Genomic DNA, 258,749 nt, shown 5'->3' on the forward strand with positions numbered 1-258,749 from the left:
TAGAAAAAAAAAAAAAACTGACCTTAAAGGTACAGTGGCAGAATAGAGAAACTATTGCGTTGCATTCATTTCTCATTTGGAAATAAAATTCCTTGTGAACTAAAAAAGTCAATGAGGAGAATGCACCTTTAACTGGCTAATTAGAAGTGCAGTTAGTATGTTTCACCCTCAAAATGAAGAAAAAGTTCAATTGCCCTTCAAGTCTCTGAACATGCCTCAATTAGCTAATTATTTGAGGACACTGTTTTAGTGCTTGATTGGATAGGCAGGCAGTCACTACAAAAGATAATGCTAGCCTCAAATCCAAATCTAAAACTTCTAAAAGTTAATTTTTATACTTGAAAAAAATATTGATGGACGTAGGGGGTGTATTTCCAGTCACTAAGTGACACTGTTTTAGGAAATTTGTTTGAATTAGGAGCAAAAGTCAGATTTTATATTTGTCCTTATTTCAAATATTCTATTCTACTTCATTTCTCAACCATCAAAGCTTTTCCAAATTTTAAATTCTCTCCCCAACTTTTTCTAGCCCCCAAAATGGCAAAAACATGTAAATGAAAATGATAACGATAAGAATAACCCCTTGTTTTTAAAAATGGCATATGTATACATAGCCAAAATAGTTCTAGGTTCTGTTAGGAAATCTCTTAACAACAATAGTCTCCAAAATTTCTCAGTTACGGTGTCTTCAATCTTATCTCTGGTTATTACTCCCTGACAACAACAGATTTTGAAATACTGAAACAAGAGGTAGTTTGTGACTTTTCCATAGTGAGCCTAGATATGTCTCCCACTGAGCTGCATTGTCACAACAAAGAATCTGAGATGACCCACAGTATATGCCATATTGGGAACATTTTAGGATTTGGCATCAAACAAAACAATTAATTTCAAAATTAAGTCCTTTGCTTTAATGGTTCAACTCTTAGGACTATAATTTTTCTCATCGTGAAATGGATGAAGTCTGATATTATTGTAAATACTCAAACTATAGTAGCTGTCTATAAACAAAGATTTACTATGTTGAATTTCATGGGTGAATACCATAGTTGTGTATGTCTCATGTCCTCCAGCATTTTAGGATCACTTGTTACTTTGCTATTCAAATAAAAACACTCACGTTCCTATCCTACGTGACTATAGGAAGCCCAGACCCACATTAAGTATTTCCAATGATTCCCTAATGGCAAGAGGTTCTGTTTCCTTTGCTATCTGTAGTCACTGAGTGCCAGCTCCAAGCTTCCTCTTCACCACGTTCCTCTTCCTCACGTCCTGCAGCTGTTCTTTCCCTACAGCCTTCACCCTTCATCCGAGCATGGAAACACCCCCTTCTCCTTCGCTGCCACCAAGCACTGCTGACACAAAGCTGTTGTACATAATAAACTTTCATTTGAGTTGTAAGTAGAGAAGTACTTGGGTATACATTCTCACATGTGTGAAATGGCACATACAAAATGGTGTTCCTGTGGTTAAGAGTTCTGCAATGGCATCAGGAAGTCTTTCTAAGGACTCTGCACGACTTCCAACTTTGTGAAGGAAACAAACAAACAAAAACATTAGGAACTTGCTTGGAACCTTTGGACCAGGCCAAATAGCCACGATCACATTCTGAAAACGAGCTGAATTTCACCAGCACTGCAACTCCTGAACACCAACAACCAATGAACTGTGGACCCCTGTACCAAACCAGGTGCCTTCACCAGTGATAATTCTTCCAGAACGATTTGTATAATCATCCTTAGCTTCCTTTTAAAAATCTCTAGTCCTTTTCTTCTCTCCGGAACACAATTTGGCTTTTAGCTGAATCTGTCTCCAGAACTGGAATTCTCGAGACCCCAGTAAATGCTTTGTCTTACTGCTTTGCGCTCTGCCTGTGCCAACCAAGAGGAGGTGAAAGACCAAATATCAGTAACTGCTAATCCCATGACCATTATCTGAAAAATACTCCTGATTGTTACTCACCTTGATCTAGCATTTTTGCCTAAAGACTCAATTACAATGGCTCAATTAATTCTCACCCCATGCTTACGCTGTGGTGTTATACTTATTACCATTATCCTCGTCCCTTATAAAAAGGAACCGAAATCATAAGGCATAAGCCCACATCACAACACCCCACTCTGTAGCAAAAAATAACCCAGTCCATGGGTCCCTTCACTAGATGAACATGAGTGTAGCTGTGCTGTTCATTTACTCAACAAATATTTGTTGATGGCCTACAAAGTGCTGTGTACAGTGTTAGGTTTTAGGAAAACAGTAAATGAAATAGTCATGACTCCTGCCCTCACAGAGCCAGGTAGTCCAGTGAATATAGTCACATAAAATAAAGCTGGAGAGGACCTTGGAAATCATAACAAAAGCCCCCTACCTTACCAATGGAAGCCCACAGAAATGAAATTATTTGCTAGAGGACGCACAGTTGGTCACTAAACCCAGTTTTGTCTTTGTTATAAAGTACTTAATATCATCTTGGATGTCAAATAATTGTGTTTATAAGAGCTCCACAGTTCCAGGTACCCACTGGGGAGTCTTGTTACATATCCGCCATGGTTAAGAGGGGACTACTGTATTTTAGCTCTCAGTGTATGACTTGTGCTTTTTTGTACAGCCAAGTGAGTCTTAGCACATTTGACATACCCAGATACCAGGCTTTGTAGTAGGTGCTCAATAACTGGGTATATAAACTCATGTACTTCTTTGGTTAAGGGGGCAGGGGGAGGCCATCATTGTGACCCTTAATCACCACTGTAGTTTGCTCTAGTTAGACTGGGGACTCTGCCTAAGTATTTGATCCAGGACCTGTTTTTTATAAAATTCATATTTTATAGCTTCTGGCAGTTCTTTATACCATTAATGGTAACTTGGGGCTAACAGTCAATTTAGTTAAATTTAGCACAGCACATTAGTGAGTTTTTAGATATGCAAATGATGGCATTTGCATTATTATTGAAAAAATTTTTACCTAAGGCTGAGTTTTAATGGATCTTTGTCACTCAAACATTTGTCTTCCAATGTTTTGTGGTCTAGTCCAGTGTTTAAAAAAAAAAAAAAAATTGCAGTCCTCTAAATTCTTTCAGCAGTGCTTTCTCCATCCCCTTCAATCTCCCTTGCCAAACCAGCCGATTCTTTCCTGAATTCATCTTTCTTGCAATATCTTGCGAAAGACAGCCAGTAGTGACCAATGTACACTCCTAGCCTACTGCTTTAGCTACCAGCTCAGTAAGCATGAGACTGACTTCAAGTTTTCTCAGGGTGATGGTTCTGCCAGAAATACTGTCACTGAATAAGATGGAACTCTAGTTTTTCTACCTGTGATACCAATTTTCTCACCACCCAACTGCTAAGCCAATGTCACATATTACAGGTTTTTGTTAAAATAACAGGCCACTTAAACAACACAGGATTTAGTACTGTTAGATCGCAGTTTGAAATGTTGGCTCTTGGTGCGCTCATGACCAAAGAGTGACCAAACACACCAAAGTAAGGCTAGCACGAAAATGAGGATTCTTGAGGAGATAAAGATAGGATTTTAGAGCAAGATACAGGATTACAGAGCACAATACATAGACCACAAATGATGACCTCTGACCCATTGTCAAAGCAAAAAAGAGAGCAAAAGAGGGCTTGGTTACGGTCCGGGTCTTGTTTTATAGTGCACAGATTGAGACCTCCCTCGTGGCTTGGACGTCACCGAGGAACCCCTGTGATTGGACAGTTGGGAGTTGTACGACCTGAGTCTTACTATGCATGTGGATCTCCCACGAGCCTCTCTGGAAGCCCATTTGGGGGTGGGGGAGTGAACCACAGCTGCACCCACTTCGTTGCTAGGAAACCCGGAATCCTGCACTATCTACCTAACAGTACCTCAAAATCGACACTAGCTGTTCTAACCTATAAATTCCAATATCTCACCACAAAAGCCTATTTTCACTCACATAAAATCAATGCGTTGCCAGGAGGGAACTCTATCCCAGCCGTGAACATCAACCACATATGAATAGGAAGATGTTCCAGATGACTCTAGTCTATGGCTGTTGCGTCACTCCCAGCTTTTGAATAACAGGCCACAGAAAATGCGCAGACGAGCTCTCTCCATTGTGCCCCATCTAAATGACCTTCAGAATCCATGAGCATATGTTTTATACCACTAGCTCTTGGGGTAGTTATGGTGGTAACAGCTGGAACACTGTCCCCAACATGTGGTTCAAAGGGTTTTCTACCAACATATTCCTAGTATGCAAATGAATGGGTGAGCTGGGTCAGAGGGTACTTAAGAGACCAGGCAAGCTTCTGTCGGACCTCACAAACAGGAAAAAGACTGTATCCACTGCATAGTGACATCAGCACACTTTCTTACTGCCTTTAAGTCACACTGTGCTTTATTTTAACCACTGTGAGCAGATCGCTCCCTCCCCTTCTAATAATTAGGCCCTTGCTGAATCAGCTTTTCCTGGATCCATCAACAACCAAGAGAAGCTCTGGTTTTCCCCAGAGCCACAATCTTGCAGCAGTTTTGAGCAAATGCCTGCAGTGGGGCAGTGTTCCTTCTAATCCAAGGACAACTGTATTTTTTCATTTGCCAACTATCCAATGAATCTTGAGGATTTGGACAAAAACAGGACAATTTTGAATTGTTTTCCTATAGGAGATAATGTATGGAAAGCATTAACACGTGTTAGACCATGTTCCCTGGCAAACACAAATTGAGATCAAGACACACGTGCCATTTTACAGAGAAGTGATCTCAAGAGATACCTGTAAGGAAGTCGGGGAGGCAAGAATGAGCCTCCATTCTGATAGAGACAGAAAGTATTAATAACATACTTTCCAGATAAACAGCTGCATACCACATGGCAGGGGCTGTGTTAGTCTCCTCCAATGAAAACATTAATACATCCAGCACAGTAGTTGCAATTAAGATTAGTCCTTGGTTGTCTTCAGTAGTTGACTGTCATTGGCAGGAACCATCTCGTTTCTGCAGGGGTCAGACTAGTGGATTAAACTTCACTAAACTTGACAGGGTCCAACATCCTTGCATTGTTCATTTTAAAGAATGGTGTTAATCTTCCCCCACTGGACATGATACCTATTTTGATTTACTATCTGGGCCAGGGATAGGGAATTGGGGAGGAGTCGGATTCAGAGCCTTCCACTTTGCCCTCCCTTCTGTGAGATGTCTTACCCCACCCTCAAGGAACCCAGTGTGAGTGTTGTGCCAACTACTAAGTCTATCACTTCCAATGATACCTTGGCAGACCCAGTAAATAACGTCTGCACGGGTCCATGGACTACATGGGCTCACAGTAAGCCAGTCCTAAGCCCAAGACTCCATTTACCACCCACTGGGGGTCATGGTGGCACTTTGAGTCCCCAGTTAGCAATAAAATTCAGACTCTGTGCCCAAGAACGCTCAAAGTCTGGGTCTTCCATTTTTCCACTGTGTGTTATCCTAGTAAACGTCTATAGGTCTATTTGGGGAAAGACAGAGGATTACAACTTACTGATGAGAAGAGTTGCTACACGGCATTGCACAGTATTTCCTCACAGGGTCCTGGCCCAATCAGTGTGTTTAGTGTCTGAGAACTGGGCCAGGTCCAAAAATTGAGAGCAATAGAACATGATGCTTTTGGGGTGACTGCCTTCAGCTTCCCGATCCTCCATCCTCGATTTGTTGTGCTTGTTTAAGTAGTATCCAACCAAGCACAGGGGCTCAAGCCTGACACCTGTAATCCCAAAAGTTTGAGACACCAATGCAGGAGGATTACCTGAGGCCAGGAGTTCAAGACCATCCTGGGCAACATAGCAAAAACTCCCTCTCTTCAAAAAAGAAAAATTAGCTATGAGTAGCAGCACATCCCTGGAGTCCCAGCTAGTTGGGAGGCTGAGGCAGGAGGATCGCTTGAGCCCAGGAGTTAGAGGTTGCAGTGAGCTATGATCCACCCCACTGTACTCTATCCTGGGCTACTGCCTCGGGAAAAAAAAAAAAAAAAGAAGAAAGAAAATTAAGTCGTATCCTTGTTGGCTTCCTATCTTGACTCTAGGAATACCGTGTCCCCTGCAGCATCTCCATGGCTCTCTGCAGATTGATGCCACTGGCTGCCACTCCAGCTTTGTCACTTACTGTGATAATTGTTAGTATCCTTCTGATGGTTAAACTCACCTGGACTCCAACATCTCTGATCTTTATCACCCCCATTGCTACCAGGAGCCGAGTTCTGTAACAGCATCTCCTGCTGTCATCCTGGTCTACAGAGCTTCTGAGCTTCTGGGTGGTTCTTGTACCTCGTATGCCAGAACATTCCTGTATCTTCTGGACTCTCCATGGAATAGTGTGAGGTGTTGGGTTTTCTGGCCTTAAGTGGTCTACCTGCTGTCACAGTCACACTTCTCTGACCCTTCCTTCACCACCTGCCAGCAAATTTTAACTTTATTATCATTAAGCAACAACCTCAGTCCTCTACCTCTTCCTAACTTCCATAAGGAGTTCACAGTGGAAGACAGAAATACAGGCAAGCACTTTGGAAGATAACCTCCCAGATACAATTAAAACAAATCTCATTTCTATTTCCACTTACATTTCTTCTGTTTCTACAATTTGAGGAAGATGCTTATTCACCTTATAATCATGCAAATTAGATTTAATACAAACAAATTGATAAAGAATCTTCAGGTCCTCAGAGAGCAAGAATATAGCTGTCTCGGAAAATTTACCAAATGAGTTTCTTTTATTGAGAAATCGTGTCTTTATTTATTGATGTCATAATGAAAACCTAATAGAGCTCCATCTGCCAAACAGAAAATAATTACCTTCCAATGATCAGAGATTTTATAGATGGGAAGCTAATATTAGAAATGTGCTGGAGAAAGTGGGAAAATGGTTGCAGACCGCCTTTTGCTCTGCAAAAATCAATGAAACAAATGTTTGCTTTTATCCTGGAGCAAAACTGAAATAATTTGCTTTCTTGTCTCTGTTGGATCTGCTGCTAAAACAGGACCTGATTTTATTCTCGTCCTTGGCCCGCTCCGTTATGGAATGTGGTCAGATATTGCCAAGTGAATCTCATTTCTAGTCTTCATTGGCTAGCAGTCTATAATATACACAGAGCAATTCTACCACTCCCTCTAGGCTAAACAGAGAATATCCAAAACTGTGAATGTTTTATTCTGTTTTAACCAAGCAGAAAAACAGATCCTCATAGGAATGCATTGTTTCGCCCTATAAATCAGCTTAGAAAATGCAGTGATTAACTTTGCCTGGAGTGGAGTTGGGGGTTGAAGTTAGCTAGTAGAAGATGGGTTGAGATAGCTAAATGGGTTATACCCTCCATGACCAGATCTGAGAACCTTTTAGGCAGTTACATCCATGGTTTTTAGAGTAAATTTCAGGAAAATTACAGGGCACTTGCCGACCTGATCCCCTTTCTCTAGGGAACTAATCTGTGTATCGAAACTAAAGTACTCGCCCTCACAACCTTCCAAAAATTCAGGACCATCTGAGTGTCCATATAGCTTTTGGGTTAAAAAACAAAACAAGAAAAACCCAACAAAATGTTCTGTTGTTTCTCTGGCTGTCGAGCCATTAAAGCCGGAATCCAACCATCTGACAGTGATCCTGAAACACTCTCTTATTTAGCGTCCCAGATGAATTCTGGATTCATTTTGGCTTGATTTTTGGCAGGGAATGTTGTGGGAACAGGACCAGACTAAGGAAAAGTACTGATCATTTCCTGTCGGGTTCTTGACGTAGGTTAAGAAAGGAGCTAGATAGAAAAAGCAGGAGGAGGGGGAACCCTTTGGAAAAACACAGAATAAAATAAATAGATTTCTTCAAATTGCCACATAGTCGAACTCAATGGAAATACGAACCTCAGGAAGGGAAAGAACCTTTCAAAGGTCCTGTCTGTTTCCCAAATTACTTTTCTCTCCCTCTAAGCTTCAAGAAAATGATACTCCTATTTCTGGCAACATTCGAGTGAATTCTACGTGGGGTCAGTCTGCAGCACTTGAATTGCTTCCGGGCTTGCTATGATTGGAATTCTGTTTCCTCAGTGGTGCTGGAATGAAGTTCCTATCCCATTAAAGTAGTAATTATCAGAAAACCAAGACGATACTATTCAGCCAACACTGGGCGGGGGGGGATCATAGTAGTGTCTTAGCCTTCTCAAACCACCTTTGTTAACACAAGATAATTTGGGGTCTTTGACTCCTAGGAAAGAAACACATCATTAGGTAGTCTTTTTATCTCCTATGCTGAGGCATCTAAATGGGTCTTTGGAGAGGACTTAATTAGTAACTGTGGCCCTCAGCTCCATGTGTATCCTGATGACATTCAGATTTCTTTCCCTCCTTTAAGACATTAGTGGGGAAGATGAAAAATGAACAGTCCTTGCCAAATGAACAGTCCTTAGAGTTCTCCAGAGATAAATGTTCTGTCTCCAAGACAAGAGCTACCTAAAGAAGATAAACTTGTTGTTTCCTCCCAGTTCCCTTCCTGCTCACTCCATTCCTCCTTGCTCTTTCCATTGTTTTGTGTCCCCAGTATTTGTCTACAGTGCTTGTGAATGGGAGATAGTAAAAGAATAGATTCAGTGGCCCCAAAGGCCAGTCACCTGTGTGCCAAAAAGAGAGGGTGATTCTCAGGCCTAGAACAACTGAATAAAGTGAGGAAAGAAAATAACCCATTGTATAAATGAGGAATGATTTTTTTAGCTGCAAGTAACAGAAAATCAACCTAAAATAAACCGAAACAAATGAAGTTAAAAATCTGTTCTTGACTCTACGGGCTACTGGCATGGGATGAGCAGCTCAGTACTGTCGGAGATTGGGTCTCTGAGGTCTTCTTGGCCTGTCATGTGGAGTTTCAAGGTGAATATTACAACTCCAGGTATTATGTCCTTCTTAAAAACAGGAAGAAAAGTCATTACCAATATATTTGTACATTTTCTAGAAAATTCTCTTTTGGCCAAAAGTATACAGTATGGCCAATCCTAGCTGCAAGGGAGGCTGCAAAAGTGAGTATGTCAGTTTCCTGACCTCCATAATGGAAGACAATAACAGACAAGATGGTTGGGAATGACTGTTGGCCAACCAATCAAGAGTCTGCCACATCCGCAATGACAGTTTCCTCATCAGTTTGGCTATAAGAAGAATATATTTATTTTTCAGGATACTTTTGAGTAAAAGAAGGAGCTATTAAGAATTACACCATGAAAACAGAAGCTACCTGGGACTTTCCTAGGGGAAATTGGAATATATGGTCACCCTAGTCTCATAGACAAAATAGTCTGACTAGAAGTTACCCCTCTTCTTCAACAGTTTGACTAGAGAACTAAAAATCTTCTCTCAGTAGCAGAGTCTCTCAGACTGAACGAATGTCCTTTTCTGTTGATACTTCGACCTGCCCTCAGTTTTAGAGAAGGCCAGACCACCTTTCTATGGGAGCGTTTGTTAAGACCATTTGGCAAATAATTCTCAGGGGCCCTTTCTTGTCTCCTGTGCAGATAAAGCCCTCTTAGAGCACACATGGTCCCTGCCACTCTTCCACCTGCCATCCTGCCTGTGTTAATGAAGGTGACATTGCTCCACAAGGAAAGGAGATTCTCAGCAGTTAGATGTTTCTGTCTATTTACAGAGAGGGTGGGGGTGGCATCTCCCCACCTGACTGATTTCATAGGTTTCGCTTTAAAGATAAACAAAAAGTTTGCCAGTAGTATCAATAGAAATCTCTCCAAGCACTGGACTTTTCTATCCTTACTTGACACCTTTATTCATTCATAAGGACAACAAATAATATGAATGGAATTTGTCTGTGGCACCAGGTTTCAAAGGGTAGTACAAGGTTATTTCTATTCTTAAGTTAGAAATGGTTTCTGATGCCAAAGTGTCACTGAAAATACTAATACATGTATGACTCTATTGCATTGAATTCTAGTGATTTTTTAAATGTCTTTTTAACTTGATGATTTCTATTTTCTTTAAATCTTTTGGCTTTCCAAAGTTTCTATTAAAAGCAAAATGTAGTATCTTATTTTTTATTTTTTGTACCTTTTTCTGAATTGTGAAGCAATGCATACTTGTTGGAAGAAATCAAACATCACAGAAATAAAGAGAAAGTTGTCTGTAATATCCTACAACTACTACATTCACGATCAGAGATAACCACTGTTAACATTTGTTATAGACATATTTTTAATGCATTAGTGACGTGTATATAATTTTTTATTATACATGAGAATACATTCAACTTAAATTTTTTCACCTAATGGTTTGAGTATATTCTACATCATTCTTAATGACTAATATGTGTCATTATCTCTAATGGTGTGACAAATCCTTAGGATATTGAAGCCATCGTAGATTGTGACAGTACTTTTTGTTGGGAAAAACAAAAGTTTTACATGGCTGTACTGGTAAAAGCATCATACTTTACAATGGATCAAAGCATAAAAATAGGCAGTTGCTTTCTCAAATATTATAAAATAAGATTTCTCTAAAAATACGTTCCATTTTTCAGAGTGAGGATACAGATAACTTTGTATGAATGTCACATTCTATCATTTGCGGGAAGTTATAATAAATTTGACTGTTCATAGGATGGATGTCACTTCAAGGATCTTTTATTCTGAAAAACAACAAATGACCATCTCTGTAGTCTAGATTCAATCATACATTAAAAAGTCATTCTTTTAAATAGAATGTTAACATTCCCCATGTTTTGACATTTTTCTCTAATGAATACTGTTGTACTGGCATTTTCTTATAATGTGTTATTTAAAAGCCACCTTTTTGCCAACATTGTGAATTTAACTTATTTAATGAGCTGAAGTTAATCTTCATTTCCCTCCAAATCTTAGCTACCTATTTAGTTTTTCAGAGCTCATTTTTAGGCTTTAAGACCTCTCAGAATTAAAAAAAAAAATTTTTCTTGACTACACTGTGATAACCTATTTATTCTAACAATTTGCTTTCTCTAGGAACAATTCCATAGCACAAATCACATTTTCTATAATTCCGCAGCTCTTTTTTTCCCTAATTTCCAAAGCATAATTTACATGAATTTCAAATATTTGTGTGTTCGAGGTTAATCCTCTTTCTGTCATTGGGAAACAATCTAAGTTTATGATGCCGTATTCTCTGGTCATAGAGCACTTGACATGATACTGACTTAAAATTCCACGGTAGGGTAGGGAAGAGCAGAACATAGAAACCTCCAGAAAGTCTATTTATCCTCTTAGAATTTTTCAATTATGTGTTTCTTGTAAAAACCAGTGGTTTTTTTTTTTTTATTTCCTTCATTTACATCGTCCAGTCTCCAGTGATTGAAAATGTGCTGCAGACGCAAAAGTCTAAGGACTAGCACATTATAAAACCTATACACACTCTCTAGGGCAGCAGTTTCTCTAACTGTGGCACACAAAACCCGAGGGTGCCAGGAAACTTTCAAGGACTCCGCAAAAACACTTTCAGGGACTCCACAGGGTCAAACCTATTGCAAAAATACTAAGGCATTATTTTCCTTTTTCGTTGTACTGAACTTTGTATTCAGGGTACAAAAGCAATGGTGAATAAAACTGCCAGTGCCTTACAAAATCAAGATACTGAGTGGCACCAAACTGTACTAGTGTCATTCATTGTATTCTTCAACATGCATTTGTAGGAAAAAAAAAATGCCAGTTTCACTTAAGGATGTGCTTGATGAAGTAATACTTTCAATTTTATTAAGTCTCTAACCCTTGAGTACACTCTCTAATACACTGTGTGCCAAAATAGGAAGTCACATATCTAACTACGACGGTTGTCCTTAGGGAAAGCATTGTGCAACTGAGTTGCAACCTTGCAACCTGAACTAGCTACTTGTCCCTGGAACACCATTTTCACCAAAAAGAATGACAGACAAATAATGGTTATTTTTGGGTATTCTGCAAAATATTTTCTCAAAAATGAATGAAGACTGTCGCTTGGAGGAAAATTGACTGCCTTTGTCAATAAAGTTTTTCCAGCAAAAATTAGTAGTATGGAAAACGGGTCTATCATAATGACCTTGACAACTTCTCAATATTTACTTTTCTGATGAGATCAGTATTGATGCTAACATGATTTTTTTCTATATTTTAGAACAAAATACATCAACATTTTGAAGATCTATACAACTTGGTGAAAAACAGTATTTTTGAAATGACCAAGACATACTGTTACTAAGTTATGCGTGGGTAAAGGAACCATTCAAACTGTAACATAGACTAATGGGTTTTTATATAACAGAATACAAAAAGTTCATTGTTGCGGTTTTAGAATCTATTTTTCAACTAATCCTCAAGAAACTATAACTTGTCAAATTTTGGTATAATATCTGCAAAGTCTAGTAAAATTCTCCTTTCTTGCCACCTTTAGCCTGTGTGAGCCTAAACTTTCTTCATATAGTTCAATGAAAAGGACACATAGCAACAGAATTGATACATATTTGAGAACCTAGCAGTCTCCTACTAACTCAGATGTTAAAAATATTTGCAAAAACAAAACACTACCCTAGTCACAATTTTTTTTCTGGAAAACATGGGGTTTTTTTACTTAAAGAAAACATTTATATTAATGGAGTCATTTTTAAGTAAGAATTTTTAATTATTAATTTTAATACAGTAACTACTGGCAGAGATAACCCATGTAAACCAAAGCTCTTGGAGACTTTCAATTTTTAAGAGTACAGAGAGTTCTTGATTAAAAATGTTGAGATGCTGATCTAATAGAATGTCCATAAAGGAAAGAAAAGTGAATATACAAATTAATTCAGGAACCAAAGGACAAGAAATCAAATCAAATTTTCCTATATTTTCATGTTGCTTAGTCTAAATTGGCTTCTTTCGGTTGCAAACAGCCAGTTCAAGGAAAGCCTACACCAACCATGACTACCAGAAGTTTCGGCTCCAGCAACCAGTATCAACTAGCAGCTTCCTTGTGGATTTATGAGCTCAAATTTTTGAGAGACCAAGCCTATTTGTCTCAGCTAACAATTATCTCTTGGAATATTCCTCCATCCGAAAGCCCACCACGGGTCACGGGTCAACCTGTGGGTGTTGTTACAAGGTGACTTTCCTAAAAACTCATTCCTGACATGGAAAACAATAAAATTAAAATTTTCTTTCATTTTAAAATATCCTTAAGGAAGATAATACAGTAAAATGGCTAAGAAGATAACCTCTGAACTGAAGAATGTGAAAGTATTTCTTCCCTACACAATTCCCCTACCCACTGCCATAATAAACCCAATAGTCATTTTTCTATACATAACATAATTTGACTCCCAAAGGGAATGAACAATTGTATACCAACAAACTGAATAATCCCAATAGTCATTTTTCTATACATAACATAATTTGACTCCCAAAGGGAATGAACAATTGTATACCAACAAACTGAATAATCCAGATGAAATGGACAAATTTCTAGAAACACAAGACCTACCAAGACTAAATCACAAAGAAATAGAAAATTCAAATAGACCTATAACTAGTAAAGTGATAGAATCAGTAATTAAAACTCTCCCAATGAGGAAAACCCCTGCACTTGATGGCTTCACTGGTAAATTCAACCAAACATTTAAAGAATCATTAATATCAATCCTTCTTAAACTTTCACAAAAAACTAAAGAGAAGGGAATACTTGCTGACTCATTCCACGAGACCAGCACTACCCTGACATCTACGATGAAACTATAGGCCGATATCCCTTATGAACTTTGATGCAAAAAATCTTCAACAAAATGCCAGCAAACCAAATTCAGCCGCATGTTAAAAAGATGATATGCCATTACCAACTGTGGTTTATTCCTAGAACACAAGGATTTATTCCTGGAATGGATTTTGTATGTGTAACATAGAATAAATAGATCAACATAACATACCACATTAACAGGAAGAAGGGTGGGAAATCCAAGTGACCATCTTGATGAATGCAGAAAAAGCTTATGACAAAATCCAATATCCTTTCATGATAAAAAAATAAAACAGTAAAACTAGAAATAGAGGAAACTACTTCAATGTAAGAAAAGCCATACGCGATAACCCACAGCAAACATGGTACTCGGAGGAAAACCTATCCATCTTTCACCATTAAGATCAGGAATAAGGCAAGGATGCCTGTTTTTACACTTCAACTCAACGTAGTATTGGAAGTTCTAGCCAGAGCAAATGGGCAAGAAAAAGAAAATGCATGCAAATTGGAAAAGATGAAGTAAAATTATCTCTGTTCACAGATGCTACGATCTTATTTGTAGAAACCCTAAATAGTTCACCAAAACCCTTAACATCTCAAAGATGTTCATTGTAAATAAAAGGGAGAAAAGAAACATTTCAAACAAAACAAAGTAATTAATACAATATATTAACAGTACATCCATAAATGAAATACTAATATTTCACATCAATTAAAAATACAGTTTTCCAAGAATTTAAAAAGCAATGAGAGATTTCTCACCACACAATACAGGTTAAAAAATAAGCAGCAAATAAAAAAATAGGTTAGGTACAGAATATGTATAAGTTTGATACATAAATAATGGCTATCTCTAGAAATGAGTTTCATAGCCAATTTGATTGTAAACATCTCTCTATTCACATTTTCTACAATGCTTCTATATTGCTTTTAAAATAGGGAGAAAAAATGTGAATACTTTTTATCTGATGTAAAACGAAAATTATGGATTCAGCCTGGAAACGGCTGCACCCTGTGACTGAGTCCCCATGGGACTCATTACCCCGATGTGACAGCTAATTTTTCATCAAGCCCACTTGTGAATAAGCCTCCCTGACTTTCCCGAATGGTGTTCCACACAATGTAGCACTGGATTATGTGCCGTTTGGTGTGCTCTTCGGGATTTTTTACTACTAATGCATGTACGTTAGCATTACTAAATTCAGTAAAGGTTTAGGAAACACCAGGTCTGTTGCCTGCTCTGTTACGCTGCTATGTTGGTTTTTAATCTAATTATTAAAACAACTTTAACATACTCTTAGCAGTAGCCAATTTTTAAAGACCTTAAAAGGAAAAGTGACTTACTCCAACCCAGAGTGACAAAACTGAAATGTAATCGTAGGTCTGCTACTTCCAGGACTCCATAGTTGTTCCCCTAAAAAGCTTCGATGCCTCGAGTGAATGAGTGTTGTTCTTCTCAGCCAAGGTGACCGGAACACTTAGCATATGCTCTGTAGGTAATTTAATGTTCTAACGGAGGCCACCCCATGGGGGTAGTGTCATGATCCTCTACTTTCCAATCTGTACATAAAAGTGATCTTGATACAAAACTTACCACATCCTGGATTTTTGCTGGTTTGCTTATACATTCATTCGGAAGTTTATCCTGGAATTTGCCAACAGGCTGACGGTGTGGCAGATGCAAATGGAAGTGTGGCATGACAGATGAAAGCCAGTACCACGTCACGCAGGGCAGGAAGGAAGCCAACTTCGTTGGGGAAACTTACACACAGAGGGCATGTAAGAGGTGCACAGTTCTCCACGTTGTCGGCAACCCACAGAGAGGTACATGGGGGCCAGAACATGTCATGGGCTATGCTCCAGGAGAGGTTCCTTGCCACCATGAAACTCCATTTTATGTAGCATAAACAAGACAGAAAATAGAGAAATAATAATCTGAGTTTCCATACCAGCTACTCATGGGAGCTGCATGCCTGTGCTTCCGTTGCCTGGAGGCCTTGCGAGGAGATACTGTGTGTACAGCCTCTCTCAGACGGACGGAGGAGGTGGAGCCACTAGTTCCATCTAGAGCTGCAGTCCCTAACCCTGGCTGCAGACTGGGAGGCTCCGTGGCCTATTAGGAACCCGGCCACACAGCCGGAGGTCAGTGGTGGGAAAGCGAACGAAACTTCATCTGTATTTACAGCCGCTCCCCATCACTGGCATCACTGCCTGAGCTCCACCCCCTGTCAGATCAGCAGTGGCATTAGATTGTCACAGGAGCATGAACCCTACTGTCAACTGTGCGTGCAAGAGATCTAGGGTACACCTCCTCATGAGAACCTAATGCCTGGTGATCTGAGGCGGTGACGCTAGTACTGGGGAGCAGCTGCAAATACAGATTAGCAGAGAGGTTTGACTGCACAGTAAATGGAATATGCTTGAATCATCCCTAACCTCCTTCCTCCACACCCCTGCCATCCATGGGAAAATTGTCTTCCATGAAACTGATCCCTAATGCCAAAAAGTTTGGGGACCACTGATCTAGAGCTTTGCCTGACCAAGCACCTAGGATCATCCCCAGGACAATATTCTGGCCACAGAAGGCTTGAGCCTTGATGTTTTATGTGACATGAAATCATTTACTCTTTTTGGTCCTCTACCATGAAATGAGAAGGTTTATACTAGCTGAAAGCCCTCCGTGGTGTCCCAGCCTCGATTAATCGAGTGCCCTCAAACATGCTCTATCACCCTCCCTGACACACCCATCCCAGCAACCTGCGTGTCTGTATGCTTGTCTGAGTCCTCTTTCAAGAATACAAGACTTCCTTTGGGTTGCTAATTTTTTCACCAATGTATTCCCGGCATCTAAGGCCGGCAAATCAGAGACAGCCAATAAATACTTATTTGTTAAAAATGAATAAGTAAATGGATGGATCCCTTCCAGCTCTTACATTCATACTTCCATCATATTTGGGGGAAACAGACTTCTGTTAGCTGTAGGCAGCCTCTAAGCCAATTTAAGAACATAGCCCTGGGGAAACTATATCCCTAAATCCTACTTACCTGCCTGTACCTTCCCCTGCTTATCCAAAGTTCTCCCCACCTGAAGTCTCATCCAGTCCCAGGATCAAGACTAAACCATATCTAAACATGGTAGCCTAATATTTTGTTAGGCTATACCACAAGTCTACCTACTTTACATCTAAAAATCTTCATAGGTTCAGATCTCACCCTTCCCCCCACATCCTTGTCAGCAGCCCAGTTGAAGGTCACTGGGCTTCCAAATGGTTATCACTTTTCTGCTCCCCTATGCTCATTCCGGGATCAAGCTTCTGTTGAGGTATGTGATCTCTTCTTGCTCTTGCTGGCCTTTTCCTGTTCTGAACCCTGACCCCTACCCTAAGACCAGCCCTCTTGGTGTGAAACAGCTCTGCACCTGCTCAGAAATCTTCCTCAATATCCATGTCCTCTCACCTGAGTTTCCTCCACACCTACCTGTTGGAATGCAGCTACCTTCCCTTAGAAACTTCTAAGCTGGCATTTGCCTAAATCATCACTGAGCTTGGGAGATGCCAGTAAGACACTAGCAGGCCCGAGACGCTTGTCTGCCTCTCAGTCCCTGCAGGACACGCCCGGGCTTGGCCCATCGTGCTGCCTGCCCTGTGTTAACACGAACAGCTCTCAGGCCCACACCCAGGATGAGCTGCCTTGGACTGCCCCAAAATCAAGCATGATTTGGGGGAAGCTACCAATAACTTTAATTTCTTTCCTTGTTTATTTAATTCAACCCCAAACATTATCATAATGGAAACTGCATGGATATTGTCTTGTTTATCACAATGAGAAAATATCCACGTACCTGTCCATGTTGGAGATCTATTTCAAGACTCAGTTTAAAACTATTTGGCAGTGAAATATTTTCTTAAACAACTCAAGTTGCTCAAAATTTTGAATTTGATTAGCTTTCTGGACTGAGAACCTCAACAATGAGGGGAAAGTTTCCGTAACGTGGCAGCCCCTTCACTGTCAACATATCAGCTTCTGGCCAGTTTCTAATTCTACAGTGACACCAGCTCCTTTTCAACAAATTCGTTGCTAGGCGTAATGGAAGCAAATATTCTGCCGTTATTTCTATGGTGAAGGAAAATATTTTGTAGTTTTCTGTACTCTGCCCTGTGGTTTCCTTCTGAGAAATTTATTTTTCCTTCCCCTAAAGCATCGGGGCCCCTACAGCTTAGCCATGAAGTTAATTTATCACAGGTAGGGTGACCAACCATCCCAGTGTGCCCAGGACAGGGATTTCCCAGGACACAGGACTTTTCATTCTCAAAGCAGGACAGCCCCAGGAAAACCAGGAGACCTGTTCACCTTAAATCTACAGGGCATGAGAGGGCAGGTACAACTAGAACAACAACAAAAGTCGGCTATGAAGAAAGGAAGGAGGACTTAGGGCAGTCTCTACCAGACGAGTAGAAGTAGAAATCCTATCAGCAGGAAGAAGAAAAGAGATTTTAAAGTGGGCAATAAGAGCTGGGCACGGTGGCTCATGCCTGTAATCCTAGCACTCTGGGAGGCCGAGACGGTGGATCATTTGACCTCGGGAGTTCGAGACCAGCCTGAGCAAGAGTGAGACCTCGTTTCTACTAAGAAAAATAGAAACTAGCTGAACATCTAAAAACATACATATATAGAAAAAATTAGCCGGGCATGGTGGTGCATGCCTGTAGTCCCAGCTACTCGGGAGGCCAAGGCAGGAGGATCGCTTGAGCCCAGGAGTTTGAGGTTGCTGTGAGCTAGGCTGATGCCACGGCACTCTACCCCAGGGGAACAGAGTGGAGACTCTGTCTCAAAAAAAAAAAAGGGGGTGGGGCATAAGGATTGGGGCTATGCCAACAGCTCTGAAGATTGAGTATCCCCAACCCTAGCCAGGGTCTTTGTTCTAAGACCTGGATTAAGGCAGCCTTTAAGAGTGTAGACACTCCGAAGAGGTTGGGGGAGGTAAAGTAAAAGAACTTGTGCTGTGCTTCCCACTTGGTTCCTCAGAAGGGGAACTCTGGGCCAATGTGGGGCAACTGGATCAGAACAGAAATGGCAGGGTGTGGTGTACGTGGGCAAGGCCAGGAGATGGTACCCCCTGCTGAGGCAGTGAGTCAAGGGCCTTAAGCAAGGGGCTGAACAGAGAACTTGGTTAAGACTCAGAAGCTCAATACTAACAAGAACCAAGGCGGGCTCATATCAGCAGCTGGGGTGGGGCAGAGAAGGTTGTCTGTACCCATACAGAGTATGGTGCTCAAGTAACAATAGCCACAGTCGGCTCAGTAGGGAATGAAGAATAAGACAGAGACCAGAGACAAACCAGATACCAGCAGGAGCAGCAGGAAAGAACAGAACTTGTACCAAGGAACCCTCTCTTTGCAGGCTGTGAGGTTCTTTATGCACCTGATGCTAAATTGGAAAGGATATTGGGAGATGAAGGGAGACCTTTTGGAGAAGAGAAACAGCCCAGATTAAGGAAATTGGCTATTAAATTGACTTGAAATTGACTGGAGACTATTACCTTTAAGGATAGGTTTTTTGGGGGGTTCCCTCCACCACCAGCAAAAAATAAAGGTCCTGGTGACCTTTCCTTGCCACCAATTATAAATAAGGGACATCACTTTTCATGCACATCTGAGTTGCAATATAAAAAATTAAGCCCTGCCATATTTCCATGGTGTTCAATTCTCTCTAACTTCTTTACTATGTATTGTCCTCTGCATTTGTTCCAAATATATCCTTCACTTCAAATCAGGAGTGATTTCTATTTTACAATGGTGAATTACTGAGATTGGAATGATCATGCTGTAAAAATAGAAACACCAAAGACCTTGAATATCAGAGTCATTGTGAAATTGGAAGTCTTCCCCCTTTCAAAAAGAATCTTGGCATCTTTCTTGTAACTGACATGCCTAACTTGTAGCCATATTACTATTCCCATTTCTTACCTAAAACTAGAATATTTTTCCCACTTTGATTTTTTTTTTCTTTCTTTCCTTTTTATTCTGTGTCTTTTGTTTTGAATATTTGCAAGGCAGTTCTTTAAGTTATAATTTTGGAAATCTTGAGCATTTTTGTGTGTGTGAATTTTAGAGGAAGAAGTTTTTCAATAGGTGGGCCTACATTACTCAAATCTTGTAACATAGAAACTTATCAGCTTGGCTTATACTTAGGCCAGAATGTGTGATTGTCTTGGCAAGAAATTAGAATTTCCTTTTGACTAGGAATGGATTAAAGTTTCCTTTCTAGAAAGCTATGTGCACAATGGCACTCTGTTCAGAGTCAGGGCTGTGCAGGTGTGACTTGGCAGGATTTGGGAGACATAAAGAATAGAAGACACAGTTGTAATTGGAGTCATGTTGTTTGGACTGTACAGGATGAGTTTCTAATCTACTCAAGCAATGAAGATTGAATAAAATGTAAAAAAATACGTTTATCAAGAGGCACTGACTTCTATGAAAAATATTGTACTTTTGAAGCTCATAAATTATTCCAGTGCTAATTTTCTTCAGCCTGCTATCTCAGCTCAGCCATACATTGGGGCTTGTGTTCCTTCTCAACTAGATCTAACTTTAGACTCTGACAATTCCCCTAGAAATTTGCTTCGATCGTTGCTAGGGTTGTACATGTACATTTCTAGTCCTGCTGCCCAAATACTTCCCTTGACAAAGCATCAGTTTTTAGTCTAGCACAGCCTTCTTTGGCAGCACTTACCCCTGGAAAGTGTGTTGTCAAACAGTTTCAGGGACAGCATCATAGATCCTATAGTGTGTTAAGTGTCTCCACCAAGATGAAAATGTCTGCAGAAAATATGATGGCATTAGTGGAGAGCCAGTAACTGTGACTCAGGTAGTATTTGATTTTAACACTCCACAGAACAGCGCTTGGTCCATTATGGCCCATGGGCTAAACCCCAGCCTGCTGCCTATTTTTATAAAGCTTTATTGGAAACAGCCACTTGAATTTTGTTCTCAAATGAGAGTATTTTTGTATTGTCTATGGCTGTTCTCACACTACAAGGGCAGTGCTAAGTAGTTGCAATAATGACCATATAACCAGCAAAGCCTAAAATATTTACCATCTGGCCTTTTACGGAAGATGGTTGCCAACCCCTGAATGTTCCAGGTGAACCTTTCCTCCTGACATCACTAATCAACCAAGGTTTCTCTTTCCACTGAAATTTGTATGACCCTAGAGTCCTTCCCAATATAGATAGACACCAATATTCACTGCAAGTTGCCACCCTTAATCTGGAATTAAAAAAAAAATTCTTGGCCGGGCGCGGTGGCTCACGCCTGTAATCCCAGCACTCTGGGAGGCCGAGGCGGGCGGATCGCTCGAGGTCAGGAGCTGGAGACCAGCCTGAGCAAGAGTGAGACCCCATCTCTACTAAAAATAGAAATAAATTATCTGGACAACTAAAAATATATATAAAAAAAATTAGCCAGGCATGGTGGCGCATGCCTGTAGTCCCAGCTACTTGGAAGGCTGAGGCAGTAGGATCGCTTAAGCCCAGGAGTTTGAGGTTGCTGTGAGCTAGGCTGATGCCACGGCACTCACTCTAGCCAGGCAACAGAGCGAGACTCTGTCTCAAAGAAAAAAAAAAAAAAATTCTTAGGGTCATGTAGGGCAACAGAAAAGAGATCCCTCGTCTTTACCAGCTACATAACCTAAAGATTAAATCTAGGTTGTTCTCTGATTATCCATTTTCCTTTATTTCTGTAAAGTTAAATATACTGTGTACATATGTCTGATTCTCTAAACAATATCACTGGGCTGAGAAAAACCCCACTGAAGCATTTTGTTCTCCTCTTCTGTCTTAATCCATTCAGGCTGCTGTAACATAATACCATAGACTGGGTAACTTATAAAGAAACAGAAACTTACATCTCACAGTTGTGGAGGCTGGGAAGTCCAAGATCAAGGCGCCAGATTTGGCGTCTGGTGAGAATGGCTGTGTCCTCACATGGTAGAAGGGGTAAGCGGCGCTCTTTGGCCCCTTTTTATAAAGGCACTAATCCCATTCATGAGGGCTACATCCCCCTGACCGAATCACCTCCCAAAGGCCTCATGTTCTAATACCTTTGCATTGGAGGTTAGGTTTCAACGTATGAATTTTGCAGGGGCACAGACACACTAAGTCAGTAGCACATTCTGTATTCAAGATGCCTTAGAATTTGGTAACCATTCCACCAATAACTGAACTGAACTATTTCCAAGAATTGCTAAGAATTTTCTTCATCATTAGGGCTGGTGTGGATGCCCAGAGAGAGGAACATTTATACACTGTCAGTGGGACTGCAAATTAGTACCGCCTCTATGGAAAATGGTATGGAGATTCCACAAAGAGTTAAAAGTAGACCTACCCTTCAATCCAGCAATCCCACTAGTGGGTATTTATCCAAAGGAAAAAAAAGACTGTTCATAAAAGACAGATTAAGATGATGTGATACTTGTATACCATGGAGAACTACTCAGCCATAAAGAAAAAACATGAATTAATACCTTTTGCAGCAATCTGGCTGGAACTAGAGACCGTTCTCCTAAGTAAAGTGTCTCAAGAATAGAAAAACAAACACCACGTGTACTCACCCTTAAATGGGAACTAACCAATGAGCACACGTGGGCACGGAAGGAAGTAAAACTCAGTGGAAATCAACCACAGGGAAGGGGCAAAAAAACCTACCTAATACGTACTATGCACAGTATTTTGGTGATAGGCACACCCTTAGCCAAGACTGAAGCATTACAAAAACGATCCATGTAACCTAAAACATTTGTACCCCCTTAGTATTTTGAAATCTTAAAAGAATGTTTTAATTAAGGAAAAAGTCACCTTCCATAACAACCTTAGTATATGAATCTCCCTATTTATTTTCTTTCTTTTTTTTTTTTTTTTTAACTTCAAACCAATTTCATCCCTCTCTGTCATTGTAGAAAGGTCATCATGCTCAGTACTTTCCCTCTTAATCAATTGCCTTGCCACAAAACTTATTTTTTGTTTTTTAAGAATCGAGCTTGTTGAGGACATTTTCATACTGGTGCTTCCTAGCCAAGAAAAGAAAATAATTGCTTTTTTCCTTAACCCACCCCCTTTTCTCTGAGCATATGCCCAGAAAAGCTACAGGGGAACAATAATTTATGGTCGGGTCTTAAAATGAGGATTCTTCAGCAGGCACTTCACTCGTCTCTAACTAAATGAGAAAGCACTTAACAAAAGCACTTTAAAGTGCCGTGGAATACCGATGATACAAAAAAGAATTATTTATCCTCCACTTAAGTACCACATAATGACATATTATTAATAAATGAAAATTGATCTACCTTAGAAATGACAAAGCTCAAATCTCTTTCCTACCAATGATGAGGTCTTTTTTCTCAATACCAGCCCCCAAAGGGAAACCGATTTCACTTCAGAATAGCCCCAGTGATGTAAATCAAAGGTTTTATGGCTTAGCTGCTGGGTTCCCTAGTGATGCATTTCTCTGGTATCAAATTATCAGCATCTGAATCAGTAAGCGCTGAAGGTTATTAAAAGTCCCCAGAGTTTGCAGCCTACCTGAACAGTAAAATAATCACTGGGGAATAGAGATTGCCTCATTAAACTTTTCACAAGAATAATGTTAGCAATAGTTCAATTGCCATGAGTTGCTTTTATTTCTTCATATTCTTTATATCTTTATTCTTGAATAATTACTTTGAAATCTCAGACTTAATGCGAGCTGTACTCTTAACATGCAGCAAATAGCCCCAGAAAATGGCTAATGCTCTGAGACTTTGAGATTCTGAAACTTTGAGATGTTTAAACTTAAAACAGTATGGAAATTGGGATTTTTTTTTTTTTTTGAAGCTCCAATATCTCTTACCCAAGGTGTCTGCTACATTGATAGTAATTGAATAGTCACTGTTACATAGTTGAGCTCTCCACTTAAAGATATCTTTTTATTTTCCTTAGGAGGATGGGAACAGAGAAGACAGAAAGTCCCCAAACCCACACAAAATGCTTTTAAAATATCTGTGAGGTTTTTCTGCTTTTTTTTTTTTACATTTTATCAGATGATGCAAACACCAAAGAACCCTACCCCTAAAATCCTGCCATGATTACAAGGCAATGGTGTCCCAAGGAAAGCAAAAGATCATGAACCATTAATATGGGAAATCAAACAACAGGGATGTGAAAGCTTGGATAATTCAAATCTAAGAGTAAACTTGATGGATTATTCAGCACGAAGGTTAAATGATTTGTTGAAGGTCACAGAAGAGGCCTTGTGTGGGGATTTTTAAGGCATTTCTGTCAATACTTTCTGGCTTTTCCTATAGGAAGTCAATCCTATCTATAGTGTCCAGTAACTAATGGACCACCAAAGCAACCAGCATTGGCAGGTGAATTCTACACTGCATCCAAATGAGTGTTCTACATTTGACCAGAGAAGACAAACTCATCCAAGCCCTTCCAAATATCCCCAGAACACTGGATGAGAAAAGAGCTTTGTTATTCCCATTCTTGCTTTCCAGAATTGTAGTGTAAACTACAATCTCTTTAAATCTACAAAAATTGGGCTTTCATGTTTAATCAAAGTATGATGGTTAAAATCTACCGTGTTCTTACCCATTACCCACTGTCAATTTCCCACAGTTCTCCTTTTTACATTATGAATTGTTCTTGCTCTACTCTGAGCACAGATGCTGATTGGTGAAGACCCAAAGTCTGCATCAAAGAGAGACGCCAAGGAACAAATGCATTTGAAGGAGAAATGACCTCAGGAAATAGAGTGAAATTTGTGATAGAAAAGGAAACTCAAACAGGCATTGGAAACACTCCCTAGCGTCATCAAATTTTCTAAGTCTATTGGATTATTCCTTTTGCCTGCTCTTATATCTCTCTTAATAACAATCAAACAACAGAACAAAAACGCTTCCCCTGCAAGCCACAGCCATATTTACTTGCAAAGCTCTTCAAAAAAAGTTCTCTGTCCTTGATATTTTGCTGTTTCCAAGTCCTCCCCTCCCATCTCTCCTCATGTACTTTCCTCAGCTTTCACCTGTCAAACTAATGAAACTGCTTTTGTGTATTAAGTTCACCAGAAACCCCCACCCTGCTAAATCCAATGGCCAATTCTCAGTCCCTTTTGCACTTTTCAGCAGCTTTCATTTATTCACTTATTTTTAGGTATTTATATTTTTAGAGACAGGGTCTCGCTCTGTTGCCCAGGCTGGAGTGCAGTGGCATGACCATAGCTCACTGCAGCCTTGAACTCCTGGGCTCACACGATCCTCCAGCCTCAGCCCCCGAGAGTGCTGGGATTACACCACTGCACCCAGCCCTAAGTAGCTTTTAATAAAGTCGAGTTCTCCCTCCTTCCTGGTACACTTTCTTCATTTGACTACCAGACCCTACATTCTCTGGGGCTTCATCTTCCCTCCTTGGGCCCTCAGTATCTACCTCTCTAGCTAGCTGTTCCTCCTCACCCGGAAATCCCTAGCCCTGGGATGCCCCAGGCACTCCAAAGCCTATCTTCTATCTTTAATCACTCCCTCAGCCATCTCAACTAGACTCACAACTTTAAATACAAGAAGTGTCAGCTCTCAAATGTATAACTCCAGCCCACACCTCTCTTCAACTCCATATGCATGTCTAATAGATGAGCACAAGTTCAAAATATCCAAAACCAAACTCTTGATCTGCCCCCCAACCACCAAAAGTCTGCTCTGCACATAGTCATCACCATTTCCGTCCATGGCTACCTTCTGCTGCTGCTGGGATCCAACCCTGGGAGTCATGCTTGACATCTCTTTCCCTTAAACCTTACATGCAGACTGTAAAGAAATCGTGGTCCACTCTCACACCTTCCACCATTCACACCTGGCCTAAGTCAATTGTGTAACAAAATAGCATCCTACTTGGTCTCCCTTCTTGCTCACTTCCTTCCAACCTCTCTCACCATAGGTGCCCGTTGATCTTAGTGCAAAAGGCTAATGTTGTTCTGCTGGTCCACAAAGTTCTAACAGCCTGCCTTCCTTCCACCCTTCTCCTAAGGAAACCTTTCCTGAAAGCCATAGTGAAGATCACAACCACCCCAGCAACAATCCAGTGTCCCTTATCCTACTCTGTTTGTTCTACAGTTACATCAATTCCCAATATGTCACTTAATTCACTTACTCATTACATTTATCGTTAATTGCTAGTCCTCCTCCATGAGAATCCAAGCTCCATGAAGACAGGGATTTTTGTTGGTTTTGTTCACTCACATATCACAAGCACCCAGAAGAGACTTAGCATGTAATTGGTGTTCTGTAGATATGTTAGAAAATGAATAAATGATGACTCACAGAAAGAACCAGAATATAGAACTCATGAATGGCAGAAATCACATTATATAAAACAAAACTAGCCTGTGTCTGATTTTTGACTATAAGTCTTGCATTACAATGTTTTTCTTCCTCAAAATTTTCCATGACCTCAATGCACTTTCCCCTTTAAGATAACAAAACATTAGCGCATTCCTCTTGAGCATGTAGGTGACAACATACACCTTGACTCCCTGGTGCTAATGAATCTCTCTGGGGGACAGGAGATTTTCTCTATTCCAGCAAATAAAAGGAGGCATTCTAGTGAACTTGAACTCTTTGAGTGAGAAAATATAAAAACATTACTTCTCATTGCTATGACAGAATTTTTTGCCCTTGACAATAAAGCCCAACTGGCTTCCATGGTGTGTCGGGTTTGTGTCAAAACGTCAAGTGTTCGGTGAGAAGTGAACTGATTGCTCACATATAGAAAGCAACAAATGGCAGCACAGGAAACTAGTTTCCTGAAATAATAAAATAACTGGATATAGTCAATGATAGAAGCATGAATCAATAGCCTAAGCCACACAATTCTCTTAACCTAAGTCACCCTTTCCATTGTTAAAAATCTGATGGCTCAATATTGTGCAGTTACAAACTGATGATTTTTTAAACAAAGGAAACTGATCAATTTCCTCTTCTTTCTCCATTGAACTGACAGGCATGACTCATTCAATTGAGATAAAGGCAAAAATGAGGAAATTGACCCAAATAGTGTCTGAAGCAGCACTATACCCAAGAAAGGAAGAAAACCCACTTGAGACATTTGAAATTATATTTTACTTCTCAGCCTGTCACACTAAGCAGTGGATGAGAAAGATGAAGATGGCTAATGGAGAAGAATGAAAGGATGATGGTGTGCAATGGAGAAAAAATCAACTTATTTAGGGAAAGAAAGCTAAATCTTAAAGTTTTGTTTTCTCTCAAGTTCTATCTTTGTCTATATTTACACTTCTGTGAAATGTCTGTATAGGTCTTTCACCCAATTTTTTATCAGATCGTTTATCTTTTCTTACTGAAGAATATCTGTATTTTACAGATATTAACAAATATGCATGTGGCAAACATCTTCTAATATATATTCATCTGTACCAGGTATCTATTGATGAGCAGACATTCTTTGTTTTAACATGGTTAATCTTATATGACTTGGCCTTAATGTTCTTTTTATTGCTTTAAAAAATCCTTTCCTACTCTGGGTTCGTAGAAAATACTCTTCTAAGCATTCTAGATACTTGCCTTTCATAATTGTATCTTTTTGATCTGTCTAGGATTGTTCTTTGCATATGGCGGTACAGAGGGATGCACATCATGTTTTTCCCTCATGGGTAACTAACTCTCCCAGCACTGTTAAGTGAATAGCTCATCTTCACCAGATGTATCGCAGGGCTGGTAATTGCATATCATCGGGTTTCCAAGTACCTCTTCCTGTTTCTGGACTTGTATTCTACACCATGTGTTGTATACCTCGTGCCAATGCCATACTACTTCAATCAGTGTAGCTTTATACTAATTCTTGCTCTCTAGTAGAACAATTCACCACCACCTGATGCATCTTCCTAAGCAACATCTTCACTATTCTACACTCATTGCTCTTTTATACAAATTTTACAGACACCTTGTCAAATTCCACAAAAATCCCAACTGGGATTTTGACTTAGGTGCTTTGAATCTATCAATTAATTTGGGAAGAACTGACATCTTTATGATACTATGTCTTCCTATCCGTGAACATAATGTTATCCATTTATTTGAATCTTCCATAAGTCTCCAAAAAAAATTGCATATCTTGTGTTAGAGCTGTTCCTAGTACTTTACATTTTTGTTGCTGTTATAAACAATACCATAATTCTAATTGACTTTTCTAACTCTTTTAATACTATACATAAAAATGCAATTTACTCTTTAAAATACTGATCATATACTTAGATGGGCTTATATTTCTCAGCCTGTCCAGTCGTTAGGTGTACCATATGTTCAAGCTCTGGCAAATGAATACGGATAAAATGAAATAAGCCACTTTCAGCCTATGTCATGTAAATTCCTCATGTGATCTTTTCTGCCTTCTTCCTGTCCACTGGCTAGAGTTTGATACTCGGTGTGATCTTGGAAACCGCATGTCGTGCTGGGCCCCTGAACAACCACAATGCACAGAGCCCCCACCCACACCCACACACCTCCCTGCCAATTAGGAACACCTGTGTTAGACTAAACAAGAAATAAATTGTTTTAAACCATTAAAATTTTAAGGTTTGTAACAATTGCGTTCAAAACATCAACTCTCACTTATCTTAACATTTACAAAGAGAGGTCTGTTAAAAACTGTGATTATGGATTTTTTTATTTCTCCTCTTACATATTTCAAAACTATATTATTAGGGGCATTCAAGATTAGAATGTTCCACCTTCAAGATTGTTTGAAACTTTTATCAATGGTGATTCTCTTTGTCTCTAGAAATACTTTATGCCTTAAAAATTTACTTGGTCAGACATGAAGATAGTCATGCCAGCTTTTGGGGAAGGAAAGCATTTGAATGGTATTATCTATTTCCATCTTTGATCTGTTTTATGTTTTAGCTGTGTTTTTCCATAAATGGTATATAACCCAGCTTTCAATGTTTTCATCAAGTCTAAGATTTTTTCAGTGTAGAATTTCACTTACATTGCTTGTAATTACAAATGATTCATCTTACTTTGTACTATTGGCCATGTTTCCCCCGATGCCTCCTTTTGGATAGACTGGGGGTTTTAATATTGTTTGTTGCTTCTTATTTTTTTCTCTACTTCTTGGTAAATAAAAAATATTAAAATATCTAGCATGACCAATAAAAAAATGTGGTTGGTAGGATAATTTCCAAAGTTAACCAATATTAAACAGGAACAGTTTAATATTGAATAAAGCTGACAAAATTAAAAGACAAAATGTTCTTTTTAAAAACACCCAACTTGGCCGGGTGTGGTGGCTCATGCCTGTAATCCTAGCACTCTGGGAGGCCGAGGTGGGTGGATCGTTTGAGCTCAGGAGTTCGAGACCAACCTGAGCAAGAGCGAGACCCCATCTCTGCTAAAAAAAGAAAGAAATTATATGGACAACTAAAAATATGTATAGAAAAAATTAGCTGGGCATGGTGGCGCATACCTGTAGTCCCAGCTACTCAGGAGGCTGAGGCAGGAGGATCACTTGAGCCCAGGAGTCTGAGGTTGCCATGAGCTAGGCTGACGCCACAGCACTGTAGCCTGGGCAACAGAGTGAGACTCTGTCTAAAAAAAAAAAAAAAAACAAAAAAAAAACAAAAAAAAAAACACCCAACTACATAAAAACAGACATACAGACCAATGAAACAGAAAGCCAAGAAGTAAATTCACACATTCATGGTCAACTGATCCTCAACAAGAGGTCCAAGAACATACAATGGAGAAAGGAGAGTTTCTTTGATAAATAGTCTTGGGAAAACGGGATGTCCACATGCACGAGAATAAAATTGGACCCTTATACCAACTCAAAATGGATAAAAGACTTTAAGACTTGAAACTGGAAAACTAATAGAAGAAAACAAAGGGAAAAATCTTCTTGACATGGGTCTTGGCAAAGAATTTTTTGGTCATAAACACCAAAAGTAGAGGGAAGAAAACAAAAAAGACAAGTGAGGTTCCATCTGCACAATAAAGAAAACAATCAGAGTGAAAAGGCAACATGAGGAATGGAAGAAAATATTTTGAAGTTATGTATATTAAATAATAAGAGGTTAATAGCCAAAATATATAAGGAACTCACACAAATCAATAGCAAAAACGACCTGTTTTTAAAAGTGGATAAAAGACCCAACTAGATACTTCTCAAAAGAAGATACATAAATGACCAACAGTTACATGAAAAGGCATATAACATCACTAATTATCAGGGAAATGCAAATCAAAATGGCAATGAGATATCACCTTCCACCATTTAGAATGGCTATTATCGAAAGAAAGAAAAGAAAACATAAGTGTTGGTGAGATACGGAGAAAAGAAAGCCCTTGCACATTGTTGGTAGAAACGTAAATTAGCCCAACCATTATGGAAAACAGTATGGAGATTCCTCAAAAAAGTAAAAATGGAATGACCATATGATCTAGCAATCCCACTTCTGTGTTTACCGTCCAAAGCAAATGAAATCAGGATCTCAAAGAGATCTACACCCCCATGTTCACTGCAACATTATTCGCAATAGCCAAGATAAGGAAACAACCTAAATGCCAGTTGATGAATGGATAAAGAAAGTGTGATATATATGTGTATAGAGATAGATATGTGTATGTACATATACACACAATGAAATATTATTCAGCCTTAAAGAATGGAATCCCACCATTTGTGGCAACATTGATGAACCTGGAGAACGTTATGCTAAGTGAAATAAGCCAGATGTAGAAAGACAAACACTGTAGAACCTAAAATAGTCAAATCCATAGAAGCAGAGGGTAGAATGGTGGTTGCCAGGAGCTAGGGAATGGGGAGATACCGGTCAAAGATCCAAAATTTCAGTAACGCCAGATGAGTGAGTTTTGGAGATCTAATGCACAGCATGGTGACTACAGTTAACAATACTGTATAACATATTGAAATTTGCAAAGAGGGTGGATCTTAAGCATTCTTAACACACACACAAAGGCAATGGTAACCATGTGAGGTGTGATGGATATGTTAACTAACTTGATTGTGTTAATCATTTCAAAACATATACATATATCAAACATCAAGTTATACACCTTAAATATATCTAACTCCTATTTGTCAGCTATGCCTCCATAAAGCTGGAAAGAATTAAAAAATAACAATGTGTTGAACTCTAGCCTAAACTAAATTAATGCTATCTGTGAGTAAACATATTAGCTTAAAATTGACTTTAGCTTATCTCACAAGGCAAAACTACTAAGTACTGGGCAAGTCTCTGAGGTTCACCATCTGTCTGATATTAATGTTAATGATGTGAAGGCCCTTGTCCAGACTGAGAATTTTTTTTTCTTTGAGTTAAGCAACTGCCATAATTAAAAGACAATTATCCCAGTAGGTTCCATTCTGACATCCCTCCAACCCTCTTGGCTACCATTATGTTTCTCTGAGCTTAAGAAATCAAACATTAAACAGAATTGTGTTTCCTGTGATCAAATGAAAGCTTATTCCAAATGAACTTCCAGAAAGCAAAATCATTTGTTCCTTGGACACTGTAATTTTAATGCAGTTTTGTGGATCGCCATTCACATGGCATGACTGTTGTCACTTGCTGATTCACTTAATTCTTAACATCCAAGTATCCAAAACATGTCAGACCAGAAGTGGACTGGAAACTCTTAAATACCTAGGATGGATCTTTGTCCTAAAAAGAAAAAAAGTCTAGTTGAGCATCCACGTGTATTTTTTTGTAAGTCTATGATGTAAATCAGAGCGTGAAAAATCATGAAACAACATATACATTAAAATTAGAAAGAATTTGGTGATTCTTAATTAGTTGTTGAAAACTTCCACTGTAGTTATCCTATAGTCTACTTCAGGTGGTAACATATTCTCATAGTTTGGATATATCTAACCAAACAGCCTGGAAGTACCAAGATTTATGAGTCAAACACATGGAGAAATATAATATTTACAGTCTGTAAACAAATGTATAATTGTGCTAATTAAATTAATATAAGTAGAACAAATCATAACTTTCAACTATTTTTATTCATCTTAATTGGACAAGGTATCATATAGAATCATAGCTCTGTGCTATTTGATCACGTGTTCCCTCATACACTCGCCCCATGGCCTCCTCTAAGGTAGTGATAATTCTAAAGAATCAGATGTATGCCAACATTCTAAATTTCTTTAAATCCAGGTAAGGTAATAATAGCGAACTCTATTGGTCAGGATAGTCTAGTTGATGCCATTGTAACAAATAACCCCAAAAATCACGTGGCCCAAAATCATGGAGTTTCATTTTGACATACTCCCATCGTCCTCACTGGGGCACACAGGCTAATAGAGCCTCCACCATCTGGAACATGACCAGTCTGCAAAACATGGATAAAGGCACTTGGAAAATCCCACTTTGGTTCTAACAGGCTTCTGCCAGAAAAGACCTTCATCACTTCAGCTGTATTTCTATTGACCAAGTCAAATCCCGTACCCATGTCTAACTTTATGGAATATGCCTGGAAGGTAGGCAGAATGATTGGGCATCCTTAATAACTGGGGTACAACAGTCATTTTCCAGTTAAAACTGTCTTCCCCATAGTTAGGTACCCTGTTTCTGATACTGTGACTTTTACCTTTTTGAATACCTATATTCTTCAGAATTCTCAGTTAAGATGGTCCTCTCTGACACATAAAAGTTTTACTTGATAAACTGTGAACCTCTAGAACACTTCTGCACCTATTTAGACACCATAATTTATGTATACAGCATAATGTCTTATGCATAAATGCAGACTTGCTGTTCAAATCAAAATTCAAACAGTGTTGGCACTTGGTCATAAAGTTCCTGTTATATTTAAGGAAAGCATTCATTGACAGGTTGACATACTATCATATTTTACTCCAATGGTATCAGTTAAAAATTCAGAGAACTTACAGAGCAAGGGCATAGCCCTGCTGGAAACCAGCATTCAAACTGAGCCGAAATGGACTTGCTGATATCACAGGGTGAGTCTGCAACACGGCCTCCCGATCGCTGAGTGTTGAGATGATTTTGACACTTTTTTCCTCTAAAAACAAGGTCAAAGCATTATCTGAAGGGTGAAAATTGTTTCACTTCTAAAAAATTTTTAAAATGATATGGAAATACTTGGAGATGCTAACAACATAAATAGATTTATTCAACTATAGGATCTAGTACCACACATGGAAACTGATCACCCCTAAGTGATTTTATAGATGTTTTAGAGGATAATCAAGAATATCATATGTAATATTTAAGGAGTTTGAACTCTACTCTGGGCCCTATCTTCCTAGTGGCACATTCTTTTGTTTTCATTTCTTAATGACTCCATTTATTTTACTATTAACGATAGCTTATGGGGCTTTATTTAGGTGTAAACTAGCATAATTGTGCTATGTAAAACCCAAACTGTTAAATATAAATGAATGTTGATGAGTTGACGGATAAACAGGAATAGTATCCTGGCTAAAAATCAGTATTAATGGAGCACAACACCTACAACTGACAAAATACTTACTACTCTACTTCTAGTAGGTGGGGGGGGGGATGTTGCTTCTCCTTATTTGAGGGAAGGGAGGTTGTACATTCTTGGACATTTCAATGAGCCTCACAGAAACATCTGAAAATTTAGCACTGCAAAGAAGACAACAAAATATGTACTCTAAAGGTTAGAAAAAGCAAGTTGAGTCGGGGATGGAGAAAGCTACAGGAAGGTTGGGAGTGAGGGTGCGGGAGGATGTTGCAGAGAAAACAGCACGTGCCAGGGAGCAGAGGCAAAGGGATGAGTGAGCATTACACATGCAAGGATCTGAAGGAAGTTCAGGAATGCTATAGAGAGGAAAGGGGGACAGAGAGGCATGCGTTACGTTCAGACCTCGCATAGATTTTTAAGCTCTAGTCAAGAATTTAGAATTAATGCAAATGGCAGCGAAAACCACTGAAGGATCTTGAGCAGAGACATGGCATGATTTTCAGTTCACTGTGAATGTTGCTTAATAGAAAAACGTAAGTTTAAGAGAGTCCTGCCCTAACCATATCTACTTTCTTTAGGAGAAGTCGTGTCTGGAATTCCACTGGATATCCCACCTCGGGTTAAGCTGTGCTGCTAAAACCAGCTCCACGCATGCTCTGAGAGGAGCACTGGCAAGAACCTGGCAAGTCGTGCGTTGTGACAACTGCACCGTGGCGCCCTCTGCTGGTGGGACGGCGCACATGCAAACGTCCCCTCTGAGTCCCACACATTTAAAGTGGCTCCTAACGGGTCATTCATTCTCTACCAGATGGCCTTATTTCTCTACGCTACCCACAAAATTACCTTCCATAAAGTATAAATCTTGTAATATCTGTTTTCTTTTTAAAAAGGTTCCAACTACCCACAGAAAAACAATTTTAAACTCCTCAGTACAGCTTTTAAAATTATTCCCAATTTGGCCCTGTCTTTTTTTTTTTTTTTTTTTAGCTGTGGTTAGGTTCTTCTAGCTCATTCTGAAGCTCCATTTCCATGTACCTGCCACACTGTGCTGCTTTTGAGCGAACCTCCTGCCAGTCCTTAAAAACATCAGACACTTGAAAATAGTTCTGAATTGTCTTTCAAGCTGTTGCCACAGACTAGAATTCCCTTTCTTCTTCCACACAGTGAAACCCACACCTGGTCTTCAACTCAAATGTCATATCCTCTGTGGAGTTTGCATTATGCTACCTGCCAGAAATTAATAACTCCTTAGCCTGGGTTCCAGCAGCCCTGACACCGGGCTTTTCTGACATAGCACCTCACACTGTCAGCCCTAGACTAAAACAACTCCATGCCATCCCCAGTAAATTATGAGCAACTTGAGAAATAGAAACTCATCTTCATAAATGTCCCACAAAGCCTCGCAAATTCTCTGCATCTATACGCTGTCAATAGATGTTTGTTCTTTTAAAACAAAGAGGCAGAGGGCCTCTGGGGGGATCTCAACTGGAGACTTAGAGGCATGTTTCTTTGCGAAGGACACTAGTATCTTTGCCTTCATGGGCTGTTCCTTAGCTTCAGTCTCCCCTGCGACATCCCATCATCCTCTTCCCTCCTTCCCATCTCCATTGCATTGTTTTAATATTGCAACTACAGTGCTTTTGGCATAGAGGTTTATTTCGCTGGAAATCTCTGGTTAAGGTGACTCACACGTCACTTCAGCTGACAAGCAGAAAGCCACTAGTGAAACTGCAAGCTTCAGCTAGCTACTTACGGATGCGTGCTGGGTTTTGAAAGGTTCAACTCTGGAACAACCACCAGACATCACCTCTACCTACTGATGTGATGCGAGCAGAAGCACACAGAATCATCTGTGTAGTACCCTTGCTGCACAAAGTTGAACTTGAATCTAATCAAGACTCTAGACTGACTCCCATCACAGGATCTATAAGGGATAACAGAGCAAATTAAAAATGAAAAGACCAAAATGGGGTAAATTCTGCAGGACAACTGTCTTAGTTTCGACAACAAGTCAATAGGAAATGTGGAGTCCGGAGGAAATTTTATATGATAAGAAGTTAGAAAACAGTATCAAAGAAAGAGAAAATTAGAGCTTCCAGAAGAACTGTCCTGACTTGGCTCACTTGAGTTACTGTGAGCAACTGGGAAGTTTAGAAAACAAACTAGGGGCTGCAAAGAACTCCAAGAAAAAGGTGTCTCAGCAAAGTTCTGTCGCTCCCTGCTACAGCCTGACTATTTGTGTCCCCAAAATGCATATGTTGAAATCTTAATGCCCAGTGTGATGGTCTTACGAGGGGGCCCTTCAGGAAAGGGCATCAGTACCTGTGGAGGCTAAAGTCACACCATCCTGGATTCTAATCTACTATGTTGACTTCTGATTAACCACAGTTCCCGGAGCGCCTTCCAGATTTCCATTTTATTTACTGTTCCTTGTATAAAGCCAAGACACTCTCGATGTTATCATAAACAAGTACTTAGCATAAATCCTGCCCTCAGGCAAATAGTGGGCTATGACACACATAGCATTCTTGCCTTTCCCTGAAGGCTCTACTTTACTTGTCCTGCACATGCTGTTTGGAACACTATACCCTTTCCCTGTGGTGTATAAGGCCAGGATCTACCTGCCTTGTGGCTGCCCAAGGCCACGCTTCTGTCCGATAAGTTCACCGATAAATCAAACTGCATTTGTCTGCCTCTTCCTTTGGTTTCTCCTTCTGCATTTGGGGGGGTCCCTTTACATATACAGCCCTTTCACAAAACAGTGCCCTTATAAGAGACCCCAGAAAGCTCCCTTGCCCATTCTGCCATGAGGGGACACAGAAAAGATGGCCATCTATAAACCAAGAAAACAGGCCCTCACTAGACACTGAACCTGCTGGAACCTTGATCTTGAACTTCCCAGCCTTTAGAAATGGAAGAAATAAATTTCTGTGGTTCATGAGCCACCCAGTCCATGGTATTGTGGTATATCAGTCCAAATGGACTAAAGATACTCCCGTAACACAGAGGAACACCGCAATGAGGAAACATAAGACTTAATCCTTATGTTAAAAAAGAATTATCCTATTAAAAACATCAGGTTTTCCTTATTAGTGCCAGCTTCCTGGGTCCTACTGCTGTCACAGCATACCAGCTCTGTAGTTTTCTCATAATCTACCTGAATGCCAGTATGTATAACTCCAGGAGAGCAATCAAGTTCTACTGTTAAAAAGCTGGGGGTGGGGAACAGGTATTGTTCTCTATGTCCCTGTGCCTTCATCCTTCCATCCTCAGATAATGCCATTAGAGGGAAGAGGAGTCAAAGTCTCTGCCCTGTGCGCTCAAGTGCAAAGTAAGCACAGGAAAAATACATTTAGCGAAAGTCACTGAATGACATGAGACTGTTAGAAGCTGTTACTTACTCTGGGTATGGCCGTGATGCACTTAAATACAAGCACGGTGGCTTGCAAGAAGCTGTGAAGTGGTAGGAAGAGCAGTGACCTCCGGGATTTGTCACTAGAGGGATGTGGAATGGGTGACTTCTCTGAATCACAGCTAAAATGAGAATCGTATCGCTCATCTCACGTGGAAATGGGGTCACGGATATGGTGGCACTGTGTGGACTCTAAAACTCTATCCGAAGGTTAAGGGTCACTACTACAAATCCTGTTGCTTTCTTGAATATCAAATAGTAATCAAAATGTTGTGCTGGAGGAAGGGACTATTTTTCATTGACCTTGTACTGGATAGAAAGTCAAATCCCTAAACCTGGTAATAGAAATTCTTAAACATGGAAAAAATTTCTGGTGTATGGACTCAATAAATTACCACTTGCAACTACATGGAATAATTGAGCAAAATAATCTATCCTATTGGTAAATAGAACATGTTTGCTGTCCTTTTGGGGTCCCTGTAGGTTGTTAATTCTCTGAAACAATAAAGGGAACATACCCATTTCCTTCATCAATTGAAAAATAGCAAACCCTATTTCACTCTTGCATTTTTAATAAATTAGGACACTGGATTGATTTCAATAACATCTGTTGCCAAGTGTTAGCAAGTTGAAAGTCACATTAGTCAATAAATTGGAAAACCCACTCTTAACTCTTTGCAGTTGCATCCAGCTATGACATAATATCAACTGGTGTATATTAAGCACAAATTATTTGTCACACACTATTCAAAGTTTTATACACATTAACTCATTGGCATTGTATGTATTAACTGTTGTGAATGGTTTTCATAACTATTTTAATTAACTTGGAATAGCTTTTTTTATCACTTTGTAATTTTGCCATATCTGTGGATGAGAGATGTTTTCGCCTATATCAAAAGGAAGTTCCACACAGCAAAGGAGATAATCAGGAGAGTAAAATGGGAGAAAATACTTGGAAGCCATATATCCGATAAGGGGTTAATTTCCAAAATATATAAGGAACTCCTACAATTCAATAGAAAAAAAAAAGCCTGTTTTAAAAATGGGCAAAGGACTTGAATAGACACTCCTCCTAAGAGGACATACAAATGACCAACAAGTATATGAAAGATGCTCAACATCACTAATAACCAGGGAAATCCAGCTTAAAATGACTATGAAATGAGATGTCACCTCACAGCTGTTAGGATGGCTATTTAAAAAAAAAAAAAAAAAAAGATAAGTGTTGGTGAGGTTGTAGAGAAATTAGAACCTTCACACACTGTTGAGGGGAATGTAAAATGGTACACACACTGTGGAAAACAGTATGAAGATTGCTCAAATAATAAAAAATAGAACTACCATCCTACCCAGCCATTTCTTGGGTGTATACATATATCCAAAACTATTGAAATCGGGATCCCAAAGTGAGATCTGCTCTCCCATGTTTATTGCAACATTATTCACAATAGCCAAGATACAGAAGCAACTCAAGTGTCCACCGAGGGATGAATGGATAAAGACAACATGGTATATACATACAATGGAATATTACTCAGATTTTAAAAGAAATCCTGTTTGGGGCAACATGGATGGACCTGGAAGATATTATTCTAAGTAAAAAAGTCACAGAAGGACAAATACATGATGTCTCTTATGAGGCATATGATGTAGTCTAAGATGCAGAAATACAGGCAGTAGAATGGTGGTTACCATTGGCTGGGGAAGGGGGAAATGGGAGCTGCTGTTCAATGCCTATAAAGTTGCAGCTATACCATGTGAGTAACTTCCAGAGATCCACTGTATGAGACACAGCCTATAGTCAACAATAAGGTTTTGTGTACTTAAAAATTTAAGAGGATAGCTCTCGTGTTAGGTGTTCTTATCACAAAAAAGGCAGAGATACTAGGAAACTTTGGAATTTGATAGATATGTTTATTACCTGGATTGTGGGGATGGTAACACAAGTATACACATATGTCCAACTCACCAAATCGTATAGTTAACTATATGCAGTTTTTGTATACCAATTACACCTCAGTAAAGCTGGAAAAAATAATTTCACAAAGTAATGTATAAAAAAGTAACAGAATGGTCAATGGCACTTACGTTCATAAGAATGAATAATTTTTTTTTACAAGAGTAATGACACTTTCATCCAAAGCCACGGCCTCAGTGACCTAGTGTGCGTTCTTTACCTACTGGATCTTTTCTAAATTCACTGGATTACGTGAGTATTATTAAAAATGGCAAATCAAGAAGTCCTCAGTATCTGTGAATAAACTGTCAAATTGCTTGACAAAAAAAAGGTGGGGCAGAAAGAACTCAATCTCAGTACAATGAAATGGCATACGGTTAAAAGAACTCCAAAGAATTCCAAGCTTACTTCAAGTTTTATCTATAAAAATAAAGAGTAACTTACCTCCATCACAGTGTGTAGGTTAGTTAATTGAGCTAAAAAATTACATAATTACTGAACTCAAATATCTGATGTAGAAAAGTTACGGAACGGATCTTTCTTTAAATAAATAGATAAAAATATATATTACTTCTAACTCTAGTGGTTCACATTGGTAATAGTTTTGACTCCCAAAAGTTGAAACTCTACAAGGAACTCTGTAGCTAAAATTCCAAGAATTTTTTCATCGGATATAATTTTCTAACATCTCTCTACTGAGATTAGTCAGAGATTCAGAGAAATTGAAAAGAGGTGGGCCAAAGCAGATGGTTTGAAATATCCACTGAAGCCAAGACGTAAATTCTACCCCCAGATAAAAAGCATCTCATTTCAAGACACAACCTTGAAAAGCTCAGATGGGTGCATTTAAAGAGTTTTCCACACATGCGCTTATGACAATCACCCACTCACCTGGCTCCTGAGTGTCAAAGACAACAGGGTGGACAGAAATGTGCCAAAGCCCCTCCGTCCTCTCGCCAGGAAGGCTGCTATAAAGAGAGCTGCCGATGTTCCTCCAGAAGTTGAGCAGCCAGTAAGAAGGGCACTAAATGCCTGGTACACTGTGCTTAGTAAGTTACTGTCGCAATTCTTTCAACACCACCTATGAAATAGTTACAGTCACTGTCTACATTTCAGAATGAGGACACTGAGGGCTTCGTGTAGATCATGTACTTCACTGAAAGTCACAGAGTAAGGAGCAAAAAACAAAGTTAAATGCAACTCTGACTCCAGAGCTTGCTTTCTTAACCACAACACTATACTGTGTAAATGTGATGGGCTCCAATAGAGAACATGACAATCTGGGTACTGACTGCCTCATTCAGCTTACTCATATACCTGCTTTTGTAGACAAATGCATTTTACATTAAAGAGAATTACCCATCTTTTTTAAAGAGAAAGATATAAATCTCTGCAAATCTGATTTTTGAAGTATATGTGTATTAAAGATGTTCTGAGTATAAACTACTTATATATAAAATCATTCAGTTATAGTTTAAACCTAACAATATTTAGCTCTAATTAACAACTCTAAATAGGTCTGTACTAAGAGTCTTGTTAGATATTTGTATTGTTTTCCTCGTGCTATTCTTCAAAATTATCTTAATTTAGGGGTTTGAGTATCATACCAGAATTTAGGGAACTAGGTAACCTTCTTCAGCACCATTACTACTAATAAATTCCTCTTAAAGCATGGAGTAGCTCAATTTACATGTCCTGAACACTGAGAAATGTAACTGGCAAAATAAGTAAATTTTGTGTGCTTATGTTTAACTAAATTCTAAATAATATCATTTTTATTAATTTAAGAACTTACATAACCAGTAAGTTCTAAGATAAAAATAAATTTGTCCAAGTTCAATGGGGAACAAAAGCACTTATTTACATACTTTGCTATTTGCATAGCTGATTCGTTATATACCTTTTTTCCTCAAATTCTAAAATCCCTGGTCCTTCTTTTGTGACAACATAATGCAAATTCCAATAGTCCATGCTGGCCACCAAGTACAAATAGCAAGGACATTTTGCAAGTGCCAGAAGCCCAGTCCTGGTAATAGTTGCAATCCTGAGTCCATCTTTAGTTCTGATTACTAAGGTCCTCATGAAAATGATGGCATTGGTCAACCATGGCCAGCCTACCTCCATGACTCTGGTTGTTCACCAAAGGGATGAGTTTCTCTACAAAGCCTTTAGGTTTTGAATTCCAGAATTGGAAGAAACCATAAGTATTATGTCTCCATATACCAACGTATTCTTTCACTAAGTAAAAAAATTGAACTCAGGAGGACATAATTTGCCAAAGTCATTCTGTTTATAGTGTCAACTTTTGGTGGTAAGATTGGTGAAGTAACGTGAGGACTAAACCGAACCAAAGAGGATCAGGGAAGCTTCCTAGAGGAGCTCATATCTGGGAAACTCTAAGAGGATCATCTGGGTGGGTTTTAATTCTGGTCCTGTCAATCTCTAACCCTGGGTAATTCACTTAAATTCATGGACTTCAGTTTTCCCTAAGGTAATCAAATACTCTCAAAAGTTTCAAACGCCTTGAGCAAATGAGAAAGGTAAAGTGTTCATTCATATTTGTTGACTATAGAACAAAATTTATGATAAACACCAGATTGAAGGCATGAATTAGAATATAATAATCCAGCTTTATTGATCACTTACAATGTTCCAGACAGAGAAAAACGCCCTACATTTTTTGATTTTCATCATAATTTTGAGATAGGTTTCTACTATTGTGTTCATGTTGCAGGTGAGGAATTGAGACTTAGGTTAAATAACTAACTCAAATTCCCACCTATTAAGTGAGGCAATAAGAATTTAACCCAGGTTGTCTAACTCTAAAGTAATGTTTTAAATACTGTATTGTCCTTTGGATGACTCATTTTGCTGACACATTTCCTAACTAGTCATTTGTCTGGACGTTTTCTTTTTTTCCTAAGAACAAACATGCTACTCCATGACTCCTGATAAAATGCAATTCCTAGCTCTGTGGGCAGCCCTTGACTCCATTTCCATTCCCACTGGCATCTGTAAATTAGCGTTTGGTAATTATCTGTGTAGGAAGCAGCAGGCAGTGTACTGAACAATATAACCGTTGGTCAGATTCCAATGTGGGAATTCAGCATTCTTGAGTCATAAATCAACCAACCATAGCCCAACCTGAGGATGTGTTTGCTCAAGCTCTAAAAATAGCCTTAATTTCCATAGCTGTGGGCAAATACACCTCCTTATACCTGCAACGGTAAATCCTCCATCTGCAAGGAAACACAGGTGTTCACACCTTGTTCTCAAAGACAATTGACTCCCACTCGGTTTGACCAGATGGTGAGTACCATTTGGGAGCATTTGTCCTCCCTGGAGAATGTCTTGTCTCCAGTTCCAGAAGTCACATTCAGGGACTAGAAACGCAGCCCTAGAAATAACTTTTAATAATGTGAAAGTTAAAATTTAGACTCAGTAGCAGGAGAAAAACTTCCCAAGAGGCCTAAAGTTGTATTTTGTTACATCCCTACACTGTGGAACACTCATTTCTTTTTTTAATAGTGTTGCATTTTAGGGGAACTGGAGCATATGGGAGAGATGAAACTAGAACAACCTAAGCGAATAGGTAATCTTGTGCATAGGTTAGGAGTTGGCAAACTACAGCCTGTGGTGTAATGTGTCTGCCACCTGTTGTTGTAAATAAAGTTTTATTGGAACTCAGCCACACCCATTCGTTTACATGTAGTCTATGGCCGCCAGCAGAGTTGAGTAGTTTCAGACTGTATGACACATAACACCTAAAATATTTATTATATGGCCCTTTAGAGAAAAAGTTTGCTGATCACTGAAGTTTGCTTAAGGCAGCATGGTGAATGAAAAATCTCAATGCACTTACTTCTTTGGAAGTTTTTTTTTCATAATACTGTATCTTCAAATGAAAAAGCAGAGGTGCTCAGAACAGGTTACCCATTTGATCTCATTTAAGAAACTGCAACCTGGAAATCTAGAGATTCGCACGTTGGACTAGGCCAACAGGAGGAAAGAAGAGAGTATCACCTTCTAAATCACGTCAGTTCTAGTAGCACGTGGTTACAGTGCTGCTCCTGTAAGAGGACAAAACTTTGAACTCTACCATCAAAATGGCTCCATACTGCTGGCAGGGGTATCCCATAATAAACTGTACTTCTTGAAACAAGAGGGGAAGAGAAAGGAAGGGAAGGTGCCAGGCACAAAGGAAGATGCATTTGAGAGCACTGAAGACATGTTTCATTTATTGCACTGATATTTCATGTTATTCTCTTTAAAAGTGTGTGAAAATAGAGACGCCAAGAAGAACCTAAACAAAGAGGCCTTGCTAGGTTTCTCTCTGTCTGTTAATATTAACATTAGATTGGACTCTTTTTGTCAAAACGCAGTCCTACACGGCCATCCATACTTGGTTGAACCTAAGCATAAAAATGCACAGTTTTCTCTATATCTTTTGGGTCTTCATTCTGAAGTCTCCCGTGCCATGTAAAACTATGATCAAACCTGTATGCCTTTTCTCCTTAAAAAGTGGGGGAAAAAATAAACCATGTAAAACAAGTCTGTCTCTTCTGAGAACTGAGATCAGACGTAAAAGTAAAGAACAGAAAATGTCCTCTGGTCTAAGTAGGAAATGAAAGACAAATAACGCTTAACATAGATGTACCAGATCCTGGGAGAAATGATGGTTAATTTTCTACCAGGAAACTAGTTTTCCTTTTGACACCTATGTTTGAGAATACTTCATTCTCTTTTATTCTTGAATGATCTTGGGATTCCACTAAGAAAGTACCAACTTAGATTAACAAATAATTAAGGAAATAACTGAATTAATATTCTACCTCCAAAACAGTACTCTTGAAATTCTCAAATTTAAAAATTTATTGACGTACAGATTCGCATTTCATACCTTATAGATGGGAACTGAAATGAGTCCTTAAGCAATGAGCATGTCTGACAGCCCCACGGCTCCCATCTTGAGACAGCTTTTTGGTTCTCATTTGACCTTCACATGAAGCAACATTGAAAAAGTGATTATAAAACTGGAGACCGTTCTCACCATACAGCATTGATCAATATTTTGTGGCCCACTTAAATTTTAAGGAAAGCGTATGCTATATTTGGGTGGGCTATGCTGGTCTGTTTATTGAGTGACGCAAAAGGCTGTCAACCATGAGTGGGCTCACAGCAAGAGAAGGTTCTCCAGCTGTCCATTGTGGAGCAAGCAAACATGCCATCTGAACTTTATGACCCAGAAAATTCAATAGTTGTCACATGGGCCTGGTTAATCATGATGCTATATGAAGATTTTAGCAAATCCCAGTCACATATTAACAGCAAAATCCTATAGGATTTTAGTAAGTGGTTATTCCTTTGACTAAAACTTTCGGGTGGTTGCTGGATCTTGTGGAGAGTTGGTGCTTGACCTTGGGACACCAAATGAACGTGCAACTGGAACCACCTATTCCAGATTGGGTATTAGTTGGTCCCTAAGCCATAAAGACTACAGCATCCAGCAGGACTCTACAGATCAGTAGAAGAAGTATATATGGGATTGAGTTCAAACAGATGTTAAAGCACAAAATATGTGAGTCTGCTTTGTATTTCTGGGTGGACACTCATACTGCAATGCCATGTTGCCATCAACGTACCATTATGACCTCATAATGAGGTCCCTATATTAAGTTTATTGAGAAAGAAAATATTATTTCCTGGTTGACAGATAGCTCTGGGATTATATGAGAATAAATCAGAACTTCCAAGAACATGCTGTTGCCCCCTTTTATGGGCAAGGAAAGATGGCCTGAGGTATGACTCTCCTAGTTATGAGAAATAGCTAATGATTTGTACACACACACACACACACACACACACATACATATATATCCCAAAAGGCTAATGGAGGCATTAAAATAATACCTGATTAACATAAAGTAGGACATAAAACAGATGAGACAAAAAAATACCAAAATTGTAGAACTAAATATAACTACATCAATAATTACATTAAATTTAAATGGACTAGATCTTCCTAAAGGCAGAGATTGTCAGATTAGCTTTGGAAAAAAAAGACCCAAATATATACAGTCTACAAGAAATTCACTTTAAAGGCATAAACAGGTTGAAAGTAAAATGATAGAATACCATATAAACACTAATCAAAAGAAATCCTAAATGGCTATATTAATTACAGATAAAATATATTTCAAGACAAGGAGTATTAGGTTCAAAAAATTTTAATGAGTAAAGGGTGAATAAATCAAGATACAACAATATGCACCTATTGTAAAGGTATATGTACCTATTAAAAGAACTTTGATATACATAAAGGAAAATCAAAAAATGGGAGAAATAAACAATCCAAAACAGTATCAGATATTTTAACACACCTATCCCAGTAATTAATAAAATGATGGTAAAAAATGTCAGTGGTTTTCAAATCTGTTGTATTTTTACTATCAACCACTATAACCCATTTGACATCTACAGAACACTACACCCAACAACTGCAACATATGCGTTCTTTTCAGGGGCACATAGAACATCCAAGATAAACCAAGTGTTGGGCCACAAAATAAGCCCCATGAATTCAAAAGATTGAAATCTTTCAAATTGTGCTTTTTGATCACATTATAAATCCAAAACAAATCTAGAAAAAACCAAAATATTTAAAAATGCTACTACTAATCCATAAGTCAAAGAAGAAATCACGAAGAAAAATAATCAGAAAATACGTTGAATAATAAAGACACAATATGTCGAAATTTGTGGGATGCAGGTAAAGCAGTATTGAAAAGGAAACTTACAGTATCAAAATGTTTATGAGATTTTTTTTTTTAAAAAAAGGTCAAAAATCTGTTACCTAAGCTTTTATCTTAACAGGCTAGAAAAAGGAAACTAAGCCCCAAATTAAAAGCCACGTAAAAATATATATCATAAAATTCCATTTATATGAAAGTTTACAAAAGACTAACAATCCAGTGACAGAAATCAGGTCGAGGGTTGCCTAGAGCTGGTGGGGGAGGAGTACCGACAGCAAAGGGACTCCAGAGAGCTTATTAAGAGAGATGGAATGGTCCATATGTTAGTTATTTGGGAAGTTACACAGGTAGATAGATTTGTCAAAAATCATGAGACACAAAATAGCTACATTGTACTATAATGAGTTATACTTCCATTTTGTGGTTTATAACATATGTCAATAAAGTTGATTTATTAAAAATCAAAAATGGTATGCAAAAGATAAAAATGCAAAATGATGAACTAGGAGGAAATTTTTCACACTGTGACAGAGTTTACATGTACTAATAAAGTTTGAAATTGTGCTAAAGATATGCAGAAAAAAAATTATACAACAGAATAAAAAAATAAAGATATCAAACCACACAGCCTCTCTAATAGAGAAATACAAATAACAAGATATGATTTCACTTGTCAAATTCATTAGATATATTATTTAGAATATTCAGTATTTCAAGATAAAAGTTCTCTGTTGCTCATGAGTATAAAAATTGGTTTCATCTATCCAGCAAGCAATGTGGTAGTATCAATTAAAAGATTTAAAAGGATACATTTTGACCAGATAATTTTATTTCTAGGAATCTAAAGAACCAGAAATAAGAATAAATCTTCAACCATAAAATATCCATCCAGCTTCATTTACAATGGTAATAAATGGCTGTAACCTAAATTTCTAATAACAATGAACTTTAGGTATTACAAATAATCATATGTACATAACCACTAAAAGTGTTTACAAAGAAATAGTAACACGAGCATTATGTCTAACAGTAACTGAAAAAAGTAAACTTTTAAAACAGTTACATACAGGATGATAAAGGGACTTTGACCTTCTATAGCCTATATTTCTATAATATTTCAATTTCAGAATAAAAGCTGTGTTACTTTTTTAATCATAAAAAGTTAAAAAGCAGAATGCAAAATTTAATATACAGAAGTATCAAACTTAGCTATGAATAGATGTGAGATACAGCCCCTTCCCAGAAGAAGCTTAGAATTACAGGGGCAGCAGAGAGAGAAAGACTGAGGCACAGTGTGGTAAGAGCTGTAGAAGACATAGGCACAAGCTGCCATGACAGCACATGGTGTGACACCTTCCTGACGCTGGGGTGGAAGGGGCTGAGCAGTACATGGGAAGCTCTGGGGAAAGTATCTTCATGGAAAAGCCAAGACTTAGAGAAAGCTGCTTATTTGACTGTTGACAATTGCCCCCTTTTTTATGTCAAACACTCTCCTAGTTTGGTCTTGCATTTCTGGTCACTTCTCTCCTTGATAGGCTCATTCTTTTCTGCCTACCCTTAAATCTTGAAGTTCCTCAAGACTTGGTGTGGTAGATTCCAAAAATGGCTGCCATGCTAAGCATGTACATAGATGCTACGGAAACTGAGATGGGTGTGGGAGTCGTCCAGAGAAACTTAATATATAATTTTTCTTCTCTGTATACTTTTAAGCCCTAGTTCTTATGTTGTTATTTCTAATTTTATTGTTATCAAAACAATACAGGAACAGGATTTAAGAAATCAAATAATCCTAAAGCTTATCATGGAAACAGCCATCTCTGCTCCTCCCCTCTCACCTCTTCTCTTCCACCATCCTCCCAGGATAGTTCTAGCACAGCCATACCTTAAATCATGATTTACTGTTTCCATCATCAGGACGGCACCAAGAAAAGTATTATGATTACATCTCTGGTGCAGTTTTCTGGGGTTTTGTGAAATTATTAATGCCTCTTTTTCTTTTCTAATCAGAAATTCTGTCTTCCCACATATTTGCAAATCCTCTGTTTTCTACATGGCTAAATGCATCAGATAATCTTTGTCCTTTAATCCAGACCCTCTCCATTTGAAACTCTACGGAGCTTAGAGAATAGCCCCGAGACCCCTGAGGGGGTCAATGGTGGTGGTCTGTCTTCCCAAGTAAGGGAGGATGAGGTCAGAAAGTTATAACAAAGGAACTTTCAGGTAACACCCTTGTTTTAGCCCCATGACTTAATCTTCTCCTCCATGGAACCTGTTGCCAAACTCTGAACAGGTCTAAATTCTCATCAGCAGCACTTGATTTCCATCTTCCTCTGTTCCGCTTTCAATCTTCCAAAAATGTGTTGATTGGCATCCATTGTTGCCTCTTCTCCCATTCTCTAAAACCTTTCTCACAGACCTGGAGGCTGGGAAAAACATATAAATAAATAAAAGGTTATGATTTTACTCATTTTACTATCAATTTAGTAGGAATTGGGAAGGGTAAAATGATAAATGAGTATCTTCAATCCATTATTTAACAGCACTCCTCTCCTTATCTTTTTAATCATCCTTCTCCCAAAGTTACCTTTTCTTCTAGACAGTTCTTCTCCCAGCTGTTCACGTACCTGTGTGTTCCTCTTCCATCCCATGCAGTCAACTCCTCCCTCTCATTCTCCCCTCATCCTGCCAATCTTGATCACCTATTAACCTTTTTCTTTGGAAAATGTCCTGGACATCAGATTCAGACAATGATAAACAAAGGAAAGTTGAAAATTATTTTGAATTCGATGGTTCTCTAAGAAGTCATCTGGCTCCTTCCCTTGAGGAGAGAAAGGTTCTCTACTCAAAGTCCTAGGGGAAAAGTCAGCCTTGGTTGCTGGCTCATCCCTTCCTTACATGGGCTTCTAGGTCACAATGAGATCCTACAGATGACTTATGATTCATGATCATTCCTAGAATATTGAAGTCTCCATGGTAACTAATCCCATGAGTTCTCACTGCTTTTTCTACGGTAGCCATGAAGGGGAGAGTACTGAAGCCTGTAAACTTTTCTGTAATTCTTGCTGCAATTTTTTCCTGCTTTGGGACATTACACTAATCCCATCATATATCAAGCTTGAATTCCTAAAAGGTTCTTGGGATGCATGCTCTACCTAGTACCTGCATGTATATATATCTTCTCCATTATACCCACTCCCCGGGGGCTCTGTCACTTTATGGCTTTAAATATCATCTCTATGCTGGTGGCTCACACATTTATTTCTGAAGTCCTAGCCACAAGATGTATATATACAACTGTCTACTCCACATCTCTACTTGGTTGTCTAATTAGTATCTCTTAACACAGTCAAAACCTAGACCCCAATGCACCAAACTTTAGCAGATTATTGGGTTATAATTTGATCTTTAAAAATTCTTTTGTCTGTATATACCATGAGTACCTGATGGAGAAATTGACTGTATTTTGTTTTCTTAGCTGTAGATTCATTAGGTATCTGTCTTGTGGAGATACACCTAGGGCTTTCTATTCTGGAAGTCTGGGTTTTTATGATCCCATGCTGGATTTAAGGGACTTTGGTTTAAAAACAGAAACACCACCAATCACAAAAGCAGGTTTTCTGAGACATGTGCTGGAAGAATTGATGTGTGGGGTATGGATGCGGGGAAGGAAGGAGGTGGCCAGATCTAAGGGAAGGAGTGACCAGTGTAAGAAGAACAGTAGCAAGTTCCTCACGTGGTGTAACCTGAGCTCTGCTGTCCCTGAGCACCTTGGAGATAAACAGAATATAGTTTAAATGTTTATATTAATTCTGACATACAGAATATTTCAATGTTAATTTTAATTTCACTTGTCACTGTAGCACAAGCAATAAAAATTCTTTATATAAGCATCATTTTAGATGGCTTCTCACTGTATGGAGCTAACACAATTTACCTCAATCATTTCCCATTCAGTGGAAATTTACATTGTCTTTATTTTTCATGGTTACAAATGATGTCGTAACTAATATATTTTGTGCAAATCTACATTTTTAGATCATTTTCTTAGGATAGATTCTGAGAACTGGAAGTGCCAAAACAGACAATATTAACAGTTGGGGGGCTTTCAATATATACAATTAAAATGTAATATAAGCAGGTAATTACAAATTAAACTTTAAGCGAGTGTTCTCGAGCATTAGACATTTGCTGTTTGATAACTGCATACTTAAAACAATATCTCATTGTTTCATATCCATCCGATTATTTCTGAGAGTAAAAATTTTTAATCTTTCTTAGCAAATTCTCTGAATTGCTCACAACTTTTCCTGTTCTACTAAAATTTTTTTTGGAGACAGGGTCTCTCCCTCCCACCCAGGCTAGAGTGCAGTGGCATCATCACAGCTCACTGCAACCTCTTTTACTAAATTTGGGTCTTAACATATTTTTTATCGATTTATATGATTCATTTATATAGTAAACATAATATGAATTTAAGTATCTGTTTAAAAAATACTTTCCCACTGTGTTACATGTTTTTTTTAACTTGGTATTTTGTTTCAAATTTTCGAGTGGAAAAGTTTTCAAATTATTTTTAGGTTAGTCAACTCTATCAGTCCTCTTTCATTGCCTTTAGGCTAACAAATCCTTTCCTATCTCGATCAGGTAAATGTTCATATACATTTATGTCATTTTGGTTTTAACACTTAGTCTTTTAATCCATCAGAAAATAAGTGGTCGTTTAGTAAGAGAAAAGAACTCTAAACTTGACTGTTTCCTAATTATTTTAGAAATAATCATTAAATATTCTTATCCTTCATTATTGTGTTGCCTCCTTTATTGGGTATTAAATCTTGTTTATGTCAAATTATTCCTCTGAATTATCTATTTATCCACTTATCTACCAGTACTGTACAGATTTAATTGCTTTAGCTTCATAGTAAATAATAATATATATTTTAAATGGAATCCAGTAAGGTTGTTTTTGCCTCATTATATTCTTTTAAGCATTTTATTTGTTATATTATGCCTGTCAAGTCTAAGTAATGCTAAAAAAGATTTTGGCAATTTCTAAAAGAAAAAAAATTCATTGGAATTTTTATTGTAATTACATTAAAATCATAAGTGTTAATATAGGAAGAATTGACATTTTCACATTAATCATGCTTCTCTTCGGGAACATTTTAGGTATCTATATTATTCAAATTCTTTTATATCTCTCAGTTGAATTTGGTAATTTTCTCCACAGAGATTCATTCTAGTGTTATTCATAGACATTTTCTCTTCTTCATTGCTGTTATGAATAGAATCCTTTCTTTATTGTAACTGCTAACTGATTACTGCCAGAGAGATTAGCCACAATAATTCTAACCCAGAAAACTTTTAAAGCAAGTATTACCAATGAAACCACCTCTATGAAAGTAATGTAAGGCCATAAGACAGGAAGTGATCAAGTCTGATTTCCATAGAAGTATGGCTATAGCTGAAAGTTAACCAGCATTGTTCCCTGACTTGCCTATCAAAAGTGCATCTAACCTTGAGGGCAGCCTTGTGGGACTGAGCCCTTAACCTGTGGCATCTGGCTGTAACTCCCAGCAGATGGTGTCAGATGTGAATTAAATTGTAAGACGCCCAGTTGATACCAGACAATTGGTCGGTGTGGGAGAAAAACCCACACATGTGGTTCTGTGTTGTGTAAAGCATGAAAGCAGGAAAAACCACTGATACAGTGTGAGCTTTGTGAAGAACCAGGGTATCTGGATTCCACACTGGTGGCCTCAAAGTCTAATACCCACAGATGTATTTTGATTGCCATATAATTCTAAAAATTGAGTTAGTTGCAAACCGTGAAAATGAATAGCTCTCACAATAAAATCTGATTGTTTGACTCCTCCTGAAAAATGGTAGATAGAGGAACACGGGTCCAACAAGTGTATATTTTCAGGAGTAGGCTGCCCCATCCCCACTGTTTTTGTTTGGTTTTTTTTTTCCCCCCTTACCAAGTTGTGATTTGAGTCTCCCCATTGTTACACTCCATGGCCAGGACCCTAGCCAAACTGGCCAGTCTTTGTGGTGAAAGCTCTTCGGACTGCCTGGAGCATCAAAAGCATGAGTTGGCAGAGCTTCAGGCTGCAGCGAGTTTGCAGCACTGAGCAGTGGAGAGCCTGGGATATATTTTTTATTTCCTGAGGTTGCAAAGCATCACTAATAGAATTAGCCCAACACTTGGATCCACCTAATTCTTTAAACCCTCTAATCTCTAAAGGCCAGCCATGTAAACAGAGGCTGGGACGACGGTGCCAAGGGTTAAAAGGAGAACTGATCGTATTTTGGGCCAGTCCAGAATATCCACCTTGATATGTATCAATAAACAGAAATGAACTAACTGTGCTGTGCCCCATAATGCTGGCTTGCAGCGTAGATACTGTTTAATTTCCTCCAGAGTGTCTCCACCTTCCCGTTTAGTATTAAAAGCTGTTCTGTAAGGGCTTTTCCATTGCAAATGTGTACATCACTATGAAAAGAACAGCCCATAGTAGAATAACCCACCTGCTCAAAGGAAGGTCGCCGCTAGACCCAAGCACACTATGGCATTCAGATCCCAAGAATCATAACATTTTTGCATAATCTATACAACTGACCAGTGAACTCTGAATGACCACACACCCAGATAGACAGCGAGCACCTTGACAAAAGGATATATAAATGTTAAGAGCGATCACACCTAGATGACAGGTAAACAAATAAGGAAAGGTGAGCAGAGACTCCCGTCATTCAAGCCAGGGACCGAGAAGCAGCCTCCTGAATGCTGACAAGGGAACATTGCGGCAACTTTTACTTTTAACAAGGTGTATAGGAATTTCCCCCATCAAAGAAAGGGCCAAAGTCCAAAATCTTGACCATGGTCTGAAACACAAATCTCTTGAAGTCAACAGCACTCAAAAAAAAAAACCAAAACCATCAGAATCTTTATATATAAACCCTCAATGGTCAACAGAAGAGTCTTCATTATTGGGGTCATGCAGGTGTTTGCAAATAACCTTGCTTCTTCGGTGATAACGAGTTTGGCTGGAGCAAGCAGAACAAAGGCAAAGATAAAATGATGCCCCCGGAAAACCGGGCAAAGTGCTGAAGTAAGAACATAAGGCTCCTAACACTGGACGCTTTCCAGCGGTAAGATAAACCCATCTCACTGGAGTCTTGTGGGAATGAGGTAATCAAAATTATGCTATGGCCTATTATGCGGAGAATGATGAACAGATGTTTCCGATCTCCTCTGAGGAGCCAACAAGTAGGAAAGGGCACACGCGGCAGCGTGAAGTATGTAATGGTGCTTCTGCAACTTGAGTGCGTGTGTCACCTACTGCAGCGATCTCTCAGGGTGGGGCCCAAGAACTAGCACTTTTTAGCAAATACCACAGGTAACTCAAATAGAGGTCTGTGGACCATACTTACATAAACCCTGTATATAAGTGAACCAGAAGGAAGAACTTTCTAGAAGTTGGGAGCTAAATCTGCAGAGTGAAATGGTAGAAGTTAACTGTGTCTCAAAGGCCTTTAAAAGTGGAACTGTAATCCCGCTTTCCTAGTGACCTGTGCATAGTTTGGAAAGCAGAGGAATTCCTGGAATTTTGAGGCCAAGAGGCTGTTTTTTAAAATTAAAATCTATATTCGCTGTATCAGCAGGAGGCCAAGAAGGATTATTATAAAATGGAAAGAGGTCTATAGTGAAAATAATGTTGCTAGAGTACTTGTCTCCCTTCAATTCTGAAAGAGTGAACTTCAACAAATGGCTTTACTATTTGTGCTTCTTCTGGGCATGATTTTTTTCATGAATAAAATGAGATTAGCCTAGAATTTCTAAGTCTTAGTTTTCAAACTTAGCAGCTCCAAACAACACAAGTTTATTATCTCAGGATTCCTGAGGGCTGTAAGTCCAGGCCTGGCGAGGCTGGATTCTCTGCTCAGTCTCACTGGGCTGAAATCAAGCTATTGGACTGGGCTGAAATTCTAATTCAGAGTTCAGGGTCATCTTCTCTGATGGACTGAATTGTATCCCCCCAAAATTCTCACTGTTAATGGAAAAAAACAAACTCTGTAAAAGAATTTAAAGATTTATTTTTTAAATCATATCAAATATGAGTGACTACAGTCTGGGAAATCATATCAAATATGACTAAGTATAGCCTGGGAAAACAGTCTCAAAATGTCCTGAGAAACTGTGTCCAAGCAGTCCGGTTACAGTTTGGTTTTATACATTTTAAGGAGTCAACAATTACAGGCAAAATTATAAATCAATACATGGGTATGTTCTGAAAAGGTGGGACATCTCAAAGGGATGGGAGGCTTACAGGTTATAGGTGGATTCAGAGATTCTTTAATTTGTAATTGGTTAAAGGAATAAAGCTTTGTCTAAAAGCTATGCGTCAGTAAAAAGGAACGTTTTAAGTTAAGAGGAGGAAGTCTGCTAATCATAGAGCACATAGATCATTCAGCTCCTAGAGGCTACCTGCGTTCCTTGCCACGTGGTCCCTTCAATCTTCAAGTCAGCATCAGAGAAATTCCCACACATCAAATCCTCTTCAAGTTCCAAATCTTTGTCTTCCTCTGTCTCTAACCTTTAGACCCAGATTTAAAGGGCTTGTGTGATGAGGTGAGGCTCACTCAGATAATCTCTTCATTTTAAAATCACCTGAGTCTGGACCTTAAGTACATCTGGGAAAATTTCTCTAACGAGTACTTACATTAGCATTTCATTAAACAGTTTTACCTATACTAATATCACACAAAGTAGACTTTGTGGTAATAAGCATTATTACAGGTGGAGAAGATATTTCATAATGACAAAAAGCCCATTTTAACAGGAAGATATAACAATTTTAAATAACAATGTAACCTACGTCAATAAACATTGGCAGAACTAAAAGGAGAAACAGGCAAATTCACAATCGTACTGAACGAGTTTAACATATCTTTCTGAATAGTTGCTAGTACAAGCAGACAAAAAATAACTAAAGACAGAAAAAGTTTGGACACAAATAATTAAATTGATCTACTTATACAGACCACTGACCCTAGCAATTGCAGAAGACACGTGCAATATTTACCAAAATTTAACCCTATGCTGGGTGTTAGAGCAAGTCTCGCAAAATTTCAAAGGATCAAAATCAGTCAGAATATGATCATAGTGAAATTAAACCAGGACTCAATAACAGAACTACAACTAAAAATCACCCACATTTTTCAAATTAAATAATACATTTCAAAATTGCACATGGGTCAAAGAAGAAATGACAAAACTAGAAAATACTTTCAGCTAAATGAAAGCAAAAGTGTCAGCCTAACGAAAATTGTGCCAAGCAGCTAAATCTTGGAATTTATAGTCTTAAATGAATATATCCAAAAAGAAAGAAGGCTGAAAACCAATTGTCTGTACAAGGACAACTGTTATTGGACTTAGGGACCACCCTGATTCAGTATGACATGATTTTAACATAATGAAATCTGCAAAGTTACTATTTCAAATAGGGTCATGTTTATAGCTATGGGGGTTAGAACTTCCACACATCTTTTGAGGGGACACAATTTAACTCACGATACTTAATTGAAAATATGGCCTTTCTAACACATTTGTATAAAGATTTAACGTTCTCTCAATCAAAACTGAGGCTGATCTGTTGTGGAAATTGACAAGCTGATTCTAAAATTAACATGGAAATAAAAGGACCAAAAATAGTCAAGGCAACTTTGAAGAATAAGATCTTGTCTTGTATTAATGCAATCCATAGATTGTCAACTCACATTTCTCTGACTCTCTGCAGTTAGATATCTAATAATTTCCTAAATAGAAATATTTAATATACATATATATGACAAGTTTTGTTTCTCATTTTCAGAACAGTTGGGCATAAGGGGAAAAATATTATTCTAGTCTTCCGTCATAGGGCTTCTTCAATTCCCCAGTACTTGTCATTGAAATAATCCTGAAATGTTAACCAAAACCAAAACCCTGTTGTTCTGCCCTGGGTCACAACATCACAGCTTTGGCCCATGCTGTTTTCTATGCTGGTACAACTTCTAGAATTTTTTCTAAGCAGAGAAAAACACTTGGTGTTCCCAGCAACAGCCAAAAAGACTGGCCTTCCAGAATGTTGGCTTGGGGTCCCCTGTTTCTTCTGCTTCCTCTTCTATTTCAGAACCATCATCATTATCACCTTCATCACAACTTGCACTTACTGGGAGTCAAGCATTCAACCTTTAATCCTCACACACTGGAGCAACCTAAGTAATCACTAATGATCTCATTTTATAATGAAGCAGCTGAGTGAGACTCAAGGCCCGTGTATCAGCTTCCCAGATCACTGCTGCTCCCGGCCTAAGATTGACAGTCTGACTCCTGAGTCTAGAACATTCCCTGTCTTCCACCTGCCCCTCATCTCACTCCAGACTAAGTGGATGTTGGATATGGGGGCCTTGGGAAAGAAAGCAACTTGTCCAGTTAAGGAACAAATTTTGATGACTGTGGTTATCTGGCACCTGGTTGCCTAAATCAATCTGTATTCATTGCTGTCTCCAACCAAGTGCCTTGGAGGAGCAGGCAATAAAAAGGCACGAAGCCTGGGTAAGACACATCCAACGGTAAATGCTCAAAGTGATTATTCAATAAAAGGGTAAATTTTTTTAAGTTTCTAGCTTCTCATTTCTGCATAGAAGCTAATCTTGGCTTCTATTTCCTTCTTTTTATATTCTATTTTATATATAGCTTTTTAGATCTTTTTATAGAATATCTTTTTATATTTTATTTCCTTGTTACAGTTCCTCCTCCTGAGAACAATGTCAGCAAGAGACTGACACTGGCGCGTTGGTCCGGGTGTTTCCGTGAGCGGCGCCTGCCACCCGGTGGCGAACCTGGGAACTGCAGGCGCGCCGGCACACGGTGCAGTGCTTAGGGCTTCGCCTCTGCTAATTATTACAACTTCCAGCTCCAAGACAAGAAGCAATTTCTGGAAAACAGTTACTTTAATCCTAAAGTGTTTTTACCTTTGACATCTTAGTTGAGAGGAAGATCAAAAGCAGATGGATAATGGGGAGTGATGGTAGAACTACAGGCAGGGCGAGGCTCAGAGCTCAGCCTTAGCTATACCTGCCTCACTTCTGCCCTCTCCATGCACTGAGGGTCTCAGTGGACACCTGCCTGTCCAAATCCTTCACTTGCTGTCAACTTCCACCCACCACTGCTACTGCCGAGCCTGCCCAAAGGATCTTTTCCTTGCTCAACCCGTTTCCAAGTTCCTTTTAAGCACACATAACTCAAATCCCTCAAACTCATTATCTTCCCCCCCAAAAGTAACTCCTTTGCTAGTGTTTGCTCTCTCTGCAAATGGCGCCACCATCTGGTCATCCCCCGATCCACACACCTGGTCCCTCTGTCCCACAGCGCTCACATCCCAATTCTCCTCTGCCATTATTACTACAGCCCTAACTGATTTTCCTGTCCCCCTTCTTATCCTTTCTGCATCCGCCCAGTGTTTTGTCCATGTCATTATCTAATAAACTTCGGCAGATCATATACTCCTTATACAGTTTCTTTGCTGAGCTATATTAGACACTGCTGCTAAGCATAATTGATTGAGGTGGGAAATAGAATATTCCTTAGAATAAATATAAGATCAAAGATCTAAATGAAAAGGTAGACGATAGATGTATTTATACTATAAATGCACATATGTGTATGTGCAATACATGTATACACATAGACACACATATATCAGAGTGGAAGAGACTTTTCTTAACATACAAATACAGAAGCCAAAAGGAGAACGTTAATGAACTTGACCAATTCTCACATTTAATAAAGAAAAATAATGTAATGAAAGTGTTTGGGGGCTTTCTTGGCCAAACATCAGGGGATATGCTCTTTCCTTTGGCATACTTTAAACAAAACAAAAATTCAGCAGTAAGAAAAAATAATTCAGAATTCTAAAAGACATCAATCAAATTCTACTCAAATGATTAATAACGACTCAATTTATTAAACAATAATTAGTTATCACAAAAGCTGCTTTCTGAGACCTCTACTGATACGGGCTTTTTCTTTTCATTGAAATGTCTGAATGGTGGGGCCCTCCTTCCACTCATGTCAGGAAGGAACAGAGAGGTCTGTCCACCACCCAAGCCCCAAGCATGAGAACTGCTCCTTCTCACCCAAGAATGAAGTTACCTGACTCCCTTTTATATAGATACATATATATATTATTTTTTTGAGACGGAGTCTCACTCTGTTACCCGGGCTAGAGTGCTGTGGCGTCAGCCTAGCTCACAGCAACCTCAAACTCCTTGGCTCAAGCGATCCTCCTGCCTCAGCCTCCCGAGTAGCTGGGACTACAGGCATGCGCCACCATGCCCGGCTAATTTTTCTATATATATTTCTTAATGTCCATATAATTTCTTTCTATTTTTAGTAGAGACGGGGTCTCGCTCTTGCTCAGGCTGGTCTTGAACTCCTGAGCTCAAATGATCCACCCACCTCGGCCTCCCAGAGTGCTAGGGTTATGGGCATGAGCCACCACGCCCAGCCTCCCTTTTATATTCAAGTTAGTAAGAGGGATGAGATGAAATTATCACTTTTCTTACTTGGGTCGCTTAAACCCAAGCTTCCTGTATTTTCTGATAGTAATATCACAGAGTAACGATCTCTCAGACACAGAGCAAAACATGTGGATTCTTTCCCTTTTTTCTTTACATAGGTCAAGAATTCCTTTGTAACTATGTTTTTCTGTCTTAGGTTCCTACACTTTGTCGCCTTTGGTGCCTACAGCGGGCACCTTTGCACGGCTGGGTTCTAAGTGTTCCACAAATGGACATGCTCACATCAGTGGGGGCCCTCAGACCACCCCCTGCTCCCTTGGACTGGCAAACACCCCCACCTTGGTGAGGATACATCCCCTCCAATAAAGGACTAAGTGTCGCTGCATTTCAAACCAGGAGTGCTGGACACACACAGCACACAGGCGGTTCAGGACATCAAAGGGGCTGTTAGGGAAAAGGCTATTAGGGACTGCTGGTGAGGCCTGACACTATAGAACAGCAGGGTTAATGGCACAGTTAGCCAACAGCTAAGATCAGGAATTAAACCTTAATACTCTATAAGAAGAGCAAACAGCAACTGGATCACGCTTAAAGAAAAGTTGCGTCTCACCGCTGAGAAGTGAAAATAAATCAATTCTTCAATCACATCCACAAAGTTTCCCAGGGAGAAAATCCAGTGGCTCTTTTTTTTTTTTTTTCCTTAATTTGTAGGCTCAGATGCTACCCACTCAAAATGCACAACACACAGACGTGGACATGTACACATGTACATTCACACCATTGCAAAATAGTTAAATCCCACTAATTTCATTTATATAGTTTCATCATACCAATTAACATTTTAGCTTCTGATGAATGCACAATCCTGTTTTCTCAAATGTCTTTTTATTCTATTTCTTCTTGCAACATTGAGTGTACTGTTTTTCTACACTCCTTGAATACTCAGTCACAGTCTTCGTTCTTCATCAATAAATCGGACCATATTTTTCAATGTAACCAATCTCTCTCCCACTCCGTGTTCTAGATCACTTCTGATCATAAGCAAAAACTTATGACCAGAAGAGATTTCCATTAGCTTCAGACTTTTTTGAGAGTCTTCCTAGAACTCAAATGGGAACGCTAAAACAGCGTAAAAAGTTTCCGTCCATGTGGGAGAGGGTGTCATTTCTAAGGGACACCTGAGAGATGAGGGTCTTCATCTGCAGTCTTGCCCTGTGAGCAGGGGAAGGGAAAAACGTGAAACACAACACCCTGAGAGCCCCTCAAAGCCACAAACCCTCTCTACGTCAAAATCACACAACCATGTGCAAATAGCCCAGACACGGGAATAATCCTTCTCCAACTCCTGCCAAAGAGCACGTCCATCCCTATTTCCCATCCAGTTGCAAAGCCGTCACTGTCAGCTGAGATGAAGAGGTGATCGTGACCTTTAATCTGCCTGGTACCTTCATGCAGTTGGGTTCTTTCCACATTTTCCATGAATGGACACAGATATCCGTGGCCTTAAACCATTTCAGGCAGATCAGCGCCAACACATCAAGGCCTTTGCTTCACTCACATCCTCAGTGAGTCGATCATATGCTGGAGGTAGAATCTTGAAACCTGCTTATGAAAATAACACCATGCTTTGAACCATCTCACCGTGTGAGGAACCTAGGAAAAGTAATTTCCTTTGCAACTTGTTAACTAGTTAACATCAAACTTGTGGTTTAGCTCTTACAGGACTGGGCATAAAACAATGAAGTTAATATTTGAATATTGATGCTTTTACAATCACAAGTGGTTTGACCACTTTTTCTCTTTTGGTTAAAAGTATATACTTTATCTTTTGGCCCGATGAATAGCAGAATTAACTCTTGCTGTGTGTGTTATATTTGCAGGCATATAAAACACATTTCAAATAACTGTCTCCTCTACATGTTTTATTTTTCTATTTACAATTCCCTTTTTTGTTATTTTATGCACAGAATAGAGCTTTTCTGTAACATACATTTGAACTGAATAACAGATGTAAAGGAAGATTTTGTTTACATTGCTATTTAGGGGGAAATGAGGGCTTGGTTTTAAAGAAAACATCAAAAAGACAAATATCTATCTTACCTATCTTTAAGTACCTTTTTATAATGTAGTATCAAAGTTTTTTAGGTATTGCAAACTTTTACAACTCACTTATTGAATCAAAGACAAAACTAATCTGATAAAGTAGAAATTATCCTGTAATACCGTAATTCATTGTTTGACTTTTCATAAGCAAATAAATCTCCAGGGTGGCAGGACTTCAAATGTGTAACTGAATTTTTTTCAAATTATTAAATCATAAAATTTGAATACCTCTTGCATTCTGAGCTGACAAACCCATGGTAGTCCAAAAACCTGTACATCACCATCATTAAGGGTATTTAAGTATGATTATTTTTAAAAAGTTTCTTTCAAGACCCCCCCCAAGATGGTTTAATTATTTGAAATTTGTTTTTTCTGGGGGTTTTTTTTTGGGGGGGAGGGGTGTTTGTTTGGTTTTGAGGCAGGGTCTTGCTCTGTCTCCCAGGCTAGAGTGCAGTGGTGTCATCATAGCTCACAGCAACCTCAGACTCCTGGGCTCAAGTAATCCTGCCTCAGCCTCTCAAGTAGCTGGGACTACAGGCACACGCCACCAGGCCTGGCTAATATTTCTATCTTTTGTACAGATAGGGTCTTGCTATGTTGCCCAGGCTTGTCTTGAACTCTTGGCCTCAAGCAATCCTCCAATTTCTGCCTCCCAAAGTGCTGGGATTACAGGTGTGAGCCAGCCACCATGCCCATCCGAGAAACATTTTTTTATAAAGCAAAGTCCTATAACTTGTGATACAGTCATGCCCCTCAAATTTATATTAACACCTTCGCTAAATGTCCATGTTTATTTGCTAAGATATTTTATGAAAGTGAAACCTACTTGCATCACCTAAAAAATAACTAATCTTAAACCAGGTCTCCAACAACAAAAGCAAATCCACCTCTATTATCCTCCAGTGCTGGCAGTTGTCTCAGAAAATGTTGATGGATTTTAGGGGTAAGAAAATACAGAACACTCTACTTCTTACAGCTAAAGATACAACAGGAACTCGCCCCGGCCAAGCTCCACCATGGTAACACGCCACTTAGCAGAAACGCCTGCCATTCTGAGCCACAGGGAAGCTGTAAAAGGCCCAAAGGATAGATCACCACCTTGTCACTGCAAAGGCTGGGGAAAAAAAAAGAAAGTTCTAGATCTCCCACACCTCACTTCTTTCTGTGGCCTCTTCAAAAGAAACGCTGTAGGAAGTTTGTCCAATTTAAGCTTGTTTAATAGTAAATGTCACTTAAAGCTATGTTAGATCCCCGCAGTAAGGAACAAAGCTATTGTTTTCTCGGCTGCTGCTGCCCTGAAAGAACAAACAAGGGTAGCTGAAGGTGACCGCAAACCGTATGTTGTCACAGATCTCGGGTTTGTAAGGGCCTGGAGCACGTTACACCTTAGAGCAGAGGGGGTGGGCACCTCACATCTGGCGAAGGCTGTTCTAGTCTATCAATTCAGAGATCAAAGGGTACCACGTCCCAGGAAGGGTAAGTCCCAAAGCTCTTGGGAAGTGAAGCCTCTGGTGACCCTAAGTGGGCGCTGAAATGGATGTTTGTTCTGTGGATAGATTCTCTTACTCAGGGCCATCGCCTGGAAAGCAGAGCGTTTGAAGGTTGGGTTGATTTAAAAAAAAAAAAAAAAGGCTATTGAACTATCGGTGGGTTTGAAAGATACAGAAGTTGGCTACTTACAACTACGCTAGGTAAGAGCCCTGGCAAATAGGGAAATCCACACAGCACCCCCAAGAAAGAAGCATTAAAAAGGCAAAGGCTGCTTCTTCCCAGCAAGTGGGAACTTACTTTGCAAAAGAATGAGCAATTCAGAAATAAAGACAAGTTTCCTATTGAGCCTGAAGGGGGCCCCCAGGGGTCCACTTAAGAAAGCTTGAGTTCCTTAAGAGCTACCTAGCAAAACAGGAGTGAGTCTCTCTCTCATTCCTTTCACAGAGTAAGCACCAGCCAAGCCTTGGCTGCACCATTTAACATGACAAAAGGCAGAAGAACCTCGGCTAATTACAGCCCTGGAGGGAGGTGGGTGGCCAGCACTCCCTGCCTCTACACTGGGCTGTCGCATGAGTGTGAGTCACACTCTGAAGCCCCAGCTGTGGCCACCTGGGGAGGCAGCTCAGCTCACTTTCGGAAGTCACCATCCGGGCTAGCCTTTCCAAAGCCATTTGGGCTAGCCTGAGACCAAACTGGGAATCAGGGTGGCCCCTTGAGTTTTCCCAAAATGCCCTTTCCCTCTTCCTTTTGGCTCCTAAGCAGAAGTGACAGTAGCTCCCCTGGGGATTTTTCCAGTCTGTCTATTGGTGGGACATTTCTAAAGAAAATGAGCATAATTACCAGCTCTATCCACTTCACAAGACAACTCCAAGCCCAGAAGCCCAAATCTACTGTAAAACAGGAAGGAGAGCAGGAGTGACTCCATGACAGGCTAGACCTCCTGGAACAGGCCTAAGTTTCGGTTTCCCCCAGGCGGGTCCTCCCCTTCCCCCAAAATGAGGCTGATAACAACCAAAAGGTCCCCAGACCTGGAAACAACCAATCGGGAGCCAACACGATCAGCCACTCTTGAAGGAATAAATGAACTAAGGGGGGAGGGGGGGTGGTGTGCCCAGCGTCTGTAACCTACTGAAAAGTAGAAAAGCTCAATTTTTACCCCAGGGCGGGGGCCTGGTTCGTGGAGAGGCCACTGCGTTGGTGCTCTGGGACTTGGACCCTGGCTCGAGCTAGCTAATAAACTCCTTTGCCTTTTGCAGCCTCGGTGACTCTGCCTCTCTGTTCCTGGGGCCGAGGGAAACCGGTTCTAACACTACTTCTCTAGCTTGAAACTTTCTTCTGAATTCCCAAAGTCTCCCTCCTGCTTCGACATTGCTATCTGGGTATCTTAGAGTACCTCTAACCTCAGCCTAGACCAAATGAGTATCTTCCCTACCCAATCCCACATCTCCCATACTCCCTGCCTCAGCTGAAACACCACCATCCAACACTCAGCCTAAGCAAGAAACTCAGCTTCCTCCCGGGTTCCTCCCTTCAATCTAGTCCTCAAAGCTAACAATTATAGCATTTAAATATCTCTAAAATGTATCTATTTTCTCTACCTCATTGCCTCATTCCTAAGAAGCTACCCCAGGTTACAAAATTCAGGTAATTTCCTTTTAGTTGTGATTCACATTTTTTCGTATTTGGAGGAATGAAAGATTAAATAATTTTTACACTGGAAGTTAATTCTTCCTATATTGAAAGTGGAATAAATGAGGCTTTATATGGAAGTATTAAGAAATAGAATCATGACTTTCTAATTGGACTGTCTTCAAGAGACATATATCAACCTAAACAAAAATGCCTTGTAAAGTTTATACACATTCGCTAAACCAGACAGTGCAGAACATCAGGGAAGTTTTTCTTCCTGGCTTCACTTTCCTCCGTTTCCCTTTCTGTGGCTAAGTATGAGCTCAGCAGCTCCCAAGTGAGGTTTGAACAGGGACGAAATGGGCCTAGGCTGGAATTCCTACACTGGAGAATCTCAGGACCACACAGAAGGCGTATGTGTATGGAAAACACTGCCCAGACCAAGCCTAGTTAGTCAGTTTTACAGGATCAGAGACTTGGGGCTCATTATTTTTCCACGGCTGCCATAACAAAATACCCCAGAGTGGGGGGCTTAAACAACAGAAATTGATTTTCTCACAATTCTAGAGGCCGAAAGTCCAAGATCAAGGTGTGGGCCGGGTTGCTTGCTTCTGACACCTTTCTCCTTGGCTTGCAAACAGCTGTCTTCTCCTTGTGTCCTCACTTGGCCTTTTCTCTGTGTCCATCTGTATCCTAATCTCTTTTTCTTTTCTTTTTTTTTTTTTTTTTTTTTTTTTTTTTTGAGACAGAGTCTCACTTTGTTGCCTGGGCTAGAGTGCCGTGGCATCAGCCTAGCTCACAGCAACCTCAGACTCCTAGGCTCAAGCGATCCTCCTGCCTCAGCCTCCCCAGTAGCTGGGACTACAGGCATGTGCCACCATGCCCGGCTAATTTCTTCTATATATATTTTTAGTTGTCCAGATAATTTCTTTATATTTTTAGTAGAGACGGGGTCTCGCTCTTGCTCAGGCTGGTCTCGAACTCCTGACCTCGAGCGATCCTCCCGCCTCGGCCTCCCAGAGTGCTAGGATTACAGGCGTGAGCCACCGAGCCCGGCCCTAATCTCTTTTTCTTATGAGGACACTAGTCATACTGGATTAGGGTCCACTCCAATGGTGTCAATTCAACTTAGTTACCTCTTTAAAGACACTATAAGTTACATTCTGAAGCACTGAGGGGTTAGGACTTCAACATCTGAATTTGGGGGAGACACAATTCAGCCCCTAACTCAGGGTGATCCTGGGACTGCAGTTATCACACCTGGGAATAAATGGCCTGAAGTTGGCATCCCATCTAGGGTGGTAAGCAGTGTGGTACTTGACCAAAGACTCAGAGTCTCTCTACAGAAGTGCAGTTCCATATTCTAGGCACCCACAATCCAGGTTTGAAGACTAGACACAACCCTGAGCTTCACTGAATGAGGATCAAGCGTTGCTCTTGTTCTGTCTATGAGGACTTGGGCTGAGTTCTCTATGTTGGTGGGGGCTGGGCGCCGGGAAGGAAAGTTCAAGAAGCCCCTTTCTAGACCATGGGGAGCCACAGAATGTTTTCAGTACAGGTCAAAGGAAGATTTTCAGCTGAGAGCAGAGGTAAATTCAACCGTGCCCCGCACATAGGAACTGACGGACAGACTTAGATTTGAGTTTCTGCTGCTGTGTAAACGGATGAACCCATTCCGGCTTCTCTGTGGCTGAAACTGGTGCAGAGTGGACAGACCTCCCTGCCCCTGCAGCTCGTGACACAGCAGCCACACACCTGAAGCCCAGAACCTTCCAAAGCTCCAGGGTCCTAGAGATATCTCTGTCACCCTGAAAGGAGATTGTTCCCCTCTACTTAATGCAAAGTTGGCAGGTAAAGCAAAAAAAAAAAAAAAATCCTCAATTGCACACTGTTTTAAATTTCCTCCTGTTGTTGTCAAAAACAAAATCCTTAATCCCACCCATATCCCACAATTTATTAACACGCCCATTCTATGGAGATTTGGAGTGGGCGGTTGCCTATTTGTCAGCGAGGATCCTGTCTTTCCATCTATATAACTCGCGTGCCCGGCACACTGCCGAAGCCGACCCACTTCCTTTGTCGGGTTTGCTGGTCAATAAATGTCTGAACTATCCAGCTGGTAGTGTTACAAAAGTGTAAACTCTTCAATTCCCCATCATCTCTGACAGAAAGAGACATTCTGTGACCCCACGTTATCGCCAATTTGCACATTATTTTGTACTAAAAAAATGCACTAACAGGATTAACCAAAAACAAACAAAACCAAAGCAATGGTTTTTTTATTGTGCTGTGCAACATAGAACTTGCGACTACCAAATCTGACCAGTAGATGGTGCTCTTGAACCAATGAGTAAAATGTTTATTTATTAATAGTTCCCGGGGGAAAATGCTAAGCCAATGAGGCAAAAGAAGGAAAAAGGCTGATAGGTTCTTGGTGGATGCTTAAAACAGCATAAAATTCAAGTGAGTCAATAAAACCACTGAACTGTCCCTATTAGGACCCAAAACAAAGTCTGGGGGTGTTTGTCAAGTCCCATGTCTTCTCTAAGGCTTAGAGTTCCAGCCTTGCCCTTTTTCCTGGTTCCTTGTTGTCCCACCTCCTCCCCCTCTTAAACATCCCCACCTTAATCAGCTACAGAAAGCCTTTGAGGAAATTTACACTGATTTGTATACTGTAATTTTGAGACTGATTTAACAGGTAACTGACTCATGACCCAGAATATTCATGAACTTCTAAATATTTGATTATTTCAATTATTTTCTTAAAAGCTCTGGAATAGCTTTGTATCCTTCATTAAATGAAAAGGAGGCATTACTTTGGTACATCAATAAATCTAGCCTGGTGCCCCTTAAATATCAATTATCTAACTTGCCTGTCTTTGGCCAAACCATTAGGCGACCTTCTGATCACAGTGAACTTCGCTTGCAGTGTTCTCCAGGCAAAGGATGAGAACAGCTCGTGTTTGTTATTCCTGCGGCGTGGTGAGGGCTGCGAAACGCTGTCTTTCAATCAATCCTCCAACTACTTCAGCTAAGCCTCTGTTTCCTCTTCTATAAAACGGTATTCATAAAAGAGGCTTATAGTGGATTGACTTGCTTAAGGTTGCAGCTACAAGTTGTCAAACCCAGGCTAATTCCAGAGCTCAACTCGTACTTTCTTAGCAAGGCCTGCCCTGAGCCAATCTGAGATACTCCACACCCTGCTTTGTCCTCCTACCACTTACCACCATCTGAGGAATAACATTTCACTTGTTTGCCTTTATCTTGTTTGTTGCGGTATACCAGCACCTAGAACAGTGCCTGGCACATAGTAGGTGCTCTCAGTAAATATTTGGCTATTTACTTCAGTCTGTCAATTTGGATATCGAGAGCCTGAATCTGTCCCAGAAAGAAGGGTCCAGTTCAGGTTGTTGACACCCCAGATCCCTAACAAAGTACTATAAAGGGGCACACCCTAGAATGCTGTGAGTTCACAAAGTTGGGCCTCCCATGTCCAGGCAGGTAAGGCTGCTTCTCTGGACACCCGGCCATTGACTCTCTGCCTTTTCTGCTAGATATGTCTACAGCTACAACTCAGTGAAGCCCAGTTCTGTGCCAATCATTGTTAAATGGTCTGCATGCGTGGTGTCTAATCCCAGCAACTCCTCTACATGTTACAAATTGTTTAAGTGAGGCTCAGACTGTCTAAGTGATTTGTCCAAAGTCACCCAGCCAGTAAATGGCAGAGCTGTGGACTTTATTGAACGCGCGGCTGACTGCGCAGGTCCCGATGTAGTGACAAAGGGAAGCTGTGTGGTCCACACGGCTGGAGACCAGATGTAACCCAGGCATCTTAACAGAGGCTACCAGGAAGGGTGACGGGCTCAAGGACCAGATGGGATTATAGATCTCGTTGGATACCTGCAGGGAAGGTAGCAATGACTAGACTCCATATTCTTCCTGAGGTACGAAAGCTTTGATCAGAATCTTGCAGCCCTTAGATGGCCCCATTCATTCATTCATGTGTTTATTTACTCAGCAAATATTTACTGACTTCCTGCTGTGTGCCAGACTTTTCTCCTAGGTGCTAGGGATACAGGAGTGAACGAGACTGACAAAACTCCATGCTGTCCTGGAGTCTGTTTACTAGCAGAGGGAGATCATACATAAACATAATACATAAGTAAATGTTCTGGTATGTTGGAAGGTAGGATGTACTGGAGAGAACTGGAACAGCTAAGAGAATGGGACAGGGCACTGAGATTGTAAGTAAGTTACTCAGGGTATAGTTCACTGAACAGACTGGAGATGAAGGAGTCTGCCCGTGGTTACCTGGGGGAAAGCACCGCAGGTGAAAAAACAATCAGGTGTCCTAAGACAGAGCGTGCCTGGCATCTGCCAGGAACAGTACAGGGACCAGTATGGCTGGAGCAGAGAGAGGGACAGGGAGATGGAGCCCGACAGTGGAAAAGTCAGAGGTACGAGGGCAGACCCCACAGGGCCTTCTAGGCATCTGTGAGAGCCTCGGGTTTTACTCACAGGAAAAGGACACAGGGGAACCTTGAAGCGACCAAGCGTACCCCCAAATCCCCCTGCTATCAGGAGGAACCGAAGTTTAAAACCCAGATTTCTGAGCTATAGAAAGTAAAAGTAACACTTCTGAATTGTCCAATTTGTGGCTTGTGAAATTCTACCAACCACATAAATGTAATATTCTACTGTTATTTTTGAAAAATGGGTTAGGAGGAAAGAAATCTTTTCTCCTACAAAACCCACGTGTGGCTTTGCCAGGCACCTTTAATAAACTTGTGAGTCCTGCTGTTCACTAAATTGCTCTTTGTTTTTGGGCTCTGGGGGGGATTTTTTTGTTTCGTTTTGTCGCAATTTGATAAATTGAGCACCACCCTGAGCAGCTGGCACACACGTGATAAAACCAGGGACTTAAGCTTTGCAAAAACAGAAAAGAGAAAAAAATAGTTTGGAATGGCTACGAATGATAGTTAATGGATATGTGGGAATCTCCCTCTTAGAAGAGGGCCAAGGTATACACATGTTATTTTGGAACAAACCAACACGGATGTTTACCAGCGAGAAAGGTATACGGCTATGTGGCTGCTTGTCTAGACCAAGGTCTAACCAGCCTATGAAGAGTTGGTATTGAATGAATGGTACACGGCTGTAGAGTCAAACTTTTCAAGAAGATGAGGGATACAAGAAAACCAGTAAGCAAAGGTCATGGTAAAACATGTTGGTCCACTACATAAATACTGAGTTAAAAAAAAATATATAGACCTTAGCGTTCAAAAGTGGAAGTAAAATTGTATGTAACAATACATAAGAAGCTAGGAAGGAAACATGCAGAGGATTGTGGAGGCTTGCTGAGTCCAAAGGATGGATAGATAGGTCCACCTCTAACATATTTTGGGGGCCCTAAGACAAAGGAACAAATGGAAACACAAATATAATATAAATATGTAAATGTTATAAGTCAAGCTAACACCATAAAATACATTCTTTCCTCCTACCTAGACAAATATAACACCCTGGAAGGCCAAATTTGAATTTTGAATGCTCCGGTTCCTTAGAATTCTGTGTTGTTGATGCAGGAAAATCAGCTAAGGACACGACCCACTCTTTCTGCCTTGGCTCTGTTCCGCACCAGAGGTCTCCTGGGCACACGCTGAACACTCAGCCTGGACATCAAGCCTTGTCCACAACCCTGCGAACAGCCATGCTTTGAAGACCCTTCAGACCAGGAAACGAACTCCCCAGAGGGAGATGCAAGGCCAGAAGCTCCTGCAGCTCCCGGGGGATCAGGAATGTTTGGGCTGGGTGTGGTCTAGAAAAGGGGGACAGAGGTGACCTTCAAGTGAGCATGGCTCCTGGGCCCCCGGGAGTCCACACCCCACGGAAAAGGTGGGGAATGTCCTCTCATGAAGGCTCAGGGGGTCTAGCAGAAGGTGGGTAGTTAGATCCATGTCAGTTGCAGTATATGCCCCCTGGTGTCACAGAGCTCTCCCACCCTCAGGGTTGGAAAGAATTCGATCTACCTGTCTAGTTTTTTCCCCTTTCTCTGGGGGCCAAGAAGATCTATTAATAGCATACTCCAGCAAACCTAGACCAACCTTTCCCTTGAGGTCCAGGAATCTTCTTAGAATCCTCCATGTTCATATTCTTGCCTGGGGAGGGCGCAGCGGTTCCAGCTTGGCCCCAGGTAGGAGCCCTCCAGCCAGTGCTCCGAGGCACTGCCCGCCTGCCAGTCCAGCCGGCAGGAGACGGCTCGAGAGAGGTGGATGGAGGCTGAACCTCTGCCATCATCCACGATGCCCTGCCTACTTTATTTTTTAAAAGCAATATATACTGATTTGATTCAAAAGATACAGACATTATAAAATTTAAATAGCTGGCCCTTCTACCCATCCAGTTTCACTCCCCTGAAATGGCAAATGTCAGTAGTTAGGAGGGTCTCAGGGCACAACTTCTTTATGCTCCTACAAACATATGAACAATAACAAGTGGTATGTTGCAGCACACACAGAAACCAACTTTTTGTAACAGCTACTAAGTGTCAAATACCCCTTTCTCCTTGGGTAGTGGCTCCCTTTACATCTCAGTCCAATTCCAGAATTTTCCATCACTTCAGGATGTTAGAACAGTCCTATTTGAGTCTCAATTGTGTATCTGATTCAAAGTTCTCCTTCTCACTCCCGACCCTCCCAACCCAGGTCATGTTAGACAGATGGTTGCAGTTTTCTCTTTCACACCTCCTCCCTCCTCCATGCCCTTGCCCTTTGGAGTCGGGATAGGAAGAGATGGCACAGCTGACCGTGCAGGGCTGCCATTCCTTCTCCTGGTTGCCCCTGCTTCTCTAATTGGTATCTGCCAACACACTGAATGGCTGCCAGCCAAATGCCAGCTCTCTTTGGGGATGCATTAGCAGGTTCCTCAGAGGGTCCAAGGGGTAACCCCCCCCAACCTCCCACCAAGTATGGTATTGTTACTGAGGTGCCCTCACCCATCAGGAAGCCCCTTCTAAGGGTACCATAACGATGACCTTTAAACGCAACTCCTTCCAAGAGGTACCCTCAACCCCTAGGGAGGTCAGGCATCCTTGCTGTGACACATGGCACCCACACTCTCAGCCCAAGACACCAGGGACCCTGCTGGACCCACAGGTCAGAAGCTTTCAGAGACAATCCCACTCGTCAACCCAGTGCACTGTTCCAACACTTCAGTCTTCTAGGAGGATGGGAGGCAGACTGAAAAGCCTCCTCTCTCATGGCAAAGAGAGGATGAAAGGTTCATTGTCCTCCACAAACTGTGTCTTCTTGTAAACTAATTTTCTCTCACACCCACACTCCTCGTACACAGGTGGAGGATGTGGGAGAGGTGGGAGAGGCAGCTCTGCTAAACAGGCACTATTGTATGAATAGACAGAAATGTTCTGATTTTACAATTGGAGACATTTAGTACCTTTTGCTATCAATTCTAAGTGTAGTCAAAATTCAAGAAAATAAGCAAAGTACCACGTGACGCGACCCCTAATCTCACCTGCTTACATATCCATATATCGAGGTCTCTCTTCTCATTTTTATATTCTGTTTACACAAATAGACACATGCATTACAGTATTCCCCCTGCCCCCTTATCCATGGGTTTCATTTTCCATGGTTTCAGTTACCTGCCACAGTCTGAAAATATTAAATAGAAAATTCCAGAAGTAATTCCTAACTTATAAATTGTGTGCTATTCCAAGTATCATGATGAAATCTCAGGCCATCCCTCTCTATCCTGCCCGGGATGTGACTCATCCCTTTGTCCAGCAGAGTCATTTATAAATTAAACTGTATCACAGGTATGTATGTATAAAAAAAAAACATACATACAGGGTTTGATACTACCCTGAGTTTCACGCACTCACTGGGAGTCCGGGAATGTATCCCCCAGGGATAAGGAAGAGACTACTGTATTCTGTCTTCAGGGTAGAAGGTTAACTAACACATAGCAAATGTTCAATAAATTATTAGTCATGATAGCCAATACTATGGTTCCTTCATGTGATCTTTTTTGCCTGTCAATGTTTTCTTCTATCTTACTAATTATGTGAAATGGTTTGTTTCCTGTAAGAAAATATTTTTGTGAAATTTAATTGATTCTTCAGAGTAAATCTTCCCCTCTTAAGCATAGATCCATGTTGCATTTTTTCTACGTATTTCCTCTTCTATGCAACTAGTATGCTGTCTTGCATACTACAAACACAAATGTTTATCATAAATAAGTACATCTCAATTTTTTTAAATTGACTTAGAAAATGAAGCGGGATGTAAGGCTGACATTATATTAATTTCTCTGAGAATTAAAGCTCTGGGTTTAATAAATATTAGTTAATAGTAACAGTTAATAGTAATAATTAGTAAACAGTATTAATAACCTTAATATTAGATCTTTCTCTTCCAAGTGAAATTTGTTGATAATACTTCTAAGCAATAAGAAAGTTAAAGACGATTCATATTAAATATTGCAATAATGTTTCAAACTTTATAGGATTTCCACTTAAAAATCATCAGCATATACTACTGTTTAATGATACATTTTATACTGGAGTCACAAGAGTAACCTGTTACTTGAATAAGATAAATAATCTCAAGCATTATAAATGCTTAAATGTCAAATGTGCTTATTATTTCTTAATCCTAAAATATTACTACCAAAGGTTTAATTTGTTCTATACTCTAAATTTTCTTCATTTTCCCAAGATTTAAACATTTACCCAGTAAGGAAACAAGTCTGTTATTCCAAATGATTTCTGCATTGCCTTCACAACCAGTCTTGTGGATGCTTCTCTGACAGCCGAGGTTGCTGAAGTCTGCAGCCCCATTAAGACTGTAGCTAACCTTCCTGTTCTTGTGGTTTTGCATCTCTTTGATTCCCCTAAGACAGTGAAACATCTACTTAGCTCTAAAACTACTGTAAAGTTCATTCCATTGGATCCCTTCACGCTCTTAGTTAATTCTATGCAACCTACTTGAATAGAAGAATCCTATATTCTTTTCTTATTGTAACTATCTGGTAGGGCTACAGCTTTTTTGAATTCTAAATAACTGTCAGGGCTTTATTTGACTCTGGTCACAGTTCCATGGTTAAAAACAAATAACACAGAAGAGAAAGTAATTAATACTTTTTGGAGACGACAGCATAAAAACAGTACCTTCTAGTAAACACTCTGTAATGTGCCAAGGTTGTTTTTTATCAGCTACTTGCACCTGGTGGTCAGCTAGGGACATACAGCCTCCAACACACACTCGGGTAGAAGGGAATGAGGGGGAAACCTGAAGATACAAGAACTCCTGGCAAGACTGAAGATCGAGGGAGCACGATGCCCTATTTTCTACTTCGTGTAACTAACAGAACTTTACGTCGTCTTTGTTGGTTGGGGGGTCTTTCTATTGATCACATCCCTGTACTGTTGTGACACTGAACACAAATGGAAGCTTTAAAAAAAAAAAAAAAACCCTCATTCAACCAGGTTTAATGTAAGTAGAGGGAAGTTAATGCCCCATGTATCTGAAATACTCCAAGGTCAGGCAGATTTCAGGAAAGGCAGTACCTCGCAGCTCAGCATGTCACAAGCCTATCCCAAATCCAAACACTGTTGCCAGGGACTAGCTTAGATGAGGTCATAGGTGCAAATCCCTTATCCAGGTTGGAATTATTCTCCTTGCAACCAACCCCAACAAAAATCAAGAGCCACAGGAAATGCAGAAAGAAAGGATTTATGCTGGGAAGGCATAAACTCCACTATAGATGAGACTACAGATAAGATAAACTGCAACAAAAGTAATTCTCTCTATCCTTCTCTGGCTATGTATTTGCACGAGACTATGCCACATTTCATTCAAGAATGTTTAAAAAAGGCACAGGGCATGCACTTGTAGTTCCAGCTACTTGAAAGGCTGAGGCAGGAGGATCACTGAAGCCCAGGAGTTTGAGTGCTATAACTGTGCCTGTCAACAGCCACTGCACTCCAGCCTGGGCAACATAGCAAGACCTTGTCTCTTTAAAAAAAAAAAACAAAAAAAGTTTAAAGCAGTGCTGTTTAAAATAGCAGAAAAATTGGAAGCAACTGTAATGTCCAACACTATGTCAGATAAATAATTCATGTTACCTCTATATAATAGTGTATCAGCAGTGCTGAACCTCTTAGGTCTCAGGATCCTTATATACTCTTAAGAATCACTAAGGACCTCAAAGAACTTTTGTTAATGTGGGGTATAGCTATCATTATTTCCCATTTTAGCAATTAAAACTGAGGGCATGCACAGTGGCTGACACCTGTAATTCCAGCACTTTGGGAAGGTGAGGCAGGAGGATTGTTAGAGGGCAGGAGATCAAGACCCCATCTCTAAAAAAAAAAAAAAAAAATAGTGGCACAAAACTGTAGTCCCAGCTACTTGGGAGGCTGAAGCAGGAGGATCGCTTGAGCCCAGAACTCTGAGGCTGTCGTGAGCTATGACTGTGCCAGGCAAGATCCTGTCTCTTAAATGAAAAAAAAGGGTGGGGGTGCGGAAGAAATTAAAACTGAGAAATGTTTTAACATATTTATTAATTTTTTTAAAAACACCAATAGTAGATTCATCATTTTCATAACCATAAAAATAACTATATCTTTAAAAAAATACTTTATTTCTTTTTTTAAAAAAACAGTGAGAAAAGTGGCATGGGTTTACATTTGCAGATCTCCTTACCGTCTCGCTTAACAGAAGTGGCTGGATTCTCAGATTTGGTCCTACATTCCATCTGGTTTGATATGCTGTTCTGGCTAAAGTATATGAAAAAAATCTGACTTCACACAGGCACGTAGCTGGAAAAAGGAGGAGCATTTTAACAGCCTTTTCAGATAATGGTGGACATTCTCCTTTGAAATTATACCAAAACTGGACAAGCGGTAGTTTCTTAAAGATTAGTTGTAGTATGTAATCTGAAACCATCATTGAATGTTTTCATGTTCCACTACATTAAAATCCATTGGTCCATCTTGCACATTGAACAGATCTTTTACCCATTCATGATTTTGTAGCAGCATGTGTGAGTCATGCAGATCTTCTGAATGCAGACAAAAATCTTTATATAAAATCAAAAAATCACATTTGTTAATTACCATCCATCTCATCAGAAAAGGTCTTTGTTAAGCAGCTGGCCGAGGTGGCTCATGCTTGTAATCCTAGCACTCGGCGAGGCCCAGGCAGGAGGATCACTGAAGGTCAGGAGTTCAAGATCACCCTGAACAAGGGCAAGACTCTCTCTCTATTAAAAATAGAAAAAAAAAAAAAAACCCAGGCCCAGTGGCATGAGTCTGTAGTCCCAGCTACTTGGGAGGCTGAGGCAGGAGGATCCATTGAGCCCAGGAGTTTGAAGTTGCTGTGGGCTGTGATGATGCCACTGCACTCTAGCTGGGGCAACAGAGTAAGAGTCTGTCTCAAAAAACAAACAAAAAGTCTTTATGTTAAGGGAAGCCGTCTAGCTTCCAGTGAGGGACACGATTTTTCCAAAATTATAAATTTTGCCAGAAATCTCAAATTTTATCACTGGCAACAAATACCATCAGTTTTCCTTGAAGCAAGTGGTTGACTTCAATCAATTCTGAGAAAATGTCTGCCAAACACTCAAGACCAAATGACCAACCATAGTTGTCTGTCAGTCATTCTTTTTAGTAAAAATGGTATTTAGTGACGAAAAGCAGCTAATTCAATTCCCAAGTCAAACAATCAAACAAGTGCTTTTCCTGAAGACAACCATTATACTGTGGCATGGAGCAAAAAGTGCTTTCTGCATACTTGGGACTTCATCACACAGAATACTTATATGGTACCGTAGATACATATGCAAAGGCATGTAAATGCAGAAGAAACAACTCGACTATATATCACATATTTAACAGGAGCTGCCTTCTGGTAATGGGATGCAGAAAAATGAGAATATGGGAGACTTTTCTATTGATAGTTTGGATGTTTTACAATGAAAACTCATTTATGTATTATTCATGTAATAAACCAAGAAAACAAGTGGATATAAAAAGGTCTGGTAGGATACACAAAAAGGGTTGACTGTTCCACCAGTGAAACTATGAATGATTTTTATTTTCATTTTTTCACTTCTCTAGATTTTCTAGTTCTTCCACAACAAATATTTCTTCATCAACAGGTTATTTTTATTTACAAGAAAGTCAGTCAAAAGCTTTGGACCGTAGGTGAACTGCTTAAACTTATATAGAGCCCAACTCTGTGTCAGAGTATAGGCTTTAAGTCATATGTGCCACATGAGAGATTCGAATCAAATTCTGACGTCCTCAAAAAATAAAGGCAGTCAGGCAATTAATTCAGTAAATGAAAGTTCAAAATATACCTTTATAATGTTCAGTATGAACGACATTGTTTTACTATTTGAAAAATAATAGAAATCATGTATAAAATACAAAGTGCATAGCTGCCTAGTACAATTTCTATCTTTTTTATATTCTTTTTTCCTACTTACATGGAACCCAAAATGTTTCATTTTCACTGGTCTGGTCAACTTATACCATTTAACAATGCATGTAAGAACTTCAAAAAACAGTAAAGGTAATTTGTAAAAAACCTATGCCTTCTTACATCTACAAGATAAAATTTTGGCAATATATAAATATTTTTATATCACACAATTACCACATAATAATACTGTTATCTATATCAAATTCCAGCACATTACACTTTCCAAATATACTACTGTAATAAAGTAGATTAGAAAACAGGACAGTAACAGTTTCTTAAAGCAATCTTAAGGCACATCTAATTGATCACTCTGTTCTATGATATACTCACTCAGGCCCCCCCAAGACCCAAATACTTAACATGAACTACAGAAGGCTGACTTAAGATGCCAGTGCATAGGTGAGCTTCATGTTGTGATTAGAACAATTTTTAAGCTAAAATATTACTCCTCACTGGTCAGAATTGAAATATAGTTCTCCTCTTACAATATAGCAAGACACACACAATTGTTTTCGCAATTGCCAGCTTAACAAAAAAGACCTTTCTTTTTTGTTTTGTCCTTTGTTTTCTTGCTGGTATCAGCTAAGGTCTCATTTCCTTTGGAAAACCACTCAGGTAATTTTCTCTTCAAGGTTTCAGATGAATTCTGTAGGAAACAGAAGGAAAAAGAAATATTTGCACTATTGAGAATGTGTATCAATTGCAAAAAAGTAACACAGGTTCCTAAATACACAACCAGCCTTTCCTCCCCACCAAAAAAAATAGCAACAATTTTATTTCTGGGTCAAAAAGTAAATGTAAGAGAAACAAAATCACTATATCATTTCTTCAGGCAATTACTTGCCATTCTATCATTTATTCTTAGACACTCATTCAGTATGTAAAAAAATTTGACATCATTTCACATCTACATCCTGTGGTGTGTTTGCTTTGGGTTGACCAAAATGGTAAATTCGTTGTTCTGAGGAGGGTATCTGCCCGGGTGTGTATACAGAATTATGTTGGGCACGTGAAAAAGAATATAACTTATAACACCTACAATGGTAGGCAAGAAGAGAGGTCCAACCATCATCACCTTGTAGAGTAGCTGAGACAGCAGACACTCAAACACTGAATAAATGGAAAAAAAAAGTTCTTATAGACTCATTTGAGAATCTGTTGACTACAGGTTCACTTCCCAGAAAAAAGACAGACATACATAGGCACAACACTCTGCACACAATTTTAGCAGCTCATGTACCAAAAAGCCTGTAAATCACAGGTTAAAAGTCCCTAGGGAAAAAAAAAATTTAACACAAAGGCAGTAGTTAGTGTACTATACTATACCATCTGAACATGAAAAAAACAAAACAATTTTAAGTGTTCCATAAGCCTAAAATTTGTGTTACCTCAGTTTGAATACCAAATCCTCCGAATAACATGACAGAGAAATCATGAGTACACCTGGGCATCCAGCAGTTGATGTGGATATCAGAAGTATTTGAAAGACTTTATGAGAAGATGGCCTCATCTAAGTCACAATATGTCTGTTAGCCTAAAAACCAAAACTATGATTTATTCTACTTCAAGAATGAAGACTATGTTTATCTATTGTTCATCCACTGCTTGCTATGTTTTATTATGTTGTCTGTGTTTAAAAGCCTTCAAGTAGTAAAGGGTAGGAAAAATGCAAAAGATCTTTCACAGAAGACTATTTAAAAAAGGTAAAAACTGTTAGTTGTTCCAGCTTAAGTAAAGAAATCCAGTGTAGGAAAAAGGGCTGTTCACATGTCAGCAAAAACTAAAGAAAAAATTGGCTAAGACAGCAACTTTGTTTTTGGATACCAATTTCCAAGCAGGAAAGAATAAACCAGGAGAACAAATGAGATTTATGTACACTATAAGATATTATAATGTTTGACTTAGAAATAATAAATATTAGGGATATAAGGTAGCATAGAGAAAAGGCATTTTGGTAGTGATAAAACAGGCCCAGAAATATTTATTCTTCCCAAAAGATCTTAATATCAAAATCCCCTGGGGCCTTTGACAACTATAGTTGCTTGCAAATAGAATCTGAACCCCTGAGTACATGTAGAGGGAAGAACCAAGTTAAGTTTGTAACAAGGCCAAAGGGTAAGACAGAGTAAAGTATCTGAGCAGCAATAATAAAGCAGTAGGAAAAACCCTAAGTTTCTTTGTAGCCTAATAACATGGAGTAAGCACAGACTTTGAAACCAGGCAGAACTAGGTTTGAATTTTAACTGAGCCAATTGCTAACTGTATGACCTTATGCATGTAATTTAAGCTTCAATTTCTTCACACAGAAAATGGGAATAATAGTATATAACATCACTGAATTATGTGGAATTCAAATAAGGCTATATGTAAAATATCATAATACAACCTAACTTATTCTTGATGCTCATTAATTGGTAGCTAAAGTCTTTTATCTATAATTCTATAAAATATAATCAATATTATCCCATAATGATAATAATAATTTCAGTGAAAAAGGGGAAAATGCTTACTTACCATGAGTGTCTTTTTTTTTTTTTTTTTTTTTGAGACAGAGTCTTCCCTCTGTTACCCTGGGTAGAGAGCAGTGGTATCACCGTAGCTCACCATAGCCTCACACCCCTGGGCTTAAGCAATCTTCCTGCCTCAGCCTCCCAAGTAGGTGCGTGCCACCATACCCAACTATTTTTTCTATTTTTTGTAGAAACTAGGTCTTGCTCTTGCTCAGGCTAGTCTCAAACTCCTGACCTCAAGTGATCCTCCCGCCTCAGCCTCCCAAAGTGCTAGGATTACAGGCATGAGCCACTGTGCCCAGCCTTGAGAGTGTCTTTTGAGTCTCAACAGTAAGTATCTAAGGAGACCTTAATTATGAGGTCTAAGTCACTTAACAGAAACAATGCCTTCTAGAATCTATTTTCTTTACCAGTAGAAGATTAAAATTCCCATTAATCATAACAAAACTGTAAGGGGCTCGCCTATTACCATTAAGTTGCAAATACAAAACATCAACTCATTTGATTATACATGCACATATATATGTAAGCAAATAGAGAAATACGTAAGTTACATTCACACTTAATTTCATCTATAACCAAGATAAATCTAAACATTTATTTATCAATTCTGATATATTTGTCATGAAAACTATTTCCTTAAATCAATTTTACCTGTAAATGAGAATCTGTAAATAAATCTTCCATCTCTGGATGGTTCAATGGCTCATTCCGAGAAGTCAGTCTTATAGAATTGCTGTGACTTTCGTCTTTCCATGAAAAATTTTCAAGATGTTTTCTATGTACCTTTAAAATTTTTATGGAATGCAAAATAGTTATACCATGCACTATTTTCTTAGTCACAAATAAAAAACAAACAAGCTCTAGGCCTAAAAAAAAAACGGAGCTTAAGAAAATTCTTACTATTTCACACCAAATTCTTTTGTTGGCATCTGATGTTATTTCAGTAAGGGAAAAGCAAAAACATTAATGTGCGGTTAAAGTAATAGCTTAGTAACAGGTAAAAAAAAAAAATAGCATTCTACTATGAGGATATGCAAATTGAACAAAATGACTGTATGACAATTCTACACATAATTAACACCTTAGTATTGGTGCCTCCTTCTTCCTTGCTTCTCTTAGACCTTGAACAGCTCTCTTCAGAGTTGGGGAAACATCTCTTTTTGTTGGAGTCACATGAAGGTTGGCATAACAGTCTGCTGTCACGATCATTTTTAAGGATCTCAATTGCCATGTGGATAAGGTACGTGTCAATGCTTTCAGGAACTAATGTTCTAATTAATTCTATTTTATTCATATCTGTAAAAGATGAAAACCTTGATTTTAAAATAAATTATGGAGAACATTTTAGAAATAGTGAAATATTTTACAGACAGCAAGGAAGAAGACTGTCAAAGTCTTCTCTTTTAAATGCCTATAGCCCTACAGAATGGAAATGGAGTTAAAAATTCCACTCCTGTATTATCTGAAGCCCTGGCCTCCAACACCCAAAGTCAGCATAGTATTATTGACTCTGCATAAATTATGTTTCAAATTGTCTTTTGTGGGCTGCCTTGAGAGTCAAAACAACCATTCACAGAATTGTTTCTAAAGGAAACCATGCTTCAAATTCCAAATATCAACTACAAGTTAATTTTTTTCTTAAATAATTTATTTTTATTGCTTCTCAGCCTTTCAGCTAAGACCAAGTGTAAAAATAACTTATTCTTAAAATAGGAGCTAATCATACTTGCTAAATAAGATACTAATAAAAAGAATCCTTTCAGTTATTATTACATAACAAAAGACATCAACTATTTAAAATGCATATTAACTAGATGAAGTTTCTGGGAAAAATATGTCTTATTTTCAGAATCAAAAAAATTTGAATTTTTTGTGACTCCACAGAACCAATTCAGACTGTGTCAATCTCTTCACATCTTTTACAATTACGTAGCCATCTCCTACAGATAGACCATTATTTACGTTTCAGCACTTCCTTCCAACAGCACGTTCAGCTGCAATGCTTGCCGTTCACACAATGATGAAACTGCCTAACAATGCATTTCTCAGAACGTATCCCCATCGTTTCAGTGATGCATGACTGTATTTCTCACAATTCTAGAAGAGAGGCAATATTATCTCTCCCAATTTTGGAGAGGAGGAAGCTGAGGCTTAGGGAAATTGGGTATTGCTGAAGATCACAGAGCAAAGCAATGGTAGAACCAAGACCTGAACACAGATCTTTCTGTTGGCAGAGCCTTTGCGACTAGGCTACCATCACCTGTCAGTCTTTGGGATTTAAAAAAGCCGGTCAAATGACAGCAAAAATAATTGTCAACAACAACAACAACAACAACAAAAACCTGCACAAACTTTCAGAAAATATTGCCTCCTATTCAATATCCCATAAAAAGACATAAATTTAAGTTCTGAGAGGTAATACATTTATGAAGGAAAAAATAATTCGAGTATTAAAATCAAGAAAGCATTTGAGTCTTTGGCTTCCCTGAAACACTAATTTTGCATCAGAGAAACAGAAGTTTATATAATCCTAATTCTAATCCTACCAAGTAATTACTGTTTTCCTCCCTCTGGCTTAATTTCTGAAGTTATTAATAGGAAGACTGGAATGTGACCAGGAGAGCTGGCTAGCTTTCTCACAAGATGACTCACTATATTACCTTGGATGTTTTATCACGTAGTCCAGGATTTGGCCCTCGGGTTTTCAAATTTAGAAACCTCATTTAACCTTAGCAGATCCACAGTAAGCAAGTTCACAAAATGCCAATTTATTAACTTATAATTATGAATTCACAAGTATCCCACAGATAAATACACAGATGAGCATGACTACTGCATGCTTTCCCTACATACAGATCTACATTGAAACCAAATTATACCCAGAGAGCTAGGAAGTGATACAGAAGCAGAATTAGTTGTTGGGAGTCCTTCTCTAACATGAATGATCTTGACACAATGTATTAAAGGGCCTTAACATACGTGAAGCCTCACTGGCCACCACTCCTCCCTGGAACTTAGATGAGCCCTACCCAAACCTGCCTGCGTGTCTCCCTTCCCTGTGCTTCCACTGCAGATCACTGGACGTAGCAGAGGTGTTTGTCCTTTAGACCTTCAGTCAAGTCTTGCTCAAACCTAGAAACAATGCTGCCTTCTAAGGTGACTTGATTATTTTTGCTCTGATCAATTATGTACAGTATTGCTTATACTTTCAGAAAGTCATCTTATTTCCCTTATTTCCAAATTCTTGGGGAAAATTATATAGTAGTTCCCAAGTGGGAAAGAATTTGAGGTAACAAAAAATTATTTGCACTGCAGCTTTGGAGATAAGGCTTTTTGAATGGCCACTGCCCTAGCCTAACAGCCTATAGAAATTTATCAGACTTACTGAGTTGTAAGGTACCAAGTTTGTATTTATACACTTGGGGGGAAAATCCTCTAATGTACTTCATCTTTACTTCTGTAAAAAATTGATCATAAATTATGCAAGGCAAACGAACAGGCTTCATGTGCATGAGCACAGTTGAGGAGCTTCTGCAGCAAAGGGACAAGAGGAAATCCTTCCACAAGGGCCCTATAGAACCTGGTTTGTCTCTTCTGTGTCATAGTGACTGACACCACTGACTGTGCTGATTAGAAAGGCTACTCAAGGGAAACCAATGACAAGGACTCAGTTTTCCCCTAAACCTTTCTGAGTCAGCAAGCCACTGGGAAAAAATGTGGAGGAAAAAACGTGATTTTTTTTTTGAAGAGTGATGGGGTAGAAATTAGAAAAGAATTAAAGTGCAGTGTTTTGGAATGAATGGGTGGGGAAGTTGTAAAGGAAAAAAAGAACTCGGTATCACTTGCTCTGAGTGTTAATAAGAAGAAAGATTGGTAATGCTTTTTTATTGTTTGAGAAAAACAAAGTAAAGTTTGCATAATAGCATAAAGGGTCAAGGCTGTTGAAGTGAAAAATATTAGCTCGTGCTTGTTTACTTTATCTGGGTTCAACGACGCAAGTCATTAAAGCTGCAGAGGAGGGCTGCACTTATCACCTGAGTTGATGGGAGGGTTTCGGATAACATCAGCAATAATCTTCTGAACCTCTGGAGTTAGTCCTGCTCGCTCCAAATCTAGGGGGTAGCCAGCTTTCACCGCTTGGGATAAATGCATGCCAACTGTTTTGAGAGGCAGAATCCTGAACTCAGCTATGTCATTCTAGAGAAATAACAGCAAAAGAACCAGTCAGTTTTTAAAAGTTTCCACTGTACTTCATAGGAAAAAAATATCCAAAATGTTCAGGTCATAAATGTTCACTGAGAAACAATGAACTAAACCTTCACTTAATTTTTCATTTTAATGATTTCTTTAAAACTACCCACACATTATAAACCTCCACAGGATCTACTTTTTATACTTACTGCACTGTACTGAATAAAAAATACCCAGCTTTAGCTAAGAATTCAATCCTCATCCTTCTCTAATTATTCACATTAAAAAGCAATTAATGGCAAAGAAGTCATTCTATATAAGTCTAATAGCTGTCACAACCTTTTGAAAACCTAGAAAACTGTAGTCCAATATTCTGTATATTTGGAACAAGACATGGTACTTTGGTTAGATGAATTTCCAAGAAGGGAAACCCTAAACTGCTCAGTGATAACATGAGGCTCCAGAAGCATTCTATAAAAGGTTCTTGGAGATTTTAACAGGTGTTTTAAATTGGCTCTGCTCATAACAATAACTACAATTTCACAAGGGCTGTCACCAATTTCCCACTACTGAACTTAACATGAATTGTTTAAATTTAGGATAGTGCTACCCATTCATACAGCTTTTTAAACAAATGTGGCTCCAAATACATTTTACGTATTAGGTAAAACATTCTTTTAACTCAGTTCTGACTTACTGCATGATACTCTCTCCCACTAAATTTTTAAAGTCTGAATTTAGACCATATTTGTGTGAATGTTGATTCTTTCTCAGAATAGTATTTAAGGCCTTATTTTCATCCTCCAAAGGTAGGTTTTAAATTACTTTCATTAAATGTCTACTCTTTTCTACTAGAAAGTGTGCACCATGTGTGCATAATGTCAGGGTTATTTGATACCAGGCATCAAATTACCTCTAACTGTATTATTGCTCCTGATTAATTAGTCCTTAGGCATGTTTAATTTTGTGGTTAACTGGCAAGATCCTCTCAGACTCCCAAGAGGTACAGATAATTACACCCATCATATTAACAGTAAAATACAACCAAATAATACCAGAAGACACAAATGAAGATATACCATTTTTCACACCCTCACCCATGAATATGCAATATAACATAAGAAACTTCATATTAACATATTAGATTAGAATGTACTTTATGCAGAAAATTTGGAGCCAATACCAAATTTTCTTAGTAACTCTATGCAGTTCTACCATATGTGCATGGTCCAATTATGTACATACAGGCATATTTAACATGTACATGTAAGTTACTGTTTACTTATGAAATTGAACTTAAAATTCTTATTTATCATGTGTTTTATTTCAAAAATAGTATTATGGAATTACCTGATTTCTTGGGCAATGGCCTTTGTAAGGAACTTTAAGAAATTTGACTATCTAATTAGAACACTCAGTGAGTAAGATAAGCTATGGCCTTTCTATTTTTATTTATTTTGAACTTCATCTGAATAAAGACTGTGTAATGTAGCATAGTGGATGGAGGCACAGAGAACAGAAAAAGCTGGTATTGGATCATAAACCTGTTCCAAATCAATTTAATAACACAGAGGATGGGAATTCAAATTAGTTAACCTTAGCTGGAAGCCTCATTCTGCCCCTATTCCACTAAGATATACTCTCTATTTTGTATACAAAAAAACCTCAAAGCTCTAAGTATGGTCATTTTTTTATAGTAATTAGATTTTTTTCAAAGAGTATCAGGCACAGTTAAAAAAAAAATACTACAGGATGAAAAGCAAGTTTTTTAAAAACTTACTCCCAGTGTTTTGGATATCCCTATGTATTTTTTATACATATGCATAAAGATGTGAATATATAAGCATGTATATATACACACATATATATTTATGTTTGTTTTTCACAGTTTTCCATCTTTTTTCAACTTAATGTATCTTCAAGATTGTTTCTTAACAGCACATATACTAACAGTTTTTTAACTATTAGTCCTGTTTTTTAAAAATCAAGTTTTAAAATATGGCTGCTGCAATATCCCTGAGCTATAAATGTGTTTATAGTATCCCTGACACAGCCTCTATAAGATAATCATGGTCAAACTATATTTACTGCTATTACTTAATTGACAGAGGTAGGCTTAACCAAAAAAGGAAACAACATTCTGTTTTAAAGATAAAATGAGATGTATTGTAGGGTTAGAAGAAACTGACCCCAAGTTACAGCTTTAATATTAAAAAGCTCGTAAAACACAAGCATAAATAAACTAAAAAGAAATTCTCTGTAACTTGAAAGTAACACTTACCACAGACATCTTCTTTTCTTGGAATAAAGAATAAGTGATCCTCAGAGAATGTGAAAATGAGTACTTTTTCTTTTGTTCTTCTTGAGGTTTGGTACTTGAAAAGAGGTCTGTCTACAGAATTTTAAATATAGCACAAATGGTCAACAATATAATAATAGCGTATAAATATGATCCTTAGCCATTAGGGAAAAAAATAATATACATGAAATCTCAGTAACACAGAATTCCCTTTTTATAGGAGCTCAGAAAGAAGTTGGATTTCTTAATATATTAATTTAAAAAGAATAACGCTAGAGAACATAAACTTTTAATAAAATATTTGTAACAAGAAACATTTTCTAGTCTTCTCATTAGCTAATAAGAAGAAATAAAAAAGGAACTACAGGCTGGGCACAATAGCTCAGATGCCTATTACCCTAACACTGTGAGAGGTCACAGCAGGAGAAATGGCCAGGAGTTTGAGACCAGCCTGGGCAACATAGCAAGACCCAGTATCTAAAAATAATTTTCTTTAATTAGCCAGGCATCATGGCTTACAGCTGTCATCCCAGCTACTTGGGAGGCCAAAGCAGGGAGATCACTTGAACCTAGGAACTCGAGGTTACGATGAGCTGTAACTGGGCCACTAGCCTGGATGACAGAATGACAGAGACAGAGACAGACTCTGTCTCTCAGGAAAAAAAAAACAAACTATAATATAATAAGAACCACTCTAAATTAGTATCCTAATCCCCTGGAAGTGAATATTGAATGAATGAATAAATTACATCTATATTCAAATTTAGGTATTATAACCACAAATTCTGCTAACATATCATAAGGAAACAGATCATAACCATATAGAGGACTGTCCAGAAAGTATCAGCCATGTAACCATTCTCGCTATATTAACAATGGCTGGACAGCCCTCGTGTATGTGTGTGTGTATAAATATAAGTGTATATATTGGAAAGCAAATACAGTAATTTATAGTGAGGCATATAGTTACAACTGGAAAGTTTCACTTGGCCCAACCAGTGCGTTCTGTCCTAGCAAGCTTGGAATATAACGAGGGAACTTCTGATAGTGTCTTAAGTCATCTCTTAATTATAAAAGTAGGTTGAGGCATTCTCATTGGCAAATAAAGTAAATATTTAAATCTAGTTAGCCAAAACGTCTTTTCATCTGAATGGTGCTTAAGTAAGCTTTGCCTACTTTTGTCCTTATGCCTTTCTTATTCATATGTTTCCATAACTAACTATTCTCTGTTCAAGTCTTTTTTTTTTTGTTTTTATTTTTTAAAGTTTTATTGTGGGAAATATCAAACATATTCAAAAGTCAAGAGAATGGTAAAATGAGCTGCCATGCATGTACCACCTGGTTTCAACAATTGTCATTCACAGCCAGTCTTGTTTCATTAATACCTTCACACATTCACCAACTCCCCTATGCCTACCCCTAAATTTTTTTGATACATTAACATCTATACATATTTATGGCCTATAGGTAGTCTTTCATCTACATAGAATATAATTTGATTAGATTTTTGCTCACCACCATCACATTCTGGCCCTGTCATCTTCAGATTACTTTGAATTACTCTGCTGAGTATTTTGGATATTCCGAAAACCTGTATGGGTTTGCCAATATTTATGATAGTATTTAAGTTTTACTTCAAAATTTTAAAAAATATATTAAAGGCCAATGAAACTGATAAATAATAAAACTGGGGCTTAATAAATTAGTGTTTGTTTATTTCTTTAATAAATGGTTTCAATTTGCAGAATAATACAGGAATAATTCCTCATCAGAGAAATCAATTTTCTCTACCCAGAAGGTTCCCAAAGGTTTCATACCTATCCTTTGGAGCATTTATCTTTTGTTCTCCTTCAGTTTCCTCTCCTGAAGGGAAGTTGGGAGGGATAATTTATTCACTGTTAAATAATACCACTAATTTATGAAAGAAGACACTACCATCAAGTATATAAAGAGAGGAAACTTATTCAATTACTGATGGTAGGTATGGTATTATTTATCAAATCATTCAGACATTATAATTTCATTTGCAAATATCCATATGGAATATAAGGAATTTTCACACGATGTCTTGTGTAAGAGTATAAAAAAGAAAATTTAAAGTTGCCAAAGATACTCTATAGCAAAAGAGAGAAATGCTGTATGTTATACAAAAAGCAGAAGGATATTCTACTTAAAGAAGGATGTTGCTAAAGCAGAACCCAACTGTGCCTGCCCAAAGCTTAACAGGAGATTCTTAGAAGTAAAAAGCAATCCCATAATACTGTCTAGAATGCATGTAATTCCTCCAGCTTTTTATAGTTGTCTCACGTCTTTTATGTTTCTAATGTCATCCTTATTTCCTTGATGAGGGGGAAGGAAGTATCAATTCCATTGTGTAGGTAAGGAAATGGAGACCCAAAGAAGTTCACGATGTTCAGGCAAACTATATAGAGAAGAGCTAAGATCCTGATTCCCTGACTCTGAGTCCAGTAGTCTCCCCACTACCACACACTGCCTCGCCTTTTGTGCTGGAGTATACAGCATAGAGTCTGCATGTAGAGTTTAAAGAAAAACCCAAACAATCCTTATGCAGATGGTCATTTATGGTGGGACAAGAAGTAATAAAAGGATATAAAGGAAATGCCATTAAGAATGAAGAGAATAACATGAAATCTATTTAATATCAAAAGACAGCATTACTGCAAGAGGAAGCTAATTAGAGAATATGCCAAAAAATAAGAAACAGAAAGTAGCTGAGCTCATTACCCACTGATAGCAAGGATAACTTTGCAGCTTTAATTTCTAACTACCACATTTCAAAGTAAAAGTTGGAATTTATCAACCTAAAATACAGTATGCAATTTTTTTTTTTTTTGAGACAGGATCTCACTGTGTTGCCTTGGCTACAGTGTAGTGGCACAATCATAGCTCACTGCAGCCTTGAAGTCCTGGGCTCAAGCAATCCTCCTCCCTTAGCTTCCTGAGTAGCTGGGACTACAGGTGCACACCTCCATGCCTGGCTAATTTTTGAAAAAAATTTTTTCAGAGAAGGGATCTCACTATGTTGCCCAGGCTGGTCTCAAACTCCTGGCCTCAAGCGATCCTGCCACCTTGGTCTCCCAAAGTGCTGGGATGATAGGTGTGAGACACCACACCTGGCCCTCATTCAAATTTAAAAACAAAACCTCCCAATGAAATAGAAAGACATGAGCAACCTGGACAACTCCTTTTGTATCATCTTTAAAAGTAGGTCACCAACATGTTTTCACAACAGATTTACTATAGAAACCATCTTAATTCATTTTCTAAATGTCCAGTATGGAAATGCAAATAAAGGGAGGAAATGTTGCTTTTGAAGGGTACTTTTGAAATGGTAGAAAAATGCTACCTCTCTAAGAGTTCCTGCAAATCACAGCATTTTACCTGAACACGATTTGCTTGGCAGAAATGTTTGATGACTTCCAACAGAGGGGTCAACATAGTAGCTTTGCCTTCAGAAACACCATCGATCTTTTTTAGATTTTCAACCGTAGTTGGTCTGTGTTTAAAAAAAAAAGATCAAGAAACCACTTAAACAGTATTGCCCCAGCAACAAAGCTGATGTTCAGCTTCATATTGAAACTCAATCTCAGTAAATGTTTATTTTTTCCAACAACCAAAACCAATATATAATACAAATAATCAAGTTTTATAATTTCTTTCTTTGCTTTCCACCATTTAAAGACTTCCTGTTTTAACGATTTATGAATAAAAACACTGCCTCCTTCACCAGAAAGACACAGTATTAACCGGTAAGCACAACAGGATGAGAGATTTGGAAGTCACCTCACAGAAATGACAGTTAAAGCCATGGTCCTATGCCAGAAGAAAATAAATTAGAACACACACAAAAGATAGCTTACCTTATTTTGGCCATATCCACCAGCATCTTGTTTGTTGCCAGAATAGCTGGAGGAACATCCATTTTATCGCCTTGTTTCTGCCTAGCGTCTACCAATCTGCCATATAACACAGTCTGAACAAAAAACAAAGAAACAACTCAAAACGTACTTAGATCCAAACCTTCATTTTTAGAGCCTCACATATCGAATTTTCGCTTAAGGTGAATATAAATTGAACTCTACCTCAGACTCTTAGCAAAAGAACAATTTTTAAAATACTGGCCACAGAATTTTAAGCATGCACAGAATCGTCACTCACTGCTCATAAAATAACTGCCTTTTTACTGTAGCCTTACCTGAGTCTCCTGCTCTTGAGCTGAAATAACAGGTGCTGAAGAAGTGTAAGATTTTTCTGGTGACTGCACCATGATGCTAAAATATTTAAAAGAAAATAAATAATAAGAGCGTTTCTTTCTCCCAGTTTACTTTCTAATTCGTTTCCCAGAATCACTTTCCAAGTCAGTACTACCGTTTATTCTTCACAATATCGGTAAGGTAATTTATTCAATGACGACAGCCTAGATTTTAAACATTTCAGATCAAATATATTTGTTATAATGGTAAAGTAAAAATTGCAATTTGAGTTCATCACAAAATTGGTGTGTTTAAAAAGAGCATTCGTCCCATTGTCTTCCTCAATCAAATGCTTTGAAAGAAAGTATTCCTTATCCATTCCAACAATAACATTTTTCTAACCTATTGGTTACAATACGTTTTTTAACCTACTGGGATACAATCTTTTATTCTTGTAACATAACTGATTTTCAGTTAGTGGAGAACACTAGCAAAGGATTAATCAAGTTATTCAGAATTTTCTTCAAAATCAAACAAAAATAACAATGTCATTTTGTTTTTGATTCATAACAAGGAGAGAAAACACCCATTAGCAAACAACATGGTATAAAAGGTACTAGGCAGCAAACTAGATAGAAAACCAATTTCTACAGAAGCCATTTCTTGTTGATTAATTATAAATAGGAAAATTTATAAAAATGAACTTGTATAAAATACCCTATATAAAAGATGTCAAATTTAAGTGATTTCCTGTTTCTTGAAGGTAGAAGGGAAAACATGTTTGGTATTAAAGACATGTTTATAAATTTCTCTGTAGGAAGAATTTAGAAACTACAGTGTAAAGTAAAATTTCATTTCCATAATTGTCAAATCCTATCACTAAAATAAGTAGACGTGAAACTCAGGAAAGAACTCCTGCTCAAAGAATATCAGAAAATCATAAACTTGCTTTAAATTATATATTAGCCTTTATCTTAGTATTTACAGAATTCTTTATACTAGTGTATTACTAGAAAAATGGTATTTTAAATTATTTCACAAAGAAATTTTATCATATTTACTGGAAAAAGTTTGGGTAACATATCCCTGAGGCAGAAATATTTGCAGAAAACATTTAATGAAAAATGTGTTGTCTATGAATATTACAAGTGCACAACAGTTTAAAATATCTACAATGAGCATTATCAGAGATATAAATGAAGATACTGTATCCACAAAACAAGGAAAGACTGTTATACATTATTAAGGAAACAAGAGAACAATAGTTAGAAATTAAAAATTTGATAACTAAAAATTTCACTAGATGGGAGGGGATAAAAAAAGTCAAGGAACTCTCCAAGAGAGTAAACAGACTGAAATGGGAGAAAAGAAAAATTAATAAAAGGAACACTAAAAACCCAACAAAGACAATTATGAACACCAAAAAAAAAAAAGAAAAAAGGTAGCAGTGGCCATAATAACAGAGTTTTGCTTAGTAATATGTATATTTGTATAGTTATAATAATGTAAAATAATTATATAATGTAAAAACAAATTATTAATATCACCCAACTTTTAATATAATTACTTTGGTAGAGGAATGAGGGGAAATCTACCATGACAGGAATTCGACAGAAAATTTCTAATAAGTCAAATAGTCTAATAAGACCATAAATACTAATAAGTCAAAAAATAGTAGTTTAAGCATGTCATTTAGAAATATGGAGGCAAATGCCAGAGAAATCAGCTGGAAGATTTGACGTGATTGCTGCTATAGAAAAGAACCAAGTGAGTTTGGGAAACGGTGTGGACTGGTGTGCTTTGTCATAAGCCTTTCAGTACCAATTGATGTCTTAAACCAAGTACAGGTATTATTTTAATGAAAATTCACATGAATTTTTACATAATAATTACTGATATATAAGCAGACTGTTCACTGCTGTACACTAAGCCTATGTATTTAAATTAATTTCTGGACCACTCCACAGGCATCCCAAACTCAGTATGTCTATCACTAAACTCTTGATTTTAACCAGAATCAACTTCGTCCAAACTCCTGTTACTGTTCATATTCTGACCTCCTCCCATGAAACATGAATATTCTTAATGGTATCTAGAATGGTAAATCTTTTCCAGAAGTTTTTCAATTGACTTTGCCAAGATCTATCAGAGGAATCACTATGTGTGGCAGCTACAGCCTTATAAAATGTATTTCTTAAATAATAAGACCTGAAAGTCAAAATGACTCCTTGATCTATGAGCTGCAGAACAGATGTCGTGTGAGCAGGCCTGAAAGCAACATTCGTCTCCTTGTATGTCCCCATTACAGCTCTTGGTGACAAGGTGCATTGTCGATGAGCAACAGAATTTTGAAAGGAATCCTTTTCTAAGCAGTAGGCATCAATAGTGGGCTTAAAATACTCCATAAACCATGTTACTAACAGATGTGCCATCATCCAAGCTCTGTTATTCCACTCATAGTGCACAGGCATTGATAGTGCACAGGCAGAGACTTCTTAAGGGCTCTAGGATTTCTGGAATGTTAAATGAGCATTGGCTTCAACTTAAAGTCAACAGCTGCATTAGCCCATAATAAGAGAGCCAGGCCATCTTTGAAGCTTTGAAGCCAGGCATTGACTTCTCTTCTCTAGCTATGAAACTCCTAAATGACATATTCTTCCAATAGAAGGCTGTTCCATCTACATTGAAAATCTGTTGTTTAGTGTAGCCACCTTCATCAATTATCTTAGCTAAATCTTCTCGATAACTTGCTGCAGCTTCTACATCAGCACTTGTTGCTTCACCTTGCACTTTTATGTTACAGAGACAGCTTTTTTCTTTAAACTTCATGAACCTCTGCTAGCTTCAAACTTTTCTTTTGCAGCTTCCTCACCTCTCTCAGCCTTCATAGAATTGAAAAGAGTTAGGGCCTTACTCTAAATTAGTCTTTGGCTTAAGGGAATATTGTGGCTGCTTTTATCTTCTGTCTAGACTACTAAAACTCTCTCCATGTTAGCACTAAGGCTTTTTCGCTCTCATCATTCATGTGTAGCACTTTTCATTGCTTCAAGAATTTTTCCTTTACATTCGCAACATGGCTAACTCTTTGGTGCAAGACGCCTAGCTCTCGGCCTGTCTCAGCTTTTGACATGCCTCACTCACTAAGCATAACGTTTCTAGCTTTTGATTTAAGTGAGAGATATGTGACTCTTCCTTTCACTTGAACACTTAGAGGCCAATGTTATTAATTGGCCTAATTTCAATATTCCTGTGTCTCAGCAAACAGGGAGGCCCAAGGAGAGGGAGAGAGATGGGGCCGGTTGGTGGGGCAGTCGGAACACACATGACATCGAGTATATTTGCCACCTTATGTGGGCACGGTTCATGAAGCTCGAAAACAATGACGATAATAACATCAAAGATCACCAATCACCATAACAGATATAACAACAATGAAAAAGTCTGAAATACTGTGAATTACCAAGATGTGACACAGCACACGCTGTTGGAAAAATGGTGCCAACAGACTTGCTTGATGCAGGGTTGCCACAAAACTTCAATTTGTAAAAAATGCAGTATATGCAAGGTGCAATAAAGCAAAGCACAATAAAACAAAGTATGCCTGTATATATTTTATACAAATACAATTAAATAGTCTGTAGATAAACATAGATTTGAAAGCCAGCTCTGCCACTAGCTGTATGCTGTTGAACAAGTTAGTTAACTTCTTAACCCTTGGTACCTTCAACTATAAAATGGGGAAAAATATTAACAGCTAACACATACATTGTAAGAATTAAATGAGCTATTACATATAAAGTTCTTAGCATTTAACATAGTGCCTGGCAACAGTGATATCCAAGAATCATTAGCTATTAAATTAACATTAATAATAGGTTGCTTTAATAACTATCATACTGAAGGCTTATGCTTTAACTTCCTTATGCCAAAGAAATATCCCAACATCTGACAGTCCTTTCTCTGTAGGAAAAAAACAAAGTGCTCATAACATATAGAACATAGAAATATGGAACTCTGTACCTTTTTTTAGGAACGGTACTTCCAGAAGAAATCTTCTTGAATGCTTCATAAGAATACATCTTCTCCATGTTAGACTGCTTTTAAACACATAAAGATCCATTAGAAAAAGAAGTTTTAAATGTAAGGAAAATAAAGATGCAAAATCTCACAGTGACAATTTTTCCTTTGACTAATCAGGTCATCAAATAAATCACCCGAAAATAAGCTCATGAATTATCAACTTCTAGAGTTCTAAAGGCAGTTAGAAATAAAACTTAATGTCCCATTCCTCTCAAAATTATAGAAAATAAATGATCAAAAGAATGCAAGAGCCAAAGTTACAAAAACAATTCAATTATTTAATGCATCCTGCATACTTTAATAAAGCAGAAAGAGTTCACCAGAAAACTGAATTCATCACATTTGTCCATTATCCCAGTGTTCTAATTAGCTGAAGTCTGCCTGTGGGTTAGTATTTAATCTGTAATAGTTATCTAAGCTCCAAAACAAAGCAAGAAAGTGTGTGCATGTAGCTTTAATGAGAACATTTCAGAATCAGCCTTATTTTTCTGTCAACTGTAAGTATTATAATATGTAAAAAAAACTCTAAGCCAAATGATTAGAAAGCTTAAAAGAATCAAAATGAGTTACTGTCTCAAATACTTCTATTAGCCCCCCAAATCATATGCCACATATTTTAGTCTGCTCATTCCACTTCTCTTTCCAAATTTTTGTTTTGTTATATATCCCATTTTCTCTTTAATTGGAAAATTAAAATATAAAATTTTAAAACAGGAGTTGCATCAATAAAGAATGAAATAAATAAGAACCACCTCTTTAAAACAAACTACCTTTTCTGCAGTTAATCCAACTGGTCCTTGATTAGAGGAATGTGGTGCAGGGCCTGAAGACACAGCTTTAGAGCTGAAAAACAGTAAAATTTAAATTATCTCAAATGTTAGAATGCAATTATCTAATTCACGAATCATCACACTCCCACTCTGAGAAAGGTACATGAGATTATACTATTACACTTTCAGAACTGATGATTTTTAAAACCGATATTTTGCTTTTCCCAGAAAAAGTTCTAGGAGATTTAAGAAGTTTGAAAGAGAAAACTCAAAGAAGATAGAGAGCATGTAAAGGTACTAAAAAGTAGGCAACAAGTACATATTCCCTTCCTACCTTCTACACATAAGAAGGAAATAGACTATATGGATTCCTCAGCATTCATCTCAGTTTTGCTGCTTTTATCCATGGGAATGAAGCTTTCTAAATACTACGGTCAGTGCTTGCCAGCAACCAAGGAAGTGTTCTATGACTTATCTTTCTCACACAGACCCCTGCCTCCAAACTGACTAAAATAAGCACGAAAAAACAAACAAGTAACTCATTTTACCTGTGTAGTGTCTATAAGTTGGTATAATGTGAACCATTTAAACAGCAACAAAAAACCCAGAACTTAAAAGAGAAAAATTAAAAAACAAACCTCGGCAGAAGAGACTTCGTTGGACACCATTCTTCATATCCATTAGCTTGAAGGATAAGTCTGGGAGGAGATTCTGTCTTGGCTTTAACAAGCCAATTTTCACCCTATCAAAAGCAAGAAAAATCTTTTAATGCACAGTGAGAAAAATTAAGTCAAACAAGCAGACTTCTAGATTGTTTACCTTTCCGGTAAGGGTGCAAATCTCCACATATTTGTTATGCCCAGGAATTTTTTGCAAGAATCCCTCAGTGATAAGCTGACAGGAAAGAGCCTTCCACCAACTCTCCGTCTTATCCTTGCCAATGCCAAAGAAACTGTGAGTGCGATACTGATCTGGAAGACGCTGAGAATTCTGAAATTAGGAATAAAATCAGCATCTTAAAATGTTTGTTTAATTAAACAGGTTAAGTAAAACATAAATCCATGTATGGACCCTTTGGACTTAACACTAAATTTCAACTTTAAAAACCTACAGAGTTTTTATACCTATCGTGAGTGTTGTGAACACTCAACTCACAAATAAACATATAATCTAAATAGTGTTCCTTTTGTGTTTTAAATAATAGCAGGAAATTTCACATATAATTCAGATGCATTTTTTTCAATGTATAGGTTTGGATATGTGTTTAGAATACTTAACCTTTGCTTTTTAGACCTCTGTTTAGCAGACACACATTATTCTTTGAAAACACTGATCCTAATCTCCAGCTCAAGACTAGAACCAGTGTGACCAACAGCAATGTCACCCAATAGCTACTAATCCACAAGTACAGTGCAACAACTCATGGCTTCCACTGCATGTTTGTTTTTATTGTGCTTTTGTTCATGAGAAGCACTGAGAAGTTTACTTAATTATTTTTGATTTAGCTGCTTCACTGAGACATACCGGGAAAAGCAGGTGCATGCTAAACAGTTGATGGTTTTGCGGCATTTTCTCCTAAGTAAAGAGAGAATTCCAATGGGAGACTATTCATAGCCATCAAGTTCTAGAAATGTTAGGGAAGCTGCAATTCTCTTGTCCTCTAATGGAGGGGGCTCTCACTGCCTTCACTCTCTATATTTTTCCATTCACTTTGTCCTCTTACTGCCTCATTCATTCATCCTACACATTTAAATATGTATATGTTTAGTAGTACATGAGCATAGGACTTTATAGAAAGTCACGACTGTCTAATATATTCGTGGTAAAAATGGCAGATTGTAATTCAAGGGTCATTCTAACCTACATCCACTGTGACTTCTTCTACTGCAGAATCTAGGAAGTTATAAGCACTTTTTCAAACTCCCTTTCAGCTAGGGTTCTGGACGTGATTTAAGTTCTGCTAATCAGAGCTCTATTTGCATGATATGTATAAGCAGAAGGTGAGGCAAAGGCTGCTACTCCTGCTATTTTTGCAGGCATACACGATCGTGAAGGTATTTAATTTTCACAAGACAGCATCAGCAAAGAACCCAGCACACAACTACTAGCTTCCTAAGTATAGAGAGGCATCTGTTTTTTTGATACAGGTTATAGCAGGTAGAGGTTGGTTCTCAGAGCAAGCAGAGGTAAAACCTTCCTGATGGTTACAACTTCCAACTCAGTGCTGTTTGGGGTCAGGTGCTGTAGAGGCAGCTGCCCAAGTTGACACACAGCTTTTTGATTGCAGAAGAGGCACATACTAACCAGACACTGAAAATTACTCTTCCAGCTTTTCCTTTCCTAAGCAGAAAAAACCTGAAGTGAATGAGCATATTTATTAGTGTGAAACAATGACAATTTTTCTCATCAGTAGGGAGTAACTGTCCTTACCTCTCATGAGCAATAACCATTGTGAGTACTGTGTACTGTGTGAATAAATTCACATTATCTTGTTTCCATGGCAATTACCATGCAGAGAATGAAGTATCTTTGCTCTTTGATACAGAGTATCTTTGTTTTAAAGGCATCTTATTCCCTTTGCAACTAGAAATCCAAACTGAACCAAGTAACATTTTTTTAAAACCCAGAATTAAAACAGGATGCAGTAAGAACTTTCAACAACAAATGTTAAATGATTTCTCACTCTTAGCAAGGCATCCTTCATTAATTGCTTAAGGGTTCTAGTTAATGTAATTGTCCGGGTTATCCACTGATAGAGTACAACTACCTAGGATGAGAAAGCCATGACAAAGTTCAGCACTTTCATAACGTGACGATACGTATATAATACATACACAGAATACAGTGTAGGGATTTGGGTATTGATTTTTTTTTTTTTTTTAGAGTGACTGGACTCCAAATGGGCACTGATTTTTAAGGAGGGCACAATTTTATGCACACATCCCTTACCAACTGCAAATCTTCATTCTAGTATCTCTAGATCATTCAATTTAAAAATATGAATTTAAAAGTGTAACAGCATAATAAAGAGAAGAGGCACTAGACTAGTAGGCAGGAAAACCATTTGCTCATCCAATTCTGGCACAGTAACCGTAGGACCTAGAGCAGGTCATTTAACTTCCATTTTAACTCAGTTTCAACTACAGTAAACTAAGGTGATAGAGTTAAATAGTCTTTGTCAGTTTTAGCTCTAAGAGGCTATACTTCTACCATTTCACCTTGTTCTTTTCCTTTAAAAATCAGGTGGGAAATATAGGGGTCACCAAAACTGACATATCATGGAATGTGGAAATCTACTAATCGATGGGTAAGTGGTGGAATAAAGAGAACTTGACTGGCCAGAGTGCACAATGCAAGGTAAGAGTTTCTGAAAAAAGCAAAATCTTTGCCCTAGTATCCAACAGAGCAGTGGCACCCCATCTTTTTGGCACCAGGGACTGGTTTCATGGAAGATAATTTTTCCTTGGACAAGGGTCGGGGGGTGGGGGGGAGTGGGGGAGGTGGGGGGGGATGGTTTAGGAATGATTTGAGCATGTTACATGTATTATGTACTTTACTGCTATTAAAGTACTACTACATTGTAATAGATAAGGAAATAATTACACAAGTCACCATAACGCAGAATCAGTAGGAGCCCTGAGCTCGTTTCCTACAACTGCTACTGCTGATCTGAGAGGAGGCAGAGCTCAGGCAGTGATGCCAGCAATAGGGAGCGGCTGTAAATACAGATGAAGCTTTGCTTGCTCACCTGCTGCTCACATCCTGCTGTACCGCCCCGTTCCTAACAGGCCACCAGTACTGGTCCAGGGATGGGGACCACAGTGATAGATGGGAAAGAAAAAAAAAACACCTTGCTGCTTCTCCAAATTAACCTCTTTACAAATCACAATTGCTTTTTGTGGTAATTCTTTTTGTTGCGAATGCCACAGTCTTCTCCATCCATCTTCCCTCATTCTACCTCTGAATGAATATCCAAATAGACAACATCTCACCAAAATCTACCCATAAAGTAGGAAGCTCTAGTGATACCTTCACAGAGACTTCTCTAATTTCCCTAAGCACTGTCTCTTCAGAACTTCCATAATACTTCATGTCTATTAATATGTCCCTTATCTCTTCCCAACTCACACCTCCCCAACTGGATAAGTCTCACCTAATTTGGCTTTGAATCCCCCACAAAATACAATATAGTACCTTCCACATAAATACGTTTAAGTGGAACAAAAATATTAATAGTTATAAAGCCCAACCCAAGGAGTTCTAAATTCCTGAGTTCTAAAAATACAAAATAAGTCCATAGCTTTTGTTAAATATTTTAACTTTTTTTTTTCTTTTTTTGGCCTCTATCCCAGTTCCTACAGGCCAAAAAAGCTCACAGCTGCCACTTCAGAAAGTCATTGTGATCCATAATTCTATGTGTAAAATAAAACCAATGATAAAGTAACAATAATTATCACTAGGAATATATTTCAATCAGATTAAATAGCCTGTCCAGAAAATTAAATGGATAACTGTCTCCTGTTAATTTCAAAATTATAAACCATGATTAAAACTACCAATATTCCAATGGCTGTCTATTGTCAAATCATATTTTATCAAAAGTGTTACCTAATTCTAGAGCCATGATAAAGTTTGATTAGCACTTTGATACTGTGATCAAGAAAGAGGTTTCACTTAATCTCCTGGTTATACAAATTAATGACTGTGTTTCTCTTTTCTAATCTATAAAATTGTGATCACTGCACATTTTATCACATATTCACACACGGTATTTAAAGATTTTTATATGGTGAGCAATTCAGACAGCTAAAACAAAGTTCCTTAGGCAGTACTTTCACTATTTCATTTCTAATCAAACTTGTGCTGTAAAAATAAAATTTTAAGCTCCATTCACAAACTCATGGATAGGCTGCATAATTGTTTATACTGTTTAGAAAAATCTTGTGTAAGAGAATCATGTGCTGCTGAAATTATATCTGTTATATATTTACATATATTATCTTTTTAAACAAACTCCAGTAGTTCCCAGTTTAAGACACCTACTTTACAGATCAAAATTACAATTAGTTTTTCCTAAATTCGTTAAGGGGAACAATTACTAAATTCTCAAAGGAATTACAATGATAACTTTAAAAACGATATCCCAGTAGGTACCAAGATCGCTGACTTGAGGGAGAAAAAACTTGCCTTATTTTTGCTGCAGTTAGTGTCTACAAATCTTCGTTAAGTGGTACTTTTTAAAAAGTTTTACACTTTTATCTAGCAAGGGTGGTATAAAATTTCACAAATGATAAACTTCTTAATTTGAGGACTCCCAGAAGAGACTGCTGGTGTAAGTGGTCTGACTTGGTTTTTTAATAGGTGAAATCTGATCCCTCCTGTGACCAGTTCAAGTTTGTCTAGGAACCCACTTATACTTATTTGTTGATACTGGATATGGCTGGGTTATTCCAAATTAAAACAAGGACAATTTTGATAAATTATACATTCAACTGGGAAACACAGGTTTTGAAGGTGATAGAGATAGAAGAAATTTTCATAGATCTCAATTATATTTAAGCTGTCCCTTGCAACTGAAATTCCTTTTTATAAAAAATATAGTATTACTCCTAGCAGCTAAAGTAGTTCCTTAGGCAACACTTCTACTATAACTAATCAAACCTGTGATTTACAAACAAAATTTAAACTCCATTTAGAATCTAAAAACATCAGTACATGAAAAGTCAATAGTTTTCAACATATTTCATTAAAAATATTTCACAACTAATTTAATATGTTCCTTTCTAAACAAAATAAAAACTCAGAAAATAAATATTCATGTGAAGCATTCTGAGTTTTTAACAAATAAATGCTTACCTAAATGATTTTAATTCTACATACAAAAAGAGAATTTTAATCTCTATTTTAAAGTATATTTTTAATAAATACGTGTATTTGCAAAGTATGCTATCTCTCACTCTTGATTTATTCAACCACTATCAATCTATAATACTTTTGCTTTACAGACTTCTAAATCAGGAATAAAATCATATAAGCAAAAGGACTACAGAACAAGTTCTTGGACTGTAAGAGTCATGTCTTACTCATATTTTTACCTGCAGTGTAGCAGAATGCTGGCATACTAATCGTTCCAAAAAAAAAAAAAAAAACAGTAGTTGAATTGAATTGACTATGTATTCATTGGGAAAGCAAAAATACACCAAAAAGCAAAAACAAAAAAACCAAAATACTTTCTTAGAATTTTAAATACTTCTGATAGGAACAGACGGAAAGATTAAAAAAAAAAAAAAAAAAACTTTGTGCCAAATACCATTATTGAAATTAGATACTTACAACACAATCCCTGAAACTAAAGTTTTGCTCAAAGAATTTAGCAGTTTTCTGGCCACCAAAAGATACAATTTTATTCTGCCTGTCTCTTGACACTATGAAAGTTAACTGTACTTAATTATCCTAAGAAAGACCAGCCTAGAGATTCACCAACTGCAATGTGATAAACTAATACAGTGCCAGACTGCCATGCAGAGCTGAACAGGAAAACAGCGGAAGATGTGATACACACAGGTTTTATCCAGTAATGAATGTAGTGTTTAACTGGAACTTAATATGACTCTCTGAATTTCTAATAAACCCATCTAAAGTCAAAGCTACAATTGTAATATAGCAAATTTCTGAAGAAAAGTGTAATAGGAGTAAAAGAAGAACTACGAAGGGAATTTACTGCTATACTTACAGATCCTCGGAGAAATAAAATTGGAACCCTAATTCCAAACTTTCCTCCCAAGATGGCCACAGCAGATAGCAGCTGAAATGCTTGCAGACCAAAGTCTTGGAATGTATCTTCTGAGGAATAGCAATGACCAAGTCTAAATAAAAATAATAATAAATTAGGAAATCCTAGCCAAGGCATATACCTTTAAAAATAAAAAGATTTCATGTAACAATTAGCCAAGAAAAAAATATCTCACATGTGCCAACTGCTTCAGAAGTTACAAATAAAGTTCATTACAGCCAAGAGTGTAGGTGTATTGAAAACATGAAAAATAAACTATAACAGCTATAACCGTAGAGAAGAAGTTCGAGCAAGCAGTGTTGCAGTATTTACAAGCAGAACAGTTCCATTTGATTGACTATGTAAAATATTGAACTTCTATGTTAGCTTTTGTTGGAAAACAAGGCTTGTTGCAAAGAAAAGGTTTTTAACTTAAAAAAACAAATGAATCTTGGTTGCTACCTCCTTCTGCTGCTGCTCCTGGTGCTGCTTGTGTGCTCATTCAGGGCAGACCTGGCATCTCTTTTGTGAAGCAGCAGCTGAAGACACTCCTGAGCTAACCGTGGCCAACGAAAAGCCCATGGAAGGTGTCAAGACTGAGAATGACATTACTTTGAAGGTGCTAGGCCAGGATGGTTCTGGGGTGTCGTTTAAAATTAAAAGGCATGCATCCATGCACCACTACTTAAACCAATGAAAGCCTACACTGAAGGACAGGGCTTGTCAATAAGGCTGATCAGATTCCGACTTGATGGGCAGCCAATGAATGAAACAGACACACTTGCACATTTGGAAGTGGAGGATGAAGATACAATTGATGTGTTCCAGCAGCAGACAGGAGGTGTCTGCTAACAAGGGGACCTGCTGCTTTACTCCAGAATTCTCTGCTTATAGATCAAGGATACATTCTCAATTAGAAAAACGCCAGCTTGGTTCCACCACATGTCAACTACACAGTATGGTTTTCTCCATTCTTTCATTTTCTCCTTCCTGTTCCTTTATTGTACATAAAGTAACCAGTGTATGAGCAGAAGCATATTTTTTTTTTAAACTAAATGGCCTACGGTTATGTTCTGATTGACATGAAATGGAGCTGGGATGTGGAAAAGTACAAAAAGTACTGGTTCTGTGAGAAGACTCCCTCTTTTCCCTAGTGGCAAGCTCATTCAGCTCTTTATATTCCAAAGAGTTATTTCACAATCACTGTTCTAACAAAAAAACACATAAAAATCCTTGTATCCCTTACTCAATTGGAGAATGTTAATATTTTTCATTTATTATTGTAGAACGAAGAATAATTTTTAAAAGAAATTTTTTCATAGATGGGGTCTCACTATGTTGCCTAGGCTAGTCTTCAACTCCTGGCCTCAAGCGATCCTCCTGCCTTGGCCTCCCAAAGTGCTGGGATTACAGGCATGAACAACTGGTCCTAGCCCATTTAAGTACATTTGGAAGTTAAAATGCTAAGTCATCCTTCCAGTAGATTTGAAATTATCATTAATACAAACGAGAATTCTTTAAGTAGGTTGATAAATAAATTCATTGTTATTTAAATAAACAAATTTTTGGTTTAAAAAATTAAAATATGTATCATTCAACAAAAATTCAACTAAACATGATTTGTAAAGGGAGAGAAGCAAAGACTTTTGGAATGTTCATCTATAAGAAGAAATCTTTACCTGGACCTGCAATTATCACAGCACTTTTCAGTTCCTATAATTTCCAAGGAGGCTTTTCGTAGTTGTTTGTCCTCAAAATGAGACAAGATGATTCTACCCAAGAGAAAATTTTAAATTAAATAAAAGAACAAAAACATACATGTTAAATTCATTCCTGAAAATAATGAGGTAAAATCATCATTAATTGATTCACTTGAGACCTCATTATTTGACTTCAGTTTACTCAGGCACAAAGAAGTTTGCCTTAAAAAATTCAGCACACATCAACAAAATATTTCAAAATATTTCAAATTATTTAGCAAAACTTTTTTCTTAAAAAAGAAGCATCCACAAATGTTATTAAATGATATAAAATAAATGATACATACTGTCGCCTACAACTACTGGAAAGAAGATATTTCTCCATCTTTTCCATCATCCTTAATTTGTATGATCGAAACTTTTCATCACGTAGCTCAGTAAGGCGGTGCCTGTCAATTAAAAATATAACAGAAATATGTGAAACTATATTAGCAATTTTGTTACTTTTTATTTACTTAACTATTACTGTTTAGTTTTCATAAACTAGAAAACCCACACCCCTATAAAAATAGTTTTTTTCACCCCAGAAAGTTCTCTCATATTCCTTTCCAGCTAATGCCCCAAACATGAGGCCAGCATTTTTCTGATTTTTTTAATGAAAATTGCTTTTGAAAAAATTCTACCTATGTACAAGTACCAATTCTTCAGCTGCCTTTGAAAAATATTATAAACCCTAAAGTTTTCATTTTTATTTATATGTCACAAACTTTTTGGCTTGTACCAAGCCTTCTACAATATGTCAATTTTTACACTTTCCCAGTAAAAAGGTTATTCTTTATTTTCTATAAGAAACTAAAAGCCTTAATGTAAGAAATACTGAAAGAGGCTCATGACCCAAATATGATCCAAATATTAGCTTTTCAGCACTTCTCAGCCCTCTAAAACTGTCTCTTGGTACTATGGGGTATGATATTATGGAACACGTATCAAAATTAAGTTCCTTTCTCAATTATAACTGGTTGTTTTTGCGACAATACTGAATTTATTTAAAATTGTTAAATAACATGAAAGAGATGTTTCTTTTTCTAAAGTCAATGCTGCTATAATTCATCCTGACTCTCTTAATTTCTAGTCTTCTACAAAGAAACTCCATGAATATCAAATATCAGACAATGACAATCTCCCATATAGCTTTCCAGATCTTTCCAAGAATAAATAACAGTCTAGGTTAAATAGGTTTCAGATATTTTAAAACAAAGCAATGATTTACCTGTAAGACCTAAGTGATAATACTAATTCTCATCAAAATGGACTTCACTCACTAATATTTTGACTATTCAACCTTCTGACTGACTAAAATTAAAATACCTGTGTATAATTCTCAACAACTTCTGGAAAGTCTGAACACACAAAAGATCTGTTATTCAAAAACATTCCTCTCATTTGACACCACCAACCACCATGCCCTTCCATGTAATTTTCTCCAAAGCCACTTCCAACTGTTGCCTCTAGTTCCCAGGTTAACCATATACAGTGGTCTCCCCTTATCCACAGGGGATACGTTCCAAGATCCCCAGTGGATGCCTGAGACCATAGATAGTACCAAACCCTATATATATACTATGTTTTCCCCATATGTACATGCCTATGATAACGTTTAATTTATAAACTAGGTACAGTACTGTGCTTTGAGGCCATTATTAAGTAAAATAAGGGCTACTTGAACATCGCAATCTGCAACAGTCGATCTGATTACCAAGATGGCTATTAAGCGACTGACAGACAGGCAGCCTATGCAGTGTGGATGCCCGGGATAAAGGGATGATTCACATTCCTGGGCTGACACAACAGGACGGTGTGAGATTTCATGTGCTACTCAGAACTACTGGCAACTTGAAACTTAGGAATTGTTTATTTCTAATATTTTCCATGTAATATTTTTGGACCACAGTTGACCGTAGGTAACTGAAACCGTAGATAAGGGAGAACCACTGTAACCTCATTCTTCCTACCTTAAGGGTTAAACATTAGTTCCTTTTTGGCTTTATTTTGTTTGTTTGTTTAGCTCACCTTCTCCTCAGAAAGAACAAAGAAAACAAAAGCTTACATTCTCAGAACTAGATCCTCCCTTATCTTTGGTTCAGATGAGACCTACATTTAACTAATCTCAACACTGTCAGTAATAAATTTGACAAAATAAAACTACAAGTCTGTAACAGCAAATCAAATAAATATTTAGCCTTCTTTTGGGACTACAAAAATAAAGTGCAATATTCCACAGAACAAAAACAATACCATTAATGGAAATCAACTGGAGCCAGTGAAAGATTTATTGAATTGAGATGATTTTATAAATTATTCTCTTAATAGAAAGTTGACAGTAAATACTGAGTTTGACTATTTAAGATAATTTGCAAATGCAGACATTGGGACTTTGCCAGTGGTACAGCTTTTGCAATAAGAAATATAAAATTACATGATGACTGGACAAGTTTTTTCTCTCCATCATAGAATTCTGGTATACCGACAGACTCTAAAATGTTTGTGAATTACACTGGCCTTTTCAGTTGAGAACCAGCAACTTCATTTATGCTTAGACTTTTTTTTCTAGAAGACAGATCTATCCTTAATTCTTGCTCAATTCTTTTTTATCCTGATTAACCCTATAGTCTTATTTTCCACAGGATTGATTCAAAGAGTAACCTGTCTATACTGAAGATTCAAGTATGGGTTTTCTAGTACCACTATTTGATAACTAATCACTATTATTTCCTATTAAATTTTAATGAGATGGCCATTGAAAATATCTTTTAAGAACCAGGTAAACAGGAACTATATTACTGATGAACTTGCAAGGCTACAATATAAAACTCAGACTGTTAATGTCTTCAGCACCTTTAACATATACATGAAATCAGAAATGGTAGACACCAACTTATTTGATATATCCCAAATTTAACAGTAGCATGCACAGCTGTGTTCTATCCCGATTATTTTAAACTACTTCACAAAAACCTTAGCAGACATTAGTATCAAAAGGAAAACAAGAATTGTTCTGTATTAAAAGAGGATGGTTTTGTCGTCTTCTATGTTAAAAAGCAAAAGCTACTGACTACTTTTAGAAGAAAGAGCTTAAAATTTACAGCAAACATTTCTACCTAATTAATCCCTGTTCCTTCAGATGTCCGTTTAACTGTCACTTCGTCAAGGAAGCCTTACCTGAGCTTTGCAACTTTGTAAACACCACACACCATTATATATTTTCACTGCTCAACCCAACTTTCCTTCACAACACTTGACACAGTTGTAATTTTAACACATTTGAATGCCATACTAGGAAAAAAAAAAATGTTCCTTGGGGCCACAGTGTTTTCTTATAAAAACAGAATAAAAACTTCGAAAACAAAACGATCTTTTCTAATTCAAGGAAAAATTCGTTCTTTTTTATTGTTTTCTGTGCGAGTTATATGCAAATTGAAAAACAGTTGTCACAGCTCCCAAGGTGAAGCATTTGCAAATTATCTTAAACAGTCAAACTCAGTAGTTATTGTCATCTTTTTATTAAGAGAATAATTTGTAAAATCTTCTCAATTCAATAAATCTTTCACTGGCTCCAACTGACTTCCATTAATGGTACTGTTTTTATTCTGTGGAATATTGCACTTTATTTTTGTAGTCCCAAAAGAGTTAAATACAAGTCACATGGCAGTTAATGTGTTAAACTTATTGCATAATCCTTTTCTTAAAAATGTTTTGATTGACATTTTCAAACACAAAAAGAATAGTAAAATGAACCCTAAGTACCCACAGCTGTGTGATTCCCTGATTAAGATCTACTATTCTCATTATACTGTGAGTTCTATGAAAGCAGGTACCATGTCTGCTTTATTTACCATTGTATCTCCAACACATAGCGTAATTCTTAGAACACAGCGGGCACTCAAAAAAAAAAAAAAAAAAACATCATTGAATGAGGAATAAAAACTGCATTGGGTAAGTACTCTCATTATTTTAATAAAATGGGCTAATATGTCCATTTAAGATCTCAATTTATTCAGCTATGTAGAGGTGTAGTTTGAAAATACTTCATCTTGCTGGCCCCACTGGTTACCATGTATAGGTTTTTCTCCTGACATTTTTTTTTTCCTGTGGATAACAGCATCAGTTGGTAAATGCTGCCCCTTAAAATTTTTGCAAGATGAAGACTTCTTTTCCAATATAAATCTCACAGAACTTAAGTACCAACAAAATACTTATTTAGGAATTAAACAGAATGGTTTTCCTATATTTAAATACTGAACTCTTAATATTTTTTCAGGGTAGTTTTATCAGTACAGTGCAACATGATTATTCACACACAATCCAAGGAAAGCAGGCATGCTCTCATGGAAGTAACCAAGGAAAGAAACAGCAAAGACAGTCAAATAGGGATTCGTAGAAATCTTTTGGAATAATCACTATTGTACCATGGAAGAAAGAACCAATAACAAAATAAATGGTATCTGAAATAACTATGGCTGATGACATATCACAACTTGAGAAGATCCGAGAAGGGGGAAAAACTGGTCACTGACACACAATCGTAGGAAGGGATTCCACAGGATCTATGTCACATGCCCAAGTATAACCCTAATTTAGTTAATTCCTCACATTACCCAAGGTATGGCTGAAATCAGGTCATCTCCTCCATGTGGCAACAGCTACCACAATTATTCTTAGATGTCCTCGGGTTTTGGGGGGATTATTTTGGTTTTAAATGTACTCACAAATTACTTGAAATCTTGGACATTGCCTCAAATACTTTCAAAGATTACGTGGAAAGGAAGAAAGTAATCTGCAAGGGTAAAAGCAATAAATGTTTTTACCTATGTAAATTCATGTCTACTGAAGCCCAGAGTACATGACAAGAACTCTGAAGTCCATCACGACCAGCTCTACCAATCTCCTGGTAATATGTTTCCATTTCCTTAGGAGCACCATAGTGAATGACTTTGCGAACGTCAGCTTTATTAATGCCCATTCCGAAAGCTATGGTAGCTATGACACACTGAGAATAAATAACAACACAGTTTGACAAACACATTTAACAGAACTAAAACCTTACATTTATATCTTTTGGTAAAATAATTTGTTCATTAACTAAAGTCTCTGGCATAAAACTGAATTTAATATAATTTCAACCAATCATTTATAGATTAAAAGATTATCTGCTCAATTTACACATTAAGGATTGGTAAAATGGGACTTCTGTTCACTCTCTATAAAAAGTTGTAAATGAAGTGGTTTTTCTGAACACCTGTGATTACAAGACATAAAAGAGCTTTTAAGATATTTACTATATAAATAAAACTTTTGTATTATTATGAAGTTTCAAATGTCCTTACCTGATTGCAGAGTATCTTAATATTTTCTAACATTATTCTAAAACAGAAGATTCTCAATAAAGATAGTGGAACGAAACATGACACATTATCCCTGCATCTTTAAAAGGATAAAGCTGATAGAATGCCTAACACGTATGAATATACCGAGATAAGATTTACATGGCTATGGCACATTTTAGAGAAGAATTAGTGATAAATACACAGAAAACTAAACAAAAAATATGAATAAAAATTAAAAAGATAGGCAAGAAAAACAACCATAATATACAACATGGCTTAGAAATAAGAAGCATTTACAGAGTAATAATTGTATAAATCCTGTACACTGATCTAAAGAAAATTATTGCAGTAAACCTATTGGCAGTAAAGGTAATTAGAAATGCCTGGACAGGCCGAGCATGGTAGCTCATGCCAGCACTTTGGAAGGCCAAAGCAGGAGGATTGCTTGAGGCCAAGAGTTGAAGACTAGCCTGGGCAACATAACAAGACCCTGTTTCTAAAAAAAAAAAAAAAAAATCAGCCAGACATCTTGGTACATGCCTGTAGTCCCAGCTACGTGGGAGGCTGAGGCAGGAGGATCGCTTGAGCACAGAAATTTGAGGTTACAATGAGCTATTATCACGCCACTGCACTCCAGTGTAGGCAACAAAGATCTTGTCTCTATTTAAAAAAAAAAAAAGAAAAAGAAATGCATGGACAGGGTGAGAAAAGGGGCAGTAAAGGATGTAAAAAGAAGCTAAACTTCATCTTTTATAATGGGAAGTCAATAGATAATGCCTACTACAAAAAAATAAATAAGTAGTAGCAGTATATGCAAATTATGGCAAGATATAATGATAAACACCAAAAGAATCAGCTAAGAGAGCTGGGTGTGGGAAATAGAAGTGGGAAGGCATGAGGAGCTGACGCTTTTCACTGTAAGCACAGTAGAACTATTTGCATGTATTACTGATAAGAATTAAAGTGTCATTAAAAAAAAAAAAAAGATAAGTGCTAAGATGGACCAGGAGTACCAAAGGAAAGACAGAAGGAAGAGAGTAAGGGAGGAAGGAAAATGCTGAACAAGTAAAAAGGAAATATGAGAAAGGTGAGAAAAAAATAAACATACAAATAAATGTAATACTAAGCGAAAGCTCTGGATAAGACTAGGCAATTTTGCTATATTTAAGAGTGAATAAGCAACACAAAAATAATTCTGTCATCATATGATATTAGTTTTAGATGAGATTAACCTATGTTACAGACATTATTTTCAAAATATCCTTATAAACTAGTAGGTATAAAAATACTTTATCAAATAATTTATTCACACCTCATTCCTGAAAGGAAAGGAATTCATGGCAACTTGAAAGGGCAAATGAAATACAAAAGGATACAAAACTAAAAGTTAAGATTCAAAGAAAGACTGAATAGTCACAGACTAAACATACAAGTCTATATCCAAATGTGATTAGATTTGGTTATAAAAATAAGAAAGCATATTTTTTTCTAAAATTATGAAAGAAAATACTAAGAGTCTAAGTTTCACTCTATCCAAGATATAAAGAGCTAGGGAGGTTACTTCTACTTTTAGGCCCACACTAAGGTATCAATCAATGTAAAAAGACAGGAAAGTAAATATCTAGAATTCTGTACGTCAGTAGGCACTCAATAAATACTCAATCGCAAGTAATCAAGTCCAAGTGCACCAGACTATAATACAGATGAAAAAATCTATTTTCCTCATCTTGAGAAAGTGTTTGAGAACTATCAATGCAAATGTGAAGCTTCTGAATTATTTACAAGACAAAGAAGGAGTATGTTGGGCCAGTTGTCAGATAAAACAACAGCCGATGTCAGCCTAGGGTCAAACAATCAATATTAATTTATTAATTTTCATAATGTGGACAAAAGTTTGGAACATTCTGCCATAGAAAAGGAAAATGCAGTACCACATACATATATGTACTTTTCTAAAAATTAGGTGTAATTAATAATCACTGTGAGGTTTTTTTTTAAGCCATTATTTCAAAACATTAATGTTTTCATCAAGCTTTTTATTAGCAGGAAAACCAGATGCACCCAATAAAGTCTCCCATGACAACATAACATGGATAAAGTTTGTACTTTCTCATGTCTTTGGGAGATGTTTGAGTCTAAATGAATAATTACGAATACATCAAGATAGAAGAAACCATTGGTAAGTTAATAGCTTGAAGAGTCATTGTCAAGGTTCTGTAGTAGCAGTTAATAAATTTTATCTGCCAATTTTCAAGCCACTGAGATAACAGAATAAAATGTAAACATTCCAGAATTTGGATAAAATTTCTAAACAGTAGTGATAGCTGTTCGTAACTTTGGAAAGAGGAGAAATAAAGACGAGACGCTTTCAGGCAGGTATGCAGTACAACATGACTATGCACAGTGAACTTCACAGACACTATATATGAACCAGACTTAAGTGGTTTAAACAATGTTGGCCTGGGATGGGTAACAACTACATATGATATGGAGGGCTGGACAGAGAGGAAATAGATGGACAGAAAATGCCAGAACTGAAGTTAAGTTCATCTCTTGAGAGGAGGGCTATTCCATAGGCTTATAGCAACAGAGCATCATAGATATGATATTGATAGTGTAAAGTTTTTGATTTAAACCTACTCAAGTGTCTTAAATTTAAATTCTCCCAAATATTCTCTATGAAACCCACTGAACCAGCCCAATCATTATGGGAATCTCAGCTGTAGCAGTTCACAATGACTTCATCCATACTCTTCCCTTCTGCAGTTTCTCTCCTTCTAATCAATCCTACTTAGTGCTGCCAGTCTAATGTTTCTGTAATATACTATTATCTTCTCAAAAAATTAGAGTAGTACATCATGATAGTTTTCAAACTCTATTTTGTGGCACTCTAAGGATGTAAGATATCTATAAGGGCTGTCCTAGAGATTTGGAGGCTTTTGGACCCTCTTTTCTCACCCATCTTCAACCAAAATTATTCTACTTTAATCTGTTTTATCTATTAGATAAAATTTCATCTAAATTTAAAATTCTGTGGTTAAAGTACTCTGGAAAAACTAGAGGTATATGACATACATTAAGCTCAGGCTGCCTCTTTGCAAGTTTCAAAGCCATCTATAACCTGGCCAACCAATCCATTCAACATTTTTCCTGTGAGTCTCTACAAGTTCCTCCCTGTCTCTAGATCATTGCTTTGCGCCATTCCTACTACAACTCTTTCCCTCCAGCCAGTCCAAACCAGTCACAATTTCTTAGACCCAGTATGCACTCGCATATCAAAGTGTCTTTGCACATTCTAGTCCTTCTTTCTGGAATTCTATAACCAATTCCTTTTCCCTCATTGCCTACTGGTCTGGCACACTTGACAAACTTCTATTCACATATTCAAACTCTATTCTAATTACATCTTCCTGGATGCCTTCCCCCCACCCCCCACCCCGCCCCTCCACTTACACAACCTACCTTGACAGAGCTAGTGCTGCCTCTATGCACCTAAGCACTAGGTACAGCTGCTATTTATACTAGTCTGAGATAGTTTATCCACATACCTATGTCCCACACTACACACTGATTCTCTTTATCAGAGCGACTGTTTTATGCTCAATGCAAAGAAAGTATTCAATAAAGATCAGGTAAATTATCATTTGAAAAATATCCATTTCCACTATGGGGAATAGAAAATAAGGATGATTGATCCTCACACCTGAATTTCATCTCTCATGAACTTATGGTGAGTCTCTTTCCTCTGGACGACACTCATGCCTGCATGGTATGTTCCACAGGATAAATTCAGTTTGCTAAGTTCAGCTGTAACTTTTTCTGTCATTTTTCTGGAAGTACAATAGATGATAGTTGGACCTTCAAATTCCCATTTAGAACTAAAGAAAAAGAAGAACAAAAGAATAAACATATATATTTCAGACCAGTTTGGGTTTTATCGTATTTAATTTTTCCTTTCTACTTTCTAAATAAAAGGCTAAAAGGAGAAAGCATATCAAAAACAATAATATATTTAAATGCATGAAAATTTAAAACATTATGGAGAATCAAATGTAGAAATGAATTGTGGTAAGCCCCAGAAACTCAGTTTTGACTCAGTTTTGGTTCAAATTAAAGTTAAAACCATAAACAAGTTTATTTGTTTTAGCTGAAACCTTGATAAAAACTTATAAACTAGTGATAAAAACACTTTAAGGAATGCAGTGCTCTAAATTAACAACTAGTGTTAATTTACATGAGAGGCAAATATTTACACAGGAATATGCATAAAATGTTACATTGTTTTTATTCTTTTATCATAAAGCTGAGTTTCTGTATGTTTACTAAAAGAGCTTTCATGTAATATTGAAAAATTGCTTTTATAGAACAAATATTTACTAGTAATCTTGAGATTGAATGTTACAGAAAATATCTATTAGAATGTCTGTTGTAGAAACTTATTAAGTGTAACAATTTCCATGTTCTATTTCCATAGAACATTTATTTAGTGGCTCAAAATGTTGCAGGTTTACATAAATGTATTCAATTATGCTGACAATCAATATAAAAAGACTGTACTAGTTTAGATTTATGAAAAGTTTTTTTTTTATTTTAAATGCATATACCCTGTAATTCATGTTAGGATTCTAATTTATAAAGATACTTGAATATCTGCCAAAAGATACATGTACACAGCAAAACTATAATAGTAAAAAAAAATCTAAATGTTCATCATGTGTACTCATACTATGAAATATTAAGCAAACATGTAAAAAATTAAATATTAAAAAAAGTTTATAAAACCTTTAAGAAGGATTATAGCAAAAGCCACTGAAAACCTAAGCAGAGGAAAAAAGGCAATAATTTCACTGCAAGAGTCTTACTGAATAACACACTGAAAGCAGCTTCTGATTATAACCAAATGGGTTTCAATATCCAAAATTTACAGTAAATAACTTAATGGAGTGAGCAAAAAATATATATATTTTTTTACTATACACAAATCTTATTTTAAAAACTTTTCAAAGAAAAACAAACTGCTCACCAAAACCTGGATATCTTATACAAATAAGGCCCTAATTTAAGAAGGCACAGTATATGGAAAGATAGCCAAGATATCTTAAATGAAAAAAGAAAATGGCAGAAGAAATGGATATACTATGAAACTATTTCTGCATAAACTTAACAACAACAAAAAACTGGGAGTGTGCATCTACACAGTAGTAGAGTCAGAGAAAAGAAGTCTATACAGCTAACTGCCAGAATACCAACAGTGATTTTAACTGAAAAATGGGACTGAAAGACTGAATTACTTTCCAATTTATATGCATCAGTATTGCTGCATGCATTTGTTGAAACTTTGATAAAAATTTATAAATTATTGATACAAATACTTTTGGGAAGGCAATACACTAGATTAACAATTAGTCTTAATTTATGTAAGAAAGGTAAGTGATTATTTACATAGAAGTATGCATAAAATTTGTTACACTGTTCTTATTCTGTCTTATCAGAAAGTTAAGTTTCTACGTGTTTACTAAAAAGCAAGAGTTAGGCCAGGCGTGTTGGCTCACATGTGTATCCTAGCACTTTAGGAGGCTAAGGTGGGATTCACTTGAGGCCAGGAGTTTGAGACCAGCCTGAGCAATGTAGCGAGAGTCCCATCTCTACAAAAAATAAAAAAAATTAGCAAGACATGGTGGCACTACTCGGGAGGCTGAGGCAGGAGGATTGCTTGAGCCCAGGAGTTTGAGGTTGCAGTGAGCTATGATGATGCCACTGCACTCTAGCCCAGGCAACAAAGCAAGACCCGGTCTCAAACCAATTAAATAAAAAGCAAGAGCTTTCTTATATTACGTTTATTTGTCAATTATTAAGAATGTATGTCCTGTTCAAGCAACAGGAGTTATAATTTGTGAATTATAAATTAAAAATAAGGCATAAAATACCACCTGCAGAAGTTGCTTTGGAGTATTAAAATATTAGACTAGTTTCTGCTTTCAAAAATAGACTTTGTCCTCAGTCACTGAATTAATCATAATAACACCAGATTTGACTTGAACCAAAGCTAGGTAGAATTTGAAACATGTCAAACATGCATTAGAATAGGAAATAAAATTTTAAAAAAGAAGGAAATCATTACCAAAATGCATCACCATTAAATCCTTACCTCGTCTTTTTGACAAGAAATTGTTTCAGATCCTGAAGGATATTCCCCGTTTTTTTTGCAACTTCTAAATACAGGTTTGGTCGATCAAAACCAGTACAGGTAAACTGAGCATCCCTCAGATGTAAGCAACGTGCAATGTCTTTCTGGATTGGGGAACTTGCAGTCGCAGTGAGTGCAACAACTGGAACCTGAATGAAGTAAAATGGATTTTTTAAAAACAAAGCTCATTAATTCCCAACATTTCTACTGCTTTCTTACAAAGAGACTGTCAAGACAATACAGGAGGTACAGTGTCAAAAATGCAACTTTAAAATTATTCTTTTTTAGAAAAGAAAAAAAAAAACTCCTACTTATAAATTTCTCAGCCTTCTGAATACAAATATTGACTTTTTAAAAATCAGAAATCACTTAAATAAAACACTGAATCCACTGGGTTCCCAAATGCAATTTACCTTGTCATATTAAATTAAGCCTACTTATTAGCTATCTCCTTCTCCATTTCTTATTTTTAACATTTATTACATCTGTAATAGTGCTGATATAAGCAGGTAACATATTACGCCTTATTTTTGATTAATCTATAATTCATATATTATAAACCCTTCAAGTCACTGAAAATCTAACTATATAAACCAATGAGTCTTTTTTTGTCCCTTATATTACTATATTGGTTTATGGCTTTGCAAATCTAGAAGCAAAGTTCCCAATGACCTAGATAACCTCTCTCCAGTTTTACTAAGTTAAACATGTATTATTGATTTCTTAAGCAACCAAGTCATGTACTATTTTCAGTCTAATAAAGACTTCTGACTGGATTAGCAGACAAAGCAGGAGCCACAGCAGGTATCAGGAAAACCATAAATATGCCATCTTTCGAAATTGTAAGGTAGGATAACAACATACCGCTCATAATATATTTGTTCCTATTATAATAAGAAGTTAAACTCAATTATGCTATTATTCCATAACCAGAAAAATATAGACTGTCTTAAAGTTGTTCCTAAGTCATTAGCTGTTCTATCACCAAGAATAAAACTTTCCTAAAAATACTCTTTTTGGGTAGGACACAATGGCTCACATCTGTAATCCTAGCACTTTGGGAGGCTGAGGTAGGAGGATCGCTTGAGCCCAGGAGTTTGAGACCAGGCTGAGCAAGAGCAAGACCCAATCAATACAAAAAAATAGAAAAATTAGCTGGTCATGGTATTACATGCCTATAGTTCCAGCTGCTCGGGACATTGAGGCAAGAGGATTGCTTGAGCCCAGGAGTTTGAGGTGGCAGTGAGCTATGATGGTTCCACTGTACTCTGAACCAGGCAACATAGTGAGAAATTGTCTCAAAAAAAAATAATTCTAATAAAATAATAATACTGTTTTGGTCTGTTATAGATACCGGAAACAGTATCTTCATAAAACAGCTCTTCTGATAACGGATATACTTCACAAACCAGCTTAAGCAATTACCTTATATGTAAATAAAAATTTATGTACAATTTGCCAATTTGAAAGAAGCAACTATTCAGTTTGACTCAAAACAAGATACAATTTGTCAAAACTTGTTATCTACTCTATAATCAATACAGCTTTACTGAATTAAAAATTATCTCAAAACTTGTGTAAAAACAATCAACTTCAACAGTAATTTTTTCAAATAAAAAAATTAAGTCAAAACCAAACTGACCACATAATTGGCCTCATTTTTGCATTCTTCATCCTTAAATTTTGTGACATCATTTTAAAAGGTAAATTCATTGATTTTTGGCTTACAGACAGTTCTCTGAACTTAGAGTACCTGCCTAACGACTTAGACAAGACAATTTATAAGATTAGTTTCTCTAATGAAGCTCTAACATAGATATATGTGTTAATATACAACTATTAACAAATATAAGGCTGAGAATAAGTGAAGTTGAAAAATTAAATGTTCATAGGACATGTACCTTCTCACCCTCACAAAAAAGCATTTTCACCAATCTTAAGTCTTAGTTTTAATCAAACACTTTATAAATGCACTCTTAATAATAAAATCCTTAAGTGCATATGGAGATAAAAACAGAAGTTTTCTGGATTTCAGGCCACAAGCAAAGAGGGTTGGGTTTGTTTTAAGCAATATAATTATGAGTGGACAGGCAATACATTTATGAAAATAAGGAAATCAGCATGAAACATGATACATCTTCAAGATGTTAATAGAAAAATCAGGCAAAAGAGCAGCACAGTGGTGAAACAAATCTGGCTTAGAATCAGACCGCCTGAGCTCAAATCCTGCCTTTGGCACTTACTAGATGTGAGATTTTGAGCTCTTTAACCTTCTGACCTTTGGTTTCCTCATCTATAAACTGACTACAATAACAGCACCAATCTCATAAAGTTGTTAAGATGAAATAAGATAAAACACGCAAAGTGTTGAACATAATGTATGGCATATAGTAAATACTCAAAAACTCTCAACGATTACTAGTATTGTTATTGCAACAACTGAAAAGAATTCTACACGAGAACTCCAGAGACATGGGTACTACTCCCAGGTTTGCCACTGACTTTGGCAAGAGCTCAGTTTTTTCCTTCAAAAAATGAGATGGAGAGGCTACGTGATCTGTTAAGGAGACCATTCCAACTTAAAAATTCCCATTTTGCTGCTAGCTACTGCCTATCCTATTACCTGCTAATAGCAAAAATCTCTATAAAATCACTCTTGGCCTGGCTCCGGGGCTCACGTCTATAATCCTAGCATTCTGGCAGGCCGAGGCGGGAGGATCGCTTGAGCTCTGTAGTTCGAAACCAGCCTGAGCAAGAATGAGACCCTATCTCTACCAAAATTAGAAAAAATTAGCCAAGCATGGTGGCACACGCCTTTAGACCAGCTACTCGGGAGCATCGCTTGAGCCCAGGAGTTTGAGGCTGCACTGAGCTATGATGACTCCACTGCACTCTAGCTGGAGCAACAGAGCAAGACACTGTCTCAAAAATAAATAAATAAATAAAATCACTCTTTTCCTTCAACATTCTAGAAAGTGACAGTTAAGAATGTTGCTTCTACACCTAGAAAATAGGATAAAGTAACAGAATATATTAAAATTAAAGAAACAATAAATTTTCACTTAAGCAACGAACAGAACCTTTTCTCTTAGAAGTATGTGGTACTTTATGACATTTAAAATTTATAAACTAGGGTGAAGCTTAAAAATAACACACAGGCAGATTACGAGAAGAGTAACCACACATCCTCCTTTGCTGGGACGCTTCCAGTTCACACTTAGAGTCATGGTATAATTATTAACAGCTTAAATCCTTTCATTTTCAGAAGCAAACTGGTTTGGATGATAAATTATACTGCTACCTATTTATATCAAGTTCTTAACTCAAAAAATCTATTTAAGTTGGCAAGTCTTGATTTCTTTGGTAATAGGTAACCAAGTTTTATTAAAACAAACCACCAAATGTAAGTTAATCTTATGAGTATAAATTTAGGAAGATCTTAGTCATATACTTGAAGGGTATAGCACCCACAGATTGAGAGAATTCTAATTATTCCATCTGCTTTTAAATTTAGGTCATGTTGCTAATTCTAACTCTGTACTCCATAACATCACATACTTCATTCATTCGCTCATTCCAAACGGTCACAGAATGCCTACTATGACGGGACCTTTGTAATAGTACTGGGGAAAAAGTAATGGAAATAACCAACATGTCTTACGGACTTCATAGTTCCTCTTATTTGAATTTTATAGAATTTTAAGAATGATATGGAGTTTTCTGCCTAGCCGTTCTTTCTCAAGACTCGCTTTGTCTGATTCCCTCCAAACAGGAATCTTTATTCTAAACGGTTTAGTGATCTCTTTGCTATTTTTGAAGTTACTGAAATAACACGGTGTGAAACATTCCAGGTTGACATCAGTCGTCATAGTGTAATTGGAATTAGGAGGAGGAAAAAAGCACCAAGAACAGTGAGAATAATGACAGTCCTACAACCACCAGGTGGCATTTGTCACCACTTAGCTAATAAAGAAGATTCTTGAAAATATCAAGGGAAAAAGGTTTTCTCAGCCTTGCTTGACAAACATCCTGCCCTGGAGGCTCAACAGAAGGAATATGCTTTATTAATCATACCAAGAACTGAAAATGATTCATGACTCCATGGCCAGACATATTAAAAGATTTCATTCAAACTACAAAGTTTAAGAACGGTATAAAACACTTCAAATTCCTTTACAAAATCCTTCTATTAATAGAATCAAAGGCCTAGGAAAGGATTACAGAAAGCAATCTTCCTAGTTTCCAAAAGCTTACTTTAAACCATTCTAAATTAATGGAAATCAGTCCTCCAGGGGTACTGTACCGAGTGACTTTCACCATAGAAATCCCTATTATATGTACTGTTAACACTATTAATTTTTATACATTATTTGCTAACTGGCATATTCAAGTATTTTGTTTGTATGTTTCATTTTAATATCTGATCCAACCAAATCTTTATGAGAAAAGCTAACAAAAAGAAAATATTTTTAAGATCCCTCTCAACTTGCTATCTATAACAAGATTAATGAACAAGGAAATTGAACTAGAAAATCTACCAAAAGAATAACAATTTTAATACTTTCTCTGAGTATACTTGCCTCACTACTACCAGGAAAACTTAAACATAAGCCAACTCTGTTGATTCATTCAAAATTAACACAGTAGGCTAGAGAACCCAGCAACAGACCCACACAAATATACTCAAATGATTTTCAACAAAGGGGCAAAACCAATTTAATAGAGCTTCGAAGGACAGCCTTTTCAACAAATAGTCTGGAGCAACCAAACATCTGCAAAGAAACCAATGAACCTGGACCTAAACCTCACACCTTATACAAAATTTAACTCAAAAATGGATCATAGACCTAAATGTAAAATACAAAATTATAAAAACTTTAGGGAAAAAAACCACCAGGGAAAATAAACAGATTCTAGGGCTAAGCAAAGAACGAATGCATAAAAGAAAAAATTGATAAAGTGAATTTCATCGAAATTTAAAATATTTACTCTGTGAAAGACACTGTGGAAAAGATGAAAAGACAAGCTACAAACTGGAAGGAAATATTTGCAAACCACGTATCTGACCAATATCTCATATCTACAATATAGTTTTTTAAAACTCTTAAAACTAGACAGAAAAAAAAAACACACGTACTCCAATTAAATCAGGCATTTCATCAAGGAGGCAAATTAGCACATGAAGACGTTCAACATCATGGGCCATTAGAGAAATGCAAATTATAAACATGAGATATCACTTCACACCTATCAAAATAGCTAAAATAATAGTGGCAACAACAAATGGTGGCAAGGACGAGAAGAAACTACATCACTCACACATTGCTGGTGTGAACGTAAAATGCTATAGCCACTCTGGAAAACAACTTGGCAGTTCCTTACAAAACTAACCACGCACTACCATAGGACCCAGCAACTACAATTCTGGGCATTTATCCCAGAGAAATGAAAACTTACGTCTACAGGTTGTTTAACCATTCACCTATTGAAGGACCTTGAAATTATAGTACTCAAATGTTCACAGCATCTTTATTCATAATAGCCAAAAACTGGAAAACCACCCAAAGTTCTTCAACTGGTGAATGGTTAAATGAACTGTGGTACCTCTATACCATGCGGCAATAAAAAATGAGAAAACTTTTGAAATACCATCATGCATCACTTAACATTTCAGTCAACAACAGACCGCATATACAACAGTGGTTCCGTAAAATTCTAACAGTGCTGAAAAATGCCTATCGCCTAGTGATGTCATAGCCTTCATAACATCGTAGCACAATGCATTACTCACAGATTTGTGGTGATACTGGCGTAAACAAACCTACTGTGCTGCCAGCTGCCAGTCATATAAAAGCACAGCATATACAATTATATACAGGACATAACAACTGACAATGACAATAAATGACTATGTTACTAGTTTATGTATTTACTATACTATACTTTTTATCATTATTTTATAGCATACTTCTTCTAATTATAAAAAAAAAAAAAATCAGCCAGGCACGGTGGCTCACACCTGTAAACCCTAGCACTTTGGGAAGGTGAGGCGGGAGGATCGCTTGAGGCCAGGGGTTCAAGTCCAGCCTGGGCAATAGTGAGACCTTGTCTCTACAAAAAAATTAAAAAATTATCTGGGTATGGTGGTACACCTATAGTGCCAGCTAATTGGGAGGCTGAAGCAGGAGGACTGCTTGATCCAGCAGTTTGAGGCTCCAGTGAGCTATAATGATGCCACTGCACTCTAGCCTGGGCAACAAAGCCAGACCTTGTCTCAAAAAAAAAAAAAAAAAAAAAAAGTTAACTATAAAACAGCCTCAGGCAGGTTCTTTAGGAGGTATTCCAAAAGAAAGCATTGCTATCACAGGAGACGACAGCTCCATGCCTGTTATTGCCCCTGAAGACCTTCCAGTGGGACAAGATGTGGAGGTGGAAGACAGTGATTGATGATCCTGACCCTGTGTTAGCCTAGCCTAATGTGTGTTTTTTGTCTTAGTTTTTATTAATAACAAAAAGGTTAAAAACTAAAAAATATTAGAAAAAGGCCTATAGAATAAGGATATAAAGAAAGAAAATATTTTTGTACAATGTGTTTTAAGCTTAGTGTTACTACAAGAGTCAAGTTTTTTTAAAAATTTATAAAGTAAAAAGGTTACAATAAGCTAATTAATCTTCAACTTTTTTATTGAAGAACATGAAATGTTTTTTTTTATAAATTTAGGGTAACCTAAGTGTACAGTGTTTAAGTCCACAGTAGGACACAGTAATGTCCTAGGCCATCATGTTCACTCACTGACTCCCCCAGAGCAACTTCCAGTCCTGCAAGCTCCATTCAGGGTAAGTATCTTATACAGGTGTACCTTTTTTTTATCTTTTATACCGTAAATGGCTCCATGAACAAATTTCAATGACCCCTATATGCTTTTTTATAATCCTTTCCCTGAACTAACCTTTGACCTTTTGAGTTGTTTCTCAGAAATGGTCGATTTTCCGCAAGACAAAGGAGCTGGACAGACGTCCTGACAAGATTCACCATCTCCCACAACCTGCCCCCAACGGACAAGACTTCTGCCTTGTTGTATTAAAAAATTCCTTTCTTCCTTGGCAATCCTCAGTGTCTCAATGGCTGGATCTTTGTGCCACAAGCAACTGGACCTAGGCTGAAACTCCCATGTGGTTTTGACAATAATACCAATTTTTACTGTACCTTTTCTATGTTAACATATACAAATACTTACCACTGTGTTACAAGGGCCTACCATATTAAGTATAGTAACATGCTAAACAGATTTGTTGCCTAGGAGCAATAGGCTGTATCATCTACGTTTGTGTAAGTATACTCTACAGTGTTCACACAACGACAAAGTCACCCAATGACACACTTCTCAGAACATATCCCCTTGTTAAGTAACGCATGACTGTACACCACAACTTGGATGGATCTCAAGAGAATTACGCTGAGTGAAAAAAACTAATTCCAAAAGATGACAAACTGTATGATTCCATTTATGTAACATTCTTGAAATTAGGCAACTGTAGAGATGGAGACCAGATCAGTGGTTGCCAGGGGATAGGGTTGCGGGTGGGGAGGTTGGGAGGTTAGCAGGTGTGGCTATAAAAGGATAGCTCCAGGGAGCTGTGTGGTAATAGAACAGTTTGGTTATTTTGATTGCAGTGGTAGTTACTCAAATTGGCATATGAGATAAAATTGTATAGAACAATACACGCACACAAATGAGTACCTATAAAACTGGTGAAACAAGAATAAATTCTGAATATTGTATAAATGTCGTATGTCTAGCTTTGCTATTGTACTATAGTCATGCAAGATGTTACCATTTGGGAAACTGGGTGAAAGGTACACAGGACCACTCTGTATATTTTTTTAGAACTCCCTATGAATCTATAATTTTCAAAATAAAAAATAAAACAGTGCTAATATTGTAAGTTTTCAAGACATTCATATAAAATACACCATTTATGTAGAACATTCACGTAAAAATTTGCTCTTGTTTAAAATTAAGAAAGTAGAATTTTAATACTAAAAGCCTTAATAAATCCCCCTTTAAAATGGTCCAATTTTTAGGTTTTTAATTATGATGCAAGAAGGGGTGACCATGCTTTCACAGCGTCCTAGAGTGAAAGGACACATAGAGTGAAAGGACATATGGATAAAAGATCACCAAGAAGACATGGGAATGGTTCTAAAGCAGCAGTCTGGAAACCATGGCCCACAGGACAATACGGCCCAAAGCCTATTTTGTTATGGCCCAAAAGCAAAGAATGTAACCCTTTACATTTTTAAAGCACTGTTAAAAAAAGAGAGAGAGAGAGGCCGGGCGCGGTGGCTCACGCCTGTAATCCTAGCCCTCTGGGAGGCCGAGACGGGTGGATTGCTCGAGGTCAGGAGTTCGAGACCAGCCTGAGCGAGATCTTGTCTCTACTGAAAAATAGAAATAAATTATCTGGACAACTAAAAATATATATAGGAAAAATGAGCCAGGCATGGTGGCGCATGCCTGTAGTCCCAGCTACTCGGGAGGCTGAGGCAGTAGGATCGCTTAAGCCCAGGAGTTTGAGGTTGCTGTGAGCTAGGCTGATGCCACGGCACTCACTCTAGCCTGGGCAACAAAGTGAGACTCTTTCTCAAAAAAAAAAAAAAGAGAGAGAGTGAGAGAGAGAGAGAGAGAGAGAGACAGAAAGAAATATGTGACAAGAGACTACATGTGGCCTATGAAGCCTGAAATATTTATTACTGGGTCCTTTCGGAAAAGGTTTGCCAAGCCTCATTCTGTAGCATTCCTCAATGAATTACATGCCAACCTTAGAATTAAAAAAAAAAAAAAAATCTTTTCCCTGCTTATATCATCCATTTGCCCTTTCACAGAGAAGTCTTCAGCTTTTTGGCCACTCCCCAATCCTGAACGGTCCCCTTAGTAAGAATGTCATTTTAAGACATTAGACTTGGCAAAGCTTACCAATGGGAGTGCTGTCTTTAGGGAGCCCAATTTCCTGAATGACGTTCTAAATTCATGCCCCCATTCGGAAATACAGTGAGCCTCATCCACAGCAATAAGTGTGATACCTATAAAAGAGAAAAAACATACAAATGGGAAACATGAAGTTCAAAAAGAAAGAATAAACTCACCTAAAAGAATATTAATTTCTTTACTTAGAATACAATATTACCAAAAGAAGAATAATCCAAATCAAAGCATTTGGTTCATATAAAAATAAAAGCATAAATAATATCAGATAATACCAAAAATCCTTATTAGAAATAGGGAGAGGGGAGATACATGAATAAAAGGCACAAAAAATTTAAATAGGAAGTATTTATATATTCATCCAAACAACATATTTATTAGATTTCAGCTTTCGTCATTATTCCTTAGAGAGATGAACTGCTTACTATGACTTTGTCCCCAAAACTATCACTCATGAACCACCTGCAACAATAATGCCTTTTAAAAAAAGAACTCTTAGGATGGGGAGCTTCTCGGTCAGCATGAAGAAAGAATTCTCAATATAAAGTTAAGATAGAAAAAAGTAAAAGTTTATTTTACTTTCTCTGAGAAAGAGAGAAAAGGGAAAGAGAAAGAGAGAGAGAGAAAAGGGAAAAGGCACAGCACCCAGAAGAAAAAAAGGGGAAATTAAATGCTGGCCCCAAGCAGGAGGAGCTCAGGATTTTTATGCCTAAAAGGGGGAAAAGAAGAAAAATTTATTGCTGTAGAGTGATTAGCAGGCAACAGGTATGAGATGTGAGGGTGTTTGTTTTTCCCTTTTTTCTTCTCCTGGGGACTGGCTTATCAATGTAGTCTGGCCAAACTGGTCTGGTGAATATAATATACTTCCTTTCTGTCTGCTGAGCTCTTTTCAAACGCTGTAAAACCAACTCCACAGGTGCTTAATTTTCAAAGACAATGAGTTAAGACCGACGTGATTAGTCTTAAAGACAGTGAGTTCTTTTTCTCTGTTAGATCATTTATTAGCAAGACCATCCTTTCAAGAACTGTTCTATATCTCTTTGGTAATACCTTCAATTTTATCTCACGGATTAGCTATTTAAAAAGATAAAAAAGAGCACATTTCTACTATAATTAAGTGCATCACTATCCATGATTGATACGTATCATATTGCAGACAGTCCCTCTGAAATACCAGTATTAGAAGGAAGACAGGATGACATCCACATTTCCTAATGTAAAATGGTATGGGAAGAACTGTCTCATTATGGACAAAGTAGGTAAGAAGAAACATAATTTGTCCTTTATTCCCCTAGTAGCATCTCTACTCTGCCCCCACACCATACACATACACTGAAACGGAATCAATAGTGTGTAGTAATGCATTTCAGAAAAGGATTTTACAGTATAACCACTCATTAAAATGTCTTCAGATATTGCAAAGTAGTCACAGTAGTACTTTTGCCCTCAATTACCAAATTAATAACGAAGACAAGAATAACTTTTCCCTTTAGTAGGTATGATGATTACTTGATACTTCTCTGAGTATTAATCATGTTCTGACAGTAGTAGGGTGATTAAAAGCCTGTGCTCTGCAGTCAGAATGCCTGGATGCAGCACCTAGCTCTACCACTTACCATGTGTATTATATTAAGTGAGTTACTTAAGCTTTGCAAGTCTCAGTTTCCTCACAAGTAAAACGTGGATAATATGAAAATAATGGTACCTAACATTTTTAGTTATTCTAAAGATTAAACTAGATCATCCACATAAAATGCTAACATAGGGCCTGGCACAAAAAAAGAGCTCAATTAAAAAAATACTACTATTATTATTATGGTTATTAAATGACCATTATGATGTAAACACTTTTCTAGGAATAGAAAGATTAATAAGATATAATCCATGGCCTTGAGGAGTTTATAATTCCAGAAGTGGAAACAGACATGCAAATAAACAATTACAACTCACTGAGATTACAAACCATAATAGCCCTAAGAGAGCATAGAGGAGAAAGAAAGCAAAAAAACAAACTTACTAAATATGAGCAAAGTAGGTTGCTTGGCATCAAAAATCTCCAGCTACTACTAAATGGCTGGGAAAAGTTCAATATTTACCACTATACTTACTTTGGCTTTAGAAACTAAATCACCCAGATTTCAAATTAAATAGGTTAAAACAAAGACGACAATCTTTTATTTTAAAACTTTTCCTTATTTTAAAACCCTTAGTTACAGGTTTGACAAACTAGCTTTTAATGGAGCTGAACTTTGTCCCTTCGAATCAGTTGAGGCAAGCTTTTGCCAACATTCACTTTAAATGTGCAAGTCCAGGTGTCTTCTCAGCATCTATACATATTTCATTTTGGCATATTTGTCATTCAAGTTTACTTCCAAAGTTAAAAGACAATTACAAGTTTGCTTGGTAAAGAGTCTCCATATAAAATTATGTTTGCTGCGTCTGTTAAAAATCCAAACTACTTAAATAATTTAACATTTACCTAAAAATGACAAATCTGATTAACTAAATGTCAGACTACTATACAAATAACATCCTCAGTATATTCATTTTTGCAAGCATTTTATACAATTTTCTGCAACAAAAGCCAAAGGAAAACATTTCAAAAATAATTTTTAACTAATTTATCCATTTTTATTCATCACTGAGAGTCAACCAAAGAGAACATTTTCATCCATCATAAGCAAAGTAATCTGCTATAATGATTGCAGTGTTCATAATTAATCCATTACAAAAATAAAAATAGAAAGTTGTCACTACTTGTCAAAAGTACTAAGTATTTAGTTACTAATTATTATACTAATTATTAATTTAACACCATCACAAAAACAAAGAAAATACTAAAATGAAACAAAACATACCCAGACTACTATGGATACAAACCCTAGCTTTTGAATAAAACCATGAAATTTATCTATAGGGCAATTGTGCTTAATCCAAAGGGAAATATTCATAAGAACTTCATACAACCTAATAGGAAATATATAAAATTCATTGTCCATTAAAGGTAAAAATATAATATGCCAATAAGGGAATTAAACAGCTGATAAATGCACCCTTTGATAATATATTTAATCAAATGTTAATTTCTGCCCTCATTCTTTTGTTAGATTTAACACATACTAGAAGATACAAGTTTGTTTTCATTATATCATTAGAAAAATTGTTAAATACTTTCCTACAGTTATGAGTAAGTAACAATTAAATGAGATGTTGTAATTTGAAACCTTAACCTATCTGGAATAATTTTAATTCATAATTATACAAACAGACTATCTGGAATTATTTTAATTCATAATTATACAAACAGATCATACAATCTTAGAAAACTAAGTTTGGTTAGTACAACTGAAGGTTTGAAATATGGGTATTTGCAACAGAAGCCATGATTATAACTCTTAGAGAGCTGAGCCTAACCACCAAGAAAAAAGCAACAAATAAAATTTTTTAAGTACAAAAAAAAGGTGGCATCAGCTTTTGACTAATTCTGTATTTACACTTTTCTAGGAAATAAGCTCTGACTTTTTTTTTTTTTTTTGACACCTCATCAAATGCAGAAAAAAGTTTCTATTTTTCGTTTTTTTGCCATCAATCATACTCACTGGTGGCAACTGTGGTTTTCAATCCTGGCTACATACCAGAATCACTTGTGAAAAGCTATCAATGCCACACACCACCCCAGGCCTGTTAAACCAGAATTTTCAAGGTTGGAGACTTACAGTTTTCTAAAATTTGAAAGGTGATTCTCATAAACAACAAGGGTAAAGAACCACTACACATTGATTTTATTTAGAATATGGGAAAAAGGTAAATTCAAATCTCATAGAATCTTAGATTCAACATTCATTCAGCAATACATTTAAAGTGCCTCATTATATGCCTAGCACTACACTAGTAAAATATAAATAAGAATGGTATTTTTTCCTTAAAAAGTTTATAGTCTAGCAGAAGGAAACAGATATATAAACAAGTAATTATAATACAGGAGCCTAATTTCTATGGCAAAACGAATTATAGGGTACTATGGGAAAAGAGAGGAAAAACAGCAATTAGAGACTCAGAGGTTTCCTGAAGGAGATATTTCAAATAAATGTTAACAGCAGTGAAATCCAGTCTCCATCCATAGGTTTAACTTTAAAAAATAACTCAGTTCAGTACGTATTTAAAAAGATCCCTCTTTACCACTTACCGATAGTAGCCTCAAGTTGCTGGAGTAGGCCCAAGTTACCTGAACAGAATTCTGGAGTCATATATACAATCCGATACTTGCCTCTGTAAAAACAAACAAAAAAAAAGAAAAAGACAGGAAAGAAAACAAACCAACAATAAAGAAAACAGTCATCTCAATGAATTACAACTTAAAATCAAAATACTTGATAAATGTTTAAATAATACATTATGCCACTTATGAAAAACTAAATGAATGCTATATATATGTGTCCATGTAGTATTCACATATATTAGTTATCTGATTTCTCTTCAATACGTCAAAATAAAAAGTGACAGTGCCTGTCAGGGAGTATTTAGCATTAAAGTGACATCGAAGCCAGCAGTCTATTCCCCTTCAAACTCAAGTGCTTGAGTTAAACGATCAAGCCTATAAATAAACCTTTCATGGTATTATCAGTCTATCCACATACCAGCCTCTTTCTCTGAGAACCATAACCCACTATCCTCACTCCCCCACGATGAAACCCTTAACATTCATGTTTATTCTACATATTCTGCTCACTTGCCTAACACTTATTGGACCAGGGATAGACACTGTCAAAGTCATGGCACCTAATCTCTGTTCTAGAATCTGGAGGTCTGATCAAGAAATAATCAGTCAGCCACTGCAAGCACCAGGACCCGCAACATGTAAAAAAGAAAAAAAAGGAGTTGTAGAGCAGCCATCTTCTAATTTGTGACTAGAAAAACAGAGAACACTTATTTCTTTAGAGAAAAAAAAAGGAAGACACACAGAGACTACAGATAAAAAGAAAACCCTATTGTATTTTCCATACCCATTTCCAGTCTCCTCCTTAAGGGCTGGCTAACTTTTCAGTGGGTTTCATGACTTTACTCCTAATAAAAAATTCAATATTCACTTAAGCCAGCTTGTGTTAACTTCTATTCTGGGCAGACACAATCCTAATTAAGACAATACTTGTAAGAAAGGCTAGATCTACGGCAAAGTATTTAGAGTCTATTGTCCATTCTACCAAACGAAGATCTAGATCAAGTCAAATAAAATGAAATTTAATTTTCTATATGAAAAAACTTCATAATAGGCTATTCATCCAACAAATATTTGAGTGTCTATTGTGTTTTAGGTATTGTGCTTTCACTAGGAGTCAATCAGCAGCAAAACAGATATGTCTTTACCCTCATGAAATTAATACAGTATTTTAATTAACGTAGGAAACAGTATAAATAATAAACTCTGATATCAAACTATCCAGGTTTGAATCTTAGTTCTCCTTCTTACAAGGTAAATGATCTTAGGCAAGTTACTTAACTTTAGTGTGCCCCATTTTCTTTGGCATAAAACAGTGACAATAATTATCAAAACAGCTAATTCTTCAGATATTTAGATTCAAGGTAAACCCAATCAAAATCCCAGTGGGCATTTTAGTTGAAATGGTGATACTGAAATACTTGTGGAAACACAAAAGACCTAGAATAGCCAAAACAATTTTGAAAGAACAAAACCGGAGCAATCGCACTATCTGATCTGAAGGCTTATTATAAAGCTATACGAATCAGGACACCAATCAAGACAGACAAATAGATCCACAGAACAGAGAATTGAGAATGTAGCAACAGATCCACATGTACGCAGTCAATTTATTTTTGACAAAGGAAAAAAGGCAATTTAATGTAAAAGGATAGTCTTCACCAAATGAAGCTGGGACAATCAGATATTCGTACGTGAAAAATATAAACTGTAAATGATACCTCATACAATATATAACATTTACTGAAAATGGATAATAAAACTAAATGTAAAACTTAAAACTATGAAACTTTTAGGAGAACACAAAAGAAAATCTTTGTGAAGCAAAGATTTCTTAGATTAAATATCAAAAGCAAAATCCATAAAAGAACAAATTGACAAAATGGACTTTATCAAAATGGAAAACAGATGCTCTTCAAAAGAACTATGAAGAGAACGAACAGTCATAAACTAGGAGAAATGTTTGCAAAGCATATATCAAATAAAGGATTTGTATTCAGAATACAGAAATGTCTATAAAAACTCACTGAGGAAAAAAAAGAACAGGCAAAAGATTTGAATAGACACTTCCTCAAACAAGGTATACAGATGGCCAAAAACCATATGAAAAGGAGCTCAACATAAGTAGTCATTAGAGAAAAGCAAATTAAAAACACAATGAGATTCTCCTAGAATTGCCAAATTAAAGATTGGCCGTAAGTGATAAAAGGGATGTGGAATAATTGGATCTCCCATACATTGCTGGTGGGAATGTAAAATGGTACAACCATTCTCAAAATGTTTGATAATTTCTTAAAAAGTTAAACATACGTATTATGATACGACCCAGCAATGCCACTTCTAGGCATATACACAGGAGCACAGAAAACATGTCTATAACAACACTTGTACACGAATTTTCATGGCACCATTATTCATAACAGCCAAGAAGTGGAAACTACCCAAATACTCATGGCTGATGAGTGGATAAACAAAATGTGGTATGCCCATACAATGGAATATTATTCAGTGATAAAAAGAAATTAAGTGCTGATAACATTATGCTAAGTGGAAAAAGCCAGACACAGAAGGCCACTTACTGTATAAGTTCATTTACAGAAATATCCAGAATAGGCAAAGCATAGAGACAGAAAGTAGACTAATGGTTGGAAAGGGGTAGAAAAGAAGAAAGTAAGGAGTGACTGTTTACTGGGTAAGGGAGTTCTCTTGGGAGTGATAAAAATGTTCTGGAATTAGTATAGTGATGATGGGTATGTAACATTGCTAATATACTAAAAGTCACCAGATTTCGAAGTGGTTAAAATGGTAAATGCTATGTTCTGTGAATTTTGTCTCAATTAGAAAAAATCTAAACATATATCCACCACATGATCCAGTCTTTCTACACCTACGTACACATCAATGATAAGAAAACATACGTTCATACAAAGTCTTATATACAAATGTTCATAGCAGCTTCATTTTTAATAACTCAAACTGGAAACAATCCAAATGTCTATTAGGTGAATGGATAAACAACTTGCAGCATATCCGTATAATGTAATCTACTCAACAGTAAAAGGAATGAACTATTAATAAGTGTAACAACATGAATGCATCTCAAAATAATTATGCTGCATTATTTAAACCAGATTAAAAAAAAAGAGCACATAAGATATGACTGATTCTTTTTACATATAATTTTAGAAAACATCAGCTAATCTAGTGATAGAAAGCAGAATAGCAGTTACCTTGTACCTGGGGTTAAAAAAAAAAAAAGGAAACTTTGGGGATGAGGAATATGTTCATTATCAGGATTGTAGCGATAATTTCGTGGTTGTACAAATATGTCAAAACTTACTAATTACACATTTTCAGTATGTAAAATTTACTATACGTCAATTACACCTCAATAAAGGTGATTAAAATGTTTAGGAAAAAAAAGAAAATATATGTTCACAAAAAGACTTTTATAGGAATGTTTACCGCAGCTTTATTAATAATAGCCCAAAACTGGAAATAGTCTAGGTATTGGTCAGTAAGGGAATATAAAAACTGTGTTATATTCAAATAGTAAAATATCACTCAGATATTTTTTTAAAACTACTGATATATGTGATAACATGGAGTAAGCTCAAAAACATTATATTGAATAAAAGAAGTCTTACACAAAAGAGCCCATATTGTATGATTCCATTTATATGAAATCCTGGAAAAAATTAGAATAGTGGTTTGCCTCGGGATGGAAGATGGAAGGACAGACTGGGAAGGGACATGAAGGAACTTTCTAGAGTGACAGTAATATTCTACACCTTATTAGAGATTTTGTTTACATATTTATATGCATCTATCAAAACTCAGTAAACACATGTATGTCTTGTATATATTAATATACATAGGGGTAACTGTTTAATGGGTATGGGAGTTGTTTTGGGAGTGATGAAAATGTTCTGGAATTAGAACACGCATTTATATGTACATATATATTAATACATACACAGATATTTTTTGTGTATCCAAGATGATATTCTTCTTAGGAATTACATCATGACAGAATTGGTAGGGCAACAGATCTAGAATCCAGTCCCTGCTCGGCCACAAATTCATAAGTACTTTGGGCAAATTACTTATCTCTGGGCCTCAGTTTTCTCATCTATAAAATGAGACAAATCTAGATATTCTCAAAGTGCTCCTCCAAAACCAAAATTTTTTTAATTCCAAGGCTACAATGCTAATCTTATAGCCTGAGAACTGAGAATAATAGATTTCTTTAAGTTTGAAAGATTTAACAGTTCCACAAAGGTACTATAAAAAGAAAGTACATTTTTAAATCATGGACTTTTTTTCATGCATTAAATAAAATTTTGTGTGTACAAAATTCTCTTACATACTATAGACACCTGAGCACATGATCAGAAATCATAAATTACTCACAATTTAATATCTTTTAGGACATTTTCTGACTGCGCTGATCCAAGGAAGCAAGCTGGAATGTTGGACATTCTGTGAGAAGAAAAACAAATATTCTGAAGCCAGGTACAGACTACAAATATCAACTTCATTCTTAAGTAAGAAGCAATAAAGAAATATAATAATGTGTATTCCTCTTCTTTGCAATTTTCTTGTTTTCTGTAACTAAGTTGATAAATAAATTCCTTCAAGGACCCTATCAGAGGAAGGTTTTTAAGATGTGTCTTTCAGAAAGATTGCAAGCTCAGGGCAGTGGGGGTTTGGGGGAATGATGAGAGATTGGTTAATGGGTACAAACACACAGTTATATAGAATAAATAAAATCTAATATTTGATAACACAGGATAACTACAGTTAACCACAGTATATTATATATTTCAAAATAACTAGAAGAGAAGATTTGAAATGCTCCCAACACAAAGAAATGATAAACGTTCGAGGTGTTGGATATTCTAAATATCCTGATTTGATTATTACACATTGTATGCATGAATCAAAATACCACATGTACCCAATAAATATGTATGAATATTATGTATTAACAACAAAAAAAAGATAGCAAGTTCAGGTTGAAGAAATTGAAAATTTTTTCATAGATAAAAAATATGCTTCCATGTATATACTTCATACCAAGCTAAAGAGCAAGGGTAATAGAAAGAGAAAAGAATTTTCAGATATTCAGTGTAAGCTAGCATAAAGTAATAATGCTTTTTTAAAAAATTTTATCAAGCCCACCTGGTAGCGTTGAATTTCAGAGAACTCGAGAAAGATAGGGTCTCCCACAGAAGTATCATTTATTACTAATAAAGATAAAGCAACACTTGCAGAAATGTTATTGTGAACTAGGTTTTAACATACATGATAGGCCGGGCGCGGTGGCTCACGCCTGTAATCCTAGCTCTGGGAGGCCGAGGCGGGTGGATCGCTCGAGGTCAGGAGTTCGAGACCAGCCTGAGCAAGAGTGAGACCCCGTCTCTACTAAAAATAGAAAGAAATTATCTGGCCAACTAAAAATATATATACAAAAAAAAATTAGCCGGGCATGGTTGCTCATGCCTGTAGTCCCAGCTACTCGGGAGGCTGAGGCAGTAGGATCGCTTAAGCCCAGGAGTCTGAGGTTGCTGTGAGCTAGGCTGACGCCACAGCACTCACTCTAGCCCGGGCAACAAAGTGAGACTCTGTCTCAAAAAAAAAAAAAAAAAAAAAAACATACATGATAGATTTCATGTTTCATTCACAGAAGAAAAAAAGAGGGCAATGATAACATGACTTACCTAAGCTGGAGCACTTGGTCTTCCATCAAAGAAATAAGGGGAGAGATGACAAGGCCAATCTTGCCAACATAAACAGGTGGATACTGGAAGCACAAACTCTTTCCATACCCTTGCAATAAAAATAATAAACTCAGAGAAATAAAAATAAACCCTTGATACTTAACTTTCTTCTTACAATGTATTTGTATGGTGGAATTGGCATTACTAATATGCTATCTTCCTAAAAGCTAATTCATACATAAATTTGATAGGCTCTGTTTACACTCTTCTATATTTTACACCATTTGTATTTTAAGAGTTTAATGAAAGATTAAGCATTTGAAACATCTTAAGTTTTATTTTTTAAAGGATTAGGTTATTTGCTTAAGTACAACTTACCAGTTGCCATGACAACAACATTATCTCTTCTTTCCTCCAATACTGAATGAATCACTTTCCACTGAACCCTTGAAAGTAAAAAGCAAAAAGCTATTTTGTTTTATTAATAAGAAACCCAGGTACAAGTTAGAATCCATTTAACTTTTTCACTTCCACTAATAGAATTTCCTTTATATTTCTGAACTTCACATATAAACAAGTACAAACCCTGAAACTTTAAAGCAAAGAATCCCATTGATCAACCTTCCATTCAAGCCAACAACTAGGAGTTTCCATCTGGTATATGCATTAAATCTCCTCACATATATCTAAAGTATAAAATAAATTCCAAGCTTTATACTAGATATCAAAAAAAGTCAATGCTTTAAAATAAATTAAGAGAAATGCCTCAGAGACAAGGATTGACTGAAAAGGGAAATGAGTGAACTTTGGGAGCTGATGATAATAATGCTCTACATCTTGATAAGGATGTAGTTACACAGGTACATGCACATATACTTAAGATTTTATTTTCCTTTTACACAAATTTTATACCAAAGAAAAAAACTATAAATAAGATCTAACTCTAGTTAATAATTTAATGCTAAAGTCCTTAGGGGGAAGTGTAACAATGTCCTCAACTGACCCTGAGATGCATTTTTAAACTTCAGTGGATTAATGGATAGAGAGAGAGAGATGGATATGCGATAAAGCAAATATAGTAAAATGTTAATAGGTGAATCAAGGTGGTATACAGGCATTCACAGAAAAAAAAAATTCTTTCAACTTTACTGTATCTTAGAAAACTTTCTTAAAATGTCAAGGGAAAAAACAACCAGAAAGGTGATCTTCCGGTGTGCTGATAAGGACCTATTCATCTCTAGGTGCCAGCGGCACAGGGTGCTCAGTTTATGAAAAGTCATTCATTGGTACACCTGTGTGCACTTCTCTGTACGTGGGACATAAATTTTAAAATTTTAATATTAAAAGAAAAAAGAAAGGAAATACTTCAGTGGATTATACTATAAATTCTCAGAACAGAAACAATCCAGTCTAGATTTTTACATGCTTATTAATTTTACTCAAATTCATTTGTTCCTCGTCTCATTTTTATTCATGTCATTTTTATCCTTATAAATGTGCCCCTTAAATGTAAGTATATCTTGAATATGTTAAAATAACATAAGATTATTGTTGTTTGTTACATTGTCATATAATGAAGTTCTAGTCTACTGGCATGCTTTGGACAATATGATGCACAAAATAGGTATAAAAACACTTAATGAAAAACAAGTCAGCATTAAAGTAAAATTTATTTCTAAGTGTCTTTAAACCACAGAACCACTCAATTAAAGAAAAACCATTTTTCCTCATTTATAAAAACTTACAGAAATGAATTTTATATAAATCCTACTTTGAAATAATTTTATAGTCACTTTTAGAAAATACAGTGTGGCAAGTGTAACTACATAACTGTTGTGCTAAGTGGATGGGTTATTTGCTTTTTTGCCTTTGTGAAGAAAATACTAAATGTGTGATTTAATTAACTGAGATTGTACTTACGGTTTAAAACTGGAATGGCCAAAGTAGGTCTTGAGGCAAGCAACTTGCACTGCACTGGGTTCTGGCAACAAACAGTCTTAAAATAAAATAAAATGGGCATTTATGTGCAAATAGAAATGCACTAAAGGAAGAAAAAGGTTTATTTCACTGGCTTCTTTTAAAGAATATGGTGACAGCTACCACAGGTTACTGTTTTCTGTCTTTTAATTCCAATCCAATTTGGGTTTCTCGGTACCAGTCATGACTTCAGGTAAACACTTTGGATACTACTAAGTATTAGAATTTTGTTGTGATTTACACTTTGGCTGCACTGTGAAAAACTGATGTTTTAGAATCAGCTATACTTCCAAAATTTAACATTGAGAACAAACTATGGCAAGCAATATACCAAGTCCAAATTTTATAATATAACCAACTTTTGATTAATGATAATCAGAAATTATATTAGTGTCACAAAAAAAGTCCACAGATAAAATAAAATCTTCATTTTAGTTACCTAAAACTAAATCTAGTTACACCTAAATTTAGTTACCTAAATCTACTGTAGTTATCTAAATCTAACTTAATTGGGTAAATTTAGTTACCTAAATCTTTGATCAAAATTCTAACTGCACAGCACAATGGAGTTATGTTAGCTCTACCCAACTGACTTTCACTGTCCAATCTTAGGCTGAATGATCCATGAGTGGCCAAGAAAGGGCAAAATAAAGAATCAAGATAATTTATCACTAAACAAATAAAAGCTCATCATTATACTTCTCAGCATTAATAATTTTAAGTAGAAAACTAAACTGATTTGGAGAAATCATGTCTCTAACACAAAAAAACAAAGGGAAAAACTTATCAACACAACACTACTTTTACTCTATTTTTATAAATAGAAAGAATGTGTTTTGTGGAAACAAAAGCACTAAAGGAATTTAATGGCAAGTTTATAGGATCCACTAATTAACTATGTCACAAAGTCCCTGACCTCCAAAAACATTCAAAACGTGGTAGATATCAGAGGTGCGTCATTTCAAAAAGGTGCTTACCCTTCTCATCTTCTTCTTCCTCTTCAATAGCTTCATTTTCATTTTCACCTTCTTCTTCCTCTTCAATAGCTTCATTTTCATCTTCATCTTCTTCAGTTGGAAGACCCACATTTCTTTCCATTGCTAAGCATTGAGAACCAGTTGGTTCTACCGTGCCATTATTTAGATTCTCTGAAAACTGAAAGTTTAAAAGAAATTTTAAAAGCAAAACCACTGACAGTGTCATATCTTTTTCACCAAACACAAAAGGAGTATTATTAACAGAGCCTACAATTTCATTCAAAGCTGGCAGATGTGTAAGCAATACCACAAAAGAACATGGGTGCTCCAGTTTAAATATGTGTTCATGAATGGTTTCTAAGGCAAAGGGCCAAAGATGGACTAATTCCAGCAGAAACAAGGTTCATTAATAGCATATAATAAACAGCCCCTGGGGAAGGCTATCATAAATTTGATTTGGGATAATTTAAAAGAGTTTTTCTTTATTGTATTTCAACGTTTTCAATCCCCAAGTGGTTAATTTGGATTTTAATGTTATTTTTGTAATCAGTTTCTCTACCTCATGTGTCAGTCACAGTCAATTTTAGTAAAGATAAGGCTTAAACTATAAGCAAACAGTAAATGTGCTAGAAATGTCAAAACAAACCAAAAAATTCAAATAATTTTAGAAAAGGAATATTACAAATTTGAAAGAGTTATTTGTTTTAATTTTGGTTTGACAGTATCTGATTTTCTCCCCTAACTAAAGATTGTCTATTTCAACAATGTTAGGATATTTCAAAATTGTTTCATCTATGAAATTTTTTACTAAGGAGTGACAAAAAGACTGTATTAAACCACAGTTTTTATTTTCTCTTTTTAATAAACCTTTCATTTAATATTTTGACTTTAAAGGTTTTTTCAAAAAGTGTACTCATTTTAAGTCTAGAAGACAAAAAATAGAGACTCTGTTTCTGATTTTTTATTCAAGTCCACAAACACATTTACAAAGCATTTTTAAAATAGGGTGCTCTAATATGGACATCCAAGTTGCCTCTAAGAGATTCAATATGAATATAATGTTTATAGAAGTCCATAAGTATCCTATAAATGCATTACCTGAACATTACTCCTCAGAGAAATGGTTAGTCATTAAAGAAATATGATTTAGTATTTTTGTTCTACTATTATTGTTAGGCAACATTTAATAAACACTTACTAAATGCCAGGCTCTGCACTAAGCTCTTCACAACCAACACCTTAAATAATTATTATAACTGTTAAGTGAGTATCAAAAATGCTAAGAAACTTGCCAAAAGTCACACAGCTATTAATAATAACTAGAGATGGTGGGATTCAAATCCATATCTGAATTCAGAATCTACATTCTTAATCACTACCCACTACTCAGCCTCAAAATTAGGAATAAGGAAATTAATGTCATCTAATAAAAAGAAAAAAAATCTCATCAACCTACAGAGGAAGAATAAAAAGTATACATAATGGTAACCTTCTATGTTTTCCTTTGTTTTTCATTTAATTTGGCTAAATTACCTTTTCTTTCTTATACATCTTTGATTCACGACACCTGACAAAGAAACTAGAGGTTGAGTGAAGCAGAAAATATATAAATTATAAAGTACTATTTTCAACTTTGATAATAAACTAGAGTAAACCCGAACCATTTAAACCATTAGAAAATTATATATGATATAAAATATCCATAGTAAATAATGCTAAAGAAAGTAAAGAAGATAACTGAATGTATAAAAACAGAACTTCCAAATAAAAGAAGATATACATAGATGGGAAGAAAAGAAAACCAACTTCAGTTCAATACTGGAGAGCTTAATCACTACCCATATGCCAGGAAAAGATTAAAAGAAAGTGACCTAAGAATATAAGAAAGGCCAGGTGCGGTGGCTCACACCTGTAATCCTGGTACTCTGAGTGGGCGAGGCTGGAGGATCTCTTGAGATCAGGAGTGCGAGACCAGCCTGGGCAAGAGCAAGACTCTGTCTCCACAAAAAAAAAACAGAAAACTTAGCCAGGTGTGGTGATGCACGCCTGTAGTCCCAGCTACCCGGGGGACTGAGGCAGGAGGATCACTTGAACCCAGGAGTTTGAGGTTGCAGTGAGCTATGATGATGCCATTGTACTCTAACTCTAGCCAGGGCAACAGACAGAGCAAGTGTCAAAAAAAAAAAAAAAGGAAGAAACAAATACATTGAAAAATTAGTATACTATTTCTGAAACATTATACAGAGACTATATAAAGCTGCAAAGAAATACAAATTGGAAAACATGAAATCTAATGTTACATAACTAGTTGCAATTCCACTGTGGGACCTGGTTTAGAATTAAGTAATATTTTACTTAAATAAATGTCCTCTGGAAAGAACCAGAAGTAACTTTTCTATGATTTTAAACATACCTTAAGCATCTCCACTTCTAAATCTTCATCACTTTCAATTACATGAGATGTATCCTTGGGAGCTAAAGGCTTTAAAAAATACATATATTTCAAAGATTAATTTCTAGTGCTAGAGTCTGTATCTTCTTTTCTGCAAAATAAAGCTCCTATACACTAGGTATCTTTACACAACTTCCTCTTCTCTAATAGATAAATATATAATACATGTTTATAGGATAGGTAGATAGCAAAAAGGGAGAAGGACGAACAAAGAAACAACCAAAGAGAAAGACAGAAATATAGCTAGAAAGGTAGACAAGTTAGATAAAGAGACTTAAAATAAAATCCCCTCTCTAAATGACAGTAGAAAGTGACAAGTTCAACTCTAGTTAATGTCAAACTGCATCCCCCAAATTTTTTGAGTTCAAGAACCTCTTCACAGTGTTGGAAAATTCTGTACAAAGCCAAGAACAGTAGTTCTTTTATATCCAATGGTTTAAAAAAAATTACAAAAAACTACTATGATTGATTTTAGTTTGCGACCAGCCTGGATAACATAGCAAGACCCCATCCCTACATTTAAAAAAAAAAAAAGGAAAAATTAGCCAGGAGTGGTGGTGCGCACCTCAGTCCTAGCTACTCAGGAGGCTGAGGCAGGAGGATCACTTGAGCCCAGGAGTTTGAGGCTACAGTGAACTATGACTACACCACTGCACTCCAGCCTGGGCAACAGAGCAAGACAATGTCTCAATTAAAAAAAAAAAAAAGAAAAAAAAAAATCATGAAAAAAATAATCTGACCCTCCAGATGACAGTAGAGACTAGTATCAAGCAAAAACATCAGTTTATTAGAAGCCCTCTCACACTAGCATGTAAAGAAACTCTGTATAAGGGAATAAAACCACCCCCAAAAATCCAGTTTGGAAGGGTAACCACTAGTAGATATGAAAGGAATCCACAAAGGCAGAGATATCCATTATGAGAAAAGCATAAGAAATGATAAAATAGCAAATTACCACAAATGCCTATTGACACTATAAAGTCTTTCCACTATACAATGCTGCTTATTGTACTAAGTCAGGAGCCACAAACTATGGCTTGCAAGCCAAATAAGGCCCACTTCTGTGCAGATAAACTTTTACTGAAATATAGATAGGCACATTTGTTTACATTTGTCTGTGGCTGCATTCACATTACAACGGCAGAACTGGGTAGTTGCAACAGAGACCGTATATCCCCAGAGCCTAAAATACTTACTATCTGCCCCTTTACAGAAAACAAGACAGCCCACCCTACTAATAACTCAAAAAATGTTTCCTCTTTATTTAGTACCTCAGATTTGGAAGTAACGCCACGATCATATTCTTCCTGAGCCTGCTGTTCCCACATTTGAAGTTCATATTCTGTAACATCTAACGACATTATACAAATTCTTTCCTTATTATCTTTCAATTCATTGCCTTCTATGCCATCTTCAAATCCATCTTCTTTTTGTTTCACTTCATTTCCAAGTACATTTTGTCCATCATGTTGAACTAAATTATTGAGAGTTGGGTCCGATGTCTCATCTTTAACGTCAGTAAAAATTTTATGTTCTCTTGTTTGTTTCTGTTGTACTCCACCAGCAGTTGAGTCCTCCAATGATAATAAGTTAAAATTAACACTGGGCTTCAGTTCAGCCTCGGTGTTAGTAGAACCAAATATCATCTTCCTCAGTGAATACAGATTTTCTGAAATATCCTTTAATAGGTTAGAAACCCTAAAAAAAAAAATTTAAAGTTAATTCAACTTTAATTGCATTAAGGATAAGTTTTAAAGCTTTTTACTAAGTAAAAGCTTTCTAAACTGACCATTGCATGAAAGTTGCTCTTCACTTCCAAAGGCCCATATATAATTACAGCTGGGAGGCGACTCTAGCATAGCTAGGCACTCTGCATCCAACAGTCGATTTGTGTGCTTATTGAGAGCCAATAGTGTTTGGCCCTAAACTTGTTTATGCCAGCTATACTGTTTTTGGTGATTCACTAAATGTAAAGTAAATTGATGATACATGACCACAAAAACAAAAAAAACTATTTTATTAAATTCTAATTTGAATACATGGAAAGACTTAGAAAACTTTTTTTTTAAGCTTGTTTGATAAATCATGGTCAAAAGAACTATAAAAGCTGAGAAGAAAAATCATAAAAATTCAGACTCTGCACTCAGATTGCTTAAAGTATCTTAATTTTTCACTCCATTTTAAAGAAACTAAAATTAGAAATTGTGGATGATACATTATGGGTGTGGTTTAAACATGAAACTGCAGAACTATAAACAGCAGGCCTATGTGTAATGAAAAAGCCTTCATATATACCAAAAGTTTGGGAACAAACGTATGTTAATATTTTAAGGTAAAAGAAAATTTTTATGATCCCATTTTACCTTTTTCAATTCAATGATCAATTACTAGTTCCAACTGCAATATGTAAATATTGTTTGTGCTGTAAGTTGAAAATGATGCTGTTTTACATCTTTAAAAATCTCAAAACTGAATAGGTATTTTTTAGAATGGAAAAAAAAGACATCAGTAGGTAAATACAAGTGAGAAAATATGGGTAAGATGCACATGAATAAATATGAACTGAATCCCTTAATTGCAGTTGCTAATATATAACATTTTAACTAAGTAACTTTAAATGCTATAACGAAACCCAGTTCTCTGAAATGAAAGACCACTACTAGAGGGTAAAATGAGGGATACTGCCTTGTCTTTTTGTTGTGGAGCTTATTAAAGCAATGTTTAAGTATTTCACAGAAGCAGAAATTAAAAGCAGTGAAGGGAGTATGATAAGCAGACAGCCATGTTTTACTATTTAATTAGCGCTTTTGTTGAGGTATTCTAATATTTCTGTATTAAAATCAATGTCTAATAAAATTTGACATGCCTTTTAAATTTTTATATCAATGACTCAAGCAAAAATTTGATCTTTCATGGGAATAAACTATCAAAAGTACTGAGTTGTTTCATGAGTTATTTCCACAATGAAAGCAGCATCATTAACAGCACTCGAAAGTTGGGCTCAAGCTTAAGCTGGCAAAGTCTACGATAACACAAACAAAATCAAGAACAAAATTAAATTCAAAAACTAAAAACTAATTTCAACATTCTAAAATTCTTTAAATCTTACAAAGAACATTTAGCATTATATACATCTATTCAAATATAAGAACTACATGTAAATAGTAGGAATAGATATGTGACCCATTTTGATTGTTAAATGCACAGGGAGTGCTGTAACATACAAACATAACAGCAGTGGCACAGACCAAGTGACAAGACTGTATGGTCTCATTTATCCAGCACTAGCATCAAAGATGAAATGTTTCATGTGAGACAACTAACATTTACTCTAATAAATACCAAAGGCTGTCCTGCCTTCTTCAGTAAGGCATAGTGTACTTTTCCTGCTTTTTCAGGATTTTTATTACGCACATTAGTAGCCTGCAAACAGACTCAACACCCAGCAGAATGTCAAGTACATAATAGCAATACAACAAGACATATATTCAATTTAAATCAATGACTAAGCAGTACTACACAATACCAATGCCTTCAGAGTCCACTGAAGCATAAAGCTGTTCCCTTCTGGAACAAATCTTAAGCTGCCCTACTTTAAGAGTTCTAAGTTTTATAGTTTTACTCATTCTTTCACAGATTGCCAGCTGTCATTTCCAGCTGTATCATGCGCATACTAGTCCTTGTTCACACCATTTTTTCTTTTTCTTTTTTTTTTTTTTTTTGAGACAAAGTCTTGCTCTGTCGCCTAGGCTGAAGTACAGTGGCGTTATTACAGTTCACTGCAACCTCAAACTCCTGGGCTCAATCAATCCTCCCACTTCAGCCTCCCGATTAAATGTGCACGCCACCATGCCTAGATAATTTTTTTTAGAGACAGGTCTTATTATGTTGGTCAGGCTGGTCTCCAATTCCTAGACTCAAGCATTCCTCCTGCCTCAGCCTCCCAAAGTACTGGGATTACAGGCATGAGCCCCCATGGCTCATTTTTCATTTTAACTAGATATCCACACTTGTCAAATTATATCTATAAACAAAAGGCAAAAATGCTCTGAATGTCGCCTCATTTCATTCTGGAAATGCAGAAACTGCCTGAATACACGCTTACAGAATGTATGTTGACAGTTCAGAGACCTTTTTTTTGTTCTCTGCTTGTTCTGAGGTATAATCTAGATAAGTTAGGTATTACCGTAGACTTGTTACAAATAACCTAAGAGATTTAACTAGCTCTCATTTTGACGCTAAAACATTACAAGATCCCAGTATTTCCCATTCTCCAGTTTTAAGAAAACCTATTTAGTTTTGACATGTGAAAATTGAGTTGGGTCATTCTTGTCATACCCAACAAAATCAGATTCGAGGAGCTAGGGGGGAAAAGCACAAAGCACACGTAACAGTGCTCTAAGAATGTCATTCTGTGCCAGCCTGGCTGCTGAAACTGCCTGTAGTAACCCGAAACCAGCTTTATCTAATAGCTACCATAACAACCTGCTGCTGCTCTTAAGACTAGTTTTACCCACTACAATCACTCACCAATCAGAGCTTGCCAAGTCCCCAAAACTTTACTAGCACCAACGACCTTTCTTTCAGAACAAAACATAACATTTTTCCTTTTTATAAAACCTCCAACCTTCTCTTTATTCTTTGGACAGATCAAAGATCACCTATTCTGTGTGTATGCCCCAAACTGCAATTCTTTCTTCCCAAATAAAATGTTTTAAATTTAGAGAGTTATTTCTATATTTTACTTGACCTTGACAAATACTATCAAGCAAACCATTAAGCATATAAAACTTACATCCAGTAGATACTTTAATTGCTAGTGCAAAAATCTGAAATGCACATAAAAAAAATCACATAAAAGGTGATTTTTCTAATTTCATGGAGGGAAAAATGTCAAAATGAGTAAGAAATGGCTTTACTGGAATCCTTCCCCATTTGAAAGTTATATCTTTCTTTAGAAATTCTCAAAGTTACATAAAAACTACTAAAACAAATTTCTAGGGGGAAAACTGACACTGAAAGACCTGAATTTCTATGTCATATTTTTAAATTTCTCCCTCAAAATCTATCACAAATCTCATCCAGAAAAAAAAAAAAAAACCATTAACATTGCACTTTTTCAGAGTCAGAATTATTTCTATTCCAACTAAGGGCTTCACATTTCTACAAAGTATTTTTTGGCTCAAAATTATATTACCACATTGTAATTGTTAACTGTTCAAGAACACTCCTGCTTTTAGAGATTTAACAAGGAAGTTATTCAGCAATTAAGGCCAGAGCACGGTCTGGTTCCAAAAAGAGTTAGCTACATAGCACCTGTAGTCAAAGGTCTATTAATCCAAATATCTTAAGTTACCTAATACTTTAGCTATAAAGTTATCTTTAAAATCTGAATGCCTTTTGTTCTAATAGTCTACTAATTAGGTAGAATTCTCAAATAATAACCCAAAAAGTGAAGCTACTAAGTATAAAAGTTGCTTTTATTTATAGATTTCAAGTGACCAAACTATAAATATAATTAAATGCAAGATTCCCAAGGACAGAAAATGACAACTCTGAAAAATATTTTCTGTAAAGGGTACTTATTTTATTTTGCTTTGACAGAAAATATAGATATGACTTCAAAAAGTATAATATAAATACAATTTATATTTCTTTGTTTCATAAAACATCCTACAAAGCAGACTGAAGAGCTTTAAACTCCTTAAACTTTTGGATTCACTACTTAACAGCTGGAAAGATATTTCTCAAATGCAGACATCAGTCTGTGTGCATGTATTCAAGCAAATTTGTAAGAGTCTACCTTAATGAACAGTAATTCTTCATATATAGGAAAATGCAATAAGAACAAGCAATTGATAAAAACAGATAATATCTAACCTCTGTGGATGTTCCAATTTTATGAAAGTGTCAGGAAGATGTGTAGCCAGATCCATCGCTTCCTCAGAGATTGAAGTCAATTGTTTCTTCATGTCACTAGGTAGGATTTCCTCCACTGGGGGAGAAAAATCAATTTTAATTTTCAAACCACAAAACAGAGATATTCATTTAACCACTTCATTAAATAGTATAGGGCTCAGATTTTCATTTTCTTTCCTTAAATGAATTGCAACAAAAACACTTCCTTATAGAATCCCCAAATCACCTCAGTCACTTTACATCCCTTTCAAATATTTGCTATTTAAACTTAAAAATAAATTCCAAATGATCAGCATTCACAGATATTATAATCCAGTGGTTACTGATCTAGGCAGAAGGTAGAAATGAGGATGTGAACCCATATGCACTATGTCACAGTCAGAAATCAATATAACACACGTGCGGTGCCACTTAGTAATACAGCTTGGTAAACATAACCTCATCCAACAGTCATTCTGTACTGTCCTCATTATCAGTCATCACCAAAACAAAATGCCAGCTTTTCTAATCAGTGATCACCTTCTAAGTTCTCAATTTCATTCTGTCTGGTACATCATTCTCCATCAACAGCACAAAACCTGCCCTACTTTCCCAGACCCTTCCCCAAATTAGAATTTCGTCATCACCATTCTCTTGTCTGTCAAAAAATCCAGCTCCTCTGAAGCATAAGATACAGGAACAGATAACCTGCCATTCCTGAGTACTACAGTTAATCTTGTGATCTCAAAAATCACATCATTTCATTCACTGAAGATCTTGGTGTCCAGTTCATTAACTGTCTTTCTCCCCGCTGCTACTCCTGTGATCATCCCTAGTGAATTCAACATCCACAGAGATGTTGCATCCAAAACTGTGGCCTTTGCAGTTCCTTGACCCCTCCATTTCCAACAATCAACTGACCTTAGCCACCCAGTTCCACAGTCATACATTAGACCTTGTAACTGTCAATAAAATCACATCTTCCAAACTTCAATTGTAAGTCTTCCACCCTCTGGACACCAGCATGTCTATCCTTCTTTCCAGCATGCTTTCCCCAACAATTCTGTGACACTTTTGGAACCAAATCCATTGACTCTACCACCTTTTCCTTCCCCATTCTGCTCCCCACTCCCACGCCCCACCATGCCTCACATTCATTTCTTACCCACATCACAGTAATTATCCCTTGGTATATAAAGATTCTCAAGTCCTTTGCTCTTCCCTCCCTCGTGGTACCTACCTGGCAAAACCCCTACTCTAGCTAAACCCAGCTTTTTTACCTATTTGATCCCTACACACAGTTGAATTGTTGTTGAAAATAAAAAAACACAACTATGATTACTCATTTCATTTTAAATTCATGACACATCTCAAACTTTTTCTTCCCATGGTTTCTGAACACCATACCTCCTATACTTCCCCCCTCATTAGTGCCCCTTCTCTGTCCTCTTTGATGCCCTCTCATCTTCCTGACCTCTAAACGCTGGTGTGCGCCTGATGTCAATCTCTTCTGTTCTTTATTTCATTCACTGCCTATTTTATCTCATCAAGTTTCACCACCCTAACTACCCTCTGGGTGCTTGTGATTCCCAAAGTTACATCTCAAACCTCAACCTTTCCCCTGAACTCTAGAATCACATTTCCAACTAAGATATCTTCTTGGATATCAATAATCATCTATAACTCAGTATGTCCAACACTTAAATCCAAACCTGTTCTTCCCATAATCTTTCCACTATGACTGACCCTTCCCTTCATCAGCTGATCCGACCAAAATATCTAATTGTTCCATCAGTTTCTATCTCACCCCTTACAGAGAATGCATCAGCAATCCTTCACAATATGTACCTTCGAAATGTCTACAGCATCAACCACTTCCCAACACCTCTGCTGCTACTAGTCTAATCCAAACTAAAGCCAGTCTAACAGACAAGGGGGAAAAAAAACAACCAACCACCTCCTGTTATCATTCTACAACAACAAAAGCCCAAGCCACTCATCCTCAGTACCCACACTTCTTTCTTTCACGGTGTGCCCTTTCCTCTCATGGAAAGTAAAATAAACTTTTTGCTTCAAACCTATCCTAATCTTTGAGTCAAAGTCTCAGCCTGCAGTACGAGCTTCCCCCACGACACAAACAATTATCATTTCTTGCCTGGACTATTACAATAGCACTCCCTGCCTAAACACTTGCACTCCTACAGCAGCCAGAAAAATCCTTTTAAAATAAAATTTTAATCATGTCCTTCTGCTCCACACCCTCTAAGGATTTCCCATCATCATATTTATTTTCATTAATAAGACATGAAGTCAGAGTCACAGCCTACAAGGCCCTAAATGATCTGGCCCAAGCTACTGCTTCTAGCCTCATTTCCTACCACTCTTACCCTTACTCATTTCGCTTCAGTTATGCTCACTGTTCTGCAAACAAGGCAAGCAATCGCCCTCAGAGGCTTTACACTTTCTTTCCTCTAAGCCTGCTGTGCTCTTCCTTCAGATATCCACGTGGCTTCCGCCCTGACTTCAGTCAAATGCAACAAACGGGCTTGATCTGTTTCGCTCCGTGAATTTTCCCCAACAACTGTACCAGTGCCTGACACATAATAAGCACTCAACAAATATGTGTTGTATGAATCAATAAATATTCCCATTCCAAACAAAGCTTCTAAAAAATAAGTTTATACATGCTTTAGTTGTTTCTAAAACAATACAAACAAGCTTCTAAGGAAAAAGTTGTTTTCAAACCAGGTGCAGTAGCACACGCCTGTAATCCCAGCTACCCGGGAGGATAACTTGAGGCCAGGAGTTTAATGCCAGCCTGGGCAACACAGTGAGACCCCATCTCTTAAAAAAAAAAAAAAAAAGGCTGTTTTCACATACCTGAGATCTAACTTACTCCTCTATTCACGTTGGTATGATTTCCACCTGCATCATTCTCTTCCTATGGTAACAGTACCTTCATGTTACCAATGCCTGTGGACCCTTTTCTATTTTAACAGCACATGCCCCAAATGACGTTCCCTCCTCAAAACACTCTTGTCACCCAGTACACCAAAGCTACTGTGTAAAAGGTTACAAATGATTCCCACACTGCCAAATCTAATGATTAATTCTAAGTCCTCAGTTTCTCAAACTCTCAGCAGAATTTAAAACAGTTGATAACATTCTACTTAAAACATGTTCTTCACTTGGCTTTCTGCACACCACACCTCCTAATTTCCTTCTGTGCCTGTGGCAACTCCTTTGGTGTCCCCTTCTCCACACAAACATTAAACATTAAGAGTTCTCAGACTGTCCTCTGAGTTACAGCTTATATAATCTAGGTGTCTACTGACCATCTCACTTTGCTATCTTACAGGTTTTCCTCATTCAATATGCCTAAAATCAACTGTACGACTTACTCATCACCAAATCTTGCTCTTACTGGTCAATGTTTTTCGTCCCTGTTGCTCATGCCAACTACACAGGAATGATCCTTGACACACATGTCTCATTGCTACCACAAATTCTGTTGATCCTACTGCTCTATAAAATGCATTTTGAATCTATCCACCTCTCTCCATCCTCACTACAAACAACCAACTCAAGTTGCCATTACCTCTCCCTTAGATCGTTATAGCCTCCCAAAAGGCCTTGCCACTGTGATTCTTGCCCTCCTACAATCCATTTTCTACTCTATAATCTGAGTTAGTATTTTTTTTTAATATAATTCACTTCACTCCTCTGTTTAAAACCCTCAATAGCTTCAAGTGCTCTTAGGAGAAAATGTAAACTCCTTAGCACTGCTTATCTGCTTTCCTTTTTCTGCTTCTCCATCACTCAACCTGTCATAGTCAATCGTTCACTAGACTGAACTACTTTCCAACTGCCTATAGATACCATGATCACCTCTTACCTCTGAAACTTCGCACCTACTGCTTCCTATGTCTGTGACACTTTCCCCTACTCTTCAGCTAGCTAACTCCTGCTCCTATTTCAGATCTCGCCTTAAACAGCACTTTCTCCAGGAAATATTCTCGCATACCTATGATATGCATTGGATGCCTCTCCTATGTGCTAACTACAGCACGTTGTTTTCTCATGACATAAGATTCATCTCTCTATTCTGCAATTGCTTTTTTTATTCATCTATAGCCTCCATAAAACTGTCCATAAAACAGATCATGCCTGTCTTGTTCACTACTGTATCTCCATATCATAAAGTGCTTAACAATATTTAAAAAATGAATAAATGCATATTTACATCATTTAGTGTTTATTAACTACCATTTAGGAACAAATCAATATTTTAATAGTGAGAAACAACGAGCAAACATCCTTTTATTTTCTTATGTTCTAATCTACTTTTTATCCTTTAATAAAAAATTTAAAAATACAGCCTTATAATACAAACCAAAAGAGGACTGTGGTCATTTGACAAAATCATCCACATATACACCAGGGACATTAGAGAACAATGAGGCTGATATCTGTGGCTGAATAACAGCAAAGGAGGGAGGAAGGAAAAAAAGATGGTAATCTTAGTTACAATTCATTGGAATCTGAGTCAAGTTACCTCACTTCAGATGTCACAACATACTCACATATAATACAGGGAAAAAAGTGAGGGTCAAAGAATGTAGATTACAACAACAAGCACATAGATATCAGGACTTCCAATATTGACTGATTAATGTATGTTACTTCAGTGAAAAATATCTTAAACATTCCTTGGAAGCATTTTTATCACAGACAAAATTGTAAGTGTAACCTACAAGCAATTCTGCAAACTATAAAATCAGAAAATCAGAAATCCCTCTGTTGAATTTTAGTTCTATAAGAAGTTAAATAAGTTCACATATATTGTTCTCCAAATAAGCTTTAAAAACATATCACCCACCTCAGTTAATTAAGATATAGTCACTGCTCTGTCTCCTTGAGGGAATGACCCCCAGGACCCCCTATGGATACCAAATCCATAGATGCTCAAGTCCCTTATATAAAATGGCATAGTGTTTGCATATAACCTGTGCACATCCTCCTATATACTTTAAATCATCTCTAGATTACTCATAACACCCAATAAAATGCCTACACACCACTTCATTCACATGGATTCAATGTAGTACACAGGACACAAAATTCAAGTGCTGCTTTTTGGAACTCTGTGGAATTTTTTTTTTTTTTTTTCAGAAAATATTTTATCCAGAGTTGATTGAATCCACAAATGCAGAACCCACAAATACGGAGGGCTGACTCTAATTTCTAGCTACAGTACCTTTGGCTACAAAGAATCAGCAGCCACTCATCAAAAGTGGCTCTCCATCATGTCTCAGCCTTTCCGCTAACATCAAGTGTGGAAGTGGCTCTCCAGGGAGAGAAAGGGGATATGAGGAATCTTCTACCCTAACATGTAACAAAGGAGGGTCTACCACAGAGGGCGTGAATCCCTTCTCAACAACAATTAAAAGGGTATTATATAATTTTATATGAGGGCATCATGCTATACTTTAAAATATATTTAGCAAAATCATCTAATTTAATTAACATCTTAACAAATACTGTTATTTAAAATCTCCAAAAGGTAACTAAATGAATTGTAATAACAACTTTAGACATATGAATATAGATGCTTTGAATATTTTATCCCTTTTAGTGCTCACAACTATTTTATGAAACAGATATTAGGCTGTTATCCACATCCGAAACATGGTGCAACAGGTAGGTATATACCAGGTCACATAGCTGGGATTCCATCACTGGTCTATTTAACACAAAAGCTTGTGCTCATCCACTCCAGTAAGTGGCTCTGTCTGGTATCACCGACCTATCAAGACATCTAAAAAACACACTGAACTTGAATAAAGTGGCTATCTGTTTTAGAGAATAGCATAGAAAATTTAGAAATTTAAGCCAGTACACTGTAAACATCTTACATATTTTACAGCACTATATATAAAGCATTTTAAATATTTATAGCAAGGATGTATAATCTCCAGACTGAGAGAAAACTCACTGCATCATTGATGCTATCAAAGCCACAAAGCCTCAACTCTACAAGTCTAATGAATAGCTGCTACAAAGTCAAAGCAGTAAGTTCTGCTTTGCCACGAGTAACATGCCTGAAACCCTAATCTCTGGCCCTGATAGATCTCACCCTGATGTCTACACTGCTCAGATATTCAAGAAGCTGTAATACTGAACACTCTGCAAATATGTGAATATTTTCTTTTTGGAGATAAACCTCATTAAAGAGCATATTCACATTTTCTCTTTTATTTTTAGATCATAACATACCTTTATTTATAGCAAACATTTGCACGGCATCACCCAATTTTTCTAATTTGCGATAAATGATGAGACCAGCCTATAAACAAACAGAAACATAAAAAGAACATACTAAAGATAATAAAAATAAAACTATATGTCTCATCTATAAAAAAATCAGAGAGAATGATTCCCAAAGCATCCAAAACACTGAATTTAACCTATTATGTTACACAAAGATCTATATGTCTTCATTTATTCACCACACCAACTGTCAGAATGGGGAAAGTAAACCATCTAAGCCTTAAAAGAAAAGTTTAAGTTTTCACTGTTTTTAATACCCAATGTTATAAGCAGGTATCCAAATCAAATAACTTGTAAATGGAATCTAACAGAATACAATCTGTTTTGACTACGATATCTACTGTCCTCTATTTCATTAAATCTGCTGAGAATGTTAGTCATTATATGAATAGCCCTCCTTCTAAGCACTTTCAACAGAAACAATCAAGTCACATTGATTTTCATGAGGAAAAATGCTACAGAACTTGTCAGGAGTTAGTTACTCTTCTAGTAAAACAGGTCTCAAGGTAGGATTGTTGTAAAGGATTTGGAAATAATAGGAAATAAAGAAAGAAATAATATAGATGGAGAAATGATTGAGACGGAGACAAAGGGTAGTTTAAGTGATTAGGGGAGTTAGGGGCTTTTTTAGTATTTTAATGAACTGGGAGGCCACGAGTGAAGTCTCGTATTAGTATTTATTGTTACAGTAAATAGTTGTCTTTTGTTAGAGAATTATGTGTACAGTTTATTTTCTGAGGTTTTTAGGGGAACCTTACTTAATTTTGTCTACAAGAACAGACGGTTAGACAATTTTTTTAAGATAAATATGTTGAGTCTTAAGTTAAAAACAGACCTAACTGAACATATAAATTAAAAATAAAATATATAAAATAAAAATATTGAGTCTATATATTTTTTTTAAATATAGAGACATGTAGTCAGGAGTAAAGTAAAAATAACCTTAAAGTCAAAAATAATTCCAATTATATATTATTTATTAGAAAAATATTTTAATCAACTTCTCCACCAAAGACCCAAACCAAACTTCTACCTTACAAAAAAATTTAAGACAATAATCAACAACAAAAAAACATTATTTTATAATATCCTCTAATACCCCCCTTATTAAAAATAACTTCTATTCTATAAACTAACATGTCCCCCAATTTCTTTAAGACAAAATCCCACAAAACTCCTAAAATCTTTTCACGTCACCTAACCTATTTCCCACCAAGAACTTATGCTAGTTCTCAACAAGTTTTATGATTTTTTTAAAGGAAAATTATCATCTTCTTTCCCTAGCAAAAGTGAGTTTTTTCCTGGTTACAAATCAAAGGAGTTTCCATTCCTAAAAATAAATGCGAAAAGGAAAACCAGACAGTCATCAACAAACAAAAGTATGAATTAAGGGAAAGGAAATTCACTGTGGAATAAAATATATTTCTTTTTTAAAAAACACAATAGTGCTATACATAAAAACAAACCCAGATTTCTCTATGTACAAATATATAAATGTGAAAATATATGCAATGGCAGCAGTAAGCCAAATTTGGGGGCAATTTTTCTTAATTTTCTCCACATTTTAAATATAAATATTAATATAAAAAATAAGGCCAGTTTTAATATAGAAACTATTTTATACCTGAAGTGGCTTATATATCAAATATATTATCAATACTATTTGTGCTTGCTCAGCCTGGGCTTATTAGCCTTTCAGGTTTTCAGCAAGTTCACATTTTTTTTTACATACAAATTGGACATTATTTTGGCTTCATGACAATGAAAATAACTAGCATTGAAAAATCTGTTGATTGGTACTTGCTAATTAATGTCAAGAATTAGCAGTTTCACTAAATGTCTTCCTAAGCATTTTTCAATGCCAAACTGATACAAAATATTTTAGTTGAGTTTGTGCCACTACTACAATAGAATTTTTCTAAAGTAATTTATGGTAAGTTTTAAAAAATACATCCCAATCTAAAGATCTTTAAGTACATACATAAGCATCAGTGGCTGCATACAGTTTCTGGTCTTCAGTGAGGTGAAAATTACTCCAATCACTACAGCGGATAGACTTATCTTTCAAAAGCTGTTTACCCAAGAGGTGTTTAACCAGACCATTGAGGCTCCAGGTCTCTCTACATTTCAGCTAGAAGTCAAGAAAAAATCAACACAGCAATAATTATTATTTCCTACTTTCAGATATTCCTAAATACCACCAAATGACCATGTCACAAATAAAATTAGAAAATGTTATGTCAAAATACAACCTAGAGATAGGTCTCAATAAACTTCCGATGCCATTTGCCGTCCACATTATATGAATTTAATTCTGGAATTTCCCTAATTTAGGTATTAAAATTACTGAACTTTAAAACTATTATTCATGGAAAAATGTTGAATAGGTTAGTAGGCTTTCTACTTCCCAGCCAAATGAGTATTTGGCTAAATATAAGAATTTAATTTAATGACTTCATTAATAAAATATGTGAAATTGGGGAATGGAATTAATGGTCAAACTTTCACTAAGAGCATTAAACCATAGGAGCTGCATCACACTCTCCCTTAAAAAAAAAAGAAACTTACTGGTATGAATGGATTAAAAAGATAAATTTAAAACAAAATACTTAAATTGCAAATACTAGAAAGCAGTGAAATAGTACCAAGAATTGGGGGGGAGGGAGGGAGAACGCTTACTTAAAGAAACCATATGCCAAAACAATGGATTAGAACTGAAGCTTTCATTATAGAACATTCACTTGGAACTTCTTTATTGCTACAAAAACATAAAGCTCAAATTATTTTTTTCAAAAAAATCTGACATTCGGATAGAAGGCACATTGTGTGACACACAAAATCATCTTCTTTATGAAAATAATGTATATATTACGTCTACCTTTTTATTGGCAACATCTGTCAACTCCACAAAACTCTTCAATTTGATGTCAAAGTCACATAGAAGTTTCCACTGATCTCCTTCAATTCCAACACCTGCTTTTTTAATTGCTTCATTTTCAAGCAAATTTTTTAATCCCTGGGGGAAAACTGTAACATTTTATTGTTATTTCCATAAGTTCTGTAAAGTATGATGGATTTACTTTCTACTTGTTATAAATACCATGTTTATGTTTAAATTTGTTTTTATGTTAAGCTTAAATTCAGAAACACATTCACCTTGAGTATTTCCTTCCTTACCTAGAACAAAAAATCCTGATTGATAAATGATAAGGAAAAAAACAACTAGTTTGAAAGCCACCTCTGCTAGTATGAGCAGCATATTCCTGGTCATTTAACCCTTTTAAACTTTAGTTCTCTCTCCTCTAAAACAAAAAAAATATCAATACCCATGGGAATGTTGTGAAAATTAAATAAAAATAAAAGGGATGTGAGTGAATCAGGTAGAACTTACATACTTAAATAAATATAAGATAGAGAAGTGCCAGCTAATGAAAGAGCTTAATTTTATAGGGATAAAGTTGACATACACAAGTATCAGCCATATAAAAATGCAACAAAGAGATACCAACCTGACATAGCAGAAATGTGAAACAAGTAACATTTGCTCTCAGACACACACAACTGAATTAGTGCAACTCTGCTATGTTTGCCTTTATTGTATACTGGTGGCCATTCCATGTCAAATCCTACCACATCTCCATCAGATAGACTCGTGCTAAGAGAAGAAACACAGTATAAATTAAATACATTAAAATTTTGAACTTTTGCCTAAAAAGACATCATTCAAAAATCTTCTACCACAGACTGGTAGAAGATATCTGTGATACATACAACTGATAATGAATATATTTTAAATTCCTTAAAAAATAAGAAAAGACAAATAATTCCAAAGAAAAATGGAGGAAAACAGCAACAGGTAATTCCCAAACCAAATCCAAATGGCCAATAAATCCAAATAAATATGTGAAAACAATTCTCACTAGAAATCGGAGAAATGCAAATTAAATCTACACAATTCCCCATCTATCTCATTGGCAAAAATTAAAGTTTCACAGTATCAAGTTCTGAGAAGGATTTCTATCAGTGGGACTGCTCATTACTGGTGAACATATAAATTGATAAAATCCTCTTAGAAAAAACTTTAACAAAGATAATATCTAGTTGAAAATGCATAAACACTATGACCTGGCAATTTTGTCTCGTAAGTGTATGAAATGCTCATATGTGTACAAAGAGACAGACGTACTTAAGAATATCCATGGCAGCACTGTTCCTACTAGCAAAAAATTGTAAACAAATGAAATTTCCATCAACAAGAGACCGGACCAATCATGGCATAATGAAACAGTAGATTATCATGTAAAATTTAAAATTGGCCAAGCACAATAGATCATGCCTGAAATCCTAGCACTTTGGGAGGCCAAGGTGGGAGGATCACTTGAGGCTAGGAGTTTGAGACCAGCCTGGGCAATATAGCAAGACCCTGTCTCTACAAAACATAAAAAGAAAAGAAAATTAGCTGGGTGTGGTGTCACACGCCTGTAGTGCTCGCTACTCAGGAGGCTGAGCCAGCAGGATCGCTTGAGCCTAGGAATTCGATCATGTCATTGTACTCTAGCCTGGTGACAAGGTGAGACCCTGTCTCCCCCCCCCCAAAAAAAAAAAGTTAAAATGGAACAAGATCAACAAGAAAAATTCTGAAAAACATAGTATACAGAGTACACATACATTTGATAGCGTTTTTAAATGGACAAAATAATATAACATTTTAGGATATGCAATTATGAAATAATATGATAACATGTGAGGGAATGCTAAGCACTGAATTCATGATAGACGTTATCTCAGAGGGGCACAGGGGAAGAATCAGAAAGGACATACATGGGGTTTCAGCTGTATTTTATTATTTCATTCCTTAATAAAGATTCAAGGAAAATGAATATTAAGATTTGATAAAGCAAAGTGGGAGGAATATGTGTTTGTTATATTGTTATCTGCTATTGTTTGTATTTGCCCATTTCACAATTTTTAAAAAACTGAAAACATATTTAAAAAATAAAAGAAACTCACCTTCTCCTTCACAAGATGAAATAACAGGGACTAGGCATACCCTTCCACCATAAAGAAGTAGCAAACTGGACACCATATGTAAAACAACTGTTTTCAGACACTAGACAACAGGCAGCACAAGACCATGATCTCCGAGGGAAGGGAAACAAAAAGTGAGTCTTACAGTTGCCCCAGCTTTCTGCCCGGAACACACTGCAGACAACAGGGAATTTGTACCTGCAGAAGCTGAGAGCTGGAACTTGTGGGGCAGAGTTCTGGAGAGGAGAGAACTAGGGCAGGGAAAGAGCTCCAGAAATCTGCACAGGGCACTCCTTCAGTCTTTGTAGAATGCCAAGGTATACATGCATAGACTGAAACTATGAGACTGGGCAAACAGCTATAAGCTGAACAATTCTTAGGGCTTACCCAAAGGCAAGAGGAATTAAAGTTCTGAAAAGCGAGGGTAGAGATAGATCCTTGTTGATCAACCGGGACAGTCAGCAAGGACTCCAGAAGGGTCACAGCTCATTATACAGCTAAACTTAGAGTAAAGGCAACTATAGACTTGCCCTAATAAACCTTAAAAACAAGCCCCAAAATATAAAGTTGATCTTCAAGTAACTGAGCTGTCTGACAAACAAATCTCCTTTCTCTGAGGGAAGACAACAAAATCTAACAATCAACAAGGTAAAATGACAATGTCTATTCCAAAAATATTAACAGCCATGAAAAGAAACAGGAAAATGTGACCCATACCAGAAGAAAAAGCATCCAATAGAGAAAAAAAAAAACACTAGAATAATGGAATTAACAGACAAGTATATTAAAACAACTATTATAAGTACACTAAATATGTTCAAGGATCCAAAACATGAATATGATGAGACCCAAATGGAAAACATGCTTCTTTTAAAAAGAACCAAATGGAACTTAGATGAAAAATGTAACATCTAAAATTAAAAATTCAGGCTGGGCGCGGTGGCTCACGCCTGTAATCCTAGCATTCTGGGAGGCCGAGGTGGGCGGATCGTTTGAGCTCAGGAGTTCGAGATCAGCCTGAGCAAGAGCGAGACCCCATCTCTACTAAACATAGAAAGAAATTATACAGACAGCTAAAAATATATATAGAAAAATTAGCCGGGCATGGTGGCACATGCCTGTAGTCCCAGCTACTCGGGAGGCTGAGGCAGGAGGATTGCCTGAGCCCAGGAGTCTGAGGTTGCTGTGAGCTAGGCTGACGCCACGGCACTCTAGCCCGGGCAACAGAGTGAGACTCTGTCTCAAAAAAAAAAAAAAAAAAAAATTCACAGGATGAGATAAACAGCAGATCAGACACTACAAAAGAAAAAAATCAAAGTGAACTTGAAGACGTGGCAAAAGAAATTATTCAAACTGAAGCACAGAGAGAAAAAAGGACAAAAGGAAAAACATACTGAAAGGAAAGAACCTCAGTGGTCTACAACACAGTATCAAGCAACCTAACTTACATGGATTGAGAGTCCCACAAAGAAAAAAGAGTAACAAATATATTAAGAAATTTTTCAAATTTGATGAAAACTATAATCCCACAGATCCAAAAAACTCAATGAACCCTAAGTGGGTTCACTGGTTTATCCCTAAGTGGGATAAACATAAACCACACAACACAAAGGCACATCATAATCAAATTGTCAAAAATTTGTAATAGCAAAAATCTTAAAAGCAGCCAGAGGAAGAGGAAAACAACAACAAAAAAAAAACCCCCGCCTGCCTTTTATAAAATACATACAATTCATCAAAACTACAATGCTTCAAATAACTTATGCATATTGCCTTCAGATATGACATACTTATAGCAATGCCAAAGGTAAGATGGTAGAGGTAATATATAATCATAAATAATAGATTTTACCTTCTCTGTGAGACTAATTTAATATAATGGTACCCAAAAGTGGCCAGATAACTATAGTGGAAGTAAGGACACTGAAATGCTATTTCTAGATTACAGCTACTGCCAGAAGACCATTAATAAATAGCTTAACTTACCTCTGTTTTTTTTAACCCAATTTATAACAGTTTAAAAAGAAAAAGAAAAAAAAGGACAGCTTTAACAACTTCAAGAAGATCTGAATGAATTCCTTACTTCTGTTTGTAAAATGCTTCAAGAGCTTTAGATTGTATTACTGCAGAGTTTTAATTTAACAAGGCAAACTTTAAAAGTACTAACAGCCATTTCAAATGTTCTCTTTAAGGATCATTTGCTACAATTGTTGCTAACTAAATACAACAGGCCTAATCATAGCCACTATTCAATATTACTATGTTAGTATTTTAATGAAATCTAAAGGTGCATTTAGGGGTTAAATAATTCTTGCATTTTTTTTCCTAAATTGGTAAAATAAACATGTGTTCAGTAGTTCTATATTTAATATCTTAAGTATTAAAAATCAAAAAATTATCTAAAAAGAAAAGCTTATGAATGAACAAAGAGGTAGATTACAAATTTAATTCAGTGATTTTATTTTTTATTTAAAAATAGAAAAGAACTTAGTGATATTCTATATGTAGAAATAATTATCTATTGAACATACCTCAACTGTAAAACTCAGTATACCCACAAATATCACCATAAGAGTTATCTTCCAAGAGTCCAAATTCAAATGAAATTAGGAAATTCAGATCTCTTACCTGATGTCTTCTGATAGGAAAGAGCAATCACTGGCTTCATAACTATACACAATGGATCCAGTGAATTCTAAGAAGGGAAGGTCATCTTCAAAAATACTCTTCTGAACAGAAGATGCCTTGAGTTAAATAAAATTCAAAATAGGTGCCAATAAAGTTCACATTAAATAATAAATGTTCACTGAAATAATAAAGTTCACTGAAGCATTCAACTTATGGTTTTAAGTTTTATCAATTCATGCTTTATAGACTTAATAAAATCATAAATACAATTTAACAAATAGAAAACCATCCTATTGTCAAATTACTTTTCTTAGTTTATTTTCACACTTCTAATCCTACTTTCATAAAGCATTTATTTTACTGAGTTTTTTTCCTAATAATTATATTAGTATTCTAGATGTAATAATGTTGCCTTAAAATACTGAAGACTGGTGGGCAGATCTTAAATCTGGCTTAATGAAAAAAGTCAACAAAGTTAATGTCGTCCAAATTACTATCTGAATTAGAACAAATTAGTAAGGTCAACCATGCAAACTGAATACAAAAAGGAAAATATATAGTAAGAATTCTCATTTTGTAAATTCAATTAAAATTTATTCCCATTTACCCATTCAATGACTAGATCCTGGTTCATACACCACCAGCAATTATGACCTAAACAATAACCTGAAGTTTACAAGTGAAAATTGTACAGTCAAGTTTAAATTAAATTTCCCACCTGAAAGAATCATCAATGAACAACATACCTTTCTTTCTTCTACAGCGCAACTTTCATCCTTCATACACATCCATTTAGGAAATTTCTGCCTCGGTCGAGCTGATTCCAATGTTTCTTCATGCATCTTTAAAATGTCCTAGTTGCAAAATCCAAAACCAATGACATTATGAGTAAATACAACAAAATCTTTGAAAGATTCAAGATGACTGAAAACCAAATGTACATATTTAAAGTAAGTTACGACATCTAGGTCTAAGTATAGGTTATAAGAGCCAAGAAGACACAAGAAAAATAAACAATGTAACAGATGCAATAACTATGCATTTAGTATTTCTTCCCTTTAAAACTAATCAGCCATTTCAATTGAGTTCTAAGGATTTTGCAGTTTCAAAATTCTATTATTCTATGACTGATCCTTATGAAAAATAATCTTTATTTCATTAACAATGAAAATCCTTGAGTATATGAATTATGACACATTTTCTGACATCTTTCTCTATGATTATCACCTGTCCTAAGATCTAAGTAAACTCAACAAAACTGTAAGACTTATTCACAAATCTACTTGAAGATTTAATTTTGAAGACAAATAACAGGTGTTCTGCATGAAGGACATTTTATTATGTTTTTGGCCTGTGTGAACAAGTTTCCCTAAGAATGAATTTCTTAGATGATTTTTTTTAATTAATCTGTGTACAATCTTGGAGTGCTCTCCTCAATGTAAACAAACTTCAAGTATGATTAAAGAAAACACAGTGAATAAGAGACCCAGAATATATTCCTTTTCTTAATGGTAAAAGGGATCCACACCTTGATATGACTCATATTAAGCTGAAGTAGCCTTAAGTTCTTAGTAAATTCCTCAAAGCTCAACCTTAGTTTCTATTATTTCAAATTCGCAATAAGGGAGTAGAAGTTCTGAATATGCCCCGGAAGATTCTCATGATGAAACATGTTAATGTTAAATAATCACAGCAACTAATATTTATGATTTAGGGATAGCCTATTATATTTGATATTTAGCAAATAAACTTTGAAGAAATGAAACAATATCTGGCAAGTGTCCATTTTAGCTGCTCATTTTCCCATGCATGAACCAAAAACTGAAAATACTAACAATTTATGGAACAAAACACTTAAAAGATTACTTTGTCAAACTTAAATTTTCCATATAGAACAAATTCCATCACTCTTATGCACTGGGAAAGAAAGAGTTCACAACAGGCTTATTGTAACTCCCTCTTTCACTATTAGAGAAGGGACAAAAACTTCAACTGGGTTCCCAGTCAACATGGTAAAGTTTCAAACCAGATGGTGGCCTTGAAAACTTATTAAAGGTATTTCCAAGGAGAAAAATACCAAAGAATCCATACCTAGTATGTCAGCAAGATATAATTATTTAGACTGTTTATCATAAATAAGCCTTGAATTACAGATTTATTAATTTATGGCTAGAAAATGGGGGTTAGTCAAACCATCTAATTAAGAAAATATAAAACAGGAGGTTCAAAACCAAAACAACTTCCCTTGTGCAATGTTTTTGCACACATTGCTTAAAATGAGTCTGTTAATCCAAAGCCATGACATGTCCTAAAGCAAAAGAAAGTTACATTTTTGGAATCTGTTTCTCACAGTTTGGGACTCCTACAAAAAAAGAGTGTTCCATCTGCAGTTGGTGCTTGCTTGTATTCTTTGAATCATTATCAAAGTTTGCCACTGGATAAGATCTATGATTCACTGAATCAGAACTGACATCTCAACTCTTGGGGTTGCCATACGCATTATATGTAGTAAGGTAAAATATATATGCTTTGTTAACTATAAAGCATTGTATAAATGTTAGTGGTTATGAATAAATTTATATTTGCTACAAATTCAAAACCCTTGACAGAAGAAATCAAAAGTTATTCCAAAATTGTTTATATATAATCAGTCCTTAATCTTAAAATATATTTTTGTAAAGTTGGAAAACAAGTTTCGGCTATATCCAGGGTAGATCATTGGGAAAATGCCAGAAAACTGAAGTTGCTACAAATAACACAAACTCTATAAAAACACCTATAGAATCTTGGAATTTTGTAAGTAATTCATTTACACTGCCAAAACAGAAATAAACTTCAATATATCTTCCCTGCTACCTATAACACTAAAATCATTTTAATTTGAAATATCTAACATTTGCAATTTTTAGATGTAAGTACTTTCTTCTGCACACGAAATTCTATCTAGATGCTTCCAAGAAAAGAATTTGAAAGTAAATTTGTTTACAAACCTAACATCTTTGTCAAATTTACTTAGATCTTCAGACAGATAAAAAGCACACAGAAAATTAAAGTTGTGGAATTATTTACAATAGGGAAATCCTTTAACATACATGAGAATTTTAATTCTTGATCAGATAAAGGTTATTTTTGGAGGGATAAAAGTCACAGACAGTATAAAAGAATTTTTTATTTACATGTTTAGTTACTATGTTGTTAAGTATGAACAACTTTGTCACTTCTTTTCTAAAATCAAGTCTTTCATCATTTCATAATGCTTCATATTGTACTTAAGATTAAAGAATCTTAAATCCCCCTCTGAAATAATGTTACTTTGATATGCTTTGGTTCCAACCTCCCTGAAATCTTCTTGCCTATCTACCTACCACTATCTACAACTTTTCAACCTTCTATCACTATTTCAAAGGCTGTCTGGAATTTCTGTAGTTGTTGTTCTGTTGTTGCTTATTTTTCTGTTTTTTATTCTGAATAACCCAATATGAACATGTCTGTCAGTAGGGAAATTCATCTCATTAACACATAGTATAAATGCTTGGCTTTCACCTTACTCTGATTAGCATTTATCTTACTGTGTTCACAGTTTCCTCTTTTTCTTTTTTCATTTCTTTTGTCTTGATGAAATTACCATTCATTCCCTTTTCCCCATTAATAATGTAAAATATATATGAGGTTACACTATCTTCCATTCCTCATCAAGACTTTCTAACAATATTTTCTTCAAATTCTACACAGCAACCATCAAAAAGAAGCTTTGTTAGCACAAGTGGTGGTAAATGGCAAAAGAGGAGCCTTTGCTCCAATAGACTGAAAACTCCTTTTTCACCTTTAACGAGTATTCCAACTATTCAATTTCTTTAAATTGTACTTCAAATGCGCAAAAACCCTTTAAAGCTAGTAGCTTCTCCTTTTCATTAACTAAGAAATATCTTAATTTCTTCTCATGATATAAGTAAGCTTTGAATACAATTGAATCTTTTTATATCAAGTATTTCAAAATAATATTAAAGCTTTGTCTCACACCTGACTTTGCTCTACTATTAATTCTTCTCTAGGATTCAAATAACACCAGTTAAACATCACTTCTAAAACCATTTCAACTTCACTTTTCCAAAGCTTAATTTTTATCCATAACTATGTCAGTACACATTAATATAAAAATATTTTCCACATGATCACTGCACTTTTGATTGAGTTAATTCAAGTGCTCAAAATGTCAGTTAAGGATGCCATTTTTGAAGCCGATACCTATACTTCCACAAATCTGCAAAGTAAGAATCATTCACATGGAATAATTTAAAAGTTTCCCTTTCAGCTTATAAATCCTTCTTTGGACTGTCAACATACTTCAGTAATGAAATAACTAATCGAATTTTTGCACCTAAAGCTGAAAAGAAGGTACTGTAGGAGCTTGAATTTAATTAAGCTTACCAGTTTTATTTTTAATTTAATCAGTTAATATGGCATTCAAAACCACAGGCATTCAGAACATACAAGCACTTCTCTGTGAATAAGATAACATATTACTTGGAATATATTTTTACATTGAACTTAATATAAAGCTCACAACTAATGGAGACAGAGCGCACTATATCAGGGAAGGACCCGCTTCTAGTCCTGGCTTGGTCGAGGCAAAGGCATTACATGTAACCAAAATGTTTGTTCCCCCATAATATTCAAAAATAAAAAATATATATAAAGCCTTTTTACCTTCCTGTCTTTTCCAGTCCCAAACTTCTACTGTTTCCATAATACCTTGTATGTTTCAAAGCATTCATTTATCACTTTGAATATTTCATCCTCAGTTGGTTCTGGAACTTCTTTGTCAAGTAAGTAATGTCTTCCATGTGTTTTCCTCAAGGATTCTACAGTCTTCTCACTGAGGACCATTACCAGTGTTCATGAAGTCATATCTGAAATGAACACCTTTTGATTAAATAACCTCCAGATTAGTGTTATATCTACTCATTTGACAAATCATCATTGTATCTTGTAATAGAATAATTGAAAATGGCAACTTTTCAATTTCCTTTGCCTCACTGGTCCCAAACAGTGTCCCATTACAGGCAGGCAAAAAAGCAGACTTGGCAATCCAGGGAGTACTCTGGATTAATTGTGCAACACTTCTTGAGCTCAATGTGATAACTACTTTTATCCATCTCATAATAATAAATTATGGTACATCCATAAAATAGAACACTATGCAGTCATTAAAAACAATGTTATTATAATTTATCAAGTTAAAAAATTAGAAAACTTCAAATAAACATGCACATGTAATATGTATATATGCATGTGTTGTGTATGAAGGTCTAGGGCAATGTATAAAAAAATATTATTGGTTATTTCATAATTGATGGTTTTTAATATTTTTTCATACTTTTCTCTACATTCCAACTTTTCTATAAAAAGTGTTCCTTCTAACGATCAGGGGGCAAAAGTACGTCAATAAAAGGGGGAAATGATTTTTTTAAAGTGAATAATCAAGGCTATACTTTTTCATGTTATAGAATAAGGATCAGACAGTAAATATGCTAGGCTTCATGAGCCAGATGGTCTCTGTCAAAACTACTCAAGCTTGCCATGACAGCACAAAAGTCATAAACAATACTTAAATAAGCATGGCAATGTTACAATAAAACTTTACCGATAGACACTGAACCCTGAATTTATACAAATTTCATAAAATATTATTTTCATTTTTCAACCAATTAAAAATGTAAAAACCATTTACTCCATAGCACAAAAACAAGCACCAAGTCAAATATGGCACACTGGCCAGTTTGCCAACTCCTACTTATCTCCATAATGCATTCATCAAATATCCAATATGAATGAATGCAACTTCTTGATAAAGCCTTTTTTTTTTTTTTTTCTTGAGACAGAGTCTCGCTCTGTTGCCCAGGCTAGAGTGAGTGCCATGGCATCAGCCTAGCTCACAGCAACCTCAAACTCATGGGCTTAAGCGATTCTACTGCCTCAGCCTCCCGAGTAGCTGGGACTACAGGCATGCGCCACCATGCCCGGCTAATTTTTTTCTATATATATTTTTATTTGTCCAGATAATTTATTTCTATTTTTAGTAGAGACGGGGTCTCACTCAGGCTGGTCTTGAACTCCTGACCTCGAGCAATCCACCCGCCTCGGCCTCCCAGAGTGTAGGATTACAGGCATGAGCCACCGTGCCCGGCCTGATAAAGCCTTTTTGATAAATTAGTTGCAAAATGATCCTCATGATAGCTAAATGAGTAGACTTATTGTATAGAGTTGGTAACATTCCCCAATTACATGTTAAGAGATTTCTCAAAATTATGAATCATGTTTACAAAGAAATTCATCTTAAGTGATTCCATTTGACAGCAATTAAATATTAGCACAAGTCTGCTGAAGTCACTTCTAGTTCATGTCAAGAGAAATCACACCAGTAAGATTAGAACAAATTTAGAAAAATTAAGAGCAATTACATCCCAAATTAGCTAAGATGGGATAGTATCACCTAACTTTTAAACCATACTTTCATGGAACAGAAATTCATTTCAAGAGTACAGTTTCCACTTAAAACAGTGCCATCTTCTAGAGAATGGACAGACTTAACACCAGTCTCATGAGGCCAATCTTAAGAGAAAGTGGGGTTTCAGTGGATGAGCTCAGTGATTTCTTTGTTCTTAAAACCTCTAAGGTAAGGAAATTAATTCCTACTGTAATGGTAACTGACTTGCCTAACTGCTTGAGGGCTAAACTGAATAAAGCACCCCAATCTTTTTGGAAAGTATTTTTAAAAATTGTTAAGTTAAATGGAACATATAAATAACTTAATTTGAAGTTCAGGAAAAAAGTATTAGTAAGAAATTCAATGCTTAACTCTATTAGCCAGTTATATTGTTTAATGTGGATAAATTTCTACTTACTATGTAAAATGGTTCAGTTCTATTTTGTTCAAGATATATAAAAGCTAATCTGATGAAATACACTGTCATAAATACTGATTATTTAATAAAAATGCAAGAATGTTACAATTATTCTAAAATTCGCTAATAATGTCATAAAAGAATAGTCACAATATTTAAACTGTAATTTCAATTCCTCACTCTGAGGCTTTTTTTTTTTTTTTTTGGAGATAGGGTCTCACTCTGTTGCCCAGGATGCAGTGCAATGGCACGATCATAGCTCACTGTAACCTCAAACTCCTGGGCTCAAGTGATCCTCCTGCCTCAGCCTCCTGAGTAGCAGGGAACACAGGAATGCGCCACTCCACCTGGCTATTTTTAAAAATGTTTTAATGTTATTTTTACTGAGAAGCAGCTCAGTAAATAAACTTTAAAAGTTCTGGGCTTGATTTAATTTATTATATTACATATTTCCTGAAAATGTGACCTTGCACATTGAGTTAATTACACATCCCAATATACTACTAACCACTTTATATAAATATTAAAGTAATATATACACACATATATACAAACTATAATTTATTATAGAAGATATAATTTACAAGGTATTCTCCTATAAGGTTTTTGAGATGTCCTTTCTACTATTCTATGAATCAACAGGAATAAGAAGGGGCAGAGGAAAACAGAGGAACCAAAGAATCCATGACAAAGCCTAAATTAACTAATTAAAGAAGCTCTCAAGACTTTCATTAACCTATTACTAGACTTCCAATAATCTTAATTTCCTTCCAATAGCCCAAGCAAGCAAATGAGAAAAGCTAAATACAACTACCTATTAACATTTGGTTTGACTACAGCAAGTCAATGTAATTTTTAACAGTAGTAGGATATTTGAGAGACCTATTTCTTTATAGGTATCTAACAAACCTTCCTGTCAAATATTACATAAAGTACAATGTTGTGTTAATAAAGCCAAATGAAATAAAATGTAAATGGAACCAATCAAATAAACACAATAAAATGCCATTAATTTTAGCCAGCAACAGGGGAAAAGGATAAAAGCCTCTCTCTGCTGTGTCATAGTGAGAAGCCACACTGCCCATAAACCAGGAACATGACTTGACCTGAATCCACGGCACAGCGAAGTGCTTTATAACTGGATTTCACTATCCAGCTAAATAATTCATTATTTTTAATGAATTCCCTCTGTTCTGTAAGTGGCTATAGCCAGTCAGCTGAAATCAACCATTATAAACTGGGAAACTGCAGAGAAAGTTTCCAAGTAAGTCAATTTAAAACTTGCTTAGGCTGTCCGTTTTTCCTCATATATTTATTACCGTTACTTCATATGGCCTAAGACGAAATTTTATAGGATTCATTATTAAGTGGACGTTGACGGTTGCCTAGCCGGCATCCAATCCACCCTAGGCCCTTTTTATAGTACCAATAAATTGCATTCAGATTATGGTCAGTTACCCACAAAGCCAATGTGCTTTAAGGAATCTGCCCCACTTTCAGCTCCCCGAGTAGACCCGCTGGTCTAAAGGTAATCCCATTCCTCTTGCCACAGTGATAATTCAGAAACTCAGGCCTAAGCTCAAAGCATTCCTCTGGGTTTGGCTTAAGAATAAAATATATGACTTAATTCAAGCCAGTGAGACACGAGGGAGCGATTTTTTGGATTTCTGAGACTAACACTATCTTGCTCTCACAAGAAAACTGCCAGAAGAGATGCCCTCTATTTAAGAATGTGAAACCCAGATCTTCTACAGCCATTTTGCTGCCAGGATGAAAGTCAACTTAAGGACAAAACCAACTTAGGTTACAAAGTCAACACACAGAAGGCTGGAGAGATGAGAAAAGGAGCCACAGGCAATGAACTAAACCAGTCCTCAACTCATCCCTATCTCAGCCTTCAAGTTACATTTCCGTAATACATTTCTTTATTTTTTAAGCCTGTATGAATCAAGTTTTCTATACTTGTATTCTAAGTAATACACAAATAGAATTGAAAATAAAATCATTTAGTCAATCCTTGTCTTTCCTTAAAACCTATCTTACATAAAAATAATTTGGGCCGGGCACGGTGGCTCACGCCTGTAATCCTAGCACTCTGGGAGGCCGAGGCGGGAGGATCGCTCGAGGTCAGGAGTTCGAGACCAGCCTGAGCAAGAGCGAGACCCCCATCTCTACTAAAAGTAGAAAGAAAATATATGGACAGCTAAAAATATATACAGAAAAAATTAGCCGGGCATGGTGGCACATGCCTGTAGTCCCAGCTACTTGAGAGGCTGAGGCAGGATTGCTTGAGCCCAGGAGTTTGAGGTTGCTGTGAGATAGGCTGACGCCACAGCACTCTAGTCTGGGCAACAGAGTGAGACGCTGTCTCAAAAAATAAATAAATAAATAAATAAAAATAATTTGGATAAACAAACTAGCCACAGAAAAAGTATACAGTACCAAAAGTTTCATAACTTCATAAGCAGAGAGTTTCAAAACTTTTTAAAATCAAAACAAGAATCAAAATCAGCAGCAATTTAACAGAAAATTGTAACTTAGCTCAATAGGAGTGATATTTAACTTTCCGATATAAAGCACTGGGTTGAAATTCAGCATTGCTAGGTAGAAAGAAAAATGCATAAATTTTACAATAAGACCAATTTAAGTGTGGAAGGAAGAAGGAATGATAAAAATGGAGACTGGGTAAAAAAGAAACTGGAAAATTAATACATAATTCTGTAAGCAACCATAAATGTACCCAATGCAAATCTTACACGAGAAGTTTGATACAGTCTACTCAGACAGGTAAGTTTAGATAATATGAATTTTTTAAAATCAGCAGTTTTGTGACTGTGTACTTCCTGGAAGGAAAAAAGTTATCTTCCAGTCCAATTATTTTTGTACTGTACTTCAGCAACTCAATTTTATGAATGAACAGCAAAAGCAGGTCAGGTACCAATAGGTGATATCTCAGGCTTCACATCAAAACTTCCAGGAGGAGCTACAAAGCTTTGATATTGTTTCTGATGGCTTCTATTATTCATACCACAGAGTAGGAAGATCCCATAGCTCTATCCTCTTGGCTTCAAAGAGAGCTAGAGAGAAGGTGAATCTCTGAAGAGCTAGCCTAAAACACTAACAGTAGAAGGAATCATTAAAATGCAGAGACAAGAACAATGAAGTCAGAAAGAAACAAAGCCTTGAAGCAGGCTCAGGAGGGAAGGTCATTGTTCCACTTATTTTTTTGGAGAACATGAAACAGTATTCTAATTTCTTATTACCCCATAAGAAATTCTTCAAAACCATCCTTTTTCTTAATCCTCCCTTATATTAAGCATTTTATCAAAGCAAAGAGAAAACAAAACACCTTCAAAAGAGTCTGACTACTTTGACTAACCAGTTTTTACAAAAGATAAGCTTAACTTTTTATCAAAGCTCTAATTATTTTCCTAAAGAAAGTAATTTTTCCTCATTATCTCTTTGAGGGTAGGTAATTTTATCTATTTGTTTAACAGAAGCAAACAAGGTGACCAGATTCAAAATAAGCTTACCCAAATTAAGTACTTTTCTACATATCAGCAAGAATCAAATACAATTATATCCAATTCCAAATTATATTAATACAATTATATCCAAAATGTATAGCCAAATCAATAACGGCAAAATGACAACCTACCCAGGAATAAATGTAATACAAAACATATGAGTGTAAGACCTATTTTAAAGACAACTGGAAAATTTTATTAAGACATTAAAAAGGGCTGGAAAAATGTAAAAGAAAATAAAAATCTCAGGACCACCCCACTACCTCCAGCAACCGTGAACTTGCAAAAGGCAAGGTAGAGGCCTCAGGCATCTTTGACGGACTGGCCCCACAGATCATTCATTAAGGAAATCTCTTGCTGACCTCCCATAAGCAAGGACATGCAAATTGTAACTTTAGGTCTTTAGCTCCTAAAACTGGCGTCTGTTCAGTTCCACACTCATAATGAATTACAAGTTGATCTTCCCAGGTCCGCAAAATAGAGACCAGACAGGATCAGACATTCTTCCCCTACCCAGGGACATCTACATAATTGATGCTTCCTTCACTCCCTTTTTCTCTTCTAACACTCTCACCTCATCTTAATGTAAAAAGTAGATTTTCCTGGGTAACCGTTTGTTTGATTACTCACTCTGTCCCTGCCTCTTTTTCTTTCTGTATGCCCTATCCCTTCTTAAATACTGAAACTCCGAAACTCCCCTTCAGAAAAACAGCCACAGGTTTGTCTGTGGTTTGTGTTTTCCCCGGGCACGTCTTCAACTTTGGCTTAATAAACCTCCATTGATTGAGAGCTTTGCCTCAGTCACTTATTTTGGGTCGACAATAAGACACACTGAGTTCCTGGATTGCTAGACTCAAAGCTGTAAATATATTAATTAAATCAATACACTCAAGAAGCAATACCAAGAAAAATGTCAGCAGAATTTTTCATCGAACCACACAAGTTTATATTAAAGTTCACTGGGATGAGAAAATGCTCAAGAGCAGCAAATATTTTTTTGAAAAATAAGACCAATAAGAGGAAACTCACTCATTAAATATAAAACAGTACAAAACTACAGTAATTTAAATGGTGTGGAATTGGTGTAAAAATACAGAAATAAATCAACAGAACAAAGCATACCATGTCCAATCCTATATGTAGAAAACCCTAAAGACGCCACTAAAAAAACAGAATAACTTAATTCAGTGAAGTAGCAGAATACAAAATCAATACCCAAAAGCCATTTGCATTTCTCTAAATGGATAATGATCTACCCAAAAAAGAAAACAAGAAAACAATCCTATTTACAATGGCATCAAAAAGACAGAAATACTTAGGAATGCATTTAATCAAGAAAGTGAAAGATCTGTACACTGAAAAACTGACATAAGATATTGAAAACACAAATGGAAAGATATTCCATATTCTTGATTAAAAGAATTAATACTGTTAATATGTCTATACTACCCAAAGCAATATACAAATTCAGTGCAATCGATTCCAAGGACATTTTTCATAGAAATACAAAAATCAATCCTAAAATTCATATGGAACCACAAAAGATCCCAAATATTCAAAACAATCTTGAAAAAGAAAAACAAAGTTTGAGGCATCACGCCTCCTGATTGCAAATTAGATTACAAAGCTATAGTAATCAAAACAGTACGGTCCTGGCATAAAAACAGACACACACCAATGGAACAGAGTAGAGAGCCCAGAAATAAACCAAAGCATATACGGTCAACTACTTTTCAACAAGACCACCAAAAAGACACAACAGTCTTTTCAAGAAGAGAAACATAGGTGCTTACTCAATAGTCTGCAGTATTAAAAGTCAAAATGTTCTTTTTTTTAAAGTACCCAACTACATAAAAACAGACATATACACCAAAGGAACAGAACAGAGAGCCAAGAAATAAATTAACACATTTATGCTCCACTGATGTTCGACATGAGTGCCAAGATCACACAATGGAGAAAGAATAGTCTTTGGACCTTTATCTTACACCATACACAAAAGTCAATTCAAAAGATTTAAATGGAAGGCCCTAAACTGTAAAACTGCTAGAAGAAAATATAGGGAAAAGCTGCTTGACATTGGTCTTAGCAAAGATTTTTTGATCATAACAGCAAAGGCACTGGTAACAAAGCAAAAATGGACAAGTGGGATTCCATCATCAAAGTCAAAAGCTTCTGCACAGCAAAGGAAACAATCAACAAAGTGAAAAGGCAATGTACAGAATGAGAGAAAATATTTACACACCATATATCTGATAAAGGGTTAAGAGCCAAAATACATAAGGAACTCATACAACTATTAATACACAGCAAAAAAAACACCCTATTAAAACATGGGCAAAAGACCTAAATAGACATTTTTCAAAAGAACACATACAAATGGCCAGCAGTTATATGAAAAGGTGCTCAACATTACTAATCATCAGGGAAATGCAAATTGAAACCACATGAGATATCACATCACACCTGTTAGGATAGCCATTATCAAAAAGACAAGAGATAACAAGCTTTGGCAAGGGTGTAGAGAAAAGGGACCTCTTCCACACTGTTGGTGGGAATGTAAATTATTACAGCCACTATGGAAAACAGTATGGATGTTCTTCAAAATATTAAAAATAGAACTACCATATGATCCAGCATACCCACTAGTAGGTATATATCCAAGGAAAATTAAACCGATATATTTGAGAGATATCTGCACTCCCATGTTTATTGCAGTAGCATTCAACAATAGCTAAGATATGGAATCAACCTAAGTGTCCAACAACAGATGAATGCATAAAGAAAATGTGGTATATACACACGATAGAATATTATTCAGCCACAAAAACACCTGTCATTTGCAGCAACATGGATGGAACTGAAGGACATCATGTCAAACAAAATAAGCCAGACACAAAAACACAAATATCACGTGTTCTTACTCATATGTGTGAGCTCAAAAAATTGATCTCACTGAGGTAGTGACTAGAATGTTGGTTACCAAAATCTTGGATAGCTAGGGGTGGGCAGTGAAGAGAGTTAACAGGAGTAATGGGAGAGTTAATGGGTACAAAAATAAAGTTAGACAGAAGGAATAAGTTCTAGTGTTTGACAGATACATAGAAACAGAAAGTAGACAAGTGATTGCCTGGGACACGAGGATGAGTACTAATGGTCATGGAGTTTCTTTTTTGGGTGATGAAAATGTTCTAAAACTAACTGTGATGATGGTTGCAACAGCTCTGTGAACAAACCAAAACTCATTGGATTGTACACTTTAAATGCATGGATTTTATATGTGATTTGTATCTCAATAAAGCTTTTTGAAAAATTATGCGGAGTGAAATTTGTCAGATACAAAAAAATGTAAATATTATATGATTCTACTTACACAAAATATCTAGAATAGGTAAATTCACTGAGAAAGAATGTATATTTGAGGTGACTAAGGGCTGGGTGGAAGAGGGAATGGGCAGTTACTGCCTAATTGTTAGAGTTTCTGTTTGAAGTGATGAAAAAGTTTTGGAAATAACGGTGACGAATGCGCAACACAGTGAACGTAATTAACATCTCTGAATTGTACGTTTAGAAATGGTTAAGGTGGCAAATTTTATGTTATGTATATTTTATCACAATTTAAAAAAGAAAAAGATAATTCAGATCACACTGTTTCCCTGACAACTCTCCAATAGATTCCCATCTCCCTCAGAATTAAAGCCCACATTTTCAAAATAGCTCAGGGTCCTAACACAATCATTCTGTCCCCTGCCCTCTCTGGTCTGACCTTACCTGTCTCACTCTGCTCTAGCTTACCTGCCTCCTAGACTCTTTGAATACAACCAACCATGCTCCCCCAGAGCCTTCCGTACTTTCTTTTCCTCCAGATAACCACAGGGTAAGCTCTCTCACTTCCTTCAGTTGTTTACTCAGAAATTACCTCCTCAGTGAGATGGTTCCCTGACCAGCTATTGTAAAATTGCAGCTCCCTACCCTCACCCCCACCTGCACTCTTCTTCCCTCTTTCCTTTGTATTCTCCATAGGATTGTCACCTTCTGACATCTTTTACGTTTGACTTTTTGCCTTTCTCTTTCCACTAAAATGTAAATAAGCAGAGATGTTCTTGTCTGTTTTGTTCACTGTTGGTATCTCTAGTGTCCAGAGCAGTGCTCAATAAATATTTCTTGGATTAGTAAGAGACGATCTTGGGGGGAGGGAGGGAGAAGAAGAAAAGAAACTTTTTATCTGAAGAATGTGAACCCGTTTAAGTTATCAGGCCGAGAGAGGCAATAAAATAAAAAAATAGGCCATGTCACTCCGCCTTGTGATAAAATTATCTTGAAGTCACCTGCTATGTGGGCTCTAGACTAACTGACACCAAGTAGCTTTATCTCTGCAACCCAGTGAAAACTCCTGCCCAATAACTTTGTATCAATGGGCAGCTATTGCATAATGGTTACAGTTTGTTTAGTGATGAAAAAGTTTTGGAAATAAGGGTGATGAAGGCACAACACAGTGACCGCAATTAACGTCACTGAACTGTACACTTAGAAATGGTTAAGGTGGCAAATTTGTATCAGCCCCACTCGTTCCCTTTCCCTTTAACAACCTGCTTGTGCTTATCAGGTGTGGTGGCTCACGCCTGTAATCCTGGTACTCTGGGAGGCCCAGGTGGGAGGATCGCCTGAGCTCTGGAGTTGGAGGCCAGCCTGAGCAAGAATGACACCAAAAAGACAGATGATGGATAGATAGATACATAGATAGATAGATATAGATAGATAGATACAAACAAACAAATAAAAACCTGCTCGCAATTAAGGCCGAAGGAGCACTCCCCAAGGCAAGTGGGAAGTGTGTTCCGGGCACCTGTCCTCATTCAAGTAAACGCTTTAGATTCAGTACCTCAGCTGCTTCCTTTTAGGTTCAATGACTTCAGGATCTGAACTTCCCTACCTACCCCGACCTCCAACCTCTAAAAATTAACAGACCGAATCATACAAAGCCTGAAGTGCTCTGACTTCCAGACTCCTAAATTAGCATCCTAAGGATTGTAATACCGTCTTCAGTACCGAGTAGCATTTTTACATATCAAGCCTATCCAGAGAACTCAGATTCAACCAGGGGGAGGGAAAAAATCATTAAGAACTGAATGGTGTGAACGCAAAAAAAAAAATCCAGCATAATCTGCTAAATCACAGATACCGGGTTATTTCCCTCGACTTGGCTGTGCAAACACGGAGTGACTCAATTCCGGCCAGAGTAAAGGCTGAATCCTAAAGGCGCACGACGGACAACCCAGCCGCCCCCCTCTCTGACTGACACGAGCTTCCACCCTGCTCCGAAGAGGGAAGGGGGAAGGACAATGTCCGGTTCTAGGGGATCTCCCGAACACGGCCGGGGCCTGTGCCGCCGGGCTAAGCCCCCCGCGTGTGGAAGGCGGACACACAGCAGGGGAAGCAGGAGAGGGGAGGACACGTTACCGTGGGAAGAGCCAGCTGAACGGGTCTGTCCGCTCCTTCAGCCGGACTTGCGGAGCGCCACAACAGCAGGGCCTGCCCCCCAGGCATCCAGGCTGGGCACCAAATCGACAAACTTTATTCCCACGCTGCAGGGTGCGGGCCGGTGCGACAACGAAGCACACTGTATGCAGGAGCCGAGGAAGACCGACCTTTCCCGGCCCACCCCGGCGGCTTCCACGCGGCGCTGCAGCCTTCCCACCGCCACCCGTCCCGCGGCCGCCGGCACAGTGCGCGTGCGTATAGCCTCCGCCGGCCGCTGAGCATCTCGGGAAGTGTAGTCTCTGCGCAGGTGCCGGTGGGCCGCCCGAGCCCCACCTCCCGGCGGAATCCCGCGAAGTCAGAACACTCGCCACCCGCCCCTCGTTCCCATCTTCACACCTGTCCGGTCGCCTGGCACTCGCGCTGCAGCCCCACGCGCTGGGCTGCCGTCAGGGCGCGCGCCGAGGGAGAGCGCGAGACCCCCTCTCCCCTCCAGCGGACCGCGCTGGGGGAGGCGGGGTCCGCCGCCCGCTCCCCGCCGTCACCCTCCCCGCCTCCCGCTTCCCCTCCCCTCCCGGCGGGTGTCGGGCCGGCGTCCGAATCGAGGCGGCGGCCCCCGCAGCGGCCGCAGGAGGGGCGGCGGCGGTGGGCGCCGCAGGCGATGCCCCTGCCCGGCGGCTCCGGCGGGGGGCAGTGCGCGCGGCGGCGGCGGGGGAGGAGGCGGGGGGCGGTGGCTGCGGCGGCTGCGGCAGAGGGGCCGAGAGCTGGCGGCGGCGGCGGCGGTGGTCGTGAAGGGCATCGGCGGCGGCGGTGATGGCAGAGATGATGTGAGTGCCTGCTGCCTGGGGACCCGGGGCTGCGGACCCGCGGCGGCGGCCCGGCGGCGTGCGGGAGCGGGAGGCCGGGGCGGCGGAGGGATGCTGTGTGCGCGCCGCAGAGCCGGAGCCGCCGCCGCCGCCGCCGCCGCCGACCGTCCGGCTGGGGCTGGAGCCCGGCGCTGCGGCGGCCCGCGCCGTGGGATCCGGGCCCGGCGTGGGGGTCCCGGGCGGCGGCGGGGGCAGAGCAGGCCGAGGGGCGTCTGCGATTGTTCTCAACACCCCTCCCCCACCCCACCCCGTGTGTCTGTTTGTCACTTGCAGCTGAAGATGGAAAGAGCCAGGCGAAGGGGAGGAGGCGGCGGCGGCGGCCGCGGCCGCGGAGGCAAGAATGTGGGGGGCTCTGGCCTAAGCAAGAGTAGACTCTATCCCCAGGCCCAGCACTCCCACTACCCCCACTACGCGGCTTCAGCCACCCTTAATCAGGCCGGGGGCACAGCCGAAATCCAGGAGCTGGCCTCCAAAAGAGTGGACATCCAGAAAAAGAGGTTTTACCTGGACGTGAAGCAAAGCTCCCGGGGCCGGTTCCTAAAGATAGCCGAAGTCTGGATAGGGAGAGGCCGGCAGGACAACATCAGGAAGAGTAAACTGACCCTGTCCCTGTCGGTGGCAGCGGAGCTGAAGGACTGTCTAGGGGACTTCATCGAGCACTACGCCCACCTGGGCCTCAAAGGCCACCGGCAAGAGCATGGCCACAGCAAAGAGCAAAGCTCCCGGAGGAGACAGAAGCACTCCGCGCCCTCCCCGCCAGTCTCGGTGGGGTCCGAAGAGCATCCTCACAGCGTCCTCAAAACGGACTATATAGAGAGGGATAACAGGAAATATTACCTAGACCTAAAGGAAAATCAACGGGGTCGCTTCCTAAGGATTAGACAAACCATGATGCGGGGCACTGGCATGATAGGTTATTTTGGCCACAGTTTGGGCCAAGAACAGACAATTGTCCTCCCAGCACAAGGAATGATTGAGTTTCGTGATGCCTTGGTTCAGCTGATCGAAGACTATGGCGAAGGGGACATAGAAGAACGTAGAGGTGGAGATGATGACCCGCCTGAACTCCCAGAGGGGACTTCATTCAGAGTGGACAATAAAAGGTTCTACTTTGATGTGGGCTCTAATAAATATGGAATTTTCCTGAAGGTAAGTGAGGTGAGGCCACCTTACCGTAATACTATTACTGTTCCATTCAAAGCTTGGACAAGGTTTGGGGAGAATTTTATCAAGTATGAAGAAGAGATGAGGAAAATTTGCAACAGCCATAAAGAAAAGAGAATGGATGGCAGAAGGGCCAGTGGTGAAGAACAAGAATGCCTCGACTAGAATGAAATTGAACTCCATCAGGCAAAATTTAAAATCATAAATTGGCTAAAAGTACTGATCCATAATCATTTGAAGAAGTTTTTCCTCTTTTTTGGCCCTTTGTTATTAGTAATACCTCTAGTAGTTTATACTTCAAGAAGTCTTATTCTCATGTTATGTTACACATAGATCACTATAATTCTTATGGGAATTCCAACCTTCCCAGAGCTAAGTAGTTTAGCTGCTTCAGCTGCTCCAGACTATTGAAGTATACAAATCAGCACAAAATGTGACATTCTGACATTCTAAATACCACAACTCAGATTTACATTGCACTATGACATGATCCTAAAAAAAGATACATATACTTAAATGAAAGTGTGAATTTCTATTTAACAAGTTCCCCGAAAAGCATTTCATTCCACCTTCATTAAAACCTGCTAAGCTTATCTGTAGGACAGTTACCACAGAAACAGAAATTGACCTCAAGTATATATAAATATATTTATTTATAAAAGTACAAATAGAAATATATCATCTATTGGATAACTGAATATTAAACGATACCATTAATGGGTCAAATCTCATTATCTAATTAAACCTTAAAAATGCACTGTCATAATATTTCTTAAGAGTTACTATAGTATTCTATAATTTCAAATTTTGTGGTAACCCTACAGTTTTTAGTTGCCATATCAAAGCCATGGGAGAATTTTAATTGGTTATTCTAAGCTAGTTATAATCCCATCTTCACCTATTTATTATACCATATATTTTTATTGACTTGACAAAGTTTCAGGAATTACTTTTATGTCACTATTGAGTGGGAGGCTTCACCCGATGGCTTTGCTATGGAAATCTTGGTGTTTTAGCTTTTCATGCTAATTTGAAGACTGTGAGAGATTTTTTTCCCAAAATATATCTCAGACTCAAGGTGTTATATTTTATGCTGCTTCTTTAGCACTATTTCAGAGAGGTTGGTGCACCAGTTAACTGATATAAAAATATATCTGTAATAATATATTTTAGTAGCACTTTTGCAATTGCTACCCTTAAAACCATGTCAGTACTTCCAGTAGAAACCTGACTTTTACAGATGTTTTAATTCCATAGGGGGAAGAAACATTTTTTTCTAAAAAGTATTTAGAATACAAATTTTCAGTCTGGGAAAAATATTATTTGCAGATTGGTTATAAATATGTTTGAAAGGAAAATTCAGGCATTTTCTAAGGTGCTCTTTATGACTTTACACAAGACTCACCCATTTACCTGTATTAAAAATTACTTTCCAGGAAGTGCCACAGCAATTTTTCAACACCTAAGCAATTTTTTTAAACGAGTGGATATAGTGTATACGTGTACCAACCCATCCTGTATTAACTGAGATTTCATCTGTTGAGCTACACTTTATTCTGAATGAAATTATTGTCTTTTATCTTGGCTTTATTTACCTCCCACACAATAATCATGTTTAAGAGCCAGAACACTGATTTCAACCCCCAAATATAGCTCTCATTGATGAGAGCTGGCTGCATGGATTGAGATCAGAATGTAGCTCTTCTTTTATATACTGTAAGTTATTCAAAATTATTTTAACAGTTTCTTTCTTCCAAAGGTTTGTCCCCAAATACATTTCAGTAAGGTCACTAAGAAAACTATGGTATGAACTAAGAAAATTAATTTCATTGGTTTATGTTACTTAAGAACAAGCAATCAGTAACCCAGACATATATACTGGTATTGGTTTGCAGACTGTATTTCATGGTTCCTCAAGTAGTATAAAGGAATCTCATTAGTTCATTATAATTGTGGACCATCTGAATCACTATGGAACAACTGAGGGTTAGAAGCACATGGTGGGTGTTGAGTAGCAAGGATTTTTAAACAGTCCTAATTGTAAAATAACTATGTAGGCTTGCTAAAAAGTAGTTTTTGGTATATGAAGGAGTGATGTGCACTTGAATTACTGTACTACTGATTGTTATTGCTGCCCATCATGGTGCCTATTAATAATAACCTGTCCAATTTTGGCAAACTGGAGCTGTGAATATTCTAGTATTCGATTGTTCCTATCACTATTGCTATGAGCGTATACTCTTAAAAATCTTCCTTTCTGAAATATTTATATCCATTAGGTCAAAATGATTTTTTTTTTGGTTTTTAGTCTGATAAGCTTTGAGTGTATGTGTCAATATATATACATATATATGTATATATACATATATGTACATACATACAATACTATGTCAGACTTAAAGATAAATCTTTAATTCTTTATATATAAATATTATTAAGTCTAGTTTTACATTAATTATTTAAGTAAAGAATTAGTTAATCATCCAGATTTTCTACCTTGTATGTATACTTCAAAGTTTTTACCATCTCAAAGCTGCAGATTAGATAGATGCATATATACTGGCAATGGAATATAATTTAGAATCATGAAACCTTCTGCCAGTCCTTTTGTTTCATTTTTTCATAGTTAAATGTATTCATCGAAAAATGAAATGATGCTATGATTTTTGGATACTTTAAAATCCCAAGAATTCATTAGCCATAATCAAATAAGATCCAGTTCAAAACTCTGGTATTAGGACATATATTGCCATGTATCTTATAAAATAAGCTACTATTCTTATCTGTGCAATATGCATTTTATTTATTGTCATTTGTAACAAATGGAGCTGCAAGTATACATGGTATTCTTCAAAATAACAGAAATCCTGCCTTGAAGACATCAAACTCTTAAGGCAACTGGAAGTTAGAAGTAAAAAAATGAGCATGAAAGTTAGTAACCAAAAGTACTAGTTCACTGTATAATTCTAAAACACTGATGATGTTTGCACATAATAATCCGAGCATAATGTGGTACAGACTCTAAACTGTAATAATATAAGCTAATAGTATGAAATTTGGAAACGGGTTCCTCATAATAGTTGGCAGTATGCTCCTAGCAATTGAAAGCAGCACTAATCTGTTGCTTATATGCAAAAGATGCAATGTATTATAAAGGTGTTAAAGTTCTGCCACATTTTATAATTTTCCTTGTTAAAGCCCCAAACTGCCATGTCCCTTAAACTTGAGTCAAACACAAGCTTATTTGCACTAAAGAGCATGGCCAAAAAAATAAATGACAGGGTGGAAAAGCTAATTGGAACCTCTTGAAATAATGGGTTCTAATGGGAGAATTTCACATTTGTCTATTTGAAAGCTATATGGTCCAGGCAGACAATCTGTCAGTTCACTAATTTAATAATGCACTTTACCTTTTGTATATAGAAGATGTACATTTATGCCACTTGACAGGTGGGATGTGTTTCAATAACTATGTAGTTAGAATCCGTAGGGCGATCTCTTGCATGCATATGTTTGTGTTGGAACTGTTGTAGTAACAGGTTTCCATTAAATCAGTGTAACGGAGAAGGGTAGAAGATGCTTTTGAAGCAAATCCCAGTACATTTAACAAAGAATTTTAAAGTAGAGTTCATATTTGTATTCTTAAGGACTAGGATAAATTAAAAAAAAACTATTTCTAACCTCAGTTAATATTACAGTTGAGACTATATTTAGTCGAGATTCCCCATGATACCCTGAAAGTTAATTTTGGGAATTTGTCCAGATAAAAATTTTTTTAATGATTCTGTTCCATTGTTGATGTGTTTAAGTAACTAATAAAAAAGGCAGTATATAATACTGTACTAAAATTAAAAGTATAGTTAGCTTGACATGGCATTATTTTTAAAACACCCAGACTAGAGAAATAAAGTTTCAAGTTAAAGAAATGCATAGAGCCTAAGAAAAATTGTTAAAATAAGTATGATATTTCAAGATTTACAGAAATACTAACCTTCACCAACTGAAAAGGGTATTGGGGGATTTAATGTATCCTTCCATCCTAAAAACTTCCTAAGATGTACATTTGAAAACTAGATAATTGTTGCTTAATAATAGGTTGTATGTACTTTACTGAGAAACACTGTGTACTAACAATTCATCAAGAGTGTGCTATATTTACTGCATTCATTTTATATCTATAGATAAGAATACATTATATATAGTCATCCTATCTTAATATAATCATGTATTTATATTGTAATTTTGCAAATATTTTCAGTAAAATAAACATTTATCTGAGCTGCACAATTTGAAGAGGATGATATTGGAATATACCCTCAGATACTCTTTTCAATAAGCAGCTACCGTTGAAAGCTGATGTATGTATTATCATTCCTTTAAATTTTGTTTTATGGTTTATTTTAATATTTAAATGAATAGTACTTAATTTGAATCGTTAAGTGGTTTTCTGGAAATAATTTTTTTAAAACTGTGAGATTTTTTTTCCTGCTTATTTTCAAATGTCTTTCATTGGAACTATTCATGAAATCCTATTACAAGCTTTATGTAAGGGCTTTGCTTAGTCACCACTTAGTTTGAAGTCTGTGTTTACTAAAACACCAAACATCTTTGGCAGGATGCAAAGAGAAGTTAACATTGAATCTGTGTCTACAGAATAACACAGGTTTAATATTTATCACTGCCCAAGAAGAGTCTTAAAATCTTTCTGAAAATTCCTGAAAGATTTCCTGAATTTCAGAAAGAAATGGTGGCAAATGGTTAGCCCATCAGAGAAAGAGAATATTAGCGTGCTCGTGAGATAATCCCTAGTCCACAATACTGTAGCAGTGAAGTACTGGGAAATGTGTTTTTCCCAATTTAATGTCATGTGAAAATTGGGTTTTTAGATCACAGTAACTCTGTCATAAAGAAAAGAGACCCAAATTTATGTAGGTGGATCTTAGAAAAATAATACATGTGTAAGTCTATTTTCATGTATAATGGAAAAGAAAACAGTCTTTGTTCTTAATTTGACATGCTATTTTAAATCATTTAAATTTATTTTAATAATGGGGTTTTAATCAATATTTTTGAATAGGGAAAAACATACATATAGTACAAAATTTAAACATTACAGATGGGGAGATAGTGAAAAGTTGCAACTGATGTTATCAATTTCTTGTGTATCCTTCTAGAGTTACTCTACATATACAAGCATATGTGTATATATATATATTATTTTTAAACATACAGATGAAAACATATTATATATACTCTCCTGTACTTAGTAGGATCAATTTTAGATCTGTCATTTTAAGTGATTTTTTTTCCTTCTGCTTAGATATCATACTTGATCTAGTTAACATCATTTAATTTGAACTATATTATTACACCAAGGGAATATCAAGGAAATTTTGAATGCAAACCATTGGTATTTACTTAAAATACAAATATATGCATATATTAATTTTTAAAATGTACAGATATTCAGTTTATCCTACTAGTTTCCCTTCCCTATTCCTAGCTGTCTTGCCCTCCTATATTCCACCTCTTTCTTCCCTCCAAAAAATATTGATCTTTTTTCTGAAGTAACACAGTTTAGGAGTGGCAGGATATTAAATAATTTAACCAAGTGTTATTTTAGATAAACTATGTTCTCTAGTGAAAAGCACTAATATTTAAAAGCTTTAACTAATTATCACATTGAGTTTTTACTAATTCTGTTACTGTTACCTTGTTTTTATCCAAAGACTTTGCCATTATAACAGCAAATAAGTATTAGAACTATAGTGAAAAGTTACGTTATTACTCTGTTGAAATCTTCTGATTTATTAACATGGAGCTTTTATCTTTATGATGAGAAAGATACAAGATTCTTTAGCAATTTCATCAAATCCGAGTCTAAGCAAGGAGATTAACACTAGTCCTGATTGCTTAAAGCACTGATTTCTCATTGAAGGACCCAGAATCTGTCAGAAGTCCTTGGGACCAGAAGATGCTATGCTGATTTGGGGAAAGAATAAAAATTGGGGGGGCTATAAAGTTACAAGTACAACTAAACCATCTCTATCCTCTGGTAGGAGAATATAAAATAGTAAATATAAGTGTTTAAAAATGAAAATAAATATTACTATTCCTATAAATATAATATGCAGAGCTGTTTTAATAGTTACCTAAAGCCCCCCCCCCAAAAAAATCATAATTCTCTTTTCATTCCCATCGGGGGTACATTTAAAGATCACTTTTCTATTGACCACCCAAAAAAATTATCTGAAAAATTAAATATCCCATACTTGAATCCTGAAAGATACTATCTAGTTATAAATTAAAGCAACCAGAGTAAAAGATCCAATGCAGTTAGAAATATCTTAAAGAACATATGGGTTAAGGAAAAAAAATTTTAATGGATTGGTATCTGTAAATTTTATGAAAATGTCAGAAGATTTAAAAATGTAAAACATTGGTTTAAACTTTGGGATAACATCTCCATAATTGGTAGCATAATTTCCTGTTTGTAAAATGAAGAAGGCGTTGTTAAAACATAGGATCAGCTTAATCATAATTTTAAAGCATAAAAAAGTTGGCTGCTTCTATTTTCATGATGAATAACTTATTATCCTTTATAGAATCTATAAAACTGGTTAAACTCTCCAAGTACTTACTTGTTCAGGCTTAATATGGTGTATGTATATTTTTCTCCTTATTTAAAGAGAGGGGTCAAAAAGAAGACAAATTCACCTTTAGGAATGAATTTTGCTTGAATTTAGGCTAAAAAATATTCCTAATTTTCCATACTTAATTGAAGACTTTCCCATGTTCGTGCTTCTGATAAATTATATTTTCCAAACTTTATCTTCTTTTGAATATCCCTTTTGAAAAATTGCTTACTTTTATTGAGGCCAGTGACATCCACCAGTAAATTAAAACATAATGAATTAGTGCTGCTATAGTGAAGTCACTTTGTGATATGAATATGAAGGAAATAATTCGTTTTAAGTGGAATATATGGTTTCTTCTTTAATTTTGTTGACTTATTTCTAAGATTGAGTAGCAGTTCTCTGTCCTTCATTTTACCCCCTTATGCTTGGTTTTTCTAAGAGTTGCTCTATTCAGTTTTCATTTTCCTAGGAAAGAACTGGAGCAAAGCAAAGGGAAAATAATCCCTAAGAGCAAAGTGTTTATAGTATTTAAAAGTTAGAAGTGCTCAAAGTGTAAGATTGGGGGAAAAGGCTTATGTTGGTTTTTATCTTTATCAAAATAATGGTATAAATCTGATTATTTGATCTGATTAAAGTCAGAATTTCTTTTATCTGGAACTTTTATATTCAGAAATATTCAGTATTTTATTTTTCTTAAAGAAAATGGTTCTGTAGGATAGCACTCTTCACAGGATTTTATTATTTGTTGTGGATTTATTGAGTTTGTTACCTACAGGTAGCACGTAGAAAAAGAGAAACAGAAAGATAGTAGCTGATTTTGCTTGCATGTAACAAAAGAAATCAATCTAACAGGAGTGAGAGAAATAAGTCATTCTTAAAACTATATCCCCATTTGTTTAACCTTTGAAAGAGCATTTGAGAAAGAATAATAATTCCTAATTAAGTTATGGCCTGACCCTAAGTCATTCAGCTTCTGCTAGATGGTTTCCTCATATGAAAAATAAACAATGTTATGCTACAAGCTAAGGCTCCCTCCTTCTTAAACTTTTAAAATTCTGTATCAGTGGAGTATGAAAGAAAAAATAGATGGAGAATACCAGAGTTGGAAAGTATATGAGTTTCTCTCTTTATATTAAAAACAGCTATAGTAATGCAGCAACCTGTGATGATACTCAACAGAACAATGCAGAAATGTCAGTTTTATAATATGTATGTATTTCTTTAGCCACACAAAATAAAATTTTTTCCCTAGTCCTTCTTAAGACGAGGTTGTTGTATACTAACTATGTAGCTATCCTATACTTTAATTTTTTTAAGAAATATTTTTATCATCTATATGAGGTCTCATTCTTTGGAAGGAACGTTGATTGTTTCTACACATTCTGAGATCGTTTCTTATAGTCTGCATAGTAAAGGAATTTTAAAAATTAACATCACTTCCTGAAGTGCCATTGTTCCGGAAATAACCATAAATTACATTGCTAAATAATATACAACAACTATCATTGTAGTGGTCCCTAAGAATCACGTACTGCCTTTGATCCCTTTTTCCATGGTCCTATTGAATATCCTGTGTTACAAATAATGACATTTAACAAAGACCATCAAGAAGGACACTGATGTGTTGAACAATACGGCTTTGTTTTAGAGGACTTATAACTGCGAGGGTATTTGAAGATTCAGGGGTGATGGGAGGAGAGGAGAATCAGCACACAAGATTGCTGTCTTAGAGGCATTTAGTTCAGCACCCTGGTCCTCTACTACGCAGTGTCACCACCCCACCACCGCTGCCAGTGGGGAGGATCAAAAACATAGTGACACCTTTCTCCTGGACCTCTCTTTGGTGCCTTTTTGTTTATCGAAGACAGTAGGTCTAAGTGTATTTTGAAGTACATATATGCACATGCATGTTTTAATTTCAAAAATATCTGTGCACATAAAATTCCATTACAGAAATATTCCTTGTGATAAGCAATCTTTGGCCTGATGGTGGTTCAAAATAGCAGTTTGGTTAGTCTGTTTTCAACGAATTCTATAGAATGAATTGGCTGTTGTAGAAAATGTTTTCTCTCTTTCCTCCTCCCTCTCCTCAAAATAGCAGACACATTTTAGATTCGTGATTGCTTTTTCAGTGGTATTTGAAATCTAAGTAGGATACAAGCGAGTAGTTTAGTTTGGCAGTTCTTTTACCCTTGCCGTTTTGTAGAAATTTTCCTCAGCTTCCCATCAAACGTTGCAAGCAACTTTACCAAAAGAACACACCTAAGTGCCAAGACTACCCAGCAAAATCAAACAACAGAACCATACAATAATGATGGAGGAATGAGGATAAGGATGTGTACAGGCATCAAAATTCAAAACATTCCTTATCATTTGCTAATCTATGTCAGAGACTGCTGTATTTTATTTCTAGGTTCTTCAGACTAGCAATGTGATTTATTCCAATGATTGTCAGTCTAGAATTTCAATAGAACAAAAGGGTGCACCATGTTATAGTCAGATGTAAAAATAGAATTCTAAAATTCCATCTATCTTTCCTTCTTCCCTGCCCCATACATTTTACCCTATAGGAAGTGGCTAAGAGCATTAATTTCTCTCACTTCCACAATGGACCCACTCCATCCTATTTATTTGTTCAGATGACAATTGAAACACAATAAAGACTAGAGCTGCTCTTTGAAAATTTAGAAATTGTCCTATGAGCTAGATCTATAGATGCTTAAGAAGGAAGGGCTACTACTTCACTCAACTAATCTCAACACACTTATCATATTTCTGCATAACAGGATGAGTAAGAAAACTTGATGTGGACTCAAAGGTCAGTTACTCCAACTTTCAATACATGACAGATCAGAAAATATTTTTGATTAGCATGATTGACAGGTAATTTCAGAACTGAATTTGGCCTCTAGAGAAGTTTCACCATGAGATATGTATAGATATGTATAGATATATATATATCACGTGTGTATATATATATATCTCATGTGTATATTATATATACACACACACAAACACATACTATATGCTAGTATATAGCTGGGCCCCTTATATCTATTGTTTATAATCCTCATAACAGCCCTATTATCATCATCCCCATTTTCATATAATTTTCCAGTGGTTTAGAAACTGGTTCAGTATTTCAGAACTAATATATCTGAACCCAAATTGACACCAAAGTCAAAAATTCTGCTCATTTGGTTGGGCTGAACTCGCGCTTTAAGACTTCCTTCTGCAACTGATCCCTCCCACTCAATAAAGCACAATCTACCCCCAACCACCAATGTAAATAAATCTTGCTCAGATTACTGGGAATGATTTCATTCAAAACTATCCCCGTATATATGGGACTAGTTTCACCAAGAAACACTTACTTATATGAGGATTCACTTAATTCATTGAAGTTGGTGCTAGAAATCACAACTTATTTAAACTTTAGTTTACAGATAGAACTTCTAACCCTGATCAGCTATTTCTAATAAATATCAGTAAGTTTTTAAAGGGATCAATAAGAATATAGATAGATATTCCTAATTCTATTTTTAAGGGCAAGAGGAGACAAATTACTGCTTATTGTGGGTCTGCAATTGCATTTTCATGAACCCAAAACAACTCATCATGTTAATTAGTTTGGAAATAAATCTCATCAGTATTAGTGATTGATTTCTCACAAGTTTTTCCTGCTATCTTATTGATTTCTCACCAGTTTTCCTGCTCATATTCTTCCCTACGTTCCATTCCTTTTCATATTTAATGACCAAATTTCTTCTTCTTTCCCTTAACTCCAGCGGGATAAACTAAGATAATTGCTGTTTACAGATGCATATTTTTCCCCATTACTATAGGATAATAATTTTCAGACTTCGGTGTGAATAAGAATCACCTGGAGGGTTTGTTCAACTACAGAATCCTATTCAGTAGGACTGGAGAGGTGGGGAGGGACAAAAACTTTGCATTTCCAACACATTGCCAGGGCAGTGAATGCTGGTGATCTGGGGACCACAGTTTAAGAACCACTGCTCTAGGTAGATGAGATTTAACCTTAGCTACAAAAGACAGTAAAGGAAAAATCTAGTCAAAACAGCTATAGCATCAGGATAGGAAAAAGACTCAGTGCTACTCATCCTGCCTTGAGAACCTTACAAATGTTAAAACAAGCAACATTTTTTTGTAAGTTGACTATAGAGTTTTTGTAAAAAATTATTGTCTTCTTCCCTTTTTAATAACCTTTTTGATTCCCTCTCATTTTTCAACAGCCATCTTGAGATAAAGCTGATAGGAATGAACAGTTATGAAGCCTTATATGAAAAGCTTAGCCTTCAAATGTATGGAGATGGATGCATATTTTTAATTTATTCAGTAATTCTGGTATATAAATCTTAGTTAAAGAAAGTGAGTAATTTCTCTACTCAAGAATTATTAATACAAGTTTAGTTAATATTAAATATTAGGACTTGAAGGACCTTGAAATTACTTTAGTCCCTTAGTTTTACATTTTGTGACACACATTACGTGGCTCAAATGGTTCATAATTACTACAACAGGCTAAGTAAACAGATTTTAAAGGCTCAAGCTTAAAATGCTGATTCTCTCTCAAGATATATAAATGGTGATAAATATACTAACTTCTTTTAAAACCATATAGTATTTTCACCATCTTCCTGTGTCCTCTTTGTACGTATAGGGTAGAGGAACTATATACCGTTGTGTGTTTGTAGTACTTTCTTCAGATTAACATGTGAATTCATTACTTTCAATTTAGAGATATGTCAACTGAACACTCATTGAGCATATTATTTGAAAGCATAACTAACATATTTTAAAATAATTTATTCTATTTTTGCCAACATTGTGGACATTCTATACCATAATTAATGTGTTGATCAAAATTAATAAAATATTTTATATATAAATCTATATAATTTTAATATATATAACTATACTTAACACCTCTTAATAGTTGTCATTCTAGTGGATTACATCCTATTGGAAGTATTAAATGTATTCATACATAGACATTTGGCAGTTCTTCAAGTTCATTGACTCTCCAGCTACTACCTTTCAAAGATTAGTGCTCCAGAACACTGAATGAGTTCCTAATGGTGAAAAAGATTAACTGCTGACACAACAGAGATAGTCATGAACTGAAATGGATCGTTATAGGCAATGTAACTTTTTAAAAAGTCTCTATCCTCTTTGTATTATAGCTATGATATACATTTTAGATTTTAAAATTTTAAATTTTAGAATTATAATCTGCATAGGCTTCAGACAGAGTATAGATTTATACTTGAGATGTTGAGATGTCAGCTCAACATGAGGGAAGACTTCAAGAATCATGTTACTTCCCTGTTCCTGGAATTATTTAAGGCAGAGACTAGATATGCACTTAATGTAGGATGCATAAAGGGAATTAATAAATCAAAAATTGAATTGTTATTAACTCAAAGATTTTTCTCAACTCTGAGGAACTTAGAATTTACTGGAAATAATAGTAGGAATTTGCATTCAGATTTTCTGTTAATTTACCAGTTTGGAGAAAGAAGTATGATTTCAAATTTTCTGGTATTGTTCTGAAAACAAGAAAAAACTTACCCGTCCTCCCTCCCTTTGTTATTGCAAAACAAGATGAGAACTAATTTTCAAATTTTCATGAGCTTTACTAACTATATGGACTAGCTAAAATAGTTTTCATGAAATTTATCCTGCAGAATTGAGTCCACCTTTTATAATTTTCAGAGAAATTTTTCACTTTTAATCTTTTTTTAGAAGAAATTATATATGAATGAATAAATTTAGTGCTTACATTGCTATTTTGAAAGTACCTGCTACAGACTCCTTTTTAAATACATAAGACATTAGGGTAAATTGGAAAACTAAAGTACTGGATATTATCAATGTTTTTGAATTCTGTTTAAAAGTTGAAACTCCTCTAAAAGTTGATATGCTTCAAAGTCGAAGAATATCATTCTCTGTTTTTTCTGGCACTACCAAAGTGGAAACAAAAAACATAGTTTGCTAATTTCATCTTAAATTTTCTGTTTTAGAGAACTAGATTCCAAGTAAGTTAATTATTGCTATAAATAATACATGATTGGCTCCTGGAGAGTTTCAACGCTTTGTAAAGGGCAGAAGGGTAGCTGTAGCAATAATACCTAAATTCAAGATTTACTGTGAACTAATAAGAAACTCAGTTCTCCCTAGTAGTGTCTACTTTTTTCTTGTCAGTGCTTCTAATCATCTGTGCTTTCCTGTGATATTGTAACATTTCCAAATTTAAAGTGGACAAATACTCCTATTTATGGAGAGATCTAAGTTGGTTGAAATATATTACACCAACATCTATAAACTATATTACACATTTCTAAATATTTAGCTAAGCAAATTTGACTGCACACAAACGTTACACATATAAATATAGTTTATAAAGAGAACCCAATCCTGTTCCTTTTCTTTGCCCGTGAAGAAATAATAGCAAATTGATTTCATCTTGTTTGTTACTACAATTGATTAGGTGCCCTAAAAGTGTTCAGAATTTTAAGTCTTCATCTACAGAGAGAAAGAGAGAGAGCAGCATTCATGCCAATTATTTGCAATTTGTCATTCCTTCTGTAGAGCTATAAAAGTTCTCATTGTAGCTCTAAAAATTTCAAGCTTAGCCAGACAGCTGGCACTTGCAGCACAAACTACCATGTGACTCACCTAGGAATGTGTCTCTTTTAATACTTCAAAGCGATTGTTTTAATCCTATAAAAACAGCAGAGAATCTCCACTGTGCCTCTGAGGAACTAGAAGAATCATGGCCATGGTGATGTCATCAATGAGATATCCTTAAACCATGGAAGTCTATATTTGCTTCGGAGTTGTAATGACTCCATTAAAGTGACAGCAGTTTCACCCTTTAAAATTGAGTCCAGGCTGGGCGAGGTGACTCATGCCTGTAATCCTAGAACTCTGGGAAGCTGAGGCAGGAGGACCACTTGAGGTCATGAGTTCGAGACCAGCCTGAGCAAGAGGGAGACCGGTAATAAAAATAGAAAAAGTTAGCCGGGCGTGGTGGTGCACACCTGTAGTCCCAGCTACTCGGGTGGCTGAGGCAGGAGGATCGCTTGAGCCCAGGAGTTTGAGGTTGCTGTGAGCTAGGCTGACACCACAGCACTCTAGCCTGGGCAACAAAATGAGTCTCTGTCTCAAAAAAAAAAAAAAAAATTGAGGCCAGTGAATCTCCAACATTAGTGTGCTTAGTGTATTAAAAATGTAGGTTCTGGTCCCCATCCCCAGAGATTCTGATTTGGTTGGTCCAGAGTGGGGTTCAGAAATTGGCATTTTTAATTGTCTTGCTCATTTTGATACAAATGGCCTGGAAGCCATTCTTTGTCATAGACTCAGCCTGTGGAGCTTTGACTTGCGTTCTTTCTTCCATATCACTTTTCCGGCTGGAATTGCTTAACTTTTAATACTGTCAACCTTGACACCATGGGGTGATGATTTTTTGGTCACAATATTAACAATATCTAGGACTCACTTTAAACACAGTGAGGCTAAATGCACAAATCCAGGTACTTAATCTAAGATTTTATACTATCATATTGACTAACTTTCTGGGCAATGATCACTGGAAATGCCAGTTTCGGCCCTATTTCCTAAGCTCAATTTCAAACTGTTCTAACTTGACATCTAACCACTGGTTGCCTATTCTCTAGATTTCACAGCAAAAGCATTCTGAGTCTTTGCAGCCTAAGTCAAATGAATGTCTTTCAATCTCTCACAAGTTAACCCTCCAAGTTTCAAATGACTCTTTTCAACCGTTTTTTTTAAGATACTGTATAAACCTACAATTTATTAGAGGTGAAAAAAATATCCTTAGTTAATCTTTGGGTGCCTCGTATCTTGTGTTGTTCATTTTTTTTAATTGTCTTAAAAAAAAACACACAGCATAAAATTTACTATCTTAACCATTTCTAAGTGTTCAGTAATATTGGGTTCAGTAGATTAAGTATATTCACCTTGTTCTGCAGCCTATCTCCAGAACATTTTTGTAGTGCAAAACTGAAATCCTATACCCATTAAATAACTCCCCATGTTCCCCTCCCGAAACCTCTGGCAACTACCATTGTATTAACACTTTCTTCTCAACCTTGCTTTTTAAATAGGCAGAATTATTTTCTTTTCCCATCAATGATGGGTTTATAGTTATTGCCATTTAGCTCTCCAAGTACAAAACTTATTTCCTGTGTTGTCATAATTCTCATGTGCAAAAAGATTTACAATTACAAAGCAATTGTGCTTGTATTAAGATAAGAAATCCTTATAATATTTGGGTGGCTCTGAATGAAGCCTATTTTATTCTGGAAGTTTTTCCGATGATTTGCAGAGAAAGGTAAGCCTTTATTCCTCCAAAGACCCAGGGGACTCACTTTGTGCTTGCTCATTTGTTATTTTATTTGTTGAAGGTTTGAGGTTAGAGCTACCAGAACAATTAGGCTTAAATTCTAGTATTTCCTTTGCTTTTTCCTATGTACATTCTAGGATATTTTTTACCATAATACATTATAACCTATGTAGTAGATTGGAAGGTTTCCTGGAATTTGACAGTGTTAAGGTTTACTAAATGATTGCGAAATCTTTGCTTAGTTCAATATAAAACTATTTAGCTTTAAGCAGCTTTATTGGAAACATAATTTGGGAGAAAATAGGTAGAAAATAAAAATGCATTTTTCTGCAAATGAACTGTTGCAAGTGTTATTTTCAAAAGCTTTGGCAGCAAGAAAAAACTCAACCCAAGAAATAAATTTTTAAAACTCTTATTCTTCAAATGTTTTTCTTTAAAAAAATTCTTCCTGTTATTAAAATTTTTTTAAGAAATCAATAAAAGTTTAAAAGCCTGTAAGCAATATACATCTAAATAACCCAAAATACTATAATTATGAGTATAATGTTCATGATCTTGCCACAGGATAAACAATCTATCTTTTCTTGGCCCAAATTATCTTGCAACTAGCACAAAAACTAGTTGACCATGACTATTGGATAATAATAACTGAATCTTCATTCATTTTTCTATTTTAACAATTCATAATATCGGTGCTATCTTATGAGTTTTTCAGATAAGTACTATTTATATTGAACTATTTTTAATAATTCCATAATTTTTATAACACTCAGACTTTAATGATCTGCTGCAACATATTGGTAATATTTACTGCAAATAAAAAATTTTTAAATTGAATCTATTTCTTTGATTTCCATTATAAAATTAGAAATGTTTTCTTAGTAAGGGGGGAAGAATTCCTTGAGTTGAAAAGATGTAGGGAAAGAGTTGAAATGCAGCTGGTTCAGTAACATACTGAGCAATTACTTTCTCCTTTTCATTGCTGCCCTCACTATTTAAGATCTTTCTTCATTGTTCCCCATTATCACCCCTAAAGCACAGAAATGTATTTAGTGCCACACACTCATCAGAGCACAGGCTGCCAGCACTTAACCTCCCCTCTGTCCGTAGTCTCTAACATAAGCTAGGCACTGATACTTTGCCAGTAGGAACCTTTATATAATATATTAAATTGCAGCCTGAAAATTCCTAGTTCTAAGCCTTTATTTCATAAATATTTACTTAGTTTATCAATTACAATATTAAATTTACCTAGAATGAAGAATGCCTGCGTGATTTCTAATAACTAAGGTCAGTTTGCATTATTATTCTGAAAACATTATTGAACTGTATTCCTATTTAAGGGAGTCTTTGGGTCATTAGGTAACTAATTGCAGTTTATTTGTTAGTCACCATTTATTGTTTGAGTCATTGTTTAAAAGACTTAAAGACTACATTTAATGACATACCAACCTGTAATTCAAACAGTACGTTCCATTAAGGTGATTTGCATCTGACTTGAGACATATTACCTAAAATCTACATTTTATTTGATAGAAATGTTTTATATTCACATGCAAAAGAATTAATCTTAGGTCAACACAGAACTTGATTCTTAAACTCCATTTTTAATATCGCAATTCTAAATGACTAGTGTTAGTAAATGTGTTACAAAGTAACTATAAACTGAGTGTGAATGCTAAATGACTCACTATGTTTATGCTATAATTAAAGCCAAAAAAATAAGTCATGTTTTAATTGGGCTATTATTTTAAGCATTCAGGGAATTTAAAAAATCCTTACAGTCTGCCATTGACCTCATGGTATGCAGCAGTGTAGTATAGAGACCATGTGTTCTCCTTCGGAAGCCCTAGATCTGTGCTTTCTAGCTGGGCTGGGGCACGTCATTTAACCTCTGCAGACCCCAGCTTGCTTAATCATAAATTGTGGGGATTAGATAAGAGTAGATGATCTCTAAGAACCCTTTCAATTTCTGTATCTCTGGAGTCAGTGAAACTTCTCTTAAAGTTATCTTCCACTTCCTTCTATGGCCTTGTCTCATTTTCCTCCAGCTCTTCTTGTTTCATATGGCATATATTGACTATCCTTTCCCTCTTGGCACCTTTCGTATTTAATTATGACTGCTTTACAGTGTTGCACTATTGCTGTTTCTCTGTCTAATTTGCTCAGTCCTCTTACCACCCTTCCTCCCGCTGCTTAATTTTATATATAAATTATCTTGGAACTAACACAAAAACTAGTTGATCGTGATATATTATATATAATCAGGAAGATTTATCTTTTGGCCTTGTACAAAAAAAGCTTTAAATAAGCAATTCTTCCGGTTCCAAAAGATTTTTTTAGACAAACAACCTAAACCTTGATTAAATATATTTTAGTTTCCCATATAAGAATCCTATCTCCTTAATTTGAATTTAAGTTTAAAACCAGAGATTGTTTTCTTCCTCTTTTGTATTCTCTTCAACACCTAGCACTGAGCTGATGACTTAAATCATCTCTCTTCACTTCACGATCGCTGTTCTGTTCCTGTTTTGTCTTTGAAATCTCGTTGCTTCAGAATCATGGTATTTAACAGGCAAATCTAAATGGCGACAAGTGTTAATGGATAATTTAGAAACCTGACAAGAAATACTGTGTTGCACAAATCACGGTGTGGTATAATTACGGGATCTTTTATTTCCTGCACATCCTAAATTTCACTTAAGAAATATTCTTTGCCTTGCTTAATAGGTAAATGATGCTGTTGTATTCATTCAATGGAGGTTGAGTGGATACTTTGTGCCAGGTCCTGTGCTAGAAACTAGGAATACAGTAACTTACAAAAGACAAATATTTCACTGCCATTAGCTTTAAGTGTGCCATGTCCAAAATTATTTGATTGAAAGCAGCTTTTGGAGACCAATCAAGCTGTCATTTTCTTCATTTAACAGATATTCATTTGAATATCTGCCATGTGCCAGGCAGTGTGTTGGTATATATGAGAAGTGTGTTGGAAGCTACTATAAAATGCTGTATGTTGTTTTCCCTTTAACAGTTTATCCTTCGAAGATGATTATCTACGTTCAGTCATAGTGCTCAAAATATATTTCATTGATTCAGATTTAGACAAATGCAATGATACCATTTGAAACAATAATTCTGCCTTCCTCATTCCAAATCTCTCTTCATGTCCTTGGATGAAAATAACAATTCTCTTTCATCTCACATGCCTACTGTGTAAGTGGTAATGACATCCCAAGCCCTAGCTTGGAGATGATTGTGAAGCTCCATTCGAGCTCGTCGTAAAAGACTGCTGTGATTTCTGTATGTGGATGGGGGGTTGATTTGGGGAGTAGATGAGGAAGGCAAGGAGCAGTGACTTGTGTATCACATATTTTCCCTCCCTGCCCTCAGCTTTTGTATTCATCTTCACTTTAATTTTAGTTTACACTTATCGCATATATTTAATTCAATATATTGACAAGTTCCTTTTCTCTTTATATGTTTGGATTGACAAAAATCCATCAGTCACCAGTTATAACGACTATTTCACCAATGTCTTAGCCAAATGAAATAAGCCTGATTCTACCCTGGCTGTATTAGTAAATCATGGTTGTAATAATTTTCACTGTAGTGACACTGCAATGAAGACCATTAATAGATAAATTTAGGGTCAGGGGCAATGGCTCACACCTGTAATCCCAGCACTTTAGGAGGCCGAGGCAGGAGGATCACTTGAGGCCAGGAGTTTGAGACCAGCCTAGGCGGTTTCTACCAAAAAAAAAAAAAAGATATTTAATTAGTTGTGGGTACAAAAGATTTGTTTATCCTGAAAGTTTTCCCATAACTGGTCAGTAATTATGAAATATTTTCTATCTCAAACAAATGTAAAGAGAATGTAGAATTTTACATTATAATAATTTACATATCATTTGAAATAGTTTTTAAAGTTCTTTTCCATATTCCATCTCATTTCATCCTGATGAAACTACCGATTTAGATTAGTTTAGTTCAGTGACACTATCCCCACTTAACAGATGAAGAAAACTGGGGCACTGGCAGGGGAAATGATTTGCTGTAATCACTTAGCTACCTAATGAAATGCCAGGGTTTTAACAAGCCTGCTGCTCATTGAAGGCTTTGTAATAACCTCATAGAAATTTTAAATAGTAAGCTTGAAATCAAAATTGGTAAAATTAAACACATGTTTTTATAGCTAAGAGAAAGAAGGTTTTGCAGTGCATTGTAGATATATTTTTGTTTTTATCACATCTGTAGGCTCAGATCTGTACTCCATGTACTCTCGGTTTGGCCCTGGTTGGAAGGCCCAGCCACTCTTTACATTAGTGCTCATTTCCAGGCAGGCACTTGCCTAAATTCTGACCCTCCAAATCAGCCTCTTCCTAGAACTCTGAGTCTGCCCCTCTGTACCTGAGCTTCCCACTTTAGCTCACCTTCTAGACCTTGACCCCTTCCTGACCTGCTATCACAGGTCTTGTCATGGCACCTGCATTGCAGAGTAGCCCTCAAAAAATGGTATTATTTAGAGAATTTAAGAGATAAAACTACTTAATTTGCATAAGAAATTCATTGAAAATCAATGAGTGAACCTTTTCCCTATCTTGTTGTGAACAAGAAATAAATGACCACATAATAAGTTGGAAGTAGGCTTTTTCTACAACCTATTTGAAAGGAATGTTCCAGGGTTTTATCAAACCACCTCAAGAACCCACTCTTGTCTACATCACTGTACGGTGATTATGGTTGTTGGCAATGAGGACCCTAGAACATTGCAGTATTCTCATTAGCACACAAAATATAATCCTGTTTATTATGTTGTCTTTATTAAGGCAGAAAATAAAATAAGACATATTAGAAATGTTTCATTTTCAATAGGATTCAAAGCTGTTAACTAGAAAATGCCACTGAATAAATGACATTGCTCCTTGGCATTTCCAGTTAACCATGGTTTTCAGCATCACTGAGGAATTAGCAGACTGAATTCTTGATTCTTACATGAAGATTGAATTATTCTGTTTCTATATTTATAGCCATAAAATTTCATTGAACAAATTATCATATAGTTATAAATGCAAAAAATCAAATCAATATGCCTAAGATTACCAAGAGGAGCTTAATAGAAGCTCCACATTTGCCTTTTGCTAGGAGAAGAATAAAACAGCAATAATTTTAATCGATTTCCTCCACCCCTTTAAGCAATAGCAGTAATTTCAGCTGTCTTTTTAGTTACTGGGTCCCCACAGAGTCACCAGGGAGTCTCAGTGGCCCAGTACAGACAGTAAACAGCACATACCTCGGTGTCAGCCAGTCCTGGGTTCAAGTCCAAATTCTATCACTTATTGTATAATTTGGGGCAATTTATATAACTGTGTAGAGTTGTTGTGATTATTGGTTCATTCAGCATTAAGTTTATACTTACCTAGCACCCACTACGTACTGGGCAACCTTCTAGGTCCAGGGGATTGTATCAATAATAAAACATAAGGTTCCTTGCCCTCTAGAACATAGTCAACCAGAATTCTCTTAAAGAAAATTAAATGCCTTCAGATACATGCAGCTGTTAGCAAAGTGTCTGTCATAAAATATACATGTAATAAATATTAATTAGCATCATTATTAATTCTTCCCAACCCATAAAATGAATGGTTCCCCAGAAAGTACAACAAAATTATGCAAAATTGGAAGGGAGCCTCCTCTGACCATGGGAACTTTCAGGTACAGCTATAGCAAGGGAGTTGGTCTAGTTATATTCTCTTGAAACTGTTTTCAGTCAAATTTAAAACTGCACAATTACATGGGCAAAAATTTCTTGGACAGAAAACAAAAAGCACTAACTATAAAGGAAAAAATGATACACTCCATCAAAATCAAAATTTTCTACTCATCCAAAGATACCATTAAGAAAGTGAATGAACTACCCACAGACTGGGAAATATCAAAGCTTACTTTTCTTCCTGCAGAAGATTGGAACTGCTTTGTTTTCTCTTTTAGAAAGATGATAATAAGGCAGTTTGTATGGTTTGGGGATCAACTGCCCCAGCACCAAAAGGATTACATTCACCTATTTCCTGCTATTGGTATAGGAACCTGCAGTGACTTGACAACCTAAGATTTTTTCCTTCCTAATTCTGCCATCGACTTTGATTTTTTTTTTTTTTTTTTTGCCTGAAAGAGTCTTTGGGAGTAACATAACAGCCTCATTTATAACAGATAGGAAAAATATTAAAGATGATATGTGACATGTTCAAAATCATTTGACTCATCATTTCAAAACTTGAACTAGACCTTCTTTAAGTGGTCCTTGTACTACTCAGTGTCTGCTTCTCTGTTACTTTGCTTCAAAATCAGTGGGAGTGTGTGGGCTTCATTCAGAATATTTCTTTTTATCTCTCAACTAGAGTTTTCTCACCTGTTTAAAGTTGAAAACGTCATCTTACAAAGTTATGTTAGCGAATCACTTGACTCTGGAAAAAAATAGCTTTTTGAAAGTTGATGCACATTTTAACGCTTGGTTCCAGGATAGTAAAGAATCATTATCATGGAGGCCCCAGTGACTGTCATAAAAAGGCTCTTAACAGACCATCATCTTGATACTGAAATTTTCCTCTTTCATATTTGAACTATATTTTTTCTACCAGCCCTTGGAACTCTGTTTTCCTCTGGTACTAATGAAACCTTCAATCTCTCACTGTCAGAAATCTTTACATGAAACATCATGTAACTATCTAGTCTATTGATTGCAAAAGTTTTTTGGCAGTGGCGTCATCAACTAACTCCCGGGCTCCAGAGATTTTCCCGCCTCAGCCTCCCAAGTAGCTGGAACTACAGGCGCAAGCCACCACACCTGGCTAATTTTTTCAACTTTTGGTAGAGACAAAGTCTTGGGGTCTCACTCTTGCTCAGGCTGGTCTCGAACTCCTGAGCTCAAGCCATCCTCCCAGAGTGCTAGGATTACAGGCATGAGCCACCACGCCCGGCCTGATTTTAAAAATTTTTATTGTTCACTCTAGAGAGGCCAACAATGTCCTTTAGTGTCATTAATAGAGTTTTTAAAAGGAAAATTTTATAGCTAAGAATCCACAGTTTCTTGTATCAATTTATTGTTGGTTTTATAATTGTGTCCATTTATATTTATGCTCTCTTTATGTTAACAATAGCATAGCAATATTAATGGCATGTAGTTTTAGGGCTTTCTTTTTTTAACTAATTATGTGCCTATGCTTTTTCCATTTTAATCATACTGAATTTGTAATGTGGAGGAAGAAGCCATTATGTGAGGTAAGAAATGGCAATTTAAGAGAAATGAGAGCATTCATTTATTTTATTTTGCAAATATTACTGAGTTCCTCCCAGAGGCCAGGCATTGTCTAGGGAAATTGCATACTATGTTTATTTTTTTTCCTCTGATCTTAGGTGGAGGTGATAATGAGTAGTAAAATTACATATTTTAGATGTCTTTGTATGACATGGATTTGGGACAGCACAAGCCTTTGGTGGCCTTCAAAGGAATTGGAATTACAAAAAAGAAATAAATTGGGGAAACAATTGTCTGGATTTTGATTCCAGTTTTAATTTTGCAGATGACTACTTGGCATCACTTGTGGATAAATTCTGTTCAGAATATTACTATTTTCTTCTCAGAACCAATAGAATTTTCTCACCAGTTTATTTTTAGAATTGTCACATAGTGTAATAAGGTGATTTCTATAGGAAACTGGAAATTCATGGATATTGGACTCTGAATGTAATCTCTTTAAAGCTGAAAAACACGTGGCCCCTTAGACTTGAAATGGTGAGGTCATCTTTATAAATTAGGCCCCAAGCCCTGGCATCCAAACTGGTTTCGAAATGTGATAGACCATATATATACTTGATTATGCACCAAGAAGCAAAAGGTAAAATTTTGTTGCCTGCCCTCCTAAAAGTATTAAGTGAATCAATCTACTAGCTATACTAGGGGTCTACTGCTGCTCCACCAATAGCCCCTGATACAAAATTCATGTCTTCTGTAGAGTCTTAGCCATGCATCCCATTCTAGAGTATGTTGTTCTCAGTTTCTAAGACAGTTTCTAAGAGAGAAGTTTTGAAATGGAAAAAGAGGAAAATGCCAACCAACCTCCAATGCTCTAGCAAGAATATTGTGTTTAGTTGTAATGCTTTTTAACACTTTTTAATGAAGATATAATTTATACACAATGAAATGCTCAGATCTTAACATACTATTCAGGCTTTTGTTAATTTCAAAATATGAAGGGGGTCCAAGTGTTTTTGTTGCACGGATAGCTTGTATAATGCTGAAGTCAGGGCTGTAAGTGTGACCATTCAGTTTTGAGGAACATTTCTTGCCCAGAAAGTTCCCACGTACCCCATTGCGGTCAACAGTCCCCTCATCCTGACTGCCAAAAGCAACCACTGATCAGATTTCTATAACTTGTGTTTATTTTGGAATTTCATATAAATTAGCATGTATTTTGTCCTATATGGCTTCTTTCACTCAGCCTAGTAGTTTTGATATCACCCATGTTGTTGAGTTTATCAGTAAAGAGTTCCTTTTTATTGCTAATGATACTTTTTTAAAACAGGTAAGAAATAAGCAGATCCTCACTGAGTATCTTAATTGATGCGTAACTACTATTAAAATTATGGCAACAAACCTGTAGTAAGAATACAGGGGGAGAAAATGCCCTCTAATACTAATATCACATAACAGTACTTCTATCATTCAAACAATTCTCCCACCTTAATTAATGTTATATGCATCAAGAGTTACTCTTCTGGGAGACTCTAAATTATTCTACTAGAAACAGAAACATTGAATGTGCTTCAGCAGTTGCAATAGCCATAGAACTGTTATTGTTTCCATCACTTTATGGTTCTACTTTGACTTCAGAAAGTAAATGGGAAAATAATCTCAGGTGAAGATATGCTTCTTACAGTATCTCTGTTATCAAATATGTTGTTGGAAAGACTGCTTTCATTGTTTATCAATATGGCAATTCCTCGGTAGCTTTTATGCACTCTTAAAATTATATAATATAGACCTGATGAACCCAGTTCTTTATCAGAAACTTACTTTGATCTGCAATTTCTAGCAAGATTATATAAATGAAAGAAGAATAGATACAATAAGAGCAACATTCGCATGGCATTTTTGTTGTTCTGAAATTCCTAATTAAGTGTCCCTACATTTTGCCATGTTATCAAAGGTTCATTGAAACTCTGGGGAATGGCAATAAATTTAAGCAAGTATCATACTATGATTCTAGGGAGCCATAGTAAATTGTGTACCAATAGATCTAAAGGGGGAATTTTTACTCTCTGCTATTATTATATCTTTTTCAAAAGAATTTTATTTTACCAAAAAGGTGGCTGAATTTTGACTTAACTAAATAAAGAAGAGGGTTGGGCTGACCTTTGGCCAGTCCAATCCCATCCTTGCCATCTCAACCTTCAACACTCTGAAATAGGAGCTGCTGGAACACAAAGGGATCCCAGAACATTGTCGTGTACCAACAGCCACTCTCTTACCATTATGAAAGTTAGTACATCATTTTCAATGTTTATACAGTTTTCCAACAAGACAAAGAACATCCATATAGTACTATAATGCTTATATCAGTTCAACGGAAAAGGGTACCCATATGAAATAAGAAATTTAGCCAGAGTACTGAGAGAATATAAAGTTTCGGATTATTCTCATTATCTAAATCCCTCTTATTCACTTTTTTCATTTCTTTCATCTACCACTGAAATACACATACTTTCCTTCTCCCCTCTCATACTTACTTTTCTTCCTCTAGTTCCTAAATTATTTTACCATGGTCATACTTCATGCTGATAATTCCAAAAATATTGAAATGAAACTTCCCTTTAACATGACCTACTTTAGTGTAGAATTTGGCCTAAGTTTTATTTCTCATGCAAGAGCAGTTACATTTGAATTACCAAGAGAATCTCATTAGTATAATTTAACCCATAAGGAGGATTTGCAGGGCTGTCATACTAAGCCTCAAGGATATATTTTCTAAACTCTAAAGACTGATAGCTACTTGTAAGCAATTGCTCAAAAGTATGCACTGAATTCTTATCATTCGTCATCATTTTAGTTATAGTAATTAATTTTAATTAACTGCCAATAATGTTTGTTGCCAGATGGAAAAATGAAGGTATGGCCCCCTATCTCCATTTGAATATAAGTAATAATATAATAGTAGGTTAATGTTAGAAAGGTAAAGAGATCTTAGATTGTGAAATAAAGAATTATAAATCTCATTTTCCAGGGAGTACACTCTGCTTGAGTGTTTTGCAAAGTCCTAGTTGAGCAGAAGTTAAAGCTGATAGTAAGTCATCTTTCCTCCTCCCATCTAGTTATGGTTCTGGCTAATAAAAATCAGGTTTTTGCTTCCTAGTTGTCAAATTAATAATGTTTTGGTTGCTGCTCAGTCAAAATATTGTAACAAAGTGGTTTCTTTATATGACAGTGATTTATATTAGAGATTCCAACTTAATATCAAAGCCATCTGTTTTTTCACTGATGTAATTTAAAATCATAGCTATAATTTTACCTTTGAAATTAGATTTGAGGTCATGAGTTGTACTTAATCGGTGAAACCTGCTTTTTAGGGGACAAGTTCAAATAAAATGTTGGGAGTAGGAACAAACTTAGCTACTAATTTTGCAGACAATATAAAGTATTATGATATCCACATTATAATGATGGAATCTGAGTAGATTTATTCAAGCTTTAAAAGACATGGTATTGTTACAAAAGAAGAAGTAATAGTGGCTTAAAGAAAACATTTAATACTCACAGTTGTTCGAGAATTCCAAAACATCAAACTTTTCAGGTGTAGCTATCCCTTTTTTCTTAAAAAGAAAATACATATTGAATAGTGTACAGATTTCCATCTTATCAGAGGAAGAACCAGTCAGTACAATGTAGAATTTTAGAGTAGAAAAGGCTTTCAACATCATCTAAACTCCTCAGCATTCACCTAGTTCAATAAAATTCCTATCTTTTCTCAAGTCTTAGCTTTCCTGCCCTATTTCCAAAACAAATGAAGAACCGCTGGTCCTCAGACCCCCTTTGCTGTCTATGAGTAACTGTCTTTTCATTCCCTTTGATAGTCTCCACGTTCATGCTAACGATTGCAGCTGCGAGATTATTTCCTTGATTCATTATGCCTGAATCAGCTTAAGAAAAGAATAGTCTCCCACAGGCAGAAGCACAACTTTTAATTTAAACGCTTGGCAAAGGTAAAGCTGAGTCATTGTAAGCTTTAGGAGTAGCTGTAGTAAGAGTCAATTGTGTTGTGTCCCCCCATTGGAACATACCGTAGGGGGTTTGCCATAGCTACTCAAGAGTAAGTAACACTACCCTATTATTCTTGATTTTTTTTTTTTTTTTTTTTTTTTTTTGAGACAAGGTCTTGCTCTGTCACCCAGGCTTGAGAGCAGTGGCCCGATCATAGCTCACTAAAGCCTCGAACTCCTGCTACCCTATTATTTAACACAAGTAATACTACCTATCCTATTATTTAAGACAAATTATACTACCTACCCTTTTGTCGTGGAGAAGCAAAAGCAGACCAGCACAGCTTTTTGGGGGGCTAGTGGTGGGGAAGTGTTATGGTAAGGTTATTTTTTCTGCTTTCTCAGTCCCATTTGTCATTCATTGAATCAACAGATATTTATTTTGCAGATTGCATGAGCTGAACATTCTGCTAGGTCTGGATAATATAGCAGACAACAAGATCCAGTCTTTGGCCCTAAAGAGCGCACAGTATAGACACACACAGCATCGGGCAATGCCAGATAACTGCCCCACAGAGCAGAGAAGCTACCTAAGACCTTTGCACACTCTGTGCAGATCCAACATTGTACAGGCAATTTATTAATATTAACTTTGCTTCTTCGTGGGGATATAACGAGAAATAACTGTTAATATTATAACTAGTTGTGAGGCATTTTGGAAATGAAAGTGCTACAAAAGAGCTGAATAATAGAAATTAAGATTAAATTATAGGGTAGAAACGGTTCTCATAGGTATGAATCAGTATTTATGTCAATATTATAGGACTGCTACCAGGGAAAAGCTATTTTAGGTAAATAAAATTGCCTAGCTTTTACAAAATCAAGAAAATACCTCTTGTATTAACAAGAGAGATTATGAATCTTATTTTGGGTATTACATGAGCTAAATATAGTTGGAATATCACATATAGTGTGGAGTTTCTACACATCTGCAGCTTCTATTAAGAATCTTCTGCATTTCTATGCTTGTTGGAAGTATTTCTCTAAGAACTTTTAAAAGCTGAAACTATACAAGACTATTATTTACCAAGAAGGGATTATAATTTTATACTCAAAAAACTATGAGAAGGTTCTTTAAATTAAACAAGGTGAATATCCTTTGTGTGATTAACCTATCAGTATGTTGGGTTTGGGGAGTTATTATCAGTGATTTATTATGCCTGATCCTTTCTGATTTTACTTATATTTTTAAAGCTTGTTAATTCTCTCAGAAGACTAGGATACCAATTTATATCCCATTCTACATCCTCAAAAGATGAAGAATTTATAAAATTGGGCATTTCTTCCAGATGCTTTTATATAGTCGTTCTTAATAGCTACGATTGAGATTCTCAAACTGTAGGAAAAGGAAGGGATCCTTTTTGGTAGTCATTTAATGTTCTGTGACTATGAACTAATCCTTATTTTAACATTAGTACTTTTATGTTTTTACCAGCATTTTCACCCTGATTAAATGGGGCAGTACACCACAGTGTTTAGCCTGTGGCTTAACAGAACCCAGATGACCTGCCATGGAGAATCATAATCTTAAATTCTCTCTTTCCTCTGAACAATAGAATTTTTTTTCTTGGTCTTAGTTTATAATGAAGCAACTCTCTAATTTCATCATATTCGGAAACAACAAAAACATTCAAAATTTAACTCAATGTGGATGCCATTTATATGAAAATATATATTGATGTAATTATTACATGGGTAAAGGATCTTCATTCTTTATTGTCTTCCCCTGATTTGCCAAATTCAATAATATGGAGAACTTCCATGCATATTAATTTCTTCCATATATTTGTGCTTTGGTCTCTAATGTCCTTTTGTCCTTATTGTATTATCTTTGTACATTTCCATTTAGCGTTTCTACTTAGAGTAAAGAGATAGAAGCATGAAAATTAATAACCCACACATCATTTTTGCAGTACTTCCTAGGAGTGAGCAGTTAAGGCTAGAAACCTCAGTGTTTAATACTCTTTTCAAAACTTGGTTGTTACATATATTGTGAGTTCAGTGATTGAAAACAGTAAGTATAATATGTAGTCAATTTAGATAAAAACAGGATAACTAAACCAATGTTTTTTCAAAAAAAAATCATATGATTTATGTGCATTGCATGGCAGAGTATTACTAAAATTTACCTAAACAAACTTTCATGGTGTTTTCAGGTTTTATGGGAATGCTTTGGCTATACAGCACTTGGGTTTGATCCTCATAATGACAAAGGCTCTTAACAGTTATTTAAAAAAAGAAAACCCACAGACTATACTGTTTTTATAAAGTATAATTGATCTTCCTGGTTATATTTGTGCTAAGTTTGTGAAACTGTACTATACTAGTATGAAAAAGGTAAAACTGTATATGTATTAATCTAATAGTTAGATTTCGAAAAGTAGCATTATGTGCATTTTAGAAAAATATTTGGTAACTCGTGGCACTTTGGTAAAGGAATGTGCAATTATAAAGGTTTATGCCATTTTATTTTTTTCTAATTCCCAGGAATTATTCTTACTAGGCTTTAGATTCAAAACCAAACCCAATTTTAAGACTAGCACTTTTTTCCCACTGATAATTCCTGTTTTTCTAATTATGTGGAATGTTTAACTTGAATCATTCTTTGCAATGAGTTTTAGCTTTCTTCCTCTATCCTAACCTCGAAATCTTTAATTTAAGAAGCATTTTAAATGAATCCATTGGTAACCAGAAAAATATTTTAGATACATGGCCACTCTCGTGCCTAATTTTAGTAATTTTCTGATAAAATACCTAAATTCCTGAAAAAGAATATTCAAGCATTTTAATTTGTTTTCATTGGTTATAAATAATTGAGTAGTTGATGTTCATATAATCATAATTTATCTAAAATCTGGAGCTGCCAAGACAACCAAGTACACAGCTGTGCTTAGAGCACACCCATATCCCCCAAAGAGAAATGACAAGACTTGGAAGAAGTAGAATTCTCTCTCATTATGGCTATTATATACACATTTTTGAGATATATATATATATACACACACATATATACACTCTACTGTGTGTATATATGTGTGTGTATATATATACACATATACACATTACTGTCTTACACCCATGGGTAGTAGAAACAAAATGAAAATGAATATAAATGCTTAACATTAGATGTTGGTATCAATACAGATTATGCATAAACTGTTGCAATAAAAGATATTCGTTGTGCCTGTATCTGAAGAATTTACCTTAGATTTTCTCTGGCCTTTTTCATTTAAGGCTGCACAATCATTTTAAATGTAAAGACAACAGAATATATGAATGAATGAATGAAATGATGGCCCTATTTGCCATGGGACTAAATATTCTGTTGAATTTTTCGAGGGGCATTGGCTGCCATATCGTTTAACAATATAGTTTATTATGACATAAACTATATTGTTCACAAGCAACATGTGAGTCTTATGTACAAATCACAGCATTTAGAAATTATATATCTTTCCCTTTCCTTGCAAAATGAATTCAGAATTGACAATTCAAATTTATAATTTTAAGTTGCTAATTATTAAAAATTACCATATGGATTGAAGATTAAATGGAATAAGCGCTACAAAAGAATACTAATTAAGAACATAACCCCATATACTATCAAGCTTCTGATAACGTTGAGTTTCTTATAAAGCCTTAAAATATTTTAATGAAAAATTAATTACCTGGAAAAGAAGGCACTTTATTAACCCTGAACTAGCTATGTCTGTATAGAATTTGTCTAAAATCCCTTATTCTTTATCCTTTTATAAATTTATCCTAGTTATATGTTTTTCTAAATCCTCTTATAGTATAATACTTCAAACTATTTTAACCTAACAAAAAATTGTGTTACGGAATATAACCAATGAACAATAATAAAACTCAAGAGTAACAGAATTATATATGTGTGATAATGACAAAACTGTTAGTCTAAGTCTACAATCATTTGAGATTTTAAAAGGTTGTTAAATTTGAAGGCTTTCTCATTGAACAATTTTGGGGTAGTTTTTATTTTTTTAACCTTATTTTTAATTGGTACTACCCTATCTTGAAATAGTAATCAATATAAGGGCAATCAAAATTATTAAGCCAGCCTATTATAACTCAATCTTGGTTTAGTTGAGTTTTTTTTAATGTCACCCTAAAACATTACAAAATTACTTTGTTTCTTCTTTGTTCAAGTCAGCCATGCCTGGTGAATTATCAAATTTAAATCATCAACATGGATGTGCTGCTGTATATAACTGTTTCCTCTTCAGAAAATTAGCAGTTGATTTATACAATGAATTGAATTCAGCAGAGAAAGCATAGAATAATTTTTTCAAAAGCGTTCAACCCCCTCAAATTAAACCTTAACATCTTTCTGATATTTGTAAGGATAAGCTTTTACCCAAGAATGTTTTTCCACAGAAGAAGATTTCAAACTTTGCTTTCTTTTTTGTTTTGGGGCAGTATACTTTTTAAAGAAAACATTTTTCTATAATTTTACTTATCTTTAAGTCTTTCTCTGTGGTGGCCATTGTCCTATCTTTAGTTTTAAATGTTTTACTAACTGTAAATGCACTTTCATGGACAGAGTCATCATCACATGGTATAGGAAGGAGTCAAGTTCATCAGCGGTCTGTCCTTATCAAGGAGAGACCAAAGACAAAGTTCGTGTGGATTGTTTGGTTTGTTTCTTTGTTTTTTTTTTTTTTTTTAAATAGGATATATTAACCCAAAGGTGTGTTAATGTCATGGCATGAACAATCTTAAATGTAGACCTACTGAGTATTTTGTGATGCCGAGTAACAGACGTTTCTCAAATCTCTGTGATGCTAAATATTTTCCTTAGAAAGTTTTGTTTAATGTTAGATCGTTGTTCTGAAAGATGTTGGTCCTAGTGGGATTTTTAAAAACTTGGAAAACAAATAAACGCATGTATTACAAGTATAGAAATGGTGAATTGTAAACTTACCATATAGTACTGATTCTATTTTCAAAAATGTTTTACTGTTAAATATATACGACATAAAATTGCTGCCGTACTGTAATTGAGTACTTTTTCCTAAATGACCCTGTTATCACTATTCCAGAATTAAAAGTTGGGCAGACACATGAATTTATCATGTGTCTGCATAGATGCTTCAAGGTATATTCTTCTCTTGGTGAGTAAAATTATATTTTCCTTGGTGTCAACGCATTGAGATCTGAATATACCTGTATCTATCCTTATTGCACATTTCTTATACAGTAGCTTCTAATATGCCAAAATTGGCCTAGACACAACGAAAACTTGAGGGTTTGTTACATGCTTTCTCACAGAAAGGTTTTCAATGATATTCATGATGGGTTTGTACTATGAAACTAGTGGAACGCCCTTTAAAACTTCACATTTGCTAAATTTAAATTAATATTTTTTCTTTAGCTCACAAATTACCCTAAATCCAGGGAGAATACCAACCCTTTTCACTGTTGTCAAAGCAAGCATAAGGAACAACCCTATGACACTACAAAAACAGTTGAGGAATAAGAGTCTTATGTTACACCTCAGAATAAAGACATTCGGTAAGAGACGTGAACCCAAGTCCATCGTGAATGCGATGCTTCTGTGCTTGGCATTCCTCCACGGAAGGGAAGACAAGTATCATCGCCACTGGCATCATTTGCAAACCGATCTTATGTGCAATACCTTCCACCACTTTGGAGTACTTCTCGACTCTGTCAGGATTTTGTGTTTTGTTTTTTCAGTTCGTCAAGCCGTTCACTTTTCAAACCACCATTTGTCAGCATTGAGGTAGGGAGACATATAGATTTGAAAATACTTTCTTAAGAGATCATGTAACTCTATAACTCTTGAATTTAAAAAAATTTAGGTGGGGAGGGATAATTTCAACCCACTTCCTCTTACAAGATACATTTTTTTAAAAATCTGTAACTGCTTTAGTGTTAACAGGGTACAAGGTGGTTTTTGTCCTGTATTGTACTTAAAAGATTCTCATTTATTGTGATTGTATTGTACTGTATGAAAGCAAATCATAAATTGCCTTGTATTGTTTATAATAGACCATACCATGTACTACTTCAGTTTTTATGTTCCAGGTTTTTCAGTGATGCATGTTAACAGTTAGGTCCTAAAATTCTGTGGTGCTAACTCTTCCATATCCAATGGTGCTTTTGTGGATGCTAACTGCACACATGCTGAACAAAGCTTGAAGTTTAAAACTTTCCTCCCTTCCTCTGTTTATATGAAGTAAAATAAAATAACTTGAATTTGTCTCAAAGTATCACTGACAATCTAATAAACTTGTTTATATGTGTGATTAGTTTGAATTCTTCATTATTTTACGGGAAGCATCTCAGCTCTGTTGGGCTCCAAAAGTTGATCTTGTGTTTATTTCCTCATTTCATTTGTGCCCCCAAATTTGTGGTACCTTTGGGAATTTACATCCAGTTGGCCTGGCATCTAAATTTATGTTTAGGTAGGATGTATAAAAACTAGACTTATCAAACCTGGAAATAAGTAAGTTGAAAAGCCCAAAAATGTGCCAATAGAGTGCCTTGGTATGTTTATTACTTTATTGTTAATAAAGTTTTATCATCTGGTTGAGCCAGGAGATAACATTTGCATGAGAGCAACTATGACTTCAAAACCTTTATCACAATTCAAATGACATTGAAAAGACCAGTCCTATATGCTGATATTTAAAGTATAATGAAAGTTCCACTCCTCATGTATGAAACTAAGAACCCCCCCCAAAAAAATTGGAATTTTCCAGGACAAACTGACGTCATATGCCAAAATGGCACACTAGATAAATTCATGGCAGTGGTATTATTGGATTTTTAGCTTTAGCATCTAAATTAAGAATCACAGCAGTCGGACACGTGAAGCTGCTAATATCTTCTTGAGGGCAGAGGGCCATTTCTCCCAAACTAGAGATAAATTCAATATGAAGGCAGTGTGTACGTTTGCATTCCAACCTTGATATTTTGCCTAACCCATGGGTAATGTTTAATTTGAAAAAGAAAAGAAAAAAATCAAAACAAATGGATTAAGACAGCTCAAGCAACAATTATTGACCTTACATAGAAGAGGATCAAACACATCAGCCTAATCTAGTGGGTCTGATGACTGAAATGACATTTCCATACTATTAATACTATGGTACTTTATTATGGAAAGATTATAAGGCACAGTAATTTTGTCTCAAATAGCCATTAAATCATGTCTGACTTCTAACATCAGAAATTGAAGTTCAGGGAAGAGAGCGGTGTGTACCCTAGGCTTGCTTCTGTGACTTCCTTGAACAAATGCAGTATTTACTAATCACAGCCTCTCATCTACAGTATATATTTTGTAACTTCCCTTACAGCATTCCATTTTATGAACGCTAGTGAATAATAAATGTGCTACAAAATAATTCCACGTTTTAATGAGAAAGAAAGAAAGTAGGTAGTTCTTTGAATGTTTTAGAGACTCTTGATTTCTGTGGTAATATCTTCCCTGTTAATAGAAAGAAAAATTAATTCTAATTTGAGGAAAGGATGAGAGAATAAATGAGTTGCTTTTGGAAGAAGAATGATCTGTTCAATCTATGTGAAAAGATCAGTCAACCAGATTTCTGTATTCATTTTCACCATAATGTTTGTCCCACCTAAAAAAATTATTCCTAAAAATTTTTATCAGCTTTTTTTGATAGTATTGAAACTTTTAAAACTCATCAGCCTTAAATAAAATGAGTATACTTTGTAAATTTGGTTCATTTATGTAATTAATGTAGTCCCTAAGTGAAACCATGATTAATTTTTTTAATCACACAACTATATTTGTCTTTATAGTTTTATCGGCATTATTTTGGTAAGTTGTCTTTTCTGTTCCTAAAAAAATAATTTCCCTTAGAGATTTTATGCTCAAAGTGTCTTCCCTAAATCCTTATAGGAAAGCATTTAAAAAAAAAAAAAGATTCGGATGTTCTCCATTGAGGAAAATCTTTTGAAATAAATTCCATGTACACTAAAAGCCTAACGTTACTCATCTGATGGAAATAATTTTTCTCAACAGGAATTGCTTTCAGTTTGAAAACTGCCAATAATAATAATCTTTACCTTTAGAAATAAGCAAACAAAAACACCAATGAAATCTGCATCGTTTCAGATTTGTCTTCGTGCATTCTTTTTTAAAAACTGTTGAAGTACATGCTTACTAATTTGCACTAAGACTAAAGTGCAAATCTCACCCTCTACTTTATCCTTGCCGGGGGCTGGAGGGTGGTTAATTGTATTACTGAAAAGTAATACAATTCCCACAAAAATATGTGAGTGGTAGTTCGCAAGACTGAATAAATCATAAAATGTAGCCAACTCAGCTCTTCCAAATTGGTCTCATATTCCGTGAGTGGTAGATAAAGCTTAACACTTTTTGCAAAGCATGTTTGCTATCATAAAAGATTTAACAAAAGACTGGCACATGAAGATAAAAAGGACTCAGAATGAAAGGGTTGGCCCTTAGTTTTGTGTATTTAGAAACTCGGTTCATTCTGAGTGAATTCACAAGAGATTCCTTTTAAACAAGGTCATAAGGAAAACATCTTGAGCATCAGATATCCAACGGAGAAACTAATTAATTTACAACAAAAAGTAAAGCGATACTCCTAAGGAGTAGGATTGGAAAGATGCTTTGCATAACAAGTGAACTTAGAAGTTTGCTTTTATACTTTTTAATTATTATTTTATGATAAGCATGTATTATTTTTATAGTTTTAAAAATGACTTTTTAAAGAAAGGAAATCAAAAGCTAGACAGACTAGAATAGCTATAGCAACCGGTCAGCACATTCTCTTTGCAGTAGGAAAATCTGCTCCCCAAATCTGATTAACATCATAATGTTGCTTGGCAAACATAAAATCCGATAAAGGGAAATGAGTAACATTCATGAATAGCATCACGTTATGATGGGCTCCATGACGCAGACCTGCCAACAAAGCAGGAATAATCACAGAGCACAGTCACCCCAAGTCAGAGATGGAAGCTACTCTAACAAATTTTTATGCGTTGAATCTTTTTTTCTAGGTTCCATGTGATTCACCATCTTTCAATGTGAAAATATTATTGCTTATATAATATAATTAAGCCACATATTATCTTACGTTTTGTATCACTTTAGGATCCTCAATGATACGATACCATTTTATAATTTTCATTCATCATTAAGCATTGTCATTCATCATATTACATGATCATATATTTTTATCATTATATAATCATTATTTTTATAATCATGATTAATCATTAACTATCATTATCATTAATCATTCACTCTCATTATGAATCATTCATCATTAACAAAAGTTTCTCATACAATAGCTCTCAGACCATGACCCTTCTTGATAAAGATTTGGAGAGCATCCCAATTCAGCAGTAGTGACTAAAGAAAGACCAAGACCCTCCTCCCTTAACCCTCGGGGAAGACCTTGCTGATAGACCTTGGCATTCATTTCAGTGGGCCAGGCACAGTTCTAGAATCCTTCTCAACTCCGCACTCACCTGGCAACCACTCCCAGTTGACCGCACTTAGCATGTAAGATTGACATTTGCCATTCTGCCTTAGAAGCCCACCAGCACGTACACAAGCCGTCTGTGTTAGTCTGGGTCCTACAAGAAGCAGATGCCAAGATGGGATTCGATGTGCAAGAGATTTATTAGAGTAAATGGCAGAGGGAAAATGGAGAAGGAGCGGAGGGGGGGTGGGAGGTGAAGGAGCCATCAGACTGATGCGGGTCTGTCCCTGTGAAAGAGGAGAGGAGAAGAGGGGAGGGAGGCAAGAAAGGAGTCAGGAGATTCCTCCTTTGACTGCAGTGCAGTTCTAAGCAAGTTCCAGCCAGGCCTATGGGGAGTACTTAAGCCATAGTCACACTGCAGAGGAGGCCAGCCTCTTGCAGGGGACCTGCCACGCTCAGTCAGGGGCTGGGAGCAGCCTAGGGGAGGCGCACCCTCAGTGCCAACGTGGTGATAGATTTCAGAGCACAGCAGTGGGTCTGTGGGTCAGTTAAGTGGAGACGCGGAGCCGTGCGGTGCAAACGCGAGCCCGTGGTGGCTGTGAAAATGCATCTCTCAGACTTCCTGTGCAGGGAGCATGACTGACCCACAGGTTACTTCTGCATTCCTGAGGTTTGCTTCTGGGTGGTGCGGCATTCGCGTCCTAGGCCTGCACCATCCACCTCCTTTGCTGGGAAGTGGTCCCCTGGTTCGAGGCCTCTGTCTCTGCTGCCATGGCCACTCTGTTCATGTGCCCATCCTGCCACTTCTAGGTGGCCAATAACGGTCTGAGTCATGTCAACTGGTCAAGTCATCTTGGCCACCAACTTGGTTGTTCGGTGCCTCTCCCCTGGGGGGTGTTCATATGTGATGCAAAACTCCTCCCAGTTTGTGCCCACTCCCACGTGGGCACCCACAAGCCTCCACCCCAGACCTCTTTGTCACCATCTTCCAGCCCTTCTCCTTCCAGGCTCCTGACCAGAGATCTAGACCATTGTCCATTGCCCGGGAGCTGTAAATATCCTTACCTCCGGCCACTTCTGCCGTACAAAGTGGATGACCAGGTGCCCTGCTTGCAGCTCTTCCCAGGAGAAAGATTTCCCCTCTCCTGGAAGAGACATGCTGGTGCATCTCCTGAGGGGGACCAGGATAAGGCAGCTGGGCTGCCTGTTCACGCGGCACACTCACGGGCTCTGGTCCTGCTCCATCTTGATCTGGGATGCACCAATACCCGATCACAGACTACCACTGGGCCCGTCCAACTTTGTGACTTGGAGGGTTCAAAAGAACTCAGATCTTAGTGGGCCATTCTGTACCCGTGATCCAGAATCGTCATCTCCACCAGGGCCCAGTGGCTCTCCAATGGCTAGTTCTCAAAACATGTGTCATTCTCTGCAGTGGTTGGCATGGGCTGGTTCCAGAATCCCAGGGGCTGCATCATGATTCTCCCACTGGGGCTTGTCATAAGTTCCATGTTTTCCCACTGTGTGTTTTCCCTACATTGGCACTCCAAAGCCATAGGGCCTGCCCGTGGACCAAGCAGCAGGGCCGTTTCTCCTGCTGCAGAGCCCATTCCTGCTCTGAGCCCTACTCAAAGGTGGTAGTTATCTGTGTCACACAGCACATGGGCCAGAGCAATACTCTCATCTTTGGAATGTGTTGTCTCCTGAACCCAAAGAGGTTTACCAGGGTGCTGAGCTTCCTTTATGTAGTAGGGATGCAAGATGCACCCATTTGTCTTCTACTTTGGAGATCACCCAGTAGGCTCCTGACTGTTGGAGCCCCTGAAAACCTCACTGAGGTGGCAGGAGCCCGAGTGTTCATAGAGTACATTCTAGATCTTCCACGTCCCTCAGCCTCTTTATCCCTTCCTCCGAGCATAGGGACGGATGAGCAATGTTGCCTGCACTGCAGCCCGGACCTGTTGCAGAATTCTTTCCTGTTGAGGGCAGCTCAGACGTTTCCATTTCCAGACTTTTGAGTACCACCCTGGCACTGAGTTTGCCCTGTTCCCTGCAGTCCTTGCCAAGGTGTTAGACCTCAGGTTCTGAGAAAGTCAATTCCAGGCCCCTTGCTCAAGTTCTCTCAAAGTACAGACCAAGGTGCACTCCTTGGCTCTAGCAATCCTCCTGCCTCAGCCTCCTGAGTCACTGAGATTACAGGCATGAGGCACAGCACCTGGCTCTTACTAGCATTATCAGGACACTGGGGTATTGGCACCTAGATAGATAAGTATATCAATAGAACAGAATAGAAAGTCCAGAAATAGAGCCACAAATATATGGACAACTGATTTTTCAACAAAGATGCAAGGGTAAGTCAATGGAAAAGAATAGTTTTGCAACAAATGATGCTAGAACTGTTGGGTATTCTATTGCAACAAAATAAACTTTGATCTATATCTTAAACCATGTGCAAAATGGATCATAGACCCAAATGTGTTCTATACAATTACAAAACTTGTGAAAGAAAATATTGGAGAAAATCTCTGTGACCTTGAGTGAGGCATACAAATTTTTAGATATGACATCAAAAGTACAATTCACAAAAGGAAAAATTGATAAATTGAACTTTATTAAAATTAACTTTCTGTTCTTTGAAAATCCCACCACATTAGTAAAAATATTCAGGATCAATGGTATAAGGCATAGTGGGCTACCCCCTCAAAAGCGAGGGACACATTAGCAGGTCTCATGCTTCCCACCGGTGACATAGAACCACAACACCTAGAACGGATGGATCTTAGATTCTGGAGATGTAACCAGCTCCCCATTGAACAAATTTCAGCCACCCCCATTTCATCCTCTCCCTTAACTAACTACCTGACCTTCTGAGTTATTTCCCAGAAATAACAGATTTTCTGCAAGACAAAGAGCTGAGATTCTGAAAGCCCCCAGACAGACTTCCAGACGATTCACCGTCCCTTAGAACCTACCCCAATGCATGGAGCCCCTTGTTAGTTACACCACCATCTGCCCCAAGGTATGTGGCCCCTCCTATAAAAGCCCACACTCTCCTTTAGTTGGAAAGATAGATTTGAGGCAGCTTCCCGTTCTCCCAACCAGGACATCTGTCTTATTAAAAATTTCCTTCTTTCTTGGCAATCCTCGTTGTCCCAATAATTGGAACTTTGTGCAACAAGCAACCAGACCTAGATTGAAACCCCCTTGTGGTTTCAACAAGAGATACCATGTTCTACACTTAGAAATACGGCCACATCCTGTTTTACCAAATAACAAGGAAGCTTCCTGTTTTGAGCAAGGCCCAGAGTATTAAAAGGTTCTGCAGCAGATCTACAATGCGAACAGATCTGTCCCTTTGCCATTTGACCCAGCTGACCTTATAGAATTAGAGGTATCTGCTGTAGGAAAAGATGCTGTAAGGGTTTCATGACAAGTCCCAACATAAGAATCGCAATGCAGAGCCCTAGGATTCCCAAGCAAGATCATGCCACTGCAGGAGGTCATTCTAAACCATGTGAAAAACAGCTGCTGGTGTGCTATTAGGTTCCGGGAGGGATAGAATGTTTGACCATGGGACAGGAAGTGACGATGTGTCCAGAACTGCCCATCACGACCTGGATTCTGTCAGACCCACACGTTATAAGGTCCGGTGCACTCAGCAGCATCCCATTCTAGGATGGAAGTGACACATTTGGGATGGAGCACAAGCAAGGGGCAAAGGGCACAGGTAAGCCGCACAAGCAGGTGCCCCGCCCGTGCATCATCCACTACCGTTGCCCCAGCATCTCCGCCTCAGCTCACACCCGTGGCTTTGTGATGGGGCCCTTGTGAACAGTTCACAGGGAAGGAGAAAGACAGGGCTTTGTTCATGGATGGGTCAGCGCCGAAGACCAGCAGGAAATGCCCCAATGGGCAGAGCTTCAGTTGGTTCACCGGGTCATCCACTTTGTGCGAAAGAAAAGCAGCCCAGGGTAAGGCTCTACGGACTCATGGACAGTGACAAAGGGTTTGGCTATTTGGTCAAGAGCTTGAAAGAACTGGAACAGTGGGGACAAGGGGGTCTGGGGAAGAGGTTTGTGGATGGACAAACAGGAGTCGTAGAGAAGTTTCATCCACCAGAGAACATCAACCAAGGAAGAGGCACTAAAACACCAAGTAGCTAAAACAAACATGTTGGCACATGATTGTAGCCCCCGCTACTTGGGAGGCCAAGGTGGGAGGATCCCTTGAGCTCAGGAATTTCATTCCAGCCTGGACAACATAGCAAGATTCCCATTTATAAAAAAATATAAACAACAATAATAATTTTAAAAGTAGCTAGAACAAACTCACATATCTCAGAGACACAGAACCCTTTCCCATAGACAAGACAAGTACTTGTTTATGACAAATACACAATCTTTGGTTCTTTATATGTTCAGTATCAAACAGTCCATTTTCTCCCACATTGTAATTCTGATCTCAGAAGAATTTCAATATTTTTCCCTTCATATATAGTATGGTACCATTTTCATAAAAGGAGGGGAAATATTACTGTATATACTTGAGTTTGGTTTTAGATGCACAATTTTCCTGGGAGGACATATAAGAAACAAATAACAATGGATGCCTTGGGGAAGAGGAGCTGTGTGACAGATTAGGAAGGAGACATTCTTGCTGTATACACTTTTTTTTTTTTTTTTTTTTTTTTGCTGAAACCATGTATTATCAATTCCAAACTAAATTTGACCAAAAAGAAAATTCCAAAAGAATGAGTTACTTATTCAAGTAAAATTTGTTTTTCCTTTTTTTCCCTTCTCACACTTTCTTTCTCGAATTCCATAGTCACAGAAGTTGCCACAAAGCACTCATTTGTCTGTCTTGATGATCTTCAAAATCAGTCTCTGACAAATTCAACTATACAAGCCGTTCTCTTTCCTTCACTATTTCTGTTTCCCATAACTATTCTTTTTCATCTTCTAGTAAAGCTGTCTTTTCTAACACAATCTCACTAATCTTTCCACGTTCTCTAGTTTGGGGTTTTTTTTGTTGGTTTTAACTTTGGCCATTATCCCTATGAACCTGGGCCAATAACAACCTAGGCTTCTTCCTCTCAGGAAGCAAGGAGAAAGATTAGAAACAATAATGATTTACTGTATTTTCTTTCCTCATTTATACCTCCTCTTCTCAGTGTCACTATCAATTTTAAATGTCTTGATCTAATACTACCGTATTAGATCAGTACCTAAAACAGGGCCAGGTACATCCTTGACCCTCATTGTTTATTGAGCTGAATGAAATTAGTCAACGAATGAATGAATGATACACCCTGCCCAGAAGAGATCATCTCATTTTTTTCTATGCAATCTTACAGCAATTGCTGGCCCTATCAGATCTTATGAAGGTTACAGACCTTTGTGTCTGTCCTCACAACTCCCCCAGAGGTGACAATTTGGAGATTCTCCACTCCTGGCTGGAGCAATGTGTTGTTAGATGCTTGCCCGCTACGGGGATGTTTAATGAAATTGCAGAGATGTCTTGCTGCGCTTCGTGTTTTCTCTGAATTCTCTAATCCCTCTGTCTCCCATTACTGTATCAGGTCAAAGCAATTTGGCATGGTGTTTGGGCACTCAACACCTCTCTCAAATCAGCTTGAAGGCTGGGGCTGCTAAGTTGAAAAATGTCTCTGTTTCTCAGAATGCTACTTCTACATCTTCTTGATTCATGGGTCTCAAAGCAGAAGAGTGAAAATTAAAAAATTTCCCGACAGTTCCCAAAGGAGACCAAAGAGTGAAAGGTTCAAAACACCAACACCCCCAAACAGACTGAATGTTCTTTCCCCCCATGCTAACAAAGTTGTAGGCCCTAGCAAGGAAGAGATCATCTCCCTTCTATATTCTATCCTCTTGCTCCTGCCCCAATAAGCAAAGGTCTAAATACTGAAAAATCACTAATTATATTCTGAATCTCTCACATACTGAAATAGTAATTATGTATTAGTGAAGAGCTTCAAGCTGAAGCCTGCTTTCTATTTAGCAGAAAACAACCCCCTCCTGTTTATTAGGAAACTACTGTATCATTTATTTATCACATACCCACCATATGCTCGACACTATGTTATTTTCTTTCACATATGTGATCTTTAACGTATCGCTTTTGTGTGTGTGTGTTTATGCATTCATTGCTCGATTGGGAGCAGGAGAAAAAGGAATCCAACAGACAGATTATGCTCTTGACTTGCCTGTGTCCTCAACAAAGAGGATGCTGAGGAAATTAAGGGTTAGGTTAATTGGCTTTGATTTTCTATAGAAGGAGTATTGTTATTTAAATAGCCTTTCTTTCGTTATGTGGTAGTTCCTGGTTTTAAAAGATGGTTTTATGGTTGAGCTAAAACTAGACACGCAGCATCAGTCATTTACATTCTCACTTGTTAATTACACCAGCAAACATTGCACTCTGTGTATGGATTTGAATTCACTGGCCACACGCCAACTTCGTGAAAGACGAGATATAAACACTAGCGAGTCTTACCACTGACTAACTCTGAATGCAACTATGTGATTTTGCTATGCCAATACTTAAAGTGGTATGTGCTCCCACGTGCAAATTTGGGGGAGGGGTTAAAGGGAAACAAAAAAGGCTGGTTCACAAACGTCACTGCAATCTAACTTTAGAACACTTCCAACCCTTTTAAAAGAAACTTCATCCCCAATAGCTGTCAAATTCCATTTCCCCCAACTCTTCACCCTGCGGTACCTGCACTTCTCAGCTCTAAGCAACCATTAATCTGCATTCTGTCTCTATAGGTTGCTTCTTCTGGACATTAACTATAAATGGAATTAAGGCTCAGCCATGTAGCATGAATCAGTACTTCATTTATAGAAAAGGCTTTTGATCTTTTTTTTTTTTTTTGAGACAGAGTCTCATTCTCTTGCCGCGCTAGAGTGAGTGCCCTGGCGTCAGCCTCGCTCACAGCAACCTCAGACTCCTGGGCTCCAGCGATCCTCCTGCCTCAGCCTCCCGAGTAACTGGGACTACAGGCATGCGCCACCATGCCCGGCTAATTTATATATATATATATTTTTTTAGTTGTCCATATAATTTCCTTCTATTTTTAGTAGAGACGGGGTCTCACTCTTGCTCAGGCTGGTCTCGAACTCCTGAGCTCAAACGATCCACCTGCCTCTGCCTCCCAGAGTGCTAGGATTACAGGCGTGAGCCACTGCACCCGGCAGAAAAGGCTTTTTAAATATCCAAATACCATATAAATTCTTTGTCAGGTAATGAGTAAGGTATACTGAAGATAAACATGTAATTTAGTTGTATACCAAAATCTTTTATTTTGATCATGTCAAGGTAGGAATTTTTTATTTGCACATTTTGATAGACAGCTGTATAATTTAAGTTTAGAAAATGATAATTAAAAAGAAAGAATAAATTAGGTAGGACATATCTTATACCTTAAATTTGATGATCTATTTCTCCATTTCTGCAAATTCATAGATACCATGTGTCAAGAGACAAAATCACAAGTTAGCTTAAAGATCTTGATTGGCTTTGTTTGGGATTCTGAAATCTGGCAACATTTCATTCCATTAAACAAAATAAGTAAAATAAAATAATAAAATGAGCCAAGCAGAGGAGCTTGGTTTTATAGACAGAGAAAGGCTGAAGAAAACAGAAACAAGGAATGAAAAAGGGGATTCGTCATTTGAAAGTGACTACTTGCCTTGCACGGTGGGAACAAGGAAACAGAACAATAGAGAAATAACTGATTGACATCAGGTTACCTTGTTGTAAGAATTAAAGCAAAGGGAACTTTATTATCATGCTGATTGAAACTGGCCTGTTTGGGAAATGAGGCTGTTGCCTCTCCTGATTTCTGAAAGGTCTGACAACAATTTATTATAGTTTGGTTCTGGAGCATAAGTGACTCCATTTTGAGTTTTACTCTAGTCTCCTGGGGCTTAGTGCAGGAGCTTAGTCCAAAACAATAGGCTCCTAGAATGTTTATTTAACACATGGACGGTGAAAGTTGTAATGTATTCACAAAGAAAACAAATCTGAAGGGCTGAAAAAATTAGGTGCTGGAAGACTGATGAAGAGATTACTTTGCTTTAATCAAATACCAAGCAAACAGATGTCTGAAAACTCATTTAGAGTAAAACTATTCAGCCGCCTCATAAATAAAGCAAAGTCATGGGTTTTCCATTGCGTAGAAGGAACATGAAAAATATCACGCCGATTGGCAGCTGCCCGTAGGGCACCAGGCAGTGAGATTTTTCAGCAGTTCACCCCTAACTCTTCTCAGTTTTTCACAGATTGCTTGAGGGTTCTTCCCTCTTCCCCTCCTTTGCCTTTCAGTTGCTGTTTCTCCCTAACTTTGAACTGCTCTCTTATCACAGTTGCATTTTCCCTGGAGAAAGATAACACAAGTAGCCAGGTACAAAATACCTAAGTGACTTTTTCTTCCCCAGAAGCCTAAAGTGACAATCACATCATTGTGGGCTTGGCTATCACAAAATACAGTATTCAGGAAAAAAGGATTATTTAAATCCAAGGCTTTTTTTTTTGAGACAGGGTCTCACTCTGTCACCTGGGTGTCATCATAGTTTCCTGCAGCCTCAAACTCCTGGGCTCAAGCAATCCTCCTGCCTCAGCCTCTCAAGTAGCTGGGACTACAGCTGTGCACCACCATGCCCAGCTAATTTTTCTATTTTTTGTAGAGATGAAGTCTCACTCTTGCTCAGGCTCAAGCTGGTTTCAAACTCCTGACCTCAAGCCATCCTCCCCCCTCAGCTTCCCGGAGTGCTAGAATTACAGACATGAGCCACCTTGCCTGGCCTATTATTAGGTTTTTAATATCAAGTCACATGTTTTTCCAGGCATTTGCAAATTCAGGTTTTGGCAAGGATGAGCTCTTCTATGGCATGTTTTACACATGGCTTTGAAGTTTACCAACCTGGGTTCATACTCCAGCTCTGACTGCATATTAGCTGTGTGATGCTGGACAAAGAACTTATCGTTGCCTCATTTCCTCATAATATAATGAAGACAACAATAATGTCTACTTCATTAGGTTATTGTGGGTGTAAAAGAAAATAAAAGTATGCTGGGGGGAAGTTAAGTTTGCAATTTCTGTTTCTTACAGATTAACTCTCTTCCCCATTGTTCTTATTCTGTAAATCAGAGGTTCCCAATCTTTTTGTCACCAGAGACTGTCTTCATGGAAGACAATTTTTCTGTGGACCAGGGAGGGGCAGATTGTTTGGGGATGATTCAAGCTCATTACATTTATGGTGTGCTTGATTTCTATTATTATTACATTGTAATATATAATGAAATAATTATGCAACTCGCCATAGGTTGGGGACCCCTGCTATAAATGACTAGGAGAGACCAGAGGCAGCCTTTTCCCTTCCAATCGCTGATCTTTGTTATAGATTAACTGCCTCCTTTATTGTTCTGTGCCTAACTCAGACCAGATGGCGCAAATGACCCCATGACTTGTTACATCTTCAGTGTGGAATGTTAAATATACCTTTTCCAAAAGAAAAAGACCACCTTCACTAATCAGTTCATTGCACCTATGCATTAAACCTTTTATAGAAAGATGTTGAAATTCTGCTAAGCTTCCTAAATTTTCTCTATATAAACAACCCCAAACTTCTACACTTCCATTCTTTGGACCCTGTGCTTCCTGAGTGGCTATCCTTAAACTTTTGCCCTTGCATAAACTCTCTTTAAACTAGACTCTGACCCTTCTGATTATTTTAGGTTGACATGGGATTAGATGCAGAATAATGCCCAGCACATAGTAAACACTCAATAATTAATAGCTTCTATCACCATCACCGCAACATGGAACCATCATGTGGTTTATCAACTAATGGGCTTAGCAGTCTGTTCATCAGTAAATCTCAAATTGTTTCCACTGAACGCAGAAATAATTGTAGTCAATTCATTAAAAAATATTTTTTAAAAACAAATACCAGTTATCTGTTAGATTTTTTCCCCCTACTACTTTTCTGTCTTTTTTTTTTTTTTTTTTTTTGAGACAGAGTGTCACTTTGTTGCCCTGGCTAGAATGAGTGCCATGGCGTCAGCCTAGCTCACAGCAACCTCAAACTCCGGGGCTTAAGCGATCCTACTGCCTCAGCCTCCTCAGTAGCTGGGACTACAGGCATGTGCCACCATGCCTGGCTAATTTTTTTTCTATATATATTTTAGTTGGCCAGATAATTTCTTTCTATTTTTAGTAGAGACAGTGTCTCGCTCTTGCTCAGGCTGGTCTCGAACTCCTGACCTCAAGCGATCCACCCGCCTTGGCCTCCCAGAGTGCTAGGATTACAGGCGTGAGCCACCATGCCCGACCTCCCCTACTACTTTTCAGCAGATTATTTTTGGCATTACAGAGGATGTAACAATATAACAAATAACAATGGAAAGGAACTTTTCTTTCCTTCCAACTTGAGTTTTCCTCCTGTTGTGAAAATTGCTGCCAGCATGAACAGTCACTTAAACAGCAAGGGATGGCTCTTGTCTTCCAGGGCAATCCCCACCCATCCTGGACATTATTGGCCTGCTGATTAGATGGCTGTAGAAACAGGTCAGTGTAAGGACTTAGCATTTGCATTTGAGGCTAACTTTCACCCTCTCATCATTAAATGGTAGAAAGTTGTTGGAGTGAAGAAAATTGATTCATTAAAAAAAAATTTTCTTCAAGCTTGATTTTTGCCGATTTTCCCCCGAAAGGATAATTTCAAACAACATTCACTTTTTCTAGGAAGATAAATCAAATTTGTTTTGCCCTTTGCTCCTTATGTTCTTTGAATTTCTTGCACAAAAAAACAGGCTACATCTTCCATCTTGCTTTTAAGTCTAAGGAATGCCACTCTTTGTGCGTTGTATCTTACAAACAATGCTCCATCCTAGGGTGAGGGAATAGGAATTATTCTAAAGGATGATTATTTTAATCTTACATACCAGCTTCTCAACCACAGAACTTCCTTTTCAAGCTTGCGGAGGTCACGGTGAATGCCTTTCCTTAAAAAATCTTACCTTAGATCTTTATTTCTCACTTATCTGCAGCTTTTTCCCAAAAGCAAAATCTCAACTTGATGAATTTCTCACTTGGAAACTGTTCATTTACAGTATTTTCAACTTGTTTTGCGATAAGCTTATTGATCTTTCGCTACTGTATCTCTGACACCTAGCACATAAGCATTGGTTACATGAAAATAACAATGCTAAATAATTTACTGTTTTTTTAAAGAAAGATATGTAAAATGTAGGCTCTTGATCAAGGAGAAATCTGAGACAGCAATCACTTGAGTATTTGTAAGTAGATAATACAATCTTGGAAATTATTGTTCTTCTCCTTGCTCAGAAGTGATGATTTATGAAAGACAAATGTAAGAGAATCAATTAATACCTATGCTAAGCACTTGCTGAAATCAGAGATGACTCTTTTTTGGAGTAGGCCTAATTGTGGTGCATTTAAATAAATTATAGCAAAAAGTTTTAAAATACAAAAAGACTCAGAGGCCAATAAAAAAAAAATGTTAATACCTATTTATTCACTAACCAAAACAAAGTTAAACAACATTCGGGTATTATCACATTAGTTTTAGCCTTCTGCTTAAGGGAGTCCTTACTATTTTCATACTTTTAATTAGATCTAGCTCTTCCTACATTCCATTTAACAAACAAATACAGTAGTTCTTATCTGCAAGAGTTTCCCCCTACTTCAAAGGGGTAAAGCATGTTGATCCTTTTAAAAAACATTCCAATGCAGAAAAGACAGGTAATCATGGCATTTAATCATAGCTCTATTACCTGAGTTAAGAAAGGTTCAATAGGTAGGTCCCTCTCTATTCCTTAGTACTAACACTAGTATTTATATTAGTACAATTAGTACAAATATTAGTACAATTAATGAGACTTGCTTGAGAAACTATTAATAGTTAATAATCAGAGTTTCATATTTCTATTTTTTTCCCCAAGAGAGGAGGAAAAGCCATTAAATGTATTAATATTATGAGTCCTGGACCATAAAAATAAATTTAACCAAGGGTCTTCTGGAAGAGAACCCTAATATATGGATAAAATCTTTACATTAAAAAAACATATAAATTGACTTTCTGTAAATATTTAATGAATCTACATTTTAAGGGCTGCTAGGGTCATTCCTAGTTAAAGGATCTCTGAAGAAAGTCCTTTTGAAATTGAAAAATAAATCCCCTTGTGATATGAATAATAGTCTCCTAACTTAACAGTTTGGCAAATTTATTGGCTATATACTGAGTTTTCTTACAAGAGAATTTATCAATGAATAAACAAACTATGGTTTACTATGGAATGATATATATTATGCAAAATGAAACACTATTAATATTCAGCAAAGAAAAGGACCAAACTACTGATGGAGAGACTGCCTGCCATGGCAGTTTCCCCCCCAACGGACCATCATGACACTCTGACCACAAAAATGCACCCCACTGATCATTTGTTCCAGGAAATGGCTGCCCTCAGAAAACCCTCCACTCCCAACATTGAACACTTCTGCTTCTTTTGAAAACCCTCTTTACAATCAAGAATTTATTAAAAAGTCCCCAAAGGGAATCAGAATTTAAAAATTAACAAATGGGACTTGATTATACTAAAGAGCTTCTGTACAGCCAAGGAAACAATCAGTAGAGTGAATAGACAGAATGGGAGAAAATATTTGCATGCTATATATCCGATAAAGGGCTGATAACCAGAATCTATTAATATAAAGAACTCAATCAAATCAGCAAGAAAAAATCAAACAACCCCATAAAAAGGTGGGCAAAAGACATGAACAGAACCCCCTTTTCAAAATAAGATAGACTAGTGGCCAAGAAACATGAAAAAATGCTCAAAATCTCTAATCATCAGGGAAATGCAAATCCAAACCACAATGAGATATCACTTAACCCCAGTGAGAATGGCTTTTATCAAAAAGTCCCAAAACAACAGATGCTGGTGTGGATGTGGAGAGAAGAGAACACTCATACACTGCTGGTGGGACTGAAAATTACTACAACCTCCATGGAAAATAGTATGGAGATACCTCAAAGAACTAAAGTAGATCTACCATTTGATCCAGCAATCCCACTACTGGGTATTTACCCAAAGGAAAAAAGTCATTTTATCAAAAAGACACATGCATTCAAATGTTTATTGCAGCACAATTCACAATTGCAAAGATGTGGAAACAAGCCAAGTGCCCATCAATACATGAGTGGATTAATAAAATGTGGTGTATATATATATATATATATATATATATATATATATATATATATATATATATATATACACTATGGAGTACTATGCAGCCATAAAAATGGTGAACTAGTACCTTTTGTAACAACCTGGATGAACTAGAGACCATTCTTCTAAGTGAAATGTCACAAGAATGGTAAAACAAACACCACATGTACTCACTATAAATTGGAACTAATTGATCAACACCCATGTGCACATATGGTAGTAAAACTTAACAGAAACCAAGTAGGTGGGACGAGGTAGGAGGGGACAGGTAAATTTACACCTAACGGGCACAATGCACACTACCTTGGTGATGGGCACACTTATAACGTTGAGTCAAACTACACAAAAGCAAATCATGTAATCAAAACATTTGTGCCCCTGTAATATTCTGAAATTTAAAAAAATCTATTCTTTTGATTGTTAAGATTCTTTTAAAAAATGAAAAAGAAAAAACAATCTATCCCTAAAAAGAACAAGGCCCCAAATAGGACACATGTTCCCTATTATATTTTCTAAGTTCTGATTTATTGAGTTAAGGCCAGTTGGATAAATGACACCAGGAATAATTGATCCTTTCAGAGAAAACCCTTACTCTTTTCACAGGGGTGTGGTACAGTGTTTCCAACATCTGCAACACATTAACCAAATCAGAATTCAACATAGTAACTCCAACATCACAAAATAGTTTTATGAGGAGTAGCAAGTAGGACAGATATTTTAATCATTGTGAATTACTCTCAAGAGCCTTTGATCACCAGTTCCTTCTAGTGCCCATTAAGACTTGAAAAAAATTATACTCACTGTTAGTAAGAACTCTTGACCATTATCATTTCTCCCATATCTTCCATTGAAAGATGCCTGAGGGCTGTGAAATATCAGAATCCTAAAATTATAATAATCTGATATCTACAAGAAAATTTCTTGCACATGTAATAGTGCAAGACATGACTTCTAAACTCCCCTGCAACTAGTCATAAGAACAGGGTAAATCTTGAGTTTCTTTGGGAAACCAAGGTGATTCTTAAACTGAATGGATTCACTTTGGAGTTCTAAGGAGCTCTGGGGACATGCTTCAAGGGTGCCTGTCACTGTCTGTCATACTGAGTACAGGACTGAGGCCAAAGAAAGGAAGAAAGAGACAAGGGCACATGTTGGAGAGAAAACCGGTCAGGAGATAGGAGGATAGGACAATAGAAAGAGAAAAGGAAAGAGGCATATTTGAAGGCTGGGAAGTAACAGACCACTTGGAACTATTCCCTTAGGATTCTAAACTAAGGCCACCTTAGTCTACTCAGATGAAACCTGAGCTGGTCCCCTTATCCAGTCTCTCTAAACACTGCTTCCCCATCCTTCCACCAGACAGATGGACAGAGACACCCACACACAAACACACCCCACGAGGCCAACATTCTAGTACAACATTCTAATAGGTATTTCCCAGCAACAATTTCACTTCAGTGCCTTGTACCCTCCATTTCTCTGAGTTTTTAAATGCTTTCAAAGTTCCTTTTAAATGATTCCAAAGGGTAAGAGTACTGCAAATCATAGGATCAAGGACTTAGAGTGGTTTGACTTGCCAATGGGAATCCAATGGTGTTTAGACATCCATTTCTGTCTCTGATTTTGAGTCTTAATCTAGCTTATTACTTAATAAGGCTTCCCTTGTTCTGGGCCCTTCTACAATACTAATATTAGTCTAAGAGGTATTCAGGGTGCAACAAGATTGTGTCCCCTGAATCTGTATCTAGGAGAAATAGCTCCTCTGTGATCTGGGGATGGCTTATTTCTTTGCCCCACAAGCATTGCTTTTGGAAGTTAATTTCACATAATGGTTTTGATCCAGCGTTAGTGTAATCGGCTAGACCTCTTAGGAAGTAGATTACAAAGAAGAAAATTTAGCTGAAACGTTGCTTTCCTTAAACAGGCTGAGCTGAGGGGACCGTGATGATGATTGTACAACATCGTGAATGTAGTTAATGTCACTAAATTGTACACTTAAAACCAGTAAAAATGGCAAATTTTATAATTTGTATATTTTACCACAATGAAAAAAGGCTGAGTTTATGTTAAAAATACGCTTATCAGTCAAATAGATCAATGGAAAGAAGCAGCCATTAATCAATAGCAGATTATATTAGAACTCTTTGGTTCTCAAGCACAAGAAAAGAAACTCAATTTGTCCATACCAGAAAAGAGAAAAGTACCGGTTCACATCACTCAAAAGTCAAGTAATAAATTTTATATTTCAGGTATGGCTGGATTCAGATATTCAACGTCATTATAATTTCTGTCTCTTCCTATTGGTCATGCCTTCCTCTATGTTAATTTCATTCTCACGCAGGTTGTCCCACCGATGCTGGTAAAAATGGTGACCACAGCTCCAGGCTTACCTCCTGTCACCTTAGCAACCACACCAGAAAGAGGGTAACTCTCTCCCAATAGTCCCAGTGAAAATCCTGGCACTGATTTCATTCGCCTGACTTGGATTAGAGCCAATTCCTATAGTTAGGGGGATGGACTGTTCTGACTATCGGGGCGTGGGATGTGTGCTCACCCCTAGAGCAGGACAGAGTCAGCCCCACCTAACCCACATGGAGTGAGAGTGTGGGGTATAAGATACAGACTGGGACATTTTTGCCAAAAAAAACAAAACCAAAGGAAACATTTAAAGACTAACGGCAGAAACAAAATATCCTAATTTCATTTGAAAATATCCCATGAGGATAGAATGCTTGCTTGCTTGCTTGCGAGTTAGTTTTTTGATCCTGCATCTTTTTATACTCCCATTCTGTCTTTCTCCTTCTCTTTTTGGCCAATATTCTTGAGAGACTAATGTACCCTTGTGATTTCCATTTAGAATTGATTTCTGAAGGGATAAAAAGGCTACATTTCCATTCCCTTTCTCCTTTCTTCCACTCCCAGCAGCTAACATAATGGACTACTAAATGTTGCAAAATGAGAATATTCAGCATGTGAATTATAGTGATTGAGTCTATGTCAGTGGTTCTGTGCTTCACCACCTCCTCAGATTGTTTCTCTGGGTAAAGGAGGAAGCTGACTTCCACTGGTTAGAATTACATAATTATACCTTCTATGTCTTTCTTGGTACCCTCTGTTCACCTATGAGGAAGGCTACCAAACCAAGCAGATATGGCATGAACGATTGGCTTTTGGAGTAAACATAGCATGGATAATGCAAGATGGCTAACACACTCATTTGACTTTGCCTTTGGATTATCACTGAAAACACACAGACACCTCTTCACACACACACAGAGCTCTTAATACTTCTTAATGTCTGACCCTGACTAGAAAGCACACAGATGCCCAGGAAGAGTGTGGTACAACAGTAAGCAGACACCACCCGAGAGAGTTAACAGAGATATGACATGAATCTACCTCACCACCCCAAATGACTTTATTTCCCTTCTTCACAAAACTGTCTGATATAATCCATATGATTTAAGCACCAAGCAGAAAATAGCCCTATGTCTAGATAGCATATTACCTTTGCCTCCATGCTAAAATGAGGATCTTGGGCCAGGCTCATTGGCTCACGCCTGTAATTCTAGCATTCTGGGAGGGCCAGGTGGGAGGATCGCTTGAGGTCAGGGGTTTGAGTTCAGCCTGAGCAAGAGTGAGATCCCATCTCTACTAAAAATACAAAAAATTATCCAGGCATGGTGGCAGATGGCTGTAGTCCTAGTTATTTGGGAGGCTGAGGCAGGAGGATCGCTTGAGCCCAGGAGTTTGAGGCTGCAGTGAGCTATGATGATGCCACTGCACTCTACCCAGGGCAAGAGAGTAAGACTCTGTCTCAAAAAAAAAAAAAAAAAATGAGGATCTTGCCATCACTATTCCATTAGGCCAACAATGGTCAGGATTGGGAAGGCTCATCCCCGAGAGTCGTGTTTAAAGTACAGAAATGCTACCTAAGATGCATTTGTATGGCAGAACAGACAGGGGCTTGTCTTTTCTCATTAACAGCTGTGCCAACCCAAGGAAGAATCCACCCAGCGTCATCTTGGAAATCAGAAAACACAGAATTCCAGGATTATGCAATATTGGTAAATTTTAATTGAGACCAGAAATCATTGCCAGCAGTTCTAGATGTGATATTTTGGTGGGAGCTTCTCCATCTGAGGGCTTTCTGTGGCTGCAGGAGCTGCTCACCCTGAGCACAGAGCAGAACAGAAGCGTCCAAGGTGCAGTGCACATCTGAAAAGAGACGAGAGGTGGTGAGTAAAAAACCCAACTCCCTTACCCCTGGGGGAGACAATTCTGAGGCGCAGTGTACAGTCTCACAGAGGGTCCCTTGCAGAGAGCATTGCCCACAGGTGTAACCTACGCATTAGGGAACCTTCTATCAACTTTTCTCTCTTCCCTTGTTTCCCCACTTCCCCCACGTGCTCCCTGGGATAACCTCTGAATAAACTACTTGCACCCAAATCCTTATCTTAAAATTTGACAATTGAGGAGTGCAAAAACCAAAGCAAATTGCAAATAACCTATTTAAACCAAGGAACTTTCTCTTATTATTACCCTGATCTTGTAATTCCTTTCATAGGGTCCCGGGCTCTAGAGTTAGTAGTTCAGGGAGAAATGTGGCTTTAAATCGCATGGGACAATTTTTGTTATTCATCAGTCAGGGTGAATAAAACCTGAATAATCATCATATCCTATTGGTTAGAAAGCCAAAGTAAGATATTCATTTATTAAACATTTTTGAGGCATCTGAACAGCAAATTGTGTTGAACCAATCATCTATAACTCACTTGCAAGAGACTTTTAGTGCTAGTATTAATTCCCTATATAGACTCAACCTATTCTCACCCAAATCACTTGTCTTCTCAGTGGCTCCATTTTTCTTGTTTGTGAAATGGAGATAATCAGGCTTACCAGCTCCTCCCCAAGGACATGAGGAGGATTAATGAGTTAATGCTGGAGAAGTACATTTCTGCCTCAGATAAATGCTGCTATATAAATGCAAATGATCGCATTACGCCGGGCTTACATGTAGAAATGCAGTGACTCTGAGATCCTGGATTTTTTCATAACACTGAAAAGTAATTCTAATTCGAAAGCAACTTCCTTAATTTTTTGTACAAGAGAAAAAGCCATCAGTACGAAAGGGTAGTCAGGAACATTGCAATTGCTCCTGACGCGTTTTCGCACACCTTGTCCCTGGCTCCTAATTGCTCATTGGTTACACGTACGCTCTCTCCTCAGCTACCACAAGTCGTCCCTCTGTTACTTTCTGTGCTACTATGTGTTCCCCGGGACCCCTGGAGCCCTTCGAGGCTTATGCAAATGAGCTTCTGCTAAAAGAGAATCTCGTCTATCTATATCTTACGTTTTCAATCCTTGCAGAATCCCTCTGCGATGGTCTGAATTTTGGTGTCCCTCAAAATTCCTACGTTGGAACCTAATTCCCAATGTAGTAGTATTAAGAGGCGGGGCCTTTGGGAAGTGGTTAAGTCACCGGGGCTCCATCCTAGTCAATGGGATTAGTGCCCTTAAAAAGGAGGCTCAAGCGAACTCCCTGTGCCCTTCTGCCCTGTGGGGACAGGGCAAAAACGAGCCATCTTTGAAGCACAGAGCCCTCATCAGACACCACCTCTGCTGGCGAATCTGCCGCTGCCTTGATCTTAGGCTTCCCAGCCTCCAAACTATGACAAGTACATGTCTGTTGTTTATAAATGCCGCAGTCTGCGGCCGTCTGTTATAGCAGCACAAACAGAATAAGATTTGCTCTTTTTCCTGAATCACCCCTTTGAAGCCCGACTGGGTGGATTTCTGGGCAGTGGTCAAAGAGAAGAGGAGTGAAGCCCCTGTTACTTTGATCAAATCCCCTCCTGTAGAAAACTCTGCCTGATCTACAGGGTGACGTCCACACTCCCCGGCCCCGCACTCCACCTAGCCCGTTCCCGGTCCTGCCACGGGCTCTCTCCATCCCTCCTTCTCACACCTACCACCCCACACCACCCCATTCTCTGATCCACCTTCACAGAGTGGGATAGTGGGAAAAAAAGCTTTGGGCTTACAGTTCAGAAGACCTGGATTTAGTCCCTTTTTATTTCTTACTAGCTCTGTGAACCTAGTATAAATTCTTTTCTAGCCTAAATTTTTTTGTCCACGTACATGCACACGGTACAAAATGTGTAAAGGCAAGTCTCCCAACAGACCCCCTGCTCCTCACCCCAGAGACAATTGTTAGCATTGTGGCTGCTTTTCGCTCCTGAGCTTGGTAGCAAAGGAATGAATAATTACCTGAAATACACAGTGTTTACAGAGAAGGGAAGAGGCCAAAATCTGAAGGAGAAAATGGCCTCCTCAGCTACATTCCTCCCCATGTTTATTTCCAAGGACACGTGCAAAGGGTCAGGGCCCTTTGCTAATTTCTTGAACAACTTCCATACGGGTCAGCTGTTTTCAGCTAACCTTTGCACTCAGCAAACAAGCAGCTTTGGGCAGGTGTTTTCACCTGACCCTTCATTCACCTGCTCACATTCTTTCTATCCATCCATCCTTTCCTCTAGGGTCAGCCCCCACAGTCAGCAATTTCTAATGAATCTTTCTAGATATAGTTCATGCATATGCAAAAGCCTGTATGTATATCCATAAAATAACTTGCTGGGATTTTGATTGGGACTGCATTGAATCTATAGATCATTGGGAAATTGATCCATTAGGAATTGAATCAGTTGGTAAAGAGCTGACATCTTGACAATATTGAGACAATATTTCTATCTATATACATGGGATATTTTCTCATTTATTTGCATCTTTGATTTCTTTCATCAGAACTTCATAGTTTTCCTCATATAGATCTTGTACATATTTTGTTAGATTTATACTTAAGTGCTTCACTTTTTTGGTGCTAATGTAAATGCATTCTATTTTAAATTTCAAATTCCAATTGCTAGTATATAAGAAAGCAATTAACATTTTATATCAACCTTGTATCCAGAAACCTTGCTATAATCACTTATTACAGCTACAGGAGTTTTGGTTTCTTTGTTTTTTTTTTTTTTTTTTGGTTGTTGTTTTTGAGTCTTTGGAATTTTCTACATAGACAATCCTTTTACCTGCAAACAAAGACAGTTTCATTTCTTCTTTCCAAATCTGTATAATTGTATTTCCTTTTCTTGTCTTATTGCATTAGCTAAGACTTTCAGTGGGGTATTGAATAGGAGTGGTGAAAGGGGACATCCTTGCTTTGATCCTGATCTAGTCTCTCACTGTATTAGTGTGTAGGGCTGCCGTAACAAACTGAGTGGCTTAAACAACAGAAATTTATTGCCTCCCAATTCTGGAGGTAACATATTGAAATCAAGTTTTCAGCCCATTGGTTTCTTCTGAGGCCACTATACTTGGCTTGTGGATGGCTGTCTTCTCCCTGTGTCTTCATGTGGTCTTTCTCTTGTGCCTGTCTGTGTCCTAATTTCCTTTTCTTATGACACCAGTCATATTAGATTAGGGTCCATTTGAATGACTTCATTTTAACTTAATTATCCCTTCAAAGACTCTATTCCCAAATACAGTCCCATTCAGAGGTACTAGGGATTAGAACTTCAACATGACGTTAGTTTTTTTGTAGATGTTCTTTATCAAGTTGAGGAGATTCTCCTCTGTTCCTAGTTTGCTTAGAGCAATTATGTACATATTATTAAAAATAACAGAAATGGTATCATCAAGTGAGCTCTTGGAAACAGAAATCCAATCTCATCACTCCGTGTTTAAGAGGTGATTGGATCCTGAGGGCTCTGCCCTCATAAATGAACAAGGGCTCTGCCCTCATAGATTCATGGATTAATGGGTTAATGGATTATCATGGGAGAGGAAAAGGTGGCTTCTTTTTTTTTTTGAGACAGGATCTCTGTCACCTGAGCTAGAGTGCAGTGCCATCATCATAGCTCCCTACAACCTCAAACTCCTGGGCTCAAGAGATCCTCCTGCCTCAGCCTCCTGAGCCCAGGAGTTTGAGGCTGCAGTGAGCTATGATTGCACCACTGCACTCCAGCCTGGGCAACAGAGCAAGACCCTGTCTTTAAAAAGTTTAAAAAAAAAAAACCACAAAACTTAAAACAAAAGTTCCCAACACACCCTACAGTCAGTCCTCTTCTACTTTTCTGGGAGTTTACTTGGGTAGAGAGTATCTAGGTTAAAAATATTTTCCCTTAACATTCAAAGACATTTCTTCTCTGCTTTCTTGCCTCCAGCATTATTGCTTCTACCTATGACACATTTCTTGATCCATTCTGAAAATTTTAGGGTTTTCTCTTTCTTCCAGTGAAGGGGATGCTGGGAAGACAACAGCAGCAGCATAGCTTTTGAATCCCCCCAAATCCCCTTCTATAAACAGTTAAAGTAATTACATAGCACAGTCAAAAACAAAACTAGGTAACGAGATATCCCCACGGAGCCCAAAGGCCATCAGGTAGGATAAACCACCAGCAGCCCTGAGACCTGCGTAGTATCTGCATTTATGCAGGAGAAAGGCAAAGAGAAGCAACGGGGCTCCCACAGGCCTTGAAATAAGAGAACCTCAGTAGCTAACAGGTATTCCCAGGGGATCAAATTTACAACAGCTTCTGAAGTTGGGAAAGGGTTTCGTCCAGTCCAGCCGCGGGCACAAACAAGAGGCCTGCCCCTGTAAGCCAAGCTGGACAGAACAAATATTAAAATCTATAATTTAAGAAACTTTGTCTAAAATTTTTTAAAAAAGCAATTTAAAACTACATATTGAAAGAACACACCATGTACCTATCAACATGAGAATCACCAATGCCAAGGAACATTCTAGAAAAAGTACCAGGCTTTAAAAGATAAAATTCTTCGGGGTTCTAGGCAAAAAAAAAAAAAGCAAAGGATATAAAGGAAAGAAAATTAGATGATCATCAAACTTTTGTCAGCAATGGTTTGTACCAAAAGAAAATGGAATAACATATTTAAGATGCCCAAGGAAAGAAAACACGAGTCAAAGATTTTATCTGCAATAAAACTGACTTTCAAGTATAAAGGGGTAAAAGCAACCCATTATTAACACACAAAAAATCAGTTTCTTGTATGTTGTTCCCATGGGAACAGAATTTACATTGGAACAAGCTTCAAATAGCCAACATAACTAGAGAGATACAGACAAGAGGAGAGTTTGTGAGCTATACTTGGGGTCAGTGTTTCTGTATTCATTATCCTAGGAACTTAGGGGACAGTTGCATTCTGCAAACTTAGTTCAGAGAATTTTGTTTCGCATTATTTCTTTAAAAAAATTTTTTTCCCTTTCTGAAACTCCTTTATGTCAGATTTACTCTTATGTTCTCTTTGCCTTTCTATTGTATGTTTTATATTTTCCTGACTTTATCTTCCAACCCTATATGGTTTTTATTTCCTCTCTCGCATTTTTAATTTCTACTCTTTCTTGTCTTTGACTTTTAAATGAAGGTGTTGTTATTTCATGGATGGAGTATGTGGAGTATCGTTCTTCTCTGATTTCTCTGAGGATACTAATTATAGTTATAAAGTTTTCATCTGCTTTTATAATATCTACTTTCTCTGAGTTGCTTTTCTGTATTTTAGTCTCTGTATTTCATGATACTGGCTTTTTTCCAATGGATAGGGGACCCTTGATTGTCCTTTTTGGTTTTGGTTTTGGTTTTTTGGTTTGTTTTTTTTTTTTTTTTTTTTTTTTTTTTGAGACCAGGTCTTGCTCGTCGCGTCATCATAGCTCACTGCAATCTCCAACTCCTGGTCCTCCTGCATCAGCCTCCTGAGTAGCTGGGACGACAGGTGCATGCAACCACACCCAGCTAATTTTTCTATTTTTTGTAGAGACGGGGTCTTGCTCAGGCTGGTCTCAAACTTCTGGCATCAAGCAACCCTGCCTTGTTGGCCTCCCAAAGTCCTGGGATTACACGTGTGAGCCACTGTGCCCGGCCAGAATCCTCTGTTTTTTTGACTGGAAGGTATAACCTTGCTTGTCACCATTCTGAGAGGTGAACAGGGAAAGGTCGCTGGCAGCTCAGGGGGCTCTGCTTTCCGATGTGAGGACTCTCACTAATTCTGCCTCTAGCAGTCCTACACCTGACTCCCACCTTCCATTCTGCCTGGTGTCCTCAAGCATAGAACTTCTCTGATTCAATTTTTCCAAATTATGAACCTCTGGTGTCCTGCAGGGACTAGAGGGGCTAGAGCAGGGGTCCCCAGCCTACGGTGAGTTGTGTAATTATTTCAATATATATTACAATGTAATATTAATAGAAATAAAGTGCACAATAAATGTGATTCGCCTGATTCATCTCCAAACCATCCCTGTCCTCCCCGGTCCATGGAAAAATTGTCTTCCATAAAAACGGTCCCTGGTGACAAAAAGTTTGGAGATTGCTGGGCTAGAGGATGGGAGATTGCCTAGCAACATGGGGAGAGGGACTTGGGAATCTGTTTTTTTTTTTTTTGTTTTTTTTTTGAGACAGAGTCTCGCTCTGTTGCCCGGGCTAGAGTGAGTGCCGTGGCATCAGCCTAGCTCACAGCAACCTCAAACTCATGGGCTTAAGCGATCCTCCTGCCTCAGCCTCCCGAGTAGCTGGGACTACAGGCATGTGCCACCATGCCCGGCTAATTTTTTTTTTTTATATATATTTTTTTAGTTGTCCAGATAATTTATTTCTATTTTTTTAGTAGAGACGGGGTCTCGCTCAGGCTGGTCTTGAACTCCTGACCTCGAGCGATCCACCCGCCTCGGCCTCCCAGAGGGCTAGGATGACAGGCGTGAGCCACCGCGCCCGGCCGGGAATCTGTTTTATGTACAGATTTTGACTCATCATCGGTTTCAGCCCCATCGTGTACACTTACCTCCCCGTGCTCCTGGGCCTTCAGTCACTGACCCTCTCTGTGGTTTTGTGGTAAATGGGTTTACTCCTTTTCACCATCCTCTGATACAGAGAGAGTTCAGCTCTCTCTGCTCTATTAACATCAGTTATCACTCCTTTATCTGTTACTATATTCCAAAAATTTGACATCACTCCTCCATGGTTGTGTCTGTTTTTTCTTTATCCTTGTGAATTTGTACATTTCAAGTTCATCTTCTGTCCTTTTAATGGGGCCTCGGGAGGAAGCGGTTATAAACATAACTAGGTGATATATGCTTAGATGGAAGAACTCCTTTCTATTTCTTGAATAAAAATGTCATGTTACTTTCCGTAGCAGGCTCTTCAGACACACTTCTTCCTCTCTTATAGGAGGCTCTGCCGCCTTCCCTTCCTCCGGGGTATCCATCCACTCCATGTAGTGGGTTGAACTGTGTCCCCCAAAAGACAGGTTCAAGTCCGAACTCCCAGTACCTGCGAAATGGGACCTAATTTGGAAATAAGGTCTTTGTATTAATGGATAGATAGGTAGATATAATTAAGTAAAAGATCCTGAGATGAGATCATCCTGGATTTAGGGAAGACCCTAAATCCAATGACTGATGTTCTTACAAGAGAAAGGATAGGAAGCTTTGAGACACACAGACCCAAAGGAGAGGACCCAGAGGGGACAAAGGCCATATGAAGCCAGTGGCAGAGATTCAATGATGCAGCCACAAGCCAAGGAACTCCAGGAGCCACTGGAAGCTGGAAGAGACAAGGAAGGATCCTCCCCTGGAGGCTTCAGCGGGAGGATGGCCCTTGCCAGGGAGCATGGCCCTGCCAACACCTTAATTTTGCACTTCTGGCCTCCAGAACTGTAAGAGAATAAATTTATAGTGTTTTATGCCACCAAGTCTGTGTCATTTGTTGCAGCAGCTTTACGAAATGGATATGCCTAGATGATCACAGCTCATTCTGCAGGTTTCTGCCTACATGTCACCCTAAGGTGGGGCCCCCAAATTAAGTCCCCCTGGTATACAACCTCACTGCACACTGTTTGTCCTTTGTAGGTCTGAGTGGATAGAGGAAGTAACCAAAGGGTTTTCTCCCCCCTACTCTTACACATCACATCAACACTGCTGACACCAGATACATGGGGGAGTTTTTTCCCACACACCAATCAAGCAATCAATTCTCTAGCAGACACCAGCTGGGTGTCCTATAATGCAATTCAATTCTGACACTATCTGCCTGCAGATAGCGTCAGATCCCACAGGGTGAGGGCTCAGTCCCACCAGACTGCCCCCACTTCAGATGGCAATCGCAAGCCCCCTGTTGTGGCCTGCTGTGAATCAGGGTTCCTATGACACCCTCCTCTGTTCCGCTAATTTGCCAGAGTGGCTCACAGAACTGAGGGGAACACTTTCCTTACCTATGTCAGTTAATTGTTACAAAGGATATTACAAAGGACACAAAGTAACAGCCAGATGGCAGAGATGCATAGGGCAAGGTATGTGGGAAGGGACGCAGAGCTTCCACGCCTTTCTGGGCACACCGCCCTCCAGTAACCTCCATGTCTTGAGCTATCCAGAAGGCTCTCTGAACCCAGGCCTTGAGTATTTATGGAGGCTTCGTTATGTTGGTGTGATCCATTACATCATTGGCCACCAATATCAACTCAGGGGTGGAACTGAAAGTTCCAACCCTCTTATTACATCATTGGCTCCCCCCGGCAACCAGCCACCATCCTTGAGGGTATCCGAGAGTCTGCCAAGAGTCACCTCCTTAGAACAAAAAATGCTCCCATCAACTAGGAAATTCCAGGGGATTTAGGAGCTTTGTGTCAGACACTCCTATCACTCAGGACATGACAAAGGTCTTAGGAGTTCTGTGTCAGGAACTGGGGTCAAAGACCAAATATCAGAACAAAAGATACCCCTAGCACCCCTATCTACAAGGGTTTCTAGGAACTGTATGTCAGGAAATGGGACAAAGACCAAATACGTATTTCACAATATCACAGTATTATTACAATAATTTTCATTGTATAATTACTTGTGTGCTTCTTTTGTAGCTACCTCCCATGAGGGACAGGACTATATACCAGTCTTTTTTTTTTTTTTTTTTTTTTTTTGAGACAGAGTGTCACTTTGTTGCCCGGGCTAGAGTGAGTGCCGTGGCATCAGCCTAACTCACAGCAACCTCAGACTCCTGGGCTTAAGCGATCCTACTGCCTCAGCCTCCCTAGTAGCTGGGACTACAGGCATGAGCCACCATGCCCGGCTAATTTTTTTGTATATATATTTTTAGTTGGCCAGATAATTTCTTTCTATTTTTAGTAGAGACGGGGTCTCACTCTTGCTCAGGCTGGTCTCGAACTCCTGACCTCGAGCGATCCACCCGCCTCGGCCTCCCAGAGCTAGGATTACAGGCGTGAGCCACCGCGCCCGGCCTATACCAGTCTTCTTCACTCGTGTATCTTCAAGGTCTGACACAACGCCTTGCATATATTAGATGCTCAATCATTCATTCATTTATTATTTTGAAATGTCTTTCTTCATTTTTTTCCCAATTCTACCCATCCTTGATGGCATAGCCACAAAGCATTTCCTTATTATTCCAACTATTAATATATTACTGCTGACCTGGACCTGTAATCTTGTAATTACTTTTTCATGAATACATAATATATTATGAATACATAATTTATCACCCCAACTCCACTCTAAGGTCTTGGCATTTCGTTCATTCACTCATTCATCCACAAACATTTAGTAAAAACCACTTGTATGTAAACTCTCTTACTAGCTACTATTAGAGAGACGAGGAAACATGAGACATGTCTCTTACAACCAGAAATCTGAGATTGGTGTTAAAGAGAAAGTACAAATTGTAATATATTATATAATGGAATAAATGCCATAAAAGAGGTAGAACATGCAGGAAAAAATTTAGCTGGAGAAACTGAGAAAATCTTTATAAACGAGGTGGCCTTTAAGTCCCTATCCACTCACAGTATCTGTCGTGGTGGGAGCAAATATTTGTTGGTGGTGATGGTGATGGTCCCTTTAAGAGTTAACAATAACTTGACAGGTGCTGCGGTTATGCTGTCTTCTCCTCTGTCATAATCAAGCCTTGGTAGGCTTACCCTACAGTGGAGTTGGGGTGATAAATTATGTATTCATAATATATTATGTATTCATGAAAAAGTAATTACAAGATTACAGGTCCGGGTCAGCAGTAATATATTAATAGTTGGAATAATAAGGAAATGCTTTGTGGCTATGCCATCAAGGATGGGTAGAATTTGTAGACAGTCAGAAGCAGATGCAACATAATCCTCCCACCTCATCTCTGGTTAGGGACAGCTCAGTGACTCTGTAATTTTTTTGCTTTTTTTGACAGAGTCTCACTCTGTTGCCCTGGCTGGAGTGCAGTGGCATCATCATGGCTCACTGCAACTTCAGACTCCTGGGCTCAAGCAATCCTCCTGCCACAGCCTCCCAAGTAGCTGGCACTACAGGCATGCACCACCATGCAGGGCTAATTTTTCTATTTTTGGTAGAGACTGGGTTTTGCTCTTGCTTAGGCTGGTCTAAAACTCCTGGCCTCAAGCAATCCTCCTGCCTCGACCTCCCAGAGTGCTAGGATTACAGGCATGAGCCACTACACTAAGCCCTAGTATTCCTGAGGCTGCAGTAAGATGCCCTCTAAGCAGCCTTACTCTCTACTTCTTTTTTTTTTTTTAAGGGGGTCTCACTCTGCTGCCCAGGCTGGAGTGCAGTGGCTCGATCATAGCACTCACTGCAGCCTCAAACTCCTGGGCTCAAGCGATTCTCCTGCCTCAGCCTCCTGGGACTACAGGTGTGCACCGCCACTATGATAATCATGTTTTTTGGTCAGGGTAGTAGAAATTTGGGGGGACTCCTCCCAGAGCCCTTTAGATTCCTTTTACCATTTCTAAGGGCATTCCCCCCAGCTTTGATGTGCTTTGTTTTGGAATGTCACACCAGCGACTCCTTCAGAGCACTGCCCATGGGCTGCCAAAGCCAGTCTGGGCATCTGGCACGTCACCCGAAGAGGCATTTAACCAGTGATCGACTGGTGAGAGAACATGAAATCCAACCTTGCCTCAAGTTCCACACATTCTTGGAGCTCCATAGAGGACCACACCGAGGCCAGTAATATATCTGTGGGAGGCAGGATTCTAAGATGGCAACCACACCCTTACATAATGCCCTTCCCTTGAACAGATGCAAGACCTGTGAATATGACGGAATACCACTCCTGTGATAATGTTGCATTCTATGGCAAAAGCAAAAGGATTCTGAGATGTAATTAAGGTCCCTAATCAGTTGACTTTGAGTTCATAAAAAAGGAGACCGTCTAGAATGGGCCTGACCTATTCAGGTGAGTCTTTGTAAGGGGGGTTAGGCCTTTCCTGAGATCAAAGAGATGCTCTCCTGTCTGCCTTGAAGGAGGAAGCCACTGTGAGTCCTGCAGCTACAAGGAAATGAATTCTGCCAATGGCCACGTGAGTTTAGGACTCCGAGCCTCAGATGAGACCACCGCCCCAGATGACACCTTGATTGCAGCCTTGTGAGACCCTGTGCAGAAGACTCAGTGACAGCAAGCCTGGACTTCTGACCTTCAGAGACTGTGAGCATAAATCACTGTACAAGCCACGAAGTGTGAAGCACACAGCAATAAGAACAAGGTCCCTGAATTCTCACCTTTGCTCAGCTCTTTTCCTTTCCTTGTCCTGCGTCCCCCACTCCCTTATTCCAGTTTCTTCTGGAAGCACTTCTGTAATAAATCATTGCACATGAATCCTTGACACAGGGTCTGCTGCTGGGAACTCAGACCTGTGACAGTCACCTCCCTTCCCAAGTATAACCTCAGCCACTGCTCAAAAATAGCCTCATCTCATTTTCCTCTCTCCATTCCTTTAATTTAATTTTTGTCCTCAGATGCTCTCTTCTTGACAAGTGTAGCTTGGGAAGCACAGTTAGCCCAGGACACTTCCTGCCTCATTTAGAATCTGCATAAAGGAAGGACATAACAATGGAGAACTCTGTCCAGTTCCTCTCTCTCAGCAGTAAAGCCGAACCGAAGACAGGCCTGTCTGAGCCGGGCGCAATAGCACATGCCTGCAGTCCCAGCTACTCAGGAGACTGAGGCAGGAGAATCCCTTGAGTCCAGGAGTTCGAGTCCAGCCTGGGCAATAGGACAAGACCCCATCTCTGAAAAATAAAAGAAAGAAAGAAAAAAAGAAAAGAAAAGAGGCCCATTTAGTCTGTTTGTGTCCGGGGAAACTTTCAGCCTGGGCTGTTTTACATCTAAAATAGGACATCAGATTTTTGCCACTGATCCTTGTGGTAAAAATCAGAGTTCAAGGAACTGAGCAAAGAAAGCAGAAACCACTGAAACCACCGAGGGGAGCTTGAAGAACATCAAATCAACATTGGCCAAGCAAAAAGAAAGGAATCTGAGCACATTATATTTGTAATAGAGGCCAACGCCTGAAGCTGGTTTCTCCCCACACCTGCTGTATCCTATGTTGGTTAGTTCAAGTCTAATTTCCCACTCAACACAGGAATTCCCTCCACAGCATCCCTGGTAGATCTTCAGACAACTCTAATTCAATATGTAAGTGGTGAATAATTCACTTCGGGGCCTCTCAAAGTAGCAGACCCTTGTGTGCAGTGAGTCAAGTCTTCCTTCTATGACTGCCATTTAGCCCTCGTTCTGGTCTCTGAAATGGCCACAGAGAAGTCTGTTCCCTCTTCCACTTGCTGAGTGGCAGTCATTGCCGAGTCACCGCCAGCTCAGCCTTGCCCGTTTCTGAAACCCAGTCTGGCAAGAAACAAGAAGCTCTCCCCACTCGTAAGCGGACTTTGGAAACAGCTGATACACCGAAGGCGAAGAGAGCCCTGGATGTCTATGCGAGCTCTGGGGAGAAGCTGCTGGGATTCCTCACCCCCCGCAAACAGACACCCTCACTCACACTCATGCACTGACCAACTCTGGGGACAGCCGGTCTGTCTGATGGGGCCAGCAGGGTTCTCTGTCCCCAGGCAGCTTCCCCACAGGAAACAAGGCTTGGTCCTCAATTCTAGCTTTGTAGAATTTTCCAAGTTCCCTTTACCAAACTTTTCCCCACCCTCTTCCCTCGACGACTGTTGGTCTTCCTTGCAATGACTCTACTCCGACAGTCCTGCCTGACTTGTGATCCTGGAAACCCATCTCATGCTGAGCATCACCGCTGCCCGGGAATCCCACACAGCATGCTGTGTCCACTGCTCTTAGAATCAGGAGTCCCCTCTTGGGGAGTACGGCTGACCCAGATACACCTGGAGTTTGCTGTGTCTCCAAGGACTTGCTCATCTATCTGCACACCTTTTCCCCACCGGGAGGAGGTTCCTCCTGAGCACGCCCACCCTCTGGCCCCGGCTCACAGACCCTGCTTGTTGGAATGTCCCAGCATGCCGTGCGGCCCAGATTGTGAGTTATGACATAGGAGTGAGAGAATGTTGGGACTTGAAGGAATCTTAAAGACCATCTTCTCCAGTGGTTTTCAACTTTTTCTCTCAACCACACATCTCAAGGAAAAACACAAACAATAGCAGGGAATACCTTCTTTTCAGAGTAAGACAAGGAAACAAACCCAGAAGCTAAGTGGCCTGTCAAAGATCCTACAGCAAGTTATGATTAAAAACTAAGGCCGGGCACGGTGGCTCATGCCTGTAATCCTAGCACTCTGGGAGGCTGAGGCGGGAGGATCACTTGAGCCCAGGAGTTCGAGACCAGCCTGAGCAAGAGCGAGACCCCGTCTCTACTAAAAATAGACAAATTAGCCAGGTGCAGTGGCACATGCCTGTAGTCCCAGCTACTTGGGAGGCTGAGGCAGGAGGATCACTTGAGCCCAGGAGTTCGAGGTTGCTGTGAGCTATGATGATGCCATTGCACTCTAGCCCAGGTGACAGAATGAGACTCTGTCTCAAAAAAAAAAAAAAAAAGAGGAGGGTTTCAAAGAAAGATACTAGGGCACTGTATTAGTCTACTAGGGCTGCTATAAAAAAATACCACAGACTGGATGGCTTAACAACAGAAATTGATTTTCTCATAGTTCTGGAGGCTAGAAATCCAAGACCAGGGTGCCTTCGGGGTTGGTTTCTGGTGAGGCCTCTCTTTCTGGCTTGCAGATGACCACCTTCTCGCTGTGTCCTCACGTGGCCTTTCCGCTGTGCTCTCGTGGAGAGAGATCTCTAGCGTCTCTTCCTCTTCCTATAAGAACACCAGGCCTATTGGATTAGGATCCCACTCTTATGACCTCATTTAGCTTTATTTATCTCACATGGGTCACATGTGGGGTTAGGATTCCAACATATGAACGGGGGTTGGGGGGGGCAGGCAATTCAGCCCATCAACAGGCATTTCCCTCTGCTTTTTCCCATATTATGCACTACCTGCACTTCTTTGCTTGAAAGTTGTCTTGCATGTTCGCAGAAGAGAGACAAAAAAGAATTAGTGTTTGTCAGGGCAACAGCTGTGCCACTGTGATACAATGTGTATCATGTAAGTAATGAGATTTTCAGCCTCCAGAGAGCACGAAGTACCTGAATTCACCTCCAGTTCTATATAAAATGCAATGCAGAGGATCTGGGCACTCTTCATCTTCTGTGACAACTCACTCCGCATTGACCAAATCAATTATTAACAACTCCCAACCCCACTCATAATTTCGTTCAGGCCTTGCTGTCACTGGATAGATTGGTTTTTATTCTCTTTTTTGGCAATACCGCAAGTTTTCTGCATATGGTTACACTGACAGCATATATATTAAACCTAGAGCAATGGATGGTTGATATCTAACATAAGAGAAAAATAAAAAATATTATGAAGGTCATTCATAAATGCTGGACTAAATTTCTCCTTTGGATACTAAAGTTAGTAGCAATAATTATGTTAGTTAATTTCGTTAAGCTCTTTACAGAAAGTATTTTCCTTCTTTTTCCTTAAAAATTTCAGTTGTGAAGGGTGGCAGAATATGTCACCCCAAAATATGCCACTAAGGTGTAAGAATTATTTTGAGCTAAAGACACTTGAAAAACAGCAGATACAAAGGGGACACTCTGACCTCTTGTATTTTCCCGTTGTACCAGGAAAAAAGAAACATTCTTATCACCAGAGACGAAGAGTCGAGGCCAAGAAAAATTTGCACAAACAAACCTTGTTAATATAACACTTTTTTTTGAGACAGAGTCTTGCTCTGTCATCCAGGCTAGAGTGCAGTGGCATCATCATCGCTCACTGCAACCTCAAACTCCTGGGCTCAAATGATCCTTCTGCCTCAGCCTCTCAAGCAGCTGAGACTATGGGAGTGCACCACCATGCCCAGCTAATTTTTCTATTAAACATTTTTTGTAGAGAAGGGGGTCTCCTTATGTTGCTCAGGCTGATCTTGAACTCCTAGCCTCAAATGATCCTCCCGCCTCGGCCTCCCAAAGTGCTAGAATTACAGGTGTGAGCCACTGCACCTGGCCAGAATAACTTTATCTTCCTTTGCCTCCCCACTCATTTTAGTTCCTTTTCCACAATTGCCACTCTTTGTCCAATCTATCTATCTATATATATATATTTATAAGCATTTCGGTTTTGCCACTTCTTGGTGTTCTCATTTTCTTGTGGGACGTTCCACGTACATGTAAAATAAAACCTGTGTGCTTTTCCCCTGTTAATCTGTCTTATGTCAACTTAATTCTCTGTCCTAACCTAAGACTCTAAGAGGGCAGAGGTAAAGTTTTGCCTTCTCTACAGCTGGAAAGGCAATACATAATGTCTTAAAAAAAAAAAAAATTCCAGGTGCTGTCAAGAACATGGCAGAATAGCAAGATCCTGACTCTCTCTCCACCCACAGACATTCCAAATAAACATCTGTTCATGGATCAATTCCCACTGGGGGAAAGTCCAAGACAAGTTGAAAGACTCCTACCCACCTGGTAACTGAGAAAACATTCACATTGAATGGGTGGAAAGCCGAGGCATACTTGGGCACAGACTGTACCCTGGGCACTGTGCCATAACACTCTTGGCTTCAAGCACTCCTCCTGCCTTAGCCTCCCAAAGTGCTGGGAATATAGGCGTGAGCCACTGTGCCTGGCCCCACAAGCCTCTTAAAGCAGAGACTGGCCTGCTTTTGGACTACCCTGAGATCAATCCTGTTGGATTTTCCAGATCTCTTAAATCCCTTAAAAACCTTGTTCTGCCTACTGGTCTGGACTTCCTCCCACCTTCCCAGCAGTGCTGTTGCAGCTGTTCTTGCAGGGCCTGTACTACCTCGCAGGTCTAGTTCAAGGTCTGTACAACCTCTCACCTAGCTGAGGTCTAGATCCATAAAAAGACTCTACAGATGCTCAAAAGATCATTCACTACATACCTTAAAAAATGTCATTCATGTTTCTAGAAATGGAAAGAAACTGTAAAAGAAGAGTCATTCTAAAGAGAGAGACCCCAGTAAGAATCAAATTATGGTCTTTCAGGTGAGGTTGGGCAAGACCTGATCTGTAAACAGAGATAATGCCAGATGTGAGCGATCTCATGAGGGTGGTTAAAGATGAGTTTTCCAGAATAACTGTGATTGCATAGAGATCAAGGGATCATGTTGTTAATAAATAATAAATTCTACACAGTAGAAATCCCTACCAAAATAAAACTTAAAAAGATAGCTTTCTAAAAAAGTGATGTGGTGGGGTGTGGTGGCTCATGTCTGTAATCCCAGCACTTTGGGAGGCCAAGGCAGGAGGATAGCTTGAGGCCAGTAGTTTGAAACCAGCCTGAGCAATGTAGCAAGACCCCATATCTATGAAAAATACAGAAATTAGCCAGGTGTGGTGATGTGCACCTGTAGTCCCCGCTACTCATGTGGCTGAGGCAGGAGGGTAGCTTGAGCCCAGGAGTTTGAGGCTGCAGTGAGCTGTGATGACGCTGCTGCATTTAAGCCTAGACGACAGAGGAAGACCTTGTCTCAATAATAATAATAATAATAATTTCCTGGAAATATTAAGTGACACCTCTAACTCTTGGATAAAAGAGAAATGAAAACTGAAATTAAAGGTTATCTAGAATAGCAACAATGATGCTCTATTGATCTTCATTTTGGGGTTATAGCTAAAGCCATATTCAGAGAAAAATAAAAAGCTTTATTTATATTAATAAACAAAACAATGAAAATTGCTCACTTAAGCATTTATCTCAAGAAACAAAAAAACCAAAGAAAGTAGATTAAAGGAATGTTCTAAGTATTATACTAAAATGTGAAACCATAAAGGAAAATATTGACAAGTTTGACTACAAAACTTATTTTTAAATTCTAGAGCAAAATATGTGATAAATAAAAATAAAATACAAATGAAAAACTGGGAAAAAAGCATGCAACATATGGCATAAATATAATAATACAGTTAGCATGTACAAATAGCTTTCAAATCAATAAAAATGAACAAATACTTCAATAGTACAATGGGGATTAAACAAAATTTACAGGATCAGACACTAAGAAGCAATAACACAGATGAAAAGGTACTTAACCCTCTGGGGAATGGTCATGCTTGAAGGTGCAGACCCGGGGAGGTGGGGGGGGGGAGGGGATGGAGGTATGACTACATGATGAGTGCCAGGCGCACTGTCTGGAGAATGAGAACGGACGCGCTTGGGACTCTGACTCGGGGGGATGGGCAGGACATGGACAATGTATATGACCTAAACTTATGTATCCCCATGATGAGCTGAAATTAAAAAAAAAAAAAAAAAAAAAAAAAGGTACTTAACTTCACTAACAATCAAAGAATCATAAATAAAAATAACATCTTTTTTAATCTATAAAGCTGAGAAAGAGTTAAAAGAGAGATTTCAACCAGAGCTGGCAGGGGAATGGGGAAATTGGCACTCTCCTCTGCTGTTGATAAAAGTGTAAACCAATGCAAATTTTATTTTGGAAGGTTGATTTTGACAATATGTTTTAAAATTTAAAACTTGCATATTAACTCATTCAAGATGGTGGCTTAAGCAAATGTGTTTATCTCTCGTATCTGTCAAAATCTCACTGAAATGATAGAAAATACATAAAAAGAAGTTCCCTGCCTGATGGAGAAGCTATAACTAACAAACCTGCAGCCCCAATTAAAGGCCCGATGCACAGCTGCGCACCATTCCCCACCAAGCGTTTCTAGGAGGAATTCCAAGTTCATAGTGAGTTGGAGCTAGAGTCATGCAATAAGACTATTAATTGTACTGTTTGTGTACAGAATAGCTGGTTGAGGCATTTGCACCCAAGTTAGGTATGATGAGAACAAATTTCTAAATGAATGGGAAGACCAATAGGGAAAGCACTAGAGTCCAAGAAGGAAGAGAAGCAAAGCCCAACGTGGCTTTGCAACTCCACACAGACACAAAGGAAAAAAAGGAAGTGATGCAATATACAAGGCAAATACACCCTACACTCTGTCTCCATATTGAATCTGTCTTACTGCAGCAAATGAGGGGCCTGAGCTTAGCTGGCCTTTTTATACTTGTGCAATCTGCAATCTGCACAGGTGTAAAAGGAATCCTGTCAGCAAATCCCTGCTAACATGCAAAGAAATATAAATAAAAATAACATGTTTTTTAATCTATAAAGCTGAGAAAGATTTAAAGGAGAGATTTCAACCAGAGCTGGCATGGGAATGGGGAAATTTGCACTTTCCTATAGAGTCCTGTCTGACCTCCTAGTCACGAGAAAAACTTCACTGTTTCGAAGATCCTCCAGGCCAGCTTGTGTGCTGTACTATTTCTTCTGTCATTGAAATATATGCGTGAACAACCTAGAGTCCCCAGGCATTCAAAAGAAAACAAGAACATGAAGAAAACCTTTAGGACAAACAAGGAGAACAACCCTCCCTAGAAGAAAGAGATATTTGAGGTAAGATATTTTAGGTAAAAACTTCTAATTATTGTCCTCAGAGAGATTTGAAAACACAAAGAATCTGCAAAAGATTCAAGCTGCTATAAAAAAAAAAAAAAGGGCAGTTGAGAAAGGAAAAAGTTCTCAGAAATTAAATAGTATTTATCACATAAGGTTTATCTGAGAATTATAAGAATGATTTGACATTAGAAAACCTCTTCATGGTATACCCTATTAATAGATTCAGGGAAAGAAACATGTTTTATTTCAATAGATGGAAAATACTTTGATAAAATTCAAAACTCATTTCTTGCCCAAAATGTATTGAATTAAGAATATAAAGAGATAAGGTAAAACTCTAAGCGTTGACATGAGAAAATGTCCACGATACATTGTTAAGTAAGATTACAAAACTGATTATGGTCGTATAGATGGGTGTTTCTCAACCTCAGCACCGCTGACATTTGAGGCTGGATAATTCTTTGTTGCAGGGGCTGTCCTGCGTGTTGTAGGATGTTTAACGCTATCACTGGCACCTACACATTAGATGCCATTAGTACCCCCAGTAGTGCCCCCTTCCCTCAGGTTGTAACAACCAAAAATGTCCCACATGTGGCAAAACTGCTCTAGGTTGAGAACCACTAATGTAGATGTAGAGATTAGAATGAGGCCGGGCGAAGTGGCTCACGCCTGTAATCCTAGCCCTCTGGGAGGCCAAGGCGGGAGGATCGCTCGAGGTCAGGAGTTCGAGACCAGCCTGAGCAAGACCTCGTCTCTACTAAAAATAGAAAGAAATTATCTTTCTAAAAATATATATATAGTGTCGCCCAGAGAAGAGTTCTTTGAAGAAACACAAACAATGGACCATTGGGTGTTTTCTCTCTTGTTTTCACATGGCCTTATATATGTGGAAGGTTAATACTGTTCTCTTACTTTCACTAAAAATATATATATAGAAAAAATTATCCGGGCATGGTGGTGCATGCCTGTAGTCCCAGCTACGTGGGAGGCTGAGGCAGTAGGATTGCTTAAGCCCAGGAGTTTGAGGTTGCTGTGAGCTAGGCTGATGCCACGGCACTCACTCTAGCCCGGGCAACAAAGTGAGACTCTGTCTTAAAAAAAAAAAAAAAAGTCTAAACAATGCTCTTTTCTGTGGTGTGGTATTACAGAGTTTGACCTCTTCTATATTATTTGAATGCAGTACCTACATACAAAGAGAAAGTCGCTGTCTAATTTTTAGGGTTTTTAAAAATTGAGATATAATTCATATCACTGTCATTTTTCACAGGTTTACTAGAAAGGAAAGTTAGGGAATGATGTAATTATAGGGGACCTGAATTCCTTCAAATACCTGTCTTGCATGGCATCCGGTGTAAGGCTCAGAGAATTCTAGGTTGGATTACAGTTACGTGGACCTATGAAGATGCTGCATAAGTATAACCCCAAATTAATTTTTTATAGTTTTGGTTTTTCCATCCTTAAAATGAAATACGTATACATATATATATTCAAATTCCCCCCCCCATATATGTCATAGCAGTCATTGTCAGTAACACAGAAAAAAACTCTGAGGAGCTAAGAGAATGAGGCATACCCACTTTATCCATTTAATAAGAACTGGGTGTAAATGAAATCAGAATATGTTAATCCAAGTTTAAGGGTAAGAATCTAAACTCTGAATGAGAGAAACTAGAGCTGGGACAAACAGAATTTCTTTTTGGGAAAGGAACAGAAATAACTCCTAAAGACATACACCTACAGCATTTTGTGAATACCGTGTTTTCTGAAGGATTTCAGTGTGAGAACAACCCCCGAGTTTCGCCCTTAACCTCAAGAATTTGTACCATGATACAGCTAGATAATGTTCACTGTAGAGACTACATCATTAAGTGTATCCATTACCTTCTTCTTAGGCTGACATTTATTTCTCAAATCTCTTTTTTCTTAGGTCTAAGGTCTGAAACATTTTTCAGTAACTTATGGGTTGGACTAGAGATTGGAAAATCAATCAATAAATCAAAATATTTATTGAGTGCATATATATGCTCAGAACTCTGTATAAAAAAAGATTTATTCCACTAGCAGCACCAATACAAGTAGGCCTTTTTCCAAACAACCCCAGGGAAAAAGAAATCTGTGCTGAAACTTCAGTAAGTCTTCTGTATTATTTTATCATGGTTTTGTAGATAAAAGAATAATACTCCTTTAAGACTAAGAAATTTAACTTTTTTAACCTTTTTTTGAGATACAAGTCACATATCATAAAATTCACCCTTTTGAATTGTACACTTCAGTGGATTTTAGTCTATTTGCTATGTTGTGCAACTAGCAACACAACCTAATTCCAGAACATTTTAATCACCCTGAAAAGAATCTTCTATCCATTAGCAGTGATTCACCATCCTTTCCTCTTCCCAGCCTCTGGTACCGTCTCGTCTACTTTCTGTCTCTATGGATTTGCCTATTCTGGACATTCCAGATAAATGGAATCATGGCCTTTTGTGTCTGAATTTTTTCACTTAGCATATTGTCCAGATTCATCCATATTGTAGCAATGTATCAGAACTTCATTCCTGTTTATGCTTGAATACTATCCCATTGTGTGGATATACCACGTTTTATTTATCCATTTATCAGGTGATGGACATTTGTATTGTTTCCACTTTTTGGCTATTATGAATAATACTGCTGTGACATTCATGTACAAGTTTTTGTGTGGACATATGATTTCAATTCTCTTAGATATATTGTGGGTATACATTATTGGGTCATATGATAACTCTATGTTTAACTTTCGAGGAACTTCCAGACTATTTTCCATAGCACCTGTACCATTTTGCATTCCAGCCACCAATGTGTGGGTTCAGGGAGCCAGCGTGGTCAGCTTCTGGTGAGGGCCCTGTTCCTGGCTTGTAGACAGTTGTCTTCTCACTGTGTCCTCACATGGCAGAGAAAGGGAGCACTTTGGTGTCTCCTCCTCTTCCTATAAGGGCACCAATTCCATCATGGGGGGCCCACCTTCATGACCTCATCTAAACCTAATTACCTGCCAAAGGCCCTACCTTTAAATGCCGTCTCATTGGAAGTGAGGGCTTCAAGACATGAATTTTGGTAGGACACAAACATTCAGTCCATAACAAATGAGAAAAGATATCATAACAAAGTACAGATTTAAATAAGTTAACAAGTAATACAACATAATAAAACCCAGGAAAATAACATGTTATTTCATTAACTGCCTGATACCTTTCAATTTTTCTCCATGTTTTAGGCTGCACACTGTCTGAATGCTTTTTTGTGTGTCATAAAGGTACTACTGTTTTCTTTTTGTTGTTGTTGTTTTTGTTTTTTCAAAGTGACATGCTTTTATTTTACCATCATTCATTCATATAATAAAAGACAAATATGCCAATGGTACACTTCCAATTCCGCAAAGCAATCGACAAGTATTTCTGATGTTTAGGAAAAGAGAAGAGACACATCAATTACTCATTTGTTACCAGGGTAAATCATCAAGTAAGGCAATCAGAGCCACAAATTTTCGGTAGATTATTTATCCATGAAAACAACAATTTCCAAGGTTTTCAGAGTCTGACAAGACCAAGTTATTCAAATTAAATTTTTAAGGACATGATTTTAGCAGAAACAAGAACAGACTGAAAACTTATGAATATTCACATACAGTCTCTACAGTGTATGAAAAGGAAGATTCCTATTCTTCTAAATGTTCCTAATTGAAAGCAAAAGAAAACCTATACAGCTCAATCTTCCCAGTAAGCAGAAACAGGAAAAGTAATGGCATTTTACTAAATACTAGTGAAAGTAAGAGAACAGTATTAACCTTCCACATATATAAGGCCACGTGAAAACAAGAGAGAAAACACCCAACGGTCCATTGTTTGCGTTTCTTCAAAGAACTCTTCTCTGGGCGACACATTGAACACTCCAACCACCTTCAGTTCTTCCATCCCAATCCCAAGAAATGTATTTCTCCTCCCATTACCACTAACAGAGTCAGTACCCCTTCCCCATGCCTCTCAGCCAACCTCGTCTTAATTCTAGGTCCAGGTTTCCCCTGGTTCATTTCTCCCTCACTTCTGACCTTTTGTTCAGTTTTTCCTGCTTAGGACACCCACCACAATCTCTTTCGTTCTTCCATCCTCTCTGAACTAGAAATCACCTTTCATTCCGTCTAGCTCTGTGTTCCTTTAAACCCTCTAAGCATTGCTAAAGTGGGGTGAGGGGCTGGGAAGAGAGCAGAGTGGGCAATAAGAGTTCTGGCAGTCTCTTACAGGACGATCTCTCTGCCTTTGGAAATCGTAGAGAGAGCCAAGTTAATCTAAAAAGTCTGCTTTTGTAGATGTTTCTGAGCTACTATTTGTTTTTTTTTTTTTAGACAAAGTCTTGCTCTGTTGCCCAGGCTAGAGTGCCGTGGCATCAGCCTAACTCACAGCAACCTCAAACTCCCGGGCTCAAGCGATCCTCCTGCCTCAGCCTCCCGAGTAGCTGGGACTACAGGCACCTGCCACCATGCCCGGCTAATTTTTTCCACTTTTAGTAGAGGGGGGGTCTCGCTCTTGCTCAGGCTGGTCTCAAACTCCTGACCGCAAGCAATCCTCTCAACTCGGCCTCCCAGAGTGCCTTGGATTACAGGTGTGAGCCACCACGCCCTGCTGGAAACAATTTTTAAAAGATTTTATCAATGGAATATATTAAAGGATAATGGTACTTCCTAGAAAAATGCATAAATTATATGCATTATGTATAAATGTATCAAATTATCCACTATTATTTAAAAAAAAGAGATCACCGGGATGGATCTGTTTTTTCAAATGTTTTCAGGTAATAGAGTTCTGCGTTTCTAAAGAGAAGAAAGAATGGATTAAAATTTGAGCTTTTCAATAGAACAGTAAGAATCTTTCACACTGGCTGGCCTTGATTCTGCACATATTGGCACAGGCATTGGGGTGGGGGTGGGAGTGGGCAGCACTGCTATCAAGTCTCTGCTGAAAGTATAGATTTTTTTCAAGTTCAAAAAATCAGAGCTTTACTCAGCTCTGCTGTCCAGATTGCTGTCTACAGTACTGGGTGCACAGCTGCCCTCTACTGGATGAAATGACAATTTGCAGTTCATTGGAACTGGAATTAACTTATTCAGGCATTTACTTAGCTTTCAACAAATATTTATAACTGTCTCAGGGATTGTGTTGAGCTTCAGGGATAAAGAGATGGGGGAAACATACTGCCTACTCTCAATTCTCTAGCAGAAAATTAAGGGATACTCATAAGAAAATCACTGCAATATCGAGTGTTAAATGCTATAATAGTGGTAGACACAGAATATGGAGAAAATACTATTTAAAGGCTACTTTGGCTTATTAACTGGTATGAGCCCTATTTGAGACCTCACTTGACAAAATGATCACGGAATTTAGTAATTTTACCTTGGAGGTGAGGTTGACAGATAAAAATACAAGCACTCAGTTACATTTGAATTTCAGATCAGTATTACATGGAACATACTTAAAGTGAAAAACTGTTGTATTTTTGTTTATTTATTGCTCAATCTGGTAGGCCTATTTGAAGTCTGTTTCCCCAACCCTGAATTGTCTAACAACTCCAGGTGGGCTTAGTAAGTACCAAGGGATCAGTTGTGCTTTCCAAAGGCTAAGGGGGGAAAAATGGGGGTGACCAGTCCACTACTGCACTGTTCTCTTCCGCAGCCGATGCTTCTGTTACTGCCACTTCCACTCCTGTTACTTCGTTTTACCATTGAAACAGCAGTTCCTGCATTACCTCTGCACCCTCGATTACATTTGTGACACAGCCACTGATCATCCAGCTTCCTGCAGAGGCCACAGAGATTCTTCATGAGAGAAGAGTCTTTCCCCCAAGTCTTGTGTTCCTAGCTTGTGCTCCTGAGGTTACAGCACCGTGGATGTCCCCCACTGCAGTGGCTGGTTCGGGAAGAGCTTGCAGACTCAGCCCAGAGGACTGATCAACATGGCCACGCTCTTTCCCTGCCTGCATAGTGTGCTCACTCTTGGTGGGCCTTTGGGGAGATATCCTGCCAGCATATCTCAGTGGGGACCAGCTCAGTTCATCAGAGAAGTTTTAATTATGTTGACCCTAAAGTATATAAAAGTCTCCCTCTCTTTGCTCTCAGGAAACACATCGGTTCTGGAGTAAATTTGCATGTTTTCTCCTCAATGTCAAGATTTTCACACCAAGAAGGCATCGGGAGATGAAGCTATTTCCAAGTCACAGAAAAGGTGGTACTACACCCTTTCACTAGTGAATTGGGTACATATTTACCTTTCAATTACACATCACTTACTACACAGAGAAGATGCTGGAAATTTTTAAATGGTCAACGTGTCAACAAATGAATAATTAACCACTCACCTGAAGATATCATTTATTTGGATTTCAGTCAACAGCTTTTGTTGAGCAGTACTTTTTACGTGCCCAAGTGCCTTGGAACTATAGTGATTAGCTCCAAAAATGTTGAAGAACTGAACTTATGAAGGTTATAACATGACCAGGAGCTTAAAACTTTGACAAATGATACTTTTGTAGATTGGTAAGAAAATTACTTATTCTTTTCAAAGGCTCACTTAGTGTAGTACTGTGGGAAAAAAGTGGGATTTAGAGCCAAAGCCCTTAGGTTTAAGTTCTTGCTCTATCACTTATTATCTGCATATGCTTAGGAAATTATTGTATCTGTGCCTCAGATTCTTCAACTGTAAAATGAGATTAATGCCATTCTTCAGAATTGTTGTGAGAATTAAATGAGATAATTTAGGTGAAGGGCACAGTGTCTATAACATATACAAAGCGGTAGTGTCCCTCCAAAAACATATACTGAAGCCCTAAAGGTCTAGAAAGTTGTCAATGGAAAATCAATTTGATCCAACCTTTTCAAAGTATCATAAGTTAGATTAGTCTTGTATCTACAGAAGTGGGAGAGGGAGAGAAAGAGGGAGTGAGAGACAGAAGCAGAGACAGAGTAAGACCAATATGTCTTGATGCAAGGACATTTGGGGTTAAAATCCAGTTAGATAAACAAATTAATAATGAAATATCTCCAGAGACTGACCCTTGTCTTTCTGCACAGAAAGACACTGGGTTTTTCTATATTACATTCCCCTTCCATCTCATTTCAAATGGAGTACATTGTGTAGGGAGTAATGGATTTCTTAATATGAAGAAAGAAATATGAATTAATTATAAATAAACCAAGTAATATTATAGCTATGTGGGTAAGTTACTTAACATCTCTGGACCTCAATTTCCAGAGATTCTTACCAAATCTGAACATGAAACTTTTAATGTCTAGGTTATAGATTACAGTTTACCTTACTAAAATCCTGCTGCTATTGCTGACCCTACAAAATTTTGATTAAAAAAATTTCATTTACATTGGTGACATCTGGGGGCTAGTCACACCTAGGGAAAAGAATCAGAGTTAACTTTGGAAATTATTTTTTAAAATTCCATATTTAAGGTTAGAATAGAATTTTAGAATAGAACAAGATTCTCACATTAAAATTAAGGGTATGGAATAAAGAAACATTGCCATCTCAATAACATGGGAAGAAGAATGAGTTGACAACGTTCGATGAGCTTCTAGCCACAATAGATACCAATCAGCATACCAACTCTTACTGCACTAGCTACGCCTGCCATCATGATGTTGAAAGCAGTGGTGAGAGGACACATCCTTGCATTTTTCCTAATCTTAGTGGGAAAACTTCAAATTTCTCACCATTAAGCATGATATTAGCTGTAGGTTTTTTTTTTATTTCAGGATATTATGGGGGTACAAACATTTTGCTTACATGTTATGACTTTGGCTCACCCAAGCCAGGATTAGAGGCATGCCCTTCCCCCATACAAGGCTCACCATGTCCATTAGTTGTGAGTTTACCCACCCCCATCCCCCCAACCCCCAATGAATATTACTACCGTGTGAGCACCTGAATGTTGATCAGTTAATGCCAATTTGATGGCGAGTACATGTGGTGCTTATTCTTCCATTCTTGTGATACCTCACTTCGGAGGATGGGCTGAAGCTCTATCCAGGAAAATATAAGAGGTGCTAGATCATCATTGTTTTTTGTAATTCAGTAGTATGCCACTGTACACATACACCATATTTGGTTTTTTGTAGGTATTAAAAAATGTCAAGGTCATGAAAAACAAAGAAAAGTTGAGAAAGTGTTCTAGGTTTAAGGAAACTAAAGAGACATGATGACCAAATGTAATGTGCAGTTATGGATTGGCTCCTGCTTTAGAAAAAAATTTATTTATCTATGTAGATATCCTGATAAAGCAAATGTGTCAAAATGTTAACAATTGGTGAGTTCAGGTGAAAGTACATGGATGGTCATGGTATTTTTCCTGAGACTTTCTGAGTTTTGAAAACTGCTTTTCCAAATAGAAACTTCAAAATAAAATAAAAACTGAATCAGGGGTATATAGAACAAACCTGAAAAGATCTCACAGATTGCAAATAAAAAAAGAACAAAGAGAGGAAAATGATAGACAGGAAGCTAATAGAAATGAAGAACACAGAACAAAACACATTTGCATATCTGTTTTACTGAAGAAGCAAGAACTAACAGTATGTATGCTATAATGAATACTGTCATAGAATGAAACTTTACTGATTACAGAAAAATTCTTAACTGTAGACAAAAGGGTCCATCAATTACCAGGCAAAATTAACAAAAAAGAGACCCAATATTCAAATAATTTTGGAATATATAAAAATATAAAATTAATTCTGAAATTACAGCTTCAACTATAATTAAAAACAGAAGAAAGTAATAACTATTGAAAAAAGGAAAAATATAATAATTTAATATAAAGTTTGGGTCTAAAATTCTAGGCCCAGTAGCTCACACCTATAATCCTAGCACTTTGGGAGGCCAAGGCAGGAGGATCGCTTGAGGCCAGGAGTTTGGGCAACATAATGACATCCTATTTCTACAAAATATTAAAAAAAAAAACAGCACACCTGTAGTACCAGCTACGTGGAAGACTGAGGCAGGAGGATCAATTGAGTGCAGGAGTTTCAGGCTGTAGTGAACTATGATCATGCTACTGCACTCTAGCCTGGTTGACAGAGACCCTGTCTCTAAAAAAAAAAAAACCCAAGATGATTAATGTTAGTTATACCTATAAATGTTTTGCACTCCTTTTTAAAAAAATCTAATTATACAATGTTTATTACAAAACGTTGGCAAAGAAACAGGAAGCAAATCCAACCAGAAAGAAGGGGCTAACAATACTAGTTAAAGGAGAATTCAACAGACAAAAGAAAAACATTTAAAATGTGATATTCATTTTATATTAATAAAAGATCCAATATATATAATATTCATAAATATTCAAATATATTTCAAATAAATATTCAAAATATAATATTCATAAAGCTTTACATACTAAATAATATAGCCCTACATATATGAAAAAAGTAGCTACAAATTCGAGGAGAAATGGACAAAAACATGTTTCCCTAAGTCTTGGAAAGATCAAAAGACAAAAATGTTAAGTATGCAAAGAAATTAAGATTTGCGTGGTCTGATTAATATGACTAATTAGATAAAATTTGCGTATGCTAAACTTTATATGCTACAGAAAGCAGCCACGGGAATTTTATATAAATACTAATACATTTCAGACCACATTTAAAAAACCAATAAATTACCAAAAGCAAAACTGCACAGATTACAGATTCTGATCATGTTGTAATTAAACTGGGAGATAAGAACCGGGAGAAAAAAACCTTCAAAATCATGTGGAAATTGCAAAGCCTTTTCCAAAATAAATCTTAACATAAAGAAGAAATTAAAAATGCAAATATAAATTATTTTAAAATAACAATAACAAAAATACTATTTATGAAAACTCATAGCATGAAACTAATATATGACCTCAGAGGCAAAGCCAGTCTTAAAAATATTTTCTTTTTTAAGAAATAAAATGAAAAGGAAAAGGAACATAAACTAACCAATTCAAGAAAAGAGTCAAAGAAGATGAACACGATTTAATTCAAGAGGGTAATGAAAGAATAAAGTAAATCTAAGAAAACAATAAGGGATAAAAAATTGATGTTTTAGAAAATAAATGGCAGATTATTATATTTTTGTCTCTTTTGGAATTTCAAAAAGAAAAAAATGGGGATAAAGGAAATAGGAGCAAACCGAAGTGGTAGGTTTGGCATAGTTTTCTAGTACTGTTCACAAATAACTTTTTTTTTTTCTCACTTTTGTTGTGGCATTTGACCTTGGTCCTTTTAACTTACTTTTGAAAATAACATCTAATTTTTCCCTGATGGTTACAAAGCAACACACATTCATTGTAAAATATTTAGAAGTTATCGAAAAGCACAAAAAAGAAAATAAAGAACACCTAAAATCTTATAACACACTAATGACAACTTTCTCCCTCTTTAAGGTAACCACTATCCTAACTTTCATGAAAACTCTTCCTTGCTTTTCTCTATACTTTAGCCATGTAAGTATGCATCCCTAAATATGAGCTTAGTTTTGCTTATTTTTAAACTATATATAAATGGAGGCTTTCAATATGCATTCTTTCTGCCTTCTTTCCCACAATATTGTTTGGGAAATTCATATATGTCATTGCATATAACTGTAATTTATTCTATTTTCATTGCTGTTAAATATTCTAGACTATAAATATGCCACAATTTTTGTTGATGGACATTTCAGTTGTTCCTAGTATTTTGCTAGTATGAATAGTGTTGCTATGAAATTCTTACACATGTCCTTCGGGTGTAAATTCCTAGAGGTACAATTGCTGGGTACCCTAACTCTTAAGTTTAAAAATAGAGATTTCTCAACACAATATTCCTGGAAACTATGTAATCCAAATTAAGAAATAGAAAAAAAAAGAGAGAGAGATAATGGTCAATGAAGAAGAAAATGAGAAATA

General features: G+C 37.3%; 2 protein-coding genes and 1 pseudogene across 9 annotated transcripts; 2 read left to right on the forward strand and 1 right to left on the reverse strand.

Annotated features, from left to right (window-relative positions):
• Nucleotides 1-74,541: 74,541 nt before the first annotated feature.
• WRN (WRN RecQ like helicase) lies at nucleotides 74,542-174,105 on the reverse strand. Of its 6 annotated transcripts, none has more exons than XM_045535454.1 (36): nucleotides 173,864-174,105; nucleotides 162,679-162,881; nucleotides 158,718-158,825; nucleotides 157,972-158,072; nucleotides 153,825-153,970; nucleotides 153,194-153,342; nucleotides 152,297-152,446; nucleotides 150,262-150,331; nucleotides 143,968-144,082; nucleotides 139,359-139,785; nucleotides 138,049-138,117; nucleotides 135,636-135,813; nucleotides 134,602-134,677; nucleotides 133,060-133,127; nucleotides 132,682-132,790; nucleotides 131,372-131,440; nucleotides 126,929-127,011; nucleotides 122,734-122,840; nucleotides 113,717-113,904; nucleotides 111,272-111,446; nucleotides 107,050-107,231; nucleotides 102,532-102,633; nucleotides 102,164-102,256; nucleotides 100,446-100,578; nucleotides 94,532-94,702; nucleotides 94,351-94,454; nucleotides 93,713-93,785; nucleotides 92,883-92,959; nucleotides 88,865-88,940; nucleotides 88,530-88,642; nucleotides 88,051-88,165; nucleotides 84,631-84,741; nucleotides 82,193-82,355; nucleotides 79,240-79,454; nucleotides 78,810-78,941; nucleotides 74,542-76,291 (listed from the first exon to the last, which is right to left on the reverse strand). In XM_045535454.1, the coding sequence occupies exons 3-36, from the start codon at nucleotides 158,811-158,813 to the stop codon at nucleotides 76,172-76,174; spliced, it is 4,356 nt and encodes a 1,451-aa protein (XP_045391410.1). In that variant the 5' UTR covers nucleotides 158,814-158,825; nucleotides 162,679-162,881; nucleotides 173,864-174,105; the 3' UTR covers nucleotides 74,542-76,171. The 6 variants fall into 6 exon arrangements, with proteins under 6 accessions (XP_045391410.1, XP_045391409.1, XP_045391407.1 ...); XM_045535453.1 differs by having other exon boundaries at nucleotides 92,883-92,956; nucleotides 157,972-158,087; XM_045535451.1 differs by having other exon boundaries at nucleotides 157,972-158,087.
• Nucleotides 100,865-101,336, forward strand: LOC123626709 (annotated as a pseudogene).
• PURG (purine rich element binding protein G) lies at nucleotides 174,074-208,539 on the forward strand. Of its 3 annotated transcripts, XM_045535460.1 has the most exons (3): nucleotides 174,428-174,708; nucleotides 175,021-175,896; nucleotides 207,647-208,539. In XM_045535460.1, the coding sequence occupies exons 2-3, from the start codon at nucleotides 175,027-175,029 to the stop codon at nucleotides 207,749-207,751; spliced, it is 975 nt and encodes a 324-aa protein (XP_045391416.1). In that variant the 5' UTR covers nucleotides 174,428-174,708; nucleotides 175,021-175,026; the 3' UTR covers nucleotides 207,752-208,539. The 3 variants fall into 3 exon arrangements, with proteins under 3 accessions (XP_045391413.1, XP_045391416.1, XP_045391415.1); XM_045535457.1 differs by having other exon boundaries at nucleotides 174,074-175,896; XM_045535459.1 differs by lacking the exon at nucleotides 207,647-208,539 and having other exon boundaries at nucleotides 175,021-176,997.
• The last annotated feature ends 50,210 nt before the right edge of the window (nucleotides 208,540-258,749 follow it).

This window comes from Lemur catta, chromosome 22 (genome assembly GCF_020740605.2).
Source record: "Lemur catta isolate mLemCat1 chromosome 22, mLemCat1.pri, whole genome shotgun sequence".
In the NCBI taxonomy this organism is placed as follows: domain Eukaryota; kingdom Metazoa; phylum Chordata; class Mammalia; order Primates; family Lemuridae; genus Lemur; species Lemur catta.

Bases quoted from the DNA above. Each gene is read 5' to 3' on its own strand.
- WRN (XM_045535451.1), bottom strand. From the start codon at position 158,813: ATGCATGAAGAAACATTGGAATCAGCTCGACCGAGGCAGAAATTTCCT. The intron at 127,012-131,371 runs GTGAGTAATTTA...TTGTTTTTACAG, and splicing joins GTCCTAAAAGATATTAAATT to AGGCAAGTATCGGATTGTAT. The intron at 78,942-79,239 runs GTGTTAATTATG...AAAATTTTAAAG, and splicing joins AAGGAGGCACCAATACTAAG to GTACATAGAAAACATCTTGA.
- PURG (XM_045535457.1), top strand. From the start codon at position 174,799: ATGCTGTGTGCGCGCCGCAGAGCCGGAGCCGCCGCCGCCGCCGCCGCC. The intron at 175,897-207,646 runs GTAAGTGAGGTG...TTTTTTCTTTAG, and splicing joins AATATGGAATTTTCCTGAAG to CTCACAAATTACCCTAAATC.